Source organism: Petaurus breviceps, unplaced genomic scaffold, assembly GCF_028583685.1.
Source record: "Petaurus breviceps papuanus isolate PSGF00001 unplaced genomic scaffold, PetGlider_PUasm1.0 90594, whole genome shotgun sequence".
Lineage (NCBI taxonomy): Eukaryota > Metazoa > Chordata > Mammalia > Diprotodontia > Petauridae > Petaurus > Petaurus breviceps.
In genome coordinates this window covers 2,969,168-3,257,525 of record NW_027187281.1, presented here as the reverse complement: position 1 = coordinate 3,257,525, position 288,358 = coordinate 2,969,168, and the positions used below count along the sequence as shown (strand labels likewise).

At 37.0% G+C, this 288,358-nt stretch overlaps 1 protein-coding gene and 1 pseudogene across 6 annotated transcripts; one reads left to right on the top strand and one right to left on the bottom strand.

The window, feature by feature from the left end:
- Positions 1-52,220: 52,220 nt before the first annotated feature.
- LOC138142547 (cytochrome c oxidase subunit 7B, mitochondrial pseudogene) lies at positions 52,221-54,553 on the bottom strand (annotated as a pseudogene).
- Positions 54,554-89,240: 34,687 nt separating this feature from the next.
- On the top strand, positions 89,241-278,871 carry FNDC3A (fibronectin type III domain containing 3A). Of its 6 annotated transcripts, XM_069063636.1 has the most exons (28): positions 89,241-89,563; positions 110,726-110,886; positions 142,202-142,339; positions 173,733-173,750; positions 174,130-174,205; positions 210,174-210,250; positions 218,492-218,729; positions 220,208-220,474; positions 223,204-223,262; positions 226,468-226,625; positions 228,835-228,894; positions 229,310-229,448; positions 233,554-233,607; positions 237,449-237,573; positions 238,712-238,886; positions 242,593-242,679; positions 248,831-248,969; positions 249,611-249,679; positions 253,260-253,378; positions 254,769-254,874; positions 254,968-255,143; positions 258,665-258,778; positions 259,477-259,626; positions 259,717-260,000; positions 262,094-262,306; positions 263,970-264,136; positions 265,467-265,594; positions 276,416-278,871. In XM_069063636.1, exons 3-28 carry the CDS (start codon positions 142,241-142,243, stop codon positions 276,731-276,733), a joined length of 3,615 nt encoding a protein of 1,204 aa, XP_068919737.1. In that variant the 5' UTR covers positions 89,241-89,563; positions 110,726-110,886; positions 142,202-142,240; the 3' UTR covers positions 276,734-278,871. The 6 variants fall into 6 exon arrangements, with proteins under 6 accessions (XP_068919737.1, XP_068919736.1, XP_068919739.1 ...); XM_069063635.1 differs by lacking the exon at positions 110,726-110,886; XM_069063637.1 differs by lacking the exons at positions 89,241-89,563; positions 110,726-110,886 and adding an exon at positions 90,107-90,368.
- Positions 278,872-288,358: the final 9,487 nt, after the last annotated feature.

Genomic DNA, 288,358 nt, shown 5'->3' with positions numbered 1-288,358 from the left:
AAGAACTGACAAATATGGAGAATTTGAGAAACTTCGGAGGGTTTATATGAACTGATGCAGAGTAAAATAAGCAGAACCAGGACAACAATTTACACAAGATTCACAACAATATAAAGGAGAACAACACTGAGAGTCATCAGAACTCTGATCAATACAATAACCAATCATGACTTCAGAGGACTGATGGTGAGAATTGTCTTCTCCTTTAGAGGGGCACACTAGAGGTCTGGTATCTTCAGACATGACCAATGTGTTCATGTGTTTTGTCTGACTATACTTATTTGTTACAAGGGAGAGTGCTAAAAGTTGGGGGGAAAGGGATCTTTGTGAAGTGACAGTGATGTTTTTAAAAGAGCATCAATAAAATATTTTTAAAGGAAAAAAAAAAGAAAATATACCTCTCTCCCATCACTGCTAAGATAAAGGACTATAAGTATGAAGTGCAGCACCTACAACAAATTTGGTTGATGGGCTGACTGAACTACTTTTTATTTTCCTCTTTAAAAGAAAAAAAACCTTTTGTTAAAAAGGATAGCTTGGGAGCGGCCAGGTAGCCGAAGCTCCAGTGTCAGGATGACCTGGGGATCGAATCCCAGGCTCCGACACTTAGCACCCACCCAGAAACACCTGGCCATGTAACCTTGAGCAAGTTACTTAACCCCAATTGCTTAGGGACGGCCAGGTGGCTCAGCGAGTAAGAGCACGGGCTCCAGTGTGGGGATGATCTGGGGATCAAATCCGGGCTCAGATACTTAGCATCACACCCAGAAATAACTGGCCGTGCAAACTTGAGCAAGTTACTTATCCCTGATTGCTTAAAAAAAAAAAAGGATAGCTGATGGGCAGGATGTCAAAGACAGTAAATTCAGAAATAAATTTAAAGTGAAAACAAAAAGCATTAGAGAAAGAGAGAGAGTGCTCTTGTGGCCAAGACTCTGGATATAGGAAATCAATAAAAATAACATAGGTCCATTATGGGGGAGAGAGAAATAAGCATTTCTATAGGTCAGGGCTCTATAAATATTATCTCGTTTGATCCTCATAACAATCCAATGAGGTAGATGCTGTTATTATCCCTATTTTACAGTTGAGAAAACTGAGACTGACAGAGGTTAAGTGACTTGCTAAGGGTCACACAGCTAATCAGTATCTGAGGCAGCATTTGAATATAGGTCTCCGACGCCAGGCCTAGTGCTCTATTGACTGAATCACCTGGCTACCTAGAATTATAATCATTATAATCATGACTCAGCCTCAGATTCTCCATGAAATTATGACTGGGCCTCCTAAGCAAATGAATCAACAAAGAAAACTACAGACCACTGGGGAAATGTACACAAATAAAAGAGTCACAGAATTTGGGGGATTAAAAGACATTTCAGAAGCTCTCTCATTCGACCCATACCTAAAAGAAATCCCCACTACAAGTGATCACACAGCCTTTACTTGAAGACCACCATTGAATAAAAACATCTACAGCAGTTAAGAACAGCCTTAATTATAAGTTTTTCCTACCAATGAGCTTACATTTCCCTGCAGAATTTAGACTCATTGCTGTGGATTCTGACCACTAAGGCCTAATCCTTTGTAGGGGAGAAGGGATCCCACATATAAATGAATTTATTAGGTTAGGTACCACCCCCACCACTACTACCATTTCCATCCCCACCCCTGTCCCATGGAAGAGAATGATGCTTTAATGATTCTATTGCATAATACATAAGGGTTTTTTGTTTTAATATACATATTAATCATATATCCCTTATGTGGGCACAAGAGGAGACAGATGGGTAGTTGGGCATCAGTGACCAGGAGCTCTTCTGGATCCCCAACTCTCAGTGCGATGGTTCTGAGGTTCAACTGAGCTTAGTCTGAGATTTAAAATATAAAATCATTCACATAACAATGTTTTATAAAAAATTTGTCAACTATTGGCTCATGGGACAGCTAGGTGGCACAGTGAACAGAGCACCAGCCCTGGAGTGAGGAGGACCTGAGTTAAAATCCAGCCTCAGATACTTAACACTTACTAGCCATGTGACCTTGGTCAAGTCACTTAACCCCAATTGCCCTGCCCTCCCCCCTCCAAAAAGAAAAAAAGATATTGGCTCATTTTCCCCACCCAGGGTTTAAAACTCTGGAAAAGTCTCTGAATATTGTTTTAAAGCCAGTGACTTACACAGAAAACACACGCTTTGTAGTTTAAAATACATTTGCTACATGAAATTGAAATGTAAAAGATACAGCATTAAACTCGTGGCCCTTCCATGTTTCCTGTAAGGAAGGCTGTGGGGTCTTTTCTAGAGTTCAATTCATGAGCTTGTGCTTCTTAAAGAAGGGCCTCTGTGGTTGTCTCTAGCACTTGAACTTGGTAGAAATCGCTGAAAAAGCAGGGATGAATGATCTTTCTTGTTTACAGTGAGAGAAGACTGTGCAGATAGTGTTTAGATCTCTTGAGACATTCTTAGAAAGTCTTCAGCAGCTCCTCCAATAGGCAAACTGTACTCTCGTCAGCTGCAGAGCTGGGACCAATTGTCAGGCACAATTTTTCTTCACTACTTCTCCTTCTTATGAAAAAATATCTGTTTGAGTAAAGGTCAGATGGGGGCCAAGTTATTCTAGGTAATATAATCTTGGTCCTCTTGAATATGAATTGGAATACAAGTTGAACGTGTTGACAGTTTCCTGGATTTGTCCTAACAAAGGATAGAGAGTGGATCTGTGGTTTCATTGGTCTATGGAACCCATTAGCCTGTGAGCTCCCTGAAAGCAGGGACTAATTTATTTCTCCCTCTCCTTCATATTCAACTCTCAGCACAGTGCCTGGCACATAGTAGACACTTAACAAATGCTAGTTGACTGACTGCTGGAGGAAGAAACTCCCTCTGCCAATGTTATTGGCCATCATACAGTCTTAGAAAATTGCCTAGAGCAGTGAGAGGTTGAGTGCTGACCCCAGAGTCATATGGCCACTATTCATCAGAGGCAGGTCTTGAAAATGGGTCTTTATATCTCACAGACCAACTCTCTATTCCAAAATGTTGTCTTTCAGTCCTAAGGAAACCTGATTGAATGGAGTTTTGCTATGGCTGAATGGTTTGTGTCTCTGAGGAGTAATTACACAGTGTATATAGTGGGTATTCCTATTGCATAGTTGTCCCTGACAGACCATTTCCTCCTTGTCATTACCATGTTCCCTTTGATCCCACACAATATGTTGTTTTTTAAAGTCAGAAACCCAGAACAAATTACTCATTCAACCAGGAAAGAAATTACAGAGTTAGGTGTGGTCTGAGACCCCTCTGTTAATGACATTAAATAAATCAATACCTGACTTTGATACCATTGATCAAAAGGTAGAAGGAGCCCAGTCATGGTTCCCTCCCAGTGTCTCTGTTCTAATTTTTCAGGTACATCTTGACCAATGATTTTAGGTAATTGCTATGGTTCCCTTAGAGTTTCCAGGGGAACTCCCAAGAAGAAAGGGATGCAGTGACCACAAATAAGGTGTCCTTATTGATGGACACTATCTGAATACCCGGATGTTGCAGTTTCTCAGATAAAATGTACTTACTCAATTGTGTTGACCGCAAAAGGAATAAAGGTTTGAGAGAGGGAGAAGTGATTGGGGAAAGAATAGTTTTTTTCTTTTTTTTTCTAAGGCTTTATCTTTAGGCAAAAATAATTTTTGGATTTTTTTTAAGTTCACAAAGTGTAAGGTGGGCCTGTAAAGCTATATAGCCTTTACCTTACCAAAATGATTTTTCCTATCTATACTACAGTATTTAGAATCAGAAGAGATTACCTAAGTCAAGAGGTTTTTTTATCTGGAATTCAGATGTTTGTTTTGTTTTTTAAACATTTTCAAAACTATATTTAATCCTAGAAGTAATAATGAGTCACTAGAGTTTATTGAAGAAGGGGTGGAGGAGATAGTCAGACCTGTACTGTATGAAAATCACTTTGACAGCTGTATCTGGATTGCAGTAGGGAAAGACATGTGGTTGGAAAACTAATTAAAAGACCATCTCAATAGCCCAGGCAAGACGTGATGATGTCTTTAATTAAGGTGATAGCTGTGTGGGTGCAGAGAATAAGATAGATGTGATAAGTGTTATATAAAGGTAGAAATGACAAGATTTGGCACCTGATTGCCTTATGGGGTGAGTAAGAGGATAGGGCTAAGGATGACAGAGGTTGTGAGCCTGACTGACTAAAGTGTTAGAAAGATTAGGCAGCTAGGTGACTTAGAAGATAGAGTGCAGGTCCTGGAGTCAGGAAGAACTGAGTTCAAATAGGGCCTCACAAACCAGCTGTGTAACCCTGGGCAAGACCCTTAACTTCTATTTCCTCAGTTGCAAAATGGGGATCATAATAGCACCTACCTCCCAGTGTTGTGAGGATCAAATGACATGATATTTGTAAAGCACTTAATACAGTAGCTGGCACATAGTAAGTTCTATATAAATTTTAGCTGTTATTACAAATTGCCAAGAAGCTGGGAATTAATTTAAAGCTCTGGCACTCTGGTGTGTGTCTGTCATAGATGTCAGACCCTGGTACAGATGATTGATTCTCAATGAAACTTGTATTTCCTATTCAACTGAGAGACTGCTCAGTCATGTACCATGTTACATCAATGAGGCATTATTATACCCTTCTGGGAGTTAGGGGGTGTCTACCCCAAATATGTGAAAACTTCCCCTGGTGGAATGGGAAGACAAGAACAATTTGCTCCAACAACATGAAGGCAGCTGAAGCAAGAGCTGTGGAACACTCAGAGCTTGGTCAGACACTGAAGATGGCAAGGTCATCCATTGCATTCCAGACCATCACAAGTCATCCTGACTTTTTTCCTGCCACGAACTTCAATGACTCAGGAAGAGAGAATGAGGCTGACAACTTTAAAAACTCTGCCTCACTTAAATCCAGTTCATGAGCAAGTCAAGACATCACCTTGTCATTGGTGATATCATTGGTCCTCTTCAAAAACAAAGTATGAACAGCAACTATCATACCCAATCTTCTCCAAATGTGCTGTATTGGTGACTATGTTTAAGAAACTGGAGCTTGAAATGCTGCCCCGAAACCCTTTTATGGTCACAGGATTACTGATTTAGAACTCAAAAGGACCTTCAGGGTCATTCAGTCTAATTCCCTCATTTTATAAATGAGGACTGAGGCAAAGGGAGGTTAAGTGACTTGCCAAAGTTCACACACAGTTGATGGATTTGAACCTAGATCTCCAGACTCCTAACCCAATATTCTTTCCACTGTACTGTGTTTCAACTTTTAGTGTATTTAGGATTTTTCTACTCAATTAGATGTGAGCTCCTTAAAGGTAAAGAATCTATTATATAGTTGTTTGTATAGAAGACACAAGGACTGAATTTTTCCATGCTGTTTGAACTAAGGCAGCCCAACTAAATGAGGGGAAATTATTTGTGGACTGCACTTCCAAAAGACTGTGTGTGAACTTTGCAGGATGGCAATGTCACTCAAGAAATACTCTCATTACATAGGTATGTACCTGGCATGAATAGTTTAAAAAGAGGGTGGAAGCCTTGTGGGTGGTGGAAAGGTAAAAGGTTGCAATAAATAGCCTAAGGAGAAATAGAGGAAAATATAGAGAGACATAATGAGAGACTTCCCATCCAGTTCCCCAAAAGTCACCAACATTCTCTAATACTCAGTGATAAGAGAAGTTAACACTCTAGCAATTGAACCAAGATTAAAAGGGAAGAGATCAATTTACAAATTTTTGGTATGTGTACTGAAAAATACTTGCTGCTTAGTTCTTTTTGTTATAGCAAAGAACTGGAAACTAAAGGGGTGCCAATCAGTTGGGGAATGGCTGAACAAATTATGGCATATGGATGTCATGTAATTTTATATTAGTCTGTACAAATGACAAAAGGGATAAATTATGGAGAAACCTGGGAAGACTTATATGAGCTGACGCAGAGTGAAATAAACACAACCTGTAGAATAATTTATGTAATAACAACATTGTAAAGAAAAACAGCTTTGAAAGATTTAAGAACTCTGATCAATGCAGTGATGATGAAGGATTTCAGAGAGCCAGTAATGAAACACTTCCTGAAAGAGAGATGATGGACTCAAGGTTCGGAAGGAGACATTTTCAGAAACAGCCAATGATGAAATTTGTTTTGCTTGACAATGCTTATTTGTTTCGAGGATTGGTTTGGTTATTTTTTTTCTAATGGGGTAGAAGTTGGAAGAGTTGGGAAGGAGAGGGGCATTAGTTGTAGTTGCAAAAAAAGTGAAAAGAGGATCATTCTTAAAGTTTGGATACATATTTCTGGACGTATCCAATATGGGAATTTGCTTTGCTTAACTATCTATGTTTCTAACAGAAGCGTTGTTTTTCTTTTTTTTCTTTTTTTACAATTGAGTGGCAGAAGAAAGAAGGGAAGGAGAGGTGAATTGTCACTTGAAAATAAAATTAAAATTAATTTCAATAAAAAGAAAAGAGAGTCACTGAAGTATTTTTTAAAATGCACAGAAGGAACAGAAGGAAGACCAAAAGGAAACACAAATAAGCAGGAGAGTTTTGGAAATTAAATGTTGAATTTATTATATGCTTAATAAAAAAAAACGCAGCTATATATAATACAGATTCATATTGTCCACAGTTACTCTTTTTTTTCATTCTGCTTTGTCCATGGAAGTGCTTGTTTTAGGGGTGTTAATTACATTCAAATTTTTTAAAAAGGTACCTGATTCAATTCCACATTAATTAAATGTTTTTGTGCTTTTTATTCAAGAGCTAGAGATTCCTTAGAATTGTATCTCAGAGCTACAGATATCAAAAGATACTAATCTAAAATGGCACCCCAAATTTGGAAAGGAGAAGAAAGTCTCAGAGTCATACAGGGGACTCAAGGAAGTCCATTCTGTACTTGTGTTTTTCTGTCCCCCATTTGTGCCTAGTACAACTCACTACCAGGAACCATCTTTGTGTACCTTCACTCCACAGTCTAGCTAGCTTTGCTATTTGCTTCAATTGGGTCTCAAGTCCACCTCTACTCGTGGACAGGAAGCATATAAAGATCACCTGCCTCAGAGAGATTTTGGACTCAGTATTCTTGTAACCAGTGACTTATGCCTGTTACCTAGACCCCCTTGTTTGGATTCTGTGCTCTAATTGTTCATCTTCTTTAGCTTGGGTCCTCACCTCATCTCACCAAGAATCTCTATTTGTTTCACATGTTTTCCCTTCTGTTCGACCTCTGGCTCTTTCAGATCTTTGGGAAATGCCCACATTTTAAGATAAGGCTAGAAAGGTAAGATGGTGCAAGATTGTAGAAAACTTTAAATGACAGGCAAAGGAGTTTTTAAGTTATTCACTGGACAAAAGGCAACTATAGATAATTTTTGAACAACGGAATTTCAAGTACCTAGGAGTTCCCTTTTTTGTGAACCACTAGAAAACTTATATCCAATTCTAGGTATCCTATTGATCAGCACCTACTCAAAAATATAGCTCATGAGGTCCTCATAATGTGTTTGCTTTGATTGCCCAGTTAGAGGTCATATCAGTTCCAAAAAAAAAGATATATCAAAAAGCATACTGAAAAAAGGAAAAAAGTCTACATTTAGTAATGGGTAAGAAAGAGAGGAGGAAAAGCCAGTGACAGAGACAAAAGAGGTAGAAATAGAATAAGGATAGTTCCGATATGACTTCCATACAGAATACAGATCATAGTTTACAACCCAGTTATCATAGCTCAGAGATAAAGACCTAGAAGGGACCTTATAGATCATCTATTCCAGGCCCTTTGCTTTATAGAGGGGAAAACTGAGGGCCAGAAAGACTGAGATTTGTCCAAATAGCTTTCTTTAGATTATCAGTAAAAGCAAAATGAATCAATGAATGAACAAATCCGGAGGTAGCACATTGTGAACTAGATCCACCGCGGGGGTAGAGGAAGGGTTAACATACACCCTGATGACTGGAAGCTATGATGTCCATAGAACATAAGTTTCTTGAGGGTAGGGATTATTTCATATTTTCTTTGTATCCCCAGAACCTAGCACAGTGCCTAGGATATAGTAGGTGCTTTGTAAATTTTTGTTGATTGATCAATATCTTTCATTTTTAGATTGTGAGTTACAAGAGGGCCAGAAATAGTTCTTTTATGCTATTCCTTCTTATGTATGCTATTATCATTAAAATCCCAAAGAGAGCCAGAGTTCTAATTACATCCAGTTTCTGAATGAAGTAAAATTGCATGTTGTTTTCTGCCTGACTTTCAACCTGTCTGGAAAGGATGAACTTACTGTGCGGTCTTCTATAAATAATTTAGCCTCTCTGAGCCTCAGTTTCCCAAGGGAGCTGGACTAGATAACCTTTAAGGTTATCTCTTACAGTCCTGTAATCCTTGCTGTTTCACACATGACAATCTAAACTAAAACTTAAAAGGCAGTAGAGTACAGTTGAAAGAGTCCTGGATTGAAAGTCGGAGGACCTAGGTTCAAATTCTAGTTCTACCACTTACTACATAAATGTGGAAAAGTTATTTTTTGGGTTTCAAGCCACTGTATAAAGTAAGGAGACTGAACTAGATGACTTCTGAGGTCCCTTTCAACTCTAAAATTATAATTCTCTCTCTCTCTCTTTCTTCCTCCTCCTTTTTCTTCTTCTTCCTCTTCTCCTTTTTCTCCTTCTCTCTTTCTCTCCATTTATCTCTGTATCTTTCTCATTCTATCTGTCCTCTCTGTCTTTCTCTGTTTCAGTCTCTGACTCTTTCCCTCTGTCTCTGTCTCTCCCTGTCCCACTGTTGGAATGTTTCAATGATGTATTTTTTTTCTGAGTCTTTTGCCAACAAATAGCTAAGATTTGTCTCTGGGCAAATACCATGACTAAAGACTAAATTCAGGCTAATGCTTAAAAGCAGAGAATCATTAGGAAATTTATTAATTGTCACATTTATCCTTCTACAGTAAATTCTAAATCATTTATCTACATTCCCAGTTATTAGGATCTTGGTGCTTAAATTTCACAATTATAAATGGGAATTTCACAGCTCAGTTTTTTTCTAGTCCAAGATTGCATTCAAATGGCATTTGTAATCTAGCTTTGTTCCTTTCTTATGATAACAAATGATTATACTTGACAGTACAAATAAGAAGAATAAGTGTTTTTAGGCTCATAGTTTTAGAGCTTGAGGGGACCTTATTATCTAGTCCAATTCTCTCATTCTGCCAACGAGAAAATTCAGAAGCCAAAAGAGAAGTGACTTGCTCAAGGTCACACAGAGTACAATAAACAACAGAAAAGAGATTTGAATCTAGGTCAGAGATTCCTAAACTTATTTGGCCTACTGCCCCACTTAAAAAAAATTACTCATCAAGCCCCTGGAAATTTACTTTTCTTAACCCTTTAATAGTTTTTTACTAATTGTATAATTTCAAAAAATATATAAAATGGGGCGGCTAGGTGGCGCAGTGAATAGAGCACTGGCCCTATATTCAGGAGGACCTGAGTTCAAATCTGGCTTCAGACACTTAACACAAAAACTAACCATGTGACCTTGGGCAAGTCACTTAACCCCAACTGCCCTCCAAAAAAGCAAACATATATATATATATAAAATATTTTCTAAATGACACATCTTAAATTTGATGATTTATTGTGAATTTGTGGGGTTTTCCCTGCAATGAAATTTGATGGTACAATATTGCATCATGTAACTGTATAGTATTGTATTGTAAACAAGTCATTACAAGCACATATTCCTGCTGATGCATGCTGGACTTCCTGACAATGCGTAATATGCTTGTCTGACAACACTTGCTTATTAAGACCTGTCAGCAGACTTGGCCACTATTACGCCAATGCAACATTCACAGCACCATGGTGGCTATGGATATGCTGGTGTAGTTCTGAATCACAAAATGTAACAGACTCTCTACATGGAAGACAGAACCAAAACATTTATTCAAACACTAGAAAGACAAACCCCAACACCAGAAAGCCAAATCCATCATAGCAACCAAAAAGTTGGTACACATAACCAATGCAGTGAGCACTGCCATCACCAAGCTTTCCCTCTGTCAGGCCTTCAAAACAAAACAGGGTCCCTTAAGCAAAAATGCCCCTCTCTCACTCACACTAGCTACTCTGTCTCCCTACTACTTGCTCCCAGTTCTGCTCATGCTCTCCCTGCTCCAACATTCCTGTTCCACCCTTTCAGGAAGCTCCCTGTCACCCTGTGGGCCTATTAAGGGCAGGGAAAGTCTTCAAATTCCCATTACCATTACAACTACTTATGGGTTATAACCTGCACTTTGTGTGTTTATTTGGAAAATAATGTAATCACTACAGCTTTAATTCTGTTACAGAACAGATGAAGCCTGTATGAACAGTTTTTCAAAATTATCTTCTTTCCTTATGTTTCCATTGCCCCCTTATTTTTATTCATCAACCACCAATTGCACCTGAAGCTACTCCTGCTCCCCCCATCATTACAGTACCTCCCAGGGGCCAGTATCACCCATTTGGGAACCTCTAATCTCGGTCTTTCTCCATTTATGTAGGCTTCTGAGGTTTATAAACAACTTAAATTTATTCTCATTTGAATTCATAGCAACCCTGTGAGGTAAGGTTTATAGGTTTGTCCTCTTTTTTTTCCTTTCCTTTTTTTGGGGGGAGGGGGAAGGAGGGAATATGGGAACTGTGATTTCAGATTAGCCAGTTTTAGGGTTGCTTGGGACACTAAAGAGGTTAAGTGACTTGTCCAGGATCCCACAATTGGTGTTCACTGAGTGAGAACTTGAACATGAGTCACTTTGACTATGAGGTCAGCTCTCTCTACCTTCTACCCTTCCTCTCTTCCCCATTTTTACAGATGAAGAAGTTGAGGAGCAGGTAAGTTCAGTGACTTGCTTGTAGTCACACAACTGATGTCAGAAATAGAATTCAAAGCCAAATAATAGCTCACATTGATATAATGGATTGGGAATAAAGTACATATGAGATTTGAAAGGCTTTAATGTTTGTTTCTCACAACAACACTATCAGGTGAATTAGCATTATTATCCTCATTTGGCTGGTGAGGAAAACTGAGAGTTGGGGAACTGACACCCCCTATCCATGGTCACTCAGTTGATAAGTGTCAAAGCATAGATTGGTGCCCAGTATGCCTGATTCTAAGGTCAGCACTTTTTCTGGACCCTAATTAAATGGATGTGCTGACTGTTTTTGCCTTGATCATACATTAGTTCCTTTCTTACCCAGAATAAATAGAATAGGAATTTGTCTTAATAAAGTAGAAAATGGCAAAATACTGGTTTAATTTCCTTTTCTCTGTGGTGTAGTAGATACAATATTGGACTTAGAGTCAAGAAGAACTGAATTAAAACTCTTCCTCAGTCAAATACTACTTGTGTGACCCTGGGAAAATCACTTAACATCTCCTAGTCTCAGTTTCCAAAATAGCAAAAGGGTATAACAGTAGCACCTAGTCATCAGGGTTGTTGTGAGGATCAGTTGAGATTACACGTGACAGTGCTTTACAAAACCCAAGTAAATGATAACTAACATCCTTTTCCTTCTCCTCCTCCTCCTCCTTCATCATCATCATCTATCATCAGTGTTTTCCAAAGATGTCAGCATGTTTTGTTTTTTAAAAGCAAGCTTTGACTTTGTAAACTTTTCAAGACATAAATATGGCTGACTAGGTATGTTCATGATCACCAAATCAAACCAGAATCGCATGTGTCCATTTAAACTAGTTAACCATTCCAGTTTGTTAGAGTTCAGATGGGCATAAGGTAGCACTTATCACCATTGACAGGATACCAAAAGTGAATTTTAAGTTCTGGTTTGTATCTGTTATGGGTTGCCAGAGGCTGGCTCAGCTCACTGATTCTTATGAAAGCTTATATTTTCTGTCAAACTAAAGGGTCATGTATAGATCAAACAAATGTGAAAGAGGTAGAAGCTTCTGTAGAAATAGAAATAGAGACTCTCTCTCTCTCTCTCTCTCTCTCTCTCTCTCTCTCTCTCTCTCTCTCTCTCTCTCTCTCTCTCATATACACATACACACACGAGATATCTGAAGTCTGAGAAAGGACCCATATAACGGTTGTCTTTTTTTTTTTTACAGGAAAGGGGATAATGTTATAATTCACAGAACTTTAAGCTCTACATCTGAGAGGAAATTACTATAAGGTAAGAGTTCCAAATATTAGAAAAAAAGATGAGTTAAATATCAGTTTATAAACACCTTGAAATGACTAAAATGCTGGGAAACAACCAGACTTTGGAATGAATACATCCTATTAAGTTAATCTCCCCCTCTTACAGTGAATGACTGGCCTGGTTTTAGCACAGCTATTGACTCTGCCCCTCGGGCCTCAGAAACAAACTCAAAAATATGGTGTATCCTACAGAGCCATTAGTTGGATTCAAATTTGGTTAGAGAATCAAACTCAGGAAGTGGTATTGATTATTTGTGTTACTAAGGAAACCTAACCACCGGCATTCCGTAGATGTCAGTGATGGACTTAGTGCTAGTAAGCCTTTTCCTCCATCTACTATATGATAGGATACAAAGCAAGCTCATTACATTTAGTTGAAGTATGTTGGTTGTGGGTTAAGAATTCAATGTTCTTGAGTGTCTGAAATTATGTAGGATGCTCCTATCCAAAGGCAAGGGAATGAACTAGATGATCCATATAGGTCTTTCATAGATAGATAGATAGATAGATAGATAGATAGATAGATAGATAGATAGATAGATAGATAGATAGATAGATAGATAGATAGATAGATAGATAGATAGATAGATATGAAATGACAGTTTGTGAAACCTCCAAAAATTTGGAAGCCATTGCCATTTACCTCTGTCACTACTTGGTCATACCTAGTTTACATCAGAGGGAGATGCTTGCACTACATTAAGCTCTCCACAGAGAAAGCATTTATCTTAACCTCCATTTTCTTTAGCCTTCAGCTTTCTAATGTGAGTGTCAAATAACCTGTGTATTCATTATCCTGCATGATCAAACATAACTTTGCTGAGGGGTACTCTCATGTAAGAAAAGATAAAAATTAGGGCCCCACTCACAAGTCAGCAACTGAAGGTCAAGGTGCTGAAGACACTATGATAGCTAGATTTCAATGGCACCAGCCTGCCTTCTGCAACATTGCATAGTGGTATATCCCTCCTTTGTTTCCAGAATCACTCTGTCACCCACTAAGGGCCCTTTTCTTCTGTTCCCCAAGGAGTCTGTTGTTTTTAATACTGTTCTTCAGACAGTGAAAGCCCCCATTTAGTAAGCACATCAGAATCACCCTTCTCCCCCCCCAAAAAAAACCACTACATGCTCTCTGCAATGGATATGAAGTCAGAAAAAGAGGTCAAGGGGCAGCTAGATGATGCAGTGAATAGAACACTGTCCCTGGAGTCAGGAGGACTGAGTTCAAATCCAGCCTCAGACACTTAACACTTAACTAGCCATGTGACCTTGGGCAAGTCACTTAACCCCAATTGCCCTACCCTCCCCTTTCCAAAAAGCATAAAAAGAAAAAGAGGTCAAGTCACTTAACTCCTCTTGGCCTCAGTTCCTTCATCTGCAAAATGAAGAGATGTAAAGAACAAATAATGGATAACCTCTAAGGTCCCTTTTGGCTCTAAAACTATTATCTTGTTACCCCTCTTTTCTTCCCTCTTCCCCAAACAACACTAGAAATCCCTCTGCGTGACTGAGCTCATCTCCCTAGAAGGCAAAGCCTGACAAGATGCATTTTATTTCACTTGATTTTTTTGATTTTTTTGGAGGGGGGAAGGAAGGGCAATTGGGGTTAAGTGACTTGCCCAAGGTCACAGAGCTAGTAAGTGTTAAGTGTCTGAGGCTGAATTTGAACTCAGGTCCTCCTGACTCCAGGGACGGTGCTCTATTCACTACACCACCTAGACACCCCAATGTATTTTACTTTTAAAAGAAGATCTTGTTTGTCCATACAGATTTAGAATAGGCAGAAGGGAACAATGTCCTTGGTATCTCTGAGCTATCCTTTCCCACACCAGTACCAGAAGAACATAGGCCAACTTTGCTAAAAGTTTCCTGGTTTCTGGGTCTAATCTGTTCCAGTTTCTGTGCTCATTGGGACCACATTATGAATTTATGACAAACAACATAGCAGCTGAAAGTGACTTCCTCCAGTCCAAGGTCAGGTTAGGGAAACAGATTGCAGAAGAGATGTGACACCTACCAGCCCAGCCTTGCCTAACCAAATCTGCCTTGGCTGGGAACCAGACAGGACTGGCCAGCAGACATCCAAGATAAGAGGCAAAAGCAGGGAGTCATTTAGGCTAGAGTGAGGAAGTGAAGAAAGGTGGAGGCTTACTTACTCCCCTTGAAATTTTTCAAGTAGAACCAAGATTAATGGTTAAAGACTTCTACAAACTTTGAGCCTTTTCACTTTGTTTATTGTACATGCTGATCCTGCTTTAAAAAGAAACAGAGAGATGTGCTACACTGCTATATTACCTACCCCACCAGACAAGATAGCATTATCTAGTGGTGGTGAGAGCCAGAGGCCCAACATGAAGTACTATTTCTTTGCACTGCTACAGTAAGTACATCAGCCAGCTGACTCCGTACCTTTGGACAAGTCACTTGAGCAGAGTGAATTAGAGATGAGGGATGATCCAAGTCCACGCACAGAGTCCATTTGTACAACTTGGGCCAACGCCCTGTTGTTTTTCCTCAAGAGCGGTTTCTTTGGCCTGAAATACTGCAAAGTCTCTATTTTTCCTGACCTATAGGGTAACATCTGACAAAACAAAATACTATCCAGAAAGAAGAGTTACAGAAGCCAGAGCCTACTTAACACCCACACAAAAAATGTAGCCATGTAACCTTGGGCAAGTTACTTAACCCCAATTGCCCTCCAAAAGGCAAAAAAAAAAAAAAGAAGAAGAAGAAGCCAGAGCCTTCACAGCTTAAAAGTGCTCCAGGATCATCCCATGAACTATGAGATATTAATGAGCAACCAGATGACTGTTCTTCCACTGAAATCCTACTTATAGGCCTCATTATGTCAGTGGTCCCCAAAGCAGGAGGGGGAAACCTCAGTTTAATCCTACAAGGCTGGAAAGACTTAAAGCATGGGCCTATGAGAGAGTCATTAGGATAAGAAGCATTTTATTAAGTACTTATTATGCACAGGTCAAGTAGTATGCTAACTTCTGGAGAAAGAAGAGAAAGAAAGAAAAGAAAGAAAGAAAGAAAGAAAGAAAGAAAGAAAGAAAGAAAGAAAGAAAGAAAGAAAGAAAGAAAGGGAGGGAAGGAAGAAGGGAGAAAGGAAGGAAGGAAGGAAGGAAGGAAGGAAGGAAGGAAGGAAGGAAGGAAGGAAGGAAGGAAGGAAGGAAGGAAGAAAAGGAAGAAAAGGAAGGAAGAGAAAAAACAACCAACAGTTCCTGTCCTCAAGGGGTTCACTTTCTAAGGAAGGGGGAAGGGTAACATGTAAACAAATAATCATGTACATAGAAGATATATAGAGGGTAAATTGGAGGTAATCTCAAAGGGAAAGAGAAAGAAAAAGAAAAGAAGGAAAGCAAGGAGGCAAATGAAGGAAGGAAGGAAGGAACAAAGAAAAAATAGAAACAAGCTTGCATGTCATGAATTGGTAACTTGGTTATCTTTTTCATCTTTTCTTAGGAGTATCTCTGATTTGTTCTCAAAATAATTGCTATAGCTAAAAAATACATTAATTAAAACAAACTCTTTCTCCCTCCTTTGAAATGATGGGGTACTACAGGTGTAGAACACTGCATATACTTGGTTTATGTGTTGGTTAGTTTTGATTAACTGCTTAGTTCTCCCTCCTTTAAAAAAATTGTATAGCTCACTGGGTGAGTAGAGAGACAGATGTATTCAGGAATTAAGTTTGTAAAAAATATATATATTTCAACAGGTTTTCTTTTGAACCAATTTTTAAAAAGAATGTGTTCAGAGAGGCAGTATGACAGTGCAAGGGCATCCAACCCACTTCCATGGTCCATGTTCCATAGTAATCCTACATGCTGCTAAACCAGATTAAAATATAATTAAGAAATAATAAAATAAATAAAATACAATAGAACATAAGAAATGTTAGCATGTTTTCTAAGTCAATAAGCAATCTGCAGGGATTCTTATATATGGTTTAGTGGCCCCCATTTCTATGGGGGTTTGATACCACTGGTTTAGTAGATAGTTGGTATCAAAACTTAGGAGGACCTGGATTTAAGTTCTACCTCTGACCCACACAAGCTATCCCATACAACTTGGGTTCAAATTCCAGCTCTGCTACCAGTTCTGTGTCTTTGGCAAAAACGCCTGAATTTTCTGGGTCTTTTTAAACATAAAATTAGTGGGTTAGAATAGATAATGTCAAATGTTTGTTTATAGTTTCTACATCCTTCCTCACTGATCCCATCTTTTTTTTTTTTTTGCTTACTTTGTTTGGACTGGACATAGGATTTCATTTGTATAGGGAATTCCTTAGAAGGAAGCTCCTTCTACCCATGGAGCTCTAAACAACTCCCTAAGATTATATAAATTGCTGACCTACATTGTTAGTTTCCTCACCTGGCAGTTCTTCTCTAAGGAAATGTCATCACAGGCCCAATCCCTATACCTATCTTATCAGATATGTGCAACCTATTTGAAGGTACTTACCCACTTTGGCCAAGGAAAGAGTGAAAGTTAGTATCTGAAGAGTTAGGTCCTGTGTTCAGAACTAACTACACTCATTCAGTAGCTGGAGCTTAACATTTATCTAGTTAAATAATGAGGACTTAGGTTTTTTCCATAGAAAGTCTTCCATCTCATTTAAAGACCAGCTCCTTACCACTCAAAGATTACTTGGGAAATCTCTGGCATATTATTCATCAAAATGACAACCTAAAAATAAATTTCAAGGCTCTTCTTCTCTGTCATTAAAACAGCTTCATCAATCTCTAAAATTACTTGAGAAAAATCATCTTGGAGATGATATACTTGGAGTAGTCAGCCTAGTACTAAACAGTAATAACATATTTTATTACAACAGATCCCCTACAAAACTGGGTGGTTTCATTACTAAGCTCTCATATTCCAGTATGGTGATGAGACAAAACTCCAGTTTGTCATTCTAATAGATCCTAAATGGTAGTTTCAGAATTAATGCTAAATGCTTCTTTCCAATGAGATAATAACAAGCTAAATAAGGCTCTGACAAGTTCTAGTTACAAAAGCCCATGACACTTTCCCAGAGCAAGAATACAGGCTTTACTTCTAGTTTCTTAGCCTGATTGCAAATTGGGTAATTGAAGCCTGCCTCTATAGACTCCCCCTATCACGTCAATTGCCTGAATGATTCACTTCTCATCTTAAGTGCTTCTTAGCATAACTCTGCACTGTTAAATAGTTGCTACCTAAATCCCTGAACAGTAGAGTAATTAATTAATAATATAGTTTGGAGTCTTATTAAAAGGTATCTCTCTATATAGGATTTACATAAAGAAAAGGGTCGGGGGAGAGAATCATGTGGGATAAAATGGAGAAGGATTGCAAACTGAAGCCACACCAGTGACAGCATGGAGCCATCAAAAGATTGAAATATACTTGAGTTTTAAGACTGAGATTCCTATGTAAAGCCATGGGAGATATTACCATGCATTTGAATGTCCTTGGATGGGCAAAACAGAGCTCCACACGGTAACTATTGGTAACCAAGCATCCAATTTGTTTTAATGAAGGGGTTCATTTTGGTTAGCAACCCAACATTAAAATTCATCCTTTATCTAAGCCCTTTGTCAGCCTATAAGGAATAGCATCATCCAGCTGGATATAAACAGAGCCCTATTTAGACATAACTCAACCATTATCTTCTTTAGGAGCCTTTCCTTGTGATTCTCCCCTACCTCCAGCTGCTACTGTCTTTTCACCCAAGGATATTTTATGTCTGCTTTGTATGCATTATGTGTATACCTGGATATGGATGTGTTATCTCTTCCATTAGAATGTAAGCTCCTAAAAAAAAAAAAAGAATGTAAGCTCCTCTAGGGTTGTTTTGTTTTTTAGATCCCCAGTATTTAACACAGTGACCAGCACATTGTAGGCATTTAATAAATGCTTATGGATTGAGTGCCTGATTGATAAAGCTGATGAGAATCCATAATCAGTACCACCCTTCAAAGCTATCTAAGGAATCAAGATATATATATATATATATGAAAAGTGATCATATATGCAAAACCAGGAATCGGAATACATGGTTTAACATCTGTGGCAAAGTCTCTTTACAAAAAATATGTTCGGATGTAAGATTATAATGACTAAACTTTACCTTCAGAGAAAAGCTGAGAAAATGCACCTCCCACCCTTCATTGAACAGGTGAGGGACTACATGTATGGCATCCTGCATAAGGTATCAGATAATTGATGTAATAGTTGTTCTTTTTTTCCTGTCTTTTAAAATATTTCTTAAAAGGATGGTTCATTGGGTAAGGGAAGGAGGAGGGATAAATTTGGAAATGAAAATGATACAACAACAAAAACATCAATAAAAATAAAAACAGTACAATTCTTTCTTTCTCGTTTTCATATAATAGGGAAGCCGGAGAGCCTGCTTCTGGAAGGGCATGGTGATGTGTATAGAAGTGCCCTGATCTTCCTGATTTGAGTGTCCTCAGATGTTCTGTAACTGTTTCTAGTCTGCTGACCATATGATGAGGAGATAGACTGGCTGCCTGATTGCTGTTGGTTAAACAGGTATTAGGATACATTCAAAAGGTACTGACCAGCCACAGCAAGTCTCTGGCTTTTTTCTGACACTTTTAGGTATAGTTGCTAGTCAAGTTAGAGAGACAATGCTGTAAGAGGAGAAGCATTGAGTTCTCACAATTCGAAACCAATATTCGGTGAGGCAGAAAGGCCTCTGTTTTCTACCTCTTTGCATTTGCTGTTTCCTTGTTTTAGATGAAGGAGACTGGAGGTGACTACAACCTTGTGAGCTTTGAAAAGTCACCAGAATTTCAGGTGAGTAAGCCACCAGAATTTCAGGAGAAGGAGTTCGTGACAAAATTGAACTCCAGATGGTGAGGAATGACTTGCTTAACCTAAACCAACAGTAGCAGAAATGCAGACTCGTCCAGTCTTCTGCCATGAGCCATTTAGAAATGAGCTTGGTGAAGTAGATGCTATGTAGAAACTGTTTTAAGTCTGAGCACACTCTGCCAAGGGACTGAGGTGGGCTTAAGGGAGAGTGTTTGCTCAGGTGTTGGGCAGAAATTTTCATTCTTGTGTTTTTGCTCTATGTTAGCAGATACTTTGTAAATGCTTTTGTAAGCTCTTTGTCAAAGCTAATTGATGTTAATTGGTTAAATGGATTTAGGGTGCTAATCACTGGTGGTTAACAATGACAAAAACATACTAGAATGGGGGTTTGAGCTAATAGCATTAAAGAAAGTCACCCTAACCCTTCAGGGGTGTCTCTAGAACCCTGAAGTGGAGACTTAGTTGGATTTGCTCTGCTTGAATGAGTTCAGAGTATTGTTACATTCAAAATAATGGAACATACAGTCATGGTGGATAGAAGGCAAAGCATCCAAATTCATGCAATGATATCCTGGATCCCTCCTCCTCTGCAGAGACCTTGATGGCATCCCCAAGGAGTACTGGAATAGAGCAAAAATTTCCCCTTCCTTGAGCTGCTTCTTCACTGCCTCATTGCCCCACCTCTACCCCCTTCCCATACACACAAATGTCTCCAAAGTAGTAGGAAATATCCATTCTGCCTCCTACTTGCAACATCAGATCCCATTTTATTAAAGGTTTTCAAGGTCCAGGTAGTTATCAGGTCCAAATAATCTCAAAAAGAAAAGGTCTGGAGATAGCACCAAGATAAGAGCCAAGATAAGTTTATTGACAACCCCATTACTACTCTTTTTAGAATACTTGAGGCATGACATAGCCCTGTTAGTGGCCAGTTCTGAAAAGACCACAGAAATACCTACCTCAAGGTTTTCAGCATCTGAGTAAAGGCACATTCCACCCACACAACCAAAATCTTTGTGGAAGCACTCCATCATAATGGAACATCTGATCTTAGGATATTCCCTGGAGGATGAAAATCAAGTCACTAAGCTTGAAACTCCTCAATCTTAAAAAGCTTACCTCTGACCCTTCTGTCCCATCCAGGTACCATCCATCTCTTTGCTCCCTTTTACTGCTAAATTTCTTGAAAAATTGGACTACAGCCTGTGCTCCACTTCCTCATTTACCCCCTTGAGAGTGGTCTTCTGTCCCTACCACTCTACTGAAATTATTCTCTTTAATGTCACCAATGACTTTCTAATCACTAAATTCAATGGCAGTTTTTTTAATTAATTTATTTATTTTTAGTTTTCAATATTAATTTCTACAAGATTTTGAGTTACAATTTTTTCTCCCCATCTTTCCACTATCCCCCAGCCCAAAATAGCAAGCCTACTGAATACCCCCCAATCTATTCTTTCTTATATCCTCCTCCATCACCCCCCCACCACCAACTTTCTAGTAGGGCAAGATGGATTTCTATACCCCAGTGCCTGTATATCTTATTTCCCAGTTGCATGTAAGAAACATTTTTTTAAACATTTGTTTTTAAAACTTTGAGTTCCAGATTTTTTTCCCTTCTTCCCTCCTCACCCGCCCCCACCAGGAAAATATGCAATTCAATATAAGTTGTACATGTGTAGTTACCCAAATCTTTTCCATAATAGTTATATTGTAAAAGACTAACTATATTTCCCTCCATCCTATCCCACCCCCCACTTATTCTATTTTTTCCTTTGACCCTGTCCCTTTTCAAAAATGTTTGCTTCTAACTACCCTCTCCCCCAATCTGCCCTCCGTTCTATCATCCCCCCTCTTATCCCCTACCCCCCTACTTTCCTGTAGAGTAAGATACCCAATTGAGTGTGTATGTTATTCCCTCTTTAAACCAAATTCAATGAGAATAAAAGTCCAATGCCCTTTAACATTCCTGCTCTTCCCCTCCTTTGTAACAGTTTTTTCTTGCCTCTTTTATATGAGATAATTTACCCTAATCTATCTCTCCCTTTCTCCTCCCAATTAATTCCTCTCTCACCTCTTAATTTTATTTTTTAGATATCAGCCTTTCATATTCAACTCATCCAGTGCCCTCTGTCTATGTATACATGAACATACATATGCCCACACTCACATATATTTACATATACATACACCCTCCTATACATACATATATATGCATGTATGCATATATATATATATACACATACACACACATATATATTCCCTTCAACTATCCTCATACTGAGAAAAGTCTTATGAGTTACAATGATCATTTTTTCCATGTAGGAATGTAAATAGTTCAACTTTAATAAGTTCCTTGTGATTTCTTTTTCCTGTTTACCTTTTCGTGCTTCTCTTGCTTCTTGTATCTGAAAGTCAAATTTTCTGTTCAGCTCTGGTTTTTTCATCAAGAATATTTGAAAATACTCTATTTCATTGAATGACCATATTTTCCCCTGTAGGTTTATACTCAGTTTTTCTAGGTAGGTGATTCTTGGTTTTAGTCCTAACTCCTTTGACCTCTGGAATATTTCAAGCCCTTTGATCCCTTAATATAGAAACTGCTAGATTTTGTGTTATCCTGATTATGTTTCCACAATACTCAAATTGTTTCTTCCTGACTGCTTGCAGTATTTTCTCCTTGACCTGGGAACTCTGGAATTTGGCTATAATATTCTTAGGGGTTTTCTTTTTGGGATCTTTTTCAAGAGGCAATTGGTGAATTCTTTCAGTTTCTATTTTGGCCTCTGGTTCTAGAATATCAGGGCAATTTTGCTTGATAATTTCTTGAAAGATGGTGTCTAGGTTCTTTTTCTGATCATGGCTTTCAGGTAGTTCAAAAATTTATTAAATGATCTCTCCTGGATCTATATTTCCAAGTCAGTGGTTTTTCCAATAAGGTATTTCACATTGCCTTCTATTTTTTCATTTGTTTAGATGTTTTATAATATCTTGATTTATCATAGTCATTAGCTTCCAATTGCTCCAATCTAATTTTAAAGGAGTTATTCCCTTCAGTGAATTTTTTTTTTTTAAGCAATCGGGGTTAAGTAACATTCTCAAGGTTACACGGCCAGTTATTTCTGGGTGTGGTGCTGAGTATCTGAGCCCGGATTTGATCCCCAGGTCATCCTGACACTGGAGCCGGTTCTCTTACTCGTTGAGCCACCTGGCCTCCCCTAAGCAATTGGGGTTAAGTAACTTGCTCAAGGTTATACGACCAGGTGTTTCTGGGTGGGTGCTAAGTGTCGGAGCCCAGATTCGATCCCCAGGTCATCCTGACAATGGAGCCGGTGCTCTTACTCGCTATGCTACCTGGCCGCCCCCCTTCAGTGAATTTTTGAAATTCCTTTTCCATCTGGCTAATTCAGCTTTATAAGGCATTCTTCTCTTCACTGGCTTTTTGGGACTCTTTTGCCATTTGAGTTAGTCTACTTTTAAGGTGTTATTTTCTTTAGTGTATTTGTGGGTCTCCTTAGTAGGCTGTTGACTCACTTTTCATGATTTTCTTGCATCATTCTCATTTTTCTTCCCAATTTTTCCTCCACTTCTCTTACTTGATTTTCAAAATCCTTCTTGAGCTCCTCCATGGCCTGTAACCAATTCATATTTTTCTTGGAGGCTTTTGATGCAGGAGTTCTGACTTCACTATCTTCCTCCTGCTCCATTCCTTAGTGTCATTTTTTCACATGTATTGGAAGTGATTAGAGTGGGAGCTCATGCCAAGTTTGTGCTTCTGCTCCACCATCTTGGCTCTGCTCCCTCAATGGCCTTTTTAAGTTGCCATCTTTCCTGATTTCTCCAGCTCCTAGCTTCTTCCATTTATGCTGCCTTGTGTCTATTTTGTATATCCCTTTGCAGGTACCTCATTCCTGGAAAAACTATAAGCTTCTTGGGGGCAGCTAGGTGGCACAGTGAATAGAGCACCAGCCCTGGAGTCAGGAGGACCTGACACTTAACACTTACTAGCCCTGTGACCTTGGGCAAGTCACTTAACCCCAATTGCCCTGCCTTCCCCCCGTAAGAAAAAACAAAAAACTATAAGCTTCTTGAGGGCAGACTTTTTTTTCTCTTCTGTCTTTGACTCCCCAGAGAGCCTAGACTGGACTATAGTAGGTGCTTAATAAATGCTTGTGGATTCATTGAGTCTTTATTTTCCTATAGCTTTTGACACTGTTGCTCACCACTCCTCCTGGATACTCTCCCCTCCTTTGACTTCAGAGACATCACAACCTCTGGGTGTCTCTGAGCCCCTCACTAGCTCCTCTTCTTCTGAACCTCTTATTTAACATGAGTGTTCCCCAATGGCCAACAGTTGGCTTTCTCCTTTCTGTCTCTGCATACTCTCTCTCAACTTTGCCAGGTCTAATTGTGTCACCCCTATTCCAGGTGCAAATGCAACATTTTCTTGTTTGGCATTCAAAGGCCTTCATAACCTACTCTCCCCTCCCCATTCCCCCAACCTCTTCAGCTTCTTACACCTCACTCCCTGATACAAACTCTTCAATTCAGTGACACTGGCCTTCTGGCTGGTCTTCAAACAAAACACTCCATCTCTCCAATCCAGGCTTTCTCTCTGGCTGTCTCCCATGCTTGGAATGCTCCCCTTTCTCTGCTCTGACTACTGACCGCCTGGGTTTCCTTTAAGCCCCAAGGAAAATTCTACCTTCCACAGGGAGTCTTTCCTAACCCCCTTAATTTTAGTGCCTTCCCTCTGTTAATTTTCTCCTATTTATCCTGTATATAGCTTCTTTTGTGTATATGTGCTTTCATGTTGTCTTCCCCTCATTAGATTGTAAGCTCCTTAAGGGTAGGGCCTATCTTTTGCCACTTTCTGTATCCCCAGTACTTAGCACAGTGCCCAACATATAGTAAGCATTTCATAAATGTTGACCGATTGATTAAATCTCCTTCACTCCCACAGTTTTAACTGCCACCTCAATACAGATTACTCCCAAATCTACACTTGCAAGAATAATCTTTCTTACTCATATATCTGGTCATGTCACTCCTGAAATAAAAAAATCTTTAGTGATTTTTCCCTCCTCCCCAAATGGCTACCAAGTAAGTTTCAGATGTCTCCATCTGGCATTTGAGGCTCTATAAAAGTTGATGCTAGTCTACTTTTCCTGTCTTTCCCCATATTCCATGAACTCTATGCTCCAGCCACCATTTCTTTATCTATAAAATAAGAATAGGGACTAGATCTGTGATTTCACTGGTATAGGGAACTCCCAAGAGAGAAAACTCCTTAGAGCAATGCAGGTTAGCACCTTTCACTGAAACTTACAGTCTTAGAGAATTGACTAAAACGCTAAGAGGTTAAGTGGTTCATCTAGGGTGATGCAGCCAACATCTGTCAGAGGCAGAACTCGAATCCAGGTGTTCTTGGTTTTGAGGCTGGCTCTCCATCTGCTGTGCCACATTACTTCTCATTTGTAAAAAAGAGAAGTCATAAATAAAATCCCTCTGTAATAGGGGAGATCAAGCAAGCCATAATTTTCAGGACTAGGGAAATCCCCTCCCTACCACTTTGCTAAATCTAAGGGAGAGAAGGTATTCATTCAAGAAGGGTCCAAATAGAAAGAAAGCCATTTCTTCTGGAAGACCACAGTGTAACTGGCTCCTCTTGGCTCTCTGCTGCAGTTTATTTCTGGTAGCAGCCCTCATCCCCCTCACCAGGGACCAATCAGGAGTTACAGCATCATCTCAACAAGAAACAAGTCACTCAGCAAAGTTTACATCACTTAGCAAAAACCTAGATCTCACACCCACCTCTCTGGTAAGTGTCCCAGATCAGCCAATCATGGGTTTCCCTGATTAACCCTGTTAGACAGAATATAATCTCATATGATTATTGTGAAGATCAGATGAGATATGCGTATAAAGCATTTTATAGGCTTCATAGAGCTTCACAAAGGACTTTACAGGCTTTAAAGGGCTTCATAAACATCAATTATTATTATCATTATCCAGCCAGTTTTCATTAGTCTAGAGGCATCTCAAGATAAAACTTTGACTGTCCTATCTCTTGGCTTTTTTTCTTTTTTCCCTGTCCTATTGACAATTGTGGGGGAAAGGAGGGGCATGTTATTATTCCCACATGAATTAATGCAGGTATAGTATGTATGGCTGGGGCATGAATGTCTGGGATAGTTTGCTTACCAAACCTGCACTCACATTTACAAGTCGGGGGATCCAAGATGGGAGTACCTCATGCAGTTGTTTATTCACTAGTTTCAAAGACCTAAATATAACCCTAGTGGGTGCGGAATACACTCTTACTACTCACCCTTTCAGCTCCTGAGACTCCAGTAGTGTGCTTCTCATTTACACAAAATCAATCAGCATGACACCACTTACTATTAAACATGAAACATTTATTTAACAATAAGTAAAAGGCAAAAATATCCATAGCATTAACTCAATGGAAGGCAAAATCAGTAATAATCATAACATTTCTTCTGGAGAAAGCAAGAGCAAGAATAATTAAAATATAATATTCTCCCCCATAAACTGAAGTCATATTCTACCATTAATTGCACACAATGTCCTTAGGGAAGAATTAACACACTACCACAGAAACCTAGCAGGGAAACACATGAGTTGGGAAAGCCGTGTACACAGGGCAACTTAAGACTCTGAGTGGCAGGTCTTGATGTCCCAAATCTCTTCAGAGAACAGTATGTAGCATATGGCCCCTGCTTGGCTAAACTGCTTCTCCATAATCTGCTCTACTTCTGGTCCTCACAGTCCTCCTGGTAGGCAAAGCCTCTGCTGTACTACTTTAGAAACAGCAACAAGCTATTTTAACACAAACCCACAGTCAAGGCACTGAGAAAGTGTCATCCTCTTCCTCTGACAAGCAGTTCCCTTAACTTAGAGAACTGCCAAATCCCTCAGATGTGATTTAGGGCTCTGAAATGTTTCTCCCTCTAAGCAATAGGGCCATTCAGTCTTTCCCCAGCCAGCTCTCCAAATAGTATGGGATTCTACTTTTGTCTAATTAACTCTCAGAAAAACCAAGCTTCTTCTCACAGAAAAACAGATACAAAACCTTTTCCCTCCTCTTTTTCTCCTTCTCAAAGAAGACAAGAAGGTAGAGGGCAACAGAAGTTTTTGAATTCTCAATACATAGACAATACTAGGGAGCAATAAGCCCTTACTGCTCTCCAAAAAGCAGGAACATTCAGCTCTCTTCCAATGAGGCAATAAGCTCTCAGCAAAGCAGTGTCTCTTTTCCAATCAACACAGTTCCCAGCAAAGCTTGGAAGCCTTGTTGTCAGCTCAACTCCTGTCAGCCTCTGTATTACCTTTTGTAAGTCATTTTCCTAGTTGCCTTCCATCTCCAACATGTCCTACACTCACAGCTTCCTCTTCTTCTTCTCCCTTTCTGTTTTTCTTCAACATATATCTCTAATATCTCAAATTAGTGCCTCCTCATAAGTAGGGATTCATTTCTAATTTGTTATGGGAAACTCAAAAGATCTGTTAGGTGTGAACTATTGTTCTTTCTCTCTCTCTCTGATACATACATATATAATATATAGACATACATGTATGTTTTATATTTATATATTATATATGGAAATGTCATAGATATTATTTACATTATAAATATAAATGTTATTTATGTCATTTATACATCAATATTAATGACATATATGTTATATATAAATATAAATTTTATGTTTATATATGCTATATTGTATATTATTCATATATAACTGTAAGTATTATATATACATATATATACATATATCTCTGTATCTTCTCATAATATCCAAATAGTTACTTGGCTTATAATTTTTCAATTATAGTTCTTAAAGTTCTGAAATCAGTCAGTCACATGCAAATGAGCTGATAAATCACAATACCCTGTAGCCATCATTACCTCAGACATTGCTCTGCCTTCAGACAGATCCTTTCATTACATTTACTTGACAATCAGTCCTTTTTTAGGTCTTCAGAATTATCTGTATCTCAACATTTGTCTGAGAGATCATGTTTCTTCTAAGCCAATTTTATCAGTTGTTCTTAAACAAATGTTCTTTCTCTGCTCCTTTCTGCAACCAAAATGTCCTCTTATGAATGGGGTTCCAGTGTGTGCTCAAGACAGCTCGTTAAATTTCCAATGATTGCATTTACACCTTGGAAATTAGGAAATGCTATAAATCAGGACTTGATTTGTTATTTTATTACTTGTCTTGACTCAGGAGAGTGATGGAGAAAATGTTAATAATGTATATTAAACTTATAAGTATGTCATGTGTTTTCAGAGTGCCTGTTGTGAAACTTTTACCAACACATAGATGGGTAGTAATTTACATGACTTCTGAGCAGATTTTTTAAGGATAGATTCTAGTATGGTTGGTGAGAAGTTCCTTTTGTGTGTGTAACAGTATTAAGAAACTAGTCAAGAATTCTTGATTTTTATTCAAGTACTATGACAATGTCTATGTGTAGGCATATTCTAGCCAATTTGTTAACCGTTTTCCCCCAAAACATGTAAAGGTCAGTTGGTGTCATAAGTAAAATAGTTTTAAAAGTTATCAAATAGACAGTTGAAAAAGACATTATATCAGAGTGTTGAGACTTTCTCTTATTTGGAACTAGGTTACTTTTAGGAGGTTTTTGATTCAAACCTATGATTTCACGCATTGGGGAAATTCCTGGTGTGGAAATTTCCTCATCAATGCATACTTCCTCCACCATTGAGGATCAAAAGATCATCTGTAAAATATAGTCCAAGAGAGCTGCCTGTGGCAGAGTTGTTAAATGACTTGTCTGTGATTAACACAACTAATATGGGTCAAAGATAGTACTTGAGCCCAGATCTTTCAGACTGTCTACTATGCCACACTGTCTCTTGCTTGGTTCTCATTTACATATGATGCTATTTTGAAATTATGGACAAGGCCACCTTATGTAGGGGGTTGGTATAGATAAAGAAAACATTGCAAGATGTGCACAACAGAAGGGCCCACCTTAATTATTTTTGGAGCAAAACAAATTTCCTCCCTTTCCATCAAGATTGTCTTTTACTTTAAAAAAAAAAATGATGGGTGGAAAGCTTTGGAAATCCTTGACTGTCTTATCAGTCCCAAATAAAATATTGACTCCAGTCAATAGCAATTGTTACCTTAGGTTCCATTTTGAAATGTTTGCTTATGGTGCAAATGTCCTTTCTCAGAATGTTGTTTGCTGTCAAAACAATGCCAAATAAAACATTTTCTGTGCGTGTAGAACTTTTTACTTTGAAAATCCTCACAAATGCATGCAAAGCATGTGTTGTCAAAAAAAAAAAACATGCAATCACACATCCTAGGGAGAACAGCTCAGAACTATTAGATTCCTTTTACAGATAAGAACTCTAAGAGCTAAATTGGTTAACTTAGGCTTGCAAAATGTTTTGAAAACTGCCAAGTGCTATAAAAACACAAAGTATATAGGAAGCAGAATGTGAGCTACAGCTGGCAAGGGACTAATGGACACCAATTGTAAACTAATAAGCCGGAAGAATTGATATTTTCTTTTCAAAAGCTTTCACAGCCAATGTCAAAGGAGACATTGTTCCTTGGGCTGCCTGTAGTTTTTCTTCTCCATTTTGAGACTCCTACTACCTTTATTTTCTGAAATCAAGAAAATATCTTGTATATTTCTTTTGATTGCCTGGAAAGCCCTCCTCTGATAGCTCTATCAGTGAAAGATCTCTTCATTTTCAAAGTCCAATTCAAATGCTGCCTCTTCCATGATGTCTTCCTTCCCTGATTTCCCAGCTAGAAACAACCCTTTCTTCCTGTGAAATCTCTTGGCACTTTGTACCCATTATCTCCCAGTGCTAGGCTTTGTGGTGGATGTCAAGTGTATCACTGGTGCACTTTCATATGAAGCTTTGCATCGAATTTCGGTAGAGGTTTTCTTTCTCTCCTATCCCCAAATACAGTCCATTGGAAGATTCTTGAGAGCTTATCTTTTTTTTTTAAAGCAATCGGGGTTAAGTAACTTGCTCAAGGTTACAAGGCCAGTTATTTGTGGGTGTGGTGCTGAGTATCTGAGCCAGGATTTGATCCCCAGGTCATCCCGACACTGGAGCCAGTGCTTTTACTCACTGTGCTACCTGGCTGCCCCTTGAGAGCTTATCTTATTCATCTTTGTACTTTTCCCAACACCTAGCTCGATGCTTTGCACATCAAAATTAATACATTTTTGTTAAGTTGAATTCTGTTGAATTCAACAGAGGGCCTTTCTCTGAAGAACAGAGAAAAATTTGGGCTATATTACTGCTATTGGAGCCATTCATAATCAAAGATGACACTAGTATTAATCCTTATATAGCTCTAAAGAATAAGTTACAACGAAATCACAGTAATTAACCAGAATTCCCAGAAAATGGGCATTCTAATTAACTGACGTTTCTAATTAGCTAAGAAACACATTTAGGCATCTACCTTGATTGAAAATCCTTCTAACTTGTATTTGTTCAACTTCCTTCCATAGTAGAAACAGTAGAGTCAGAGTTGTAACTTAGACCAGGGAACAGGACTTATTGCAAGGTGCCAATATCCAGAGGGACATTCTTTCTTCCTAGGGAAGAGATGCTTCCTTCACCAGAGGACACACTTCTTCCCTGTAGTGACAGCTACCCCCACACCCTGTCATTCAGTTCTCTATCAAGCTGTGCCACCATACAACAAAACCACCTTCCTGACCCTGTTGTTATAATGCTTCTTTCCCAAGGCCAACTTTTCCCCAACAGTCTTTGTGAAGGTGAGAGCTGGATTTTCTTGGGGACTTTGCCCTGGTTCCCCTCTCCTAGCATGAGTGTATTTGTAGTCAGACTATCCTCTAGGTCAGTTCTTTCTCCCTTCCATTGAACTGCTCTCTCTTTGTGACACCATCCCCTCAAATATTTTTGCTCCAGATTAAAACAATTCTTTATTACAGCTTTGAGTATAGTGAATAGAATTGATAATTTCTATGACTGAGGCTCCTCAGTTTCTTTGGCATCAGTATTATGAGCTTTAAATATCATTGTATAGATATAGATAGCGTAGGAAACTACAATATTGTGTACTCATACCAAGACATATTCTGGAAGTTAGTTTGATGACTAAATCATTATTATCTTTATTTCTTACAAATTGCCTTTTTTTTAATTGATGGTTCTAGTAAATTAAAGTTTCATTGCAGAACAAATTATAATAATGCATTATATTTGCACAGCACTTTGTAGCTTGCAAAGCTCTCTTTTTAAAAATTTTCATTTATATCTTTTTATGTAATTTGATTTTTTAAATATTTCCATTCCTTTTCTTCTCCAAAAAGCTATCCCTGAATGATTAAATGAAAGAAAAGAAGGAAAGAAGAGAGAAAAGAAAGAAGGTTTTAAAAAGAGGAAGAAAGAAAACAAATATTTATTAGGCCCCTAGCATGCATACTATGCCACGGATACAAGTTCAGAAGAAAATGTTGACTACTGCTATCAAAATGCTTATATTCTAATAAGGGGATCCAGCACCTAAAGGTAACCAGTGACCAGAGAGAGGTTTTTCTGGTATGTACAATATAGGGAAGGTGTGTGCATGTATAGGAGAATAGATCTGTAATCATAGTTTAACATTAATTATTTTCCTTGTAGCTGGAAAACTAATCACTTTACATAATGGACAAGACCTGGCAGCTCCTGCTCCGGACTAGACTTTGTAACATAGAAAATGAAAACAACTAATCCATCACCTGAGCAAATGAAAGAAAATGGCTGGCATATTCCTGACTCCTTAATATGATTTTCCTTTTGCATTTACAACATAGGATGGCATCATTTTCATGCATTATTAGAAACTTCATTGTAATCTAATTTTTTCTTCTCATGTTGTTGCTGTTTGTCCTATGTTCTCGAAAAGGAACAACGTATATTTGTCTCAATTCTTACCTAGTCCTTAGTCATTGAATGGGCATTGCCTCAGATAAAGTGAAGTTGGGGAAAAACTTTAATTTAGACAGGCCAAGGTCTCCCTCTGCATCCCAGGCCATCGCCAGTCGTCTTGACTTTTGTCTTGCCACCGGAATTCAGTGACTGGAGGAGAGAGGGAGGCTGATGAATTTGCCCAGCTCTGCCTCACTTAAATCCAATTCACAAGCAAATCAAGAAATCACCCTTTTGATATCACTGGTCCCCTTCAAGAGCCAAGGACAACAGAACAACAACATGGGATAGATTACAGTGAAGTTTCTAATAGTTTGTGAAAATAATACCATTGAATGAAGGCTTACACCTCTGAAATTGGCAAATAGGACAAATTGGACCTTGATTTATTGCTTTGATTACCTAGACTAAAGAAAGCGATGGAGAAAGAATTAATCATTCAGATTAAACTTAAAAGTTTACACAACCAAAAAACCAGTTGTTTCTGTAAACCTCTGCATCAGACATAAAGAATTCAGTGAAACATGAGGAGACTTATATGACTTAGTGAAGGGCAAAGTAGAATTAGCAAAACAACATAATGTGACTATAGTAAAGTAAATGAAAAGAATGATTAAAAGTTTATACATTTTATAACGATAATGACCAGTCTTTGCAGCTGAGTGGCACCATAGTGCACAGAGCTCTAGGCCTAGAATCATGAAAACCTGAATTCAAATCCAGCCTCAGACATTTTCTAGATGTTTTACCCTGGGTGAATCATTTAACCTCTGTTTCTTCAACTATAAAATGGGGATAAGAACAGGACCTACCTCCCAGGATTGCTGTGAGGATCAAATGAGATAAAGTGCTTAGCTCAGTGCCAGACTATGTAGTAGGGGTTATATAAATGCTTATTCCTCTCCCCTTCCCCTACCTCAGAGAAGAGAAAATCCATCTCCCTCTTTCATTGGAGAATTGGGAGACTGAGCATGTGATGCCATATGTGCTAGAGCAGTTGGTATATACATTGATTTTATTAAGTTCTTTTTTCTCTTTAAACCTCTTACTGGGGAAGGTCTGCTGGGAAGGAAAATGGGAAGGTATATTCAGAAATGAATGTTTCATAAAAACAAAAAATATCAATAAAAAAGACAAAAAGTAAAAAATCATTATCGTAGCAATATCACAAGAAAATGTGACAAAATATAAAGGGGAACTGTATACATATATGAACATCTCAATTTAAGAGATAATTCATTTGGTCCAGAATCTTTTGCTTCCTTTCACTGACCTGTGGGACTGAAGGATTAAGCCTCATGCTTTTATCTGAAGCAGACAACAGACACAATTATCTTAATATATTTAGTTCTAAATCTGATATTTGGGAGCTAAGAACGACTGAGGTCACACCCCTCTTGAAAGGACAAATGCAAGATAAGCTTCCTTGAATTCCACTTATAGGAAAATCATCATCATATCTCAGACCCCCCTTTCAGAAGATTCTTGGAGAATTTTTCACTTGGGTATTTTAGTCAGCTGGATTAAGAGGAAGAAAGGAATATGTCACTGCTTTGAACCAAGGGAAACTGGACCCTAGGTATTTTGTCCGAGGAAAAGAGTCATTTTATAGCTACATAGGTCTCGAGAGACTGAAAATAGTCTGTATATTGCATTTTTGTTCACAGTCCCCTGCGTTAAGTATGTATAAAACCAACCTATCTTTGTACCTAATTTCTCCATGAGGAGGGAGTTTCCATAACATAGACTTTTATTGTGTGAGGAAGCCATATAATTCTGTGACTTTAATAAAATACACTCTCTTCTAGCTAGCACTCTTTGTCTTAAATGACCTATGATATTCACTGAAATTCTGCCTGGTGTATTATCTCACGTGATAAGATTTTCCAGTCATTTGAAGGTCAGAGTTAAAAAGGCCTCAGAAAAAGATTTGGATTCAGTGGGAATAATATTTATTTGTTCATGGCTTCCTGTGTGTTGAACACCATATTTACAGCTAGCACTGAGAGGTTTCTAAGAACAGCTTCAGGACTTCTTGCTTTTCTCTCTTTCCCCCCTCAACATTTATAGATTTATTAAACATTTACACATTGAACAAACTTTCCTCGAATGACTGCTGTGTATGACTGCTGTGTACATAGCAGTGCTAAAGACTGGGGGTGGGGGAGGAGATATACCACAAAGATAAGCAAAATGATGCAAATGAAACAACTTAATAATCCAAAGCAAACATCGAAATAATATATTTAAATAAAACAATGTTGGAAATGTCAGGATAGACAGTAAATGCCATGACAAGGTAGAACACCAACAGTCCACTACAGGCCTCAGGAAAAGCTTTGTGTTCAGAGGCAACCCTGGATAAAACCACAGAAACAGTTTGTCTCTGACAGGTCGATTCAATTCAACAAGAATTTATGTGCCACTATGGTGCTAGACACTGGAGAGGAAAAGCCAGAAATGAAGCTAGGTTCAGGCACTGTGTGATCTTGAGCAAGCAGCTTCAAACTGAGCCTCAGTTTCCTCATTGATACAATGAGGGAATTAGACTAGACCAGAAGTTGCCCACCTTTTGGATTTCCCACAGGGCCTTGGCTTTCAGAAAACCTTCCAGTACTCCCTTTTCAATATGAAAGGAAATAAATTCAAGAGTTTACCATGAATATGCATGTAAGAAATAAAACAGATTAATTTATAAATGGAATTAAAGCCATGTAAAGACCTTTAGTAAAAATTAGATAGGTTTTTAGAAATGTTCTATGGACAAGACTCTTCATCTCCTGATTCCATGCATTTTCACTGCCTTTTCCCCATGACTAGAATTTTCTCCCTCCTCACTTTTCAATCAATCAGTCAACATTTATTAAATGCCAGCTATGTGCCAGGTACTATATTAAGTGCTAGGAATACAAAAAAAAGGTACAAAACAGTCTGCCCTCATGGAACTTACAATCTAATGAAGAAGACAACACATATAAGGAAGCTGAAAGGAAGAGAAGTGAGGGAGTTGGGGGTGGAATAAAGAGATGGCTGTCCTGGGCTCCCTCCTAAAATGAAGGTTCTGGGAGGAGCCCTCTACCCTCTAATCAGAGAAAGGGGCCCCAAGTTCAGAGTGTACTTCTGAGGTGTAGGTTCCAAGGCTGAAGTGATCTTCTGGGATGAGGAGTTTCTGGAGCATGATGGAGAAGTGCAGCCTGGTGGGAAATGAAGTCTTTCTTGATACCCCATAATTCCCTCTGTTGGTTATTTCCCATTTATCATCTCTATAGCTTGTTTGTACACAGTTGTTGGCACAGTGTATATATCTTGTTTGTAACTTTTAGGTATGTTATCTCTCCCCTGTTAGACTGGGAGCCCATAGAGAAGAGGGACTGTCTTTTGCCTTTCCTCATATGCCCAGGGCTGAGCGTGATGCCTGGAACATAGTAGGTATTTAATGTTTGTTGACTTGACCAAAAATTTTGTAACTTCATTGACTGGAAATCAAGTCAAAATACAAAAGGCTTATAGGCTTAACCTCATAGCCCTTAAGGGAATGTTGAGGTACAGGCTCTGGGAACCCTCTTGCACTTGAATCTTCCCATATGATGAGGCATTTGCCTGAGGCCATAAGCCTTCCATTTCCGCTAGGCCCAAACCTCTATTACTAGCCTAGCCCTCCTTTGTCCAGCTACCTCCCACCCTTGATCCTCCCAAACCCTCCATTGTCTCATCTCCAGGTAGCCTCCAGCTACCTCCCACTCTTAAATCTCTCATCACTGGAGTCTGACCTCATTTGACTCCTCCTGAAGACCCTCCCCAAACTCCTTCCCTAGACCACCCCAGATTCCTCCCACAACCTTTCTGTATATAAGACCCCATCTTGTCTCCATGAGAGGAGAGAAGGCCAGAGAATTATCTACCAGAGACTCACTCTGTGTCAGATTATTCTGACCCGCTTGTCCAATACAAGCATCACAGATACTGAGGTTCCTTAAGACTCTACTCAATATGGCGAATCTCTAATAAATTTTGTTTTTCTCTGGCTGAGAGAAGACTTGAGTTGAATTCATTTGGCAGGACCTGGTGTGTTGGTATTTTGGGGTCTCATGCACCCCAACCCCTAACTTCTACAGGAACACATAGCCAAAGTTGAGACTCCAGGGCTAGAAGATAAATAAGGTCCCTTTTTAGTTCTGGATCTATGAGACTTTGGAAGAGTCCCTGCCCTCCTAGAGCTTAAAATCAGCAATACAACAAATATACTAAGCTCACATAGATGCTTATGCATGATTTCTTCTGCTCACACTAACTGACAAGCTGCAACCCTTCCAATATATACTTCTGATGAGGTATGGGCTCTGGGAGCCCCCTTGACCTCTCCTTGAGTCCTTGAGGTACAGGCTCTGGAACCTCCCTTGGATTCTTGATTAAATTGTCTCATTTAATGAGGCATTTGCACAAGGCAATAAGCCTTACATTGTGGCTGGGCCCAGACCTCTAGCCTAGTCACTAACTGCTAATTACTAGCCTAATTACTAGCCTAGCCCTTCATTGTTCATCTACTTCCCACCCTAGAGACTATAAAAATATCAATACACCTAAACTGGCCTAGCCCACCATTGTTTGTGGTCTCCAGGTGGCTTCCCACCTTTAATCACTCATTAACTCCTCCTGAAGACCCTCCCCAAACTCTTCCCCTAGACCACCCCTAGATTCCTCCCACAACTTTTTGTATATAAGACCCCATCTCTAGCACAGACTTATTGTGTCTAATGCAAGTGAATTTTTAATAAACTTTACTTTTCTTTGGCTGAGAAGACTTGAGTTGAATAATCCTCTTAGTGGGTAACCTTTTTACTTCCACAAGCAAACTTCATGTCTTTATGATGGTAAAGTACTATATGTTGTATATATCTTCCAGTGCAAGAGTAGCCATAGGGAGAAGATGATTAGTCCTTTGACTTCCAGCCTAACTACCTCGCTACCAGAGGCCCTAGGAACCTGGCACAGGCTAAGCTGTTGTCCGAAGTCAGAAACATGCCAAGGCTACTGACGCTATTTGTTGTAGTATTTCTAGATTTCTTGGGGTTTATAGGGTAGATTTCTTTCTTAAGGATCATGTACTAAACCCAAATCACTCTGGCTCTCCCTGATTAATAGTGCCCAGCCCAACCTTCCCTTGGTCATTGTTAGGGCTTTCAAGGCTCTGAATGAGTGTAAATAGCAATTGTTTCTGTTTTGGCCAGAAACCTTACCCTGCCAGGTTAATTTGTTTTGTTTTGTTTTTTTAAACTAGGCAAAAGAGGTCATTCTTTGCCTCATTTTCTACCTAGTCTTAATTACTAAATGGGTGTTGCCTCAGTCAAACTGATACCTGGGAAAGACGTTAATTTAAAAAGGCCGTGGTCTCCCATTGCATCTGGGGCCATCTCCAGTCATCCTGATTCATATCTTTCTACTGGACCCAGGTGGCTCTGGAGAAGAGAGTGAGGCTGGTGACTTTGTACAGCCCTCCCTCACTTCAAATCAATTCACTTTCCAGTCACCGTATCCCCTTCCTGTTGTCACGGTCTTAGAGAAGGAAGGACAAGCAACAACAAATATACAAATAAGTAAAGAGAGGATGTGGTTTAATGGATAGAGTGCTGGTCTTTTCATTTGGAAAACCTGGGTTCAAGTCCTACCCCTGGAAGTGTGACTTTAGGCAAGCCTTAACTTAACCTAAGTGGCCCCAGGCAACTCTTTAATCCTATAAATTGCTTAACTGTAGCTGATATGCATTAAGACCGGGAGTTTCCTTAAGGGGAATTACCTATCTACACCAAAGAAATAACCTACCTACACCCTTACCTATGAAAACAAAATAATTCAAGAGGGAGAGAGTGCTAATAACCAGAAAGCTCTGGAAATAGAGGAAGTGTCCTCTAAGCTGTGCATTGAAGAAAGTTAATATTCTTCTGGATGGAGATAAGGAAGGAACATCTTCCTGACATGGGGCACCAAGTGAGCGAAGGCATACATTTGAAATAGAATAGTGAATAAAAGGTATCATCTATATGGCCATTTTGACATAAAAAAAAAGAATTTATTCATATGCAATAGACCAGAAGACTAGGTAAGAGCTAGATCCTAGAGGCTATAAAGAGTTATTGAAGATTTTGAGTACAGGGGTGGCAGTCACTCCTCTATTGTATTTTAGGAATATCAGTTTGGCAACTGTGTAAAGCATGGATTGGAGAGAGGAATGATTGTAGACAGGGAGACCAGTCAAGAGGTTATTACAATGGTCTAGGGGAGAAATCATTAGGACTTGAACTAGAGTACATGCTATGTTAGTTTAGATTAAGGGAACAGACAGGAAAGGTGTTAGGATCAACAGATGTTGGTATAGGATAGGATCAACAAGACTGGATATTTTATTAGATACAGAAATTGAGGGTAAAGGAACCAGAGTTGCAATGGAAGGGTATGGGGGTAGCAGCTATGCAGATTACACATTTAAATTTTTTAGTAACATTTTATTTTTCCCCAATTACATATAAAAACTATTTTTAATATGTTAGGATTTTTTTTTTTAAGTTTTGAGTTACAAATTCTATTCCTCCCTCCCCTCACTCCTCCCTGAGACAGTATGCAATTTGATACATTTGTGTAATGAAGGCAGGGAGGAAGGAAGGAAGGGAGGGAGGAAAGAAGGGAGGAAAGAAAGGAGGGAGGAAGGAAAGAAGTTAAGAGGAGAAAAACAGCATGCTTCAGTCTGTATTCAGACATCATTGGTTCTTTCTCTGGAGGTGGATGGCATTTTTCATCATGAGTCTTTTGGGATTATCTTGGATCATTGTATTGTTGAGAACAGCTAAACCATTCACATCTTCATTGTACAATATTGCTGTTGCTGTGTACAATGTTTTCCTGACTTTGCTCACTTCACTTTGTATCCATTCATATAGGTACTTCCAGGTTTTTCTGATATTATCATGCTTGTCATTTCTTATAGCACAATAGTATTCCATTACAATCATACCAAAACCTGTTCAGTCATTCCCCAATTGATGGATATTCCCTCAGTTTTCAATTCTTAGCCACCACAAAAGAGTTGCTATAAATATTGCACAAATAGGTCCCCCCCCCTTTTAAAGATCTCTTTGGAATGCAAACCATTGCTAAATCAAAGGATATGCACAATTTTATCGTCCTTTGGACATCGTTCCAAATGGCTCTCCAGAATGGCTGGATCAGTTCACAACTCCAACAAAAGTGCATTAGTGTCCTAGTTTTCCTATATTCCCTCCAACATTTATCATTTTCTCTTTTTTGTCCTATTAGCCAATCTGATAGGTGTGAAGTGAAACCTCAAAGTTGTTTTAATTCGCATTTCTCTAATAAATAGTGAGTTAGGGCACTTTTTCATATGACTATAGGTAGTTTTGATTTCTTCATCTGAAAACTGCCTGTTCATATTCTTTGACCATTTATTAATTGAGGAATGACTTGTATTCTTATAAATTTCACTCAATTCCCTATATATTTGAGGAAAGAAGCCTTTATCAGAGATACTTGCTATAAATATTTTCCTCCAGTTTTCTGCTTTCCTTCCAATTTTGTTTGCATTGGTTTTGTTTGTGAAAAACCTTTTTAGTTTTATATAATCAAAATGATCCATTTTACATTTTGTAATGGTCTCTATATCTTGTTTGGCCCTAAATTCTTCCCTCATCTATAAATCTGACAGGTAAACTATTCCATGCTCTCTTAATTTGCTTCTGGTATCAACCTTTATGTCTAAATCACATGCCCATTTGACTTTATCTTGGTACATAGTTTGAAATGTTGGTCTATATCTAATTTCTGCTATACTGTTTTCTAGTTTTCCTAGCAGTTTTTATCGAATAATGAGCTTTTGTACCAAAAGCTTGGATCTTTGAGTTTATCAAACATTTGATTACCATGGTCATTTACTACAATGTATTGTGTATCTAATCTATTCCACTGATCCACCACTGTATTTCTTAGCCAGTACTGGATTATTTTGATAATTACCACTTTATAATACAGTTTGAGATCAGCATGGCTAAACCACTTTCCATCATATTTTTTTCATTGATTCCCAAAATATTCTTGACCACCTATTCTTTCAGATGAAATGTTATTTTTTCTGGTTCTACAGAATAATTTTTGGAAGTTTGATTGGTATGGCACTGAATAAATAGATTAATTTAGGTAGAATTTTCATTTTTATTATATTGGCTCAACCTATGCATGAGCAATTAATATTGTCCCAATTGTTTAGATCTGACTTTATTTGTGTGAAAAAATGTTTTGGAATTGTTTTATGCAGCTCCTGGGTTTGTCTTGGCAAGTGGACTCCCAAGTATTGTATACAGTTATTTTTAATGGAATTTCTCTATCTCCTGCTGGTGGACTTTGTTGGTAATATTACATGTTCAAATTTAATCTTCATTATTAACATTATCTCCATCAATTTCTTAGTCTAGACAATCAAAATAATGACTAAAAAATTGTCTGGAGGTTTCAAGACTCCACGGTTGTGAACTTGGATTACTGGAAAGATGGCAGGCATTGGCATAAAAAGAAATAGTGATGTTTGTGAGTTGGTTGAATTTGGGGAAAAAATATCACATTGCATTTTGGACATGTTAAATTTGAAATGCATCTGGGACACTGTTACAGATATCCAGCAAGCAGTTGGTAATATAGGACTGGAATTCAGGACAGACATCAGATCTAAATATATAAATATTAAAGTTATCTACATAGATCAATTTAAAAAATTATTAAGCACCTACTGTGTGCCAGGCACTGTGCTAAGTGCTAGAGATAACCAAATCATGTTAGCTTTAAGAATCAACTTAGGTGGGGCGGCCAGGTAGCACATCAAGTAAGAGCACCAGCTCCAGTGTCGGGATGACCTGGATCCTGGAGATCAAATCCGGGTTCAGATACTTAGCACCACACCCAGAAATAACTGGCCATGTAACCTTGAGCAAGTTACTTAACCCCAATTGCTTTAAAAAAAAAAAAAGAATCAACTTAGGAGAAAGTACAGAACCAAAAGAAAAGGTAGCCCAGTACTGAGCCTCCTGGGATGCATAATAATCCAGCAAAAAAAGATTGAAAAGGCTTGGTCAGATGAGGATCAAGAGGAAACAAAGTCACTGAAGCCAAGCATTTTCAAAGAGCTTTTTCAATGCCAATCTAAAAGACTGATTAAAGCTGACCATTTCAAGAATTTCCTGAGGCAGGGTAGTGGGGGAAGTATTAAGGGTCAAGGGCACCTCTTCTGATGTCCCTCAAATCATCAAAAATAGATGGCTTCCTACTGTGGTTTTGTATAAGGGCAACATTAGTCTTCATACTTTACATACAAAGAGGTAGACTGGGAAGACACAATTATTCCCATTCTACAGATAAGCAAACCAAAGCCCATAGAGGTTTTGTTTGAATAGTAGACTTCCCATATTGACAGAGCTCTCAGACATTATCCTTTAATCCCAAATCTATATTTGTATTCTGTAATTAATGAATTTCAACTACTGTATTCTGTTATCATAATTGTCCTTCTTAAGGATCCCATATGAGAGCAACATAGTAAAATGAATTCCTAGATTATCCAACCTATATAAGACTTTTCATAATCCTGGAGGGTTATATGAAATATTTAATTTGCCATTTCTCCATTGCTATAACAGTAATATGAAAGTAAAATAGAGGCAAAGATCTCAAAATGAATTGTTTTTTGACTCTCCAAATATTCTGGGGAAAATCACCTTTTTTCTGATACATCACAGGCTTAGTCCCAGTCCAGAAAAATTTTTATCCTTCTGGAAAGTTTCGTAAACATCTTCCCAATCAGTTGTGAGTGATCCAGATGTGAAAGGAAATAAAATGATTCATGGTTGACTCCGGAGTCATAAACTCTTCTACTCAAGTCATTTAAAAATGAATTTTCACACTTTCAATTTAGTGTGTGCTACGTGAGGGATATATGTCCCAAATGGGGTCTGTGTGCCTACCATCATATGAGGAAATTTGTTTTTAAAATAACAGATGACAAACAACAATCTATTTTTCTTCATTGCAGAAAAGTGCCAACATTACTCCTTGTGTTCTTAGGAACCACAAAGAATTTTATTTGCAAAGGATCAAGGAAAAGTTTTCTAGTGTCATGGACAGAAAACTGCTTACTAATCAAGGTGAAGTCTGTTTTTCAAGTCTTGTTTATGTGTGTATGTGTATATTTATATACAGATATATACAGATATACATTCTACATTGAGTTAAATAACTGGATAATTATTCAGCCCTTCACCACTGTCCACAGAGGCAACACCTAAAAAATTCTCCATAATGTGAATATCAATCTTGTAAATTTCTTGGTCTAAGTAGACTAAGTGGTCTGTATATGTTTTCCCATATAGCCCAGGTGGAACCTATGAGCCAAGAGAGTAAAAAAAAATGCCCCAAATTATAGCTGGACCATTTGTATCATGTCATATGAGCTTTTCTTCCCTTTAGTTTATCTTTTCTCTTTCAGGTGCCAAGTTTTTCAGATGGGTAGCTGATGAAAAGACTCATTGAACTGCTGCCAGTTCCATGGCCACCAGCCTTCTCAGAGGACTATCTCCATAAGGTTAGCTATTGGCTTCCCTTCTGATCTTTAAATATACTCTTTGCCAGTATAGTCACATCACTCGTTCACACTAGATCATTAAGTCGTTCACAGGTCAAAAATTTGGCTGCTCAATCTATTCACACACAATTCTTGGAACAAAGAAAAATACCTATTTTCCATTGCTACACAATTCTAAAATGACACATTATATATATGTATATTGTATACATGTATGAGAATGTCAGGCATGAGGTACCATTTCCTTTCCAGCCCCAAGAATTCTGGTCTCGCATTGACATGGGTCTAGGGGCTGACTCTTGGAAATCTGAATGAAACTTAGATATACTTCATGTACAGGTCTCCCCATAAGTGAATAAAAGGTCCCCAACTCTTGCATAAGCACTCAGTATGTAGTATGGGTATCAGGTATGAAGTAGCCCTTATTTCACTGACCCCAAAAATTTGTGACACAAAGGCACCCATGAACAAACATAGAAACATAAAACACTCAAAATATCTTATTAGATTCCTCCCAAGAAGGTAAAGATACTATGTGGGATTGCTGAACAAATAGTCCCCATTTACCTCAGACCTGCACTGTCTGGGCAATTCAGTGGTAAAGAATAATGAAAGGTGAGATCTCTTGGCTCCTCCCCACACAGCTTTAGTCATCTAGCTTCAAGATGACCCTCTATGGAGGGACCCAGTCCTCTCTGGGAAGTATGCTATTAAGAGACTGTAAATGGTGTGTGCCTGATGCCAACTCAGGAGTTCTTAAACTTGGGAACTTAAACTCAAGACTACCCATGAGTTAACTCCCAAAGCTAGCAGCATCCATCCTCAGAACTGCTCATCTTCAACCTGTGCTCAGTAGAGGAAACAGAAAGGAGAAATATAGATTTAGGGAATCCCTTTGGCTTGCCTGGACAAACACAGGCTTCTTGCCATGAACTTTGGCATGTCACGATTTTCTGCTCCTGAGGTGGGGGCAAAGATCGTCTTTCTTGCCCTCCTCCCCCGCTTACTGCAGTCTGGTCTGGAGCCCAAGGGAGACAATGAATAGAAAAGAAAAAAAAATCATTTCATGGATTACTCTTATCACAAGAGCCCATCCTCCTGGACCTCAGTCAACCAATCATCAAGATGCAGACCCAGTTCAGGGTGTGGGGGTAACAGTGCAAGCAGAAAAGTTCCCTGTGTCTTCTTGGCAAGAGCCTAAAGAATAATACATGCCCAGGGAAGTGCTCTTCTGTTCAAGATCTATTGGAAGACTTATTAAATTAACCAAGAGATCCCTTAATCATTGCCATTACACATGAGCACATTATGCTTTTCTCAGCATACAGGTCCTTATTTTTATATATATACACACACATATATGTATGCATGTATGTATGTATGTGTGGTTATAGGCATACATATAGATACATGTGTATCTAGAGCAGATAGAATTTTTTCTGGATGTGCTAGGAAAAGCTCTCTCTCCTTTTTCAGCTATTTCAAGAAGTAGCCTTGGGCTTTTTGAGAAACTGGGCCTAGTTGCCCCAGGCAGGAGGTAGGGGTCAATACATACACACATATATATATATATAAAAGTGAGTGGAAAAGTCAAACAGGAACTCTCCCAAATTTCCCTCTAAAAAACTTTTAAATAATGCCTCAAATAGAATTCTGGAGCAGCAAAACCAACACAAGGTTGAGGTGAAAAAATTTTCCAGCCCAAAACGACTTAGAAAGTTGGCAGGAATTGTCTGTCTTACCAGATGGTGCTGGGCTCTGGGAAAACAGCACAGGCTGTGGCATAGGGCCTGGTGCATCAGTGGGACAATTCTCAGCACACAGATGGGAGGGGAGTTGGACAAGCAGTCAGAGGATTACAGGGGACCCTTTGCTGGCAGTGGGTGCAAGACTTTGTTGCATTACCCATACTCAGATATGGGTGGCAGTACTGGGTCACAGTCCCACGGTGAGAATGCACACTAGCATGCTAGAGCTTGGGGCCACAGGGGAGCGGGGACCCTGGTCACGGTTCCAGGGCAGAAAAGAGTCCTTGTGTGTGGTCACTCATAGACCAGAGCCCAGAACAGCAAAGTAGTAAGCATACCTCTCCTTAGATCATACTACTTTGTAAGGACTGAAAACATACAGCCCCTCAGAACTAGTTCTGAAAACAGTTGCACAAAAAACCTTAAGCTTGAGACAATATCTCCTGTACCCCAGAAGCAGAGCTCAACTTTAATATAAAGTTAAAAGTAAAGAAATAGGCTGGGAAAATGAGCAAGCAAACAAATAAAAGACCCTGGCCATAGAAAGATACTATGGCGACAGAAAAAATCAAAATACAAATTCAGAAAAAGAAAACAAAACCAAAACTGCTACTTCCAAAGCCTCAAAGCCAAAGCCTTGTCTCAGACCCAAAAAAATTCCTGGAAGAACCCAAAAAGGGTTTTTTTTTTTAATCGAATAAGAGAGGTAGAGGAAAAATTGGAAAAAGAAATTACAGAGATGCAAGAAAATTATGGGGGAAAAATCAACAGTTTGGTAAAAGAGGCACACAAAAAATACTGATGAAAATAACACCTTAAAAACAGAATAGGTCAAATGGCAAAAGTGGCACAAAAATCCAATGAAGAGAAGAACACCTTAAAAACCAGAATTGGTCAAATGGAAAAATATGTACAAAAATTCACTGAAGAAAGGAACTTTAAGTGTAGAATTGGCCGAATGGAAAAGGAAGTACAAAAGCTCAATGAAGAAAATAATTCTTTAAAAAACAGAATTGGGCAAGTAGAAGCTAATTACGCCATGAGACATCAAGAAGCAATAAAATAAAACCAAAAGAACGGCAAAATAGAAGAAAATGTGAATTATCTCACTGAAAAAAAGTACTGACCTAGAAAATGTCAAGTAGAGATAATTTAAGAATGATTGGGCTACCTGAAATTCAAGATCAAAGAAAGAACCTAGATATCACCTTTCAAGAAATTATCAAGGAAAACTGCCCTGATATTCTAAAACCAGAGGGTAAAATAGAAATTTAAAGAATCCACCAATCATCTCCTGAAAGAGATCCCAAAATGAAAACTCCCAAGAATATTATAGCCAAATACCACAGCCCACATATGGAGAAAATATTCCAAACAGCCAGAAAGAAATAATTCAAATATCATGGAGCCATAGGATAACACAAGTTCTAGCATCTTCTACATTAAAGGATTGGAGGGCTTAGAATAAGATATTCTGAAGGGCAAAGAACTAGTATCACAACCAAGAATCACCTATTCAGCTAAACTGAGTATAATCCTAGAAGGGGGAAAATGTAAAGTCAATGAAATAGAGGGCTTTCAATCATTCCTGATGAAAAGACCAACACTGAATAGAAAATCCGGCTTTCAAGTAAAACTCAGGTGAAGTATAAAAAAGGTAAACAGGAAAGAAGAATAATAAGGGATTCCATAAGGTTAAACTTTTTAGATTCCTACATGGAAATATGATACTTGTAACTCTGAAAAACTCTATTATTAGGGAAGTTCCTGTAAATTAGGAAGAAGGATTTTATATATATAAACAGGAGATGGCTATAGATCGAATTTGATGGGATAATATCCAAAAAAAAGGAAATTAGGTGGTAAGAAATGGGAATGCATTGGGAAAAGGAGGAAGGGAGAAGTAGAAATGGTGGTAAATTATCTCACATAAAAACGGGGAGTGGAGGGGAAGATAAGATGGTAAGCAGGAGCACATTTATCTTACTCTTTATCAGAAATGGCTCAAAGAGGGAATAACATACACACTCAATTGGGTATAGAAATCTCTTACCCTACAGGGAAGTAGGAGAGGAAGAGAAGGGAAGTGCTGATGGAACAGAGTACAGATTAAGGGAGGTGGTTAAATGCATCAGAGGAGGAAAGAGACAGTAAAACTATGCTAGTGGAGAAACTCAACTACCCTCTCTCAGAATTAGATAAATAAAAACAAAAAATAAACATAAGAAAGAAGTTAAGGAAATGAATAGAATTTTAGAAAAGTTAGATATGACAGACCTTTGGGAAAACTGAATGGCAATAGATGGGAGTATGCCTTTTTCTCAGCTGTAAATGACACCTTGACAAAAACTGACTATATGTTAGGGCATAAAAACCTTACAACCAAATGTAGAAAAGCAAAAATGTTAAATGTATCCTTCTGAGATCATAATGCAGTAAAGATTATATTCAATAAAGGGCCATGGAGACATAGATATAACCTAATCCTAAAAAATAAATGGGTCAAAGAATAAATCATAGAAACAATCACTGAAGGCAATGAATCATTGTTACTAGACAACACACCAAAATTTATGGGATTTAATGAAAGCAATACTTAGGGGAAATTTATATCTCTAAATGTTTACACTAATAAAATTGAGAAAGAGCAGATCTATGAAGTGAGTATGCAACTAAACAAAAAACTAGAAAAAGGACAAATTAAAAGCCCCTAATTAAACACCAAAATGGAAATACTGAAAATTAAAGGAGAGATGAATAAAATTTAAAATAAAAAACAATTTGACTAATAAATAAAAGAGCTTGTTTTATAGGGGGAAAATAGATTAAACCATTGGTTACTTTGATTTTTTTTAAAACCAAAATGCCAGTATCAAAAATTAAAAGAATGAATTCACCACCAATGAAGATGAAATTAAAGCAATTATTAGGAGCTATTTTGCCCAATTCTTTACCAATTAATCTAACAACCTAAGTGAAATGAATGTTTCCAAAAATAATTGCCCAGATTAACAGAAGAGAAAATGAACACTTAAATCAGTCTGTCTCGGAAAAAGAAATAGAACAAGTCACCAATGAGCTCCCAAGAAAAAATCTCCAAGACCAGATGAATTTATAAGTGAATTCTACCAAACATTTAAAGAACAGTTAATCTCAATACTATATAAACTGTTTGGAAACATAGGTAAAGAAGGAATCCTACCAAATTCCTTCTATTATACAAATACGGTGCTGATACCTAAACCAAGAAGAGCAAAAACAGAGAAAGACAACAATAGACCAATTTTCCTAATGAATATTGATGCAAAAATTTTAAATAAAATACTAGCAAGAAAATTACACCAATATATCACAAAGATCATACACTATGATCTGGTGGGATTTATGCCAGGAATGTAGTGCTGGTTCAATATTCAGAAAACTATCAGTATAACTGACCTTATCAACAACAAAAAAAATCACATGATTATCTCAACAGATGCAGAAATGCTTTCAAGAAAATACAGTAATCATTCCTGTTAAAAAAAAGTGTAACTAGAAAGCATAATAATGGAGCTTTCTTTAACATGCTAAGTATTATCTAAAACCAAGAGCAAGCATTATTTGCAATGGTGATAAATCTGAAGCCTTCACATTGAGATCATGAGAGAAGCAAGGATGCCAATTATCACCACTATTCAGTATTATACTAGAAATGCTAAGTTATAGCAATAAGAGATGAAAAAGAAATCAAAGGTATTAGAATGGAGAATGAGGAAACAAAACTATCACTCTTTGCAGATGATATGATTAACTTACAGAATTCTAACAAGTCAAATCAAAAAGTAGTTAAAACAAGTGACTTCAGCAAAGTTGCTGTATATAAAAGGAACCCACACAAATCAACAGCATTTGTATATATTGCCAACAAAGTCTAGTAAGAAGAGATGGAGAAATTCTATTTAAAATAACTGCAGATAATATAAAATATATGGGAGTCTACCTGCTAAGACAAACCCAGGAACTATATAAAAACAATACCAAAACATTTTTCACACAAATGAAGTCAGATCTAAACAACTGGAGAACTACTGGAGAACTCATGAGTAGGCTGATCCAATGTAATAAAAATGACAATTCTACCTAAATTAATTTATTTAGTGTCACACCACTCAAACTTCCAAAAATTATTCTGTAGAGCTAGAAAAAGTATTAAACAGAATTCATATGGAAGAACAAAAGGTCAAGAATATTAAGGGAATCAATGAAAAAAGAATGTGAAGGAAGGTGGCTTAGTAGTACCAGATCTCAAACTGTATTACAAAGCAGTAGTCATCAAAACAATCTGGTACTGGCTAAGAAATAGAACGATGGATTAGTGGAACAGATTAGGTACACAAAACACAGTAGTAAATGACCATAGTAATCTAGCATTTGATAAACCCAAAGACCCAAGTTTTGGGGGAAAAAATTATTTCACAAAAATTTCTGGGAAAGCAATTTGGCAGAAACTAGGTATAGAGCAATATCCTGTACCATATACCAAAATGGATACGAGTGAGACATAAAAGGTGATCACGTTATATAAGCAAATTAAGGGAGCATAAAATATTTTACTTGTCAAATCTGTCGATAAGGGAAGAATTTATTACCAAAGAAGAGAAAGAGAGTATTACAGGATGTAAAATGGATTATTTCTTTTAAATTAAAAAAGGTTTTGCACAAACATAACCAATGTAGCCAAGATTAGAAGGGAAGTAGGAAACTGGGGAAAAGTTTGTACAGCAAGCTTTCTAATAAAGGCTTCATTTCTCAAACATATAGAGAAATAAGTCAAATGTATAAGAATGAGTCATTTCCCCAACTGATAAATGGTCAAAGGATATGAACAGGCAATTTTCAGACAAAGTAATCAAAGCTATCTATAGTTATATGAAAGAATGCTTTAAAATAACTGTTAGAGAAATGAAAATTAAAACAACTCTGAGATACTACCTCACACCTATCAGATTGGTTAATGTGACAGAAAAGGAAAATGACAAATATTGGAGGGGACGTAGAAAAAATTGGGACAGTAATGCACTCTTGGAATTGTGAACTAGCCCAGCAATTCTGGAGAACAAGTTAGAACTATACTCAAAGGGCTATAAAATTGTGCATACCCTCTGACCGAGCACTACCACTACTAGGTCTGTACCCCAAAGACATCAAAGGAAAAGGACATATGTGCACTAAAATATTTCTAGCAGCTCTTTTTGTGGTAGCAAAGAATTAGAAATCAAGATGATGTCCATCAGATGGGTGATGGCTGGAAAAGTTGTCCTATATAATTGTGATGAAATACTATTGCAGTATAAGAAATAATGAGCAGGATGGTTTCAGAAAACCTAAGAAGACATATGTGAACTGATAGTGAAATGAACAGAACCAGGAGATAATTGTACATAGTAACAGCAGTAGTGTCCTATGATCAATTGTCATGACTTAGCTATCCTCAGTAATACAATGACGTAAGATCATTCCAAAGGACTTAACAAAAACATGCTTTCCACCTTCAGAGAAAGAACTAATGGAGTCTGTATGCAGATTAAAGAATTTTTTTTGTCTGTGTTCTCTCTTGCAACATGGCTAATATGGAAATGTTTTGCATAACTACCTATGTATAACTTATATCAACTTGCTTGTCTTCTCAAGGATGGGGGAAGGAACAGAAAGGAATTTGGAACTTAGAAATTACAAACTAATGTTAAAAAATTATTTTTACATACAATTGAGAAAAATAACATTGCTTTAAATAAAGGGGTATGGGGGCGGCTAGGTGGCACAGTGAATAGAGCACCGACCCTGGAGTTAGGAGGACTTGAGTTCAAATTTGACGTCTGACACTTGACACACTTACTAGCCGTGTGACTTTGGGCAAGTCACTTAACCCCAATTGCCCTCCAAAAAGCAAAGAAAAAAAAAGGGAGTAGGGTATGCCTCCTGAGCCCCTTGTCCCAGTGGGAAGTGATGATACCAACAAAAGACATTATTACCCTCTGGGCTCTGGTGGAGAAGGTAAAGTCATCAAGAGGCTGTACTGCATTAGGGCCACACACCTACCTGCTTGGAAAAATTTCTGGGACAAAGAACAGATGTTTCTACAACACGAAAGGGACTGTTCTTGTGTGATGCCAGTGGCTATAGGGACCACGTGTAAAAGAACACTTTAAAACAGCCAAGGTATCTTTTGAGCCATAAACATCGTCATAGATTCTTCCCATATGGGATAGTCATTAGAGGGCTGGTCCCTGAAGAAATATAATAAGTACCATATGCTAGGGTTTGAGAATGAGTCAACTTCAAAGAGTAGTCAAAGGGGTCAGAAATGAAACATATACCTGCTGGGAGTGAAGGACAGATTCAGGATGAGAATAGTGAAGGTGAGGTCTAACAACCAGGGAGCAAAGAATGGTGATACCTGCTAAGAACAGCAGGAGGTCAGAGTTACAGGAAAGAAGCAGTATTTGGTAAAGAGAGGGATGCTCCAGTGCAGACAAACAAAGCCTAAATGCTTCCTGCTGGAGAAGTGTTATATTATACAGGTTTTGGGGCAAAATGTTGCCTGGTGAGTAATATCATTTTATGGAGAGTAGTTCTATTCCATTAACACAAAACTGCTTATATTCTGCATCTTGCGACTCATAGGCAGCTACATGGTACAGTGCATAGAGGCCTAGTTTTGGAGTTAGGAAGGATCTGAATTCAAATGTGACAAATGTGACATTTGTCCCTGGTCAAATCACTTAGCTGCCATCTGCTTCAGTCTCCTCAGCTCTAAAATAATAGCACCTACCTCTCAGGGTAAGAATCAGATGAGACAATATCCCTAATAACGATTAGCAGAGGCATATAATAGGTGCTTAACTTGTTCCCATCCTTTTGAAGCTTTGTGTTTATATGTCAGATAATTACTTTCCCGGGTCATCTGGGTGAGGGACTGAGTTACCAAAATAAGAAATCTATCCAAGTGTACCTGGTGGTCAGGCATTAGCCCCAATAGACAACGAATTTGTCAAGGACCTGTGATTTTTATCAGTATGGGAATCAACAAAGACCACACCCTTCTCTATGGCTGAAAGTTATATTGCCTAAAGTTCCAAAAGTGACTTAGCCATGACCATATAGAAGGTAGAAAAAGCAGAATCTGAAGCCAAGAATTCCTGGGCAGTACACACACTGCCTTTCTAATGGTAGAACACATACTCATGTATGTATGTATGTGTGTATGTATGTATGTATGCATGTATGCATGCATGTATGACCTTGTGAACAAGAGGGCCCTTTCATAAGTTACTGCTTACATAGCATTTTAGGGTTTAAAGAGCATTCTCTTGACAAAAACCTTCCAAGACAGGTAAAGTGCTTAATATAGAGCCTAGCACATAGCAGGCGATGAATGCTTGTTCTCTTCATTTTCTCTATTGTGCAAAAAAAGGAAACTAAGGCTTGGAGAGGTTAATCAACTTACCCATAATCACAGTATCAAAGGCACGAAGGGTCAAAGGCAGAATTTGAATTCAAGTGTTCTCACTACAAGGCTGTCTTTCCATTACAACACAATGTCTTTTATCTGAACGAAAATGCTATTAAAACACCCATCAAATTAGCAAGAGCACAATTAAAATCAATAACAATTGTAGTCCAACTGTAAAGAAACTAGTAAACTTTTTTTGTGGAATGCAAATATGTAAAATAATTTTGGAGAAGAATCTAGCAACATGCTGTAAAATTTGCAAAAACAATCATCTTTGACTCCTCCCCTCCCCATAGTACCATTGTTGGAAATATACTGGGAATATACTTAAAAGTGTCATCAAAATAAACCCAGTTATATGGCACACTGAATAGAGCACTGGCCCTGGAGGAGGACCTGAATTCAAATCCAGCCTCAGACGCTTGACATTTACTAGCTGTGTGACCTTGGGCAAGTAACTTAACCTCAATTGCCTTGCCTTCCCCCTTCAAAAAAAAAAAGATAAAACACCTAAAAAGCAGCTGTTTCCTCAAAAATGTTCATGAGAGCATTGTCATTTAAAAAAAAAAACAACAACAAAATACCCTACAGGTCCAACAACAAGGAGAATGGCTAAATGATAATGCATTAATATAATTGAAAACTATAAAGCAATTATTCTTAAATTGCCATCTGTGATCTCATTGATTTGGTATGGATATTTTCTCCAAAGATGTACATCACAATCCATCAATGCCTATCTATTATACCCACACAGATTTACTTCCTTGTTAAAACTTTCAAAGAACAATACAAAGGGGGGGGGCAAGGGAGACAATCCCCATTTCAGGGACAGATAAGGTCTGCTATACTCATGTGAATGCTGTTAAAGGGGAAGAGGAAGGGGAAGGTGGGACAGGAACAGAAGGGCCCTGTCCAAAAAGAAAGAAAAAAATCCAAAAAATTGTCCATCTTCACCCATAAGGTGGCCACAAGGGGCCACCTAACAGGCTTGACTCCTCGGCTCCATCCTTACTTTCTCCTGGCATCCTGGGGACACCAGTAGAATACTGGGCTATTCTGTTATTCTTGTCTTGTGACCAGCCAATCTTTTCTGCTTATCATGCAATTTCCTTAATGTAACTATGACCAATTTGAATACTATTAAAAATTTCGGAAAGATCTTTATGAAATAATGGGAACTAAAAGAATAAATTACACACTAATTATGACAGTGTGAGAGGAGCTTTATAAGCATGAATGGACAAATGGACATGGAGAGGATGACTGAAAAGTTGCCAACATATCACACAATGAAATTAACTGAAACGTAAAACGTTACTAAACAACTTTAATTATGCTGATGTTCAATATTAAAGCAATAATGAAGCATTTTTAATATCCTAAAGAGAACTATGTATATGCCTTGTGCTCCAGATGTTTGATCTTCCCATAAAATCTGAAATACACAAATAAAATTACACAAAATTACAAACAAAAGAATCGCTTTGTATTTTCTTTATATTTAATATGTGTATATATATGAAAATATACACATATGTATATTTGTCTCCCCCATTTAAACATAAGCTCCTTTCAAATATTATTGAATTCTTTATATATATCGCTAGTGTCTCAGCACAGTTCCTAGAATGTTGTGTGTGCATGTGTGCACATGTTTGTATACACATATGCATATATAGATATAAACACATGTATACACAAGTGCACACACACATACACAGTAGGCCCTTAATAAATGCTACTTGACTGAGATAAGTGAAAGGATTCCTTCTGCTTGGGATGACAGGATCACAGATTTAGAGCTGTAAGAGTTTTACCTATCCAGCCCAACCTCAATTTTACAGATAAAGAAATGAGTCTCCCAATGGTGAAGTGACTTGTTTGCCCTTTAAGGGGAATTTGAACCTAAAATTTGGCTCTAAATCCCACACAATACCTACTACACCAAACTGGGTACTACGAAATGAGTGGCATTTAAAGTGGGGCTTGAAGAATAAAGATCCGTGGGTTTAAATAAGGAGAACTGAGGAAAAGGAGGTCATTCTGAGCATGAACAAAGAAAGGGTCAAGGGTATAAAGGATATTATGCCACTCAGTGTAACCCAGACCTGGCCACTAGACGTTTTTCTTTATATCTAAAATAACTTCTCGAGATTCTTTAAGGATTGTTTATGAAACTATTTGAAAACTTCAGGCTAAAAGGCACTATGGAAAACTAAGTTGTATGGATATAGATAATGTAGATACAGATATAAGAATACCCATGAGTGTGCCTGTGTATTTGTTATAAGGGCTTTGGGGTGTTTTATTCTCTTCAGTTGGTGATGGGTGAGGAGAGAAAATAATTCCTTGGAAATTGAAAAAAAAATACTAAAATATTAATAGAAAAAAAGGATACCTCAGAGGGAGGTACTGTGTAAGAGAAAATTATTAAGACAATAGGTTATATGCTATGTCTTATGAACTGCTGATACCTTATCTCTCAGCCTTAAATAAACAATCAACAAACATTTCCCTAGTACCTATTATGGACCAGGCACGTTCCGGGCAATCAGGATACAAAGACAAAAATAAAATAATCTCTGCTCTCAAGGAGTTTACAATCTTTCAATGGAGAGGCCTTCCTCCTCAATTCGTGTATTCGATCCTTTATCACAATCTGTCGGTTCCAGCCCCAGGCCGCCATGCTCCCTCTTCCCACCGCCCCGGGGCTGCAGAGGCCCCGGCCACCAGCCAGCCTGGACATCTGCAACCGCAGCCTCCCAGAAGCTCCTCCCTGCAGCCCATGCACGCGGGCTACCGGCACAAGAGCTCAAGCTACAAGGCTCTCCGAGGCCTTTTAACTCTCCCGGGACCACCCTTCCGAGAACTTCCGGCCTACTTTCACGGCACTCACCTGTTTGCACCGTGCAATCTCTTCAAACTGTTCCACAATTTTCTTCACTTTCCCTAAATTAACCTTAAAGTCTATCTATCTATGTTGCAAACGTATGTATCACAGTAATAACGTCCGGATGGGAGTGGATAAGAGGCGGCCTTCGCGGGGAATAAGTCAGGGTCGGGTTTGGAGCACTTGAGGGCGGCAGCGGGGTGCCCGTCACTGCCGCTTCCAGTCCTTCGGCCTGACTCTGCCCACCGGGGACAGGTAATGGTGAAGGTCATAGTGGGTCAGCGCGTACGAGTAGGTGACAAAGCAGAAGAGGGTTCCGCCGACCAGGATGAGCATGCCATAACTATCGTGGAAGTCGGGCTGCTTCTTGAGCTTCGGCCTCTTGGCAGCGTGCTGGATGCTTCGAACCGAGAGACGGCTCAGGGCGCCGCGGACCACGGGCAGCATCGCGGACAGCTGGAAGGCGTTAGGGACGCAACGGCAGGAAGCCGCGGTTGGCTCGGGCCCCCCACCCTTCCGAGAACTCGACGGATCCTCGGCGGCCTTTTCCCAGCGTCCCGTGCGGCCGCAGCGCGGCTCCGGGGCTACGCAGAGTGCAAGGTCGCGGGTTCAAATGCCTACCCTATCGCTTACTCCGCCTTTGTCAAGGTGCCGACTTTTTGGGGTCTCTCTAAAACAGGAAGCCTCTGCACTTAAACCCGTAGAATTAGGTTTCCTGTTGCTGAAATGTTCTCTTTGCACATCTATTCTTTCAAGCCTAGATCATACGCCATCTTAGAAAACCTGGTAACAGCTTTCTTCATCCCCTCCGCTCCCTACTCCCTGCTTCGACTAATAGCCCTAGCTGTAGTGTTGACAGATTTATGCATACGCCCCTGTCAAGTCAAACCCTGAGCATTTATTAAGCGCTTACTGTGTGCACATATAGTAGGCATACACGCTCTCTGGGGATACAGAGAAAGTCTCTGATCTCGGGGAGCTCACGGCTATTGGGGGAGTCAATATGCCAACGAATTGTGGACAAACATGATGGCACCAAAATTACGGAGGAAAGGTTTAATGAAATGAGAAATCAAAAATGTGCATTAGTAGTTGATATATTCTTGGATGTTTTTACAGATAAAATCACCGTGGTTTTCCCTAGTGATCTGGAGTCCTCTCTCTTATTTAAAATTTTTCCTTTTTATTGTTATGAACTTGTTTTTACTAATTTTTTTTTAAACGAGACTGATCTGTGTAAGGAGTTCTTGATGCCAAGCTTTTCAGTTCAGGTCTCTTCCTTCTCTGCAATTTATAGTCTTAGAAAGTTGCCTAGAGGCAGTTTTCATATGAAAAAATAAAAGCTATCTATAGTCATATGAAAAAGTGCTCCAAATTACTATTGATTAGAGAAATGCAAATTAAAACAACTCTGAGGTGCCACCCCACACCTATCAGATTGGCTGACAGAAAAGGAAAATTATAATATTGGAGAGGAAGTAGGAGAATTGGGGTATTAATGCATTGTTGGTAGAGTTGTGAACTGATCCAGTCATTCTGGAGAGCAATTAGAAACTATGCCCAAAGGGCTATAAAATTGTGCATATTCTTCGATCCATCAATACCACAACTAGGTCTGTACAATATAAAAAAATTTGTAGCAACTCTTTGTGGTGGCAAAGTATTACAATTTGAGGGTGCCCATCAATTGGGGAATGGCTGAAGAAATTGTATGCTTGTAATGGAATCCTATTATGCTATAAGGAATGATAAGCAGGCAGATTTCAGAAAAATATGGAAAGACACGAAAAGCAAAGTGAAATTAGCAGAATTAGGAGAATATTGTATATAGTAACAGCAACACTGTTCAATGATCAACTATGATTAACTTGGCTGTTCTCAGCAATACAATGATCCAAAACTATTACAAAGGATTTATGATGGAAAATGCTAATCATTTCCAAAGAAAGAACTGATGGAGTCTGAATACAGATCAAAGAATATTATCTTTATTTTTTTTCTTTTGCAAACTACTTTTTGTACTGTTTCTTCTTTTACACTAGATTTATATTCTTTTATATTACATGACTAATATAGAAATGAGTTTTACATGATTTCACATATGCAACCTATATCAAATTACTTATCTTAGGGAAGGAGGAAGGAACAGACGAAGGGAGAAGATTTGGAGCTCAAAATTTTATTAAAAAATGAATGTTAAAAATTGTCGTTCCACGTAATTGGCAAAAATAAAATACTTACAAAAAATTAAAGATTTTTAGAGCACAGATGGGTCAAGCAAATTGCTAAAGGCCACTTCATATCAGAAGCCATATCTGAAACCAGCTCTTCATGCCTCTGAGGCCAACTCTTTCTATCAGCTTCACCATGCTTCCTCTCTTTATAGTTTGAAAGTGGGTTCCTGAGTGTCTTTGCTATTTGTGCAGCCTCTAAAAGGAATTTCTTCAATAGGTATTTGGTTGGATGCTGCTACTCCTCTCATATAATTTCTTAAGCATATCCATGTACTAAGATGATTGAGTCCAAATTCTCCACTTCTCTCTCACTGATGAAAATAGATTATAAAAATGTTGGCAACTATGTCCTATTTTTGGTTGGTTGGTTATCCTCTTGATTTCATCTACAAATGATGATCTTCTATAGGTTCATTTTCATACAGAACCATCTTCTGTAGGTTCATTTTCTCATGGTCTTCCATGTTTTATAAGGAGATACTGCTCAAAGTCTTCCATCATAACTAGTCCACAGTATTTGGCAAATAAGCTAATACTACAGGGTATCTTAATCTGGAGTCCATGGATAGATATCAGGGTGTTTGTGAACTTAGATGGAGGAAAATTATTTTTATTTTCACTACCTTCTAACAGAAATACCAATTTCCTTCAATTATGAATGCAAGCAAAAAAAAAAATTATTCTGAGGAGTCCAAAGGTTTCACCAGCCTGCCAAAGGGGTCCATGATGAAAAAGAAAAGTTAAAAACTGTTAAGAAAGTTAAGAAAAATTAAGAATCCCTGTTCTTAACCAAAATTGCCTCTGGCTGCCACATTTTTTTTCTTCATAGCATTAAAATGAACTGTCCTACCCTGACCCCTTTATTTTACAGATGAGAAAGCTAAGGCAAAGACATTATGTGACTTGACTTAAATATGAAACAGAATCTGAACTATGGTTTTCCAACTCTAACTCAACACTCTATACACTACTCTACACTTACCTGTCAATAGAATGTAAGCTCTTTTAAGGGGAGAGAGAAAATTCTAGCCCAATACTCCTCCAGAAGACAAAGGAGCAGAGTGATCAACTTGTCACTATTGTTTTACTCTCCACAAAGATGGAATTCCAGTCTTAAAATCCCTATATCTTTATCCCCCTCTCCACACTGGCCCCTTTTAGGGGTGTCTTGGGCCTTCATGGCTGGGTTCAGTCTGCTACAACTGCGGTATTCACAACTAGTTGTTCTTATCTGTTAAATAAGTTATGATCAGTTTCATTTTTTGTGACATTGTGTCTAGTGTCTTCCATATCTCTTCTTGAATAGTCTCCATCATGTCCAGAAATGAAGGTTCTGAGTAGTCCAACAAGCCTTTGGCCTCTTTAGGTTTTGATCCCAAATTTCATTTTCTAATATAGCTTTTGGTACCCTCTCTTGTGCACATTTTCACAATGAAGTTGCTTAAATATCAAGACCCATGTTAAAATAATTTTACATTTCAATATGTTATAAAAGAAAGAATATACAGGATTTGGCATTTGATTGGATATGAGATATGTGGACAAGTAAGAAGTCTCTTTAATTTTTTATTTATTTATTTTGCTTTTTGGAGGGGGAAGGTAGGGCAGTTGGGGTTAAGTGACTTGCCCAAGGTCACATGGCTAGTTTTGTTTATGTGTGTGTGTGTGTGTGTGTGTTATGTGCTATGTGCCTGAGGCCGGATTTGAACTCAGGTCCTCCTGATTCCAGGGTTGGTGTTCTATTCACTATGCCACCTAACTGCCCCCCAAGTAAGGAGTCTTAAACAGTGACTCTGATAGTTGCCCCTGATTGACTAGAAAACCAATATCATCAAAAGTAAAAGAGGAGAGCTGAAATAAGAACTGGTTATATGGGATGAATGTGGTTATGGTATAATCATTGGAAATGATATCCATTTCAAACATGTTGAGATTGAAGTGTGGGGAGGAGCATCTAAGAGGTCACATCTAAACCACTATTGGAAATGTAAGAGTTGAGTTTGGGACTGTAGTTTGGACTAGAGTTAGAGATATGAAAATAGTCTGCATAGAGATGACAGTCAAAGTCAAGAGAATAGATCAGGCAGAGAGAGAGCATATACAGAAAGAAGGTTATTTGTGAAAGAAAGGAGACAGATGATGAAAGCTCCAAGTTGATAATAAGGTCCAGGGAGGTGTTCTTTGGCTTTGTTTTTGGTTTAAGAACAAAGGATACCTGAAAATATTTCTGGAAAAGAGCAAGAAGCCAGTAGAGAAACTAAAAATTAAAACACAAGACAGAAGATAACTAATAAAATAAGGTCCCCAAGAAACCAGGATAGAATGGGACTGAGGACGCAAGTGGAAGAGTTATCAGTGTAAAAGTTGAAAGATGGAAAAGGAGGATGAGTAACAATACAGAGAAATCATGAGGTAGAACAGAGAATTCTAGGAGCAGCAGAAACACCCTGGGTGTTCTTGGGTAAGGATGAGTTGGGGGGATGGGGTGGACTATAAACTGTTTCTGTTGCCTGCAGTGGGTTCAGCTGGAGGGAATTAAAATCTCTTTATTTGCCCTGTGGTTGGATTTGTATCTCCTCTATGAACTGATATAGTTGTGCCCTAGGTAATAGGCTCTACATTCTTTGCCCAGAACAGATTCTAACAGGTAATTAATGTTTTCTAAACACTTTGAAGAAGAAAGGTGCTTATTTAAGTATTAAGCATTGTTATGAACATCCTGCCTTTTAGAAGCTCAAAGGTAAAGACAAAAGGACCTTTCCTTATTAGTATTCCAAATTAAGCAGTGTAGGATAAATTATTTTTTAGTTATCCATCTTATTTCCCTCCCTACCCTTCACTCCCACACACTTCAGTCAAATCCAAGACTGGAAAGACACATAGACCCAACCCCTAATTTTCCTTTTAGCCCTAATGAATACTTTTCTTACAATGCCTTCCTTGTGTGGGTTTGTTTGTACATATAACCCTTAAAGCCATCAGCCCCCTGCTGCCAGTAAAATTCAATGATGTTTTCTTAAGGAATGCTACAAGTAACCATAACTGAGTAGTGGGATATATGGCTAGTTTGATTTGGTTCTTGCCAGACATGATATTAAGCCCCTTCACTGTGATCTTGACACTGTAAATTTGTCTGTTTGGCAAAAATAGAGAAAAAAAAAATATTTTTGGATGCAACAGCAACTGTATTTTCAGGGATAGGAAAAAGGTCTCACTCTGCATTGGGTAATTAGCAACCACTGTACCATAACTCCCAGGGAGACATAACTGAATTATCTAAGCCTTTTCAATAAAGTTGACTTGTATGACCTTTGTGACACCCTGATAAAAGAAACCTATCCTTCCAACATCAATGACAATCCAAAATCATCTAGTCAACAACTTGATTTTGACATAAAGAAGAGTACCTGGAAGCATTATAATTGACATTTTAATGGTGCAAACTGAATTTCAAAATGATGCGATAAGAGTCCAGAAAACCTATTAACATCTATCATAAGTAGAGTGATTTAAAAAAAAAATTTCAATAGACTGGAGATACTACTAAGATATTAACTTTAGCTTAGATAATTAGAGGACATAATTTTTGGCCCAGTGGGAAATAGGCTATTAATAAAATTCCAATTACTTTTGGTAAAGATAGAGTCTGAATATTTAAGAGGGAATGGCACCATATTGAAATAAAGCTCTCTTTTAAAAATGATTTTTTAAAAAGCATTGCTTCAAATGGGAAAATCCATAGAATTGATTAGAGTTTCATTAGTAAAATTTCATTGATGCCAATGAAACCAAGATTGTTATTCCTGAATAGATTTCTTAGGTCCACATATAAGTAAAACTCAGTTCCATTGCCCCAAACCATAACTGTAAATACTGAGGTCACCCAGTGATCATAAGAGGGGCCAGAAGAGAGAATTCATCATAATTCAATCCATTATATCACAGACCCCTAGATTTTGGGTTATTCGAACACACATAACACAAACACATACAACTCTACCAAAATTGATCTGTTGAAGGTCACCAATGATTTTTTAACTATCAAATTCAATGACTTTTTCTCTACAGCCCTGACACTGTTGACCATCCTCTCTCTCTCTCTCTCTCTCTCTCTCTCTCTCTCTCTCTCTCTCTTTGCCTTTTGGAGGGCAATTGGGGTTATAACCTTCAAGTCGTTCTTTTTTCTTTCTTTTTTTTGGAGGGTAATTTGGGGTTAAGTGACTTGCCCAAAGTCACACTGCTAGTAATTGTGTCAAGTGTCTGAGGCCGGATTTGAACACGTTCTTCTGACTCCAGGGCTGATGCTCTATTCACTGTGCCACCTAGCCACCACTCATCCTCTCTTTTCTTTTTTTTAAAGCAATCGGGGTTAAGTAACTTGCTCAAGGTTACACGGCCAGTTATTTCTGGGTGGGTGCTAAGTGTCTGAGCCCGGATTCGATCCCCAGGTCATCCCAACACTGGAGCCAGTGCTCTTACTCACTGTGCTACCTGGCCACCCCCATCCTCTCTTTCTTAATATACTCTCCTCTAAAGAACTATGCTATTCTGGTTCTCTTGGTTCTAACTGATCTTTATCTACTTCCTTTCCTCTTTTTTCCTCTAAGAGTAAGTATATCACAGACTTTTCTGTTCTTTCTTTATACTCCATCTCTGGGTTAAGTTCCCCTACTCACATGTCCTCAATTATGGAAATGACTCCTTGGATGGTCCACCAACAGCTTAAATTCAACATGTGTAAAATTAACATAATCTCCATAACCATCTAACCTCAATTATCAATTCCTTCTGCCCGCTCTATTTTTGTTAATGATACCACTGTTCTCCTACTGCTCTAGATTATAAACCATTCATTATTGACTCATCTTCTTTCCACCAATCAATCACCAAGTCTTGCTGATGCTTTCCTACTAATGCCTCTCACTTTTATCTCTTCCTCTCCATTCTTGGTGTCATTTTTCACTCTCTTTCACCCCACTGTTGCCCAATCTTGCCATTTCTACCTTAATATCTCTCCTATCCCCTCTGTCTACTCACACAGGCTCTGCCCTAAATGAGACCCACATCACCTTTTCCTCAGACTCTTTCAATATTTTTTCATTTTATCCCCTTCCTCAAATCTATCCTCCATTCCAATCCATCCTCAACTCATCTTCTAAAGTGATATGCCTAAAATGGAGTTCTATCAGTGCCACTTCCCTTTGCAATTAAATTCCACTGGCCTCCTATGGCCACTAGGATCAAATATAAGCTTCTTTGTTGAGCTTTTAAAGTCCTTACACATAACACCCCTTCTTGCACTTTCTGGTTCAGTGAAAATGACCATGTGTATGTGTCTCACATACGATGCTCCATCTCCTATCTTCCTCTAGTTACTAGGATTTGTCACCTCTTTCTCCCAAAAAGTACATGCAAAATAATTGTGCATATATTTTGTATATACTTAGTTCTTTAAGGGTGAGACCTATTTCATTTTTGTCTTTATAGCTAACACAGCACCTAATATCAGTCCTGGAACATAATAAATTCTTAACAAAGGCTGGTAGATTGATTACTTCCCATCACTACCACCTTAGTTCAAATTTCCATTTTACCTCCAGCATTTGGTGTAGTAGCTGGCATATGGTAGGTGCTTAATAAATGTTTATTAACTGATTGACTTTATTAACTGAATACAAAGTCTCTTATAATAGCCACCTAAAAGGTTTTCCTCCTTTGATATCTCCTTCACTTGAATCTTCACTGTTCAATCACCAGTGCTCTCTCAAATCACTACCTCACTTGAGTCACTCTCCTGGTCAAAGACCTCTAATGGCTCCCATTGCCTACTGAATCAATATCCTACAATTCAATGTAAATCATCTACAGTATGCCCCTAAATGACTCTTCTCAGCTCCTAGCACAGAGCCTTGCACATAGCAGGTGTTTAATAAGTCTATGTTGAATTGAATTATTGAATTTCCAGCATCATTTCCTGTCACTTCTCTACACAGACCTATGATTCATCCAATCTGTACTACTTTCCATTCCCTAGTACACATTATCCTTTCCACTCCAATTTCTGCCTATTAAAATCCATCCATTGTGGCCAAACCCAAATGCCACTACTGCCATGAAGTCTCACTCTATCATCCTGCAGCAGAAGTAACCTTTCTCCTCTGAACCCACATTTTTCTTTGTTTTTACTCCCAGGGCACCTAGAACATACTTCCTTATATTGTGATTACGTATGTACATATCTCTTCTAGTAGACCCTGAGATGTTTGTGGGTAGGAATTCTATATTACATATATCTTTGTGTCTCTTATTTCTTATACCTGAAAAGGTATTTAGGATTCGTGGTTGTACATTCATTAAAGGAATATCTATTTTCCTTATATATGTATGTTCATTATAGATTTCAAGCATGGATAACTTCATATTTTTTTCATTTAATTTGTGCCCTATTTGGAACAATATTTGCTCTCACATGAAAATAAGGTCAATTTAATTTTTTTAATAAGACAGATGGAAAATCAGTTTTTAGAAAAAAGGCACATATATTAGGGAACATTGATTCTAACTTTGTTATTTTGTTTTGTTTTTGGATTTTTTGCTTTTTTTTTTTGGAGGGCAATTGGGGTTAAGAGACTTGCCCAAGGCCACACGGCTAGTTTTTGTGTTGTGTCTGAGGCCAGATTTGAAGTCAGGTCCTTCTGACTCCAGGGCTGGTGCTCTATTCATTGGGTCACCTAGCCACCCCTAACTTTGTTACTTTGTAACACAAGGCATTCTCCTATCTATAAATCTTACCCATCCTAGTTGAGGGGTTCTTAACCTCAGGTCCCCAGAGAGAGGTCCAAAAACATATCTCAGGGAATTCATAAACTTTGAATTTGTAGTATTTGATAAATATATTGCAATATAATTGGTTTACTTCACAATCCTATATGTTTTGTGCATCTAAAAAAATATTTCTGTGTATAGCAGCTCTTTTTGTGGTGGCTAAGAACTGGAAATTGAAGGGATGCCCATCAATTAGGGAATGGCTGAACAAGTTTTGGTTTATGATTGTGGTGAAATATTATTGCTATAAGAAATGACAAGCAGGATGATTTCAGAAAAACCTGGAAAGACTTACATGAAGTGAAGTGAACAGAACCAGGAGAACATTATACACAGTAACAGCAATATTGTACAATGAAGAATTGTGAATAACTTAGCTAAAGGATTAAAGTATACTATCTGCCAGTTCCAGGGAAAAAAATGATATTATTTGAATATTGGCTGAAGCATGAACTTTTTCACTTTCTTTCTTTCATTCTCTTTTTTTATTCAAATTTTCTTGTACAAAATGACTAATATGGAAATATTTTACATGATTGCATGTGTATAAGTTATATCTGATTATTTACTATCTCAAGGAAGAGGGAAAGGAGTAAGGGAGGCATAGAATTTGGAACTCAAAACTTTTTTTTAATGTTAAAAATTGTTTTAACATGTCATTGGGGAAAAATGAAATATATTTTTAAAAAACAATATTATTTTGAGAATGTGTCCATAGACTTTACTAAATTGCTAAAGGGAGTCCATGGCACATGGAGCTGAGACTCGATATTCTATAGCAAAGGAGTGACTATTTGATTACTTTAGTGGCTATGCCATATCAAGAAATGAATTTGGTGGGATAGATGGTTTGTAGCAGTAACTTTAAGTTTGAATTCATGCTTTCAGGGACCAAGGTGGCAGAAAGGAAAATTTGACTCCTGTTTAGGGAGATTAAAAAAAAAATTCTATTGTTATATCTTCTCAATAAATAGTCATTTGTAAAAGCTAATTTATTTTCATTGCTTTTCAGTTAGATTGAGAAGATAGAGTCATTAATCACTGGTATGGATGATATTGAGGACATTTTAACTAGTGACTGACATTTGGGGGAAGGCAGGAAGAAGTGAAAGAAGAAAGGAGAGAAGGAAGGAAGGAAGGAAGGAAGGAAGGAAGGAAGGAAGGAAGGAAGGAAGGAAGGGAGGAAGGGAGGGAGGGAGGGAGGGAGGGAGGGAGGAAGGAAGGAAGGAAGGAAGGAAGGAAGGAAGGAAGGAAGGAAGGAAGGAAGGAAGGAAGGAAGGAAGGAAGGAAGGAAAGGCTTAATTGCCTACTATGTGCCAGGCACTTAGCTAAGTGCTTTAAAAATATTATCTCATTTGATGCTCATAACAACCCTGGGAAGTAAGTGCTATTCTTATCCCCACTTTACACTTGAAGAAACCAAAGCAGATAATCAGCTCAATGGAATAAGGGCTTGAGCTAATAGGATGAGACCCATCCCAGTCTCTCAAAGGTACCCCTAGAACATGGAGATTTAGCTAGCTACCTTCTAGGGACCTGACTCAGTGGTACCTATGATAGTTGGGATAAAGATGCCTCGAGCTCTATAAAAGCCCCACTGATAAAATTATCTTCTACATCCATTTGATTTATGGACTAGAAAGTTCTGATTAAACAAACATAAACTCTGAAGAAAAAAAAATCAAATGAGTTATTGCTAGGAATAACATTCATTAACCTTCCTCACTGAGAGAGGACCATCCCAAATCAATCATCTATGAATTTAATTCAGCTTAAATTGTAAATTCTTCAATAAATTACAGGTTGGAGTAAAGCAGGAGAAAGGAAACAGGCTTATTTCTCAATCCTGGGCCTATTACATTTATTCTCATGCTAAGATTTTTTTAAAAAACCTTTTCCAGGAAAAAGAAAGTCAAATTAATAAAATTCAGCAAAAATCTTTTTTAGCCTTTTCCTAATCAAAGAGTTAGTCATCTTCTCCAGAATGAAAAACTATTTTTAAAAAATCACTTATAGACCCTTGGCTATATCTATTTGTATATGTAAAGCTAAGCAGAGAATCGAGGTGGTTATCTGAATAATCCAGGCCAAGAAAGACTTATGCCAAAAGTAGCCAGATTTAGTTATTGAAAGAATCGTAATGTTTACTAGAATTTTAAGGATAATTGCCTCAATTCTCTGGCTTTTCTTTTCATATGTACACACTAGCCTGCAGGCAAAACGGTAAGCTGATATTGCTTGCTATTGTATAACCTTGTAAGCAGTCAGGGCTTTTCCCATAAATCATTTTACTTCTGCTTTAATCATAGACAAAACATTGGCATTTATGGCTTACTTGGAATCAGGTGTTTAATGGGAACAAAATAGTTCTTGTATTTCCTTTTTCCTCGCTCCAGCTGGGCAACATTTCTTAACCCTCTTCTTTCAAATCAGGTATGGAATTTAAAAGCAAGGTACTAATTTGAGCTCCTCTAAGTTTCTACTGATAATAGACCATCTACATTCAGAATACAGGCAGTCCCCAGCTTACCAACGGGTTATGTTCCAAAGGAGCATTTTAAAATCAGTTGTTTGGAACTTTGAACATTTTCCCATAGACACAGCATAATAAATGGTAATTAGGTTCCCAGGCAAGCCCACAAAAGCCTATTGAGGCCATAAAGTGGTTGAAGTATCCTACCAACAGCACCAGCCTGAGTTCTGGGTTCTGGGGAGCACTCTCATGATATTCGGGAGAGCCAAGGGAAAGGAAGAGTGTGCCTTTGCCCTTTGCTAGGTTCAGAACCTGGCCCTAGGCAAAGTTTTAAAATAAAACCCTTATAAATCATTGTTATAATAATACAGTACTAGAACAAAAACTACTTTACGATACAATCTAATTTTACAGATGACAAAAATGGGACCCAGTGGAGATGAAATGACTGGCCCAACATCACAAGTGACAGAATTAGAACTCACATTTCCTAGATTCCAACTCAGAGATGTTTCCATTATATCATAATGCCCCCCTGAATATATCAAGCTTGACTCGGGCATTCTCTCATCTATCTCTCTGCACACTTTCCTGTGTATTAATGTTCCTTTCCCAGGGTCCCCAGGGTCAGCATAATACTAAAAATCTCCATTTGCGGTACCCCAAACAGATCTGGTTCATGCTTCCAAAGTGCTCCATTGGAATCAATCACCAGTCGCCTCCCCCACCCTCTTCCTTAGATCAAACTTAAAATTCTCTTGGTCTCCCGTCTGAGGGCAGTTGGTTTTAGCTAGGGGTTAGAAGGAATGCCCTGGGATTAGAATAATTCATACATGTGAATGATTGATCTCTTTGGGACAGTTATGGGGTTTAAAAGTAGGCACTTTTAAAAGAGGGGCTTTCTATGCAGAATGAGACATATATAACATTTTTTGACTTGACAAATGTGCAGATTTGTTTTGCTTATTTGTTACAAGGATTGAGTCTTCCTTTTTTAGGTTTTTTTTTTTCCTTTTAGGGGAGAGAATGATGGAGAAGGAAAGAGGAGCTAGTGATAGTGCAGACTAAAAAAAGAAGAAAAGAAAGAAAAGAGTTAGCAAACCAATTTTTAAAATGTACAGAAGTGAGCATAAGGAAGTTCAGAAGGAAACATAGACAAGCAGGACATGTTGAATTTTAAAAAGCAAGTTGTAAATAATAGATATTTTCAGCTTCAAATAGAATCCTAGTTTTCCAGTCTAAAAAAAGGAAAATATTTCTTCATTTCTAATTGGTGAAATTTCAACCAGTACAACAAAGAGAAGTAGAAAAAAAAATCAAGCAACTGGAGAAATTTCATTTTGGAGATGGAAACTGTCACTACACAGGTCCTTGGCATTCATATGCCTGCCCTCAGTAGTGCCTGCTTTTCACACTTTTTCTCCACTTTTTTCTCCCTCCATTTCTTAATCTATAAACTTTTGTAGTAGCTCTCATAACAGTAGGAGGATAAGCTTTAGAAGTGATAGGAGAAATAGGGTAAAGTTAGGCTGTTTACATGTATGGGGCTGTTTAAAAGCAAAGCATCACATATAATTTTGGTCACTCTACAAAAATAATGTCTGTTAAGTGTATTGTATTTTAGATGGCATTTTATTGTATTTCATTTGCAGTTTCCATAATATGCATACTAATAGATGAATGCTAAAGGTTTTCAGTGCAACTGCATAGCATGGTTTAGATGACATTCTTTCTCTTTTTTTGCTTTTTCTGGAGGGCCATTGGGTTTAGGTAACTTGCTTAAGGTCACACAGCTAGGTTTTTTGTTTGTGTGTGTTAAGTGTCTGAGGCCAGATCCGAATTCAGGTCCTCCTGACTCCAGGGCCAGCACTCTACTCACTGCACCACCTAGCCACCCCTAGATGACATTCTCTATCCACTTGCTTTTCCTTTACTATGCCCACATACACATATATCATACATATGTGTATATATGTATAGTGTGTACATATATATGTATATATGAATGTACAAGTACTCCTACAGATGTGCACACACAGAAGGCAATGTGATCTGCTGGATGGAGAAGTGATCCCAAAGACAAACCTAGCTCAAATTCCATCTTTTGACATATGTGGAATATTTTACTCTAAGCAAGTCACTTAACTTCTCAGGTCCCAAGCAATTCTTTAAAATTATAAGTTGTAGAAGAGTTGCTGGTATGCTTTGAAAAGTGTTGTTGCCTCTTTGGTAACTCCTACACCAATGAAAGGGGAGCTAGATGGTACAGTATATAGAGTGCCAGGCCTGGAGTCAGGAAAATTCATCTCTAAGAGTTCAAACCTAGTCTCAGACATTTAGTAGCTGTGTGACCCTGGGCAAGTCACTGAACCCTCTCTGTCTCAATTTCCTCATCTGTAAAATGAACTGGAGAAGGAAATGGCAAACCACGCCAGTATCTTTACCAAGAGTCATAAAGAGTTGGACACTACTGAAAAATGACTGAAAACACCAATGAAGTCCCAGGTAGTTCTGGACTAAGAAAAACACATATTTGTATAAATATATGCTTCAAAAAATTAAGGTGTGATTATTTGTATTATTTAGGAATTTAAGATAAGATTGCCTAAGTAATATGCTTCTCCGGCTCATTTAATAAACTTTCTATTTACAGAAAAATTTATGTACACAATTTTTCAGGAACACATGTTATATAAAGTGAAGTGCATTTTATGTTGATGTGTTTTACCCTCTTTGGATTCTGTATACCATTTTTTTTTTTTTTTTGCTTTTTGGAGGGAGGAGGGCAGGGCAATTGGGGTTAAGTGACTTGCCCAAGGTCCCAGAACTAGTAAGTGTTAAGTGTCTGAGTCCAAATTTGAACTCAGGTTCTCCAGACTCCAGGACTGGTGCTCTATTCACCTCACCACCTAGCCACCCCTGTAAACCATTTTTAAATCCATACTGTTAAGAGTATAGATTTTTAAATGATATATTGCATTAATAAACAATTTATAACTGTTCCCAATTTTTTTTTTGTGCTACTTTGACCACTGGCCCTGTTTTCTAGAGATTGTATGCACAGGACATCAAACCTGGTTTTGCTAGCCTGAAATTACAGAAGCCAAAAGCAGTCACCAGATAGGATAAATTACTATTGGTAAAAGAGGAGCCCAGAATTAAAGAGACTGGCTGGTTGGCTTGCTTGTTTGCAGGATGACTTTCCTAATGGAGCTGTTGATAACAAGTCAGGGTTTAAAATGTCTTTGATATTTGCACATAAAGAAAATGTTAGTTTACCTGATCAACCTAAATATTCCAATGTCTCATGTACTACTAATATAAATGGCTCTCAAATGTAGCTTTTAATAATAGTTATTTCCATTACCAGTGGTTAATTCTGTGCTACCCAAGTTCATGATCTGAACGTCTTTTCCTGCCTTTTTATCAACAGTCATATTAGTGAAGCCATCTTTCAGTATATTCTTAGCAAGCCAGCCTCTCTGTCTTCTCTTTCAATGATAACCATATATCTGCTAGTACTTTAACTTTGTAACTTTAGAATAACAGGACAGGTTCTTTTCTTGTGTGCAAAGTGTATAGAAAATAAGATAAAATTGCTTTAAAAAAAAAAGAAAATAAGACAAAATGTTGGGGAAGCAAGAGTGGACCCCAATTTAAGAAATGATGTACCAAAAAAAAATCTAAATTTATAAAACAGGTTAGTGGATCTTAGTGGAAGGTTTCTCAGTTTACAGTTGCATTTGCCACAATTTTCCTTTAACACTACCCACCATTACCAGTTTTTGAAATAATTCATAATTTTTAAAAATACTTTTTTGCATTTAATAAAATTGTATGTAATTAATTGTATAAGTGGACTTACTGTTAATTTATACAGGTAAGGGATTAAAGATAGACAAGGAGTTATTCTGGTCCATCTAAAATATGATCTAATTTACAAAAAAAAATGTCTTACAATATTCCAGGAATATATCTGTTGTGTACATCTGCACTTTGATTGTTCAAAGTCTTCATTTTCTAAGCCATCAAAAATTATATTTTCTATTTTTTTCTGATAGACTTTGTATGTGTGGTTTTTTGAGTTTGGTGTTTTTTTTTGTTTGTTTTTTTAGAAATGTATCACTGATTCTGAAATTTTCCCCTTTGAGAAAATGGCAGGTGGTTTGGGGTAGTTTATTTCAAAGCTCAAGTCATCTACCACCTCATTATCATCAAAGATTCTTATCTTTGTCTTCTGTCTTTAAAATTGATTCATATGTCAGCTGGTTATGCTAGATAATGATTCTGGTGAGCTAAACCCACACAGCTGCTATCACAGAGTTCTATAGTTATACAAAACATCAAAGAACTGTTGACAGACTGAAAGGCTTCAATATAGGAACCTTACTCCCCCATACAAGAGAAAATGATGATAATCTGTCCACTACTGTATGCATCCTTGAAAACTGAAATATATCACCTAATGAGTCACACTGGGAAAATTCTGGGCAATAGCCAGTCAGTACTACCTGATTGCTGGAGTTTGGGGTTGGTTTTTTTTCAATGCTATCATTGACAATTTCCAACTTTTGACAATTTTACGCTCTGTTGTGACTAAGGGATCCCTGGGATTTCCAAAAATCAATTGTGTGACCATAAAAATGTGGTCTGCTACAGAAAATCAGCAAGAGCCTGCCTATTCCCTTCTCATGTTTTCATCAAAGATATCTTTCATGGCTGTATAGATCATTCTTATAAAGATTTTATAGAGACGATGAAGCAGGCTTATAGGTCATTAGTTACTCATGTCATCTCAGACACTTTTGGGGGAGGAGCAAAAGAACTGGCAGCTCTTTAAGAGTAAGGGCTGTTCATGGTATTTTTATCTCTAGCATCTAGCATAACACATCTTATAGTAGGTCCTTATTAATACTTGTTGATTGATGTTTTGTTCTTTTATAATCTCCCCATAATTGGACTTCAGTTTATCTTGAGATTTGATCTGCGAATGCCTTTAGAAGAATTGCATTCCTTCCATCAAGAATATTTTCTGTATGCATTTTGTTGGGTTCTGACTCTCTTCCTGACTTTATCTTCTTAAGTGCCATTGCCTCTTTCCAACCCCAGTACATATGGTACTGAGGTTGTAGAGTTCAAATGTGGTGGTTGTTGAAAATAGGTCACTGTGAAGAAATATACATATCTGCTCTGATTTGAGTCTGGTTTTTTGCCCCATTCAGGTTTTGTAGAGAAATGCTTCTAGGAACATAGTACTTCTTATGTTAATAAATAATCAATTTTTTTATTTTTATTATTCTTAATATATTAGTAACACACACTTAGTAAATGTTTATTGGATTGAACTGGATTGGATTGGATCGAACTGAAGTGAACCTGACTTAGCTGAATCTCCCACTAAGCTCTTTGCCAACTCCTTTCCTTATTAGTCCTTCTGTGAGGTGATACTGTTCCTTCTCTTACTCTCTTGTTGTTTTTTAAAATAAATAAAATTGTACTTTAAAATAGTATTACCTTTAATTGCCTTATCAGTCTTTTGAGCAAAGCCACCAAGCATGACAGTTAAAGAGTTTCTGGTTGCTTTTGGTCTCATGACTGTGGCAACTGTTTTGCACTAGATAAATGTTCTAGTAAAGTAAATGTCTTTCCAGTAATCATTTTGGGAGGAATCAACAGTTACTTTAATCTGGCTGGAGCTGGCACTGCATAGTGTTTTAATCTCCTCTTTATCCTTTCTTGCTATTTGGTATTTACTTTGACCTTCACTCTTAGCAGTAAATTATCGGATTGTGCACAAACTGCTACACTAAAACAACTGTAATATCTGTAACTAGTCATTTCTTGTCTGTTAAGATATAGTCAACTTCATTTCTTAAATGATTTTTAGTACTTGTCCTTCCTCTCACTTTCCAAACCTCTTTTTGAAGAAAGTAATCATTTTATACAGGCCAAAAACTTTTGAATAGTCTGGAAGACTTTGGTCTCTTTCACATGTTGATCTTGAACTACATTTTCCTTAACCATAATTGTCTGTCTTCTCCTATATCCATTTCATATTCAGATTACAGACTATGACTCTATAATGTTAATTTGGAGACCCTTATCAAGTTTTATAATAAACTTATCTACAATGTTCTCTGCAATGGTTTTTGACATTGTAATGGGAATGCAAATTTGGAAGATCTTCCCTGCCCCTAGGCTAAAGTGCACCTGAAGCCTGGGGTGGGAGGCTTGTTTTTCAGTAGATACTTCTTGATTGGCCAGTGAGTCAATAAGGTTGTTACATTCTCTGAGCCAGGAGAAGGCTATATAAGCCCTGATGTGTAGCTTTGTTTTGGGGCTCACTTTGAGAAGTGTTCTGTGATTTGATATGGATTCTGGGAAGCTGTTGTCCTGAGCCCCCCGGCTTTGAAAAAACCCAGATGTTGAAACCCAGATGTTGACTGGGTATGGATGTAATGGTTGGGCAGTTTGAAATCTGTCTACTAGATCTGTTTCTGTCTTGATAATTCTGTCTGTGTACTTTGAAGTTCGGGGTGCTGACCTTTTCCCCTGAACAAGGTAAACGATATATGTCTGACTGATTAAAGTAAGCTTGTTAACCCATTTTGAGTTGCTTTCCTTTAATAAAGCAGATCTAAGAACCTGTATTGGCAGCAAACCCTGAGGACGCTTGGGGTGCTTGCTGCTACAGACATGTAAATTGCAATGATCTTTATGGTGGTCTCCTTGCTTATAGTTGTCGCAGGCATTGTACAACAGGAAGACCAGGTATCTTGTAAAGTGAATTCTTTTGTTGTTATTGGGGATTCCAGGAAGCCAACCCTGCCCATTTCTTTACTCATCTCTTAGAAGTGAACCTGCAAACTCTCCTTTCTTTGAACTTCCTTCTGCCTTGTACTTTAATTTTTGGAGAGAATGTAAATATGGGTGTGGTTTATTTCCTCCATTAATATGTCAACCCAGTCACTGGACGAAAATTACATATTACAAGTACCTTCAGAATAGTTTACCAGTCAGATCTATGGAGAAGGGAAGAATTTATGACCAAACAAGAGATAGAGAATATTGTGAAATTCAAAATGGATAATTTTTATTACATTATATTAAAAAGTTTTTGCACAAAGCCAATACAACCAAGAGTAGAAGGAAATTAGAAAGCTGGGAAACACTATTTACAGCCAGTATATCTGATAAAGGCCTCATTTCTAAAATATATAGAGAACTGAGTCAAATTTGTAAGAATACAAGTCATTCCCCAATTGATAAATGGTCAAAGGATATGGACAGGCAATTTTCAGATGAAGAAATTAAAGCTTTTATAGTCATATGAAAAAAATGCTTTAAATTACAATTGATTAGAAAAATGCAAATTAAAACAACTTGTGGTTAATATGATAAAACAAAAGGAAAATGATGAATGTTGGAGAAGATGTGGAAAAATTGGAACACCGATGCATTGTTAGTGGAGTTGTGAAGTGATCCAACCATTCTGGAGAACAATTTGGAAATATGTCCAAAGGACATATAAAATTGCATACCCTTTGATCCAGCAATACCACTACTAGGTCTATATCTTAAAGAGATCATTAAAAAGGGAAAAGGACCCACATGTACAAAATTATTTATAGCAGCTCTTTTTGTGGTGGCAAGGATTTGGAAATTAAGAGGATGCTCAGCAACTGGGGAATGGCTGAACAAGTGGTATATGAATGTAATGAAATACTACTGTTCTATAAGAAATGATGAGCAGGCAGATTTCAGAAAAACCTGGAAAGATTTACATGAACTAATACTGAGTGAAGTGGGCAGAACCAGGAAAACATCATACACAGTAACAGCAAAATTGTACAATGGTCAACTTTGATAGACTGCTCCTCTCAGCAGTACAATGATCTTAGACAATTCCAAAAGACTCATGATGAAAAAGCTATCCACATCCAGAGAAAGAACTGATGGAGTGTGAATGCAGATCAAAGTGTACTATTTTCTTTCTTTTCTTTCTCATGATTTTCCTCTTTTGTCCTGATATTTCTTTCACAACATGACTAACGTGGAAATATGTTTAATATGATTGTACATGTATAGCCTATTTGTACTATCTGTTTTACAGTACTGTTATAGAGATAAAATGAGATAATGTATGTAAAATACTTTATAACCATGAAGTGTTATTGAAGAGGGTGTTATTTTTATTTGTCATTGCTACTCTCTCAGGCACCTTCATGCACATACATTTACCTATAAACATGCTTCAGGTTATTCCTATCATTAAAAAAATTTCTTTCTATTACATACTTCATCTACCTAGAATTCTCCTTACTTCTAATACTAAACTCAGGATAGTTTGATCAGTTTCTTGCTCACCATCTTGGGGAGTGGGGAAGGTAAAAAGGGAGGGAGAAAAAGATTTGGAACTCAAAATCTTATAAAAATGAATGATGAAAACTATCTTTACATGTAATTGAAAAAAATAAAATACTATTAAGTGGGAATAAAACAAAAAATAAATAAAAGTACCTACTTCTAAATTAATGTTTACAAGAGATCTAAGCATGGTAGTATCATCTTATTACCCTATTTATCCATGAAACAAATTAAAAAGAAAACAGTGAGTACAGAAAAAAATTTTCATTGGATTTGGTGCTGAAAAATAATTGGTGACCTTTGAGAGAGCGGTATAAATAGAATATTAGAAAAGAAAATCAGATTGCACTGAGTTCAGGAATATGTGTGTGGTAAGGAAATTGAGGCAACTATTTGGAGTTTGGTATTAGAAGGAAGAGAATGCTAGGAAGATAGCTTGATAAAGTATTAATGATAAGAATGACATGAAGCATGTTTATAGGTAAAGTGTATGTGCCTGAGAGAGTAACAGTATCCAATAAAAATAACATCCACTTCAATAACACTTCATGGTTATAAACTATTTTACATATATTATCTCACTTTATCTCTATAACAATACTGTAAAGCAGATAGTACAAATATTATCACCATTTTATAGCCAAGGAATCGGAGACTCATAGAGACTGTGAGAACTCAAATCTGATTGCTAGTACAAGGCTTTCTATTATAGCTCTTTATCTCTTATATGAACAATGGAGCAAGATCCCAGAAAGGATAAAAGGAAATAGAAACAAGGGCGAATGTTGTGGATTAACTCTGGCATGGATACAGGTAAATTTGCCTTTTGTGATGGGAATTAAAGAGGTGGAAGATGAGTGAGGACTAAGAGATTTTTATTTGTGGAAAAAGGGAGGCAAATAATCTCAAGGATGGAATTGATAATCTTAATAGAAGTTTAAATCTTCTATTAAGTAATAAAGTTAATAATGTTGGAGTCTTGTCTGAAGAGATTGGGATATGAGGAAAGTCTAGAAAAGGTTTCAGGTGTGGGGCATGTAATAGGAAATTGACAAGAGATAAATAAGATAAAAATAGAAGAAATGATAGCCTTATAGCAGTGAGGCCCCAGCTGAGGTTAGACAAGTTGAATTTATGTTCTATACAAACATAATGGTTTCTTAACTTTCTCTAGCTTAACTTTTTTTTTTTTTAAAAAGCAATCAGGGTTAAGCAACTTGCTCAAGGTTACGCGGCCAGTTATTTCTGGGTGTGGTGCTGAATATCTGAGCCCAGATTTGGGCCACCCCTAAGCAATTGGGGTTAAGTAACTTGCTCAAGGTTACTCGGCCAGGTGTTTCTGGGTGGGTGCTAAGTGTCTGAGCCCGGGATTCGATCTCCAGGTCTTCTCAACACTGGAGCCAGTGCTCTTACTCACTGTGCTACCTGGCCGCCCCTCTCTAGCTTAACTTTAAGCCAGAGTGGATGAAGAAGACTAACAATGGCTTCAGGATTCCAACAATAGAAAGTCAAAGAAATGAGGGATTTTTGAAAATCCCTACAATATGAAATCATCATTTTCTTTGCATTGTGTTTTATATAAATCCCTTTTAATATTCTAACTAAGAGTTAAGTGGTAAGGATAGATCCCATGAGAGAGGGGGTGCAAAAACCTAGAATGATAATATTGACGGGAAGGTGATAAGACTGGGGAGGTAGGGAGGGCTAGGGCCTAGATAAACCATAGTAAGCAAAGAAACAGTATTTGAGAAGCAAAATTTTGAATTTATAAAATAAAATAGTAAAATAGCCAAAAAACTGGAGAAGAGCTGAGGAGCTGAAGATTATATTCTATTTATTATTATGTAGAATATAATTACATAATAATATATAATAAAAATGTGCAATTTTAAATGAGCAAAAACTGAAGCTCTTAAAAAAGTACACTTCGATGACTGTTAGAGATATTGTAATAGATGTTGATATGGGGAAGTCAAGCATTTCAAGGATCATTACAGATCACAGAATTAGTTGCACTGAAGCACAAAGGAAAATATGATGAAAAACAATAAAACAACAACAAAACAATGCTGAGAACTGAAAAACTCTTGCTGCAAAACAACCTAATTCTCAGGGGGGAAAAAAACACAGAAAAACCAAAGACCTTCAGAGGAATCAAGCAGCTTGTTGGGTATAGCACAGGCTTCCCAAAATTGAAAAAAAAAACAAAGAGAAGAGTACAAAAAGGCTGCTGTTTCTATGAAGAAATAAAGCTTGTCATGGGTAAGGCAAAACAGAATGGATTACTGAAGACTGGAAAAAGATAACTTTTACCAAAAAAAAAAAAAGACTTTTTACAACAAAAAGTTGTCATCGGCCTGTAAAACATCTACCCTCCAAAATTTTGTAGATTTTTTTTTTTACTTCTACTAGGCATGGAAGTCTTATCCCCATTGAAGAAATGACAAACTCTGATAAATATACTGATATATTGAGAAGCAGAATTGTTTTGGAATTAGGAAAGTTTCCAAATGAAGATGAAATGCTTCTATGACCTTCTATGATACAACATATCATGAAAGGTTAAGAAAAAATTTCCCCCAAATTTATTATTTCTTTATTTTTTAAACATGCACTTAAAATTTTTTTTTGAGTTCTAAATTTTCTCCCTCCTAACTTCCCCTCCAGTATCCATTGAGAAGGCAAGAAATTTGATATTACTTATGCATGTAAAAACACGCAAATATGAAATGTATTCATTTATTAGAGATAGGCACACCTCACTGAACTCTGTACTCACTTGATTTAAACCCTACTGAAAACCTATGGGCTATAATTAAAGCGATACTTGGAAAAATCAGCTGTTCATCAAACTTAGTCTTAATGTCTAATGTGATAAAGAGTGGTTTGGTGATTAAGAATTAAAGAATATTTGTTAAAATCTTGCGAGCTTAACACCGCATCATAAAAAAAAATAAATCCAGTAAAAGGTTGTATCACACATTAAAAAATTTTAAAGATATAAAAATGTATAAGGCCCATGTAAGGGTTATGGGATTTAAAGATCTTCCATGCCCCATTGGACTTGCTGACATAGCAGGAAGGGGCAGAGCAAGAGGAAGCGGAAGAAAAACTAGAGTTCCTGTGGTGGCTGGCGGTGGTGGCGACGGCGGCAGCAACAGCAGAGGCAGCAGCAGCGTGAAGCCCTTTTTGAGTTAGCCAGAATTTCTGCTAAGGACTCCTGCTGAGGACCACCAGGGGCCGGAGCTGCTGGGAGCGCGCTTCCCGGACTCTGGGTGGTTGCTGTGAGTGGGGAGAGGAGGACCTTTGCCTGAGGTAGCCTGTTCTGTTTCAAAGGCTTGAAAATGTGGGTGCTTTCTACTTTATCTACCTGTGCCAATGTCATAACTATTCTGATGGCTTTCACTTTCTGGTTTTGGGACTCAGTCTTTTGGTATCTTAATAAATTTTCTAGTTTATTCCCCCATATGGCAAGCATGATGTATTTTGTGATGGATAATTATATCAGCATATCTGTAATCTCCATAGGCATTGTGAATATGGCATTGCTGATACAGCCCATCATATGTCAATAAATTCAAGATTATATTTTATTTTGCCCTGGCTAATATATACACTACAGTATCATCAGCTCCCATGGATTTAATTATCATCTGTATTCAAATGACACACAGTTTTAGATCTCCAACCCCAGTTTTTCTCCCAGAGAAACAAACTGGAATTCAAGGACATGTTGAAGAGCCAGTTCTCCTATGTGTCTGGGGTCTCCAAAGTCTTTTTCTCTTCATATGTCTTTCCCAAAGAATGTCTAGAACGAGGTATGTCTTTCACCCAAGAAAACTATGTTCTTCCCATGCAGATCTACAACTCTAACCTCTCTCCTGAACTCTAGTCCTTGGTCACCAATTGCTATTTGGACAGCTCAAAGTAGATGCCCTGTAAGCATCTCAAATTCAACATTTTCAGAGCAGGATTAGTTATTTTCCCCAAACCCTCCGCTCTTTCAAACTTCCCTATAACTGTTGAGAGTATTACCAATCTCCCAGTTACTGGTCCCATTATCTTGGTGTCATCTTCAGCTGCTCACTTGTACTCACTCACTCTACTTATCTAATCTGTTGCCAAATCTTCTTGTTCCCACCATCATAAAATCTCTCAACCATCACTCTAGTTCAGGCCCTTATCATCTCTCCCCTTGATTATTGTAATAGATTCCCAACTGGTCTCCCTGCCTCAAGACTATCCCCATTCCAGCTCATTCTTCACTCAATGCCAAGATGATTTTTTTTCTTATGGTGTATGTCTAAACATGTTACATCCATCATCAATGAGCTCCCTATTATCTCCAGAATCAAATATAAACTCTGTTGGACTTCTAAAAGTCTTTGTTACTTGGATTCTTCCTATCTTTTCAGTCTTCTTATAATCTACCCCCCCCTCTACATACTATACAATCCAGCTATACTGCTGCCGAACATGACAATCCATCTCCCATCTTTGTGTACTAGCTTCCCCCATTCATGTTATGCTCTGCCTCTTTACCTCCTCTTCTTTATTCCTCTAGCTTCCTTTAAGTCTTCACTCAAATTAGACAATTCTTCATGAGGTCTTTTTCAGTAGCCCTTCCTACCTCCCCACCAAGCTAGTAGTACCTTCCCTTTTAAGATTACTTTCCATCTACTCTGTATATATTTTTTTGTATTCCTAGTTATTTGCATGTAAGATCTTTTCTTTTCATTTACATGGTTTTAGTAATGGTTTGTATTGTTTTCCTGGTTCCGCTTATTTCACTTTCCATCAGTTCATGTCTTCTCATGCTTCTATGAATTCTTCATACTCATAATTTCTTATGGCACAATAACATCCCATTATTTTCATGAACCAAAATTGATTTAGTCATTCTCCAATCAGTGAGCATCTGCTTTGTTTCCAGTTCTTTGTGACCATGAAAATTCTTCTATGAATATTTTGGCATACATAAGGACCTTTCTTTCTGTTTTTGACCTGTTGGGGTATATGTCTAGCAATGTGATCTCTGAGTCAAAGGGTATGGGCATATTAGTTACTTTCTTAGCATAATTTCAAGTTGTAAAGGCAAGGATTTTTTTTTTCCTTTTTGGAGGGCAGCTGGGTTAAGTGATTTGCCCAACGTCACATGGCTAGTTTTTTTAAGTGTCTGAGGCCGGATTTGAACTCAGGTCCTCCTGACTCCAGGGCTTGTGCTCTATTTACTGTGCCACCTAGCCACCCCTAAAGGCAAGGATTCTAAGAGATGGAGATGAAGTGGCAGTATATTCTAGGTGGGAAGAACAGCCACTGTAAAGATAGAGAGATAGGAGATGACTTCAATTTTGAGAAATAACAAAGTCAGTTTGGTTGGAATCTAAGTATATGAATGGGAATAATGTGTGTAATGCATAGAATAGCGATCAAAACAGCAAGCAGTACTAGTATAGTCCTAGGACCTAGAAGGTTATAGAGGAGTGTGTTAGGACCAGGTGTCTCTACCCCTACTTCCCCTACAAGGATTAATTTTCCCTAAAAGGCCACAAAACTCTCTAGGGATCTGACTGACCCCTGCTTCCCATAGTCCTGATCATAAAAAACCCTATCCACATGTAGTTAAGGCCCTCTGATTTGGTCAATTTCTGAAGACCACGTAAGTCACTATATCCAACCCTCCTGACCAGACACATTTCCATATAGACATGAGGAGAACCTTACTTCTTTAGACGCTAAATGCTACTATATTTTTGCTGTATATTCTTGCTGTGTTGGGGCAAAATATGTTTTGTTCAGTTAACTGTTCAATGACTCATAACTGTCTCATTTTGTCCCAAAATCAAACCTGAATGAACAAGATACTTGTGTTGCCCCCCCCCCCCACCAAGATGTATGGCATATTTTCCATGCTCTTCTTCCAACCCTTAGTCACATTAGCTTTCCAACACTAAGGTTTCACCTATTGTTTACACAGAAAGACAGACAACCCTTCCCTCCAACCCCCCGTTACTTGGAGTTGAAATGATTAATTAGTCAGGAATCTAGAGACAACAATAAGATGCAGAGAGAATGGTAGGAAGGAAAACAAGTCAGTTTCATGTGGCCACAGGATATCTCTTCAGGTATGGGCATCAAACAGATGAATATAAAGAGCCTAATTGAGAAGAAAGAGAAGAAACATAGAGAGGCTGCAATGGTGATGTCCAGATACCCAAAACATTGGTGTGTTTTCTTTAGACCCAACAGAAAAAAGAGGAATTCACCTGGCACCAACATGATACTCATAGCACCAACAGCAACTATGAATATGCCGGCATAGTTCTGAATTGCAAAATATAGCAGACTCTTCATAGAAAAAACAGAAGCAAAACATTTATTCAGACACCAGAAAGCCAAATCCCAACATCAGAAAACTGAATCCATCATAGCAACAAAAAAGTTAATACACTATAACACAGCAGGGAGCCACACCATCACAAAGTCTTCCCCCTGCTTGGGCCTTTCCACAAACACAAACCTGGCTGTCTCCTTGCTTGCATCCTCTCCTCCTTCCTTTCTAACTGTTCTGACTCCCAGCTTCCTACTCCACCCATTCAGCAAACTCCTCCCACCACAGGCTCCATGCGATTACATTCGGCCTATTAGGGGACAGGGAAGAACTTCAAATTATCATTACCTTTACACTTGCCTTAATGATAATTTCATCTTTCAAAAAGGGGAAGAATAGCAGGAATTATATTCTGGATCTTATTCTCACCAACAGAGAGGAAGTGGTTGCTAGAATGGAAACAATGGGACCTTGAGAAGTAATTATTTTCTTCTTGAGTTTGTGATAGAGAAGTAGAAGAAAAGTAAGTATTTTTGGGCATGAACCCTAGATTATAGGAGAGAAGATGTTAAAGAGTTAAAAGAAATCATTGGTAGCATCCCACAGATTGTTAGCTGAAGAAGAATAGGAAACTCTCAAAAACAAAATTCTAGAGGCAAAATTCTGATAAGGAGGCAATATAAGATTTCTCTGAAGAGACCTATGTATATGTACAGAGAACCCACCCGTCAATCTGGATATTCAAAAATACATATACAGAAAATGAAAGCAAGTAAAGGTAACAACAGAATGGATACAAAATTATCACATAAACCTGTAAAAATACAGGAATTCTAAAGCTTGGAATAAGCTGAAGCTCATGAGAAGAAATAAATAGCTTTGTTTTGTTTTTTTTTAAGCTATATTGTGGAAAAGAGTAAAGACAAATATGGGACTGCTTGGAATGAATGGGATGATGGTACCCAACAACAAAAACAAGGCAAACCAGCTCAATTCTTATTTTCTGTTTTTCTGTAGAAAAGAGTGACCTTTAGAATAGAAAGAATGAAAATGGTTTGACAGGAATTGATACCCAGGATAAATCAGTAGATAGCAAAAGAATAGTTAGTTGCCCTTGATTAATGTGAATCATCTAGCTCAAATGAACTATATCCTTGGATACTGAAAGAACTGGCAGATGTGATTACCAAAACACCATCAGTGATATTTAGATGATCATGGAGAACAGGAGGGGTACTGCAGGACTAGAAAAGAGCAATATCATCCAGTTGTTTTTTTTTTTTAAAGGGGGGAAAAGGCTGGCATCCGAAAGCCAGTGAAAATGACTTTGCTTCTTGGGAAAATTCTAGAATATATTATTAAAAAGACAGTGAGCATCTAGAATAGGAAGGTATGATCGCAGAGCAACAGCAGGGTTTCATTAAGAATAAGACATACCAGACAAACATTAATCCTTTTCTGATAGAGTTACTCAACTAGAATAACCCTGGAATTACTAGAAATCCACAATTAAAGAGGTAAGGGGAGAGATCACTAATCAAAACTAGCATTTTCTAGTCAAATACCATGTTTCAAGTCTCGGAATCTCCCAAGTAGGTAGAGGGGTGAGAGGAGTCCAGGGAGTAGTAAAGGGTAGTTTTAGGTTATGGATGTATTTTGTTGCTACTGACTTTTTTAATGTATAATATTTTATTTTTCCCAAATTATATGTTAAAACATTTTTCAACTTTTTTTTTAAATTTTGAGTTCCAAATTCTGTCCCTCCCTTCCTCTCTCCTTCCTATTTCTTCTCCCTGAAAGAGCAAGGAATCATATAGGTTATACATGTGCAGTCATGTAAAACATTTTTATGCTAGTCATTTTGTACTAGAAGACTCGAATTTAAAAAAAAGAATGAAAGAAAGCGAAAAATAGCATGCTTCAGTTTATATTCAGATAATCTCAGTTCTTCCTCTGAAGCTGGATAGTATGCTTCATCATTAATCCTGTGGGATTGTCTTGGATCATTTTACTGCTGAGAATAGCTAAGTCATTCACAGTTCTTCACCATACAATATTATTTTAGCTGTGTACAATGCTCTCCTGGTTCTGCTCACTTCTCTTTGCATCAGTTCACGTAAGTCCAGGTTTTCTGAAATCATCCTGCTTGTCATTTCTTATAGCACAATAATATTCCATTACAATCATGTTTAGCCATTTCCCACTTTATGAGTATCTCTTTCATTGCCATTTCTTAGCCATATGAAGATATTTTGGTTCAAAAGCAGTTCATTGTCTCTCAGGGTAAAGAAGGTCACTTAATTCGGGAGGTGAAAAAGAGGTTTTTGGTTTGAAAGAGAAAGGAAATCCTCTCAAGGACATGAGCAAAGCATCCAAAAGACATTATTAGAGGTGGCACTAAGAGTTAGGGATTATCTTCCTGGCATTCACCTATTTTTTATTATCTTCAAGTTTTTTGGCCAAGTTTGGAATTTCATAACTCTGAGCCAGATACTTCCCACCAGCATTGTCAAGTATGATCCTAAGGAAAAATTGGATCATGGTGATGACAGTGGTGGTAGAAGTGCAGGGAAATAATGTGGAAATAACCTATAAATGTTTTGAAGATGTCTCTAATGCTAATCTTGTAGAAAAGATGAAGAAATGTGGGCTAGGTGACAGTACATTTAGATGGATTTCAAAATGCTTAAATGCTGACACAAAGGGTTAACATTAATGGCTCCATATCAATATGGAAGGAGGTACTCAGTGACTCTTCAGGGATCTATGCTTGACATTTTTATCAATACCTTGGATAAAGGTATAGATGGCATCCTGATCAAATTTCCAGATGATGCAAAGCTAGAAGGGACAGCAATCACACTTCATGATAGAATAAGGTCTCCAAAAGATTTTGACAGCTTGCAAATTGTAATGAATATAGTATGATGAAATTTAAAAGTGATTAAAAGAAGCCTTACATTTGGGTATCGTATGGGGGAGATATTAGACTTATTCTGTTTTTCCCCAAAAAAGTAATAATAGGTAGCTTTCAAAAAGGAAAATCTAGACTTGGGCTGAGGAAAAAAAATGCCTTGAGTCAGAATAATTTAAAAGTGGAATGGGTTAGCTCAGAAGGTATTGAGTTCTCCCTTTCTTGAAATCTTTTAACAAAGGTTGATTTCACCACTTGTTGGTTTTGTTATAGTGGAGACACCCTGATAATCTATGCCACCTGTGCAAAAAGCTCTTAGGAAAGTGAAGGGCAACAGTCAGTCAGTCAACAAGCATTTAATTAAATGCCTACAATATGCCAGGCACTATTTTAAGTACTGGGAATACAAATACAAGCAGAAAGACAGTCCCTTACTTCAAGGAGCTAATGTTCTAATGGAGGAAGACAACATATAAATAGAAACTGAAAAGTTACAAATATGAGAGAGGAAAGAATCCCACTACAGAAGTATGGTAGAGAAAGCGTGTGTGGAGTGTAGCCTTGAGAGGAATGAGATATGGCTGGCCCAGGCACCCTTCTTAAATGGACATTCTGGGAGGAATTGTTCAATCAGAGGGAGAGTTCAAAGTATCAAGGGAATACTGAACTCTCAAAATTAAGGGTGGATCTGAAGATTGTAGTTTTGGAGTTCTTATTATAGGTATTGTCATCCCCAATTAACAGACACAAAAATGGAGGCACAGAGAAGTTAAATGTGTTCACTTTTTAATTTTTAAAAAATTTTTTGATGCCTTTTGTCTTCATCTCACCTATATTTTTAATATCCTCTCCTCATTTCCCACCCCCATCCTCAGTGAGCCATCTCTTCTAGCAATGATTTACAAAACAGAGGGGAGAAAACAATTTTACTAAATCAACCATATGTTTACCTTGAAAGTGCATATCCTTTCTGGTCTACTTGTTTGATGCAAATCTGATTTAGCTGATCTTAGAGGTTTCCAACAGAGCTAGCCTGAGAGGAAATCAAAGCAAAAGAAGTGTATTCATCCAATATATCATAGTTTCGTGTGAATTCAGGACCAAGTGACAAGGAATACTTGGAAGAAGAAAGCAGCTAAAAACAGAGACTGACACAAAGTAGTAAGTGTCAGAGGAAGGAGAGCAGTGGATAATAAAAGCATTGATAGATTTTTCAAAAGTCGTTGCATTTGGCAATAGTGATGAGGATGAAGAATAGGAACTCTTCTGACAGAGGAGAAGACACTATAATGTAGGGGCAAAAAGTCCTATACACTTCAAATTCATTTCCATAATGACGACATCAACAAAGTTTAATTCAATCTACAAACATTTGTTAAATGTTGACTGTGGGGGTGGCTAGGTGGCACAGTGAAGAGAGCACCAGCCCTGGAGTTAATAGGACCTGAGTTCAAATCCCCTGCCTCAGACACTTAGCATATACTAGCCAAGTGACCTTGGGTAAGTCACTGCACTCAAATTATCCTTCTCTTCCCCTTCCAAAAAGCAAAAAAAAAAAAAAATGTTGACTGTGCAGAGCATTGTGCTAGGTAGGGTTCAAGAAGAAGTTTATACACAGTAATAAGAAAAAACAACATAGCCTTCATCTTCATGGAGTTTACAGACTAGTATAGAAACAAAACACAGAAACTGAAATATACAATATATAAGCACATGAGAGAGGTCATCTCAAAAGTGGATATGTGTGAACAATCAATCAGAAAGTGCTAGTAGAAAATTCTACCTTCCTTATAATATTCAATCATGGAACTCTCCAAAACAACCAAAACCACCCCCCTTTGTTCATTATCACCCAGAACTTCCCATTCTGCCCTCCCTTGCCAAGATGCAAGCTTCCAAATTCTTAGCTTTTGTGTCAGGCAGGGACTTCTCAGAGTGATTATAACCTAATTATGACTTGAGTACCTGCATCAGGGGCCATGCTGGTAAAATTTTCCCTCCCTCCCACTGTACCACTAGCCCACTCCCCCACCACTCCCATTACCTTATGGCTTGTCAGGTACTTTTCAGCAATGTCTACACTTTTTAAAGTGACTTTTTTATTTTAGGCGTGATAGAATGTGTTGCACATGACGAGTAATATAGGATGTAGTTCTTCCTTATAAATCTCATTACATTATCTTTCCCCCAAATACGTCCCTATTCCAGACTTCCCTGTTACTATTGGGAACACCACCATGCTTCTAGTTAGCTAGGTTCACAATTTAGGTTTTGTCCTTGACTCCTCACTCTCACCTCTTACTCAATCAGTTACCAAATCTTGTCTATCCCCACATCTTTCTTACAGATTTCTTTTTCTTTACTCACACAGCCACCACATTAGTTCAAACTCTTATCATTTCTTGCCTATATTATTGCCACAAACTTCTAATAATCTCTCTGCCTTAAGTCTCTTTTCTACTTCAATCTTTCCTCCACACAATTACAAAAGGGATTTTCCTGAAGGGCAAGTCTGACCATGTCACTATCCTACTCAATAAATTCGAGGATAATATATTATTGACTCGAGGATCATATATTATTTGATCTTTATCTCATAATTTTTCTTTTTTAAGTTTTGTGATATACATAATCATTAAGATGATAATACATATATATGATCTATAAGTAAATAAATTGTATATAGTGGTGGCATATGCTCAGTTTTATTATATTTTTATTTATTTATTTTTTTAAAGCAATAGGGGTTAAGTAACTTGCTCAAGGTTACACAGCCAGTTATTTCTGGGTGTGGTGCTGAGTATTGGAGCCCAGATTTGATCCCCAGGTCATCCCGACACTGGAGCCGGTGCTCTTACTCGCTGAGCCACCTGGCCGCCCCAAAAATCATTTCAACTTATTATGAAAATCTTGAGTTTGCTTTTTTGTTTTTTGGAGGGCAATTGGGGTTAAGTGACTTGCCCAAGGTCACATGGCTAGTTTTTGTGTTAAGTGTCTGAGGCCAGATTTGAACTCAGGTCCTCCTGACTCCAGGGCCGGTGCTCTATTCACTGTGCCACCTAGCCTCCCCTATTTTATTTTATTTTTTTTTACTTCTACAGGTATATGCTCAAAGAAGTTTGGAAATCCTTTCATCAGAGATATTCTGAATAAAATGCTTTGTGAGGTCCAAGGAGAAAAGTTGTTCCCAAAAACAGGGATTCGGGAAGAAAAAAGTTCTTAGGGATGAAATGTAAAGAATTTAAGTTTTAAAGATCAGCAGGAATTCTACAGGCAAATGTAGACATTCCAAGCATAGGGAACAGCACATATTCATAGGGAAAAAAGCATGGAGATATAGGAAATGTAGTTGGCATCTGGGGATCTTGAGAAGTCCAATTAGACTGAAAGGTAGGGTGGCATCAGATTAAAAGCAAGGTAAAGGAGTATGAAATTCTGGTGTTATCTCCATAATAATTTAAGCCAGTGGTGTCAAACTCAATAGAAAGAGATCTCTGGCCTCATATTGATTTAGAAAACCACATTTTAACATTAAGTTGTATTATTGTATTTTTGTTTACTTTGTTAAATATTTCCCAACTACATTTTAATCTTATTTGGGTTTCAGGAGATCTGCAGAACAAGAGTGAATTTGACACCTCTGGTTTAAGCAACAGGGAATGAATGTGAATTTCCTGGAGAGAGTATAGAGATAAAAGAAAAAATCAAATGCTGGTGCTAAGTATAGTCTGTTTAATATGGTAGGTGAGTGTATAATCAATTTTAGAAAGATTTATACATAAAGTAATATAGGTGCTTAAGGAGGTAAACTGGTTATCTACATAATTTGGTTATGTGGTACAACTTCTTCAATAATACCAGGTAACTACATCGATTTAACAAATATCTATTAGGTGCTTACTACAAGCAAGGCACTGGAAATACAATGATTTATAAGACCTGCAGGCTATCTTCAAGAAGCTTAAAATCTATGGGGGGAAAGGGGAGCTGGGAAGGGGGATGGTTCTGGAGTTTCATTGCATTCTAGACTACTGAATGCTACCCAAAGCCTTTCTACTTGGCATGCATGGATAGGAAGGATAACAAAAGGAGGAATGGTTCCCCATCCCTTGAAAAGGGCCCCTTCCCCATCCACTCCCTGGTTGATGGTTCCCAGAATAATAGCAAGAAGAGGCAATCTCAGCTTGGTCTTTTTGCCATACTATGCTGCTGCCATCTCCAAGGTTGAGGATTAACAGAAACCTTCCATGTTTTCTATGGAATGGGCTCAAAGTGTTGGAATGTCTGGATTTTATAGATGCCATTTAGATGATGTTAAAGACAACTTGCAGGCCATAGTACGGAAATCAGACTTACTTTTATTATCTTTCCTAGAACTTAGTCAGCTAGGAAAACTGGGTGAAACACAGAGACTACATAGCTAAGGTTACGTTACAGATAGCAAGGACTCACTCTAAATCAATTTCAAATATTTTGTAAAGAACATCTCAACTGTCAATATTTGGTCATCATAATAACATCTGACTTAATATTATTCTGTGAAATTTCATGAAGTGTTTAACATAAATTACTCCCAATCATTTGGGCATCAAAGCAAACTAGTTTTGTAGATGCCATTATCTCCATTTTTTCAGATGGGGAAACAAACTCAGGGAGGTAAGGTGATCTGCCAATGGTCACATAGCTTAATAAGAGTCAGATGTAAGATCTGAAATCTGAGTCTTTCAGACTCCACATCATCTATCTATTACCCCACTGTGCCTCTTTGATAATAAAGATAATTTCAAAATTCATCTTACTTGGTTGACTAGTCCAAATTAGCAAATGCATATATGCAAAGCTCTTAAGACAGTTATTTGAATATTATTATCTTGTTCTGGTCTTGTCTGTCTCTTATAGAGGTAGCTGGATGGTGGTGTAGTGGGTAGAGCATTGGGTCTGGAATCAGGAAGACCTGAGTTCAAATCCAGTCTCAGATGAGAATTAGCTGTATGTGACCTTGGGCAAGTCACTTAACCTCTGTTTGACTTAGTTGCCTCAATTGTAAAATAGGGATAAAAATAACACCTTGCAGTGTCATAAAAGCACCAACTAGGGGCTATGTAAATACTTATTCCTTTCTTCTTATTTGATGAAATTAAGATAGAAATGAAACTGGGATAGATCACTGTTCTGCTATTGTTTTCTTATATTTAATGGTCTCTGTACTACTGTAGAGGTGGACAAAATAAATTCTTTAATAGTTGAATAAAAGCATTAGGAGGTAAGATTATCTTCTATAAGTTCATAAAAATCATCCTTGCGATATTTCCAGTAGTAAATGGGAATACTGGGACGATATGTGCCTCATCCTGTTCTACTTAGCCTTTTTTTTTCTTCTCTCTAATATCTAAGTGTTTCCTTTCATGCGACTTTGAAGACTGAATATGTGGCATGCCAACATCTGTTAAAAGCCTTGTTTTTAACTTGAAGTTTTTATGGATTGGTGTTATGTCCAGGCAGTTGTGGAAAACAGTCCAGTCTGTAATAATTAATGCTGAGGTTCCAGGCAAAGCTTATTGGTGGTGCTCTCCAGGATACTTTCAGGGATAGATTTACAGAATGGGGATTGGTGGTCTGTGAGACAATGAAAAATAGCATGACAGCCAGCGGGTCATCATGCCTTGCTAGGTATCATACATAGCAAGCTATATTGTATTTATTATATATGGTAACTATTATTCATATATGATTATATTTTTATATTATTTTAACATATTTTCTACAATTTGTTAAATATATTTCTGTTAATATTAAATATATGTATATTAATACATAAATATATAACATAAATATTAAATATATTTCTATGTTAATACGTAAATATATAACATAAATAAAATAATTTATATATTTAAAATACATGTCATATTATATCATTATATACTGTTATGTATTTAGCATGGGTGCTAAACTTTTACAACTCTAATGATGTTGCACAATTTATTTTTTTTTTTCTGAAGAGCATTTAGTTGGGTTACCTCACCGGAGGTAAAAACTGTTCAATAAGTCTGCATTTGGGGTGCATCACTTCTAAGACTCCGACCTCCACCACCGAGGTCTGTGACTCAGGGACTTACGCGACCCCCTCCAGAGATTAAGTTCCAAAGTTCAAATGGACTTTGTCTCAAGCCCCGCAGCAAGTTCTTTCGAGAAGAACCGCCCCCTTTCTGGGGTGGGCGGGAGGAGGCAGGGGGAAGGTCTGAAAACCAACGCTGGGTAGGGGGAATAGAGGGGCGGAGCTCCGCGCAGGCGCACTCTGCGCCCCGGCTCCCGGCTCCTCCCACTGTAGTCCGTAGTAAGCATGGCGGCAGAGGCGTTTGTAGTCCCCACTGTGAAACAGAAAGAGGGAGCCACCGGGAGACTGAGCGAAGAGCGAGGCTGAGTCGCGGCGCCGTCACTGCGGGGACACCACTCCCACAGCAGTCACAGCGCCACCACCAGCAGCCCCCTCCGCTGCCAGGGCAAGGGAAGGAAGACGGGGCGGGGGAGGAGGAGGAGGAGAAGGAGGAGGTGCCGCGGGACGACGAGGAGGCGAGACGGAGCCGGGGGACCCGCTGCGGGAGCTCGGCGCAGCTGAGGAGGTGAGAGCCCCCGAGGCCTCCCGGGGCCGCGAGGATGGGGACCTGCTGAGGGAGGGCGCTGGGGATGGTGGGGAGGGAGACAGAGAGGGAAGTGGTGGTGCATCGGCAGCTGCCGCCGGAGCGACCCTGGCGTGGAGACCGTTAGTCTGGCAGGGCTGGGTGTGCGGGGCGGGATGGCCGGGAGGACCGCGGGGGGTCCCCAGCACGGCCCGACCCGGCTGGCGGGGTCCAGGGGCGCGGGAGGGACTTCTCTCTCCTACACCTGCCACCCGGCACCCACCCCGCCCTCGGAGGGGAGGAGAGGAGAGTCGCAGCCCCTCCGGCTCCCCATGGCCCTCCACACCCCCCTGGTCCGCCGAGCGCCCCCTCTCCGCGGCGCATCTGAGACCCTCCTCATTCGCGATCACCCGGCGCCCGCCCATCACCCGTCGTCTGGCTTTGGAAACTTGGCAGCGGCTGAAGTTGGAAGCTTTTCCTGAAGATGATTCTCCGCCCCCGCCCTCGCCCCCGCCCCCTTCTTCTTGGGTTTAAAACCTTGAAAACCTGCCCTTCCGCGTTTGATCCTCGGCGGCGGCGGGGCGGGCGGCGGGGGGCGGAGTAGGCAGGAGTCTGCACTTGGGTGAGTGAACCACCTGTTCCACCCGGAGGTTGGCATTCGGGGCGCAGCCTTCGGGTGACCAACCTGGATTTTTGAACTTTTGACACTACCTGAAAAGGACGTCATGTGTCAGTTAAGGGAAAATTGACACATAATCGGGTCTTAAAACTCAAGAACGGTGCAGTGGCTGTTTGCTGTGTGTCCTAGGTGAGGATTCCCTGGGGCTTTGGAATTTGGGGAGGGGGAGGGAAGATGCAGTTGTAGGTCCTGGGAATTAGCTACTAAGATTTTTCTTCTGTGTATCCATGTCGGTTCATTGGGGCTGATGCCAACCTCACAAGACTGTTTACATCCCCATTTCGTATAGATCTCCTACATGTATTTATTACGTATGCTTAGGACAGAAATGCTCTTTTCAATATGCTTATGCCTTCTAGACAGGACCAGGATGATGTATATTACAAGCAAAAATGAAATTTAGCAATGCTTTTTGGGCTTCTCTATTATTTTTACCATGATACATACTACTGCTAAGATCAGCGCTAAACACCATATGTTTGGCAGAAACGAATTGCTTTTTGTGGCTGTGCTCTTATATTTTGGTAAATGTTTGTTTGAAATTTTTCTTGTTTTTTTGATAAATATATGCATCATGCCATTGTTACCACAAGTTTTAGCCATTGTTAGGAGAGAGTCTATTTTTTGGAATAGATTACTCATGTCAGTGAAGAAGTAAATGCCCTGAAGAGCAGTTGGCCTCTTCTCTAGTTTATTGCCATTGAATTCATTTTTTTCTTTAAGAATGAATTTTTTTTATAAATATATGCATCGTGTCATTGCTTCAAGTTTTAACCATTCATTAGGAAAGAGTATATATATATATATATATATACATATATATTTTTTAAAGAATAGATTATATATGTCTATAAAGAAGTAAATGCCCCAGAGAGAAATTGGCTTCTACTCTTTCTCTGTTTGTTGCCACTGAATTAATTTTTTTTCTTTAAGAATGAAAATCTAATGAAATCATATGCATGAGGACACCAGATGCTAGGCCTGAAAGAAATTGGACAGTATCTGGGAAGGATTTTAATAACTAATGTAGCCAATGTTACCGAACCTTTTTTAGGCCACTAATGTTTGTTACAGAAACAGATGAGAAAAGAGAGGATAATTAACAGGATTTTTTTTTCCCATTCTGTTAAATTAGCTTTTGTATAGATATGTTTTCATGGTACCAGGAATAATAGCATTTTCCCCATAAAATTTTACCACATTTTCTTCATATAAGCATTTCTGTTTTCCACTTGAAGATTGTGTGACAATATTGATGTCAGTTAAGATTGATTTCATCTTGTTCACCTGTATATTTGTGTGTTGCCTGTCTGTGTCCCTTTTTCTTCCCTGCAAAATGAATTATGAGTGCCTGTGTGTATAAACTCATTTTAACAGCATAAGTGAAATGTAATTATGTGCATACATATTAGATAATTTGCTTTTCTAATAATCAGATACTTTCCCAAGATAAGTATAACATAGTTTTGATTGTTATTTGGAATTAACCATTTCACAACTCAGATTCTGTTTTGTGGATAATCAGAAGCTGATTGTACTTTCATAATTGTCTCAGGGAATTAATAATAAAATTTTAGAGCTAAATGGACATTTAATTCAACTCAATTTTCTGCAAAATTAAAGAAGTAAGATCTAGATTAAGTGTTTTGGGTCTCCTTATTCCCACCCTGGACTCTTTGCTTTAGTTTTGACTGTTTGACCTTTATTTTTAAGAAATAAGCAAGAAGAGTAGTCATCAATAAGGATCACTTCCAGAAAAGCATATTAAAGTATTGCATGGAGAAAAAAAGGCCATGAGTAAGCAAGGAACCTAGAAAAGAAATAAAATATAAGGCTTATTTTTTTTACTTATGTGCTTTCATTTTTATTCTGGGTTACTTAAGTTCATTTAACTCATAATATGACCATCTTTTGTTAATTTAGATTTCTGTCAGTATAGACATTCATTTTTGTAATATTGGTTGTATGAATTACAGGTTTGTGTTCTTGTGGTTTTTTCCCTTGATTTCCTGACATTAAGAAAATGTCACTTGATGAGGTAACTACTCAAGAGGGTTTAGGCATTATTTTTAAAGCGTTCTTTTATCCACCATCACGCACCCCCTTCCTCCTGAAAAGAACTTGGGATATTCAGAATTACTTTTTATCAGACAGATTAAAAGATTTGAGGGTTGTTTTTTTTTGTTGTCTGAGAGAAGAGTGTTTGCTTTTTCTTTGAAGCTTGTACAACAAAAATTCTAGAGCAAAATACAAAATTGGAAATCAGGAAACTGTTTCTGAGTCTCTAATGATTCTGACTAATTATTTTTGTGCCTTACTTTCTTTACCAACAAACAAAATATTGATTCCACACATTATTGAAAATTTCAGGAAGCAATACTGTACTTATGCAAAGTGTACTTTGTAGGAGGGAGATTGAAATCAGTTTGCCTTAAAGGTTTATTTCATTTTATATTATGATAAATTGTGTAGTGTTGCCTTTCTCAGAGAGAGACTCAATTTTGAGTGATCTTGGTTTGTATCTCTTGGTATGTCACAGTCTATAGCTTCTCCAGGCACACGAGTGTTTATTTGTTTCTTCCAGATTGGCATCATGCCCTGTGGTCTGCCTCTTAGTCAGTCTGTGTCTAGTCTTCTGCATGTGTAATCTCCTTCCTTTCTTTTCTTCTGCCAGTGGAGCCCTGTGGTCTTAGGAAGGCAACTTGCCTGTCTTCACGGAATCACAGAATTTCAGAGTTGGAAAGGACTCTAATGGCTGTGCACTCTTAACCAGTACCTCAGAAAGAAACCTCTGTATAACATACTTGACAGGGTGTCATCTAACTTTGCTTCAAGACCTTTTGTGAGAGGGAACTCACTACCACTGAGTTTTCCCTCATATTGAACTTTTTTGCAATGTCCCATTGACCCCAGTTCTGGGGCCAGGCATAACAAATCCAGTCCTTATTCCATTTGGCAGCCCTTCCTACAGTACTTGAAGACAGCTATCATAGCTCACTGTAAGATTTCCATCTTTCTTTCCTTCAGCCATTCTTCAGTATAGCACAATTTCTAACCATTTCAACCTCCTTTTAGACATCTGCCAGCTTATCAGTGTCCCTCCTATTGGTCCCCCAAACTGAAAACAGTAGTCTAGGTATGGTTTGGCCAGAGCAGAGTACAGTAACTTTCTCACTTGTGGATGCTGTGCCCCTCCTAATGCAGTCTAAGGTTACATTCACTTTTTTGGCTGCCATATCACATTGTTAATTCATGTTGAACTTGCATTCCATTAAAACAACCAGATTTTGTTTTTTTCTAAAATACTGCTATTAACCATGCCTCCCTCCAACATATAGGTTATAAGGTTGATTTTTTTAACTCAAGTATAAGACTTTATATTTATTTAATTTATAAATTGAATCTTATTTAATTCTGCCCTGTGTTCTAGAATATCAGAATATTCAAAGTATTCTGCAAGTTCAATGGAATATATTAATACATTCCACTGAAAATTTTATTGGGGGAAGGGGGATACCAAAAGGATGACAATTTTTTTTGTAAATCCTTGCATCATAAACAAGTTCAATCCAGTAAGCATTTACTAAGGACCTACTATGTGCAAGTATCTGTGTTAGTTGCCAAGGATACAAAAGCAAAAAAAAAAAAGCCCCATCTTTCCAGGAGCTTACAATATGGGGGGGAGGGGGATTCATAGATATAAGAATGGGAAGAAAAAGGGAATAAGTATATAACATTGCCAGGTACTTTGCTAAGCACTTTATAAATATAGTCTCATTTGATCCTTGCAACAGCCCTGGGAGATAGTTGCTATTATTATCCCCATTTTATAGTTAAGAAAACTGAGGCAAACAGTGCTTAAGTGACTTGCCTAGAGTCACATGGCTAATAATAGTACTCACCATGTGCAAGGCAGTAAGTTAAGTACTTTACAATTGTTATCTTATTTGAACCTCCTAACAGCTCTGGGAGATAGGTGCTGTTATTAATCTAATTTTATAGATGAGAAAGCTGAAGTAAACTGAGTTTAAGTGACTTGCCCAGGATCCCACAGCTAGTAAATATCTGAGGTTAGATTTAAACTCAGGCCCTCCTGACTCCAGGCCCAGTGTTCTATCCACTGTGCCACGTAGCTTCTTCAGATATCAGAGGCCACCTGATCTAGTCCTCATTTAACAATCCTGAAGTTTCGCATGTAGTAAGCATCAGAGGTGGTGTTTAAGCCCAGGTCTTCTGAATCTAGTCAGTGCTTATTCCACTGTAATAGATATAGAGGGATAGATCTCTCTATATCTATATCTGTGTATGGTAATTTGGGAGGTAGGCATGAGCACCAACAACTGAAGGGATCAGGAATGGCTTCCCATGGAAGTGTTACATGAGCTGAGTTTTGAAGGAAGCTCAGGATTCTTAGGGGTAGAGGTGAGTAGCAAGTATAGTACAGTGCATTCCAGGATTGGGGGAAACGTGTGATAAAGCATGGCAATAGTGCCCCCAAATCATCACAAACCTGATTATAATCGGGATTGTATATATCTGTATAGCGTAATATTAGTATGTTTGTCCACATTTGGAGTCATATATCTATTAAGTGCCTACTTATATGCTAGGCACTGTTAGCTTGGTAAGGACACATTGGTTTTCTGCAGGTGCCCCTAGCTGATGATACACTTAGGTTTGCTCTATGAGGCCTTTTAATTTTACACCATTTCCTGGTCATAGACTGGACCTTCAACCCCAGCTAGCCATCTCACAAATAATTGATCAAAGCGTGTTTGCCACTTGTAGATGCTGCTAAGAAAACAACTGATAGAGACAATGGCATATTCCTTATTCTTAAGGAGCTTGTTGTCGAGAAGAAGTAACTAGGGAATAGTTCAAAGGAGTAAAAGCATTACACTGTGAAGTGTGTTCTATCAGTAGTTTAGTCATTTGGAGAAGAGAGGGGTTTAGTGAGGGATAGGGGGCGCTACAGAGGGCAGAAGTATTACGGAGAAGATAGACGACATGTGTAGACTATTTCAGATGAGAGTAACGTCATGAGGATGACGTACCAACATTACTGGTGACAAAGAAGACTGAGTGGGTAGGTAGGTTGTACCTTGTTCTTGCCTGCAAAGTAAGATCAGGCAGAAAGTTGTTGATACCTCAGCACAAACCCATTACTAAAATTTTATGAAGAATTATTTGAAAAGTACGTTCGATCAAGTCAATAAGAATTGGTGCACTATATGCTGGGCACTGTGCTAAATAAGCACTGGAGATAGAAAAGTAAAAGACAGTCCCTACTCTCAAGAAACCCATAATCTAATGGGGAAGGTAAGGTATTGTCTATGAATTATGTATATATATATAATGTGATAAGTTGAAAATTTGTAGCATAATGCAGCTATTATAAAGAATATAATCTTTATATTTGAAGGACAGCACATTTTACTTTTGTGCTGAAATTAGGCAGCTAGGTGGCACAGTGGTACTGGGCCTGGAATCAGAAAGACCTGAATATACATATAGCCCCAGACACTTACTAGCTGTGTGACCCTGGGCAAGTCACTTAACTTCTGTTTGCCTCAGTTTCCTCATATGTAAGGTTGTTGGGAGGGTCAAATGAAATAACAATTGCAAAGCACTTAGTATAGTGCCTGGCACATAGTAAGCACTCTATAAATTTCAACTATTATTATTATTATTATTATATAATGTGTCTAACAGATTTATTTAGTGTAATAACTAAAAACCAAAATGGAGATGGTAGCCTAATAACATGAATGTGTTATAAAACCAATCAGAAGATGAGACACCCCTTACCATCCCCACAATATTACTCTACTTTCCACCAAGCTTCCCCCACACACACACTTAATAATAGTATTTTATTTTTCCAATTACATGTAAAGATAGTTTTCAGCATTCACTTTTATAAGATTTTGAGTTCCAGATTTTTCTCCCTCCCTTTCTTCCCAAAGACAGCAAGCAATCTGATATGGATTGTACATGTACCAGTCATATTAATCATATTTCCAAGTTAATAATGTGAAAGAAGCATCAGAACAAAAGGGAAAAGCCATAAGAATGAAAAAACAACAAAAAATGAAAATAGTATGCTTCAATCTGCATTCAGATTCTGTAATTCTTTCTCTGAATGTGGATAGTATTGTCCATCATGAGTCTTTTGGAATTGTCTTGGATCATTCTAGGTCTGTTATAGTTGATCACAATGTTGCTGTTACTGATTACAATATTCTTTTGGTTCTGCTTACTTCACTTACCATCAGTTTGTGCAATCAGGTTTTTCAGAAATCTGCCTGCTCATCATTTCTTATGGCATGATAGTATTCCATTGCATTTACAACTTGTTCAGTTATTCCCCAATTATCAGGCAGGCATCCCCTCAGTTTCCATTCTTTGCCATCACAAAAAGAGCTGCTATAAATATTTTTGTACATTGGGTCCTTTCCCCTTTTTTACGCTCTCTTTGGGATACAGCCCTAGTATCCACCAACCTTTTTAACTGTACAAGCTCCCAACCATCTGAGCTGACCACAGCAGGAGTTGCATAGGTGCTTTTAGGTAAAATCCCTCTGTCCAATTCCTTCCTAACTGTACCCCCTACCCTCCAGTTACCTTTTGGCTGAAATAGGTGCCCCTCAGAGGGTAGGATATGTACTCAGGTTCAGTGTCCTGTATAAGTGAAGAGTAAAGAACTTAGTAGGCACCTACTATGTGCCAGGCACTAAGAACTTTAGTTTAATTTTATTTAGAACTTTTAAGAACTTTACAAATATCTCATTTGAATCTCACCACAAACTTGAACAGTAGGTGCTATTATTCCAATTTTACAGTTGAGGAAACTGAGGCAGACAGAAGTTAAGTGACTTGCCCAGAATTCTAGAACTAGTAAGTGTCTGACATAGGATTTGACTGCTGGTCATGGAGACTGCGCTACTTACCTGCCTGTAGAGCCCTTCATTCCCCTTTTTTTCTTTTGGATAGAATAGTGAACTGCATGGAATGAATATGTGTGGATGGGTTATGATCCATGTAGCACATCTCATTATGATTATCTTTTCCTCTCAAAAACATCACTTTCACACTTCTCTATTACTTTTGAAGGTACCACCATCCTTCTAGTAACCTGTGTCTTATCCTCAACTCTTCACTGTCTTATCACTCATAATACATAATTGCCATAATACATAATACATAGTTGCCAAATCTTGTCTTTCTACCACCACAAAAATCTTTCACACCTCTCCATTTCTGCTCAGCTACACCCTGGTTCTGTCCTTTTCACCTGGACTGTTAATATATCTTAAATATTGATGTCTGCTTTAGACAACTTTTTCCTTCAGTCTATCCTCCACAACTGTTAAAGTGATTTACCTAGAGAACACATCTGATCACATCCCTCCCTTATTCATTAAATTTCAGTGGCTCCCTATTATCTCTAGGATCAAATATTATTTCACCTTTATCCCTATAAAATTTACATTTTGTTTAAATTACATTGTAAATTTTAGTACAGTATTACTCATGAATAATAATAAACACAGGAGGAACCACATTTTATTTTTGTACTGACGTTTATAATGTGCTTACATATATATTATGGATTTATTCTTAATTTTTATATTATTTTTTACTAATTTGGTGTGTAATCAAATCAAATAAGTTTAAAGACCACAGTCCTAAAACAATTTACCACTTGGGCAGTAAAATTTGGTTATTTTTATTGCAACTATAATTTAAAATGTTTTCCATGTACTAAAGTTTAATTAGCTTAAATATACAGAAAACACAGAAGCAGAAAAGACTAATATAGCAACATTTATCTGGTGGTCAGATTTCCAGAAACCTTGACCACACCCTGGAAACTGAAAGTAATGAGAAAAAGACTTCTGAGTAGTGCAGATTATTGTCACCAAGCCTGTTCTTTAGTTCATAATGGAGCCACCCTCAGGCCACACACACCCTTGTTGACCTGTAATTTTGCCTAAAATTAAGCTTAACAATTCAATCTTGGTCCTGGGCTGTAGAGAACCAGAAGCTGTTAAGGGGTGAGGCAGGAATCTGATAAACTTAAAAGTGCCCAGGAGGAGATAGCCAAAGCTGAAGAATTGCATAAAAATCTGAGGCCATTTAATATAGGGTCAGAAAGCTCTAATATAATGCAAAACATCCTTAGGGCATTACTATAGTATGTTATAAAAATGTTTGTAACACTGAGATATCAAGAAAAGATTAATTATTCAGTGTGCTCTGTTTAATAAAGCAAAGGCAATTAATTTTATTATTTTTAAAAATTAGCTTTCTCATTCAGCAAAAATCTTCCCAGTGGAAGTGGAGGGTGTGACTGGGAATCAAAGCCTTGTTAGAAACATGTAAAACAAAATCTCTGCTCAGAGCCCTTCACCTCTTTCAGGATGTGGGTAGTATGTTTCATCATTATTCCTCTGGCATTGTGGTCATCACACTTATCAGAATCCTTAATTCTTTCATATCATTTATCTTCACCATTTTGTCTTCCTATAAACTGTTTTCCTAATTTTATTCACTTCACTATGCATCATTTCATATAAGTCTTCTAAGGTTTCTCTGAAACCATCAGCATCATTTTTTACAGCATAGTAGTATTTTATCACATTTATATACCTTAATTCTTTCAGCCAATCCCCAGTCGATGAGTACCCCCTCAGATTCTCATACCTCACTACCTCAAAAAGAGCTATATTTTCATATATCCTTAGGGTTTGTTTTGCTTAGGACTAAGTCCTCCCTTAACCTACCTTAATTCCTCCCTCTAATTCTCTCTTCCCTTTTCCTGTTTGTCTGTTGAGTGAAATTATTTTTGTGTCCAACTTTGTGTGTGTGTGTTAAGTACCAGTATTATTCCTTCTTTTGACCTGTTTAGATGAGAATGAGTTTTGAGTGGTGTCTAGGTGGTGCAGTGAATAGAGCACTGGCCCTAGGGTCAGGAGGACCCTAGTTCAAATTTGGCCTTAGACATTTAACACTTAGTAGCCATATGACCTTGGGCAAATCACAACTCCAAACGCACTGCCTTCTCCCCTCCAAAAAGAAAAAAAGAATGAGGTTTGAGTTCTACCACTTCCATCCTCGTTTGTCTACTCTGATTATATGAGATCATTTTCCTTATAGTTTTCCCTTCTTTCCCAAGTATATTATTCTTCCATTCCTGTTTTAAGATCATGACTAACAGAACTACTTCCCAAACCTTCCTAATTCTGTTTCCTCTATGACCCTTGATAGTGATAAGATTCAGAGGGGACACATGTCCTCATATTTGAATGTAAGCAGTTTATCCTTACAGACAGCTAGGTGTTGTAGTGGATACAGAGTCAGGACGACATCCTACTGAGTTCCTATCTGGCCTCAGACACTTACTAGCTATGTGATCCTGGACACTTAACCCAGTTTGCCTCAGTTTCCTTATCTGTAAAAATAGTTGGAGAAGGAATGGCAAACTATTCTAGTATCTCTGTCAAGAAAACCCCAAATGGGGTCATGAAGAGTCTGACAAGACTGAAAACAACTGAAAAACAAAGTTTGTCTTTGTTGGTTCCTTTATCATTCTTCATTCATGTTTACATTTTTATATTTCTCTTAATTCTTGTGTTTGAAGTTCAGAGTTTTTACAGAACTCTGATCTTTTCATCAGGAATGCTTGAAAGTCTTCTGTTTCATTAAAGGCACTCCCCCAACCCCCCAGGATTATACTCAGTTTTGCTAAGTAAGTAATTCTTGGCTGTAATCTTATATGCTTTGCCTTCTGGAATATGGTATTCTATCATGGTGCCTATTAAATCATGTATGATCCTGACTGTTGCTCCTCAGTACTTGAATTCTTTTTTTCTAGCTGCTTTCCGTATTTTTTCTTTGACTTGGATGCTCTGGCTATGATGTTCCTAGGAATTTTTGGTATAAAATTTGTTTCAGGAAGTACCTAGAAGATTCCTTACATTTTTATTTTGATCTCTGGTTCTAAGAGAATAGAACAATTTTCTTTTAAGATTTCTTGAAATATGGTGTCTGGGCTATTTTTTTGGTCTGGGTATTCAGGTAGTCCAATGATTTCTTAAGTGTTTTCTTGATCTCTTTTCCAGGTAATTTATTTTTGCAATGGACAGCTAAGTGGCACGGTGATTAAGGTGCCAGGCCTGGTGTTAGGAGGACTAATCATCCTGAGTTCAAATCTGGCCTCAGATACTTGCTAGCTATGTGACCTTGGGCAGGTCTGTTTGTCTGAGTTTCCTCATCTGTAAAATAAGCAAGATAAGGAAATGACAAGCCATTCTAGTATTTCTTTTTTTTTTTTTAAGATTTTTCTTTTTGGAGGGGGAAGGTAGGGCAATTGGGGTTAAGTGACTTACCCAACATCACACAGCTAGTTTTGTATTAAGTGTCTGAGGCCAGATTTGAACTCAGGTCCTCCTGACTCCAGGGCCAGTGCTGTACTTACTGTACCACCTAGCCGCCCCCATTTTAGTATTTCTACCAAGAAAACCCCAAATGGGGTCATAAAGAGTTGAAAATGACTGAACAACCACTTTATGTTTACTTCTATCTCGTTTTCAGTCTTTTGACTTTGTTTTAATATTTCTTGTTGTCTCATGTAGTCATTGTCTTCTATTTGGTCCATTCTGATTTTCAGGGAATTTGTTGCTTGGGCAAAGTTTTGTACCTTTTATACTAAATTGTTAATTTCCTTTCCTCTTCTCTCTTCCATAGTTCTCATTTCTAAGTTGATTTTTAATACCTTCATTTCATTGACAGAAACATTTTAAAACTTTTTTCAGATCTTCGTCTATTCTAGGAGTTCTAGTTGAATTTGTGCCTAAGCTGTGTTTTTCTTTGAGTCTTTTCTTATAGGTGTTTTGGAGTCATTCTATTTTTCTTGGTTTGTGTCATGAGCTTCCTTGTCACAATATTAGCTTTTTCTGATGGCATCCTTTTTTTGTTGTTGTTCATTTTCCTAGTCTACTTCCAGACCTCAGACTTGATGTTAGGTCCAGACCCTGTGTGCTTCTGGAAAGATGGTCTGGGCTATTCCTCTTGCTCCTTTCTTGGGGTATTCGGTGTTGTCTTGTTCCAGAATCTCAGGAACAACTCAGGCTCTGAATCTGTCTACATTTTCTTAAAGTGATCTTATCCAGGACAGAATCTGATCGTTGACCTCCTAGTGAGCTCTGCAAGTTTCCTGACCAGGCTTGAGAAAGAATAGACTGCCACTGAATTTGGCCATTGTTAGCCCACCTGGGAAACTTTGCTGGTTCAGTTATAGAAGTGCACTGCATGCCCCACTTTGGTCTAAAAAAATTTTTTTTTTTTGCTTTTTGAAGAGAAGGGAGGGCAATTGGGGTTAATTGGGGTTAAGCCCAAGGTCACAGGGCTAGTAAGTGTGTCAAATGTCTGAGGTCGGATTTGAACCCAGGTCCTCCTGACTCCAGGGCCAGTGCCACCTAGCCGTCCCTGCTCTAAAATTCTTGACCTGATTATTCCTCCCCAGGCTTTATACTGGGTTGGAATCTGGAACTGATTACTCCACTCAGCTCATGAATCCAAGCCACATCATTGCTACTTGCTTCTGAACCTCTTCGCTTGGTGTAAGGTGAGGGCCTCAGATCAGTAGGATAGGATTTCTGGGCCAGGATTGATTGCAGGTCCCTTAATCAATCTGCTCTCTATTTGAAGCCTAGAATTGGATAACAAAGCTACCAGTTTGCATTTGTCCCTGTGGTGGCGGCCTTGTATGGGTCTGGCAGTGGTCTGTTCCATATGAGATTCCTAGGGTCTACGGACTTATCTCTGTGTCTCCTTATGTGGATGTGGGCTAGAAAATGACTTCCTATTACATTTTCTGAGATTTCCCCATCAGGATTGGGACTCATGTGTTTTCTAGATCTGTTTGGAGGAAAATTCCCCACTGTACTGTTTGCAACTACTCATCCATTTTTAGAGACATCAAAAATGGTTAAAATAGAGTTTTGGTAATTAAAGGGGGAAAACTGTTGGGAAAATTCATGTATGTGAAACTTGTTCTTCACTTTCTAGTGAGTTGAGTTCTAAAGGTAGAAGTTCTATTTAATCCTTAATCTACTAAATTTTCAATCAGGTTACTCCCAGCAGGTGGGTTGCAACTTTAGACTACAGCTGCACAGACCTACGAGTGAGTTTTATCCCCTAAGCATAGAAAAAGAAGGAAAAACAGTAACAAACCAACTAGATAAAGTCTAGACTAGATAATGTCTCTCCTATAAAAATAGCCTTTATTAAAATATACAAATTTAACTGCTAAGTGGTAATTACTAATGTGTATATTGCATTTTTAAAAAGAATACAATATGGAGTAAGATTCAAAGAAATACAAATACATGGGGAGGAAAATTATCTTCCTAAATGAACTTCATCTATTTTTAATCTTTGCTTATTCTTGCCTTTTGTATTTAAGATCTTAGTTTATTAAGCCCACCAAGGCAGATTATAACTCTTTTATTTCTTAGGTATTTATGAATTACTATTGCTAAAAAAAAAAATATTCATTGACTGTTGGTCAGTTTTCTGGCGAGGAGTCTTTTTGGTGTTTGGTGAACAGCCTAATTAAATTCAAACACATGGTATGTTCCTAGGTGAGTACCTGAAACTTGACTAACTTCATAGGACCTGCCGGAACTTGTATTCTGCCTTGCTGCATATAGCCTTTGAGAATACAGTGTTGCTTTGAAAGCTTTATCTTTTATCCATTATGGAAAGGTCTTACATTGTTCCTTAATTGTTGACTTGTGTCAAAGCTCTCTACCTTCAGACTGTCTTTGGAGTAGTTTGGTTATATACAAAGCCCTTTTAGACATCTGCTTGCAACTCTTTAGGGGAAAAGTGTTGATTTGTCTCCTTAGCACTCCCTCTCATTGACACTCAGAGCATCATTCTATCTTTCTAATATCTTTACCCTTTTTAAAGAAATGAACTAATCCTTTGCTTAATAGATTTATCTGCTCTTCTGGGGAAACAATAAAAAAGATAGGGTTAGAGATGACCATTTACTTATTAATCCCCCATTTCTGTCTCCTTTTTTTTGAGCTAATTTTTTTCAGCCTGGTGAGATTCTGTAGTTTGAAGAGGATAGCTTTGGTATAAGACCTATTCATTCTAGCAGGCTTCTTGCACTTTTTTAACCTGACTTTTGCCAGAGACTTTTACCCCCAAATTTTCTTTTTTATTAAGAACTTAATTATCAACAGGCATTTCAATATACAAAGAAAGGAGATAAAAGACATTGTAAACTCCTATTATGTATAGTTTTTCAAAGAAACACATAGTAAATATATGTATATATTATATATAAATTTTAACAGGTTAGTGAGTGATAAAACAGAGACTTAAGGGGCTTTTTCTCTCTTACAACTTAAATTTTAAAACATATTTTGACATATCTCTTCCCAAACATGACTTTAATAGTTTCATCATAATATTTTTGTGAAGGTGCATAAATTCATTTTAAAAAAATTTATTGAGCACCTTTGTTCAAGACTTCTAGATACTGAGGATACAAAAGGGAATATGAAAAAGTTCTTGCCCTCAAGGAATTTACATTCTTTTTGGCTTTGGAAGGATAATGATATGATGGATGAATATGTGTATACACATACACACACATGCACACACTTGGAACGAAAGGGAAAAAGGAGAAATCAAAATAATGTAGAATTTTTGAGAGATGGCACTAATGCCTGAGGGAATTAGGAAGACTATAGAATAAGTAACAGCTGAGCGGATGGAAAATGAGAGATCTGAAAAATAGATGAAGAGAGAGTGCATTCCAATCATGGAGGCTGGCTTGTGCAAATCCTCAGAGGGAGATGGAATGTCAAGTTCAAGGAACAGCTAATAGTTTGGTTTGGCTGGAATGTAGAATATGTGAAAAGGGAGTAATATGAAATAAAGCAGGTTGAAGAAAGAAAACAGAATGAAAATAAGGAAGGTTGAAACCAGATTGTGGAGAGCCTTAAATGGCTAGTAAAGCTTGTATTTTATCCCAAAAGCAACAGGTTGCTGCCGAAGCTTTTTAAGTAGGGGAAAGACATGGTTATTCACCTGTCCTTCAGAATATTATTTCGCAAACTTTGTGGATAGGTTGGAAATGTAAAAGACTGATGGCAGAAGGGGAGACTATAACCTGAATTAGGCTGGTGATCATGTCAGTGGAGAGAAAGGAATGGTCCTAAAACATTTGCAAATAGAAGTAATTAGGTGTGGCAGCTTATTAAATATGGGACTTCAGAAGAGAGAATAGTCAAACGTGACTAAAATTATGAACCTGGGTAGGTAGGAAGATGGTGGATGAACTTACCAGAAATAGGGCAGTTTGGAAAAAGAGGAATTTGGGGGCCGGGAGGGAGAGAGGCTTAGGGAGAAATGGGGAGTTTATTTTTAGTTCATGTTGGATTTTAGGTGATGATGGCAGAATGCTAGGACCTGCCCAGCAGGCAGTTAGAGATGCTAGACTTAAGGTGAGGAGAGAGATTAGGACTAGAGATATAGATTTGGGAGTTTTGTACACAAGTGATAAGTGAACCTAGGGAATACGGGTTTAGAAAGGATAGAGAGGATAAAAAAAAGCCTCAGGACAGTACCTTGGGGAGACACTCTTTTTAAAAGGTTACTTTCTTTTTCTGTGATTTTTTTTGTATTTAACAAACACAAAACTAAGATGATCATTTACATATACAATGAACAGCAGAAGGGGCTTGTACATTAAAGTAAGAATTTTTATTCTGTATAATTTACTTTTCAAGTATATAATACATTTGACGTAGTGTTTTCAAAGTTGTCCTGTTTGATTCCTTCTGTGTTTTTCATTGTATTTTAAAAACACAGTGACCTTAAGTTCTTCCTTTTTCCTCCTGTTAATAACTTATTCAGTATTCCCTACTCTGCCCCCCACCAAAGAAAAGCAAAACTGTTAGTCTAAAAAAAAATGCCCATATTGGCCTCTTCCAAAAATTTATTCTGCACCTTAAGTTCATCACCTCTGTGTCAGAAGATGGTTGGTCATTGCATTGATCAGAATTTGTAAGGTTTTTTTCCTTTTTTAAAAAAGTTTTTCTTTACTATGATATTATATAATTGTTCCACTGATTCTGTTCATTCTTCATTTGTTCATATAAGTCTTCCTAGGATTATCTGAAAAAGTCCATTTTCTCATTTCTTACAGCTCAACAATATTCTGTTAAGTTCATATACCATAATTTGTTTAGCCATTCTCCAATTGAAGGACACCTCCTTAGTTTTCAGTGCTTAGCCACTACAAAAGAGAGGTGGAATAAATATTTTTCTATGTATGAGTCTTTTCACTCTTTGACCTCTTTAGTATAGTGGTAATGTGGGGCAAAATGTACACTTAGTGACTTTTGGGTATATAGTAGTTCCCAATTTCTTTCCCCAGTGACTGAACCAATTTACAACAGTTTGACCAACACATTTGTAATTTTCCTCCCCTTCCCCAATCACCTTCCTGATTTTTCCCTTTGCCTTCCCCTTCCCTTGTGTGGAGCCTCAGGGATGCCTCAATTTGCATTTTTCTATTAGTGATTTGAAGTATAAAGGAATTGATTAAAGTATATAAGAAAATGAGCCATTCCTCAAAAGACAAATGGTCAAAGTAAATGAACAAGCAGTTCTCAAAGAAATCCAAACTACCCATGGGGACTTTAATAAAACAAGTGTTTTGTCAGAAGTCTTTTCTTTGTATGTTTGATATCTTGTGGTTATATTTTTGTTTTTGAGGCACCCTTTCATTGCTAGTATAAATGTTGCAGCCTCTTTGCTAATTATTTATTTACATTTTTTGCATCAGTATTCTTTAGGAATATTGAATTGACCTCTAGGTTTTTTTTCCTCTCTATTTCTTTTCTTTTCTTTTTTTAAAAATTTTCCTGGGTTACAGTTGTGAGGGATAATTTGCAGTGAAGTTTCCCCATTCTGAAAAATCAAATCGAGAGTGGCTTCAGCATCCACTAGGCCTAAGTTGAGAAGTCACCTGACCTTGCAGGAATCTGGGACTTAGAGCAATGGAGACCCTCCCCAGTGCCACCTCAGAACAAGATATGCCAAATAAGGACAGAAGTCTTTTCTCAAATGTACATTGGGTGATCTACTGTTTCCTTGTTCTGGTACTTGAGGTAGATTGCCACGCTTAGATTGTACACCTAACTTCCAGCCAATGGAAGAAAAGGGTCGGGAGAGGTGTGGGGGAGAATTCCGAGTTAGGGCTTTATAACTTCGCCATTTCCTTTTGTAAATTGCTTCTCCTCCCTGACCATTTGTCTGGAGGGTGGCCCTTCCTCCACATTAAATTTAAACCATTCTTTTCTGCTTCCTACCTTGAGAAACTTCTGAGTATTATTTGGGTAAGGATTTCTGTTGCACACAGTTTTGGGGGTGCACACACAGTGTTGTGACCATCTTTTGTATCATAGTAGGAATTTGGTAGGATCTCTTGTTTTCCTATTTTTCACAAACATTTTATGTGATATTGGAATTAATTGTCCTTTGAATGTTTGATAGAATTCAATTGTAAATCCATTTGGTCCTGGTGTTTTTCTTTGGGAGTTAATTTATGCCTTGTCCAGTTTTTCTGAAATTGTTCATTTAAGTTCTCTATTCTTGTTCTATTAATCTGGATATTTTATATTTTTTCAAAAGACATCTAAGTTGTCAGTTTTGTAAGGCATCTCATTGGGCAGAAAAGCTTCTAAAAATGTTCTTTTTTTTGTTTTTTGGAATTCTTTTTTATATCAAACTTAATTTTTTTCCTTTTATTTAAAAAAAATCAGACTTACTGTTTTTTTAGGCTTACTGTTCCTTCTGCCCACCTTTGCCCCATCTCTTCTAATTCCTAATTTAATTTTTCAATTCAGTTGATTGCCTTTTTGGTTTCCATTCTGTTAACTTCTTTGACTTTTCAGAATTTCTGTTTTGATGTTTAGTTTAGGCTTTTAATTTGTTGCTTTTCTAGTTCTAATTGCATTCTTAATTCATTGTTCTGTTCTTTCCTTCATTGATGAAAATGTTTACAGGTACACGTTTCCTCCAAGGGTTGTTTTGACTACATCCTAAAGGTTTTGATATGTTGTCTTTTATAATTTTCTTTCATTATGTTATTTTCTCTTTATTTCTATGATTTATTCTTTCACCCAGCAATTCCTAAGGTTTTTTAGTCTCCATTTAAAACCTTTTCTTCACAGACTCCTTTTAAATGTAATTTTTATTGTGCCACGATCAGTAAAGAATTGTTTAATATTTTTGCTTTAAAAATTGATAACTGGAATTTCTTCCTCTGAAAGCTTTTCATATCCTTTGACCATTTATCAGTTGGGGAATAGCTCTTATTTTTGTACATTTCAATCAGTTCCATATTTATCTGAAAAATGAGACCTTTATCAGAAAAACATGATGCAAAATTTTTTCCTAATTAACTGTTTCCCTACTAATTTAGCTAAATTAGGTTTATTTGTAGAAAAAAAATTGAGGTAATCAAAGTCATCCATTTTACCTTTAGTGATGCTTCCTAGACTATTAGAATCATCTTCTGGTTGGTTTACCTGCCTCAAGTCCCTCCCCACTCCAGTTCATCCTTTACCAAGCTATCAAAGTGATAAAGCACAGGTCTGACCAGATGATCTACTGAGAAAACTCCACTGACTCCTATCAAACATAAAATCTTCATAATCTGTCCCCTTTCTACTTTGTACTTTTCCAGGCTTCTTGCCCTTTACTTCCTCTACACACTCTGTGATCAAGTGATTTTGGCCTCCTATCTGTCACATCACTCTTTATCTCCCACCTTCATGCCTTTTACTTGATCCTGAAGTTTTAGAATGGCAAATAAATGTACAATTGTTTACATAACAGAAATGGCCGAGTGAAAGTAAATTTCAGTATGTCAGTATAGAGGCTCTACTTTATGTAGACTTAAATTAATGTCAGATATGTGCTTTCATATTTAGAAATCTGGATGTTTCCTTCATACATTAAACTATTAATAAGCAGTAAAAAAAAAAAATGACCCCCTGACTTCTGGCTTCTTTTAAGGTTTTGTGTTTTGGAAGATGCCTTCCCTGGTGTTCCCCGCCCCTCAGGGCTAGTGCCTTCTTTCTGAGGTTCCCTTCCAGTTACACTATGTGTGTGTGTGTATACACACACACACACACACACACACACACTCTTTATAGATTGTCTCCCCACCTGCAGTATTCCCTTCATTCCTCAGAATGTGAACTCTTAGGGCTAGGACTGTTTTTTTTGCATTTCTTTGTCTTCCCAGAAATTAGCACGAAACTGGGAAGGATAGCTAACATATGGTAGAATTAAAAGGTCAAAAGACCTCAAAAGGATTGTATCTCGTACTAAATCCGTTAAGATGTAATTTAATAGCAGCAAATGTCAAGTTCTATACTTGGTCCCCCAAAATTAAATGTACAAGTATGGGAGAGGGGAGGATTAGTTCATATGAAAAAGATGTGGGGTTTTTTTTTTAGTGAACATGAGTCAATAATGTAACATGGCAAGCACAAAAGCAAATGTAATAGGCATTACTAGAAGCATAATGTACTATACAAGGAAGGTGAAAATCTTATTATAATTTGCCCTGGTTATATCATATCTAGGGTCTTATTGTCTTGTGTTCTATTCTGGGCACCACATTTTAGGAAGGATTTGGTGAGTAACCAGAATGGTAAAGGTATTCAGAACTATGCCATGTGAACTTAGATTGATAAAGTAGGGGATGTTCTAATCTGAGAGGGCAGAATTTAAGTACCCTATAATAGCAGTGTAGAAGAGTACTTGTTTTGGGACCCAGAAAACAATGGATGGCATTTGAAGAGAGACAATTGTATTCTCTCTCCACCATACTCTTTTCATTGGAGGTCTTCTGGGAGACCAAGTGAGACTTGTTGAGACTAATGCCATAGTAGGTATGGGTTGTGTTAGCAGACCTTTGTAGCCTCCCTACTAACTGGATATCATATTCTATTTATTTATTTTTTTTCTAATTCTTCCTAGTTAACTTTTAATTTGAAATTTGTTTTAATGGCCTTCTTTCCTTTATTTTGTTGGTATTGGTAACTTGGTGAATTTTATTCTTATTACTGTACCTTGTTGAAAGAAATAAATAATGTGTTTTACTATTGTGTTGTAATGTCTCCCTTATTCCCCATGTATGCCAATTGAATCTATTGCTGCATAGTATTGACTTTGTAATCTAGTTAAGTGATATCAGAAGAGGCCAGGAATCATAAGAGAGGTCAAAACAAAATAGTTTAGCAACTGTTGATGAATAAATAGGTTAATCATGAAACTTTATTGTTCAGCTGTAGTCTAAAAATGGCATTACTGAATTCCATTTATTTTTCCCTCTCAGGGATTGTATAGCATAAATTCATTTTTATTATTCATGTAGTGTGATTTTTTTCCTGTCCTTTACACAGCTACCTACTAAGGATTTGAAATAAATTTGAATTCACTGATAGTTTAGTTGCTACAGTGAAAGAGATAACGGTGTAATTTATATTGCCTCAAGTATTGATTTTTCTCCTGAATTAGTAGATCCTGTGAGCTATATCCCAGTTATCTTTCCTTTGGGTGTAATTAGTACCAAGCACTGGGTGTCAGTAGATCCAGCCACACAAATAAAGCTTTATGACTCATTATCATAGTGATGGAAAATGATAAGAGAAACCTCTGCTGCAGTCCTACTACTTGTTCCAGCTGTGTGACCATACACAAGTTAATTTTACCACCTAAGCTTCAGTTTTCTTAGCTGCAAAATGGGTATTGCACCTGTAGTACCTAACAAAGCCAAAAAAACCCTCAAAAACCTGAATTAATAATTGTAATAATTTAGCTTAGCTAACCCAGAGAGAAGTTGAGAAAATTTGCCTCCCTCCCTTTATTGCAAGGTCAAGGGTTGGGAGTGAAGGGAGAACCAGATGATACTATTTTCAGAATCCTGGCCCTTGTCCCTGCGGAAATTATAATCCACTCATCCTTGTAACTTCTGCCCTGGGGTCAGTGCAGCCATGATTTCTGACAGGGTGTGAACTATTATATGCATAGAGACCAGGGAAACTTCACATCTCAAACTAGCTAACCATGCCACCTTACTCCCTGCCTTCTGTTCCTCCTCCACCCATGTTCCCTTTCTCTCTGACTCTGAACAAAGAATTCCCCCCTGTATTTGTTGTCTTTACCTGTTAGAATGTAAGCTTCTTGAGAGCAGGAATTATCTTTAAATATTTTTATCTTTTGTGCTTTGTAGAATGTTACCTAACATATTTTAAACTCTTAATAAATGCCTTTTAATTCATTCATTTATTGTTATTATTATTATTAAAATGATTGTTATTATACACAGTCTATTTGGGGTAGTTTTGCAGAAATTGGTTTGTTTTTGTTTTTTTTTTTAGATTTTTGTTATAAGACCTGACTCTCCCTGTATGGGGGTGGGGAGAATATTTTTGGAAATCAAGTTGCTATAAAAACAAAAAGTGTCAATAAAAATAAGATGAAATTGTAGAAATGTGCCTGTGGTATCTACTTCATCCGGTGGATTTGAGAAACAAATGAGGTATGTGTGTGTGGTTTATAAACTGTGCATAGGGATATGAATTATGAACCTTAGTATGATATATGAGTGTCAATTATTAATCTTTCCTGGCCCCAGTTTCCTCATTCTTATCATCTCTTCTGTCTAATCTCTGATTTCTCTTTGTTTACTGGCTGTCTTTGCTTTCTATAAATATTCCCAGACCTCTTCCATTCTTTATTCAATGGTCAAGCACAAGGCATCGTTGGTATGTTGATTCTTGTTGACTTCTTCCACAGGGCCTAGGGGATAAGGGAGCTCAAAGAAGTCAAGATGGCTACTCTATTCTTTTGAAAGGTTATTTTCACATTCCCTCATTTTGTAGATCAAGGAGGGATAATAACAGTGAAGATTGTCCACCTAGTGGAGCACTTGTGAGCTAGGGCAATACCCAGATGGGCACCCATATAGATGGTTAACCCTAGGCACAGAAGAGCAGTGAGGATGAAAAAGATAAGACTGGAGGATGGCCCCCATGATGGCAGGTACCCAGGAAAAAGAAGTTGGTGGCTGGGGAGATGGAACTAATGGTGGTTAAGATGTTAGTGCAGTCCTGGAGGAAGGCAGTGTTTAGGGTCATTTCTGAGGACTAATTAACATAGAAGCTTCAAGTCTCTACAGGTGTGGCACAAAGTCTTCCTTGGGCGGCCAAGAGTGAGTCAAGGCCCCAGTGGTTTTGAAGGACTACTGCAGATAGGGAATTTAGTTGCTGTTGGAGGAGGTCAAGGGTCTCAGCTGTTCTCTGGTAACTGAAGGAGAGTTTATTTGATAGATTATGACAGTACCACAACTTGAAGAAGAGCAGTGGCCCCAGAGCCAAAGATCACGAGGGAGGTCAGGAGGGGAATGAGGAACGAGACATCATGCTTGACTCACCCAGGGGTTTCTAGAGTGAAAACAGATGAAGGGAAGCCCTTGGTCCTAGACCGATAACAGGGACGGTGCTTCATAAGTAAGGCGACACAACCCAGACCAGGGGTGGGGGGGGCAAAGTAAAACAGGTCTTCATGCCACAGAAGAAGACTACACTGCCCCAGGTCCTAGGGAAACTGAAAAGGTGACATTCCCAGCAGATACAGTAGAGGTCCCAGAGGTTAGGGATTTGATGTGCCAAAGCTCCTCTCTTTGGTGAGTCAGATGGACAGCACAAAGCAGGGAAATGCCTGGATGCTGGACCTCAGTGGAGTTAGCAAACAGCAGGCCACGACTACTGTCCCAGAGAAAGGAGGGTTGACTTGGACAGGTGTTTGCACGCCCCAACTTGGTATTTTGGCAAGATACAGGGATTGGAGTTGGCTGTAGGTCTACCGTGGCAGAATCCTGAATCCCCATAAGTGTTGTCCTTCCCCAGGAGCACTATGGAGTCATTAAAGATTTTGATTTGCAATTGGTTTCCGTCAGCTCCTTGATTAGCATAATGTTGGGGTTTTTTTTGCTTTTTTGGAGGGGGGAGGGTAGGGCAGTTGGGGTTAAGTGACTTGGCCAAAGTCACATGGCTAGTTTGTGTGTGTGTGTGTGTGTGTGTGTGTGTGTGTGTGAGAAGTGTGTGAGGCTGGATCTGAACCCAGGTCCTCCTGACTCCAGGGCTGGTGCTCTACTCATTGTGCCACCTAGCTGCCACTCCCCCCCCCCCCCACCTACGTAATGTTCTTTTACAACAGAGGGGCCACCTTATCCAGTGGTAACCCAGATGATTTAATTGGAAATAAACAGACTTCACAGAACTGAAGGGAGTGCCTTCCAGATAGCTGATGTTGGAATACAGACAAAATGGTAGTATTTACAGTAGCATAAGGACTGAGGTACAAATGTGATGAGACAGGGACCTGAATCAATAGAATATCAAGGGTGTGGGTGACCCTTAGGTACTCTAACTGGAACAAGAGTTCTGGAATTGCTGAGGGAAAATCAATGAGTTTATCTGTTAACCTTCTGTGGGATTGAGCAAGAGAGACATGGGGAAATCTGAAGAGGTATACCATGACCCAGTCATTAGGGTTGGTGGGCCAAGCTTCAGTCTGCCCATCATTAGGTACACAGAGCCAGCAAGTGGATAAGTTGAGGATCTCGGCTGTTCTCTGCATCACCCTGCAGAGGGGCTGGTTTACTTCCAAGGCTAGTGAGTAACAAAGGTTCAGTAGAAGGATTGCTATAAAAGAGAAGCCAAGTGGGAAGGAGGAGCCCCAGTACAGTGAGGGAGAAGAGCTCAAAGAAGACCACCACCCCAAGAACTGGACAACTTCTGACATTATGGAGGGCAAAGTAGATGGTCAGGATAGTGATGGCAAAACACAAGGTGGCCAATAGGTAGAGACACCAAGGGGTGTAGAGATGGTGGTGATAGGAGAAATGGGGAATGGCCAAGTGGAAAGGTGTGGAGAAAGAAGGATGTATATACTCAGCCCTCACCCAGAATTTTGGGTGAACTGTCTACTACAAATGTCATATTTTTCAGGCCTCTCTTGAGGTGAAGGGTCAACTTCCTTGTGGGTTTGGATATCCACTCAGGTGTAGATACTGGCTTCAAGTGGGACTGATGGCTCAATGGGTCTACTTCTCAGAGTTTGACTACAGTAGTGGTGAGGAGCAAAACCTGGAATGGGCCTTTCCCCTGAGGTTTTGGTGAATATTTCCATAGGTGGTGCTTCAAGCAGATCCAGTCACCTGGCAAAATGAGAGAATCAGTCTCAGGCAAAGGACCTGGGGAGTGAAACTGAGAGACAAAACCCTGAAGTTGTTGAATCTGGTGACTGAGATTGAGACAGTATTCTTGCAAGCAGTATGATGCAAGGTCAGGGAGAGATCTGTTAGGATGAGAGGTATAGGTCTTCCAGTTATGATCTCATAAAGGGAGAGCTTAGTCTTATCTACAGGGCGTGACCTGAGGATGAGGAGGGTAACAGGAAGGACCTTGACCCAAGAGGATAGGAACTTGGAAGTTAGTTTTCCCAGTAACCCCTTCAGGACACCGTTGGTCCTTTTGATTTGTCCTGAAGGCAGGGATGGTAAGTATGATGTAGATGCTAATGTATTCCCCAAGTCTTTCAGGACAACTTAAGCCCCTTACCCAAAAAGTAGATTCCACTATTACTATGGATTTCTTATGGGACTCCCCAATATAGAATAATGTGTTCACAGGGGGCCTGACCAACCCCATTGTGACTGCCTGACATGGGAAAACCTCCACCCAATTGGGAAACATACAGACCATAACCAAGACAAACTTATAGCCATAATACGAGGGTAGCTGGATGAAGTCAATCTGCCAGATCTCGAAAGGAGAAGAGGGGAGCAGGAAGTGACTGTGGGCAGGTTTGAAAGGCTTAGATGGTTTATATGGGGGCAAGACTGTCATCTGGATGCTGCCTCCTCAGCCTCTCTTCCAGTTATTCCCCACCAGTGCTGAGAGGCAAGCTTGTAGAACCGTCAGGTTCCCAGTGGCACAGGCGTACAGGTGGTCGAACAAGGGCCAGTGTAGTTGATGTGGGAGGATAATCTGTTGTCCATGTTTCCAGAGACCCATTTTGGGATCTTGACTGCATCCCTGGGATTCCCACTGGATTATTTCAGGGGAAACCAGAGTTGGGCCTCCATTAGGGATGTCAGGTCAACCTGCAGAGGTGCAAAGGGTGGGATATGAGCAAGTAGCAAGGGAACCAGGGATGAGAGGGCTGTATCATTAGCTGCTTGATGAGCTAGTTGGTTTCCTTGAGCCTTGAGGATGAGTATTTTTCCACGAGAATGGTCCTCAGTTTTATGACAGCTACTTGCTTGGGGAGCGGCAGGAACTCTTAACAATCTTGAAACCTGTTTGCTATTTTTGATTGGGCTCCCCACAGAAGTTAGGAAACCTTGATGTTTTCATGATATCTCAAAATTGTGAGCCACCCCAAAGGCATACCTGCCATCTGTATAGATATTAATTTTTAGTCTCTTTCCCAGCTTACAGGTTCTTGAGCTGCTTCTAGCTCTGCCTGTTGTATGGAGTGAGCATAGGGCAGGGAAGCTGACTCCCGGACCTTATTTACAGTGGTGATTCTGTAACCTGCAACTACTTATCCTTCTGAATTCTATAGGCAAGATCCATCTGTGAAACCTGAGGTCAGCATCTAGGATGGGTGTTTCTTGGTGCAGTCATGGTCAGTGGAGTTAGACTTGTGGTTGCTCAGTAATTGTTCTGTTTCAAGGCTAGGGATGGTCTCTAAAAACTTGGCAGGGTAAAGGTACATTAAGTCTTTTGATGGTAACATGGGGCCATATCAGTAGCTGGGTTTCGATTTTTGCCAGATGGCTACCTGACAAGTCTTGTGTGTAGTGTAAATTTAGAAGGGCTTCAATGGCATGGGGTACGAAAAGCATTATGGGGGAGTGGAATATAATGTCCTTGCTTTGTTCAGGTATTTCTGTTAGGGTAATGATGCTCCTCAGGCATGGTGATAGGCCCCTGACCACTCTGTCTAGCTATTTGCTATAGTATCCTGTGGGTCTATAGTAGCCCCTGTGTTTTTGTGCCAGGACTTGTACTGTATTCCCTTCTTTTTTTAGCAACAGAAAACACAGAAGGCAGGGAGTAATTGGGGAGGCCAAGGGCAGGATGTTCTAACAGGAAGCCTTTATAGATTCTATAGCTCATTGTTGATCTTTGTATAGACAGAGGGGGTCAGGCTTCTGGGATCATAATGCATTGAAAAGGGGATGGGCAAGGACAGAGAATTCAGATATTCAAGAGTGGTGATATATAATAGGCCCCAGAAGGCATAAAGTTGCCCCTTGGGAAGGGGAGGGGAAAGTCACAGATGTCCAGGGTCCAAGGGGACAGAGCCATGTGAAATGAGGTGTCCCAGAAATTTGATGGTGGGACAGCAAAACTGCAAGTTCTCCCTAGAGGCCTTATGGCCATTGGAGGCTAAAAAAGGTTAGTAAGACTGCAGCATCCTACTCACCAGAGGGGAGATCTAGAGAACAGAGGAGTAAATCTTCTACGTACTGTAGGATTGACTGACAGGGAAGCACAAGAGAGACTAGGTTCTCATGTAGCACCTGGGAAAAATAGGAGGGGGATTCAGTAAAACTAGGAGGTTGGACAGTTCAAGTATACTGCTGACCCTCCCAAATGAAGGCAAAAAGGTACTAACTAGAGGGGTAGACAGGAATGGAGAAGAAAGCACTGCAGAGGTCCACAACTGTAAATATAGTCACAGACAGGGGAACAAAGGAGAGAAGGGTATGAGGATTTGGGACCATTGGGGCTCAAGGAATGGTGTTAACAGCACAGAGGTCATGGACTAGTCTCCAACCCTGATTACCTGTTGTTTTTTTTTAATGAGCCATATTACTGTTTTATTGAAATGTTAAACATCACCCATGATTTCTTTTTTTTTTTTCAATTTTTTTTTTATTAATTTGTTTGTTTCCTTTTAGTTTACAGGATTCAATTCCACAATTCCTTGAGTTTCACATTTTGTCCCCCTCCCTTCCCTCCCCCCCACCCATGGCAGCTTATAGTCAAGTATAGAATCTGTAAATACTTTCACATTATACATTAGTCAGGTTACAAGGACATATTGTACCAGCTGGCATGAAAAATGGTAAAGAGGACATAAAACCAAATAAGAGAAGGAAAAAGATCAGGTATTTTGCTTCCACCTGGATATAAACTCAGTCCTTTCTAGTTCTTTCTCTGGATGTACATATTTCTCTCCATCATGAGTCTTTTGGGATTGACTTATATCACGGCATTGCTGAGAAGAGTCCAGTCTATCAAAGTTGGTCATCACACGTACATTGTGTCTGTAATTGTGTACAAATTTCTCCTGGTTCTACTCTTCTCACTCAGCATCAGTTCTTTTAAGCCTCTCCAGGTAAATATGAAGACTGTCTGCTCCTCGTTTCTTATAGCACAATAGTATTCCATAACATGCATATACCACAGCTTGTTCAGCCATTCCCCAATTGATGGGCACCCCCTTAATTTCCAATTCTTTGCTACCACAAAAAGAGCTGCTATAAACATTTTTGTACATATGGGTCTTTCTCTCATTTCTATGATCTCTTTAGGATATAACCCTAGGAGTGGTATTGCTGGATCAAAGGGTATGAAAGTATTTATAGCCCTTTGGGCATAATTCCAGATTGCTCTCCAGAAAGGCAGGATCAGTTCACAACTTCACCAGCAATGCATTAGTGTTCCAATTTGCCCACATCCTCTCCAGCATTTGTCATTTTCATGTTTTGTCATCTTAGCCAATCTGACTGGTGAGATGTGGTACCTCAGACTTGTTTTGATTTGCATTTCTCTAATCAATAGTGAATTAGAGCATTTCTTCATGTGCTTATAGATAGCTTTAATTTCTTTCTCTGAAAACTGCCTGTTCATATCCTTTGACCATTTATCAATTGGGGAATGACTTGTATTCTTATAAATTTGACTCAATTCTCTGTATATTTTAGAAATGAGTCCTTTGTCAGAGACATAGGTTGTAAAGATTCTTTCCCAATTTCCCACCTCCCTCTTAATCTTGGTTACATTGGCTTTGTTTGTACAGAAACTTTTCAACTTCATGTAGTCAAAATTATCCATTTTACATTTTATAATGTTCTATAATTCTTGTTTAGTCATAAAGTCTTTCCCTCTCCACAAGTCTGATAGGCAAACTATTCCTTGTTTTAGGAGACTGCTTACAATATCAACCTTTATACCTAGATCATGCACCCATTTAGACTTGATTTTGGTATATGGTGTTAGATAATGGTCTATGCCCAGTTTCTGCCATACTATATTCCAGTTTTACCACCAGTTTTTGTCAAATAGTGAGTTCTTATCCCACAAACCAGGGTCTGGAGGTTTATCAAACAATAAATTACTATAGTCATTGACTTCTGGATCTCGTGTGCCTAATCTATTCCATTGATCCACTCCTCTATTCCTCAGCCAGTACCAAGTAGTTTTGATGATTGCTGCTTTATAATACAGATTGAAATCTGGTATAGCTAGTCCACCTCCCCTAGCATTTCTTTTCATTAATTCCCTTGGTATTCTGGACCGTTTATTCTTCCAAATGAATTTTGTTACTATTTTTTCTAGCTCTATAAAGTAGTTTTTTGGTAAATTAATTGGTATGGCACTAAATATATAATTTAATTTAGGTAAAATTGTCATTTTTATTATATTAGCTCGACCCAGCCACGAGCAATTGATATTTTTCCAATTAGTTAGATCTGACTTTATTTGTGTGAAAAGTGTTTTGTAGTTATGATCATACAGGTCCTGAGTTTGTTTTGGCAGGTAGATTCCCAAATATTTTATAATGTCTACAGTAACTTTAAATGGGATTTCTCTTTCTATCTCTTGCTGTTGAATTTCATTGGAAATATATAGGAATGCCGAGGATTTATGTGGGTTTATTTTATATCCTGCAACTTTGCCAAATTTATTTATTGTATCAAGTAGTTTTTTACTTGATTCTCTAGGATTCTCTAAGTATATCATCATATCATCTGCAAAGAGTGATAGCTTGGCCTCTTCTTTGCCTAATTTGATTCCTTTGATTTCTTTTTCTTCTCTAATTGCTACTGCTAACATTTCTAGTACCAGATTGAATAAGAGGTGTGATAGTGGATACCCTTGTTTCACCCCTGATCTTAAGGGAAATGCTTCTAGCTTCTCCCCATTACATATAATACTTGCTGATGGCTTTAAATAGATGCTACCTATTATTTTAAGGAAGGTTCCATTTATTCCTATACTTTCTAATGTTTTTAATAGGAATGGATGTTGTATTTTGTCAAAAGCCTTTTCTGTATCTATTGAGATGATCATGTGATTTCTGCTAGTTTTATTGTTGATATGATCAATTATACTGATGGTTTTCCTAATATTAAACCATCCTTGAATTCTTGGGATAAATCCTACCTGATCAAAGTGTATTATTCTTGAGATAAGTTGCTGTAGTCTTTTTGCTAGTATTTTATTTAGAATTTTTGCATCTATATTCATGAGGAAGATGGTCTATAATTTTCTTTCTCTGTTTTATCTCTTCCTGATTTAGGTATCAGTACCATATTTGTGTCATAAAAAGAATTTGGTAGGACTCCTTCTTCACTAATTTTCCCAAATAGTTTGTAGAGTATTGGAATCAATTGTTCTTTAAATGTTTGATAGAATTCACTAGTGAATCCATCTGGCCCTGGAGATTTTTTCCTAGGGAGTTCACTGATGGCTTGTTCAATTTTTTTTTCTGAGATGGGATTATTTAAGTAATTTACTTCCTCTTCAGTTAATCTGGGCAACTTGTATGTTTGTAAATATTCATCCATTTCCCTAAGATTGTCAAATTTATGTGCATACAATTGGGAAAAATAATTCCTAATTATTGTTTTGATTTCCTCTTCATTGGAGGTAAATTCACCCTTTTCATTTTTGATACTCATAATTTGGTTTTCTTTTTTTTATCATATTGACTAAGGGTCTATCAATTTTGTTGGTTTTTTCATAAAACCAGCTCTTGGTTTTATTTATTCATTCAATAGTTTTCTTAATTTCAACTTTATTAATCTCTCCTTTTGTCTTCAATATTTCTAATTTAGTATTTAATTGGGGATTTTGAATTTGTTCTTTTTCTAGGTTTTTTAATTGCATGCCCAATTCATTGAGCTCCCTTTTCTCTAATTTAATCACGTATGCACTCAGGGATATAAAACTTCCCCTAAGAACTGCCTTTAATGCATCCCACAGATTTTGGTATGTTTTCTCATTATTATCATTCTCTTGAATGAAATTGCTGATTGTTTCTATAATTTCTTGTTTGACCCAGATTACTTGGTTTCCTGATGGGGATAATCGGGGTGTTACATGGCAAAGTGCAAGGGACAGTGAGTCCCTTGGTGTGGGATAGTTCCTTTAGCTCTGGAGGAGGAATGTAACCCTGTTGATCAAGGCTCAGGGTAAGAGATGTTGAGGAAGTTATGGTAGAGGGTGGGAGGGATTGACTTGGACTTCGATAGGGTGTAGGGGTTGGGGTCATGGAGACCTGTCTGACATCAGTAGAATCAAAAGTCCACAGTTTGGAAAGGACACAGCTGAGGTGGGAGCTGGGGAGAGATTTGGGAAAGAAGGTGCATAGTAGGAATGACCCACAGCACTGGGCTATGACGATCTAATTGCAACCCCACAGAGGTAAAACTCAGTGCAGTGGACAGGAAAGAGAATAATCACAGCTTAGGAGATGGCAAGGTGCTTCAGGGACAAGGATAAAGCTATGATCAAAAGTATCATTCCCAACGGACATGGGGAGGGCTAGAGTGCAAAAAACTCGGAAAGGCTCATTGGAAACCCCCACAACCAAATGTGTATCCTTACTCTGGGAAAGGTGAGTGGGGAATCTGCAGGGGTCCAGTATTGAGAGAGGTGCTCCAGTTAAGTCTACAAGGACCAAGATGGGATGTCTGGAAATAACAAGCAAAAGCCTCTCCCATTTCTGTAAGGGGGAATGAGGGAAAAATTTGTACTGGATCCTGCGAAGTTTCCCCAGAGCATCCCTAGTCTTGGGGTGAAGAAGGCAAAGCAGTATACTCGTGGGGCTTCTTTCCCTGGAGTCATCTGAAGGCGCATTATGCACTCAAATTTCCATTGGCCAGATTTGCCACATTAGTAATGGTTGCTGGGTTTATGATCCCTGTGGGGAAGCAAACTAGAGTATGGAGGGGCAGGGGCTGTCAGCTGTTGGAACTACATGGTGTAAACCTGGTTCTTTTTGACCCTCAGATCTCTTTTTGTATTAAGGTCTTCTTCAGCCTGAGCGGCTATGGTGTGAGCCAGCTACAAGGCCAATTCATTGAGGAACTGGGGATGTTTGCTTTGCCATGGGTTGGGTAATTTTTATATTCTGGGCTAGGGAATGCTTATTCACAAAATAAGAAAATGGTTTTAACTATCACCCTCCATGTCATGTTTTAGGCCTGAGTTAACATTGAAAGCTTTGATCAGATGATTGTAAAAGTGAAAGACTGTTTCACCTGCCCCCTGAATAACATTTTTAATTTTGGAGAAATCAGCAGATTGGGGAAAAGCAGAAGGGATGGCTTCAGCCAGTCTCACCCAGGGCCCTGGCCTCCTTGTAATGCTTTTACTGATCTTTGTATGCTACCCAATCAGTTTTCAACATGTCGTTTAGTGTGACCTTAAGGTCCTACTATTTACCCAAATTTTAGCTTTGCCCTTCCCAAGAAAGCTTCAGTCTATTGGCAAATGTCAGGGATCTCCAGACAGTAGGACTGGAGGGTTACTCTAAAATTGTTGGCAAAGCCTATGGAATCTTCCCAAGAGTTAGGAAAATCATGCTTGGTGGTCTGTAGCTTACCTCACTCCCACAGCTTAAAATTATACTGAGTGGTGTGTATTGCCAATGCAATATTTACAGTGCCCATAATCACGATAAAGACCGTGACTATAAATATCGCGTGACTTTTGATTGCAAAATGTAACGGATTCTCCAGGTAGAGTCAAGAACTGAAACATTTATTTAGACACCAAAAAACCAATTCCCAAAAGCAGTAAGCCAATTCCATCATAGGATCAAAGATATTAAGAAGCCATAATAATATTGAGAGCCACAGCATCTTTTAACCTTCCCTCAAACCAACACAAGGTCAGTATTTACTCACAAAGCTCTCTATCTTCTTGCCTCAACCTTCTCTTTCCCTTCTCTCTGGCTCTGATTCCCAGCTTCCTCTGGGCTCTACTTCCTCAGCAAACCCCTCCCACCACAGGTTCCCTGTGACTACATTTAGCCTATTAGGGGACAGAGTTTATCTTCACAGTAGGGAAGCTTCCTGTGGACTCTCTTCTGCCCTTCAGCAAATTCCATGTGATTACATTAAGCCTATTAGTGGGCAGAGTTTACTTTCAAAACAGGGGAGGTCTTCAAATTCCCCCCTAGGTCTATTAAGGGGCAGGGAAGATCTTCAAATTCCCATTACATGGTGGTAATATATTTAATATAGAACTTTACACTGTTTTCCTTTTCTTCCACTGAAGAGGTTTGGGAGCTCTGTTTATTAGCTACCTTAAATGGGAAAAGTACCTATTGGGTTTAGTTCAGATATCTGGTCAATGGGCAGGGTATAATCACCTTCATACAGGAAGGTGCTTCATACAGAAAGGTGGTGGAAGCAGCTGACATATAGGGAGGGGGATCAGTGTTGGGAGGAGGGCAGGTGGGGAGAACAGGGGTTATGGGTACCATAGAAGGTGGTAGGGCAGAAGGAAGTGATTTAATGAGTCTTAAGGGAGGAGGCTTCCGCCTTGCATTGTTGCTCCATCATTTCTGAACCGCCAATGGAAGCATTCCCATTTGGCTCTAGATGTGTTAGAGGATTTTTGGCCAAGTTGACTTTTAAGGTATACCATTTTGGACCAGTCAGATGAGCTCCAACAAGGCCAGCAAAGTTCCGGATTGTCTTTAGTCAATTGCCACCCGCACTCGCAATATTCATGATCATCTGACTGACAATGGGTAGACATGTACTATGTGGCCATTCATTTGGCCGGTTCCCTACTTACCTTAGATTCTGTCTGACCCACGGTAGAAAGAAGATATCCTTACTTTATAGAGAAGACCTGTCCACCACAACCCCAAAGTCGGCTGGTAGATAAACGAGGACTCTGACCAAACAAGCAGGAGTCCGGGACGGGAGTGGGGAGGAAGAGGAAGGCAAACTCACTGACCACCACGTTGAAACCTTGGGAGAGAAATAAACTTCAGTCATGTGTGCACCAGACTTCAGGTACAGCAGGCACAAGTCCCACTCCTGATTCCACATTCTATCCAAGTCATGGCACCAAATTGTCAACTTTGTACGTTAGACCGCATAAGTGGAAAGAAGCAAAGTGAGCCTTGCCAGACACTTATTTCTCTAGAGTCAGCAGGCATGCATGCAGAGCAGCAGCCCTTAGATTGAACTAGTGGGGTGAGGGTCACAAACAAACTTATAAAGTGAAAAACCACAACAGGTAGCAACCAATAAAGAATAGCCAACTCATTCCAGGCAAGCTAGGGTGAGTTCTCAGAGGAGTTGAAAGTCTCTGGGGTGACAGAACTAGAATGTTGCAGGTGGCTGATGTCTGGGAACCAGTTAGAAACTGGTTTTGTGCTTGTCGGCTATATACAGAGCAGGTGTGGGGCTTTCCAATGGTCAGGTGCAAGGCATTGTTGGTATGTCAGTCTTTGTTGGTTTCTTCCACCAAGTCTAGGGGATAAGGGAACTCAAGCAAGTCAGGATGGCTGTTATATTTGTTGGAAAGGTCATTTTCATACCCTCAAACTGTTTTCCTATTTTTTCTGTACTTTGACTCCATTTCCTCATCTCCATCAATCTCTTCCAAGCCCAACACTCAACTGAAACTTGATTCTCAGGTTACCAATCATATCTTAGTTTTAAAATTTTTATTTTAAAAACAAATTTTTTTAATCTTGTAATTTTTTTTTTACTTCACCCAAATTTTCCTAGTTTCTCTCATCCTCCTTTCAGAGAGCCATCCATGTAATATTTTTTAAGGAAAAATACCAACAAAGCTGATCAGCATATTGAAAAGTCTGATGACATGTGCGGTGTTACCACATTTGTGGACCTCCAATTTCTACAGAGGGGTGGGGGTACCTTCTTATATCTATTATGTGGAGCTATGCTTATTCCTTGTAATTTTGCAGTATTCACTTTTGATCTGTGGTATGTTATTTTGCTTTTATATTGCTGTAGTTGTATATATTTTCTTGGATCTGCTTACTTTCTATCAGTTGCTTTACATTTACCCACATTTCTCAGTATTCATCGTATTGATCATTTCATATAGCAAAGTAATATTTCATAATATTTGCGATCTACATTTTGTTTGGCCTTTCCCCAGTCAATGAGCATCTACTTTGTTTCTAAATTTTTACATCACAAAAAATGTTGCTATAAACATTTTGTGTAGAGGGATATTCTTATCAATTACCTCTTTGGGTTATGGGCTTAATATGAAATATATATGTAATATGTATTTACATATATTAATATATATCTTGGATACAAAACACTTTTCTGAAAAATGTTACAAATATTCTTTCTACTTTGACCACTTCTATTTTATATTTATTAATTTTGCTTATGCAGAAGCTTTTCAGTTTCATCTAATTTATGTTAACTATTTTATCTTTCATAATTGGCCCTATCCTATGTTTGGTTGAGTATATCTTCCCATTCTTTTTTTTTTTTTTTTGCTGTTTGGAGGGGGAAAGGCAGGGCAATTGGGGTAAGTGACTTGCCCAAGGTCACACGGCTAGTTTTTGTGTGTGTGTGTTAAGTGTCTGAGGCCAGATTTGAACTCAGGTCCTCTTGACTCCAAGGCCAGTGCTCTATTCACTGCGCCACCTAGCCACCCCAAACATGCACTTTTTTTTTTTTGCTTTTTGGAGGGCAGTTGGGGTTATAAATGACTTGCCCAAAGTCACACGACTAGTAAGTGCATCAAGCATCTGAGGCTGGATTTGAACTCAGGACCTCCTGACTCCAGGTCCAGAGCTCTATTTACTGTGCCACCTAGCTGCCCCAAAATAGTTTTTTTTTTTGCTTTTGGTGGGGAGGGCAATTGGGGTTAAATGACTTGCCCAAGGTCACAGGGCTAGTAAGTGTGTCAAGTGTCTGAGGATGGATTTGAACCCAAGTCCTCCTAACTCCAGAGTCAGTGCTCTATTCACTGTGCCACCTACTCGCCCCTCCCATTCTTTGTAATAGTATGATCATTGGGGGCGGGTGACCTTGGGCAAGTCACTTAACCTCATTTGCCCTACCTTCCCTCCTCCAAAAAACCGAAAGTAAATAAAAATTTAAAAAATAGTATGATCATTGATATTAAGGTCAGGTATCCATTTACAGTGTGTTGTGGAGTATGGTGTAAGGTGTTCATCTAAAGCCTAATTTCTGCCAGACTACTTTTCAGTTTTTAGCAGTTTTTATCAAATAGAATTCTTTCCTAAGCCTAAGTACCTTATCTTTTCTAGTTCATCAAACACTGATTTATTGAGTTCCATTGTTTCTGATTCTCCCTTGTCTAGTTTGTTCCACTGACCTAGTTACTATTTTTCCCCTGTATATAAACCAATACCAGATGATTTGATTACTGCTGCTTTATAATATAACCTGAGATCTGTGCCTTCTTCCTAATCTCCTTTCATTGTTTCTCTTGATAATTCCACACCTTTGATTTCTCCAGTTGGGTTTTCTTACTATAATAGACTTCTGTGAATTATCTCTTTGATGATTTGATTGGCATAGCATTAAAAGGAAGGAAGTGAGGAAGTTGATTCATTGAAGATTCCTACTCTATTCCAATCAGTATCAATCAATTTGATGTGATTTTAAGTTCTGTACATTTGGTCCCAGAACTGAGCTGCAGATGGAAAGATCACTTGTGTAATCATAGGAAATTAACCAGAAGCCCTCTACCCTTGTTTTTCCTTGTCATGGTGACCAAGCCCAGTGTGGCGGAGGTGACTCAGCTACATGGAAAGTCTCCCAAACTTATTTTTGAACCTCTGGACCATTCTCTCTTGTCCATCTTATGACCCTCTAGTCAGTGGAGATATTCTTTGCATCACCCAACTTGTGATGCCGATAACAGATCATTTGCTTATTTTAGTCTATGTGTCATATGTCAACCAATGGAATTATTCTTTATCTGGTATAGCTGTTCTTGAATGTTTAGATATCTAACCCTATAAAAATAGGGCCTTAGAAGGAGAGGGCATCTCAGATCGTGAGCAGGTCTGCTTCATGAGAGGGAACCATGGATCCTTTAATGAAGTGCCATTGGCTTAGAGCATCACCTCAGTTTCTTTTATTGCAGGTTGGTTAATTTCAATCCCCTCAGAAGGAAATAAGCATTTCTTAAGCACATATTTTGTGCCAGGCACTGTGCTAAGCACTTCACAAGTATTGTCTTTATGTCCTCACAAATACCCTGATGTGGAAGGAAAGGGGAAGATAGGTGCTATTATTATCTCCATTCTACATTTGTGGAAACTGAGACAGATAGAAGTTAAATGACTGTAGCTGGTGTGTTGGATTTGAGCTCACGTTTTCCTGACTCTAGGCCTATGTAATGTAATGCCAAGCAAAGGAAACTTCCCAAGGTTCAAAATACCAGCATAGGTGCTCTCCATTTTATTCAGTGACAAATTAAAAACAGAGAAGATCAAAATATGACATCATTCAAAAGACAGCATTTACCAAGTGTAATTAAATAATCTCCAAGTACTACCCCACCCCAGGACCTTCCATTCATTCAATCAATTACAAAGTCCCTGTTCTAAATACTACTCCACCCCTAGGCTGTACCTTCATTTAGTCCACCACAAAGCCCCTCTTCTCAAATGGAGATTAGTTTCCAAACATAAGTAAAGTACATTCATTTGTTCAACCATAGAACACAAAAAGGTCAAAAGTTCCCCACCCCTGGATCACAATTGAATCTACCCCAGAGTTACAAGTTTAAGCACAGCACTTAATACCCAAATGGAGGTCTTTTCTTCATCTTGACAGGAGGCAAGTTCTCAGCAGTCTTAGTTCCTGGGGAGACAAGGCTTAGCAAGGCCACAAGATACATTGCCAGTCTCTTCATTGATTCATCCTCTGTCTGCAGAACAGTCCTAGAACCCCTGAAAACATTAGCAAAACCCTCTTCCAGGATTTCTGTAAACATACAACAAGAAAATCCTTCTTCAGGGCTTCTGAACCAACAGAAAGGTTCTCAGACCCCTGCAACAACAGCACTGTCCTTCACCAGTGGACAGTATTCACTCTCTGTCTGCAGGACAGTCTCAGTAGCTCTGAACCAACAGAAAGGTCCCCAGACCCCTGCAACAACAGCACTGTCCTTCACCAGTGGACAGTATTCACTCTCTGTCTGCAGGACAGTCTCAGGAGCTCTTAGCCAACAGCCAGGTTCCAGGACTTCTTCAACAAAAGGACTGTCTTTCACCAGTGGACAAGTCTGGCAAAACAACATCAAAACAGATAGACAAAGTACCAGCAAAACAGCCATGTCTCCTCAGTCCTTGGCAGCTCCGGGGGCAGGTCCCAAAAGTCCAGGGTGATTCAAAGTGGCCCCCAGCAATCCTCTCAGTCTCTCTCTGCCTCTCCGAGGTGCTGCTTCCAAAAAGTTCTTCTGCCTCTCTCTTGTCTCTCCAAATCTACGTCACCAGCTCCTCCCAGTTCAGGACTCTCTTTTCACATCAATAAGTCCATCCCACAGGTGGGATTAACAAGCTCTTGGTTTTAACTCAATCAATTTGAAAACCAAGCCAATACAGGGGGATCTTTATATTCCATTACTATCACAGCCTATCACTCTATCCAGCTACTTAAATTTGTCCAAAACTAAGAGAAACTAGACTCCCTTGTTACTATTGTATTACTGTCTTTCTCTTCTTGTAATTCAGTTAATTTTCCCTTTATGGATTTAGATGGCATATCCATTTTATAATGATACTGATTTTTTTTTTCTTTTTGAGCATTATGTAATTTATTTCTTTTTAGGAAAGAGAGGGAAGGGAGGGAAGGAAAAAAGGAAGGTGGGTGGGCAGGCCTCCTAGGTGCTACTGTGCTAAGTGCTTTACAAGTATCTTTTTTGTATTGTATATTTTTGTTTTTGCTTTGTCTGATAGCATGATTTACAACTCTTGGTTTTTTGGATTTACGTGATGAATAGTACATTTTTTCTAGCTCCTCATTTTTATTCTGTGTATATTTTTGTATTTTGTATATTTATCTTTTCTTTCTAAGCATCAGATTGCTGCGTTTTAACTTTTTATTCAGCCTCTTGCTTTTTTCATTTTATTGGATTGTCTAATCCAAGTCACACTTAAAGTTACAAGTTAAGTTTGCATTTTCTTCCTTTTGTCTCTAATACTAAATTTTTTCTGAATTAGTATTTCCCCTCCTCATCTTCATAAATAAAAACACAGTAATTTGTCTCCTCAGTTGTTTTTTCTTAATCTACTTTAAGGCAACCAACCTATTTGGAATGGAATTAAATCTTCCAAGGAAACTATTTTGATTTCTTTCTTCTGATAGATTATTGCCTTGTAGATCTTAGTTCCTTTTCTCTTTTTCCTCACTCTTAGAAATACCAGTCCTGAAGGTTATAGAGAGGATGGAAGAATTTCTCCATGGTAGGAATTTCTCATGTCCTTAATTATGCATTTTCACTGCTATTCCTTTCTATTCTTCATGATCTTTTCCCCATTTGTCACAAAATCTCCTTTCAGTTGTCTCCAAGAGCCCTGATTTCCCCTTCTCGTGAAGCAGGATGATATCCATGGCAGTACAGCATTCTCTCAGATGTAGTTGTCTCTTTAAACACTAAATCCTTTCAGAATATAGCTATACCATCACCCATTTTAGAATTTATTTCTCCCCACCCCACCCCACTGTGAGATTGTTCTTCAGTGAGACCCCCCTCCACCCCCTCCAAGATTTCCATCTTTCTTTCCTTTGTTCACTCTCATCATTTGCCACCTTACCCATTTTTTCCCAGACCTTCAGCTTCCAGATGGAATACAAGAGTTATTTTTCCTTCATTGTTAACCATTAACTTGAGTGGATACATCATTTATATGCCTTTTTCTTTTTCCTCCCCTTCTCTCTTTGTGTGTGTGTGTGTGTGTGTGTCCTCTCATGCTTTTGTTTAGTCCCACCAAAAAAACCAAAACACATTCACCTGTAAGTGGGTTATTGCTAGGATTAGTCCATAATGTTTTAGTTCTACTCCCCCACCATCACTTGTTTGATTTACATTTTTTACCTTTTCCTCTTTCCTTGCATATTTAGAAAAAGAAATCTAATAGTTCTTTGTTCTTGTGTTGTTTATGGTTGTTATGTCTTTCTTAAGTGTCTTTCTAGTCTCTCTCCCTTTTTGTGGGGGTTAATTTACTTTATTACTTGTACCTTCCTTAGTTGCTCTATTTGTTTACCTTTCTCATGCTTCCATTATTTAGAGTATTTTCAAAACAAATAATATGTTAAGGTCTGGTTTTCTTTGTGGGAATGCTTCAAATTCCTCCTTTTTATTTAGTTGTCCTTTTTTCCCCATTGGTGATTAGGCTCTGGTTTTCAAGGTGTGTTACTTTTAGTTGAATCTTGAGTTCCTTTGTTTTTAGGAGCACTTTATTGCTTTCCCTATTTTGGTTTCTTATGATTCAAGTGTATCATTCAAATTTCCTTTTTTTATATTTAAAGATTCTTTTTCATTTGTTTGTTGTCTTTGGAATTGTTAAATTTAACCATTACTAGTTTGCTGGGCTGGATATTTTTGTTTTAAGGTGTGGTTTTTTTTGTTCTTGGTTGTTTTTTTTTTTCTGGTTTTTTTTTTTAGACTATCTCTGTATTCTTTGGCACTTTGTTTTCTGTGTTCAGAAATTACGAGCAGTTTTCTTGTATTTAGTTCTTGTATTATGGTTTTTAGGGTTTTTTGATTTGTCATGTTATAATCTCTCATTTGTCCCTACTGAGTCTGTCTTTGTTATATTTTGATATTCTCTTTTCTTTTAATGTTATAGCCTTTTTGCTTTTCTTCTTCTATATTGTACTTTACTTTTTTGTATTTGAATTCTCAAGCCATTATTCTCTCTATTTTCCTTTATTGAGATTGGAATAAAATTTTTCTATTCTCATTTCTCTTATGCAAAACAGGAATTTTGCTTTTACAAATCCATTTTTTCTCAGATGTTGTGGGGCAAGGGGTAGGGAGTGATGAATAATATTGTTAGGAATTAACCTCTGTTGTTAGTTAATTTTTCAGGTTTTTACCAACTTTTGTTTGTTGGTATCTTAAGTTCTGGAGAGAGCCAACATTACCTTATCTCTTGCATATAAGTCCTATTTTGAAGAGCATTTAAGGTAGTGGAAATGATAGAAAATGTCTACTCTTCCATATTGTTGGTCATGTGACATAAAAGTCTCTCAGTACCTTTTTTTTTTTTTTTTTTTTTTGCTTTTTGGACAGGGGAGGGCAGTGTAATTGGGGTTAAGTGACTTGCCCAAGGTCATAAGGCTAGTAAGTGTTAAGTGTCTGAGGCTGGATTTGAACTCAGGTCCTCCTGACTCCAGGGCCAGTGCTCTATTCACTGGGCCATTTAGCCGCCCTCTCAGTAACTTTTTAATCACCAAATTCAGTTTATTTTCTCAGTCTTCATCTCCTACTGTATAGTCTTGTTTCTGGATTTTCTTAACACTGTTCTCACCTGATTCTCCTATTTTTCTGACCTCTTGTCAACTTCCTTTGCAGGATTCAACTAGCACCCCCTTTGTGTGGATATATTCCAGAACTCTGTTTTAGGACTGCTTATCTTAGCACATTTTCTCTTCTGGTGAACTCCCCTGGAGTAACCTAACATCTACTCAGTGATTTCCAAAGAATACACCCATCAGCCCGTATCTCTCCTGAATTCCAGTTAGAATACCCTTCCTAGATATTTATAGGCTTCTTAAACTAAATATGTCCAAAATAGGGCTCTACAAGGGGTGTGGGGAGGGGAGTGTATGAGAAAGAGAGGAGAGGGGACATCTATACCCGTAGATGAGGTTTTTTTTTTTTTCTGGGAATTCCCTATGCCATTGAAATCACTGGTGTGGGCCACCTTGAAAAAAATCCCAAGAAAATCTCTTCAGTGACTATTCAGTGTAGGAGTAAAAAGACAGATTATGTTTACTTTTTGCTCATAAACAAGAAAAATTGCCCTGTAAACATGGCCTTCTAATTGCTTAATATTGTCTCCCTTGAATTTCACAGCTTTTGCCTCTATGTATTTTACTCCTAAATTTTTATCTCTTGCTTCAGCCTCCAACTTCAAATGTCCAGCTACCTTAAGCAGTGGTTTCTAGAGTGGGACCTATGAAAAACCCCAGGGAGGCTATGGCTTGTCCCCCAAAGAGTGTGTGTGTAGCCAGTGGGATAGTGCAAGATGAGTCACATACTTTCTCCACTCCTTACCCGCAATCAGTCTTAAACTTGTCTTTACTACAACTTTGCTACCCCTCAAACACTTCTCCACTCCATCCCTTACCACAACAGGAGATGTTAAAACAGAACACACCAGTTAACGCAAACCTTCATTTTGCTGCCTCTTTCACACCAATTAACACAAACCTTGATCTTGTTGCCCCTCTCACACATTAAGTTATAACTATGACTATAGCCACACATGCTTCTCAGCAGTAGTCTCTGCACTCTAGGCCTAGCTGGCGAGTGCTTCCCTCTCTTTCCAATTTCATTTTTCAGTAAAATGAACAGACTTAGAATGGGTTATGATTATCTTCCTCCCCACACACACTCCTTTTCCTGCCAGACTTCCCTTTTTCTGTTGAGGGTCCCACCATCCTTTCACTTAGGTTCATAACCTTGATATTAGCCTAGACTCACCTTCCCTTACCTCATGTATTCAGCCATTTGCGAAATCTTATATTTTTTACATTTGCAACATTTCCTGTATCTTTTACCCTCAACTTACATCACCTTTCAACTGAGCTGGACTGTTAAAATAACCTCATCATTTTCTTCACCTCTAATCTCTCACCTTTCCAATCCATATTCTACTAATTGCCAAAATACTTTTTCAGGTCTACTAAGTAAGCTCCAATTGTTGTACCCAGCAAACGTGAGCAAGACCCAAGTAACAATTTAGAATTGGATCCTATATTATATGCCATGTTGGCTGATCAGGCCACATGGCAGGCTGACAAGGTACCACCTCACCATCCCAGGTCGTACAGCAGAGATCTCAGGTAAAGCCTCAGCTTTTAAAGGGAGGCCACATGGCCAATGGTTAGGTATTACGTAAGCAGAAACTTGCTGAGGCCAAAAACAGTGATTGGTCAGTATACACCTTGAAATTCCCACCAGCATACCACTGGCACACCAGTTTCCCTGACCCGCACCAAGTCTCCCTGACCTGAAAGCCTGCCCACCTCTGTGAAGGTGTGCTGACTGGGGAAGGACCCACATCTGTTGGGGGAGGGTGGAACTGACCTGGCAGTCTGCTCACTTCCCTGAGGGAGGGCTGAGGTTGGGGGATGGGAAAACCAGGCACTATACAATGACTCCCTCTTGACCCTAGAATTAAATATTTTTTCATTTTTATCACATCATTTATAAATTGATATTTTTATAATGTCTCTATTATAGTACTTCATTACATAATGTATAAGTAAGAAAATATACAATTTAAGGAACTATGTTCAAAAATGTCTTACTGACATGGACTCTTGATCAAAAAAATGTTTGGAGACCAGTGGCCTGGAGGACCTATTTGCTTGGATGTTTTCCCCAGTACCTCAACATCTGTGTCTCTGAAGCCAAACACTTATCTTTTTCTCCTTCCTCACTTGACTTTTTCTATCAATGATATCACCCATTCGCTTAGTCTCACAAATATGAAATCTTGGAATTTTCTTGACTTTTCTATTTCCATGACTTACCATATTTAAAATTGAATCCTATTAGATCTACCTCCACACTCTTTCTCTGATATTCTCCTTCTTATATTTAAATGTGCTATTTCAATAACTGTCTAGCAGGTCTTTCTGTTTCTATTCTCTCCCATCCACATTGACCTTAATATTGCTTCATTATTCATAGCTCTGCCCAGGTCTCTTCTGTCCCAAACATTTCATTGACTCCCTATTATCTTTTTAATAAATGCTTTTTTTTTTTTTTTGGTATTTAAGGCCCTTGACAATCTTAGCTTTCCAGCTTAATCTCATATAGTACTTTCTGCTGCATATTCTACAATATAATGAGCTGTAAACTAGACTACTTTGTCTCAAAGCTGGACTGTATTTTTCCTGCCTTTGCTAATACTGTTTCTTATGCTCAAATATGAGCAGCTAAGTAGGAAAGTAGATAGCATGTCACGCCTGGAGTCAGGAAGACTCATCTTCCTGAGTTCAAATTCTGGGCAAGTTACCTATTTTTGCCTCAGTTTCCTCATCAGTAAAATGAGTGGGAGGAAAGAAATGGCAAACCACTCCAGTATCTTTGCCAAGGAAACCCCAAAAGGGGTCATGAAGGGTCAGACTGAAAAAAAAACAATTGAACAAATGCCCAAGAACTCTTCCTTTTGCCTTCATCTATTCAATTTTTTTTTTTCTGTAAAGCCCAACTCAGAGTATATGAATTCTTAGGATCCCTACCCCTTGGTAATCAATGATTTTCCCCCTCTTGGACTGTACTTCATATTTCATGCCTGTGATATTAGATAATAAATAATGGCACATGTCACTACTATACTGTGAACTTCATGAGTGCAGCGAGCATAGTAGATGGGTCTTTGGCATTGGAGTCAAGAAGACGTGAATTCAAATTCTATCTTTGACGATAGTTTCATAACCATTGGTAATTGATTTAACCTTTAGGAGCTTCTGTTTCCTCATGCATAAAATTATCATAAGACTTATAGTACCTGTATCACAGGGTCTTGAATATAAAGAGTTTGCAAACCTTAAAGTGATATAAAATATCACGTAGCATTATCTTCTAAACTTCTTCCAGGGCTTTTCAGCTTCTTTTGTGTGTTATCTCATCATGTGAGATGGCTAAAGTAGGGGGTATTGGCAGAAGGCACCTGATAGATAATCAAAAAAGAGGGGAAATGATGGATTTCAAGATGGTTGGTCTCAATTTTTTTTGTAAAATAATAGACAAAGTTCTCAGCTGAGAGAGTGGGGAAAGGAAAAGCTATGGGACAATTAAGGAGCTATGAGAAGGTTTAAAAGAGCTGTTGTGGAGGGTGAGATGGTGAATTGATAAGGGAGGTATAGAAGGATTGCCTAGAAGCAATGAGGGCCCACTTGAGGTTATGTAACATTATTTTATGTATTCATATCACATAAACTGGGCATATAGTAAGCACTTAATAAATGCTTCTTTATTCAGAAAGAACTCAAGGGGACAGTATGAGTGTCAGGATCAAAAACTTTTAACAAAATATACAATTATATTTAATCTAATAAGTTGAAATTCAGTGAGCCAAGTAAAAAGCCTCACAGTTAGATTCAAAAAAATTACCTTCATAAATTACATTCATAAGATGAGGAAGGAATAGATAGACAATGCTTTTTCTGGAAAAACTCAGAGTTTTAGTGAATTCCAAAGTTAGCAGTGTGATAATGGCAACTAAAAAACTAATGTGATCTCCACCTACATTAAGAAGGACATAGTTAATGGATTAGGGACTTAAGGGGGTGAAACCAAGATGGCAGAGTAGAAAAAGCAATCAGCAGATCTCTTTCAACATTCCTCTCCAGGCAAATTTAGAATAATGTTTCAAATTGAATTCTCTAGTTGTTGAGGCAACAAAAGGTCAGAGTGAGACATTCTTCCAGCCCAAGACAATATAGAAGGTTGGAAGGAGAGATATGTGACACAGGAGTAGAGAATGGCCTGGTGCCCACTGAAATATCAGTGGAAGGATGTGGTGGTGGTGACAGAAGCATCAGCTTCAGTAGCTCTCAAGTCAGAGATGGTAAGAGGACTTAGCAATAGATCAGAAAGAGATTACAGGGGATCCTTGTGCTAGCACTGTATGTAGTACCAGATGCTGTTTGGCAGTTTGATTGCCTGTAACCACTTCTGGGTCATAGTTCAAGGGTGGAGAGGAGCACTTTTGGTTAAGAGGTAGCAGAACTCCTGAGGGGTGGTATCACTTCTGGTCCCAAAAGATCAGGACTCTGAGGAACAGTATTATTTCTGAGTCCCAGGAGCAAAGGGCCCTGAAGAGTAGTATGGATTCCAATCTGAAGGGATCAGGCACCCTACCTGGGTAAGGATCAGAGTACAGCCTAAGAGAACAGTGACCACACCCCTCCCAAGATGACACCACCTTGGAAGCACCAAAAATTTCCAAACCCCTAGAACTAGCTCTGAAAACAATAGTGCAAAAAATCCTGAATCCTGAGACAGAACTCCGAGAGTGTAAATATTAGCATAAAATTCAAAATCAAGAAATAGAACTAAAAATTCAGGGGAAAAAAAAAAGAACCTGACCATAAAAAGCTACTATGATGACAGGGAAGATCAAGACACAATCTCAAGAAGCTGATGAAGTCAAAATAACTGCAAGCAAGGCTTCAAAGAAAAAGCAAGTAAATGGAACTCAAGACCAACAGGATTCCTAGAAGAGCTAAAAAATGACTTTCAAAATCAAATAAGAATGGTAGAGGAAAAATTAGCAAAGGAAGAAAATTATGAAAACATAATTAACAGCTTGTTAAAAGAGGCATAGAACAATACTGAAGAAAATAATACCTTAAAAAACAGAATTGCTTAAATGGAAAAAAGGTACAAAAATTTGCTGATGAGAAAGTGGAATTGGCCAAATTTTTAAAAAGGTACAAAAGCTTGTTGAAGAAAATATTTCCTTAAAAACTAGAAATTGGGCAAGTAGAAGCTAATGACTCCATGAAACATCAGGAAATAATATAATCAAAAGAATGAAAAAATTTTTAAAGTGTTAAATATCACATTGATACAACAACTAACTTGGAAAATAGATTAAAAGAGAGATAATTTCAGAATTGGACTACCTAAAAGACATGATCAAAAAAAGAACCTAGACATCATATTTAAAGAAAGTTTCAAGGAAAACTTTCCTGATATCCTAGAACCTGAGGGTAAAATAGACATTGAAAAAAACCCACCGGTCACCATCTGAAGGAGATCCTAAAATAAAAACTCCCAGGAATTGTTATAACCAAATTCCAAAGGCCACGGGTGAAAGAGAAAATATTTCAAGTAGCCAAAAAGAAACCTTTCAAAATACCAAAAAGTCACAATTGGGAATCACACAAGATTTAGCATCTACCAAATTAAAAGAGCAGAGAGTTTGGAATATGGTATTTCTGAAAGTAAAAGCACTGGGATTAAACAAGAACACCCTGCCCAGCTAAACTGAGTAAAATCCTTCAGGGGAAAAATGAATAGTTAATGAAATAGAGGACTTTCTCATTACTCATGAAAAGACCAGAGCTGAATAGCAAATTTGACTTTCAGATATTAGACTCAAGAGAAACATAAAAAGGTAAATATGAAAGAGAAATCATAAGGGATTCAGTAAGGTTAAACTTTTTCCCTTCTTTTTATATATATAAAGATATATAGATATAGACACACATATATATAGATATAGACACATATATAGATATAGGTATCTATCTATATATATATATCTTCTAAGAACTTTGTTGTTATTAGGACAGTTAGAAAGATTCTACATAGAGGGTATAGGAATGAGTTGATTATGCTGGCATGTTGTACAAAAATGGATAGGCGAGAAAGGAGGATGCTTTGGGAGAAGGATAAAAGAAGAGGGAATATTATCTCACTTAAAAGAGGTATGTAAGGAAGAGTATGGTGGAGGGGGAAATGGGGAAGGGGAGTGGCAATGCTTGAACCTCACTCACATCTACATTGGTTCAAAAAGAAAACTATATATGTCTATATATATGCATATACATGTACGTATAAACACATATACATAGATACACATGTTGTTTACTTGTTTCAGTCATGCCTGGTTCTTTCTGACCCCATTTGAGGTTATTCTTGGCAAAGATACTAGAGTGGTTTGCCATTTCCTTCTCTAGCTAATTTTACAGAAGAGGAACTGAGGTAAACAGGGTTAAGTGACTGGCTCGGGGTGTTTGAGTGTCTGAAGCCAGATTTTTAACTTGGGAAGATCAGTCTTCCTTATTCCTAGCCCGGTTCTCTATCTTTTATGCTTCTGAGCTGCCCAAAGTGTTAGGCAGGTACATATACAGATACACATACTCATTTGGTAATAAAAATCTTTCTTACCCAGCAGAGAAGAAGGTTGGGAAGGGGATGGGGTGGGAGGGTGATAAAAGGGATGACAGCTAAAAGAAGGCAGAGGGCAGAAGCAAAACAGACTTTAGAAGAGAAAGAAGGGTAAAGAAAAGAAAATAACGTGGAGGGAAATGTAATTAGTAATCATAACTGTTAATTGTGAATGAGATGAACTCACCCATAAAATGGAATAGAATAGCAGATTGGGTTAGAAAGCAGAATCCAACAATTGTTTACAAGAAAGACACTGAAAAGTGGGGGATTCCAATTTTCCCCTCTCAGAGTTACATACATCTAACCATAAATAAAAAAGAAGTCAAGGAGATGAAATAGAACCCTTAGTAAAGTTAGATGTGATAGACCTCTGGAGAAAACTGAATGGGAACAGAAAGGAGGATAACTTCTTCTCAGCTGTATGTGGTACCTTCACAAAAATTAATCATGTGTTAGGGCATAAAAACTTCCCAACTGAATGCAGAAAAGCACAAATATTAAATATACCATTTTAAAGACCATGATACAGTAAAAAATTACAATTAATAAAGGGCAGTGGAAGCATGGATTAAAAGTTAATTGGGGAAAAAAAGGGGAGGCAGCTGAGTAGGTGGCATAGTGAATAGAGCACTGGCCCTGGAGTCAGGAGGACCTGAGTTCAAATAGGACCTCAGACACGTAACACTTACTAGATGTGTGACCTTGGGCAAGTCACTTAACCCCAATTGCCCTACCTTACCCCCTCCAAAAAAGCAAAAAAAAAAAGTTAATTGGAAATTAAACAATCTAATTCTGCAGAATTAGTGGGACAAAGAAGAAATCATAAAAGTCTCATTAAAGAGAGTAGAAACGAGACAACATTCCAAAATCTGTGGGATGCAGTCAAAGCAGTACTTAGGGGAAATTTTATGTCTCTAAATGCATATATCAGTAAAAGAAAGAAAAAACATCAATCAATTGGGCATACAACTTAAAAAAAATAGAAAAAAGAAAATTCAGTATTTCCAATGAAACACTGAAATGGAAATCTTTTTTTTTTTAAAGCAATCGGGGTTAAGTAATTTGGTCAAGGTTACACGGCCAGTTATTTTTTTTGTGTGGATGCCAAGTATCTGAGGCCAGAACAGATCCCAGGTCTCCCAATGCTGGGGCCGGCACTCTTACTCACTGTGCCACCTGGCTGCACCTAAGCAGTTGGGGTTAAGTAACTTGCTCAAGGTTACATGGCCAGTTATTTTGTGTGGGTGTTAAGTATCTGAGCCCCGAACTGATCCCAGGTCTCCCGACTCTGGGGCCAGCGCTCTTATTCACTGTGCCACCTGGCTGCCCCTTGAAATGGAAATCTTAAAAATCAAAGGATAGAAGTAAAATTGAAAGTATTTTTAAAAACCTATTTAAATAGTAACTAGGAGCTAATTAAAAAAAATAAACCATTAATTTTTTTAAAAAAGAAAACCAAATTACTAGTATCAAAAATGAAGAGGATAAAATCAACCACCAATAAAGAAGGAATTAGTAGGAACTGTATTGCCCAATTATTTACCAATAAAATTGACAGTGCAAGTGAAATGGATGAATATTACAAATATACAAACTGCCCAGATCAACAGAAGATGAAACTGAATACTTAAGTAACCCTATTTTAGAAAAAGACATTGGGGGGCGGCCAGGTGGCTCAGCGAGTAAGAGCACCAGCTCCAGTGTTGGGATGACCTGGAGATCGAATCCCGGGCTCAGACACTCAGCACCACACCCAGAAATAAGTGGCCATGTAACCTTGAGCAAGTTACTTAACCCTGATTGCTTAAAAAAAGAAAAGAAAAAGACATTGAACAAATTATCAGTGACCTCCTTAAGAAAAAATCCCCAGGACCAGATTCACAAGTGAATTGCAGCAAACAGTTAAGAAATAATCACAATTCTATGTAACCTATTTGAAGAAATAGTTAAAGAAGGAGTCCTACCAAATTCCTTTTATGACACAAATAAGGTTTTGATCCAAGGAGAGCCAAAACAAAAAAATCTATAGACCAATTTCCTTAATTAATATTGATGCAAAAATTTTAAATAAAATGCTAGTAAGGTGATTACAGCAGTATAAGACAAAGATCATGCACTTTGACCTGGCTTATGCCAGGAATGCAGTGCTGGTTCAGTAGGAAGGCTTAGGAAAGCCATCAGTATAATTGACTCTTAATAACAAAAACAACAAAAATCCGATTTTATCAATAGATGATGCCGAAAGAGGCTTTGACAAAACAGCATTCCTATTAAAAACGCTAGAAAGCATAGGAATCAGTGGCACCTTTCTTAAAATAAAAAGCATCATCTATCTAAATTCAAGAACAAGCATTATTTATAATGTTGATAAATTTGAAGCCTTCTCATTGAGATCATGAGTGAAGCAAGGATGTTCATTATCACCACCATTATTCAGTATTATATTAGAAATGTTAGCCATACTGTACCCCAAAGAGATCATAGAAGTGGGAAAAGGACTCATGTACAAAAATATTTATAGCAGCCCTTTTTGTGGTGGCAAAGAATTGGAAATCAAGGGGATGCCCATCAATTGGGGAATGGCTAAACAAGTCATATTATATGAATTTAATGGAATACTATTGTGCTATAAGAAATGAGAAGCAGATGGACTTCATAATAATCTGGAGAGCCTTATATAAACTGATGCTGAGTGAGGAGAGAGCCAGGAGAACTTTGTACACAATTACAGATACATCGTACGCATGACAGCTAACGTTGATTGACTGGGCTCCTCTTGGCATTACAAGGTTAGAAGACAACTACAAAAGACTCATGATGGAAAGGGTTATCCACATCTAGAGAAAGAAGTCTGAATGCAGATTGAAGCAAACCACTTGCTCTCTCTTTGTGTTTTGTTTTGTCCCTTCTTTCTCATTGTTCACTCCATTGGTTATAATCCTTCTTTACATCTTGACTAAAATGTTTAATGTGAAGGTATCTATATAACCTTAATTTGATTGCATGTTGCCATGGGGGGAGGGAGAGGACAGGAAGGAGGAGAAAATTTGAAGCTCAAGGGATTGTGGAGCTGAATATTGTAAACTAAAAGTAAATAAATAAATATTCAAAGTTTAAAAAAAAATCTAGCCATAACAATAAGACAAGAAAAAGAGGTTGAAGGAATTTTTTTTTTAATAGTGAGAAAACAAATTATTCTGCACATAATATGATGGTATACTTCGAGAACTCTAGAGAATCAACTAAAGAACTAGTTTAAACATTTAGCTTCAGCAGAATTGTAGGATATAAAATAAACCCACATAAATCATCTGCATTTCTATATACCACTTAAAGAAAACAGATGAAAGAAATAGAGAAATTCTGTTTTTAAGAAGTGGAGACAATATAACATAATTGCCAGTCTACCTGCTGAGACAAACCCAGGGATGAACACAATTACAAAATACCTTTTACACAAATAAACACAGATCTAAACAATTAGAGAAATATTAATTGCTCAAGCCAATATAAAAACCACAGTTCTACCCATGTTAATTTACTTGTTCATTAGCATACCAAACTACCAAAGAATTATTTTATAGAACTAAAAAAAAAAAATAGTAACAATTTATCTGGAACAGCAAAAGGTCAAGAATAATGGAAATCAGTGAAAAAAAACATTAAGGAAGGTGACCTAGCAATTCCAGATTTCAAACTATATTACAAAGTGATAATCATTAAAAGCAGTCTTGTACTGGCTAAGAGATAGGGTGGTAGATCAGTGGAAGAAAATAGACACAAAATGCATAGTAAACGGCCATAGTAATCTATTGTTTGATAAACCCGAAGAGCCAAGCTTTTACAATAAGAACTCATCATTTGTCAAAAATTGCTGGGAAAACTGGGAAGCATGTTTGGCAGAAACTAGGCATAGACCAGCATCTCACGATCAAAATGGGTAAATGATTTAAACACAAAGGTGATGTTATAAATTAAGTGATCATGGAAAAATATACCTGTCAGATGTTTGGATAAGGGAAGAGTTTATGGCCAAAGAAGAGATAGAGAGCATTATGGGATGTGAAATAGATAATTTTGTTTACATGAAATTAAAAAGCTTTTGCCAAAATTGGAAGAAAAAGGAAATTGTGGGGAAATTTTACAGTAAATTTCCCTGATGAAGGCCTCATTTCTCAAGTATGTAGGGAACTCAGCTCAATTTATAAAAATTTGGAGTATGCCCATTAATAGGGAAATGACTGAATAAATTGTGATATATGATTGTGGTGGAATACTATTGAAATGACAAGCAGGATGGTTTCAGAAAAATCTTGGAGGACTTATATTTACTGGTACAAAGTGAGCAGAACCAAGAATACATTGTACACAGTAAAAGCAGTATTGTAAGATTAATAGCTGTGAAAGACTTAGCTACTCTGATCAAGACAGTCATCCAAGACAGTTCCAAAGGACCCATGATGAAAAGTGCTCTCCACCTCTAGAAAGAGAACTGATGAACTCTGAATGCAGCCTGAAGTATACTTTAAAAAACTTTATTATTATTGTTTTAATTTTCTGACTTAGATGGAAATATGTTTTGAATGACTGCACATATATAACCTATATCAAATTGCTAACATTCTAAAGGAGGGAGGAGGAATAGGGGCAAAGAAATAGAGAAAACTCAAAATTTTTAGAATTTAGTGTTTAAAATTTTTTTACACGTTGATTGGGAAATGTTAATGAAATAAATATATTAAAAAAAATAATGGGTGCCCAAATAGAATAGAGCATAACTATTCCAAGGTAGATAAGTAGCTCAGTGTTTAGAATAGTAGGCCTGAAGTCAGAAAGTCGTGAGTTCAGATTTTATCTCAGATACTTTGTTTAATTGTGTGACCCTGGAGTCAATTACCCCCTTGTTTGCCTTAGTTTCTTCAATTGTAAAATAAGGATAATAATAGTGCCTACCTCTCAGGGTTGTTGTGAGGGTAAAATGAGATAATATTTATAAAGTGCTTATTAGTACAATGCCTTGCACATATTAAGCAATATATCTTCCCCTTGGCCATAAAATATACTTGATGATTATATAAGCTTTCATCTAAAATTTTCTCTCTGCATTACTAGTTTTTAAAGTACGTTGAAGGATGTGATTTATTCTACTGCTTTTTCCCCCAGTTTTTTCTCCTTACATAGGTTTTACATTACCTTTTCTATTTTTCATCTGTTTCTCCTAGTTGCCCTTCCCCTTCTTCTACTTTAGTTTTTTAAAATATTCATTTTAGTGCAATTTATATAGCATACACTGCATGTCACTTGAAAAATATAGCTTTTTAGGCTGTTTGAGATGATCCTGGTTATTTTAATGTATATATTTGTCTGTTTTAAGGATGTATACACAAATCACTTTTTGTTTTTCAGAATTGGAGTACAATCCAGTATATTAATGTTTTACCAATAATGGCAGAGCATCCACCGCTCTTGGACACAACTCAGATTTTAAGTAGTGATATTCCTCTTCTACCTGCACCTATTGTAAGTGGGGATGGAGCGCAACAGGTAAGGAAACCTACTTCTTCTCTTTGACTCCTTTTTATAGGAGCTATGATGAATCTTCAAGATAATGTATTTGTGGTGTTAATTCACCTTTTTTTAAGTTCCAGATCAAAATGCTTCTTGAAGTGAGTATATGAGATAAGACTATATAATGTACTTCTTATGTGGTAGGGGAACACGTCTGTCTTATTTATAGCCATCCCTTCTACATATATTTAAATTTTTTTTCTTACACTGGAGCTTTGTTGGTATTAAAGTTGCTCTGGATACACTTTGGATCATGAATATATTAGTACTCAAATAATTTAGAAGAATAGCACTTCACACATTTTGTGGCTTCATTATACAATAATATGACCACTTCATTCTTCAGTAGACTCATAAATTTAACAGAATTAGCTCTAATGAGAATTTATGGTAGTGGAAAGTAGGTAATTTTCCAGTATGGTACCTTTTACCTTTTTCCATTTTTTTGTATATAAATATTATGAACATATTTATGTAAGTAATATCTTTAAATTTTGTGTTGAGCTATAACCAAGGATGTGATCAGTACCTCATAGGGAAACAAATAGTAGGTATGAAATTTGCATGCAAATTAAAAGCATTCAAACTATGATGATCGGTATTTTCAGCTTGTCTCTTTGGTTTAGGGGGAAAATAGAATTATTAAATTATAATTCTTCTCTCCTATTTAATTGTGTAACTAATCCAAAAAAATTCTCAAGCTAGCATTCTTAAAGACATCTAGAAAAGAAATGTCACTTTTTTTTATATTGCTGGGCTTGTCATTTACAATCAGAAAATTCTTCTATATATCTCTTACTCTGGTCATTTAAATACATTTCTAATTTTGTTCTTTGTAGATGGATCCTAGTCTTCACAAAGCTCTTCCTTTACAATTGCCAGTTGTTATGGTTTGCAAAAATCCCTGTACCCTTAAAAAATATTAGTCATTACTTTTGTTATGATTGTCAGTGTTTGGCAGTTTCTTCAAAAGGTGGCATGTGTTATAGATACAAAAACAAAAATGAAACTATCATAGTTTTCAAGGAATTTAAAATTCTTTTCAGGGTAACACCATGTGTCCATTAATAAATACAAAATATACACAGCATAATTTATAGGGTCAAGCCCTAGCCATAGGCTGTATAGTTAGATTACTCTCAGTAGCCTCATAGTTAGAATCTTTATTATCTTCCTCTTTCAGTCTATAAGAGGTAGCACTGTACAATGAAAAGAGTGGTGCTTTGTACTCTAAAGACTTGAGTTCAAATCCTACCTCTGCAAATGTTTTTTTTTTAAATAAACAATTTTTAGCTTTTTTCAAGTTTTGAGTTCCAAATTCTGTCCCTCCTTCCCTATCTTTCCTCCTCTGCACCCTCTGCCAGAGATGGTAAGCAAGCTGATATAGATTATACATGTACAATCATGTAAAACATATTTCTCTATTAGTAATTTTGTGGAAGAAAACTTGAACCAAAAGGAAAGGAAAGAAGAAAGAAAAGGAGAGAGAAAAATAGTATGCTTTGGCCTCTATTCAGACACCACCACTTCTTTCTCTGGAAGTGGATAGCATTTTTCATCATGAGTCCTTTGGAATTGTCTTGGGTCATTGTATTTCTGAGAATAGCTAAGTTATTAACAGTTGTTCATCGCAGTGTTGCTGTTACTATGTACAGTGTTCTCCTGGTTCTTGTCACTTCACTCTGCATCAGTTTATGTAAGTCTTTACAGGTTTTTCCGAAGTCATACTGCTTGCCATTTCTTATAGCACAATGCTATATAACTTACTTCTTGGGTGACTGTGAACAAGTCATTTTCTCTCTCTGGGCCTCCATTTCCTCAGTGTAAGTTGACAAGCTTCGATTAGATGACGTCATAGATTTCCTTGAGTTCTGACTCTAGAATCCTCTTCTTTGTAAAACTACTTCAAATACGAATTTTATCATTGCCTGCTTAAAAACTTATCACTGTGTTCTACTTAGTAAATTAAATCCAGATTCTATCAACTAGGACTGGTGGTTTGGAGGAGGCCCTACTATTCCTGTAGCTCTCAGACTCTGGCGGTACTTGGTGTATATACAACTATTATTTTCTTGTGTGTGTGTGCGTGTTTTATTTATATATTTTTATTTTGCATGTATTTTATTTATATGTATGTATGTATATAAAAACCCAATAAAAGTCTGTTTTGCACTTCTTCATCATGGGGCTGTCTCTTGCTTATGTAGCCAGATCCTGTTTTCCATCTGGTGCATATACTCATTGTGATTAGGAATCTTCTCTTCTTTCTAGAGGGCTCAGATAAGTTGTTTTCTTTAAAGGCCCTCTGCTGCTATAGTATTACCTCTTCACTGATGCCATTTCTTGGTCCAAGAGGTTCATTGGGGAGAGCTGTATGGATAATATGCTTCCCCTCCCCCCCCACCATGAGGGAAAATCAGGTCTATTCTCTGTTTATGTCCCCTTTCCTAGCTGAATTTCTTAGCTAATAGAAACATAGTGTCCAGAGAAGAAAAAAGCCTAAGGAATTATAGAACAGTAGGAGATAGAAGGCTATAGAAAAGAAAGTCGGGAGGAAACCAGAGACAAAATTTTAGCCGTTTTGTAAGTTCTGTCCTAAGTTAAACCAGTCAGAAGATAGGGAAGATCCTTCCTTCTCCTTCTCTTTTCTTACCATTCTCTACAGGTACCATTTCCTGTGCTGCTACTGCCTTTCTATTGCTGCCATTGCCCCAAATCCCTGCCTACATATTCCATAAAATGTTTGCCTCAGCCCAAGTGAATTAAAGCTAAGTAGCCAGCCATTATTTAGGAAAAAAAAAATTGTGGAAAATATGTTCAGTATTCAAAATTATAGGTTTACAAATTAACTTTAGTCCCCTAACCATTCATAACTTGGGGAATGCTTATTTTCACAATGTTCCAGAATGATCCAACACATTAAATTGAGAATGTATACTTTAAATATATTAACCTATTAAAGAAGATGGCTATATCTGTAACATGAATTAAACTACCAGTTTCTCCTTACTGTTATTAATTTTGAATAAAGTCCTTCAAAAAATAATTACCTGTCATCAGAATGGAATCTAAAAATTGGTGATATTTTTTTTTTGGAAGGTTGTATTTTAAAATAACTCCCAGGATTGACATCTTGTGAAATAGAAATCTTCCGTGATGAAATACTTTTTATTAAGGTTTGTAGAACAAACTAAATAGTGAAAGTAAGATTAAGTAACCTCATAGCATTCAGATTTCTCCATTCTGTGATAGTGGAGTTAGATTAGATTCAAGGCTTTGTTAATAATAAACAGCTTTGTCTCTATGCCAGTGGAGGAAACAAGGGATAGGAATTCCATCACGGTTTGGCCATTGCAATGCCAAAAATTTTCATTGTTCATTCAATTTTTAAAAAATTTTGTTTTGGTGGTGCCTGATCAATAGGAAGTTTGTTTTATTGGGTTTATTGAAGCATCACTGTTATAGATACTAGCTGTTTCTCTTCAGCCGAACTTTGACATTAAATTTTGATGTCTGAACCTTTACTTTCTCTCAACTTCATGCTTTCTGAAACATGGTATGTAAATTTATTTTCTTAGCATTCTAATTTCCTGATAGAATAATAGAAATTATGTCTGATGATCTTTGAAACTTTTGAAATTACTATAGTAGTCCTAACTCATTTTCATTAGTAATTTCAACACATATTATAACTTTTGTATAGCCTTTCTTTATAGAATTAAAAAATATTACACAGATGATCTATTTATCCTCACAGAATCCTGATTTCACAGGTAGGAATAGGTATTACTTTCCTGACTTTATCAGTGGAAAAAAAAAACTAAGGAATCATGAAGCTTAAGGTTATGACAGTTGGTCTGTATTAAAGTTCTTAGCCTGGTGGGCCCCTAAACTTACTATTTTTTTTTAATTTGATAACTATACATCAATATAATTTGTTTCCTTTGTAGACTTACGTATTTTTTGCATTTACAAATGTTATTCTGGGAAGGCATCAGTAGGCTTGTCTAGACTGCCAAAGGGGTCCTTAACACCAAAAAGGTCTTTTAAGGAAATTCCTGTTCTGCATCAATATTGCCAGTGCTTCCAGTGAATTGGGGCTTTCAAACTTTTTTGAAATCATCAAACTTATATTTAACAATAGCTATCTCCTTTGCCCAGGCTGACCCCTACATCAGAAATGTACTTTATTCTTATCTCTATTTCTTAGTATCCCTGACTTCCTTCAAGTCTCAGATCCCATGCTGCCTCCACTTTGTTGGTCCTTCTAGTTATTATTAATAATCCTTTTAATTGCTTTTTGAATCACATACTTAGCTGGTCGAGTAAGATCTTTGCATGCAGGACCTGGTTTTCATTTTATCTTTCTATCCCCAGCATCTTCACCCAGTTCTTTGGAGCTAAAAGTACAGTGACTAAAAAAACTTGCCTCTAAACCAACAAGAGTCGCAGACCTTTCCTCTGACACATAGAAACAGTGTGATCCTGTGCAAGTCACATACTTTGCTTCTCAGAGTTCTAAGCCCAGAGGATCAAACTCAAATAGACACAAACCACAAATTAACATTGTGTTGTATTGTATTTTTATTTATTTTGTTAAAACATTTTTCTGTTATAGGGCCGTGTGTTTGACAACTCTGCTCTAGACAACACCTTAAGGGGCTAATACATTGCTGACAATGGGCCAACCTGCACAGACTGAGAGAGTTCTTTTTTTTTTTTTAATTTTTTTAAAGCAATTGGGGTTAAGTAACTTGCTCAAGGTTACACAGCCAGTTATTTTGTGTGGGTGTTAAGTATCTGAGGCCGGAACTGATCCCGGGTCTCCTGACTCTGGGGCCGGCGCTCTTACTGCGCCACCTGGTCGCCCCCTGAAAGAGTTCTTTATCTGGGAGTTTCCCATGGCATTGGAGTCACAGGTCTATTCCTTATTTAACACTTTATCAAGTACAGAAGTAAGACTCTCTGCACCCTCAAGGAGCCTACAGTTTAATAAGAGGAAACATAGAGGAGGAATGACAGGGCGGGGTGGGGGAGCTGCTGATGTCACACAAAAGATGAGTAGAGCCATAGGCTCCACTTTCTAGTAGCAATGATTAGTATTAATATATTTCATTGCTGCTCCCAGGACTAGGACTAGGAGTGGTATCTGTGTGGTGGACAATGAATCAGGGCTAGAACTAGATAGCTATAGTAGGCCGTGTGATTTTGCACTCATGAGGTCATCAGTGAGACTGATGCAATACTTCATGCAATTTATTCTGTGAAATTTCTCAATATTTCACTTTCTATCTCTACAAACGTTATTTTAGTTTGGGATTTATTTCAGGCCTGAGAGTATCATCCTGCTTCTTTCACTACTCTGGTCAATTTTAAACAAAATTGCCAGAACAACTTAATTACATTTTCACGATGCCCCTTTTCTGCTTAAGATGCTCTCATTAATATTGCCTGTTCTCTGAAACTCAAAATTTTTCTTCCAAGTATTCAAAACCCTTCATTGGCTTCCTTTTTTGTACCTAGTTTCCTATCTCTATTCGCCACTTTGGATCCTCTGTTCCAACTAAAGAGTCTTCCTTTACCATTTGCACTTGCCTGGGACTTGACCCCGTCTTACCTTGGTGGGTTTGGCTTATCCAACTTTTTGGAATGTTGTTTCTCCTCCTCTACTAATCTTTGGAACACCAAGGCTTTGCTTCCTTTTTTTAGGTGGGACATTAAATTGTTTAATTAAAATTTCTCTTCGGGCTTAAAAAACAGAATTTCTACTTTGAGTTCTGTGTTCGAATTTCACAGGTTTCATGCATTACATTATAGCCACTACTAAAAAAACCTGGAGATTTTTGCTATAGTTGTGTTTCCAGTTATGCAGTAATTTTATGCATATAAGTTACTTATGCCTTTAAGTTTTTCTCCTTAATTACATGCAAAAGCCTCATGAAATATAGAGCTTGCAATTGAGTTAATAGTACATTGGAATGAACACTAAATACTTGAATTCTGTTCTTAGTTTTGCTTCATGATGGTGGTGAATTACTTAACCTCTCTGTGCCTTAGTTTACAAATGGAGAATTTGAGACATAAATCAATTTCTTCTGCAAATTGAAGGGACTTGACTATAATCACAAAAAACTTCTCTGTATTTATGACCTATTTGTTTGTTAGCTACAAACTTACTATTTTCAGAAAACTGCTTTTGTAAAAACTGCATTTCTCTTCATGAAAGTTACTGGTAAAGAACATTTGAGTGATTTTTTAAAAAAGTCTAATGTATGGGGCGGCCAGGTGGCTCAGCAAGTAAGAGCACTGGCTCCAGTATCGGGATGACCTGGGGGATTGAATCCAGGCTCAGATACTTAGCACCACACCCAGAAATAACTGGCCATGTAACTTTGAGCAAGTTACTTAACCCCAATTGCTTTAAAAAAAAAAAGTCTAATGCAGGATTTTGTTTTTTGTGTCTTATGTGTACCAGTTGCATCAAAAAAATGAAAGGAGGAACATTGACATGGTTTATTATGTAACATTTTTTCAAGTAGAAAATGCTTTTTGCTAAAATTTCTGATATAGAATTTTCCTAAAAGATCCCCCCCCACCCCCTGAAATTTGCCTTAACTATTTTTTCAACTAGGGTTTTATCAAATTGTACCAACAGTTGTTCAGTTCCATTCCATTCAGCAAAGGTGTTAAGCATCCATGTGAGTTAACTGGATCGTGGTTGCAATTAGGAAGAATTGTGAGTTAAATGGATTGTGGTTGCAATATATATAAAATTTGTGTGTGTATATGTACACACACATTTTGTAGCATTTCTATTTTTATTTGTTCTATGGAAAATTTCCTATTTCTCATGTTGTAATCCTAGAGCATTTGTTATATTTGTAAGTAGTATTTTATAATGGCTTTGAGACCGTGGTCCAGGATATTGTTTTACATACATTATTCTATAAATATTTATTATTTTTATTTTTCCAGGTTAATATTTAACACATTTTGTGATGAAAATCAGTTCAAAAGTGTAAGTGGGTTCAGAGAAATATGTTTTAATGGGCAGCTTTTCAGGAATATATTCGTTAAAAATCTTCCCATATCTCTAAACATGTAGAGATTTTTCAGTTATTTGGAGGTTTAAAATGTGTTTACTGTTGAGCAAGTAGTGAATAGTAGGGAGATGGCAAAGGGGTTGTTGTTGTGTTTGTCCTTCATTTTTGAAGAGGACCATAAATAACATCACAGAAATGATGACATGACTTGCTTGTGTGAGGGAGGGCTGTGCAAGGTCACCAGCCTCACTTTCTCCTCCAGAGCCATCTGGGTTCATTGGCCAGATATTCATCAGGACAAATGGAGATGACCCAGGATGCAATGGGAGATCCTGGCCCTTTTAGGCTAAGTTCTTTTCAGGTTCTCACTTTGAGTGAGGTAACACCCATTCAGTGAATAGGTCTCTTTAAGAAGTGATTTGGGGGGCTGGTCCCTTTAATTAAAAAAAAAAAACAAAAATACTGGAAGGGGAAGACCCTCAGGGTTGCTGGTCAAAAGAGGAACAGTTACTAAGGACATTTATTCTGAACCAGGAGGGCCCAAAATACAGCTATTAAGTGGAGTTTGGGCTGGCACCTAATTGTGGTCCAATCTATGAGCTCCACGGTGAAATGGGATTAAGGTTTGATTTTTTTGGGGAAAAAAAGAGACTGACAGAAAGAGAGAGAGAGGAAGCAATGAAGGGAGGGAGGGAAAGAAATGAGGTTGGAGAATTTGCGCATCCCTCCCTCGCTCAAATCACAGTCAACTGCAACTCATGTTATTTCCCTGCTGTCATGGTCCTCTTCAAGAATGAAGGACAAACATAACATGTGAGTAGTCCAAATTGGGTAACTCAGCTCGTCCTCTCCCTCTCCAAAGGAAGGTAAATTTTGATGACTGGAAGCTACCCAGATAACTTGGGGTCTACTAGCTAGACCCCTCCCTCCCTTCCTCCCTTCCTCCCTTCCTTCCTTCCTTCTCTTCCTCCCTCCTTTCTTCCCTTTTACCCTTTCTTCCTTCCTTTCTTCCCTCCCTTCCTTCCATCCCTCCCTCCAGTTCTTCCTTCCTTCTTCTCAAAGACCAAACCTTAATCCCATTTCACTCTGGAGCTCCACTTAATGACTGTATTTTGGGCCCTCCTGGCTCAGAGTGAATGTCAATAGTAACTGATTCTGTTTTGACTAGGAGGGTCTTTCCCTCCCAGTTTGATTTTTTTTTCTTTTTAATTAAGGGGGCCATCCCATGACTCACTTCTTAAAGAGACCTATTCCCTGAATGGATGTTACCTCACCCAAAGTGAGAACCTGAAAAGGCCTTAGCCTAAAAGGCCCAAGCCTCCCATTACATCCTGGGCCTCCTCCATTTGTCCTGATGAACATCTGGCCACTGGACCCAGATGGTACTGGAGGAGAAAGTGAGGCTGGTGACCTTGCACAGCCCTCCTCACTCAAAGTCAGCTGCAAGTTGTGCCATCATTTTCCTGATGTCATCGTCCTCTTTGAAAATAAAGGACAGACACAACCTGTGAGTAGTCTGAGCTGCCTGAATGGGAGCCCAGCCAGTTGATAAAGGAAAGAATATTAGAAAAGGAAGTTTTATTAGGAAGAGGATGCCTATTTCAGATATCATAGCATCAGAGGTTTTGAGCTGGAAGTTCAAAGAGCATTGAGTCAACTTCCTTATTTTATAGATGAGTAGACTAAGCCACAAAGAGGTTTTGATTTGAACTCAGGTATTCAAAAGTTTGAAAGTACAAGTGTAAGGGCAGTATAGATGAGAAGCTGAATTTTTAGTGATAGGGCAATTACAAAAGTGCTTTAAAAATTAATGACTTTGGATTTTGAATTAGATTAATTGTGAGGAAAGAACCTGTTTGAGTGACATGCTTAAACTATTTTCTAAGGTGTAGAGGTTACTTTATTGGCAGCATTTAAAATAAGTAGACAAGGTAGGGAAGCAATTAGGAAATTTATGAAATTCAGGCAAGAATGTCTTAGGTAAGGAATTTGGCTTTGGGGATAGACTTAAATGAGAAATAATTTCAAAGAAGAAAAACTATGAAAAGGACTTGAAAAATCTGACTTAATTTGCAATTTCCTCATTTCCAACTAGTTTCCCTTAAGCCAAAACTTCCAACAGAGTATAAATTTTCATACAAAGGAGTACTATGTAGGCTAATTCCAGAAGTTGAAATGTTTGGATTTGTTATTTAGGGGGAGTTAAAAAGGAAATATGTCATCCCTATTTCCCTATTCTGCTTCCTTGATTTTTGTAACACGTCTAGATTTTTTTTTCAGATATAGTTCATAACCACTTCTGATCAGAGCATTTCCATTGAAATGATATTCCTGCTAACCTAAAATCAGAAGACAGCTAGCTATAAAGGGATAATTTCATTAGTGGTCAGAAAAGGTCTATTTAAATCCAGTTAGGCAATTGAAACCTTAAGTCAAATGAGAAGTATTTTTTCATTCTCTTTATATTTAACCTTTTGATCCAGATTTCATTCTGCTGTTCAGTTACTTACATAATATGAAAATTGGACAGTTTATTTCCTATATGTTGATAAATATAAATACCAGGTTTCAAGATAACTCACAAGGGTTCCTACTTTCTGAATATCATCCTTTAAAAACAGTAGTAGGGTCATAGCTGAAGGGATCTGAGAGGCCATCTAGTCCAACACTCTTTTTTACTAGCGATGAAACTGAGTACTCAGGAGGTTCTGTCACACAGGTAGTTAAGTATCACCCAGTGTTTGAACCCTCTTGGGAACCAAGTACTTTACATTGTAATGCATTGCTTCCCAATAGAAAGCTTGTAAAGAGCAAAAGTACTAGACATTCTCAGAATGAAATTTAAAAATAAAAGAAATGAGTAAACCAAATAAGACCTGTGTTCTAGTGGGTGTGGGGTTCGGGATTGCCAGTTAAAAGAAGTAGTGACAAAAATGCCAGAAGAAAATTTACTAAAGCCACCAACAGCATCGTCAAAATAGTTAGAAAAATTCAGCCAAATTCAAAGGTGGAATGAAAAGAATCTAATATAACATTAAAAATGATCTAAACTGTTTAGATATAGCTCCAAATATAGTTCACATTTTTCACTCTGATCTTTGATTTTTGTACATTTTCAGCTGATTCTGTGTGGAGAGGAAAAACATTACTTTAAATAAAAGAATGCAGATTAATGTTGTACAGATTTATGGGTTATATGCTGATTCAATAAGCAGTTCTCATTGAGGATACAAGAACAAAATGAAAAACAATCCTTGTCCTTAAGAAGCTTTTTTTACCATTTTACCAGAGGAAACAACATGTAAACAGAAGAGTATACACATAACTGTTTGTGGAAAGAAAGAGGGCAAATAGGGAATTAGGAAAGGCTTCCTGTAGAATGTAGCAGATATGCTGAACCTTGAAGAAAGTCAAGGTACAAAATAATTAGGGACAAATAAGTTGATTTTCAGTGAGTTAAATAAGTTAATTCTTTGCAAATAATTAAGAAATAAATATTTTAAAATTTAATCTCTTGATAAGTGTGTCAGTTCACTTGTTTACAAATTGCATCCATTGGTTGTATCATATAAATATTCTCTGTATGTGAAGCAAAAATTAGGACTATATTGAAATATCTCAGTCAGAAAACAAAATTAAAAACATGATGTTAAAATAGACTATATTTGGAAGAACCTTTCTTTGAAATCTTAACCTTCTGTTGACTGTCGCATAATTTTGAAGCAGCTGCTGCTGTAGCTCTTTGTTGATTCAGTTGCTATGGTTACATGTTATATTTATGTATAGCAAGAAGTTCTCTGTGTATTGGTTAATTTGATTGGAAGCAATCATTGAGGTAGGTTATTGATGACTTCTGATAGTTGATCACACCTTTTATATCCTGCCTCAACATGTTTATTATATACATAGGTCTAGAAGAAAATAAAATAGAATGCTACTTAGAATGGAGGTTGTTAGATTTGTTGATTAGTCAGAGATGAGTTAATGAGGACTACCTCAGTATTTAGTGAATGTAAACAGATTGAAACATCCTGAGTGGTGATGAGAATCTTAGAGCAGTTTTTGTCACTGTCATAGTACCAGTTGAATGAGGAAAATAAAAGGATAAGAACTACAGTAAGTGAAAGTGCTAAGACTTCAAATGTAGTGTTATTAACATTTCCATTGAATTCTGTAATTAGATCCACTGTGGGAGAGCAGTCAGAAGATGGAATGTAATTGTTATGAATAGATGCCCTGATTGAGAATATAAGCTACAGATGTGCCAGTTTTAGTGTAAGCTTAGAAATGAAGTCCTTCTCAACTGGTTTTCATCTTAGAACAGTAATGTTAGAGTTATAATATCTGCATTTTGACAAAATGCCATGTCTTAAATAAGAAAAGCAGCATGATTTGTTTTATTTTATTTTTTGGTAACCATAATACAGCTTTTGGTCTTTCCAGTTTCTAAATAAACTTCAGGCTATAGTTTGTGTACATTGTGAAGAAAATTTGTATTGTTTTTAAAACAAAGCTTTGTCTTTCACTGCTGCATTTTATTATTCTGAGAATTCTGGCATTTCCATATAGAATTTGGATTTTAGGGGTGGCCAGGTAGCACAGCGAGTAAGAACACTGGCCCCAGTGTCCGATAACCAGGGAATTGAATCCAGGCTCAGACACTTAGCATCCACCCAGAAACACCTGGCCGTGTAACCTTGTGCAAGTTACTTAACCCCAATTGCTTAAAAAAACAAAAAAAGAATTTGGATTTTATTAAGAAACAATCTGGCAGCAGTATTTGAAAATTTTAAATTGAATGTTTTCAGGAATTTTTTTAAAAAGAAAAGGAAAAAAGAAGGTATAAACTTATACTACAGAATACTTGGAAGGAATGTAAGTTTTGATCTTTCAGGCAATAATTTTATTGGTCTTTTTCAAAATATTCCTTCTGATCTTTGGAGAATGTGCCCAATAGATTAATTTACTGTCCTGTGCATTTATATCTACTTGACTTGTTGATATGCTCATAAATGTATCAGAGAATTCTACTCTGTAATTACTCTGCAATAATTGTCACTTACGAGCCCCTCTTTAATTTTAGTAGTATATGTTGCCTTATTGTATTCTACCAATTGATTAACCTAAAAGTTAAATAGCCAAATTCAGAACAGTAGTTTAAAAGTAGTACTTTTAAAAGTAAAAAATGGGAAGAGGAAATTATTTTTCTTATGTCTATTGATACTATAGATTTCACTTGATTCTGTGCATCTTAGAGTTATTAATTTTATTAAATATACAAAATTCTCTGGTTCATGTTGGCATCATGAATTTATTTTGTTGTAAGGCTATCATTTGTGAACTTCTAGCATTTATTTCATACTCCTATTTTCTGGGTGTTTGAGTTTTTAAAAAGCATCAATTTAAGGTAATGTAGTTGATTCTTTAAATATTAAATGATTGGAAGAGTTAAATTTTAATGGAGAACCCATTCATAAATATTCAAAATGTATCTTCAGAAATAATTGACTAAAGTTTTTTGAGCTGAAACTAAAAATGATTTTTAGGAATTTTGATTTCCTGAGCTTATTCCAGGTGCTAATTTTCAAAGAGATTAGAGAATGATGCAAGTTGTGCTTCATAAACATGCTTGCTTTGCATGTCTACAAATTAAAATGTAAATGAATATAAAAATATGAAGTGACAATGGTATCTTTGTTCTTGAAAAGCATTTGGAGTTTTTCTTTTTTTCCTTTTTTAAAAAATTTATTACTATTAGTTTACAACATTCAGTTCCATAATTTTTTTTCTTTTGGCTTTTTGGAGGGCAGTTGGTGTTAAGTAACTTGCCCAAAGTCACACAACTAGTAAGTGTGTCAAGTGTCTGAGGCTGGATTTGAACTCAGGTCCTCCTGACTCCAAGGCCGCTGTTCTATTCACTACACCACTGCAGTCTTTCTTAAGAGTGATCAGTAACCATTTACTGTGGAGACTTTTAAATGTGAAAAGGTTTTGGGTTTTTTTTTTGGTTTTTAACTTTCAAACAGGCTCTTTTAAGTTGAGGAAGTTTTAAATAGTACTTGTTTAAAATTGGCTTTTATTGAACTCAATTCAAACGGAAGAGTACTTTTGCTATATAGCTTATTTAAATTATGTTTTTATTGAATGTGAAAAATAAGCAAGATACAAACTTATTTTTATATGCTGAAGATAGCAACTTGGTAACAGGGTTAACAGGAAAATGAAGCCCTTCTGAATTTGGGTTGTGGGGGGAATACATACAACATATAGGTATTATGATACCCTATGTATTCAGTGTTGTAAAGGAATGAGATGTTCTACCCAGCAGAAAATTTTAGACCTCTAATAAATGGTTAAGGGATGCATAAAGCAAATCTTACATAATTAGCTAAAGCGTACCCAATTTAAAATATGAAAGTTTTTTTGTTCATTGTAGCCATTTTAGATGAAATTTTTTTCTAACATGTATTATACTCTGCTCTACTGAACATAGAGAATTATTCTGGCATAATGGAAAGAGCTCAGTTTAAATCCCACTTCTGATACTAATGTATAACTTTGGGCAAATCCTTTAACCTTTACAGGTTTCAGTTTCTTCGTCTGAGAAATGGATGGTTGTATTAGACTAGATTTTTTGCTTTTCTATAATTATTCCATGATTAATCTTTAATTCTTGATTACTGTTATGTTTTCCACATCCTCTCCAGCAATTATAATAGCATAATATGCTGTATTGAATATTGAAGTGTAAGGAGTCAAATTACTCCATTATGCTGTGCTTTTTTATTTTTATTTTTTAATTTACTTTTAGTTTACAACATTCAGTTCCACAATCCTTTGAGTTTCAAATTTTCTCTATCCCCCTCCTCCCTCCATGGTGGCATGCAATCAAATATAGGGTCTACAAATACCTTCACATTAAACATTAGTCAGGTTGTAAAGAAGGATTATAACCAATGGAATGAACAATGGGAAAGAGGAAACAAAACAAACAAAAAAAGAAAGAGCAAGTAGTTTGCTTCAGTCTGCATTCAGACTCTGTAGTTCTTTCTCTGGATGTGGATATCTCTTTTCATCATGAGTATTGCTGAGAGGAGCCTAGTCTATCAAAGTTAGTCATCACACATATTTTGTGTCTCTAATTGTGTACAAATTTCTTCTGGTTCTGCTCTTCTCACTCAGCATCAGTTTATATAAGTCTCTCCAGGTTATTATGAAGTCTGTCTGCTCCTCATTTTTTTTTTTGGAGGGCAATTGGGGTTAAGTGATTTGCCTAAGGTCACTTAGGCTAGTTTTTTGTGTGTGTGTTAAGTGTCTGAGGTTGGATTTGAACTCGGGTCCTCCTGACTCCAGGGCCAGTGCTCTACTTACTACGACATCTAGTTGCCCCTGCTCCTCATTTCTTATAACACAATAGTATTCCATTACATTCTTATACCGCAACTTGTTTAGCCACTCCCCAATTGATGGGCGACCCCTTGATTTCCAGTTCTTTGCCACAAAAAGAGCTTCTATAAATATTTTTGTACGTACAGGTCCTTTTCCCACTTCTATGATCTCTTTGGGATACCACCCTAGAAGTGGTATTAATGGGTCAAAGGATATGCACTTATTTATACCCCTTTGGGCATAGTTCCAGATTGCTCTCCAGAATGATTAAATCAGTTAACAACGCCACCAACAATGCACTAGTGTTCCAATTTTTCCACATCCTCTCCAGCAATTATTTTCCTGTTTTGTTATCTTAGTCAATCTGACTGGTGAGATGTGGTACCTAAGAGTTGTTTTGATTTGCATTTCTCTAATCAGTAGTGAGTGAGAGCATTTTTTCATATGCTTATAAGATATCTTTAATTTCTTCCTCTGAAAACTGGTTGTTCAAATCTTTTGCCCATTTATCAATTGGGGATGACTTGCATTCTTATAGATTTGACTCAGTTCTCTATATATTTTAGAAGTGAGGCCTTTATCAGACACTGGTTGTAAAAATTCTTTCACAATTTTCTACTTGGTTACATTGTCTTTATTTGTACAGAAATTTTTCAATTTAATGTAATAAAAATTATCCATTTTGCATTTCATAATGTTCTCTAACTCTTGTTTGGTCATAAAATCTTCCCTTCTCGATAAATCTGACAGGTAAACCATTCCTTGCTCTCCTAGATTGCTTACAGTATCAGCCTTTATACCTAGATCGTGCACCCATTTAGACTTGATTTTGGTATATGGTATAAGATATTGGTCTATGCTCAGTTTCTGCCATACTGTATTCCAGTTTTCCCAGCAATTTTTGTCAAATAGAGAGTTCTTATCCCAAAAACTAGGGTCTTTGGGTTCATCAAAAAGTAGATTTCTGTAGTCATTGACTACTGTGTCTTATGTACTTAATCTGTTCCACTGATCCACTACTCCATTCCTCAGCCAGTACCAAGTAGTTTTGAGGACTGCTGCTTTATAATACAGATTAAAATCTGGTATGGCTAGGCCACTTTGCCTAGCATTTCTTTTTATTAATTCCCTTGATATTCTGGACCTTTTGTTCTTCCAGATGAATTTTATTACTGTTTTTTTCTAGCTCTGTAAAGTAATTTTTTGGTACATTGATTAGTATGGCACTAAATATGTAATTTAATTTAGGTAAAATTGTCATTTTTATTATATTAGTTCGACCTAGCCACAAGTAGCTGATGTTTTTCCAATTATTTAGATCTGACTTTATTTGTGTGAAAAGTGTTTTGTAATTGTGTTCATATAGGTCCTGGATTTGTTTTGGTAGATTTCCAAGCTTTTTTATTTCTTATATCTGCTTTTTAAAGTTTTTCTGCCACCTTTTGGGTCTTGGATTGTTAGCTTTCTTTTTTCTTTTCCTTTTTTTGACAGGTTGCCTGACCAGTAAGTAAATCCCTCTCCATCTTGTATTTCTGATTAGATAACTAGTAGCCCATAGTCACTAAACAGTTATGAAATGCCAGCTCTGTGCTAAGTGCTAGAAATCCCAAAACAGACAAAAGACAACGTTCTTGCCTTTGAGGAACTCACAATCTAATGGCAAAGACAACAAACAAATATATGCAAACAAACTATGTGGAGGATAAATAGGAAATAAATAAGAGAGGAAAGGCACTAGAATTAAGAGAGGCTGAGCAAGACTTCCTATAGAAGATGGGATTTTACTTAGAATGTAAAGGAAGCAAGAAAAGCCAGTAGGTGGAGCTGAGGGAGAGTGTTCCAGCCAGGGGGGACAGCCTGAGAAAATGCCTGGACCCAAGAGATGGATTGTTTTGTTCTGGGAACATCAAGGAGGCCAGAGTCAATGGATTAAAGAATATGTGTAAGAGTATATAAGGTATAAAAGTAAGGAGACTGGTAGGAGGGAGTTAGATTATGAAGGGCTTTGAACACTAAACAAAGGATTTTGTATTTGATCCTGGAGGCAATAGGAAGCCATTCGAGTTTATTGAATGGTGGTGGGGCATAACATATCTGACCTTTACTTTAGGAAAATCACTTTGTTGGCTGAATGGAGGATGGATTGGAGTGGAGAGAGAGACTTGAGGCAGGTAGAGTCACTAGCAGGCTGTTGCAGTAGTCTAGGTTGAGGTGCTGTTGGCCTACATCAGAATGGTGGCAGTATCTAAGGAGAGAAGGGAGCATATTCAAAAGATGATGCAAAGGTGAAATTGACAGGCTTTGACTATTTTGGATTTGGGGGGAGGTGAGACATAGAGGGGAGACTAGGATGACTTTTAGGTTGTGAACCTGCTAGTGTGGTAGGATGGTTTTGCCTTCAGCAGTTAGAGGGAAAGTAGGAGCAAGGGAGAGTTTAGGGGAAAGATAATGAGTTCAGTTTTGGATTTGTTGAGTTTAAGATGTTTCTTGGACTCTAAATCTAGTGTTCTTTCTACTTCACCATGCTGCCTCCTTAAAATTTCTTGGGTAGGCTTCAGATATCTACCATTAATCAATGACTATGAGTTTATTAGTTCATTGTACTACAGAGACAACTGTTTTCATAACACAATGCCTTGTACATAATGGGCATTTAGTATCTATTGAATTGGTTAGAACCCCTTTAGAACAGAGTAACTTCACAACTACAAGCAAAAGTGAGGGTGGGAGGGGGAGATATGGCCACAAGGACTCAAAATACCTGGAAAAAATGGAGCAAGAGATTTTTTAAAAAATGAAATGAGAGTTTGGAGGAAGCAAATTATAGAACAAATAGCTTAGAAGTTGGAAAACCTCATTCAAGTTAGCAGGCACCTTGAAAATTAGAATAGACCAAATGAAACTGTGAGTGCAGAAGATAAGGGATATTAGAACAAAATTAAGAAGTTGAGGAAATAGAAGAAAAGGTAAGATACCTGCTATCAAAATCAAGGAGCAAGGGGTCAATAATCTCAGAGTAAATGATAGAAAAAAAGTAGGAAGAAAGGAGGAAATGAGTCTTTTATTAAGGGCCTTCTGTGTGCCGGGCACAGTGCTCAGTGCTTTACAAATAGTCTCTCATTTGAGCCTCATAACAATCCTGCAAGATAGGTGCCATTATTATCCCCATTTTACAGATAAGGAAACTGAGGCAGACAGGTTAGGTCACAAGAGTAACAGTCTAAGGCTGAGTTGAACCGAGTTTTCCTGACTTCAGGTCCAGCATTTTACCTACTGTACCACCAATGCTTTACATAATAGAATCACTGTGACATAGACAATTTCTTTGTTGCTGTTGTTCTATGTATGTGAAAATGTGTTGATGTTGATCAATTTCAGAATATAATTAATTGTAAAATTAAAAAATAGAGGAGTCATGGTTAAGAAAACTATTCACATGAAAAATTAATAGCAATCTTCAAGTAGTTGAAGGGGTGGCAAGGAAACAGAATTTGATTTGTTTAGCTTGTCCCTGGAGTATAGAACTAGGACTAATGGGTGGAAGTTATGAGACAGAATTTTATGTAGCATAAAGACAAACTTCTAGTAAAGAGAGACTTTTCTAACTAGAATGGGCTAAGTGTTTCCTATCACTGAGGCTAGATGACCACTTTACAGGAAGATGAAGGCCAGATTTATAATTTATTTAGTGATTGATAAATTAACTCTGAGGTCTTTTCCAAGTCTTCACATGCTATCAGTCCAAAAATTCTATGAACGACTTCAAGTCAATGAGCAAAGCAGATCCTTTCTAGTGCTTATATGTTATGCTATACCCTCATCATCAATTAATGAATATCTATATCATTATACTACAAATTAAGCATATTTACTTGATGCCTGTTCTGTAGAAAGCATTGTTCTGGTATCTTTGGAATGATACAAAAAATAGAGATGCTGAAGCAGTGCTGAGAAGAGTCAGGGGAGCCTTCTCATAGAGTGATATTTTAAACAGTTGAAAGATTGTTATAAAATAACTGATTTCATGATGAATCCTTCTTAAAAGTAATTTTTATCAGTTTTAAACCTCTGCTTGGAGAAAGAACAACATTTGGCATGATGGGAAAATGGATTATTATAGTTAACAAAATTTTTTTTATTTAGAGTTACCCTTAATTTCTTTTAATTGAGTGCTATATTCAGCAAGCCTTTCTTAAATGCTTTCTGTATGTAAGGTACTATGATTGCTATGCATTCAAGATGATACAAAGATATAAAATAAGACATACAATCCCTGCTTTCAAGGTGGTTGCAATCTACCTGGAGTAAAAATGCCCGTATGACAGATGCATGTTTTTGTTTTTTCTGCAGTGTTTCATCTTGAAAAGTATGATTGGTTAAATCTTTGTATTTTTAAATATATGTACTCAATCACATTTCTTTATTTTAGTAACCAGACCATCTGTTTCCCTTGAAAGAGGCTTTGTAAAGTTATCAAGTTGTCTTTGATGACTTTAGCTAGATAGGCTAAATCAAGAGGAAAAAACAAACTTTTCCAGAAACTTAACATAATTAGATTGCAGAAAATTTCATTGATCTAAAGACAAATGTTTAAAAAATAGAATAGAAATATCTGAAAAACTAGAGGTGACTCAGGAAAACATTTAAGTGAGTATTTGTTAAAGTACTAAATTGTTTTTGGATCTTTTAACTAGAAGAAAAGATTTAGTCTAGAAGCAAGATCATTATTTTCCCATGGATTAATTTGCATAGAGTGAAAGCTTAGAACATGAAAGTAGAAAGAAATCTTTGGTAGTTCTTAGGAAATGATAAATAACCTTCACTCTCAGACACTGAATAACAAAGGTTTTATTGGGGGCCAACTTTCCTGGAAATATAGTAACCCCTCCCCTTCACCCCCAAGGTTATTTTTGAAGCCTACAAAGATAAAGTGTAGTGTGTTGGTGTGATTTCTTTTCTTTTCTTTTCTTCTTGCCTTTTGGAGGGCAGTTGGGGTTAAGTAACTTGCCCAAGGTTACATGGCTAGTTTTTTGTGTGTGGGTGAGGGTGTTAAGTGTCTGAGGCCGGAACCGAACTCGGGTCCTCCTGACTACAGGGCTGGTGCTTTATTCACTGCACCACCTAGCCACCCCTGGTGTAATTTCTTAAAAAAATTTTTTTATGTCGGGGCGGCCAGGTAGCACAGTGAGTAAGAGCACTGGCCTCAGTGTCGGAATGACCTGGGGATCGAATCCGGGCTCAGATACTTAGCACTGCATCCAGAAATAACTGGCCATGTAACCTTGAGCAAGTTACTTAACCCCAATTGCTTTAAAAAAAAAATTATAACCTGAATATTTCAGTCTTCTTTTCAGTTCAAGTGTTATGAATTTTGTAGTTGGGTACACCTTGGCTCTTCTTTGATTTCAGGATTCATTGATGATGCTGGTTGTTTAATAGTAACCAGTTAGCAAGTGATCCTATTCGATTCTTCTCCAATATATTGCCCTTTCTGTCTCTTCACTCTGTCACTTATTTTCAATTTTTCCTTGTCTAATTGACTCATTTCCTACTACCTACAAACATACCCATGTCTCTCCCATCCTCAGACAACTCTCACTGGATTCTTCTCTCCTGGGTCCTGCACCCATACCTCTAACCCCAAAATTGCTTTCTCTAAAATTACCATCAATTTCTTAGTTGCCAAATCCAGTAGTCTTTTCTCAGTCCTTCTTGACTTTCTGCAACTTTTGACGCTGTTGAATACACTCTCTTCCTTTATACTCTCTTCTCTTTAGGTTTTTGGGACACTACTCCTTCCTGGTTCTCTTGCCTGTCTGACTGCTCAGTCTCTTCACTTGTTATATCCTCATCTGTATTGTACCCTCTAATCATCGGTGTGCCTCAGGGTTCTGTCCTGGGCTCTCTTGTGTTCTCTATGCTACTTCACTTGGTAATCTTTTCAGCTTCCTTGGATTTCATTACTCCCTCTATACTGACTACCCTCAAAATCACCTATCCTATGTTCCTATCTCTCTGCCATCCTCCAATCTTACATCTCCAACTGTCTTTGAGACATTTAGAACTGGATTCCAGTTAGACATCTTTTAAACTCATCATATCAGAAACAGAATTCATTTAATTATCTTTCCCCCTAAACCCTCCTACTTCCTTGTTCTTTTAAAAGCAACACCATGCCAGTCCCTCAGATTCACAACCTAGGAGTCATTCTTTTTTGGGGGGGATGGCAATTGGGGTTGGCAATTGCCCAAGCTCACATGGCTACTTTTTGTGTTACATGTCTGATGCTGAATTTGAACTCAGGTTCTCCTGACTCCAGGGCCAGTGCTCTATTCACTGTGCCACCTAGCCACCAAGAGTCATTCTTCTATCATTCTCACTCTCATGTCCAATCAGTTGCCAAGGCCTGTTGATTTTATGTTTGTAACATCTCTTGAATACTCCTCTCCTCTGACACTGACAGCACACTGGTGCAGGCCCTCATTACTTTACACCTGGATTATTGCAGTAGCCTGATAGTTGATCTCCCCACTCCAGTCCATTCTTCATTCAGCCACCAAAATTATTTTCCTCTAGTTCAAATCTGACCTAACTGCTCCTACTCAATAAACTTCAATGGCTCCCTGTTGCCTCCAGGATCAAATACAAAATCCTTTGTTTAGCATTTAGAATCCTTTATAACTTAGTCCCAGCCTACTTTTCCAGTCTTTTTACACCTTATTCCCCACCTCATACTCTTCAGTTCGGTAATACTGGCCTTTTTTATATTTTTAGAACAAGATATTGTATATCTTGGCTCCCCAGACGTTTTCTCTGACTAGCCCCCGTTACTGGAGTGCTCTCCCTTTTGTCTGCCTATTGACTTATCTGGCTTTTTTTAGGTCCCAACTAAAATCCTGTCTCTTGCTGGAAGCCTTTCCTAACCCCTCCTAATTCTCATATCTTCCCTCTCTTATTTCCTATTCATCTTTTGTAGGGCTTATTTATACTGTTTTATTTGCATGCTGTTTCCTCCATTAGACTGTAAGCTCTTTGAGGTCAGGAACTGCCTTTTGCCATTTTTTGAATCACTAGTGCTTAGCATAGTGCCTGGCATATATAGTAGGTACTTAATATTTACTGCCTGTCAGTTACTGGGGTACCAGTTCAATGGACTTTTTTCTGTAGTCTATTGTGTGTGGATGACCTTTGAGCAGTGATTTAAAAGCAAATATGTTTGTCTTCTTTGGAAGTGTCAGTCAGTTGACTTGAGAAGAACAGAATAACACATTTCTTAAGCTCCTACTATGTACCACATACTGTGCTAAGCAATTTACAAGCATTTTTCTCATTTGATCCTTAATAATGTAGTTGCCCAATTAACTTAGTTGTTTATTGAATGAAAAAACTTTCTGAAATCCACTTGCATCCTCATATGTCATTTATCCTGTTATTTCCTTCTCTATTCCTGCTTTAGCATGATTCAGTGGAAAGAGCATTGGATTTGGAGTTAGAAGACCTGTGAATTGTGGCTTCATGATTTGTGATCTGTGTAACCTTGGGCAAATCACTTGGCCCTTGCTGGGCCTATTTCCTGAATCTGTAAAATAAAGGATCTTGAGTAAATTATTTCTGAGGTCCCTTTTATACTTGATCCTTCATGGAGTTTATAGTTAAGGGTGAATGGGAAGAGGGAGGATATGGTGTGTTTATTCATATTGGCCACTAGATGGCATTTGTGCCCTTTGCTCCCCCAGGATTACTCAGTGTGTTCAGGATAGGAAATTTAAGCTAGCCACTCTGCTCTATACCATAGTGAGGGTTTCTGTTTGTTTTAAACTTCATTGTATAGTTGATCTACTTCTAGCATGGGGAATTTTGGGGAAAAAAGTCAGAAATATGCACTGCTCTTAAACGGTTAAGTATTTAAAATAACTATGAAATGTTTACTTCATTGGAAAAAATAACTGATCTGGAAAATAGATCCAGGAGAGACAGTGTCAGAACCATTGGGCACTACCTGAAAGCCATAATCAAAAGGAGGACCTAAAAATCATCTTTCAAGAAATTATCAAGGAAAACTGCCCTGATATCCTGGAACTAGAGGGCTAAATAAGCATAGAGAGAATCTACTGATCATTTCAGGAAAGAGTTCCCAAAATAAAAACCCTAAGGAACCTTATAGCCAAATCACAGAAAAAATGATGCTGGGGGCCAGAAAGAAACAATTCGTATATTGGGGAACCAAAGTAAGGATTACATGGGACTTAGCAGCTGCAGCATTGAAGGATTAGAGGTCATAGAACATGATATTTCAGAAGGCAAAGGAGCTAGGACTACAATCAAGAATCACCTGTCAGGTGAAATTAATACTTCAATGAGGGAAAATGGTCATTCAGTGAAATAGGATTTCAAGCTTTCATAAGGAAAAGCCCAGAATTGAATAAAAAATCTGATCTCCAAAATCAAGACCCAAGAGAAGTCTTTAAGACTGAGGTAGTAAGGGATTCATTGGAACTGAACTGTTTATATCCCTACATGGGAAGATGATACTTGTAATTCTTTAAAATTTTACCACTAATAATACAGCCAGAAGCAATATACATAGATGGAGGGTATGTATATAAGGTAAATTTGAGGGAATGATATAAAAAAAGGAATGAGGAGAGAGTATACTAGGTATAGAAGGAAGGAAAATGAAGAATGGGGTAAATTATTTCATATGAAGAGGAGTGGAAAGACCTATTACAGTGGAGGGAAAGATGAGTGGGTATCGTTTTACCTTAATTTCATCAGTATTAGCTCAAAAGAGGGAATAATACACACAATCCTTTGATTATAGAAATCTGTCTTAGCCGACAGGAAAGTAAGAGGGGAGGAGATTAAGTAAAGGTAATGGGAATGACAGAAGAGAGGGCATACTGAGGTAGGCAAAAGACAGAAGCAAAACACTTGAGGAGGGAAAGTATGAAAGGACAAAAAGCAAACAGGAGGAAAAAATAAGATGGAAGGAGGGGCGGCTAGGTGGTGCAGTGAGTAAGAGTGCTGGCCCCAGAGTCGGGAGGATCTGGGATCGGTTCCGGCCGCAGATACTTAACACCCACACAAAAAAGCTGGCCGTATGACCTTGAGCAAGTTACTTAACCCCAATTGCTTTAAAAAACAATAAGATGGAAGGAAACACAGTATAAATGTGAATGTGAATGGGATGAACTCTCCCATAAAACAGAAGTGGATTGCAGAGTGGATGAAAACCCTATGAATCCTATGATGTGTTGTTTACAAGAAACACACAGAGTAAAGGTAAAGGGCTGGAGTAGAATCTATTCTGCTTTAGCTGAAGTGGAAAAAGCAGGGGTAGCAATCGTGACCTCAGACAAATCAAAAGCAAAACTAGACCTAATTTTAAAAGATAAGGAAGGAAACTACATCTCGCTAAAACCTAGACCATAAAGTTATAGCAGTACTAAACATATATGCACTAAATAGTATAGCATCCAAATTCTTAAAAGTCAAGTCAATTACAAGTTCTTAACCAAACAAGAAATAGAGAGCATTATGAAATAGAAAATAGGTAATTTTGATTACATTAAATTAAAAGGCTTCTGCACAAGCAAAGCCAATGCAACCAAGATTTGAAGGAAAGCAGAAATCTGGGCAACAATCTTTATAGCAAGTGTCTCTGATAAAGGCCTCATTTCTCAAATATATAGAGAACTGTGTCAGATTTATAAGAATACAAGCCAAAGGGGAAAGGACCTATGTGTGCAAAAATATTTATAGCAGCCCTTTTTGTGATGGCAAGATAATGGAAATTGAGGGGACACCCGTCAACTGGGGAATGGCTGAACAAGCTGTGGTAGATGAATGTAATGGAATGCTATTGTCCAATAAGAAATGATGAGCAGGAAGATTTCAGAAAAACCTGGAAAGGCTTGTATGAACTGATGTAAAGTGAAATGAGCAGAACCAGGAAAACATTGTACACAGGGAGAATAACATTGTATGATGATCAACTATAAATGACTCAGCTCTTCTTAGTAACACAGTGATCCAAGACAAATATAAAAGATTCGCAAAGGAAAATGCTATCTACATCCAGACAAAGAACTGATGGACTCTGAATGCAGATTGAGGCATACTTTTTTTACTTTCTTTGTTCTTTTTTGGGGCCGGGCAGGTTTGGGAGGTTTTTTTTTGGAGAGGGAAAGGCAGAGCAATTGGGGTTAAGTGACTTGCCCAAAGTCACACAGCTAGTAAGTGTTAAATGTCTGAGGCCGGGTTTGAACTTAGGTCCTCCTGACTCCAGGACCAGTGCACTTTATTCTTTTTTTCCCTTATGTTTCTTTTTTCACAACTGTAACATGGGCATATGTTTTACATGATGGCATATGTATAACCTATATGAAATTGCCTACCATTTTTGGAAAGGGGGAGGGGCAATAGGGAGAAAAATTTGGAACTCAAAATCTTGTAAAAATGAATACGAAAAATTGTCTTGAACGTGTAATTGGGAAAAAAATAAAATGTTATTTTTTTAAACACTCTGCTAACCATGCCAGTTTTATGAGAGAGTTCATCACATTCGTATTCACAGTTACGATTACTAATTGTATTTCCCTCCATCTTATTTTTCCCTGTTTATACTTTTCTCTCTCCTTTTGCCCTGTCCCTCCTCACAAGTGTTCTGCTTCTGACCATCACCTTCAGTCTTCCCTCCTTTCTATCAGCCCCCCTTCCCTTTTCTTTCCCTTTTCCCCTACTACTTCCAAAGCCAACAGAGTGTGTATGCTTTTTTTCTCTTTGAGTCAAATCCAATGAGAATAAGGTTCAAACAATGCTCACCCTCTCCCTTCTTTCCTTCTACTATAATTGGTCTTTTGCTTCTCTTCATGTGATATAATTTACTGTATTCTGCCTCCCTCTTTCCTCTTCTCCCAGTACTATTCTTGTTTTCACCCCTTAATTTTTTTTATTGTAACATCGAAGTCAATGTATACTATATGTATATATACAATATACTCCGTTTAGCTACCCTAATGGAGATATAGTTCTCAAGAGTTGCAAGTACCATCTTCCCATGTGTGGATATAAATAGTTTAACTTTGTTAAATATTGTGTGTGTGTTTTCTTTACATGTTTACCTTTTTTATGCTTCTGAATCTTGTATTTGAAGATCGAATTTTCTGTTCTGCTCTGGTCTTTTCATCAAGAAAGTTTGAAAGTCCCCTATTTCATTGAATATCCATCTTTTCCCCTGAAAGATTATGCTATTTTGCTGGGTAGTTGATTCTCAATTGTAATCCAAACTCCTTTGCCTCCCAGAATATCATAATCCAAGTTTTCTGGTCCTTTAATTTAGAAGCTGCTAATTCCTGTGTAATCACGACTGTGGCTACTTGATATTTGAATTGTTTCTTTGTGGCTGCTTGTGGTTTTTTCTCCCTGACTTGATAATTCTGGAATTTGCCTATAATATTCCTTGGAGTTTTCATGTTGGGATCTCTTTCAGGAGATAATCAGTGGATTCTTTTAGTTACTATTTTACCCTCTGTTTCTAAGATTATTAGGGCACTTTTCCTTGATAACTTCTTGAAAGATGCTGTCCTCGCTTTTTTTAATCATACCTTTCAGATAGTCCATTCATTCTTAAATCATCTCTCCTGGATCTATTTTCCAGGTCAATTGTTTTTCCAGTAAGGTATTTTACATTTTCTTCTTTTTTTTTCCTTCCTTTGATTTTGTTTGACTGATTCTTGATGTTTCATAAGGTCATTAGCTTCCACTTGTCCAAGTCTCATTTTTAAGAAATTATTTTCTTCAGTACCTCTTTTTTCATTTGGTCAATTCTACTTTTTAAGGAGTTGTTTTCTTCAGTGGATTTTTTCCCCATTTGGTCCATTATATTTTTTAAGGAATTGTTTCAGTTTGAAATTGAATTCAATTGAATTCAGTACCATTTTTGTCCTTCCTTTTTCAAGCTGAACTTTTCTTGCATACGTCCCATTTCTTTTCCCAATTTTTCATCTTAACTCTTTTATTTGATTTTTAAAATCCTTTTTGAGATCTTCTAAAGAAGGCTTTTGGGCTTGAGACCAATTCATATTCCCCTTTGAGGTTTCACAGGTAGGCATTTTGACATTGTTGTCCCCTTCTGAGATTGTATTTTGATCTTCCTTGTCACCATAGTAGCCTTTTATGGTCAGAGCTCCTTTCTGTTTTTTGGTTATTTTTCAGCCTGTTTTGTGACTTAAAGTTGAGCTCTGCTTCTGAGACACTGTCCCAAGGTTCTTGTGTTGGGGACCAGAAGCCTGGTCACTGGTTTTCTGTGCTGGGGCCTCAGAGACTGGCACCTTGCCCTACTAGTCAGGGTGGCTCAGGCTAATTGCACCTATATTGCCAGGACTGGTAGTTTGCCTTTTACACTGGGGTTGGAGGCCTCAAAGCTAACCTGATGGGGGGTGGGGGGGAAGAGTGGGGGTGGTGAGCATTGTTTGAACCTTACCCTGCTGGCTTGTCCAAACACCAACTGCGATTGGCTGCACTCCCTTTTTACCCAAGTGAAACAGACCTTTCCTGAAGTCTTTCCAAGATGTCTTAAGCAGGAATATTTTTTCACTCCATCTTTTTGTAGGTTCTGTCACTCTAGACTCCATTTAAAGCCTTGATTTAACTTTGCTTCTGAGGGAAACTAGGGAGAACTCAGGCAACTTCCTGGCTTTTCTCCACCATCTTTAGATTCTGAATTTTTATTTTTAGCAAAATGGTTCAAAACCCACTGAGATTGTTTGCTTGGAAGATATTGAAACAGGTTAGGGAATTCAGTTTAAGTCTATAGATAGAGGGTTTTGTTTTTTTTTTAGCAGTGACACTTGTTTTTGGAAACAAAAGATTAGTTTTTAAATGTCCTGCTAATTATCATGACTTAATACTATCATTAACTGATATCTTAATGCACTATAATTGTGGTAAGATGCATCATTAATGCTTGTGCATGTAAGTACATATTTCAGATACTGATAATTTTGTCATTTATGTATTATAGTATTGCTGATGTAAAGTTTCTAAATGTAGTATCAATTCTGCCATTTTCTTGTTTACTTGTGCTCAGATTATTAGTATTATCTATAATCCACAGTATTTTGCAGAAATATTTTTAAGCCATTTTGTTGGGGTTAGTTTAACTAAAAATCAGATACTATAATTTATAAGTCCATTTAACTAGCCACAAATAAGCTATGATATACTGCAATAGCCTGAAAATAGTGGGAAGCTACTACTAACAAATGCCTTTGAGGAGTGAAATTTCCCCTTTTCCCTAAGGATATCTTGCATACTATATGTGTCCCATGACCATCTGATACATACAATGTGAGTGCCGATCCATATGTTAAAAATTACTTTTTAAAATAAATATAAAAAGTTCTTACACACACTTCCAGTTGATCATCTTGCACACTCTATTTTGCAGACCATTGTTTTAGAGTACCATTTTTAAAGTATGACAAAAGAGGATGGTAGGTGATAAGCAGTATATCCTCATAAACAGTGAAAAGTTATGGAAGGAAAAACAAAAGTTTGCAGAAAGCTTGAGAACCAACTGAGATCATTCTAAGAGCATTTATAATTTAAACTGAAGGGACAATGACAAATATGACATAAAGTGAAACTTTTGTTTGTATTCTACATCAATCTGTTTTCATTGTCAGTGACAATAGAACCATATATTTGTACTAACACCTCTATGTGTTGTACAAGGAAGGTGGGAAAAGCACTTACGAAGATGAAATTGGGAAGACCTTCTGTACTTAACTATTTCCAAAGAAATCCGTTTTGAAGACATTGAGGAATCAAATTTAAAGAATGGGAAAAATCATAGACTGTATTATTTTTTAAAAACCGTGAAGAAGACATTACTATCCAATACTTTTAATTTTTCATCTCTGTAAATGTCTTCAAGAATGGATCTACAAATATAGCAAGAGCATACTTAATGGAAATATGTAAAGGAACCAGAATTTTGTTAGGGAAGTGACTGAAAGGTAAGGAGAATATAGAATCCTGATGTTTAATGATTACCATAAAAAAGCATTTTACACGACAAACTGAACCTGTCGTTGAAGACTTTCCAACAGCTGTTCTCTCTCTGACTCACTCCCAGAGCATATGTGTGTGTCCATATACCTATCCATGAACATATACACATGCATATTCTACAATATTTCTTCATATAATCAGAATTTTTTTAGAAAATCTTCTGATTATTAATAATCAAGCAAGGCATTAACTGGGAAGATATCCTTACCTCAAGATATTAATCACTGTGATTAAAGATTTCCCAGGCAGAATCCAAGTGGAAAAAAAATTTTTACCATAGAGGGAGATAGGTATTAAAGGTCTTCTCACTGAAAATCAGTAGGATGATCAACTTCTAGAGTTGGACGAGGCCTTAACATTATGCACATCAGACTTTTCCAATTAGATCCATAGACATTTAGAAGAGGTAAACTAGCTGGCAATTAACATAGCAAAAACCAAATAGATAAAGTCTGTAAGTTGCATATATTTAGGACATGTAACTTGTTAGCTACTACATTGAGTTAGTTCAAAGTTTTCTTGTGTAGATATTGCAGAGAACAGTGAACTATTCAGAAGTGAATAGGGAAGAGACAGTGGACTGGATTAAATTTGGCCAATTTAAAAAATACTGATATTCTGACATACAGTGGCTTTGTGATCCTGGACAAGTCATTTAACTCAATGAGTTAACTCTCAAACACTTTAGGGAACTCTCTTAAGTTTATAAGTTGAAGCTGAAGGTGCCAACATATACTTTTCCTCATCAGGAGCTCCCTGAAGATCATAGTTCCAGTCTCTATAGCCTATTCTTTAATGGTGTCATATGGCTTTCTATCATACAACACCATGATTTCTGAAAAACTCAAATTGTGAATAACCCAAAGGCTCAGGTGAAGATACACTGTAGCCAAAAAAGTGATATAGATAATATCATCAAAGAAATATAAGATCAGAAAATGATATTAACTGGATATGTAATAATAATAATAATAGCTGGTATAACATTTTTTAACTTGCGAAAGTGCTTTATTTTTATTAATCTCATTTGATTTTCTTGATAATCTTGGGAGATAGGTACAGTTAAATCATTACAGATAAAAAAATAGAAACTTAGAGTTGTTAAATGACCTGCCAAAGCCACATGGCTAAATGAGATCTGAGGCTGGATTTCAACTTAAGTCTTCATAGCTCTGTGCCTGGCATTCACTCCACTAAAGATATTAGGACAACCTGATTTCTGTGCACATCCAATGGGATGGAACATATATTTAGGGTTTAAGGACACATTCAAGAACTGCATGGTGTGAGAAGGTGTAGGTGGGTTGCAGTGTGTTGTTGGGAGAAGTACTTAGATCAGTGAGATTGAAGGATCTATGAAAGCATTCTATTAGTCACATTCCATAATTAATGCCATTTGAGTGACAACGCAAGAAAAAATACAAATATAGAAATGTGTGTGTTATGTTTTCTTTTGTCTAGAATAGAGAATATGTGTTGGATTAGTGAGAAACTAGGCTAGATAGTATATGACCAAATTATAGAGGAGCTTGAATTGAAAGTGTATAGTGCTTTTTGTTAACATTCTAAGAAAAGGCCTAACAGAAAGAACTGAAATTATTAGCTAAAATCAAGTCTTATGTTAACAACTGCAGTGTAGTCAAAACTCTTTATTAAAAGGCTATTGTTTGCAGAGCCACCATATTTAGTGGGAGGGTGGAGATAACACACATAAGGTAGTTTCTGCCCCCATAAGCAGCTATTTCATAGGACTAGAATTAAGTTGCAAATATCAGGATTCTAGAATTTAGAATTAGAACTGATGGATGGAAGAAGATGATCTTGTGCCTATAACGTGATTACACATTTATAAAGCTTGCCTCCATTTCAGTATATGAGACAGCGAAGTAGCTTAGTAGATAAGAGTACTGGGCCTGGAGTCAGGAAGACCTAAGTTAAAATCTGGACACTAGCTGTGTGGCCCTGGGTGAGTCACTTAACCTGTTTTCCTTAATCTGCTGGAGAGAGAAATGACAAACCACTCCAGTATTTTTATTTTTTTATTTTTTTGGAGGGCAGTTGGGGTTAAGTGACTTTCCCAAGGTCACATAGCTAGTTTTTGTGTTAAATGTCTGAGACCAGATTTGAACCCAGGTCCTCCTGACTCCAGGGCCGGTGCTGTATTCACTGTGCCAGCTAGCCGTCCCTCCACTCCAGTATTTTTGCCAAGAAAATCTCATGATCAGTAAGTATGGAGTTGCAAAGAGTCAAACATGATTGAACAACTGAACAACAAATTTCATTAGCCTTATTTCAACCAATAACTCAACAAGCTTACTGTACTAAGTGCTGGGGATAGAAGTACAATAAATGGGTCAGTCCTTACTCATAAATAGTTTATATTCTAGCCAAATTGGACTAGTTGTTCCCTGACCTAACCTGCTATGACCTGCTTTTGTGCTTTCACATAAGTCTTTCTCCAAACCTGAATTTTACTCTTTCTTCATCTGTAGTTCTTTAAATTCTTTTTCTTTCAAATCTCACCTCTAAGGATACTTTCTTTATTAAGTTTTCCTAATTCCCCCTTAGCTCAAAGTGCTTTCCCCTCATTTACTTAGACTACTTTATGTATTTTGCCCCTGTCACACTGTGCTTCATATTCTTCTCTGAATATTATAGTGCATTGCATATACCACATAGTGCTTAACAGATGTTAATGGAATTAAATTTTTTTTTAATATACTATAATGCATGAATGTCCTAAACATGAATTAGCCATCAGTTACTGTAATGTGTCAATTGTGTTGTGCAATTAAGATGTGTATATTTATCACTCTACTAAATAGCCCCCAATTGCTTTTGTCTCTTCTTTTTGCTGTCAGCTGTCCCTTTTCACAAATGTAAGTATACTCCTTCTCAATCCATTTCCTTATAGTATAGCCAGTTGTCTGGGTGAGGGCTTGCTGTATAAAGTACATGAGTTTTATCATTACTGTCTATTAGCTTTCTTTTTTATTTACTTTTGCATTCTTGACTTATGTTTTGAGTAGTTAAAGTTACTAAAGGTCTGTTTTTTAAATAACTCGGCTGTTTGTGTACTTTTAACAAACTTGGATTACCTGAATTACCATGTGTGTGTTTGCTCTTATCACTCATGTCAGAATACTTCGTAGGGAGAAATGCATCTGCTCATAGCTGGAAAATAGCACATTTTAAAAACGCTACTTTTCTGTGATTGTTTTAGTTAATTCTTTTCCCCCCTCCCCCACTTATTTTAAGGTTATTCTGGTGCAAGTTAACCCAGGGGAAGCATTTACGATAAGAAGAGAAGATGGACACATTCAATGCATTACAGGTAAGATTGGTAATTCTGAGACTGAGGTACCATTTAGTCCAAATATAGATCACCCTGCTTAAGAATTAGGAGCTCTTTGAAGACTGATGAGGAGGTGTGGATGGGGTGGAGGAGAGAGACCAGAAGGAGATATATATAGATATATATGTGGGTGATATATAGGTATATAGAGAAAATCATACAAAATTACTATTTTGAAATACTTAACTGAGTTATTAATGTGTCTTTCATTTCAAATAAAGCTGTTGTTCATTTTTGTCACTACTACCTGTATCACTATTTTTATAAGATTTTTGTTTCACATGATCTTTCTATAATATGTCATTTTCATTATCATCCACTGCATTTAAAAAGCAGCATAGCTTTGGAGCTATGTGAAGTTTAAATCTAGCTACTAAGCCATTCACCAATGAGTTTTAATTTTTCTACCCATTATGGAAGCAGAACCTTCCATCAAAAGCTTTTGAAGTACTAACAGCACAATTTTAGTTTTTCATTCAAGAGTATAAACCAGAGTTGGGAAAAATGTGAGACTTGTGTTTGGACCAATTTACTATGCAGTAATATTCTCTAGAGCAGGAGTTCTTAGCCTGATGTTTATGGATAGGTTTCAGGAAGTCTTTCAGCTTGGATGAAGAAAAAATTATATCTCTAACTTGCTGCAGATTAACATTTTCTTCAATTATAGATGTAGGCAACAGACCACAGTTGTATTAGCAGTACATGCAACTATTACCAAGAGAAATCATAGATATTTTCATATATTAAAGTTGTTAGAGATATCTCAAAATAATGTTTATATTTATCACTACTTGGAACTTGCTATAGTTATTAGTCCTGCCAGTAGATCACATATAATTATAATATTCCTGACTCCATACTGTATTTTAATGCCATTTGTTTCTTTGTAATCCTCTGTATTTTATGCATTTAAAAACATTATTCTTAGAAGGAATCCATAGGCTTCATTAGATTGCCAGTGGAGTCTATGACACAAAAGATATTTTGTTGAAATTTTTTTAGTTCATCCCACAAAAGCACACTTAGCCTATTACATACCATAATAATAATACAGAAGAACCTAATCACACTATATTAACAGTTTTCCTGCAGGAAAAAGTTCTCAATATTCCAACAAGAGCAAACTTTTCAGATCCCATCTTAATCCAGAGTGATTTCTCTACCTTTCCCTAATTGCAAGACACTGGGAATGCATACTTCTTTAGTTCCTTGAGGGCAAAAATTGTCACACTTTTTTTTAATGGTTTATATAGATGACTATCATGGAAAAATATTTCCTTCCTTATTAGTCGCAGTTGTTAAAGAAAAAGCAGATTTTTAAAAACTACAAAAAAGAAAAGTGAAGACAAAATATGCTTCAATCTGAGTCAATCAGTCAGAGTCCATCTGTTCTTTCTCTGGATATGGATAGCATTTTCCTTTGTGATTCCTTTGTACTTGTCTTACTTAGATCATTGTGTTGCTGAGAAAAGCTGAATCATTCATAGTTGATCATCACATAGTGTTGCTGATACTGTTGTCACACTTTTTTGTGCTTTGTGTTTTCAGTGTTAAACACAGTGCTTGAAAAATAGCATCAGGAGTCTGCACATCAGGATGGGAACTAAAGATATTAGTGATGGAAACTAGGCTCAAGAGAGTAAAGAGTTTATAGGGCCAGAACCTTCAGCTAGTGTAAACTCCAGCAACACTTCTTTATTTGAACTCCGTAACTACCTACTTCTTTTCTTGAATCCTATATGTTGACCCTCTTGTTTCAGTGTCCACTGCCACCAGCTGTTGTTTTTCACCAGAGTTTCTTTCTTTCTCTGGCCCCCTGAAGTACATGGTATTATTGAATTAAAAACAGACCCTCTTCTAAAGGCATTTTAAGTCTAATGAGAGAGATAATATATAAATAACTAGGTATTTATAAGATATAGAAAGAGTACTTGGAAGATAAACTTAGGGGAAAGCATTAAGAGCTCTGCGCCCATGCCCCCCACCCATGCCTGGAATGGTCTTTTTCTTCTTCATCTCTGCCTTTTAGCTCTCCTAGCTTCCTTCAATAAATGGCACCTTTTGCAGGAGGTCCTTCCACTCTTATTTGGGACTTTTAATGCCTTCCTTTCCAAAATTATATTTTATATATACTCTGTCTTATGTAGGGCAGCTAGGTAGCACAGTGGATAGAGTACTGGGCTCGAAATCCAGAAGACTCATCTTCATGAGTTCAAAGCCAGCCTCAGGCACTTAACTAACTATGTGACCCTGGGCAAATGCCTTAGTCCTGTTTAACTTAATTTCCTTATCTGTAAAATGAATTGGAGAAGGAAATGGCCAACCACATCAGTATTTTTGCAGAGAAAACCCTGAAAGGGGTCATGAAGAGTCAGACACAACTGAAATGACTAAATGACAAAATCTCTTATGAATGCCTTTTTATATGCATGTTTTCTTCCAGATTAGACTGTGAGCTCTTTGTGGGCAGGTACTTTGCTTTTTCATTGTACTCCCAACATTTAGTACAGTGTCCCTCTGGAACAGTGCTTTAGTAAATGTTTGTTGATTGATTGAGAAAAGGCAATAAAATTTTAAAATTCATATTATAGATTCCTCTTTCTAGCACCTTACATCAATATATTACCTAGGAGTAGTTTTATTTTTATGCATATATTTGCAATACCTCCTCCACTTGGTTATCTTCCCTTTCCATTTTGCTGAAGTAGATAAAAAGACAGACTTATAAACAGCAACTTTCATTGTGAAGAATGAAGTTGTAGAGAAGTTGTGTGAATAACAAAATGAGATTTTCCAACCGTGTTTACCATCTGAGTCTCAAATGTACTATGTGTAGAAATGGTCATGACAGTTGATGTGCTAAAGTTGGAAAATATGGCTAGATTTGACCCAGTACGTACATGAATTCGATCTTGGCGATGATAGTTTTAAATGCATTCATGAATTGATTTTCAGTATATTTCAAAAAAGAGAAGATTCCTAAAGAGTGGGAGGGGAAAAAAGTATATGCATTGCTTTTTTTTTTAAGGGTACCTAAGATAACATAATCTGATCTATATAAGATAATAGTTCTGCTTTTCAGGGCATTTTGTAAACCTTGAAATGTTATGTAAACATGAGTTATACCTGCTACTTCATCCTTATAAAATTTTTATGTGAATGGTCTCTCCATACATCTAGGGCATTCTTGATCAAAACAGAAAACAAGAATAGACAGACTTTCAGATGATAGTTTGCAAACTCACAAACTCAGTGTGACAATCTGGTCACATTGAGAGTTATAAAGAATTTAATATTTTGTTGTGTTTTGTCTACCTTGATGGTAGTACATTTTACTCATTAGAGGAAGGACATATATGTCTTAAATGTTGCGCTTGCCATTACTTCGACTTAATTTTTGGGAGGTGGGAGTGGAGGGGGAAGAGCAAATAAATAATTCATTTTTCCGATATAGAGATAGAAAATTTTTAAAATAAATCACTGTTTTAAAATGTGTAATAGGTAATGTCTAAAAACAAAATATCTAAGTTGTAAGAAATTTTTATGATATTTATAGTGAAGAATAATAGTAAACGTTTTATAAAAAATTATATTCCAAAGCAGGTTTTATTGTGTGGCCTCTGAGGTCCCTTATAGCTTCAGACTCTACATTCTGTGATCCTGTAATTATCCTACAATGCATTAAATCAAGCTGACTTACTTCAAATCAAAATATCTGGTTTTTACACATAGCTGATTGTATGGTGTCTCCCATTAGCATGTGAACTACTTGAGAGCAGAGACTGCCTTTTCTCTTTCTTTGTATCCATATTGCTTAGCACAGTATCTGGCACATAGTAGATGTCTAATAGATGTTTATTGACTGACTGAATAGATTGAGTCCAGAAGCAAACCCAGCTATATGCTATTAAACCGGGCATTTCTTTTTTTTTAAATATCAATGCCACTCTTACCAAGTTTTTTAATAGTTATTTTTCTATTAAAATGTTATTTATCTTAACATGTAATGGGTTTATTGTCATTTTAAACGAGTTAATAGTTTAAAGTTTTATTGGTTTTAATTTCTAATATGTTAAATATTGAAAGGTTATCTATGTAAACAAAAACTTTTGTGGGGCCTCAAAAAGTTTTAACAGTGCTGCAGAGTCCTGAGACTAAAAATTTTGAGAACTAGTTTCCTTTTTTTTTAAAAAAATAGTAAATAGTATTTTATTTTTTTCCAATTATATGTAAAGATAGTTTTCACCATGCATTTTTATAAGATTTTGAATTCCAAATTTTGTTCCCTCACTCTGGAAAACAGCAAGCAATCTGATATAGGTTATATATGGGCAGTCATGGAAACATTTCCATATTAGTCATGTTGTGAAAGAAGAAACAAGATGAAAGGGAAAAACTACAACAAAACAAAAAAGTGAAAATAATATGCATCAATCTGCATTCAGACTCCATACTTCTTTCTCTGGATGTGGATAGCATTTTCTGTCATGAGTCTTTTAGAATTGTCTTAGATCATTGTATTGCTGAGAAGAGCTGTGTCAAACAGAGTCGATCATCCCAGTGTTACCGTGTACAATGTTCTCCTGGTTCTGCTCACTTCACTCAGCATCAATCCATGGAAGTCTTTCCAGATTTTTCTGAAATCTGCCTGCTCCTCATTTCTTTTCTTTTTTTTTTAATTTCTTTATTTATTTTTAATTTACAACATTCAGTTCCACAATCTCTTAAGTTTCAAATTTTCTCCCTGTCCCTCTCCAACCTCTTCCTCCCCCATAGCGGCATGTAATCAAATATAGGTTCTACAAATACCTTCGTGTTGAACATTAGTCATGTTGTAAAGAAGGATTATAACCAATGGGGTGAACAATGAGAAAGAAGGGAAAAAACAAAACAAAACACAAATGAGAGAGCTGCTCATCATTTCTTATAGCACAATATACCACAACTGGTGTAGCCATTCTCCAGTTGATGGGCATCCCCTTAATTTCCAATTCTTTGGCACCACAAAAAGAGCTGCTATAAATATATAAATATTCCCTTAGACTTTCCTTAATATGTGAGAAGCATTATTTATCTGTGTGTGTGTGTGTGTGTGTGCGTGCATGCACACTGAAGATAAGCCTCTTGTTCTGTTCTCAAGGAATCCTGTTGTTGACCTTTAAACCATGCTGCTTAAAAATTTAGATTGGACATATTGTAATTAAAAATCAGGTTAAGTGAAACCATTTACCTTTTCAGATATCTTCTTGCCAAGATGAAAACATCAATTATATTAGAGAAATTCAGAAAACTAGTTTTGAAATATATAAATAGGTTCTGTTTGTGGAATTGAATTGTAATAGATCATCCATTTATAAATTAGGTCCATTATTGGTTAAATGAATGAGGTGACCTAAATTATTCTGCAAAGTTAGAAGAATTCTCTGACTTGCCATAACTAATAGCCATTTCTCCATTTTATCCTTCTTGATCTCCCTCCAACTTTTGACGTTGTTGCTCAACCTGTTCTTGATACTTTGTTCTCTTTGTTTCCTGACACTGCCTTTTCCTGGTTCTCCTCCTGCTTTTCTGAGCATTGCTTCTCATTCTGTATTGCTGGGTCTTCATCCAGGTCATTCCCACTGCTTACCTCTGTCCTGAAACTTCTTTTCTTCTTCCTCTCTACTAGTTTGTTTGGCTATCAAATCAGCTTGAATGGATTTAATTATTGTCTTTATTCTGATGATTTTATTTTTCTTTCTTTTTTTTAAATTTTTAGTTCCAAATTCTCTCCCTCTCCCACCCATTTAGAAAGCAGTATGATACTCATGACACATGTAAAGTCATACAAAACATTTCTTCATTAGCCATGTTCCAGATGATTTTTAAAAATTAAATATAATGTATGTTTCAAACTGCACTCTGAGCCAAACCATTCTCTATCTGTAGATGGATAAAGTTTTCATCATGGGTTCTTTGCAATCATTGATCAGAGTTACCAAGTCTTTCACAGTTGGTTATCTTTACAATATTGATGTTGTGTAAACTGTTCTGGTTCTGCTCATTGTACTTTGCATCAGTTCACAAAAGTCTTCCCAGTCTTTTCTGGAACTTTCCCCTTCCATCACATTCATATGTCATAATTTATTCAGCCATTCCCCAATTGATGACCATCCTTTCAGTTTCCAATGCTTTGCCACCACAAAAAAAGCTTATGTTAATGATTTACAAATTAACTTTTCTTACCCTAGCATCTCTCCTAACTTCCAGACTCACATCTCCAACTGCCTATTAATTATCTTGAATTGTACACCTGTAGACATCTTAAACACAGCATGTCTAAAACGGAACTAATTTTTCCCCAAACTCTTCCCCCCTTCTGAACTTCCACATTACCATTGAGGATACCACCATGCTCCCAGTTACCCAGCCTTCCAACCTAGGTGGCATCCTCAACTCTTTACTCTCTCACCTCACTTGTTATATCCAAACAGTTGCTGAGTCTTGTCATTGCTGGTTTCATAAATTCTCTTCTATATACCCTTTTCTTTTTTGTCCTACCACTACCTGGGTGCAGAACACCTGGATAATTGTAATAGCCTTCTTGATGAGCTTTCTACCACAGATCTCTCCAAGTTGCAATCTATCTTCCACTCAGCTGTCAATAATTCTTAAAAGTGCAGGTCTAATTATGTCACACTCCTATGCAAATAAACTCTAGTAGCTCCCTATCATTTGATCTCTAAGATCAAATATAAAATCCTCTGTTTGGCATTCAAAACCCTTCATAACCTGGCCCTCTTCTACCAACCTGTTCAGTCTTCTTGATTCTCCTTGTCGTTCCTCACAGAAGACATTCCATTTCATGAATATCTTATTTGTATATAGTTATTTGCATGTTATTGCTTTTATTAGAATGTGTCCTTCTGAATTTTATCACTTATACTCATGCCTTTAATTGTATAGCTCATACTTAACACAGTGTCTGGAATGTAGTAGATGCTACATTAGTGCTTCTTAACTGACGGATTGGTACTTTGCTTCCTCTGTGATTTAATTGGTGAGTAAAATCTCTCCAAATGCAAATCAGAAACCTTATGTGGGTGCTTATCAATATGGTAAATCTATCCAGTACACTGGAGATTTCTCTTATTCCTTAAGTATCTTGAGGGTAATAAGATATTTCTTTGGGATTTTCATCTAATTTTCAGTATGTGACCATTCAACTTTTACATGCTGTAGCAGCAAGCACCCCAGTATCCCCAGGGTAGCTGCCAACACAGGTTCTTAGATCTGCTTTTCTAAAGGAAAGCAACTCAAAATGGGTTAACAAGCTTACTTTAATCAATCAAACATATATCATTTACCTAGTTCAGGGGAAAAAGGTCAGGACCCTGAACTTCAGAGTATACAGACAGAATTATCAAAACAGAGAAACAGATCAAGCAGACAGGCTTCCAAACTGTCCAACCATTATATCCATACAAAATCATAGTTACCAGAGAGGGAAGCATCAACATCTGGGTTTTCAAAGCTGGGGGTGGGGGTGGAGGGGGTGCCACAGGGAACTCTCAACAACGGCTGTCCAGAGTCTCATCTGGTCAAATCACACAACACTTCTCAAAGTGAGCCCCAAAACAAAACCTCACATCAGGGCTTATATAGCCTTCTCCTGGCTCAGAGAATGTAACAACCGTCTTGACCCACTGCCCAATCACAAAGTATTTCTTGAAAAACAAGCCTCCCACCACAGGCTCCAGGTACACTTAAGCCTAGGAGCAGGGAAGATCTTAATACATTCCCTTGAAATAATATCTTTTATGCTTCAGTGGCACAGGAAAAGTACTCTTTGCTTTTTTTCCCCTCTTTGGATCCCCACTATGCTTAATCCATCTGTGATCCAAAAAATTATTTTCCCAAAATCTTTTTCACAGTTAACAACAGTAGTACCAGTGATATAGCTAATGGATACAGTGATTAATCTACTAAACAAGAGTCAAACTATGTTTTAATATGAAATTTAGAGTTTAAAAAAATATATTTGTACCTCTAAAATATTTGTACTTTAGAAGTACCCAGAACCTACATTTGACATGTTTTTCCCAGTCATCAGCATCCAAGTTAAGATTTTTTAATGTAAATATTGTTTAAGATAGCTTGTTCTCACATCACCTACATTCCCAGTATTTACCTCTGTAAAGCCAAGCACAAGCAGCTCTCCTGAGGACTGCTGCTGTGAATAACTTGAAGATTCTGATTGCATAGTATAGTGAACTCTATTTATTCAGCAATAAATTAAAGCAAAACATTTATAGGAACCAAAGTAGAGCATTCACAATAATATAACAAAACAATTTATTACTAAGTTAGCCACATAGTCTTAAACAAAAGATATCATTCAGTAAGACACAATCTCCGTCAGTATAAAGTACCTTTCCAAAGTCTTCTTTCATGTTGATTGGAGACTGGCTTCCAATAATCCTTAAGGGGTACAAAGTACTAAGTACAAAGGTCTCCCACCCCTAGGTCACATTGTCTTAATCTCTCAGCCAGCCCTAAGTACCCAAGTGAAGATTCTTTCATCTTGACTCTAGGCTGACTTCCAAACTCCATGGTTCTTCTTCCATGCTCCAGCTCTTGCCTGAATTCACCCAACTGTCACCTGGATTCCCAGATAGGCAGCTCTTAGCTCCTGTTACATCTACTATTCCAGTTCAAAGCTCACTGTTACTAGTCCACTTCAAGTTCTTCTAAGTCTGTTTCTGGGAAGACAAAGCTTAACAGAGCCACAACAATATCTGCACACATCAAACTTAGCAGTGTTATAACAATATTCACCGGTACTATCATCAGTTCACTTTCTGCCTATGAAATCAACATAGACCAACAGATGGGCCCTCTCTCTCTGAGAGATTAACACAGACCAAGATATACAGCTTCTGTCTGAGAAACCAAACAAATCATCAGTAAAGTCCCAGGATCTCTGAAAACATCAGTAAAACACTCCTTCAGGAGTTCTGTAAACCAATAGCAAGAAAGTCCTCTTTCAGGGCTTCTGAACCAGCAGCAAGGTCCCAGGGCTTTAGTAGCAACAACATCCTCTGCTCCTTCCTGTATATCAAAATTAGTCATGACACTGTATGCCATATTCTATACCCATAGTCCCTCATCTCTGCAAAGAAGCAAGATGAGCTCCTATTATTTTGCAGTATTCATTTTTTTTTTCAAATGATTTGTTAACTTCTGGTTTACATAATTCATTTCTGCCAGATTTTGAGTTACAATTTTTTCCCCCCGTTTTACCCCTACCCACCACCCCAAAATAGCGTTTCCACAGGATATTTCCTCCTCCAATCTGCTCTCTCCCATATCTTCTCCCATACCCCCTTGGACTTTTCCAGTAGGGCGTGGTAGATCTCTATGTCTCAATGCCTGTATATCTTATTTCCCAATTACATGTAAAATAGTATTAATAATTGTATTTATATATTTTTAAACATTTGATTTTCAAACTTTGAATCCCAGATGCATTCCCTTCCTCCCTTGTCATCCACTCTTAGTGGGAAGATAAGCAGTTAAGTATAGGTTGTACATGTGTAGCTATGCAAAAGGTTACCATAGTAGATATATTGTAAAAGACTGACTACATTTCCCTCCCTCCTATCCCAGCTCTCACTTGTTCTGTTCTTTACTTTGATCCTGTCCCCTTTCAAAAGTGGGTGCTTCCAATTTCCCTCCCCCAAGCCTGCCCTCCCTTCCATAATACCCTCTCTCATCCCCTTCCCCCCTACTCTCTTGTAGGGTGAGATACCCTATTTAGTGTGTATGTCATTCCCTCCCTGAGCCAAATTCAGTGAGAATAAGGTTTTGCCTTTTTGCCTTCCTGTTCTTCCCCTCCATTGTAACCATTTTCCCTTGCTTCTTCTATATGAGATAGCTTACCCCATTCTGTCTCCTCCCATCTCCTCTTGTTATATTCCTCTCTCAGCTCTTAATATCACCTTTTAAGTATCATCCCTTCCTATTAAATTGATCTTGTGCCCTCTGACTATGTATGCCCATATATGCTCCTATATAGACATATATATATATATATATATATATATATATATATATATTTCTATTCCCTTCAACTATTTTCATACTGAGAAAAGTTTCATCAGTTACAATGATTGTTTTTCCATGTAGGAATATAAATAGTTCCACTTTGATAAGTTCCTTATGATTTCTTTTCTCTGTTTACCTTCTGAAGCTTCTCTTGCTTCTTGTATCTGAATGTCAAATTTTCAATTCAGCTCTGTTTTTTCATCAAGAATGCTTGAAAGTCCTCTATTCCACTGAATGACCATATTTTCCCCTGAATCATGATACTCAGTTTTGCTAGGTAGGTGATTCTTCATTTTAATCCCAGCTCCTTTGCCCTCTGGAATATCATATTCCAAGCCCTTCGATCCCTCAGTGTAGAAGCTGCCAGATCCTGGGTTATCCTGATTGTGTTTCCACAATATTCAAATTGTTTCTTCCTGGCTGCTTGTAATATTCTCTCCTTGATCTGGGAATTTCAGAACCTGACTGTAATATTCCTAGGAGTTTTCTTTTGGGGATCTTTTTCAGGAGGTGATCAGTAGATTCTTTCAAGCTCTCTTTTGCCCTCTGCTTCTAAAACATCAGGGCAGTTTTCCTTGAGAATTTCTTAGAGGATGATTTCTAGGTTCTTTCTTTGATCATGGCTTTCAGGTAATCCAATAATTTTAAAATTATCTCTCCTGGATCTTTTTTCCAGGTCAGTGGTTTTTCCAATGAGGTATTTCTTATTGCCCTCTCTTCTTTCATTTGTTTGGATCTGTTTAACAGCATCTTGATTTCTCATAAATTTACTAGCTTCCATTTGCTCCACTCTAATTCTGAAGGAATGATTCTGTTCAGTAAGCTTTTGATATTCTTTTTCCATCTGGCAAATTCAGGTTTTTAAGGCATTCTTCTCCTCATTGCCTTTTTGAGCCTCTTTTGCCATTTGAGTTAATTTTTTTTTTAAGCAATCGGGGTTAAGTAACTTGCTCAAGGTTACACGACCAGTTATTTCTGGGTGTGGTGCTGAGTATCTGAGCCCAGGATTAGATCTCCAGGTCATCCCGACACTGGAGCCGGTTCTCTTACTCGCTGTGCTACCTGGCTGCCCCTAGTCTATTTTTTAAGGTGTTATTTTCCTCAGTCAGGCTGTTGACTTTCATTTCATAATTTTCTTGCATCATTCTCATTTCTCTTCCCAATTTTTCCTCCACTTCTCTTATTTGCTTCTTTTAAGGTCCTCTTTGGCCTGTAACCAGATCATATTTTTCTTGGAAGCCTTTGGTGCAGGAGTTCTGGCTTCACTGTCTTCCTCCTGTTCCATGCTTTTCTCCTTTTTGTCCCCAAAATAGGAGTCTAATGTTGCATTGCTTTGCTTGGTTTGTTTCCTTTGCCGGGTCATGTTGCTACTCAATTACTTGACTTTTGGGCTTTTTGCCACAGTAGGACTCTGCTACCAGACAGGGGAGCTTTGTACCAAATACTGGGGTTTTCTCAGCTGCCAAAGGTTTCTCATCCCTGGGGGAGAGGCTGACGCACTCCCAACTACTGTATCCCAAAATCCACACTGCACTGATCTCTCACTTTGTCTTTTGGATCTGTGTGTTGATAATTCTGGAAACAGCCACAGCTGCTGGTGATCTGGAGTCCCTCCAGTCGGCTCCCAGAGCGCTGTGCTGGCCAATTCCTGCTGGCCTGCCAGGCTGTCCTCAGCAGGAGGTTAGCTTCTTTGTGTCATTTTGTGAGTTCTGTAGCTCCAAAGTTTGTTCAGAGTCCCCTTTTACATGAATTGGGGGATGTGGAAGCCAGAGTCTGGTGGAAGTCCTCTTTCTACTCCGCCATCTTGACTCCACCTCCCACAGTATTCACTTTTGATTTTTTTTTCTTATTGTTCTTTCCATTTACGTTGTTGTCATTGTATATATTCTTTTCTTGGTTCCACTTGATTCACTTTGCATCAGTTTACATGGGTCTTTCTGTGCTTCTTTGTATTCATTTTCATTGTACCTTAAAGCATAATAATCTATTACGTTCACATATCATAGCTTGTCTAGTCATTTCCTAATCCTGCTTTGTTTCCAGGTCTTTACTGTTACAAAAAATGTTAGTGTAACTGTTTTTGTGTATATGAGGACTTAACTTTTAGTACTGAGCTTATTAGGGCATATTCCAAGTAATGAAATCTTTGGGTCAAAAGGTATGGATATGATAGTCACTCTCTTCCTTTAGTTCTAAATTGCTTTCCATAATGGTTGGACCATTTCCTGTCTCTACGAAAAATGCTTTAGTATGCCCATCTTTCTACAAATGTGGAGATTCACACTTTCGCTTATCTGAACTTTCATCACCATTGACTGTTCTCATCTTTTCTGTTTTACTGGGTATGAATCGAAACCTCAGATTTGTTTTGCATTTCATTTCTCTTTTTAGTGATTTGGAGCATTCTGTCATGTGGTTGTTAACAATAGTATTTAAATGGCACTTTACGTTTTGAAAGAATATTATCTCATTTGATATTTACAACAGCCTGTAAAATAGGGGTAATAATATCATTACTCCACAGAATTGTTATGAGGAATGAATGAGAAAGCACTTGTAAAGTGCTGTGTAAATTTTAAAGTGCTATATAAATAATAGCTATTATTATTGTTATTATTATCTGAGGCAGGATTTGAACTCAGGTTTTCCTGACTCTTAAGTCTAGCACTTCCTCCACTGTACTACCTAGCTCCCAACTAGATAACATCTCGTTCCTTATGTTGTTCCCTCTATTGCCTGTCACTTTACAGGTGAGAAAACTGAGGCTTAGAGGTTGATGTGTCCAAAGTGGAAAGAATTAATTGATCCTCTGATTCCAAGCCTGATGTTCTTTCCGCTATGCCAGTTCTTGGTGTTGTTGCTGTTCTTTCTATTCCCTTTCTCCTCCCTTATACCCATTGGGACTTCTCTCCCTTAATCTCTCTAGTTTTCTCTTCTTTCTTTTAACTGCTATAATGCACCTAAATGGGGGAAGGGGGAACCCAGGTTCCTCATCTTTGTTCCTTCCTTTCTGCTGAGCTGACCAGAGGATTTCAGAAGAATTCTGCTTTGCTGCTGCTAGGTCTCTTTCCACCCCCTTTCCACTACTCTCATATCTCTTGTTCTTATGTACCTCTTCCTTTGTGATCTGGCTTCCCATTCCCTTTATTTGCTTAGTAATCAGTGTAATGTTTCTGAGGATTAAGCAGAGGGTATGATCCATAGCTATTTTTTTCCTCAAGACAGTTCTGATTTCAGGGAGAAAAAATAGTGTACTCTTAATAAAGATTTGTAGAAAATATAATTCTTAGATCATATTTTCAAGTAGGATCTGGAGCTAAACCAGTAACAGACCACTATGTATCTGCTTAAAAATTACATTTTTAAAAAAAATTATTAAGTACCCACTATATGCAAGGTACTTCCATGCTAGGAATACATGGTTTTAAAATGATGGTATTTGCTTTAAAGAATCTAATTGATAGACAATTAGTTATGATACAAATTGGAACTCAGTAAGTACATAGAAGTAGCTAGACCAGAGAGGCACAAGGTACTGGGGGCTAGAAGGGCAAGCACTTTATGGCTGATAGATCAAGGAAGTTCTTCTGAAGGAGGTGGTGCCTAAGCCTGGATGATGAAAACAGTTATAGATTTGGAAAGAATTTGTTGAAGGGAGATTGGCGTATGGCAAGCACAAATGTATAGAAATAGGAAAGAGTGGAATTAGACAGTAGAAGACACTTTTCAGTTCTCTAGAATGTTGACTATATTATGAGAATAGTGGTGAATCAGGTTGAATCTTGTTTGTAAAGACTTCGATGGTAAACTGAGAATTAACATATAGTATCACCTAGGAACAACCAAGAAACTTCCCCCTAGTGGATGATCTGAGGTTCAGACTACCCTAAAATAGCATCTCCCCAAGGAGCTTCTAGGGAGCAGGTTGCAGTGCCCTGGGTAGGCTGTCAGATGTGAAACTGGAAATAAACCTGGGGCAACTGAGTGAGCTTTTTGCAGATAAGAAAAAGCTGTGAGAACTGTACTTGTTATTTAAGTAACCAGTGGATTGTATAATTAAGACTTAGAGCATTTTATTGAATATAAATGCAACAGATTTTTATTCTCTTCATGAAACACTTAGACAAAATCCACAGAACTCTGGCTTTGAGACCTTGAAGCCTGAGAGAATGAGGGAATCAGTCCTTGGTCTGCAAGCAACAGCAACTTGGGGACAGCTCAGCAATATCCATAGCCATTTACTTAGTATTATGGTTTGTAATTTGGTAGACAACTATCTACTGTACTGTCAGTATTGCCTATGAGCCCAGAAATGGGTGACAGCAATGGATTAGAAGAGCCTAACTCCTGCCTTCATGAAACTGGGAGTCTATAGGATTGTTGGGGTTGACATTTTTGGTCCTAGCAGGAGGCACTGCTTTTAGCAATCTGTCATGCCTGATGATGCCAGGTAGTTCAAGGCAAAAGGTTGGACAAGTTGTAGTAGTTGAAGCACGAACTTAGACATTGTATAGCTGGCAACAGCTGAAAAGGAATTTCCCTCCAGGTAGATGATCTCAGACACAGGATGGGGAGCTGTCTGGAGAGAATGGAGTAGCTAAAAGTGGCTTCCTGTGGCTAAAAGTGGAACTAAAAAATAAAAATAATTTTATTTCTGGCTGCCTCAGTCCCCCACAGTTATCGAATTCATCTTGCAGACAATTAAAGGCCAAAGGAACTATGCTCATTACTTTTGTTGTTGCTTTATAATATCCTTTAGAACTAGTGTTTCTGGGGCAGCTAGGTGGCGCAGTGAGTAAAGCACCGGCCCCGGAGTCAGGAGGACTGCCTCAGACACTGAACACCCACACACACAAAAAAAACTAGCCGTGTAACCTTGGGCAAGTTTCTTAACCCCACTTGCCCTCCAAAAAAAAGAAGGCAGAAAAGAAAAAAAAAAAAAACAACTAGTGTTTCCATTGATTGAGAATAGAACAAATTTCTAGTCTAGGCTAGAGACAGCCTTGAATGCTGTGCTAAAAAGATTGTATTTTATCTCGGGGGAGTTGAAGAGCCATTGAAGGTTTTGGAGCAAGAAAATGTACTAACAATAGACAATAGGACTTTAAGGTTTACAAAGTGTTTTTCATATATTCATTGTCAACCCTATGCATTTGAAAAATTAATTGGCAGCAGTGTTAAAAATATATTGGGAAGATACAGAGACTGAAGAAAAGAAGGCCACTTTAAAACTTTTTCTTTTTTTGGGGGGGGGGGGGGTTGGGGGTAGGAGAGCCAGTCAGGTTTAAGTTACTTGCCTAGGTCACATAACTAGTAAGTGTCCCTGGCTAGATTTGAACTCAGGTTCTCTTGACTCTAGGGCTGGTGCTAGCTTTTTTTTTTAATCCAAAAGTTTTAGAGAAAAGAGGGGACTTCAAATTATAATATATTATTTCAGCTATTTTATGTCAGCTTTTGTGGGTTTGCATGAGAACCTAACCATCAATAACATTATTTCTTTTTTTTCCCCTTTTGGAGGGCAATTGGGGTTAAGTAACTTGCCCAAGGTTACATGGCTAGTTTTTTTGTGTGGGTGTGTGTGTGTGTTAAGTGTCTGAGCCCAGAACTGAACTCAGGTCCTCCTGACTCCTGGGCTGGCTCTTTACTCACTGCCACCTAGCTTCCCCCCCCCCCCCCATAACATTATTTCTAAGGGTAAATAGGTTTCCAGATTAGAAATGTCTGCTTTTAAAATAACTTTAACACAATCTATTTTTAAAATGGGGCCTGGATATAAGTAGTTATTTTTCAGTGTTCCTTTAAAGGACAATGTTTTTTGGTGCCCAAATGCTAAATTGTTTCCATTTACTTTAACAGAGAAATAGATACTAGAATGTATTGTTGGTGTTCTTTGTGGTGTTTCTGAATAGTGTTCTCATTTCATAATTGGACAGATGTCTTTCTACATGTAAATACTCCAATTAACCACTATCATAGAGTTACGTTTTTAATGATTTGATAAGAATTGAGAAATGTCATTAAAATTCATTTATGCCTGAAATAAATTTTTGGGGGTTTTTTAATGCTTTGTATTTGGGGCTCTACTGGAACACAATTAGATAATTTTTAAAAATCAGAATGTTCCAATATATATTCCTACTTTAACAGTTCTACAAAATCTTTTTAAATAACTTGCCCATGGTTACACAGCCAGTTATTTTGTGTGGGTGTTAAGTATCTGAGGCCAGAACTGATGCCGGGTCCTCCTGACTCCAGGGCTGGTGCTCTTACTCACTGCACCACCTAGCTGCCCCTGTTCTACAAAATCTTAATGACAATGAACCATATTTGTAGTGAGAGCATCTTTAATATAAGAAAAATCAAAAAGGAAAGTCTTTCACAAACAATATATAGTCACACAATTGCCTGAACAATGCAAATAATACAAGATCTATTACATTTATTATAGACTACGAAAAAGCATTGAATTTAATTGGACAAAATTCAAGATCAAAGACTCCTCCCTTGCTTATGTTAAAAATTCCTTGAGATAATACTTGCAATAATTTGAGAATTCTCTTACTAATTGTCAGTCTTGGGGGAGGGAGGGGCATAAAGTCAAGGCATAAGGAAATGGATGTTCACTAGAAGTATTTGCCACTGTCTTAAAAGTTGTTCATTACAAAGTGTAAAAGGAAGAGGGATTCCCTATAGAAGTGTTATTCTTCCAGATATTCCTGTTTGCAGATGACCTCGTACAGAATGTATCAAATCCTAGAATATTGTGTAGCTTCTTAATTGGGATTCAAACCACTCAAAAGAGTTTTGCCTGACAATTCTAAGAGGAAAAAACAACTAGATGAAAAGGCAAAAGAACAAATTATTTATGATTAGTCTCAAAGAAGAGAGGATGAAACATAATATCCATGTTATATCCCCCTTTACATTGTAAGCTTCTTGAGGACATGGACCGTCTCTTATTAATTGTATCCCCAGTGCTTTACACAGTGCTTGGCACATGTGGCAAGTGAAAAAAAGTTAACCACTTGCCCTCCTAATTCCTTCAGTTCCTTCACACATAGGTACCTAATAAATGTATTTTGTATTAGAGCCTCACATATTCTCTTCATGGCAAAAAAAAGGAAGAGACCACAGGTATGAAATGTTGCATATGCTGCAAAATAGGTTTGATTTAGAAGTCAGTTTTACTTAACTGTTTTTTCCTTTTTTCAGTGGACAGAGGGAGGGTAGGGAGTGGAAAACAGTATTCAGAAAATGATTGTATTAAGTAGGGCAAGAGGAACTTTCATATTCAAGTTGTGACTGAGATTTACTGCTTCTGTGACTACACCTTTTCGGAACAGGTTGCTCATTGGATAAATTGTTTTGCATCCAGGTATTTTGTTTTCCTTTCACTAAAGAAATGTCTTTAAACAAATACAAATTGTATTGACATCTTTTATTTTTATATCTCCTTTATTTCTATTTTTCCCTTCCCTAAGAGTTGTCCCTTGTAATAAAGAATAAAAAAAAGGGAGAAAAATAGTTCTTCAAAACCAACCAACATATAAACTATGCCTAACAATATGTGCATTAATATATTATTCCACACCCATAGTTTCCAACCTCTGTAAAGTAGAGAGAGAGAGAAGTACATCTTTTCTGCTCTTCTCTTGGGTCAAGCTTAGTTATTATAATTGAACAGCCTTTTTTGTTTTTCATAAAACCCCTTCTTAAAAGCAAAATAAAACAAAAAAGTAGAAAAGAATGCTTGTCTTTCTGACTCCAACTTTCATTTAGACACCCATTGAGCTAATCATTCTTTCTGCTGTAGATTAACAATGAGCTAGACTCAGAATTGGATAAGATTGTGAGAGTGGGCCAGATTGTATTTGAGGAATCATATATCATTTTCAACAACCCCAAGTCTTTTCACCTAAACCAAAGACCTATCTTTCTGATATTTTTCTTCTGGTAATGCTATATGACTCTAAAGAATCAATTTCAGGTTGCTCAAAGAGCAATGCAGAAATGAATAGTGGGTATAAATAGACTGCAACATAATATCAGTAATGAATTGAATGTAAGAAATGGAATGAAATATATCAAAATCATGAATTATTGGGGACAAAAAGATTGATTCAGCTGTGTAGGAAACCCCAATTGCCCTGTCTTCTTCCCTCCAAAAAAGCAAAAAAAGAAAGAAAGAAATATAAGCATCTGTCATTTTTTCAACTTTCATGTTTACATCTACAGTTAAATCTTAGCCAAATGCCACTCTGTTACTCATATTCAGATACCTTCATTGGTACCCTATAGAATAAAAATTGGTACCTATAGAATAAAATTTACAGTATCAGAGTTGGAAGGAGATTCCAGGGCCATCAAGTCAGAGCAAGAATACTCTTTACAGTTTACCTAATAAGTGTTCATCTAGCCTTTCTTTGAAGAAACTTACCTTCCAAGACTGTTCATTTTGGGATCTTGTAGAAATCCCTCCTTCAACATCACTATCCAGGCATTCCATAGAAATTTTTTTTTGGACAGTATATCAACATGTGTGCCTGTCTATGTGCAAGAGACAGGTGAATTTCAATCAATTAACAAGTATGTTAAGTGCCAGACAGTGTGCTAAGCACTGGAGATACAAAGAAAGTAAAAAAATATGGTCCCTGTCCTCTAGGAACTCACATTCTACACAGGGAGTCAACATGCAAACAACTATTTACATATGCACTTTAAGTGAGAGATAATCCCAGAAACAAGGCACTAATAGTGGATGGAATTGGTAAAAGCCTCTTGCATTTAAAGTCTTGAAGGAAATGAGAGAAGCCATTTTTTCAGGAAAGGAGGTTAGCCACTGAAGAGGTACACAGTCAGGAAATGGAGTATCATAGGAAAACAGTAAAGAAGGCCAATGTTGCTGTATCATAGAGTTCTCTGAGGAGAGTAAAATGTAAGAAGACTGAAAGGGAGGGTAGGAAGGTACCAGGTTATGAAGTGCTTTAAAGTCAAATAAATCTCATATTTGGACATAGTAATATGGAGCCCCTGGGTTTTTTTGAGTGTTAGTATATGACATAGTCAAATAAATCTTCACATTAGGAAGATCACTTTGGGAGATGGAGAATGGGCTTAAGTGGACAGATACTTGAGTCAGGGAGACCAACCAGAAGACTATTAAAATATTAGGTCAGGTTATAAGACCTGCACCTGTGTGGTGGCCATGAGAGAGAACAGAAGAGAATGTATATGAGAAATGTTGAAATGTCCAGATGTGGCAGCAGATTGGGTATGTGGATTGAGTGTGAGAGGAGCAGGCAATGAAACCAAGGTTATGAGTTTGGCTAAACGAGACAGTGGTGGTGCCTTTAACAGCAGCAGGGAAGTTGGAAAGAGGGAATGGGTGAGGGGAAAATAATAATAGCAGGTCAATCTAGCCCACTTCAGTTCTTAATTTTCTCCATTTTTCTCTGTTCTGCTACTTGAACTTATGGGCCTCAGTAGAGACTCCAGCACAATATCATGCATTACCCTGAAGGTGAAAAAGTAAGAAAGCAAGATAGGTAGATAATTAGGAACAATAAATGCAAAATCAGAATATAGGTAAAAGAAAGATTATGTGGGTAAGTGACATGAAGAAAAGGGACCTGATAGATCTGAAGCATATGATTTTACCTGTCTTAAGACTTCAGTTCAAAGTTGGTCTCCTTTGCCTTCATGCTTTGTTAAGTCACTTTAATTCATATTTACCAGGAAGATAACAATTTTCTTACTTTGGGGTCACTGAGACCAGCATAGAACTTTCTTTGGGGAAATTGGTGCTGATCACCCTGGCTGATGGTAGCATTCTTCGCTTTTTTGTATGCGGGTCTTCTCCCCAACTTAAAGACAGCTTCCTCTAGCATTGACTTTCACAGTGGGACTTACTCTAAGGAAGAGACAAAATTGAGGAGAGGGAGGCTGCTTAAATAGGCATTTTATTTCCATGACTGATGAAAATAACTAGCATTTAAAGCCTGTTTATGAGGATAATAAAAATTGATTTAAAAAAATAAAAGGATTAATGAATTACATGATATTAGCCAGGCTTTAAAAGGAGTGGGAAAAGTGAATAGAAACTTTTGTATAAAAAAAAAGAATTGTTAAAAAAAAAGTCTTATAATCAAAGAGATGGCAAGAAGGCCATAAGTAGGATTATTATTCCATGTTTAGATGTTACAACTTAATCTGTACAATAAATATGTCAATTCATTGTGTAATATAATATCCTACATCAAGTGGAGTAAGTATATCTTTTCAACTCCTGAACATCATGTGATAAAACTAGTGATTTATAAATAGGTTATGGCAAATTTTTATGATTGTTTTATTATAACAACATGGTTTTACAAAGTAAACAAATCAGAATGATAGATTCTCTGTTTATAAATTTTTTTCTGCTTCATTGTACTCTTTCGGTCTCAATTTTTTTTCATCTGCAAAATGAAGAGATTGAATCAGCTCTTTTCTGAGTTCCCTTCTAGCTCCAAATCCTATGATTGTATTGATTCTTTTTTTTTTTTTTTTTTTGCCTTTTGGAGGGCAATTGGGGTTAAGGGTTAAGTAACTTGCCCAAGGTTACACAGCTAGTATTTTTGTGTGGATGTTAAGTGTCTCAGGCCAGAACCGAACTCGGGTCCTCCCAACTCCAGGGCCAGCGCTTTACTCACTGCGCCACCTAGCCGCCCCGATTGTATTGATTCTTGATTGCTTAATGTACATGTCTTATTGAAATACGCTAGAGACAAGGATGGTTTTTGCTATCATGAGATATCATCAGATTTAAATTTATTAATATATTCTTTAATCATGACAAATGACTGGAAAAATAAATTAGGGGCAAATTAGACCCAGTCATCTGTCTGTGGAAAATTGAGTATAATCAAATGTCTAAAAAAATTATTCAAATGATGTACCTGTGACTGTTTTTCTTTGTGATTATAACTGGTTTCTGTTGTATGAAAAACATGTGTTCTATTTAATGTCATTCATTTGATCCAGGATTATGTAACTTTAGGCAAAACAATATTATATACAGATATTTAATTCCATAGTAACATAGCTAAGTAGAAAAATGCAGTGTTTCTGTTATATGGTATGGGAACAAAAGCTAGTATGTCAGACAAAGGACCCTAACATTCTAAGAGAGTTCATGTAGTATTTATTATTATATAATGTTGGGTATTCCTGTATATGAAGACCACTTTTCTACAAGCTACTAGTGTTGGTAACTATATGTGGGTCTTTCTAACTAGTTTCATTCTTTTTTTCAAATCATTTCTTTCAACATGAAGTGAAAGAGAGTCTTTGGTTCCTTTGTTAAAGCAACAACACACAATTCAACAAGACCTAATTACAATAACCCAGAGAACATTACTAAGGTGAATACTAGCTAGGGGCAGTGTGATGCTGTTAGTTATAGTATCCCAGAAAGATTAGATCTATGACAATTAGAAGTTACTAAAGTTTCAAAGGGTCCTGGGCAATATTTCTAGTCCTAATAAACCATGTGCTCTGCATCTGTGCTCTTTCAGGTAAATTCTAGATTTTAAGGAAAATACCAGAAGTGTTGCTGAAGAATGAAAGAGAAGGTGGCAGCTAGGTGGCACAGTGAATAGAGCACTGGCCCTGGAGTCAGGAGGACCTGAGTTCAAATCCGGACTCAGACACTTGACACACTTACTAGCTGTGTGACATTGGGCGAGTCACTTAACCCCAGTTGCCCTGCCTTCCCCCCTCCAAAAAGCAAAAACAAAAAAACAAACAATGAAAGAGAAGGATATATCACTTTATTGGTACATCAGGGATGAATTCCATTGCCACATGTATTTTGAAAATAGTTGTGTCCTTCTGCATCCATTTTGCAGTAGATAATATAATAAATAAATAAAATATTTTTATTTTCATGATAACCTTTAAAACCAAATTCCCCTTTTGCCTTTCTTGATACAAAATGAACATGAAATTTTTTTTGTAGCAATTTCTTTATTGTCATTATATTTTATTATAGGATTGTGGCATTTAGCTAGAAGGGTCTAAAAGATTATCTAGGCCAAACCCTTTATTTCATATATAAGCTATTTATGCTACGTTTTCTTGATGTATGGTTGGGTTTTTGGGGGGGTTTGTTTTGTTTTTTCTTTTATGCTAATTGATTATCCTTCATTTGTAGAACTTTCTAGTATTATTAATAGATGGTTGTCTTGAAAAAAAATCACTCAGACCACTTTTTAAAAATATAGGCTTTTGTTATTTTCTTATGTGCTTAAGCCTAAAATAAAATTCTGCAAGTCTTAAATCTGAAGATTGTTTATTTCCTGTAATGTGTCCATGTTAGGTGAATGTGTTACTGCATCAGTTGGTACTCTTGTTTCTGCTACTGTGGCCTTTATTTTTCATCTACTGGGGCTTACGTCTTTGATTCATATCATTTGCCAGTGTGATGTCAAAGTGTGGGTGTTCAATTATAAAGACATAATTAACCTAAAATGCTGCAGTGAATCCCAAGTACTATTTCCTACCAGGATAACAAAGCAAGAATGATTCATCATTGTTCTACTAAAAATAGCAGTGTTCATGACCTGCAGTATCCATATACATTAATATCATAGACTCTGCATCTTTCTAACCAGAATGCAAACATGATGGGAAAATATCCTTTAATAGAAAGAGATAACTGATCAAATATGTCTCGTGTTTCAAAGTCTTCATTCAGTAAGCAGTTCAGTGTAAAGAAGAAAAACTATGAGATCAAATTCACCCTATTAAGTTATTCTATGTAAGTTTTTTTTAAACTTTATTTGTATTGTGCTTATTCTGGAGACATCTAAATATTAAATATGAATATGTATTTTTAAAATATGAGATATATAAAAATACAGAATTTTTCTAATCTTTGCTAATACAGGAGGAAAAACTGAAATTCACCAACTATCTCATACCTCACTTTTGCTACTAATCCTTTAATTTTTAAATAAGAGCAGTAGATTTCAGAAGAAAATATTATAAATATACATATATAATCTTTTGTTTATCACTTTAATATATATTGAAGAGGTAAAAAAAAATCACTAACTTAACCATTTCTCTTTACACTCTTAACTCCTCTTCCTCTTTGCCAAAAAAAAAAAGGTCACTAAACTCCTTCCATGTTTTATTTCTCTGTATTCCTCACTGTGTCTGACTCAGTTGTTTGCATATAATAGGCCCCTAATGAATGATTTTAAAAAAAATTAATGTACAGCAGACATTAAGTGTTTATCGTTTGATGGATTATCACCCCCATTGTATCTACCTTTTGTTTCAGACACCATAGTGCCTAAATTCCCCTGCAAAAGCCAGTGAAACTGACCTTTTTGAACCCAGTTTTCTCTATATAAGAAATTGCTTGACCTGCCAAATGATTTTAAGTGTCCCTTTGTTGAAGATAACTCTGAATCCTTATGGTGCACAGCAAAGAGGAAGAAAAGAGAAAATAGATAAGGGCCTTGTGACTCAAAACAATAGGATCCCACACATATAAAGAGATTTAGAGGAAACTATGTTTCTAGAGTACTAGAACAGAAATTTTTTTTAAACCAAACATATAACAAATGAGAAAGTCTATGTGAAAAGGTGGTGGTAGTAGAAAACTGAACCACAAAAAGTGTTAGAATAGTATTTATTATTAGTATAAGATACACTAAATGTGACATGCCGCTTTAAAATATTTATTCCTGTGTGGAATGTACATTTCTGTGTTTTATGTGTTCTGTGCATTCATTAAGCCATTAGTTCGAAACAATATTTAAAGGCTAAAAATAGCCCATTAAAAAGTAGCTTTTATCTTTTTTTAAACTGCAGTATTTATCAGAACAAAAATGCTAAGTGAATAGCACAGGTTTTTAAGTGAAAAGTATGTTAACCAAATGAAACAGTGCATGTTATAGAAGATAGCTACTGAGAAATGCCATAGGAAAGTAATTGAAAAGAAACTTTTTTCGTTTTTTCAACTATTTATTTAATTTTACAGGCTTTTGAGTTTATTCATAAGGCATTATTTAAAGGTAGAATTTGATCAAAGTAAACTACAGTGCACTGCCTGAAGACATTACTTTTCTGTGGGGCTTAGTAAAGGAAGCTGATGTGAACAGGAAGGCTTTCTTTTTTTTACCTCTGTCGTTTTCACTGTAGGTCACATGATAGCATCATGTGACTCGGTCAAAGGAGCTTTTCCTTCTCCAGCTTTGCAAAAAAACAACGATCCTCCAATTAAAGCAGATAACGTGTACAACGTTGTCTTGTTGGATTCTCTTGTCCTCTGCCGCTACTGTAAAAACAAAATGAGTGGTAAGATTTGCTAACTGTTTTGAGAACATTCTGTTTTTATTTAAAAACATAGAAAGCACTGTATTAATCTAAAAGCATTGTGTTCTTGAATTTGTGCCAGATATAGCAATGAAAATGTACTAACTACCATGTGGTTAAAATTGCTAGAATTATATAATTCGAAGGGTTTCACATTCCACAGAATACTTTTTCCACTACTTACTTTTGTACTGCATGTGGATGTTCTGAGTTTTTTGGTTTTTTGTATTTCGGTTTGGGGATATTTTAACTGTAACAGGGAAATGTGATTGAGGTTATTCTGGAGGCCATTATGAAAACCTGCTTTATGTGGAACTTCAGCAGTCCATTGCATGTTAGGCACTTAAAATTCTAGAAATTCATTGTTTTATGTAGCATTCTTAAAATGTTTAAATAAGAAAAGCAGAGGTTAGGTGTTTTAAAATAATCTTAATGAAAAGCATTTTATGATTTAAGCCTTTTGTGGTGCTTTTAAGGTATTTTATTGTTTTAAATGCCAAATTCAATTGAAAAATGTTTTTCCTATGTGATAGAGTGCTGTTTACAGGTAGGATTTTAAATTAACTTCCCAAAATAACTGACAGTTGTATGATTTCAGATCTGTTTTGTTTTAATCAAATAATTTTAAAAGCTGCTAAGCAAAATTTTTAGAATTTTAAATTTATTTTTAGAACAGGTGTGTTCTATTTATAGTTTTTATATTTTGGGCAGATTTTGAATTTTCTCCATATGGGACAGGGTTGTTTTTGTTTTGCACTTTTAATTTCTACTTAAGTCAGAAAATTACAATGGCTAACATTTATATAGTACTTTAAGGTTTGTAAAGGTGTGTGTGTGTATCTCACTGTTTAAACAAAGGTAATCCCCCCCCCCCCAAATTAAATTCCTTTTTTTCTTTGCACACAGATCTACTGCCACAAAGTAACTTTTAAAGTTATTTTGTATACTGGTTGTTTTTTTGTATGATGTGTTAAATATGTTATTACAGATTAATATTTTAAATATTAGCTGTAGTTAGTTATTTGGGGTCAGGGAATCTGAGTAAAACTTTTTCTCAAAACCTACTTTTTTGTGTCTGTAGGTCACAAGTCATTAAGAGTAGGGTGGTAGAGTTACCATATGGAAAAAAGTTAATAGCTTATATTATAATTAATATATGTAATGTATATTAATTATAATTTAATATTATAACTGAGCCAGTTACTTGAGTTAAATCTTGATTTTGAATTGACTTGTGGCCCCAGCGGAGATCAAAAATGAGATTATTCTCACTTTGAAAGAACCATTTTTAAGATATGCCAATCAATGATTCAGTCTGTGCTTACAAACAGATTTCATCAGAAGTACAATATATTGTCAGATGTCATTTACAAAATGTAATATAGCCGCCTTTTGAAGACTTATTGTCATTTTAATCATATCAATTAAATAGGAACAATCAGCATTGATATAGAAGTAGCGTTGTTTTGATTTCTAGTTAACAATTGTTAAAACATACTTTATATTTCTCTGGACAAATAAAAATACAGTCAGATAATCTAGGTTCGAGTCTCAGGTCCTCTAACATTTGCCAGTTATGTGATTATGGACAAAATCGGTGTACTTTTCTATAAAATTTGGGTTATATTACCTACTTCACAGGGTGGTTGTCAAGAAAGAATTTTGTAAATCTTAAAATGACTGTATAAGAGTAGAATGAGCCTTTTTTTGTGAGATGAAAAATGAATTCAAATGCATTTTCAAATGAAAAGTAATTTTGATCTGGACTTTGGAGTCAATCTCCTTTTGTTAGTAAAGGAAGTAAAAGTAATTGAGGACCCTCATTGTTTTCATATGTGTGATTTTCAAAATTCCACAATACTAGTTGCGGCAATATGTTGTCTTAGCTATCCACGAAAAGGAAGAAATTCATAAAAACAAAAATGACTTAAAAGTAGATGTTTTTAGAGACAAAATAATCTGATACCCTGAGTGGCAATTTCTTTTTGGTGAAACTGAGGGCAGAATCTTTTCATCTCCCAAAGTATTCAAATGTTGTATTTTATTGTTTTTGTTGAGTCATTTCTGACTCTCTGTGACCCCATTTGGGGTTTTCTTGGCAAAGACACTAGAGTGGTTTTGCCATTTCCTTCTCCAGCTCCATTTACAGATGAGGAAACTGAGGCAAACAGGATTAGGTGACTTGTCCAGGGTCACACAGCTGATAAGTATCTGAGGCCAGATTTGAATTTGGGTCCACCTGAGTCTAGGGCTGGTGCTCTATCCACTGGACTACCTATATATCAGTCAACCTCCATGCCTTCCCTGTATATTTCTTACCCTTAAGGTAGAGCCACAGAGAAAAATCTAACCTGTCCCTAGTCTCCAAAGGTGACCTTATCTGCAGTCTTTAAAGAGTATTTGGGAGTAGTAGTGCCTGGAACTAGGGCTTGGGATCGAGATCTACAGTAAATAGCAACTAATATTCTGATCAAGCCTAGCTGGGAAGTGTGTGACCACTCCTAATACCTCATGCTTTCAATATTTAATCTCATCTCCCATCTCCCAATAATACTTAATCTTACTGTCCCCTCCCACCCCCATAATTGCCTACCAGACTAAGAACACAGTTGTTCCAATATAGGAACTGATAATTAAGCAACTGCTAGTAACAGGAACATTTCTAGAGCAGACATTCAAAACAAACTTCTCCGCAGATTGATTTTCGTTGGTATGCGAAACTCACTTTATTTTTTTCTCATTAAACTTCTGCTGTGTTCCTCACTTTGCTTCATTGCCCCCTAAAAAAGAAAACGTTATTTTAACTTGAACAAAATAAAGATCATTGTAATATGTTTTAGCTATGCAGTATGTGCTCTAAACCTACTTTTCTGTCCTCAGTTTCCACTACTACCTTCCACCACTACCAGTGGTGGAACAGTTCTCACAGAAGACCTTGCCTCATATTTACCAAGAAACCTGAAGCTATCTGTTGTGAGTTCCCTCTTCTCCTCAGTTCTATAGCTTAAATTCTGTTTTCCACATTTTCTCTTCATTTGTTTCTCTCTTCTTGCCAAAACCAATCCCTCAAATTTTACTCTTGATCCCATCCTCTCTTATCTCCTCTTACCTCCTACTTAGCAGTCTTCAGCTCCCTCTTTCAGGAAGCTGTGAGCTTCCTGAGAACAAGGCCTGGCTTTTGCCTTTCTTTGTATACCCACTGCTTAGGAAAGTGCCTAGTGCATAGTATGTGCTAATAAGTGCTTACTAGCTGACTGGCTTCTTACCTGATGGCTCACAAACATATCCAGATATCCTCCATCCTTAAAAAACTTCAGCTAGACTGTGCTGTTACCTCAAACCATCTTATATCTCTCCTTTCTTTGTCATACTTTTTTTTAAAAAAGCCTATAAAAAGATATTGTGGGCAATATCTCATCAACTTCTCTCACCCCTTTGTCATCTTTATTTCTTATCTTCCCCAGTGAAAACTAGCCTACTTGCTTGTCTTCCTAGTACTGCATTCAGTGTCTCTGCCTAAGCTGAGTGTTCTTCCTCCTCATCTCTATCTTTTGGAATCCCTAATTCTGCTCAAGGCTCAGGTCAAAAGCCACCTTCCACTTAAGACCTTTCTTAATCCTTACAATTTCTTAAAACTCAATTCCCACCCGATTTTAGAGACTTGATCTATACTATAATAATCTCTAGATTATTCCCCATGATATACTATGAGCTTCTTGAGAGGATGAGCTTTTCCTTTGTATCTTTATATCCTCAGCACCTTGCACAGTGCCTGATACGTAGTAGACCCTTATAATGCTTTTTTAAATGAATGTAATAATTTGAGAGTAAATTTTAGTATAAACTTAAAGAGAATTATGGTGTGGTGGAAGTATGTTTGGAGTTAGAGGAGCCTAGATGCCCCACAAATAAATACCCCAGTAAAACTCTGAAAACCAGTGATAAAGATACCCAAAGGGAAATAATAATACTTCCAGCCCTGGGCTGCAGAAAAATACTACTAGAATCCTATGTAAGCTATGAGACAAGTCAGAATTAGAAGGAAGGAGAAGCACACAAGCAGACAGTTCTCATGGCAGGAGATGAGACAAGACCAATAGCTGAACCCCAGGTTCTGGGGAGATAGAACAAAATCAGCACTTAGCTCACAGTCTGTCCTGCACAAGACAAGGCCAAACAAACACTTAGGCAGCCCAGCCTGAACCAAGACAGGGTACAAAACCAAACCAGTTCTTGTACAGGCCAAGTATACAAGTAAACCATGCCCAAGTTATAGAGGAGTCACAAGCAGGAGAGAGGGCAAGAGTAGGATTTCAGAGGTGAAATGGCTCATATTTTACAAGGAGTTCTAATACTAGCAGTCAACCACATTTGGTCAGGGCCCGTCAGGCTTACAGCAAGGAACAGAGCTAACTCCAGGTTTAGCACTGTACAAGGAGGAGTCAGAAAATTAGCTAAGGCTAAAAGCCCAAGTTTGAATTATCAGGAAACTCAGCCAAAACCCAGGGATTCCTACAGAAGACAGAGCTGGGACTTTTCCACCACAACCAAGATCAAACAGGACCTGCCCATACCATCCAGCACTATAGAAGGAAGCAGTCTGACCTAAACACACAACACTCAATCCAGAAATTTGTGCTGAAGATATGAGTAAACAGAAGAAAATGCTGAATACAATGAAGAAATACCTTGAATTCAGAGAAGCCTCATAGATGAACCTAGAAAGAATTCAACAAAAAAATCCAAAGGAGAGCCTTAGTACAAAGAATCCAAATGAACTATCAGAGTACCTGGGGGGGGGGAATGGAAAAAAAAAAACCCAAATATAATGTTAAAGGAAATGATAGCTAAGGAAGAAGAAATTGAATGTAATAGTTTGAGAGAAAATTTTAGTATAAACAAAGAAAAATAACTGCTCAGAACAAATAGTGATAAACCTTACCCAAGAAATTGGGCTCCCTGAAAATTAGAATGGGCCAAATAGAAAGCGGTGGCTTGGGAAAACAACAACAAAAGTAGAAGAAAATAGAGGAAAACATGAGGTATCTAACTTTAAAAGCAGCTGATCCGGAAGCTATCAAAGACAATATGAGGACTACCTGAAAGTCTCCCTCTCCTGTCTCCCCTCCCCCAACCACCAAAAAAACCACCAGGATACCTCATTTCAAGAAATCATAAAAACTCCTAGATCTATTAAAACTATAGAGCAAAGTGAAAAATTCATCCACTGAAGTTCCCGTCCTGAAAACTCAAAATAAAAATGTCCAGTAATGATTTAATTAAAATTCATAACAAAAAAAAAAGTACTGAAAGTAGCCAAATAAGAAGAGTTCTATTATTGAGGAGCAACAACCAAGATCATATAAAATTTGACAGCGGCTACTTTAAGGATTGGAATACTTTGAATACAACATTCCAAAAGGCAAAAGCTGAAGCCTTATAACCAAGAATAACTTACCTGGCTAAGCTGAGTATAATCTTATAGGGAGAAATGGATCTTTAATGAAATAGAGGACTTCCAAAGACCAGAAAATAAAATGTAAACACAGGAGTCAAGAGAATCATACAGTGGTAAAAACATTTGACCAATTGGAAAGAGACTGTATCATGATGGAAAATGTCTTCTCAGAACTCCATTGTCTGAGATCATAGAGAAAATTTCAAAAGGCAGAGGAAATGAAGGTGGTTATGCTTTGTTTTAATGGTCTTTAGAGAAGAAAATAGGATGAAAAGAAAATATTCTGGGAAGAAAAGGAGGAAGAAGGGAAAGGGACTTACTGTCTCAAATAATAAGGATTCATAAGAAGGGTATTAGACATCTAGCTGTGAGAAAATGGATATTTGCTGAAACTCACTTTTGTCTCAACTAGACAGAGTGAACAGAGAGAGCCTGTGGTATAGAAAATACTTTAAAATCAATAAGGTAATAGGAAGAGAAAGAGATTAAGAGGAGATACAGGAAAGGAGACAGAGTAGTCTTAAATAAAAACTCTAACATCAGAAAGTGTAGAATGATTGTGGGGTTTAAAGGTAAAGAAAAAGAAACTTTGTTACTGTACAAAGGGCAAAAGAAAGGTAATGAAACCGAAACAGACTACTTTGATAGTATGTCATTACTGATGAGTAAACTTCTCTGCCATAATTTTTTTAAAGAGGGAGTTAAGGGGCAAAGAAATGTACAAGAGATCAGAATAAAGGTAAGTACACAATTAACAGTCATTACTGTGGGTATGAATAGGATGCAAGTAGGATTCAAGAAAGAGAAGAATGGGTTAGAAAGCAGAATCTAAAATATTATTTTCAAGAAACACACTTGAAACAAAATTCAGATAGAATTAAAATGAGGACCTCAATGTACACCTTTCAGACCTAGACAAACTAACCAGGAGATAAACCAAAAAGAAATTAAGGCACTAGAGAGAACTTGAGAAAAGTTAGAGATAATAGATCTTTGGTGATTATTAAATAGGAAAAGAAGGAGTTTACATGTTTCTTAGCTGCGTATGCTACTTCTACAAAAATATACAGTATTTGGGGACCAAATAAAAATCTGACATGCAGAAATATTAGACACATCCTTTACTGAACACATTTCAGTAAAAATTATATTTAGCAAGAGGCTTTTAAAGAAAAGATTACAATTTAATTGAACACTAATCATAATGAGCTCATGGGTTTTAAAGAACAAATCATACTAATACAGAAATATGTTTTACGTGATTGCACATGTATTGCTTATGTCAAATTGCTCGTCAGTTCAGAAAACAGGCAGGGTAAGAATTTAGAATTCAGAATTTTTTTAAATGGATGTTTAAAATTGCCTTTACATGTAATTGGGAAAAATAAAATATTCTAAAAAGGGACAGGTCCTAAAGTGCTTTGCAAACTGTAAAGCACTTGTAAATGCTGAGTATTAGTATTATTATGAAATGCATTCATTAATAAAAGAAAGAGCAGATCAGTGAATGATGTCTTGTTTCTAATATGAAAAAGAAATTTGCAAATGAAGTGAAGAAAATTAGAATAAATTATTTTGCCCAGTTATATAGCAGTAAAACTTAAATGCAGTATTTGCAAAAATATAAAACACAAAGATTAGCATAATAGAGAATTTAAAACAACCCTAATGTTAGAAAAAGAAATTGAATAAGACATAATTCAGATCTCAAAGAAAAACACTCAAGAACCAGGTAGATTATAGATGAGTTATGTCAGATATTCACATAATTCCATCATTACATAAGTTATTGGCAAAAATAGAAAAAGAAAAATCCTTCCAGATTATAATAAAGTTATGGTTTTGATACATAAACCAAGGAAAGAGAAAGAAAACCATAAACCACTTTCCCTAACGAATATTGATACAATAATGTATTTTAAAGAATTGTGAATTTTTCCCTTCAATTGACAGGAAAGGAAAAGGGGAGTTGACAAAACAAAGCAAAACCAAAAAAAATTGAGATGTAGAGAGTCATTGGTTTATTTTTTTCTTTAATGCACAGAGGAAAATGGGGGAGGGGAAGCAAGAATAAACATGGGCAAACAGCAGTTTTAAAAGTCACTTTTTGAATCTAAAATATACTTAAAAGGAAAAGCAAACTGTGATAATGATTTGTATTTTCATCAACAGCCCTCTTTTTCTATTCAGCTCTTTATTTGGAAATGCTTATTTTATCTGATGTTTAAATTCATAATAAACAGTTCAAGTAAATTTAAAGTTGAAAAAGTTTTCCAGATGTTGTTCAAATTAGTTGAAATTTAAGAAACTGACTAATTTATTTCTTGAGAGACTCTAGAGATTGTGCCAATTGTTGTTCAGTCTTTCAGTCATGTCCAACTCTTTGTGACCCCATGGGTCATAACACACCAGGCCCTTGTGCCCTCAACTGTCTCTCAGAATCTCTGCAGCTTCATTTCATGTTTGTTATTTCCATGCCTATCTATTTCATCCTCTGCTATCCCCTTTTCCTTTTGCCTTCTATCTTTGCCAACATCAGGGTCTTTTCAGGTGAGTCCAAAATATTTCAGCTTCAGTATTTGAGTTTCCAGGAAATATCCTGAATTAATTTCTTTAAATATTGACTGATTTGACCTCCTTGCTGCCTAAAGGACTGTTAAAAGTCTTCTCCAGCACCACAATTCTAAAGCGTTGATTCTGCAGTGCTTAGCTTTCCTTATAGTCCAACACTCACAGCCCTACATTGCTTTGGAAAAAAACCATAGCTTTAATACAGACTTTTGTTGGCAAGGTAATGTCTTTGCTTTTTAGTGTGTTGTCCAGATTTGCTGTAACTTTACTTCCAGGGAGCAGGTGTCTTTTATTTTCATGGTTGCAGTCACCATCTGCAGTGATCTTTGAGGCCAAAAATATAAAATCTGACATTCCTTTCACTTTTTCTCCTTTAGTTTACCAGCAAGTGATGAGACCAAGTTGCCAAGATCTTAGTTTTTTGTTTTTTTGTGTTAAGCTTCAATCCAGTTTTTACACTCTCCTCTTCCACCCTCTTCAAAAGGCTTCTTAATTCCTTTTAGATTTCTGCCATCAGAATGGTATCATCTACATATATAAGATTGTTGCTATTTCTCCTGGCAACCTTTATTCCAGCTTTTGATTCATCCAGCCTGGCATTTCTTATGATGTACTCTTTATATAAGTTAAATAAGGTGATGATCTTAAACCGGTCAATTGTTCCATGTTCAGTGCTAACTGTTCCTATTAGCCCACATACAAATTCCTCAGGAGAAAAAAAATAACATAATCTGGTACTCCTATCTCTTTGAGGACTTGCCACATACTGTGGTGATCCACATGGTCAAAAGACTTTAATGTAATTGATGAAGCTGAAGTAGATGTTTTTCTTGAAGTCCCTTGCTTTCGCCATAATCTAGCAAATATTGCCAATTTGGTCTCTAGTCCCTGTGCTTCTTTGAAAAACAGCCTGCTTTTCTGATAATTCTTTATTCACATGTTGCTGAAGCCTTCCTTGCAGAAGAAGCTTAACTATAAATTTGCTGGCCTGTGAAATGAGTTTGATAATTTGAATATCCCTTGGCATTGCCCTTCTTTAGGATTGGGATGTAAACTGATCTTTTCCATTCCGGTGGCCACTGTTGTATTTTCCAAATGTGCTGGAGTATTAAGTGCAGCACTTTAACAGCATCATTTTGTAGGATTTTAAACAGATCAACTCGAATTCCATTATCTTCACTAGCCTTACTGTCAACAATGCTTCCTAAGGCCTAATTGAATTCATTCTCCAAGATGTCAGTAACCACATCATTATGGTTATCAGTGATGTTAATTATTTCTTGTATAATCCTTTTGTATATTCTGGCCACCTTTTCTTAATCTTTCCTGCTTCTGTTAAGTGCCTACCATTTTGTACTTTAACTTGCCCATTTTTGCATGAAACCTTCCCTTGATAGCTCTAATTTTCTTGCTTTTTTTCTTTTTTGAGGGGGTAAAGGCAGGGCAGTTGAGGTTAAGTGACTTGCCCAAGGTCACATGGCTAGTAAGTGTTAAGTGTCTGAGACCAGATTTAAACTCAGATCCTCCTGATTCTAGGTCCAGTGCTTTATTCACTGTGCCACCTGGCCGCCCAGTAACTCTAATTTTCTTGAAGAGATCTCTTGAGTTTCCCATTATATTTTTTTTCTGTTTCTTTGCATTTAAGAAAATCTTATCCTTGCTATTCTCTGAAATTCTGCATTCAGTTGGTTATCTCTTTCCATTTTCCCTTTACCATCCTCTTTCCTCAGCTATTCATTCAGTTGGTTATATCTTTCCATTCAGCATTCAGTCAGTTATAACTTTCCATTTTTCCTTTTCCATCCTTCTTTCCTCAGCTATTTGTAAAACCTCATCAGACAGTCATTTTGCTTTCTTGCCCTTTCTTTTTCTTTGGAATGTTTTTTTGTTGCTGCCTCCAGTACAATATTGCAAACCTCTGTCCATAGTTCTTCAGTCACTCTTATCTACCAGATCTAACCTATGAATCTATTTATCATTTCTACTTCATATTCATAAGGGATATTACTTAGGCCATGCTAGTGTAGTCTGTTGGTTTTCACTTCTTTCTTCAGTTTAAGTCTGAATTTTACTGTAAGACATTCATGATCTGAGCCAGTTGGCTCAAGGCCTTGTTTTAACTGACTGTAGAGAACTTCTCCCATCTCTGGGTGCAAAGTATATAATCAGTCTGATTTCTGTATTGGCCATCCGATGATGTCCATGTGTAGAGTCACCTTTTCAGTAGTTGAAAAAGAGTGTTTGCTATTACCAGCAAGTCATCTTGAAAAAACCTATTAAGCTCTATTGTGCTTCATTTTATTCCAATTATATTTTGATTTCCTACTTTAGCATTCCAATCCCCTATGATAAATGTGACATCCTTTTTTTGGTATTGTTTCTAGAAGATGTTGTAGTTCTAGAAGATGTTGTAGGTCTTCCATAGAAATGGTCAACTTTGGTATCTTTGACATTGATGGTTGGATCACAGACTTATATTTTTGTGATGCTAAATGATTTGCCTTGGGTTTAAACATATCATTCTGTCGTTTTTGAGAATACACTCCAGCACTGCTTTTCTTATCCTTTTGTTGACTATGAGGTCTAATCCACTTCTTCCAGAGGATTCTTACCCACAGTAGTATATGTAATGATCACCTGAATTAAATTCACCCATCCCCATCCTTTTAAATTCTTATGCAGTGTTGCACAGTGCTGAGCTTCCTTTTAGCTTTGGTCCGGCTGCTTCATTAGTACCGGAGCTACTTACAGTTGTCCTCCACTCTTTCCCAGAAGTGTATTAGACATCTTCTGACCTGAGAGGCTCATCTTCCGATATCTATCGTTTTACTATATTGTCTGTAGGGTTTTCTTGGCAAAGATGATGGAGTGGTTTGCCATTTCCTTTTCCAGTGAATCACCTTTTGTCAGACAGGTCACTGTCCTTCTTCGGTTACCCTGCCCATTATAAGCTCATAGTTTCATTGAGCTATGCAAAGCCCTCCCTCATGACAAAGCAGTGATCCAGGATGGAGATTGTATCGGGATAGTATATTTAAGAAGTGTGTCAGAAATTAGAAATCACTATACAATTGTTAATTAAAATAAAATAATTATTTGGCTTGATTATTTTTCTTTAGTACATCTCTAGGTAAGACTTGGTATTAAAAAAAGCCAAACTTTATCTTTGTCATCTAACTCATTTTATATACCACAGCTATTTTCCTGGACAGTTAAAGTAAAGTTTCCTCCAGAGAAAGGGGAGTCACTGCATAATCACTTTTCAGAGTTACTTCTGTGATGAGTTATGCATAAGAATTATTTTAACCCCTTTTCATGGCAATTTTAGCTATACTTCTACTGGTTAGATGTTTTCTTGTGTATTTGGGTATAGCTAGTGTTAATTCAGAATGTACTTTAAGCTATTTAAGACTTCAGTTTGTTTAAAAGTATTACATTGAAATATTATTTTTATAACCCATCTAGGTCCTGCTCAGGTTCCAATGATGTCACCAAATGGTTCAGTGCCTCCTATTTATGTGCCTCCTGGATATGCCCCACAGGTATGGACATGATATTTCTGTACATAGATACACACATGTGCATGATAGTCATGAAAAAACTTTTGCTTTAACTTTGAGACTATTGAAAAAGATGTTAGTGTACTAAATCATGCCAACTATTACCTGGATGACATTGGGCAAGTCACTGACTGTCCTTGCACCTCATTTTGGTCCACTTGACCTCTAAGTTTCCTTCCAACTCTAAATCTGTAGTTTTATAATATTTGGTAATACATAGTTGCTAGAACTTTGAATCCTTTCCACTCATTTAATAAATATTATTTTAATAAAAACTTATCCCATTGTTATAAATGCACCTGTTTTAAAATATGTTTTTCCTCTCTGAAAACATTACTTGTTTGATTTCAAAGTTTGGGAAGAAGATGAATGTGAATGTTGGTTTTTCAAATATTGTGTTATAATCCTCAATAATATTTGAGCAAACTGTACCTCCAATATTCATTTGTTTCCCAGTCATTTGGCTCCAGGCATTTCAGTTACTAAACCTTGCAGGAAAGAAGAATCTTTAGACTTTCTGAAACCATTTCAGAGTATTTTCATGCTGGATGGTTTTTACTTTTATTTACTTAATGTATTTTAGGAAAAACTGAATAGTCTTTAAATGTTCACTTATCTAATATGTGATATATGTTTTTAAAACATTAAGATTTTTTCATAAATTAGCCTTTTTTGTTATGAAAAGGCTAAAATATGGTTACTAAGAATGATCATGTTCTTGTGAAACTCTGAAATCAAAAGGAATTTAGTGCTGGGTTTTTTTTTTTACTCCTTATTATGTCAGATAACTGATTTGTTCTCATCCACTAATAAGTTTGTTTTTATTTTGAAGTAGTATAGTGTTTCTCTGGTAAGGCAGATACATTTATTTGGAAAGAAATATAACTGATTATTACTATTTGATTAGTAATCTTAACTAATAATTTAATTAATTGGTTTATCTTAAGTTGTTTTAATATATACTCTATTTGCTTTTCTGAACATAAGAATCCATATTTTGAAGATTGCCCCAAATTATCAATAGCAAGAAAAATGAAAATGGTTTCACTTTGTTCCCAGTAAATTGGCAAAGGTTGCAAAAGATAGAAATAAGTCAATTCACCGTTTGGGTGGAGCTGCAGGAAGATAGGCACACTAATAAACTATTAGTGGAGCTCTTAATTGATCCAGCTATTCTGGAAAACAATTTAAAATTATATAAGAATAATCATTATATTGTTTATATTCTTTGCCCCAGACACCCCACTGCTGGACATATATCCCAAAAAGGACAAAGAGAGGAAAGAGTCTTCTTATATACCAAAATTTTTATAGCAGTATTTTTGTATTTGCAAAAAATAAAATTAGAAAGTGGATGCCCATTGATTGAACAAGTTGTTCTATATAAATATCATGAAATATTATTGTTTTATGAGGAATTCAGAGAAATTGGGATAGATAGACTTGTGTGAACTGGTAAGAAGTAAATGATAATGTGAGAAGTAAAAAGAACTAAGAAAACTGTATTCACAATGTCTTAAAATCATGTAAACAAAAAGAATACTAAAATAAATTCTTTGTAATTATAATGACCAATCTTGGCACCTCAAGGAACAGAAGGGGTAAAGGCACTCCCCCTCCTTTCTTTGGGGAAGTGATAGGACTGCAGATGCAAAACATTGCACAAAACATTGGTTTTCATGGCAGTGCATCCAGAAATGTCTGTGAGGAAAATATAAAAGATAGCAATAAAACATTAATTAAAAATTAGATAATAGAATGAAATTATTATGTAAAAATTTGTACTTTTATTTCTAGGACATCAAAGGTATGGAAGCATTATATAATCTCATAAAAAGGGATCTTTGAATCTAGTCCAAACTTATACCAAAAAATCTGACAAATAGTAAGTTGTCTAGCTTGACTGAAAGGAGGAAATATAGAGGTGTAACAGTTTGAAGGAATGGTAAGGTATTAAGGTACTAAGGTATTAGGGGGATGTTTTTGTTGGTTTTTTTTTTAAGGATGAGAGGGACTTGGATGTATTGGTAGTTAACAAGGAGAGGTTGAAAATTGATGAGAGTAGGAATGATTTAAAGAGACAAGCCTCTGATTTTCAGATGAAGAAATCAAAACTATCTATAGTCATATGAAAAAATGGTCTAGATCACTGCTGATCAGAAAAATACAAATTAAAATCATTCTGAGGTGCTACCTCACAGCTATCAGATTGGCTAATGTGACAGAATAGGAAATCATAAATGTTGGCGGGTATTTGGGAAAATTGGGACACTAGTGCTCTGTTGATAGAGTTGTGAACTGATCAGCCATTTCTGGAGATCAATTTGGAACTATGCCCAAAGGGCAGTCAAACTATGCATATCCTTTGATCCAGCAATAGCACTATTAGACCTGTATCCCCAAAAGATAAATAAAGGGAAGGGGAGGCTAAAAGTGGGGGAAGGACCTACTTGTGCAGAAGTATTTATGGTAGCTCTTTTTGTGGTGGCAAAGAATTGAAAATTGAGGGAATATCTCTCAATCAGGGAATGACTGAACAAGTTGTAGTATATAATTTTAATGGCATACTGCTGTAAGAAATGACAAGCAGGCTGCTCTCAGAAAAATCCAAAAAGACTTGCATGTACTAATGCAAAGTGAAGTGAGCAGAATCAGTAGTATTGTACACAGTAACAGCAACATTGTATGATGAAGAACTATGAATGACTTAGCTATTCTCAGCAACACAGTGATCCAAGAGAATTTCAATGGTCTCATGAAGAAAAATGCTATCCACGTCCAGAGAAAGAGCTAATGGAGTCTGAATGCAGATTAAAGCATACTATTTCCACTTTATTTTTTCCATGGTTTTTTCCCCCTTTTGGTCTCTGTCTTTTTTTTTTTTTACAACAGGACTGATATGGAAATATGTTTACACACTTGTACATATATAACCTAATATCAGATAACTTACCATCTTAAGGGTGACAGCAGAGAGACAGGGAGGAAAATTTAGAACTCAGAATTTTTTAATGAATATTAAAAATTTGTCTTTATACATAATTAGGGAAAAAAACACTGTTTAAAATTTTTTAAAGAAAAATTGAAAAGAAAAAAAGAGAGGCAAGCCTTTAGTGGAAACTGGAAAAGAATCAGGATTAAGCAGACCAGTAGGATTGTGGTTGGCTTGGAGAAAGGTCAACTCATTGTCTGAGCCTGGAGCACAAGTAAAAATTACTAAGATTCTACGTTTCTCTCATCCATCCCTTTCTACCCCTCAGTGCCACTTATTGCTGGGTCCTCAGCTTCAGGTTGGGGCTAATGACTCAAAACGACTTCACTAAGCCTTCTGAGTATGATTGGCAGTTTGGAGAGGCAGCAAGATGGGGAGTTTTAAACCTAGATCCTGTTGAGTTAGTAAACTTGCATATCATTCCAAAACAAGCTGCTCTTTCTGTGTAAACCAGTGAACTAGCTTTCTTGCTGTATTTATTCGAGTAGGAAATATAGTTTATTAAGATGTTTCTAAGAATGAAAGGTTTCAACTCCTAGGTTAACCCTTAACATCCATAAAGTTGGCAGAGATGACTAAAGATGGAAATAGTGTTGGGGACTGTAGAATTAGAAGCACAGTAATACAATGTATGTAGTTGTGATTTTTTGGTCCAGCTATTCTGAAAAGTCATTTTGAATTATGATTTATTAAAGGATGATAGAATGCCCATACTTTGTGACACAGAGATTCCACTGGAAGGCATAAACTCTCAGGAAGTCAGAGAAAGAAAGGTCCTATCTACACTAAAATATTCATTGCAATACTTTTTTTTGGTAGCAAAAAAACCAGAGTAGATGGAAAAGAGAAAAAAAATAGATGCTCTCACACTACTAATTCTGGCCCTCATCATCTCTAGCCTGGACTATTGCAACAGCCTTCTAATAATCACTATGCTTCAGATCTTTCCCTTTCTAGTCCATCCTCCAGAGTGCCAGAGGGATGCTTCTAAAAAAGCTCTCATGTTTCCACTCTTGTCTCTAATGTCTTTTATCTTTCCAAACTTAATGCCTATCAGTCCCCATCATGCATTATATGTTACAGCCAAATAAACTGACAACATTCCATCACCTGTCTTTTTGCTTTTAAACCTGTCCATTGTGCCTAACTACCAACTTGTACCTTTTAAAATCCTTATTTTCTTTCAAGAAAATGAGCTCAAGAACAACTTTTTTCTACATCAAATCTTTCCTGATCCCCTTTTCCCTCCCTACTTTACCGTGTTTGTTTACTTCTGTGTTTACAAGTTGTTTCTCCTAGTAGAAAATAAGTTTTTTAAAAGGAGAAATTATCTCATTTTTATCTTTATATCCTTAACACAATGTCTAGCCTGGTATATAACAGATATTTAATAATTACTGGCTCAGTGATTATTTTTCTCCTTTGTGTCTTTGATCTTGAAAGGGACTTTGAAGGTGAAAGATTTTAGTTAGAGGCACTAGGTGGGATGACCATTGAGGAAAATTATAAAATTCTGGAGCCAGCAAGAGGTAGGTAGTGATTGTCTCCGGAGTTTTGGGATAGTATGAACTTGAGCTTTTGGAGGGGAAAAAACTTTATTTGAAGCCTTTTGTTTTTCTGTCAGTCGTTTGTGGAATTTCAACCATCTCCACAACAAAAGGAAAAGTTAGGCGCTAAAAGTTAGCATTCCTCATCTGTGGGAAAGAAGGATATTTGTTTCATTAACTATCTCCAGGACCATGGCGGTTGTTGTTTTTCCAGTTACTCGGTTTGGCTTCCTTTTCATTTTAGTATATTGTCTTTCTGGTTCTGTTTATTTCAGTCTGCCTTTCTTAATTCATAGAAATACTCTCATGTTTCTCTGAATTTCTCATATTCATCATTTTCTACTGCACAGCATGTAATAGCACAGTACCTGGTCCATACAAAGCACTGAATAGATGACTGCTAACTACCTATCCACTATATTATTATTCTATAGTTTTGTAGCCATTCCCATATTAATGAGCACCCATTGTGTTTATATTTCTTTGCCACCACAAAAGGTACTGCTATGAATATTTTGATATATATGGGACTTCTCTCACACTCTGAAGAGGCTATAAAATGTCACTGTGTGTGTCACACTTTTATCTTAAATCTTGTCTAGCTACCAAACTGGAATTCTTATGAAAACCATCTTAGTGGGCTTTGCCTGTAAATAACACTTTGCTCAGGGTGGCTAGATGGTGCAGTGAATAGAGCACCAGCCCTGAAGTCAGGAGGACCTGAGTTCAAAATTGACCCCAGACACTTAACACTTACTAGCCATGTGACCTTGGGCAAGTCACTTAACCCCAATTGCCCTGCCTTCCCACCTGCAAAAAAATAATAATAACACTTCACTCTCTGCACCCAAATAGGCTTTTCTTAGGCATATGCTTTGCAGCTTGATCTGATCTTACTTGCTGGCAAGAAGCAACTTTCTGCTACTTAATCATGTTTATATTTCAACTGAGAGAAATGAATTCATTGGAAGGAAACTATTTTTGTTGTTATAGTCCTGATACTACAGTGTATATCAATAATCTCCAAGAAGTTCATGCTTCCTAAAAAATTCACCTCAAAATTTAGATTCAAGGTAAATTTTGATTGAATACCATGCAGAAGCATGGAAAATAATTTCACAGTTATGATTTTTAGCCAAGAAACTTTATGCCTTATGGAAACTTGTTTTTGATGGGCTATATGTGCTTATTATGGAGGCTTTTTTTTTCACTGTTTTTGTCATTCATTTGGAAGTGAGGAGATAGTAGGAGAGACAGATTATAAATGCATGTAAAATAAATGAATTTAGGTGTGTTTTTAACAGAGGAAAAAATTTTTTTTAGAACAGGTCACCAGTGAATAGAGCACTGGCCCTGGAGTCAGGAGGGACCTGGGTTCGGATCCGGCCTCAGACACTTAACACACACACACACACACACACACACAAAAACTAGCCATGTGACCTTGGGCAAGTCACTTAACACCGATTGCCCTCCAAAAAGCAAAAAAAAAAAAAAAAAAGGTCACCATCACATCTCCTACCTTGCCCCCTCCTACCTTGTTTTCATTTTGCCTAGGATGGTTATGGCTTCACTTAAAATAGTTCTTCTCTAAGACAATATACATCAGCAAAATAAAAGTATCACAAAAGTACAGCAGAAATATTTCTCAGGTACATTTTAAGAAGTAGAGGCAAAGGTAACTTAAGTTATATGGATGGAGAACAGCCATGGAAGTTCTTCTCATTGAAATTGAGCACAGAGAAAGTCATTAAAACTTCTTATAATTGGCTTCAGAAGGTTTCATGGGAGATTTGAAATTTCAAAGACTTTGAATGAGGGAGAGGAGAGAACTTTGAACACAGAGGGAAAGATGCTCCCTCTCAGAACTTTGGGTATAGGAAGACCAGACAAAAGAGTATTTGAGCAAAGGAGAGGATCAAAGAAGGCAAAAACACAAAAAGAAGTAGGCAGTAGAGATCTTGAATCTGTTCCATAGTGCAGTAGGAAGCTGCTTCAGAAGGTCAAGTATAAGGGACATGGCAGAGAAATGGCTTTGACTGTGTGCCCCAAGGTTAGCAGTCCAGGCACATAGTATTAGAGAGAAGAAAATTAACAAGGAAGAGTTAGAGTTCTAGAGAGCTGACTCTCCATCTTTGCATTTATGTGAAGTGCATATAAATGGGTATTGCTAATTTATATAACAGCTCATTTTTCTAGAGGTCATATGTCCAGCTTCAACTTTCTGAAACAAGTCAAAAGTAAGGCCCATCCCCCCCCAAAACAGTTCACTTAGTGTGCTGCTAATTTTACCTAGAGCCTTTGGAGAGAAAAAAGTAATTAAACATGTTGATAATTTTTTCTTACAGATGCATAAAAGAAATTCTATATTATCTGGGAATCTAAATTTAAAAATTAGAGGGCTCATTTGTAGAATAATAAAATGTCCGCATTAGGAGGGCTCTTAGAAATTATTTGGTCCTTGTTTTCATTTTATATTTGAAGAACTGAAACAGGGAAATGAAGTGACTTGCCCAGAGTTTCATTACTAGTTAATGACAGCATCAAGGCAAAGTCTTCTAAATTCTGATCCAATCTTCTAACTCCGCGCCACAGTCCCTTTGCAAGGGACAGTATTTTAAATGAAGCCACCCAGAATTGATAGTTAGGTGAGCTCCTGGCACAGCCCTGGCCATCACTTTAGATAGTTTGCTCATTTTTCTCCTTGCTGTAATACCATCTTTTCCTTTGTGAGTTGATTTTTTTGACCTATAGGTTCTTAGACCACGAGATGCTTGTTATCTTTTTATTTAATAACTTTATGATTTAAAAAGATTATCCTTTCATAAGTGTATGGAACTTGTCTGACCCTGTTTCCTAGCTATTGATAGAGGTCCAGTGGCTTCCCGTTGCCACTGGAATCAAATAAAAATTCTTTGTCATTTAAAACTCTTCATAGAGGGCAGCTAGGTGGCGCAGTGAATAGAGAGCGTGGGTCCTGGAATCAGGAGGACCTGAGTTCAAATCCGGCCTCAGACACTTAACACAAAAAACCAGTGTGACCTTGGGCAAGTCACTTAACCCCAATTGCTCTGCCTTCCCCCTCCACAAAGCAAAACAAACAAACAAAAAAAACCTTCTTCGTTTGGTTCCAGCCTATCTTTCCAGGCTGATCCCACATTCTACCTCCAGTCAAGCTGTCCGACATTCCATGTCTTTCAGGTCACAGCTGGAATGCTCTGCGTTCTCACCATTGCCTTCTACAACCCTTAACTTCCTTTGAAACTCCTTTTAGGAACCATTTCCTGAGTGAGACTTTTCTGATTCTCTCTCCCCAGCCCCAAACTTTCTTCTCTCTAGAAATTTCCTTATACATACAAGTCTTCTGTGTTTATATCCAGTAAACATAGAAGTTCCTGTACAGGTGGAACTGACTCACTTTTGTCTTTTTACCCTTAGCACCTAGTATAGTGCCTTGGCTTTAATTAATATCTGTTGATGGTTGCATCTTGAAATCACTACATGGTATATAAAGCAGGTATTTAATAAATTATTTTTATAATATGGTGGAAATTTTTCTTTAATCTTTAGCTCTTCAGTAATTCTTATTTTCTGTGACAGCATACTTTTAAAGCACCTGTTCAAGTCTTGAGGAATAAATTTTAGCCTAATCCTCATCCCTCTTCTTTTCCTGGGACTTAACAGGTTATTGAAGACAATGGTGTTCGAAGAGTTGTTGTGGTTCCCCAGGCACCAGAGTTTCACCCTGGTGGTCATGCAGTGATACATAGACCTCCCCATCCTCCTCTTCCTGGCTTCATTCCTCTTCCAGCTATGATGCCTCCTCCACCTCGTCATATATACTCACCAGTAACAGGAACTGGAGATATGGCAACACAGTATATACCACAGTATCATCCTTCACAGGTATATGGAGATCTAGGTAAGTATATACTTGAAAGTTAACACGCTCCTTTAAAAAAAAATCCTCCTAAATACCCATGCCATTTTTTTATTGGAAATTATTGTGTTATACATGTAACTACCACATCAATCCATTACCAAGTGTATACTGAGTATGATATATAAAGCACTTTGTAGTGCTGAAAGTGCTATCAGCTATCGTAATTATTTTCATTATTACTAGTACTTTTGAACTCAGCAGTGTGAGGATGCTGACAAAAGCATCTTTCTACTCAAGGAGATACAAAAATGTGACTAATACAGATTAAAAATGAAAATTGACTATGCATATTTGAATTCAAAGGACCTGAGTTCAAATCCCATTTTTACCACTGTCTCTGACCTTGGGTACACAATTTCTGCATGAAAAATGAGAGGATTAGTCTTGAGGACTGCTAGACTGGTCGTTTGTACTTCATATAATAAAATATACAATTAATTCTAATTCAGCAAAGCATTTAGGCACTGGGGATACCAGGAAGAAATTGAAATTGTTCATTCTTCAAGGAGTTTACATTCCACCAAGTTACTTTCATATTGTTATACTACAGTGAGATTTTCAAAGACAAACATGTTTCTAGATATCGTGTTCTTGTGTGGTCTTGTTCATTATCCTCAAAAAACATTCCCTTCAGCCTTATCCCATGTCTTCTTTTCTGTCTCCTCTTTACTGCCAGTCTTTTGGAAATAATAGTTGGTACTTGCTATCTCTATCTATTACTAACTGAAGCCTTTTGTCCTTTAATATGGCTTCATACACAGCAACTTTTTTGAAACAACTGAAGAAAGCCCTTCATGATTTTTTTTGCTGCCAAATCCAGAAACTTTTTCAGTCATTCTGGACTCCTGCATTTTTGATACCAGTGGCCTCCTTTGGGTTCCCTGATAAGCAAGGAATTCTTCTCTGATTACTCCTCTGTCTTAGGTGCTGGATCCTCTTTCCTGTCCCAGACCCTAAATGTGGAAGCCCCAGAAGTCTTTTCTCTCCTTGCACTATTTTCCTGTGTACTCTTCCATTTCATTTATCACCTCTTTGTAACCACCAAATCAAAATATCCAAACCTTACCCCTCCTCATAATTCCAGATTCACTATTTTATTTACAAGATATTTTCACTTGGTTGTCCCATTGTCAGCTCACATTTATCATATCCAAAACTGAACTCTGTTCAGAATCCCCTCGCCCCCTTTTTTCTTGTGATTAAACCATACTCTGTTATCTAGACTTGAACTTTCAGATACATCTTTCTCTTTTTTCTTTCTCACCTTCTGCAACCAATCGTTTATAAATCCTGTTGATTTTATCTCTAAAATCCCTCTTAGAAGTCTTATCTATAATTATGGTTGTGATAATGATTTTTCTTCATGTATCTTTTAGGTATCTGGTGCTGGCTTGCTTTTGTCATGCTTTCATAAGCACTTTTAATGTGATTTAAATGTTTTTATTTCTTGTTTCTAGATTCACTCTCTACACATGGTAGATCTAACTTTAGAGATGAAAGATCTAGTAAAACTTATGAGCGTTTACAGAAGAAATTAAAAGATCGACAGGGATCACAAAAAGAGAAATTGAGTAGCCCACCATCTTCACCTCAGAAATGTCCTTCTCCTACAAATGAACATAATGGACTTATTAAAGGACATAATGTGGGTGGCTTAAGCACAGGATCAGCAAAGAATAAAGCAGGAAAAGGAAAAGTCTCACAAATGGATACAGAAATAGAAGGTAATTAAAATATATTTTCCTATTGCTGTTTGGTCTTTTTTCTACCTTTCTCCCATTTTGTTTAACCTGTTAACTTTTCTTATAATAAAATCTCATTCTAATAATATATTTTTGCAGTGGCAAAGTAAATTGACAGATTAAGAGCCCAGTACTTCAGAGCTTTGAAAATGCATAGTTTCATCTTATTTGACGATGTTATGAATAGGGAAACTTTACATGGTCTCTCTCAAATGGCCTATTACCTGTCCAGGAGAAACTTCCGAGTGAAAAATCAGAAATCAAAATTCCATTTTCTCTACTTCAAAGTCCTTTCACACCACTGATCCTGATTTCAGTTCTTATCTTTATTCTGACTATTCTTTGTTCTGCCCAAAACAATCTTTTGACTACTGCCTTATATCTGTTTTCATTCCTTACTTTATACTTTGATGTAGTCTGCTGCTAATACTTGGAATAATGTTTTCTCCCAGCTTTACAAAATCTGCTTTCCTTCCTTCCTCCTGATTTTTCACCCTTAAATTCTCCTTCTTATGTGACCTTTTCCAAGTAAGTAGGAGGAGAGTAATGGTTTTCTTTTCCTACCCAGTACTGTTTGTCCTTTTTCAAGGAAATTATGAGCACTAATCCCTGTGTGTTACTGAACATTGTATAAGTAAAGAATAAATTAAAGCTTTCTATTTATGTACACTGTGCGCTTAAGGACTTTTGACTCCTTCATTTTAGTTAGTTGTTTATAACCTTCTTGGTCTTGAATTATTTCATAATTTGTTATAAAGTTCTTATTCTAAATATTCTAGATAGATAGTCTTCCCTACTATCTGTTCTGGTTTTTGTTATTGTTGTTTTTAGACATTTACTAATTAATTGCAAAATGTAAGAAACTTTGGTGGCCCTGAGAGGGCAAGCAATGCAGTATTAATTATACATGTGATATCATGCAAAATGTATTTCCATATTAGCCATATTTCAAAATAAAAGGAAAATAATGTGAGAAAATTTTACTTTAATTTGCCCCCAGAGTTCATCAGTTCTCTCTTTGAAGATGGATAGCATTTTTTCATCATGAGTCCTTTGGAACTGTTTCATTTCATTGTGTTGATCAGAGTAGCCAAGTCTTTTCACAGTTGATCATCATTATAACATTGCTGTTATTGTGTGCAGTGATCTCCTGGTTCTTCTCACTTCACTTTGCATCAGTTCACATAGGTCTTGCTGTGTTTTTTGTGAAGCCCCCCCATCCCCATCATTTCTTTTAGCACAATAGTATTCTGTCACATCATATGCCACAGCTTGTTCAGCCATTCCCCAATTGAGCATTCCCCTCAATTTCCAATTCTTTGCCATCACAGAATGAATTGCTATAAATATTTTTGTACATACAGGTAATTTTCCTATCTCTTTGGGATACAGATAGTCTGTTTTCAATTGTTAACTATGTCAGTTTTACCTTACATAGCATCTGGAAGAGTGTCATGGGAACATTGAGGCACATAATTCTGTTTGACCATGATGATTTAGAAATAGAGACTAATGCCTTTTTTATAAATCTTTTTAAAACTTGTTTTAAATGCTAGTACAAGACAGTAACAGTAGAGAGCATTGATGTCCTTTGACATGCATCATTATATATTAAGTCATTTTCTCAACTCATTTTATCCTTAAATGAGTTTGGGTAAATTGATACTTCATAGTCTAATTTGTATTACATTAGTAAATCACTTAACTAAGTAATTTGGAGCAACGAAAGGGAAATAAAAATAAACTTCAGGAGAACTACCAAAATATAACTTCTCTTTCCTTCCCCACCTCCTTTAGTCCCATGCAATAGTTTAAATTTGATTTTATCTTTTTCCACCATGAAATTCCAGTCCTCTCACATGACTAATCATAAACTCTAATCCCTCATAATTTTTCTCTTTATCAGTTCCAACCTTACTAGTTTTGTAATCTTCTGGGAAACTGTAAGAGTCACTGAGTAGTCCACTGCTTCAGTTTCCAGAAATATCAGTGGATGTTCTTAATTCTAGTGAAGTAAAGTGTACTTACCTTTTTAGAAAGATATGATTAAAGCTCACTATGGCCACAGAATTTGAATCAAGGTCTTCCTGACTTTGAGTAAGCACTCCTCCATCCACTACCTCAGAGCCAGAAGTAACTGAAATCAAGTCCTCCCTGTAACTCATACTGGCTGTGTAACCCCTAGACAACTCATAAGAGTTCTGAGCAGCTCTGAGACTCCTAAGCTTCAGTGAAGGTGCCAGCCTTCTGATAGAGAGGAAATTTACTGTACTAATGAAGTCATAAATCCAGTCACTGACCCTATGATTAAAACATGTCATGCAACAGGCCTCCCACTAGCTTCTCAGTAAATTAGGGGCTTGAATTTCATAAGTACAGTCTTCCTTAGGCCATGATATATATAACATTTCACTGCCTAATTTGATTGCCTGCATTTTCACTTTTTATTTTTGAGAACTAATTTTTTACTTTTTGGTCATAAAAAATTAATGACTTTTAAAGTTTTCGATTTTACTTACTATTTTAAACATAACATTGGAAGAGACATTTAAGCAAAAGAATGCTGGCAGCAAGCTGTTAAAGTGAAATTCAGGAGAAATAACTTGAATTTATATAAACTTTGGATATTAGTTGCAATATTTTAAAACGTCATATTGGTATTTGTGCAATTTCTTTAAAATATTTTTAAATTTTTGCTTATTTTTTTAAAGAAAAGGATGAAGAAACAAAAGCACTTGAAGCCCTTCTTTCTAGCATTACCAAACCAGTGGTGAGTACCTGAGATACTTTCTTCATTTTTGAAGATTTTACCTTTCTATACATAAAACTGGTAATAATTGTTATGCATAGAATATATGCAAATTTGTGGGGTTTCTGTTAAATATTATCTTTAAAATAGCTGTTAAAGATGTGTTAGTTTATAGACAGTACTGTTCAAGAAATTCAGAAACTATTACTTTAGAATCAATTCTAGACTAATTAAAATATAAACATTGCAATTATATATTTACATGTATTAGTAAACATTTATTAAGTACCTACTACATGCCAGACATTAAGTACCTACTACAATGCCAAGCATTGAAGATACAAAGAAAATTATAATCCCTGCCCTTGAGGAACTCATAGTCTAGTAAGAGAGACAGCTCAAGTAATAAACAAGTACATACAAACAAGCTCCATACTCTGGTGGCTTCTGTCATTTCCAGGATCAAATGTAAATATTCTGACATTCAAAGTTCTTCATATACTAGTCCCCCTCCCAAGGATAAATTGGAGAAAGTTTCTGAGGGAAGGCACTAACCTTAAGGGCAAGTGGGAAAGGCTTCTTGAATAAAGAAGGATTTTAGCTTGAGACTTAAAGGAAACCAAGAGGCAAAAATTAGAAGGGGAAAGCATTCTAGACATGGGGGAACAGCCAGAGATGGAGGATATTGTTTGAGGAGCATTCAGGAGGCTGGTATCACTGGATCAAAGATAACAGGTGGGGGATGGGGAGACTTGAGAAAGTGGAGGGGGATATAAGGCAGGGAAAGGGGGACTAGTTTATGAAGAGCTTTGAATTGCAGCTTATTTTGCTTTTGATCCTGGAAATAATATGGCAGGAAACCACTGGAATTTATCGAGTAGAGAGGTGATATGGTGAAACCTTTGATTTTGGAAAATCACTTTGGCAGCTGAATGGAAGATGAACTGGAGTGGGGACAGACTTGTGGCTGGTAAACCCACCAGCAGGCTATCGCAGTAGTTTAAATGTGAGAAAGACGGCCTACACCAGGGTGCTAGCAATATTAGAGGAGAAAATAGAGTTCTAAAAAACACTAAGTGGTATCCAGTTTTGAATTGCAAGTCATATTTTCAAGAGTCTAGGTAAACAAACTTGAACAAACCTTTAGGAAAAAAAAACATTTGTCACTTAGCTAATAAATATGTAGATGAAGCATTTTAAGGAAGTTTTCATATATATTTAAGTGGTAGCTTTCAGACATTTAATAGATACTGTATAACTGCTCTGATCATTAGTTTGAAAAATTTATCTTGGAAATGCAAAATACTTTTGAAATTTTTTTACACATATTTTGTTTACAAAATGAACTCATTAATGCTCACCCAGAAAAAAGCTTTCAAACCCACATATGAGAAAAATATCTTCTGGTTTGCACTAAACCAGAATTCACATAATTAAAAAGTGTTTGCACACTAAGGTTTTACACCCTTTGTGCCAAAAACAAATGAGAAAAGTCTCTTACCAAAAAAATCATTTTGAGACCATTAAAAGTGACTGAAAATGGAAAGAGTATAAAGAGAAAAAAATCCTAAGCCTGCAATTGGAATAAGCTATGTATAGTGAAACAAGATTAATTCCTAGACTCTATGACCCTAGTTCCTGTTATATGACCAGTTTGCCTTCAATTATGACCAGTTTTAAAAAAGCCTGAAAAAGCTCACTTTGCCCACTAAGCCACAATGGCCCTGCTTCTTCCAATGTTTCAAAGGACTGGCTTTGAATATACTAGTTTTCAATGACATTAAGTAATTTTATTTTTAATACTTATTTGGGGGCCTCTGAATATAACATGCGTATTTCTGCAAATTAGCATATGAATTTAAAAGAATACTACCAATGTCTATTTTTATCTGTTTACTTGAAAAGGAATCTTGTGGCTTTAACAGCATTAGTGTTTGAATATTTACATGTGTAATCCTAGCAATTTCTTATATGCATAACAGCTGCCAAGTATCTATATAACTAACAATAAAGGATCTTAGATCAGCAAAAATAGTTATTAGACTTGGATCTTGGATCTGTCACTTACTACTTTGGGAACATTGGACTTCAATTTCCTTGGACATAAATGAGAGAGTTAAATTAAGTGATGTCTGAGGGCCTTTCTAGTTCTAAATTTATTATCCTCTGATAAGAATTATTAATACTTGCCCTTATTTTTGAAACAAATATTTTTAGTTTGTAATTTCCATCCATTAAAGGTAAAGCTTGAAATATGCATAGGAAAAAAGACGCCATTGTATTTCAGGACATTTTTCTTAACATCCTGTATACATAGTAAGTCTTTAATAACACACTTGTTGAATTTAAATGACTAAGAATAAGTGGCTGTGGGGTTTTTTCCCCATGAGGTAACAGTCCTGTATTTTTTTGCCATCAGAATAATTTGCAAATGTTTTACCAACACACAAAATTAAGCCCACCTAAAATTTTGTTTTCACATGCCCCCAATTCATCCTTCCCAACAACTCATTCTTTCCCTACCTGTTACAGTTGACAGCATCCCTATTCCTCTGGTTCTCTCACTCTTAACAACTACAAAGTTTTTTGTCCATTCCTTTCTCTCTTCCCTCTCCTCTCCTCTTTAGAGCATATAATTTCTGTATCTATACTGTTAACATGTTTTGTCTGTTTTTGGACTATTTCTCAAATTTACCCCTTATCACCCATTTCCTATATTGATATCCCAGTTTGTCTTTCTCCTAAGCAGAATAATCCAAATACAGATAATTATGTTCTGAACTTGAGAATTAAAAAAACACAAACAAACAGAAAATTTTACAATTTGGGGAGGGGAGGCAGGAATGTGCTTAATTCCATGACACCAGTAGTCCTGGTAACTTTGAACAGCCCTAAATGTTCCCAGACTTGACACACCCTCTCTGACCTATCACCAGTATTCATGCCCAACTAAAAATGGGCATATTTCTCCAAATGAATTATTGTATGTAAAATGTATGAATATATGTTTATATATACATACACCATATATAATGTTGTTTGCTTCTTTTTTGTATGTTTAATTCTATCTTCCCATCAAATTACAAGCTTTTTATATGTGTATATTAGAGTAGGGAGTCATGCCAATTCTCAACTTATTTTGTAATTCTTCACAGCACACTTAAACAGTCACATTTCAGCCACTTACATGTGTTTTAAAGAATTTCTAAATGTTATATTTTAACAGGTGTCAGACATACAAGCAAGAACAGTAGTACTTACGTGGTCACCTCCTTCCAGCAGCATTAATGGGGAAACAGAGGAAAATAATGTTCCAGAGCTATATGGTTATGAAATCCTAGTTTCAAATACTGGAAAGGATGGGAAATATAAAAGTGTTTATGCGTAGGTATTTTTCATTTTTATTTTTCTCCCTCCTATTACATAAAATAATTTCTCTCTAACTTGGTTAGATGAGCCACATGGCATAATGGATAAAGGCTTTGGAGTCAGGAACACCTGGTTTCAAGTCATGCCTTTGACACATGCTAGCTGTGTGACCATGGGCTAGTCATTTAACTTGTCCCTCAAACAACTTTCTAAAGTTCTAAATCACAAACAAGTAACCAAACTACAATGGTAGAAACAATTTATATATTGGTACTTCTCTCACAGGTGAGTAGAGAGCTCTCAAGTATAAAACATTTTTGAGAGTCTTCTTCCATTGACTTGATCTGTGAAAAAAAAATTGATTTTAATTCTGATAGTCTACATTTATCTATAAATGCTTGTGATCAGATTTTGAAAACATACTGTGGTTCTAAATGCCAAGTTTGAATGTGTATTGCATATCAACTGGCCATAGTTATAGTTGATGTTCCTTATTATAGGCAGATTATTATGGATAATTCAATATAATGAATGCCTTTTTTTTTCTAGACTTTGTTCATATACTAGTTAGTCTCTGCTATATGAAACACAACAGTCTCTTAGTGGTTAACTGTATGTTACATTACAAGTACAAAGAAAGACATTAAGCGCTGAATAACTAGCCCTATACCATAAAGAAATAGTTGGATGAAAAGAAGAAAAGTGAAGCTTAATAAAGCATCAGTCCCCTAGAGCAATCTTACAGAATACCTGGCCCCACTCTGCACTGACACCTTAAGGCAGCCCATAATATATACCATCTTTTTTCAGATAAAACAAAGATTCTTGCTATTCTGTTACTAATGACTTCTATTTAGGTATTTAAGATATTCTTATCTGTATCTGCACTGCAGAAAGGACCTTAGGTCCAAACTCCACCCCAACCCTACTAGTAGGCTTTCTTCCTGGCATACTACTCTGATAGCCTTATTTTTTATGATGGCACTTCCTTATAAGTAGTTTTTTCCTTGTAAATCTAGTTTTATCTGGATCCGTTTTGTATTTGTTGAATGGTAGAAGTTGCTTATCTATCCATACTAGCTTCTGTTACTACTAGATGGCAGCAGCAGAAAGGAAGGACACAGAAAGTAGAGAAGAGGAGAAACTGGGGAAGATGAAAGGGAAGAAAATGAGATGAAGAATGGAAATTAAAAAATAGATAATAAACCAACTAAGAAGCAGTATGGCATAGGGATTAATTAGAAAGCTAGCCTCAAAATCAAGAAGAACTGGGATTTATTTCCCACCTCTGACACATACTGGTTACTGGTTGTGTACCCTGGAGAAAACAGTCATCTCTCATGGCTATAACCTCTATTGGTCAAGGGAGCTCCCTCACCAGGGATTTCTGATACCATTGAAATCAGAGGTCTAATCCTTATCCCTAATAGGCTAAATATTTAGCCATCCACACCTTTGGCATCTCCATGGGTTAGATTTGTTTTGATACAAATCACAGTAGAGAAATTTACCACTGATTTGGGGATAGAGGTGGAGAAGAACCGGTCATCATTGAGAGGATTTCTTTATTTAGTAATTCATAGGCTTATAGAGCTTAGAGCTAGAGAAGACCTTGGAAGTCATATTGACTAGCAACCTTGCCTTACAAGTGAGAAAACTGGTGCCCAGAGAAACCAATTTTTCCATGGTCACAGATGAGTATTTGAACTCAGTTCCTCTGACTTCATATCCAGTGTTCTTTCCATTAGACTACAAGTTCCATTCTTTTCTTATGAAATGAGGTACACTAATTTGAAGCAGAGAAAGTCTGGATTTTGGAAAATTCTGAAAGCTTTATTACATTCAAGCATTTCAGTAGCATGAAAAATTGGCCAACAAAATTTGTAAATTTTGCTTTATTTGTCATAATAGATGTTATTTGTTAGTCATGCTTTAATTGTGTAAGAGTCGTTTTTCTTGAGTAAGCTCAACATCCCATCTCCTTTGTACTAATCTACAGAATGAATCTTTGTGAGTCCTGTCTTTGCAGTATATAGATACATTTCAGCCCAGCTTATATCCTAATTATCTAAATTCTAAATCAGGCACAAAGATTTACTTATGTGTACTAGAGCCAGAAGAATATTTTTCTATATAGGTACTTAAAAATAACTTTAAAAAGTAATGTGATTGTTCTAGTAATATGCCACAGAGTATAAAAGCAATGGTAAATCTTTTTTCCCAGTGGAGAAGAAACAAGTGTCACTGTGAACGACCTCAAGCCAGCAACAGATTATCATGCAAAGTGAGTAATTCCAGTTATTTATTTTCTTCTAGCATAACAAATGACATTTATAAAAATACAACTTCCAAGAAGGAACCACTTTGCATGTATTCATTTTCTTAGGAAAACATGACTAAAATGGAATATAGGCTTCTGTCAGTAGCACTTAAGGTTAAGAATTATTTGTATTTTCATTGCTAAAAAAAATCTTAACTTCAGCATTCTAATAATGTGCAAAATACTTTATAGGACACATCAGTCAACATGGAATCTGCCCAGCTTACTCACAATTTAACAATTATGGGAAGAGCATTATCACTTGACATTTGTACAAAACTCACTCTTAAACAAACATGTTTTACATATGTTAAGGGTAATGTTATTAGCAAAAGAATCCAGAGATTTTTCTAAGTAAACTATTTATTTACTATTTTAGAATACAAGCAGAATGTAATTCCATAAAGGGAAACCCTTCAGAAGCTGAAAATTTTACCACTCTGAGCTGTGAACCAGATATACCCAATCCACCAAGAATTGCTAACCGAACCAAAAACTCACTTACATTACAATGGAAGGTAAGTACATTCTAAACCATTTTTTTCCAAAGAACTGAATTCTACTTGCTTGCTGAAGAAATAAAATATAAAGATAGCATGTTTTTCTAGTTAGTGATATATTATATGCATATCTGCATATTATGTTCATCATGTTTCATTAAGTACAGTGCTGCTCAAGTTTTTGTCAAATGCATGAGGGTGAGACAGAAAACTAAGGCAATTACCAGTAGTTTTCTATAAGTGTACTTATGAAAACTAGGCAGAAAAAAAAGACTAGAAATCCTTTCTGTAATCTGTGAAAGCTGCTTAATTTATAAAAACCAAAAGGCAATATGTTTCTTTAGTTACAAATTATTTTTTCAGCCTCACAGAATCCTAGATCTAGAGCTGGAAGAGACTTCAGAAACCATTCCATCCAACCCCCTTGTCTTATAGATGAGAAAACTGAATCCAAGAGCACCTTAGTGACTTCCCCTGAGTCTCACAGGTAGCAGAGAGGGAACTCAAGATTTTACTTTGGACGCTCTGACTTGAAATTCGAAACTCTTTCCACCGTACTGTGCTGTATGTGGCCTAGATACATGCTGCAGCTAGAGCTTTTGTTTTGATCACTTTTTAAAAATTGGACATTCCTGATAGAGAATTGTAGAAAATAGAAATTTCTAGGTTTATCATAGCCCTGTACTAACTGTCCAAAGATGTCTTTCATCACTTTCTTCTCTGTATATTTCAAACACATTGTCATCTGAACACTGATTCCTACCAAAATATCTTGAAGGTATTTGATGGTGTTTATGACCTGATTTGTTGGGCTTGTTTTTTGAGGGGTTTAGCTAATATAGTTTCCATTTGTGCCATGTTTTATGACTTAAATGCATGATATAAATTATCTCATTTGACTCTCATAAATAACACTCCCATTATGAGGTAAGTAGTACTTGTATTATCTCCCAGGTTGCAGATAAAGAAACCAAAATTAAGATTATATGTTGAATGAATGCATCTGTTAACTTAAAATTCTCAAGGTATCCATATTTGCTTAGAGCTAATGGACCTTTCCTCTTCCCCCTGAGTGTACTGATAGTGGGTGAGGTATTTCTATGGGATTACGAATCACTGTACAGATTATGTGAACGTGCCTGTGTGCGTACAGATGTTTCTTAAAGTGTTATCTTGAAGCCAAGGAGCTACTTTGTTTGTTTAGTTAAGGACCTAAAATCACTTAATTTAATATTATTTTTAACCAGCGTGGTCAGAGAGTACAGTATTGTATTCCATGAATTTTTCCAATTAATTAAAAGCTGAAATTATGTCTAGAGACAGTATGTTGGAGAATAAAGAAAGTCAGAGTCCTGAGTCATAGTCCAGGTCTTTCCACCTTTCTGGGCCTTACTTCCCCTATTTGTAAAGTGAGTGATTAAATTAGATGATCTTTAGCATCCCTTCCAGCTCTAATATTCTATGATTTCAAAGATTTAACATGAACATTATCTTTAACATCACTCTTGTAAAAAGCCCACGAGAAGGGGGAAGATCTTTTTTTTTTTAACTTTTTTCTAAGCTATGTTACAGGAAACAGTCTCGTTTATCCAGCAACTACAGCTAACCAGTACACAGTCAAGAACATGGAAATATGCATAGACATTCTCTGAGCAGTCAGAACAGTTGTTACATACTCCATTCAGTAAATTCCAGTTCACAGAATCTCCTCAATCCTGTTAAGGTGTTTTAACTTTTATTTTAGGTGCCTTTTCAGGGAGCTTGTTTATCTGATTTCCTAACTCACCAAAGATGAAAAGCAGCAAGTTAGATGGTCTAACTTGTACAGCAACTGCTAGAAGTAGACACCATGAAAGCCTGACAAAGGATATGGGACAGAAAAATTATAAAAGACAGATACAAATTCAAAAATGAATAGGAGTTTTAAATCATTTAGTATAGGGACAAGCATATTTCAGTAGCCCAAGATGGCATAAAAAGTAATAAGCCAACAATTATATAGTATAAGGTTTGCAGAGTGCTTTCCACTGATTAGCCTCATTTGATTCTTTCAGTGACCCTGTGAGATAGGGACTAACCTTCTCATTAACTTCATTTTACAGATGAGGTAGCTGAGAATTGTAAAAGTTAAGGGTAAAGTTAAGTGCTTTTTCAGCCCAAGGGTGAAAAGCAGTAGAATTCAAACCCAGGTCTTGCCTTTGTCTTCGCAGTTCTTTATACCATACTGCATTGCTTTTCTGATATCACCATAGTCTAGCAACATGTTACAGTCATTAGCAGTTTATAATGCTAGACCTTAGACAGCAAGAATAAGTTCAATTTTGTTCAATATCCAGAGTTGTAGAAGTCATAGTAAGTAACCTCTTTTAGCAAGATTTCTGTTAAAATAAGTTTTTTTTAAAAATCCTAATAGGTATGAGGTACATATATATTATATATGAATAGCTTATTCTCAGTATTGCCTGAAAAATGAGGTATTGAGTTATGGATGCACACACACACACCTTTTCAACAGAGAATACTTAACATACTGCAATGTTTTCTTGGTAACTTACTTTCATCATTCTAAGCATTCATTATTGAACTGAGCTATAATAAAGATCACAGTTTGATGTCTGCTTTTTAGTTTTTCCTGGCTCATCTTCTGTGAGACATCAGCTGTCACTCCTGGCTGCTTTCATTGTATCTAGCCCAGTGAGTTTGCTGCTTCTCATCTACTTTGGTCTGGGAAGTCAGATAACCAGACTTGTGAGGATTTAATATTAAATGAAAGGAAATCAGTTTTTAGTTCTGTAAAGTACATGATTCTATACTGAAGCTTTGTATTTTTGTTTATATTTTTTAGCACTCATTTTTATATTTTGAGTTCCAAATTCTTTCCCTCCCTACAACTCCTCCGTCATCCATTGAGAAATCAAGGAATTTTGATATATACGTTGTACATGGGGAGTCATGCAGAGCATATTTCCATATTAGCCATTTTGCCCCCCCCCAAAAAAAAACCAAGAAAAATAAAGTTAAAAAAGTATGCTTCAGTATGCGTTCAGAGTTCATCCCTTCACTGGAGGTAGATAGCTTTATCATTATGAGTCCTTTGAAATTGTCTTGGATCATTGTCAGGATCAGAGTAGTTAAGTCTTTCACAGTCAGTCATCCTTAACAGTATTGCTGTTGTATGCAGTGTTCTCCTGGTTCTGCTTACTTCACTTTGTATTAGTTCACGTAAGTTCAGGTTTTTCTGAGAGCTTCCTGCTCATCTTATCTTATAGCATGATAGTATCCTATCACATTCATAATACCACAACTTATTCAGCCATTTTCCACTTGATAGACATCTCCTATATTTCCAATTCTTTGCCACCACAAAAAGAGCTGCTATGAGTATTTTTGTATGTAGAGAGCCTAATTGGTTTCTCTGTGTCCTGTATCTTTCTTCTACAATCCATCTTCCTCACAACTGCATAATTGATATTTCTTTCTAAGATACAGTTCTGTCCCTGTAACTCCTTAAAAAACAAAAAACAGCTAAAAAAAAAAGTTTCTCTAGTTTCCCATTGTCCTTATAATAAAAAATAAAAACTTCCTTGCCATTTAACACTTTTCATAATCTCACTTCAGTTTATTTTCCTGGATTGATTATACATTATTCTCCTGCACATATTATACCCAAACTGACTTACTTACTCTTCCCTATATACAACATTACATCTCCCACCTCCATGCCTTTGCTTCCAAACCTTACTTAATAATAACTAACCTTTACATAGTACTTTAAAGTTTGTCTAGCACAGACCTGTATTATCTTCTTTGATCCTCACAATAACCCTGGGAGGTAAATAGATGAGGAAATGGAGGCTGAGAAAGATTAAGGGACTTTCCCAAGGTCACACAGCTAGTATCTATGGCATATTATAACTCAAGTCCTAATTCTTAAGCCCAGTGCTCTAACCATTAAGTGGCCTAATTGTCTCTTCTTAAAAAATCTCTCAATGACTATTTTGTATTTCTTTGTTCTCTGTACATTTTCTGTCAATAAAGGTCGCATAAAGTGATACAAAGTGTTTAAATAAGTTCTGCACAACAAATATCTGTCAAGTTTCTGATTTGTAATTCTCTATTTTAGGCACCTTGTGACAATGGTTCTAAAATCCAAAGTTATCTTTTAGAATGGGATGAGGTAAGTCAGTTAATACTAATCATATTTTTATTTTCTCAGAGTGATCAGGATTGTGTTCATACTAAAGCAGATGTTGAGATCCCATGTTTTTAAAGCTCATGATATTGTAAACTCAGGCTTCCTATGAATAGTACCATACAATGAAGTCTCATATTTATATTATTCCAGATTACTTTTCAAAATAATTTGTACCCTTTGAAAAGCCTATTGAATCTTTTATGCAGTGTTTGGTGCATAAAATCTATACAAAACCATGATTGCCTAAAACTTGCAATTCCCTCTGTGCCAACTCAGTTGCTAAAGCTATTCTTACCACTGCAGCTAGCATTCTTCCCTTGTAGTATGGCCTTTCTTTGTCTTGGAAAAAAGAAAGCATCTTTAATCCTAATTTGGCAGGAGAGTCTAGAAGCAAGAACAGCAAAAACATTGTCTAGGAATTGCCAAATACAAAGAATGGTAGATTCAAATGTAGAGAAGCACCTTAATTAAAGCTACAGAGGTAAGAATGGGGCTGCATAATAGATTATCTCAGGCATATCAGCTCATTTAGGTAGTTTTAATTTTCACTTTCACAGTAGTAATAGCCAGCCAGATTCCAGACCCCTGCAACCCTTCTGTTTCCCATCGTTTCCTGTTCTTAGTTAGGTCACTTCACTCGGCAAAGCTCCAACTCACTGCCTCCAGCTTTCTTTACAAAGTTACAAACTGCTCAGCTCCCTGGTGAGAAGATTGCATTGAAGTGGAGACCAAGGTCAGGCCAGGCATGGCCCTTTCTTTACATCTTACCTGTATTTTACTACTTTTTCCCTCCACTTTATGCCTATGAAAGCATAAAAATTTCTCTATTTATACATCTGAAAATAGTAATTTCATTTGCTAGTAAGAATATAATTTGTACTTTGTTGTACTAGTATTTTATTTACATATGAAACTAAGTTTATTGGTCTAAGTTAGGAATAGCTCTGTAATGACTTTGCTACCACTATTTGGTATCTAAGATGTTGTTGCTGCACTTGAAAACTAAAAAGGGGGGGGGTGTATACATGTATGCTTATTTCCAATCTTTTTTCCCTCTTTGCTTTATTAGTGTATTTTCTGTAACTTAATTCTTCTCTCTTACTTGCATGATTATGTATGTATTTTCACATAACTTTATAGACTGTGTATCTATAAATGACATATTTAATGACATAATTTTCTTTCGGGACATTGGCATACCACAGTTTGTTCAACTGTTTCCCAGTCATAGGATATAATAGATTGCCTCCGGTTTGTTAGGGATAAGTGTAGTTAGTTGTTCAGTCAGTAAGCATTTATTAAATAACTGCTGTGTGCCAGGCACTCTGCTTGGTGCTAGGGATACAAAGAAGGCAAAAGATGGTCATTGCTGTTGAGAGGAACTGAGAATCTAAGGGGGAGATAACAAGCTCTATAAAGGAGAAATAGGCAATAGTCAACAAAGGGAAGACAGAATGAAGTGGAGTTGAAAGAGACTTCTTGTAGAAGGTGGCATTTTAGATGGAACTTGAAGGAAGACAGGCAAAGGTAGTGATGAGGAGGGAAAGCATGGGAGACAGCGAGTAGAAAAGCCTGCAGCCAAAAGATAGCTGGGAACCATCTTTTCTTTGGTGTATGAAACTCCAGGGTACCTCTTCCAGTACAGATTGGCACTTTCTGTGACACTTCTCGTCAGTTTCCTAGAACCACTGAGAGCTTATGTGACTGGCCCCAAGTCTCGGGACCAGTATGGTCAGAGGTGGGACTTGAATCACTGAGCCTTGCTAGCTCTCAGTATCACGATGCCACCCTCCTTTTCAGATCCAATTTGTTGCTATTAGGAATATAGTTGCTTTGACTTTTTTGTACAGGTAAGCTTCTCTCCCTTTTTTCCCTTCTTCCTTAATTGTGGGATAATTATACGTCTGCCAAGACAGTTCAGTGGTCCAACTCACACTAAGTAGTTCCATTGATGATACTCAGAGTTATTTAATAAGATTATACTGCCATTTTACTAATTTATAGCACTTGAGAAAAAAAATTTAATCTCAAAGAACTTTGCCAGTTTTTTGAAATTTAGGAAAATTTTGCGTCTCTGATTATTTAGGGAAAATACCATCAATTTTCATTATCTCTCTACTAATTTTGGGAAGATTGTGAAACCTGACTTTTCAACTTTATTTGACTTTACTGCTTAATAACAATTATGTGAATTCTTTGGATATGACATATTAATGAATTCATCAGTATACTTGGAATGGCAACTGATGTTTATATAGCACTTGAAGATTTACAAAATGCTTGACAGATGTGATTTTATTTGTGCCTACTATCAAGAATTCTATGAAGTAGGAATTAACAGTCAGAATTATCCCCATTTTAGAGATGAGGAAACTGGGACTTCAAAGTAGTTGTGATATGCTAGTCATCTCATACCTCCTAAGTGTCCATTGGGATTTAAATCGAGGTCTTCCTAACTCCCTAATGTTCTCTCCACTCTGCCTTCTGGTTCTACACCACTGACAAGCTCTTACTGTCTTACTGACACCAAGTCTGGCTCAGAACTCTTGTAGTCGTTTTCTTAAGCAAGTAGCATTTTTGTAGAACAATTTAAGGAATTTCTTAGTGTGTTCTGCTCCTTTCCAGATAATACATACAGTTCATCGACCCCACTAACACTAGGACTGGAATTTAAGAAGGCCTCAAAGGGTCAAGATGCATCAGTTAACAAGAGTGCATTTTTTTATTTGTAAGGCAAAGAAAATAGAGATGGGATAAAAGTTATTTCGAAATAAAATTATAACATGTTTTGTCTTTTAACATACCTGGTCCTTCTAGTAGTAAATGATTGTTAGCTCTTATATAGCACTTTAACGTTTGCAAAGTGCTTTACATGTTATCTCACTTGCCCATGCAACCAACCTGCTCTAAGTGCTGTTAGAATCTCCACTTTGCAAAAGAAGAAACTGAGGCATACAGGGATTAAGTGACTTACCCCAGGTTACACAGGTTGGTATCTGAAGCAGAATTTTAACTCAGCTGAAAGGAGTGGCCTGAGGGAAATAAATCTATTGGAATGGCCCATTCAATCGGGTAACTATATTTTCAAAAGAACAAAGGAGTTGGCATTTGTTTACTTGAAGTCTAACTTTTAAAAAGTGTTGAATATCTCTAATAGAAGAATACACTCTTTGATAAAAATAAGAAAAAGTAAACCCCTGTTAGAAAGTTGAAAGCTTTAAAGTGACCCTTAATCTGAGTCTGATAGATGAGTAGGGAAGTTTAGGTGTCATAATTTTTCTTTTTATGGGTGTTGGACTTAAATAAGTTAAAATGTACTTTTAAAATTTGTATTACAAACCTTAATGCTCCTTTACTAACTCCACAAAGATATGCCTATGTTTAGGTAGAGTAATAATTTCATTTCATTATCACCAAATTCTCCTCTTATTTCATAACTCTTCTTAGCTAGGAGACATTTCTTTCCACAAGGTTTCTTTCATAGCCTTTCAAACCTTTCTGTAATTGCAAATCTAGAGCTTTTTTTTTTTAACTAGACACATTGGTTTGGATTGTCCTAAAGCACTTTAATATGTAACTGGATAGCGCCATAGTTTTCCCCAAAAATAATATATACACCTTCATTACTTTTGAGCTATCAGATAATGAACTTTTCAAGTACTGTTTGTCTTCCTTTGATATTTGTAGCTTGTGTGTGTCTTTAACAAAAAACACATCTGATGTATAGTATTTTGTTTGTTACCTAATAGACTTTCAGTAACATTGGTGTTAATTTGTATTTTGTAACAATGTACAAAATATAAAATTCTTGCTTTCGTTTTAGGGGAAAGGAAATGGAGAATTTTGTCAGTGTTACTTTGGCCAACAGAAGCAATTTAGGATTACTAAATTATCACCAGCAATGGGTTGCAAGTTTAGACTAGCGGCCAAAAATGACAAGGGCACAAGGTAAGTCATAATATAGGAACTATTACAAGAATTACCTTTCAGTTTTCCACAGTGCTAATTATCTGGAGCAAATCCTGATTTCAGAGTTTTAGTGATGTCAAAAGGCATTCTTTTATGACTCCTGCTGGGGTAGAGTTAAACCATAGTATGTTTGCCAATAAAGTACTTACACTTAATTAAGGTTTCCTCCTTGGCCCCCAAATAGTGACCCTTCACTAAATTTCTAATGATGTCTTTCCAAAATGAAATAGGCTAGTCCTTTCTTGCCAGTTCAGTATTTGAGGCCCTCCTAGTCTGACTTAGAACCTGGTAAAGCTTGTCCTTATTTGACATACTCTTAAGGACCCAGGTTTGCTTCCATGCCCAGTGAGGCAATAGAATAAAACTTTAATAGAGGTCCCAGAGTAATGTTGACATGAATTTTAGATCATCCATCTAAATAGATGATCTAAATTTGCGTCTGATTAGTGGAAATGATTGATAGTTAACTTTTGACTGTAATGACTGAGAAATAATTTTTCATATAGTATATAGATAAGATTATTTGAAAGGACTTTGAAAGTAGCAAAATTCCATTAAACAGGAGGTGATGTCACTATGCCTGCAACTACCTCCTAGATTATATATAAGATCTTTAAAATCTTTTAATTTTTAGGATCATGCTAAAACAAGATGAATATATGTATATGTGTGACTGCATATATACATGTGTACATATGTACATGTATGCATGCATACCAAATATAAGGTAACTAGGATTGTAGGGGTAGCAGCTGGGAGGACAATTGTGGTGGTAGTTCTGATAAGTGATTCTAGGAGGCAGCGATGAGAAGGGGAATGCATTCCATGCATAGAAGACAGCATAAATGTGAGACAGAGCTAGGAGGTAGAATGAGGTATGTGAACAGCATGAATAAAAAGAATATTAAAATAAATGAATAAAATATTATAATATATTATTATAATAAATGAATTAAAAAGGACATATAAGAGTTTTACATTTAGCAGAAGGTCACTATCAAATCCAGGGAATTATTACCACTACAGTCATAATCTGTTATTATGAATTAATTCTTAAGGTGTTTAAGAATGTTTCTAGTTCCTTCTATTAAGTATGAATATTTTTTGTTTATAACAGTGGCTTTAGTGAAGAGGTCTTATATCACACCTCCGGCAGTGCCCCTTCCACGCCAGCAAGTCCTACACTTGTTAAAGCTGGAGTTACTTGGTTGTCCTTACAGTGGAGTAAACCCTCAGGAACACCATCAGATGAAGGAATTTCATATATTTTAGAGATGGAAGAAGAGACATCAGTAAGTGTTAATGTATACTTTGAAGATTTAAGTGAGATATTTGTAAAAGATTGCCTGCTCCTACAATAAAGATAAGGAGCTCCCCCATGAAACTAATAGGTCAGATTGAGAAGTGACTTCACAGTAAGGTCTTAACTCCTTTACACTATAGCTATGACTGAACTGCTGTTAGGTTTGCAGTCACTTTGGACAGGCAATTTTGCTTCTGAATCTTCAGTGGCCCTAACCCTAAATGAACCAAAATGGAACCAAAACACAGTTTGTAGCTAGCTCCAAAAAAGTTAAACATTTTTCTATGTTTTATTAAATTTTATAAACATCCAGTTTAGAACTGGGTTATATTCAGTACTAAAGAAGACTTGGTTTGCATCTAACTCCATGTTTACAGTTGAAATAGGAAAGAGTAAATTTCAGTAGTATTTCTATTACTAGTAGATCTATGATCCCATTGTCAGTTATCCTTCTGTTGTTAAAGATGTCAGCCCATCCATGCCTTCACATATTGTATGATGTTTGTCCATATTCTCTCTTATATATTACCAAGAGGATTTTTCCATCATTCTTGATGACTTCCCCTAGGTCTTTCTACATTTCATAGTTAGTTCTACAATGAAGAGCCTGTCTTTTACAAACTCTTATTTTTACCTACTTTTCTGACACTAATTCCTTGGTGATATCCCTTCTTATTTAGTCACTACCTTTAGCATTAGTGAAACTGATATCATGAATATACTTCGGAGGTTCATATCACAACCTATCCCTGTCTTCTTTTCTTTGGCAGCTTTTGTCTGTTTTTTCCCTTTCATCCCCCTGGCGCATCTGATATGTATGCTGAGTGCCCTTTCCTTGATCTCTTGATATTATGTGGGCATTATATGAATTGTATGCAGTTGATAGATATAATCTAGCCATCAATTAACCATTACTCTTGCTACATGAATGATCACCCTCATTTTCCAGCCATTTATCATTTGGTTAAAATCTTTCCTGTCACTTCTTAATCATAGTTTGTCGGTATTGCTGTAACCTGCTTATATCCACCATAAGTTTCTTCATTGTTATTTGGATGACCCTCAGTTTTTATTCTTAAGATTCTGTGATATTCTAAGATTTGTAATCATATAGTGTCATTGTAGATGTAGAAGAAAATAATTAAGAAAAGGGGTCTTTTTTTGTTTTGTTTTAGGGAAGGGCTTGGGTTTATTGAAAGTACACAGCTTCCCAAATGCAATCCAGCTCACTTTCTTACTCTTCTTTACTTCTGGGTACAGTTGATTGGCCTTACCCAATATTTATCCAAGATGTGTGTACTGATAGATTAGCTGAATGAACTGATTGTGCAATTGTGTGCCATAGTCTGATGTTCTTTATCCACTTGGATTCATTGTGTTGATTGAATTCTTTTGAGTGCTTCTACATCCCACTTGGGGGAGCCTCTGTAGTATTTTTAGAGCTTGAAGTGTATTCAGTCAGTATAATGTCATCCAAAAAAAAGAAACATCTAGAGGGCCATACTATTCATAGGTCATATATACTTCCATTTGTCTTTAGCATTAGCCATCATACATGATACTAGTAAATAACTGTGGCAAAAGTGTAGGTCCCTATTTTATGCCTCACTTGCTGTTAGTAATCACTGACAATCTATAATTGCATTTATCAAGGAATCTTGTTTGATCCTGTTCCCTTATCTGTCATGTCTTTTCATTCAGTAAGTTTTTGTTGATTGATTGTGATTATTGTAGGAAATGGTGATAATCTGTATCATGTCTGTTACTTTATCCATTTCCTGATTTAGGGCATCAGTGACTTATAGATGTGTCAGAATGGAACTATCTAAATTACATGCAGTAATACCTTCTTTTTATTCTTTTTGAAGCTGATTTTGATCTTTCCTCTAGCAGTTTAGTCAACTGATTTGAAATGACTAATATTAGTAACTTGTCCCTTGAAGTATTGTCAGTTTCTTTTTTTTTTTTATAGGAATATGATAGAGTAAGTGCTTGCCAAGTTTAATGCCTCCTTATTCTGTCTTTGAAAGTATTTGTGTTTGTGCATGCAAGGCTTGTTTAATCCACAGACCTTTGACCTTTTTGATTTCTAAATCCATAATTGAAATCATTAAGCATTGAAATGTTTATTAAATAAGTTTAAAAAGAATTTTGTTGAGTTTGCAGAACATTTGTAAATCCTAATTTTAAGAAATGTTGGTACTGTTATCTTCATGATCTTTTGCATAGACTCATCAGAAGTACAAGTTTTCTGTTGCCTTTGGATGCACAATAAAAGCAATTCTGCCAGTGTCTTTCAGTTTGCTCCTTCATTTAACTACAATTTTCTTCTCTCTTCAAGTTTCATTTGTAGCAAGAATGTTCATTAGCAATATGATTCAGTAGTTTGTCATTTTGATCATCATTGAAAATGCATCTCACATTTTAGAGTACTAGTATTAAAATGAACATTTATAGATGGTCTAAAATCAGTGCTATTCTTACTTTCTTTATCCATTTTCCAGTACTTTTTCACAGGGCTGAGGGCCATTTTGTATTATCATTTGTTTCATAAGTGGCAAGGTCAAATAAACTCATCACTAATGAGTGATTTTTTGCTGCTTGCTTTAACTAATCTGACCACAAATAATTGATTTTTATGTTATTCCCACATTAGTAGTGTCATTTTCTTTATTTGTGATGCTCCATGTTGCCCTCAGATTCTTAGTAAGCTATAAACCTCTTAACTTCTTCTTTTTCTCAGACCCAAGTCATATATTCTGACATCTTTTAACCAGCCTGTGCCCACTTTTATACTTGTTCATTGAGTATCAAAGTATGTGTTGATTTGGAAGATCTTACTCAATTCTGTATAGAATTTTTCTCTTTCTTCATCCTTTGTAGCAAATGTTAGCACATGATCTATAATTTTATTCCCATCAGTCTTTTTTACTTAATTCTCATCATAAGCACTGAAGTAAAAAGATGACCAAACATCCCATAAAATATTGTTTCGTGCTGGCACATGATGAAACCAACCCTATCAATTCCTTTGTTTGTCTTCAAGGAAAACTTACAAACTATTCTTCCATTTAGCCTTAATTTTTGTTGTCTTCTGGTTTAATTACCATGAGAATATCAGTACTTATATGATTTACTTGTTCCAAAAATATGTCACTCTGTCTTTGGACTAAGATCTTACATTTAGAGTACCAGTAGTTAAATTTACATTTATAGATAGCTTAAAAACTGCAATTCTTAAACCAACTCTCCTTTTGTCTTAATGCCTCCCCACTTCATTCACCATGGTATTTGCAAAAGCAGAAATAGGCGGCATAGGACATAGGACTATTTTGTAATTTTTCTTCATTTCATGGGTTGCCATGGCCAAAGAAGTCTTTGACCTAGTGGCTAGACACTGTTTAATACATATCTTTTCATTGCTGCCTGCTGAACTAGTTAGGTGGGTTTTCCTCTGTCTACCCCCACCCTCCCTCAGCTTTGAGAAACTGGTCCAACCTAATCCAAGGTAAAGAGATTTAACTTTAAACAAAGTGATAAAAGTACCTTGCACTTCTAGACATTTAAAAGGTAAAGAAAAAATAGGTCCTTTTCCATTGTTCCCCTCTTTCCATTATTAAAAAGTAAAATATAAGTATAACTATAAATATGTACATATGTATATCATATATGTATGTGTGTTAATCTTCTAACAGGGATATGGTTTCAAGCCTAAATATGATGGAGAGGATCTTGCTTACACAGTGAAAAATCTTAGACGCAGTACAAAGTACAAGTTTAAGGTAAGATTGTAAAAATCTTAAAGTAAGGTTTAAAACCATTAAATAATTTTCATTTTAAATCTTAAATATTTTATTCAATATTTAACATTATTAACATCATCAATTAATCAGGTTAATGTTAAATAATAATATTTAATGTGTGTCTCATTCTGTTCTTTTACTCTTAGGCTCTCTAAAACAGTTAATCTAGAATGTTTTCTGCTAGAATTATCTTAAACTAAAATTCGTATTTCATGCTTTACTGGCACTTTATTCTCACAGTATAAATGGGCATCTCCAAAAGGCATATTCAAGGTTGATTCTGATAATTACATTATAAGAGAGTCAGGCATATACTATTAAGGCTTTTTTTATTTAACTAATTTTACACCCCAATACAGTGCAGCTGTTACAGTTACTGTGTAGTTAGCAATTTTGTTTCTCCTCTTCACAGAATGTATCAACATAGCTGTGCCCCTTCTGAGGGAGGAAAGATAGACCACTCCTAGGTGACACTGAACACATCAAGAACTTTCTTTTACTGTCAACTTTGATCATTTGGGGACTGAATGTACCATGTTGTCAGTGTCTAAGCCCTGTGTTTATCATCTTTCTACCTTTCATTATAAACATTCTGGTAATTTCTTTCATAATTAGTACCTTTGATAAAGGGTCAGCATTTTATTTTATTTTTTAAAGCAATTGGGGTTAAGTAACTTGCTCAAGGTTACATGGCCAGTTATTTCTGGGTGTGGTGCTAAGTATCTGAGCCCAGATTCGATCCCAGGTCTCCCAACTCTGGGGCCGGTGCTCTTACTCCCTGCGCCACCTGACCACCCCTGGGGTCAGCATTTTAATAGCAAGAATAAGAGTCTTGGTAGGAGTTTAAAACAAAAAGTTAATGTGAGGTTTAGGGTTTACCTTTGGATTTCATTTGTGTGCCCTCTCTCAGTTGTTTATCTACTTATTTTGGTGTAGATCAGTATTTTATATCTTACATAGTAAACTGTGAACAAGAATCTTGTTTGATTTCATGGCTCTGGTACCTGGCATAGTGGCATGCGTTTGTGGTTGTTTTAATTATTATTTCTTAATTCGATTTAGTGATGGGTAATCTGATGTTAGTTGCTTTTAAGCAACAAAGAATGTCATATATCATAAATCTAGGATTAATGTTCCTTCTTACATCATGAAATTTAACAGTTGACATTTTGGTGACCTTATTAATTAATGAAGAGGTCATTCATCTTGAAACTGGTTGACTAAAGAATCTTAACCGTATATATAGTTAAGCATGATCATTTTGGGACACAGACTATTGTGGATATAGGTTTTAATGTTTTCAAAATAATATTTATTTTTAACATCTTGAAATATATAATTCTTTCCTTTTACCAACTAAAAGCTCATTCATTTGACATTTAAAGTTTCCAGTTCAAAAATCTGTTACCAGTTTCTATAGTCATTTGCTGAAACACCATCATGTTTACCTAATACAAGCATAAATAAGTTTTATAGAAAATTCTTTTGCCTCATGTCAATTTTCTGTAGGCAGTTATATATTATTTATAATTTAAAGTTCTGTAGACTATAGCTGAGTATATTGGTATTTCATAATATAGGTATGCAGATTAAAAATAAAAATACTTTTTTAAAAAAAACTGTATTCCATCAGTTTTTTCTCTAGATATGGATAGCATTTTTCATCCTGAATCCTTCAGAATTGTCTTAGATTATCATATTGCTGAGAATAGCTAAGTCATTCACAGTTGATCATTGTACATATCATATTACTGTGTACAATGTTCTCCTGGTTCTGCTCTCATTTCACTTTGCATAAGTTCATATAAGTTTTCCCAGATTTTTCTGAGGGCATCCTGCTCATTGTTTCTTATAGTACAGTAGTGTCCCACCACAATTATATACTGACATTCCTCAATTGATGGGCATCCCCTCAATTTCCAATTCTTTGCCATCAATAAAAGAGCTGCTATAAATATTTTTGTTTTACTTTTTGATGTTTTTTTTCTCTTTAGTATACAGACCTAGTAATGGCATTGCTAGGTCAAACGGTATGCCTGGTTTTATAGCCCTTTGGGCATAGTTCCATATTGCTCTTCCAAATAGTTGAATCAGTTCACAATTCCAACAGTGCATTTGTGTTCCATTTTTCCCATATCCCCTCCAAAGGATAATTTTTCATTATCCTTTTCTGTTATATTAGTCAATCTAATGGGTGTGGGATAGTAAGTAGTACCTCAGAGTTGTTTTAATTTACATTTCTCTTATCAATAATAGTTTCGAGCAAAAAACAGAAATGCATTCTCAGGTAGTGTGAATCAGAGGCATGTTTGAAGAAAACAAGCTATTTACAAAATATTTGAACAAAGCCATTAGGTTTGTTAACTGCTTTTTCTCTTCATTTTAAAACAAACAGTAGGTGAAAATATATATAAATATATCAAAAAAGTAGCAGCATTACATAAGCTAATAAACCATCAATAACAGTAGAGCTAGGCCATCCCATAGGTTCAGTAAAGTTTGCCTAAAGATTGACTTGAAACAATGGAAAAGGCACAAATTATTCTATTTTGACTTTTTAAAAAGCATCAGAATTGTAGCTTAGAGAATTCATTATAATCTAGAAGGATGTCATACACTGTAAGTCTAAAATTAATATTCCTTCTTACATCATGAAACTTAACAGTTGATATTATGAGACTACCTGCATTATCCAGAGTAGCAGAGCAATCACTGATAACATAAATGATTGACTTTGCCACTGTGACTCACCCCCATGACAGTGAGTATTGGACTTTAATAGGAGAGGCACAAAATAGTCATCACCTCCTAGTCAGAGCTGATAAGTACATATGTACTATAGCATAAGTTATGATAACATAAGTATATACTAAAGAGCAAACAAAGTATTATATAACATCATTTTTAATTGTGCGATCAGGAAAGTTTTCCTGGAGTAAATGATCCCTAAAAGCCTATTATGACAGGCTAAGATGTGTAAAGATAAACCATTCCCAGAATCAGGAGAGAGATTAGGGAACAGGAGCCTGGAAAACACTTTGGTAAGAACCTGGAATTCATGAAGGTGAATCATGAGCAGTGCAGCTGATTGGTAAGCTGTGATCAGATCATGGAGGGCCTTGAATGTCAGAGTAAGGAGCTGAAGCCTATGAGTAGGTAGAATCCACTAAAGGAAATAAGATAGGGGGAGAACCTTGAAAGTGCAATATTGTACAATCCAAGGAAGAAGAGGAGAGTGAAGAGGTTCAGAAGAGTAAAGATGAAAAAGAAACCATTGAATTTCATGAGTAGTGTTGCAAAGAACAGTCTTATTAAAGTGTTGAAAATAGAAACCAGATTTCAGGAGTTAAGGAATTGAGGGAATAGTAAGAATTTAATGGCAGGGAGCATAGACTACTCTATCTAGATGATCTTTATTAAAAATGAAAATTCCTAATTGCATTTATTTCTGTTCTATGCTTCTCAATTTTTATGTTCTATGCTTCTCTATTTTGTTTCTCTTACAAAGAACTCTTATAATTCAGACCCTAATTATATAGTGCATAGATAATTTAACCCATTAGTTTCATTTTTTTAATCTCTAATATATATCTGCAGGCCATTTTTCTTTTACTAGAATGATTTATGTATCTATAGGTTTTGTAAAGTACATAAGATATCTAGCATATTTATTTAGTTTTCCTTTCACATCACATTAGTACTGATATGGTTGCATATGGAGATTAAAGAAAACATTAACAACAACTCTACAAAGAATGTAGCAGAGGGGACTTAGGTTTTTGCATGAACTCTGGTCTGCACAGGACAGCTGATCAGTGTTCAAGCAGCAGGATCTTGGAGTCTACTTCATGCACTATGGTGTCCCCACCATCACTTCGTGTGACTGCAGCCAGTTGCTCAAACTCAGACTACCCCTAAAGGTAGCATCAAAACATGTCCATGGCCCTGGAGAAGCTACAAAAAGACCTTGAAGGAGTTACTTAGCAAAGCCACTAGGAAGAGTCAGTGAAACTCTGACAACAGAAAAATTCAAGTTAGAAAGGGAAATCAAGCATAAGATAGAGCAAAAGGGAGAAGAGAAAAAAAAGAAACCATGGACTCCGGAATCCTGCAGCTATGGTTGCCCCTATGTCAGTTGGGCACTTAGTAAAAATAAACAGTTAAGGATGGATCAGTAAATTTGTGAAAAAATCATCTTCTTAACTGGTCGTCAGCAAGTCCCCACTAAAAATAGATGCAGTTCACAAAGAGATCATTTGAGCTTCTCATGTGTTAATCATTTTTCAGTTGTGTCTGATTCTCTGTGAGCCCATTTGGGGTTTTCTTAGCAAAGAAATTGGAGTGACTTGCCATTTCCTTCTCCAGCTCATTTTACAGATGAGAAAACTGAAGCAAACAGGATAAAATGACTTGCCCAGAATCACACAGACACTAAGAATTTAGGAAAATGAGTCTTTCTGACTCTAGACTCAGCCTTCTATCCACTGTGCCACATAGCTGCCCAAGCTTTTCATCAGGTCTAAGTGGAAAAAACTACTCCATGACTGTCAACAACTTAAGCTTCATATTTGTAGGTAGTAGTTTAAGAAAGATCAAGACTGATATTACTATAATATATTATATTATATAAAATATAATGGTATTATGTATTATTCAAGTAGGAGCAGAAATGAAATTATTGACCCACCTTGATTTCTCCACCTAAGTGGAGAAAAAATGCAAAGGAGGGAAGGGGCAGTTTGAAAGAATCCTCCTTTGACAATGATTCATACTGGTGAGAGGCTGATGGATATTCTTCATGCCTAAATCATTTCAATTGTTTCTTAACTGATCACCCTCCATCCATATTCTTTCCCTCCCCACCACTCCTAAAATTTTCCTGAAATACAACTTATACTATATTACACATTTGATTTTTTAAAAAATCAGTATCTATGTGTTGCCTACAGAAAAAAGTTTAAGCTCAAAGGGAGTGAGCGTTTAAGTGCCTGCAATGTGTCAGACTGTGCTAAATGTTTTACGGGTATTATTTCATTTGAGATTCAAGATTCTTCTGTCATAATGTGACTTTCTAACTTTATCACACACACTGCTCCCTAGTCCCTTACTTGAATCTTCTATTTCAGCCAGTCCAGACTAATTTCTTACTGATTAATACATTGTATTCCTTCCTACCTTTTAACTCTTCTATAAAGTCTTGATCTCTGCCTCTTTTAAATTCCTACCACAGATTGTCTGTACCACTTATTTAGCACTTAAAACTGCTTGTTAATTTGTCCTTTGATATTTGATAACCTGTACACTCAGATTATATGCTTCTTGAAGTATGCCTGTCTCTTAGATCTATACATTCCTCACAACGCAAGGTTTCTTACCTATCATGAGTGTTCAAGGAGTATTTGTTATTTAACATTGTTAATAAGATTAATAAAGAGAAAGAGAAGAGTCGTCACGTGGTGTTGTGAATAGAGTTACCAGCCTTAGAGGCTAAGGGACCTGGCTTTTAGCCTTGCCTCTAATCTAAGCCTTGTCATCCTGAACGAGACGGTGCTAGGATGCATTGGTTTTAGGAATTGCCTCAATGTGGAAGTTCTGTATGTCAGTGAAACCATAGGTCTGGTTTCTGTTTCTATTTTCTGTTATTCTTTATGGCTGCTGACCAAAGAAGGAACTTTACTTTTAGAAGAGGTAACTGGACAAGGTGTTTTTTAGCTAAAAAGATTAAGAGGAGCTACATTTGGCTTATTTGGTATTATTTTAGATTTTCTTAACACTTCAAACTTATTTATTGGTCTTAGGCAGGATGATAAATTAAGCTCATGTTTACTCTTTGATTGTAAAACTACTAAGGAAGAGAATTTTGAACTCCCTAAGTTTGAATACCATTTGGATATACTAAGGATCTAATGAAGGATAAAGGTTCTAAATTAAATAAACCAGTGTTATGAAACAAATAACCTACCACCCTATCACCTACAAGTATTCCCCTTGGCTCTCATTTTTTATGCATATGTCAGGGTAAGAATACTGGAAGGAATTAGCCAACACTGTCTTGTCAACAATCACCATGTTAAAAGATTATGACTATGTTGGATTTATATAATATTACTTCTGTATGTTTTTGTCATAGGTTATTGCTTATAACTCAGAAGGTAAAAGCAATCCAAGTGAAGTAGTAGAATTTACTACTTGTCCAGATAAACCTGGAGTACCTTTAAAACCTTCAGTTAAAGGAAAGATACATTCACAGAATTTTAAAATAACTTGGGGTAAGGTGTTTTCCTTTTCATATTAATACAAACTCTTCAAAGATCCTTACATAAGTTGATTTGTCCAGATAGGGCCAAATTCAGGCCACATTATAATTAGGAGTGTTTCTGTGGCTCTTTGAAAACATATATACTAAAGAATTCAGATCTGATGTTCAGACAGATGGGAAGCACTCTGAAGTTCTGGACATAAATGTGGCATAAAGTATAGTGAAGGAACATTGGATTAGGATTGAATCAAGAGAACTGAATTGTAGTCACTGCTCAACCACATATTGTATATGTCTGTGACCTTAGACAAGTCACTCTCTGAGCCTCCATTTCCTCACCAGCAACATGGGAATATTAGTGACTTTTCCCCTATTTCACAGAGCAGTCATGGCTTTCAGTTGGAATCATGTCTGTTAAACCTCTTTGAAAGCCATAAAGCATTATTTTTGTGTCAGATTCTTTTCAGAGCAACATTTCAAACCATGGTTCTGATCTTAGTTTATATGTAATTCCAAAACTCTTAAATTTACCCTTAAAAACTTAAATAAGGCATGATTTATCAAAACTTCAATAAATATGTCAAATGAAATATTTTATTCTTTGTTTTTGCTTTGCCTAATACCAATATTGGTTGTTTTGTTTTGTAACAGATCCACCAAAAGACAATGGAGGAGCATCTATAAATAAGTATGTTGTAGAAATGTCAGAAGGCTCCAATGGTAAGAACTATATTAATTAAGACAGTCAACAAGCATTTATTAAGCACTTATTGCATACCAGGACCTGTGAAAAGCACTTGAGGATACAAAGAAAGGCTGTCACAAAGCTTGTATTCTCATTTAGGGGGCAGTGTGTAAATAGCTAATACATGTAAAACATATACACAGAAGGCAAAGGTATTCTGAAAGGAGAAGGCATTAACTTCTCAGGAGATCAGTAAAGGCCTCTTGCAGGAAGTGGGAATTGAGTTGAGTCTTTTAAGGAAGTCCAGGAAGATAGGACATATAGTCAGTGTAGAGCCATGGAAGTAGAGTCCTATTCAAGGAACTGCAGGTAGGTGAGTGTAGCTGCATCTCTGGGTGTATGAACGGAGAATAAGGTATGAGAAGATTTAGGATTTGAAAGGGTCTGGTTATAAAGAGTTTCAAATGCCAAGTAGCTAATGATTAAGAAAAACATCTTGGTACCCAAGTGGTAGATGAATTGGGGAGAAATTTGAGGCACGGGTAAGAGTTATTTAGCTATTGCAATAGTCTATGCCCTTAACACCTGAACTAGAGTAGTGACTGTGTAAGGAGAGAATGGAACATATGCAAGAAATGCAAAAGTAAAAGTAACAGATTAGATATGTTGTGTGAGCGAGAGTAAAGCATCAGAGATACCAAGCTTGCAGGTATAGATGACTAGAAGAATGGTGGTGCTTTTAGTAAAGAATAAGGGAGCAGTACCATAGGAGGCTTAAAGAGAACCAAGAAGGTTTGGAATAGCCACTATGGAAGGTGGATGGCAAATATATTGGGACAGAGTGGAATGTTTTGCCCTGCTGCATTGTGGGTCTAGTCAGCATGATTTCCTTTTTTCCTCCAGCTCTTATCAGTACATGAAGAAGGTGAATGTTGGGAATGATGCAAAGTTGGGGACTGGCAAACTGTGATTGACAATATGACAAGGGGGGGCAAGGAAATGTAGAATGAAGAATCACGTAGAGTTGAATTGATTCACTAAGAGACTAAGGGAAGAAAGGAAAATGTAGCAAGGGTAAGGGTGATTGCCTAGAAAAGGAAGGAATGGACGTCACAGTGAGAACAGGGTTAGAGGTTGTAAAGATTGTGATCAGATAAAGAAATTACAGAATTCATGAACATAAAAGTAGAACACTTGTGGGTGATTGCTAGGTCAAGTATGTAGCTGTGTATATTCTGTGTGGCTAGGTTAGAATGAAATACGTAATGGAATTGAGTAGATTAAGGAACTGGGAAATTAGGGCATTGAGGAGATACTGGTGTCTGTGTTGAAGACCCCTAATACAAGGACAGTACTTGAAGACAAGAAAAAACTATTGGCCAGATACTGTACTCATTAAAGGAGGAATGAAGATGTACTGGTGGTCTAAAGATAAGTCGCTAGGTTCATGATTGAATGATAAAATTTGCAGAATATGGACCTCAAAGAAGTGAAATTGTTTAGTGGAGGTGGTCAGGGGAGAGTTTGGAAATGGTAATGTAGAATAAAGTATATTCCAGCTTTCCCACTATAGCTAGAGAGTTAGGAGGTGATGAGAGAAAGTGTATCCCATGCTGAAAAGGATGGTGAGGGAAGTGATGTTGTCATGGATCCTGCCTCTTATAGGAGAGACATTTAAGAGGAAAGATTTCTATTAATTAAAGAGCAGGCAGATTAATTAAAGAGTCGAGGCGATGGAACAACAGGAAGCAGTATAACTAGAAACTCCCCCCTCCAGCTCAAACTCCTCCAGACACCTAGAAAACACACCAGACCTAATCCTAATGGGAAAATGCAAGTAACAAGTAATTTTTCCAGCCTAAGGTCAGATGGAGAGATTTGTGGGTGCTGGGGTGGGGCTGTGGAACACACCAGCACAGAGGAAGAGGCTGTAAACTGGGGTGAGGATCCTAGACTCATGATGGAGCACTATTACAGGGATAGGTACAAACTTGCAGGTTTTTTGCCCACTGCCTAGTTGTGGGTCACAGATCCAGGGCAGACTGACAAAGGGACCTGCACTCTCCACCCCTCCCTTCCCCAACAAATCCTTTTGATTTCAAGCCCCAAGCAAAATACCTGAAGAAAGAAGCAAATTCAAAAGCAAATATAACTCAGACCCCAGGTTCAGACCAGGATCTCATTTCTAGTCTTCAGCTCTGTTTATAGAGGAATAACCAGGACAAGATTTGCAGACCAAAAGGAAGCCTGCATTCTGCACTCTGAACCAGCAAAGCTTCCCAGTTAATTGATAGGCTTTAAGTCTAGCAGCAGTCTACTCTTACTCAGATACAAACCCAGATCAGGACTTTGCAGAGCTCAGACCAGAGGAACAGCAATCAGACTTTGCCCTGTATCAGACCATTTTGGTAGCACTTGAAAGTTTACAGATATTGAACCTGAGCTGACCCTGAGGTCCTTTAAGAGCACCATTCTCATTATCCCGAGAAAGCAGCCACAGGATCAGCACAGACTTTCCCTCCAGAATGCACAGAGCCTAGTCCTGACATCAAGTCTGAGGTCAGCAAGAAGACTGGAAGAATGAGGAGCTGAAAAAAGCATCCTACTCTAAAGAGACATTATGGTGACAAGGAAATCCAAGACACAAATCCAGAAGAAAAGAATGACCCTAAAACTGCTACAAGCAAAGCCTCAAAGGAAAATACAATTTGGACACAAATTAAACTAGAATTCCTGGAAGAGATGAAACAAAAGTTGAAAAAAAGGGGTTTTTTTTAGTCTTTGTTAATGAAGTGAGAAGGCCAGAAGAGAAAAATGGTAAAGAAAGAAAAGTTGTGTATTTTGCCTTCTGGCAATAATGTTCTCCAAAAATTGTGTTTTAAAGTGACTCGTCATTGCTAGGAGGTTGTATCCCTGGGTTCACTAATGCTGTGCCATCAGATCAAGACCTCAGACAGCTCCTACTAACCTGTAAATAGTTTATAACACTGTACACCTCTTGTCTGGGACCCAACCTGGCTACTTAAAAAGCTATCTTATCAACATGAGATAATATATGTATTATATACTGTATCTGTTATAAGCCCAAGAGAGGCTTACTACCAGTCTGGCAACAGGGTAGTGAACTTGTTAGCCATACTAACTCTTGGAGATCATCTGCTGAGAGGTAGAGGGCTTGTTGCAGACTTCTTTGGTGAAGGGAGTACCCACAGCAACAAAAGAAATGCTATGAAATGACTTTGCCTATGTATAAAGCAAAGGATGTCTTTTAAATAGACGACTCACATTATTGGTTTTTCTTCTCTTTATTTATTTATAATGTTATTACTGAACCAGTAAACACATTTAAAATGCTTAATTAAAAGCACATTGTCTGTCTTTTCCAGAGGCTATACAAAGTAACAGATATTTCACATCAACAGATCTGTCCAAATTTGTCTTTGAAATTGTATATAGAAAAAATTAGATCATTTCCAGGAAACTCTAAATAGGCTTAGAATTGTTCTGACAAATTACACAAATGCTTGTTTTAATGAAATGAAGATACCTACCGTGTCCATGATACCAAAATGTCAAGCATTCGTCCATAATTGATTGTGCCTCTATTCTTAACAGGAAACAAATGGGATGTGATATACAGCGGCACTGCTCGGGAACATCTCTGTGATCGCCTGACTCCTGGCTGCCTCTATCGCCTACGTGTATACTGTGTCAGTGATGGAGGACAGAGTTCGGTAATGCTGTATTTCATATAGCTATATGAACAGTACTCTGAGGGGCACTGTTTATTAGTTATTACCCTAAACCCCTTTAATGGAAGGGATCGGTTGATATATTTTTGTCTTGCCTGCAACAGGTGCTTTATAAATTTTTAGTGAATATGAAAATAGAATGTTATGCTTGACATTTAATATTGTATATTTGTGCATGTATTATCAGGTACCAAAGATCATAGACCATTTGTTTGAATTATGAATCATGAATTTATTATTTATAACATATTAACTATTCATTTAAATTATCTTTATTAAATCCTTTCTGTATGCAAAGACTTGGGGATATGATCAAGACCATTTCTGCTCTGAAGTAGGTAGCAGTAGTGAAAGGAAGGGGCAGATAGGGATGATAACCAGGGGCTTTGTATAAAGACGGCTGGGAAAAAAATCTGAATATCTTAAAAGGTTCATTTCAGAAGGCTGCTACATAAACAGGTACTTTTTTTTTTAACCAGGTTTTTTTTTTTTGATGTATGTTATTATTATTCAGATTATTGAAGTGAACTTAAAGTATGCATTTGCATGGTACTGTTATTTAAATACATACATAGAATTTCAGGTGGAAATTTTTATTCTAATTGAAGATTGATTCCATGAGCATTTATAATTTTTTTTCCCATGTTTTTTGTATGTGTGGGAGGGAGAGAACATAATGGTGTCTAGACCTATGATTTCATCAATTCGAGGAACTTTGAAGTCAAAATTCCCTCTAATGATAACAAATCAACAACTCTTATAAATCTTACAGAATTGTCATGGGTCACTAAGGGGTTAAATGAGTTGTCCTAGATCACATAGCCAGTACATGTCAGAGGTAGGCCTTAAGCCTTGATACCTTCCTTACTCATAGGAGAGCCCTGTATTCCCATTTCATAATAGCAGAATCCTAAGGGGTTTTAAAAAAAAGATTTAGTAAGTTACGAAAATTTTGTTGGAAGTTGTATTTTAACAAGTCTTTTAGGTTAAAAAAAAAAATCAGTGTAGCCTAAGTTGGCCAAACCTGAAAATAAAATAAACATCAGTTCATACTTAACAAGTTATTTGAATTTGTATTTGGTCAGCACCAAAAACTAGGAAGTATGACCATTATGGATTGGAGGGGGTCTAAGTATGGAGCAGTAAATTTTTTTAATTGTGCTTTTAATTTATTTGTTAGTACTTGGTTCGTATTAGACCTTTAAAATTGTTCATTTAACTTTATCTGTATAGGTTTTGAGCATTGGTAGTTTATTTTGTTCTAGATTATATTCATGTAGTATTAGCTGACAGTTCTTTAATGATAAAACTTTGGTATTTATATGACTTTTTTCTTTCATTTAAAAAAAATTATCATTTGGTCGTTTGACAGGTGTCTGAGCCATTACTGGTGCAGACCCCCGCCGTGCTTCCTGGTCCATGTTTCCCTCCCAGATTACAGGGTAGACCCAAAGCAAAAGAAATTCAACTGCGATGGGGTAAGTTCCACTTTAACAATATATTATATAATTCAATAGATATTTAAATGTGTTCTATTTTAAACCACACAAATTTTTCCACATGTTTTTTAGGACCACCTCAGATTGATGGAGGATCACCTATTATCTCTTATAGTGTGGAAATGTCTTCTTTAGAAACAGATGAACCCAGAGAAATTTACCAAGGTTCTGAAGTAGAATGTACAGTGAGCAACCTTCTTCCTGGAAAGACATATAACTTTAGACTGCGTGCAGCTAACAAAATTGGGGTAGGAATTTCATTTTCATTATTAACTAAGTTTGCAAGGAGGAATATTTAAAATCCTGAAGAGAATGATACTTTGAAATTGATTTTAACTGCTAAGCTTTATGTACATAACATTATGTCCATAGAGACCTTGACTCCTGGGCAATACTCTTGTTATCTTAGTTTTAACTATTGTAAGACAAATGAGGTGGGGCAGCTAGGTGGCACAGTGAATAGAGCATTTACCCTAGAGTCAGAAGGACCTGAGTTCAAATCTGGCCTCAGACACTTAATACTTACTAGCTATGTGACCTTGGGCAAGTCATTTGACCCCAATTACCCTGCCTTCCCCCTCCAGAAAAAAAAAGAAAGACTAGTGAGGCAATGTGCTAGAGTTAGAATCTGACAGAGGTTCAGTTACTCCTGGCTTTTGACTCCTACTACTGGGGGGAAAAATACTAGGCAAGTCCTTTAATTTTGTTGTGTGTCAGCATCTTTATCCTTCAAATGAGGATAATGATACTTGTATTGTCACACGGTCTTACAAAGTTATTTTAAGGAAAATGCTTTGTAAAACTTAAGCTATAGGGACAGAGACCTATGAATTCATTGGTGTAGGGAACTTGTTAAGAGAATTGTCTAGAACAGTGTCAAACTCAAATAGAAACGGGGATGGGCTGCATGTTGACTTGAACCACAAATTAACATTAGGTTGTACTGTGTTTTTATTTATTTTGTTAAATATTCCCCAGTTATATTTTTATCTGGTTCAAATGGGTGTTTGACACGTAGCCTAGAGCACTAAAGGATTAAGTCCCTTGTCTAGGGATACCTAGCCAATATATGTCAGAGGGCAGACAAATCTTAAAGAAGTAGACACAGTCATAATTATTATTATAAGTAATAAAGTGATATTTTAAGCGACACTTCTGTTGATGTTATCTCATCAGTATGAGAATTCTTTCCAGTGTAGTTAAAAACCTGTCTGCACGTTTTCATCCAGGGTGGCTTTTGCCCATGGCCTCCTGGAAGTGCTTCATAAGAGCTCCATGGAGTAGTGCATGGAGACCTTCCTCTAGTCTCTTAATGTTATGTAGGTACTATTACAGCATGTAGGCTGTCTGTCATCCCGTATTCTTTCTACATAACTGGGATATCACAGTTTTTCTTCATGCGTTACTTAGATAATTTCTTGTATGTCTCTTTCTGCATGCAGATTATTCTTGCTAATGTGCTACAGCCTTTTTATGCTGCTACATGCAAAGACATATGTCTTTGCATTACCCTTTGGGTCACCCTCAGTTTTGATTCTTCATAAGATATGGGGCTCTGCCAATAAAGCAAAAGTTGACAAATTTCATCTGCAAGCTTAGAATGGTTTTTGAATTTTTAAGTAAAGTCTTATGTTTAAAAATGTAAAAGCCGTTCTTAGCTAACTAACCAGTGGGCTCATAGTTTGCTAATCCCTGGCACATAACATTACCAGAAGAATATTGCTATTAAAAAGATAGGTTGCTTTGTTTGTTTCATGGAAAAGTTGGGTATCATTTAAAGTAATGCATTGTTTTCCAAATTTACTGTAGCATGCTTGCTGTCTTCTCTTCAAATCTTGGCCCAAAGTATTGTCTATTTGGAGTGATTCTCCAAGATTTAAAACCAGTGGACCAGCTCAGTGGATTACCTATCCAGCTGCATATCACCCTGAACAATTACCTTTTTCTACTTGGTTTTTCCTGTATAGATTGTTATGCTGAGCACTTTTGAGTGATTTTGGAAGCTCCAGTATTCTCAGGAATAATACAAATAGGACATTATCCACAAGCAGAAAAGCTTCTGGAGGACTTTATAATCTCTAAGGAATTTTGCTTCCTTTAGTGCCTGTGCCAACTGTCATCATTGAAAGTTGTAAACCCCTTTCATAAGCCTAGGCCTGTGCATTAGTAGTCAGAGGGACCTCAATGCACACCTTCACAGTCAGAAGACCATTTGTACTTTCCTTTCCTAGGCGGGCATGGCTAAAGATCTATCACTTGGCATAACTATATAGCAGTTTAAATATATGTTTATGCATCTTTATGTACATATCAAGCCCACACTAGCTTAATATCTAGAGCACTTGGCTTTGAGTCCGGAAGACCTGGATTCAAATCCCACCACAAACAATTATTGGCATTGAGACCCTAGGCAAGTTCCTTAACCTTTCTGGACCTCAGTTTCTTCATCTGTAAAAGAAGTGGTGGAATTCAGTGTACTCTCAATTTATGATGCCTCTGTGTATTATAGGAAATAAAATGGAAAAATGAAATGGAGGGTGGCAGGGAAGACTTAATAAGTGAAGCTTTTTAAATTCCTCCATCTTTACAGCCATATTCAGTAAAACTTCTTAATATATATGTATGTATATCTGGTTAATAGATGCTTGTAGAACAGTACTGCTCAGATTTCTTTTATGAGGTGACAGTTGTAAGGATTCTTATAGTTATACTCAGGACCTGGAGGATGGGGCAAAGATTTGCAGCTGAACTGAGCCTTTCTCTAGATTCAAGGTTCTTAATCTGGAGTCCATGATTTTAGAAAATGTTTCAGTAACTTTTTTTCAGTATAAATTGTTTCCATTATAATCCTATATGTTTTAATTCATTTAAAAGCATTTGTGAGAAGGGGTCCATAGGCTTCATCAGACTACCAAAAGGTTCTGTCTCTCACACACAAAGTTTTTGGTTTGGGGGGTTTTTTTTTGTTTTTTTTTTTTTGCTTTTTGGAGGGCAGTTGGGATAAAGTGACTTGACCAAGGTTACGTGACTAGTAAGTGTTAAGTGTCTGAGGCTGGATTTGAACTCAGGTCCTCCTGACTTCAAGGCTGGTGGGTGCTCTATTCACTGCGCCACCTAGCCACCCCTCACATACAAAATTAAGAACTCCTGCTCCAGATAGTCCCTATGTTAGAGCTTTTTAATATAACTATATAATACATAAGGTAGTTATGTAATATGAAAGAGCCATTATAATAACATTGCACTTTTCATATAGCACTCTGTCCTCTAGTCAGTAGTCAGCATTTATTAAGCACTTACTACATGCCAGTCACTCTGCTAAGAGAGTAGGGGAGCATGATGAAGACCTGAAGTCCAGTGGAAAATTATAAGATGACAGCACTAGGCCCCTTCCTTAAATGAAGGAGCTTGGAGGAGCTCTTCGATGTCTACCCTCTACCCTCTCCATTCCTAGGTAAGCGTCTGAGGGCAAAGGGTTGCTGAGGAGGTGTGAGTTTCAGAGTCAATGAAATCTTACAGGAAGATGAGTTACTAGAGACAGTGATAAAGTCAGAATATCAGTAATAATCATGTCAGCGACCCTTTTTTTTATATCCCTTAACCTTTGAGAATGATGACCATCAGTTCTTATAGACTTTTCTGAATGATGGGGATCTTGCATGTTTATAAATATGTAAATATATAACACAGTCCTGGGCAACCAAATGGGTACTTGAAAAAAAAAATTGAAACTCTTGCAGTTATCAGTTTTTGTTTTTTGTTTTTAAAGTTTGGACAGTTTTCAGAAAAATGTGAAATAACTACAGCACCTGGACCACCAGATCAATGCAAACCCCCTCAAGTGACATGTAGATCTGCAACCTGTGCACAAGTGTATTGGGAGGTATTATTATCCTTTAATTTAGGATTATTGTATATGTATAAAATTGCATTTTTACATTTCCATACTGCACAAATATTTTGTATAAAATGGTATACTGTAGATTTTAATTAGTGCTAGTCTTATAAGACCAAACAGCTTTAATTCACACTTCATCTTTACCCCGCCTTGTTATAATTTAGATATAAAAATAATGCTTATTATAGGCTTCTGAATTTTTCAAGGATACTTACCTTAATGTTTGGTGTACCTTGACCAGTGGTGAACTTGATGTTCACATAACATTCTCATAATATATTGGCTATATCATTTCTATTATATTTATCTCCTACTGATTAATCATTATATTTTATACTAATAAAAATTCTTAAACTTTGAAATTCAGCAAAGGTTTTCACATGGTTCATTTAAGTCATTTTTTAAAAAATTACTTCAAAGAATGTGTTACATCAGTACAAAATATGCTTTCCAACTTTTTTAAGAGTAATAATACTCAGTTACAAAATAAAATTTATTTCACTTTCTGACACCTCAAATTCAAGCAGTCTCAATCATAAGACTATAAAACGAACAGTTTTCATTTTCTTGACTACAGAACTTTAAAAACAACTTTTTTGTTGTGCTCATGGAAAGACATTTTCAGCAAAACATTCAAGATTCAGACTTTAAGACTAAATTTAAATCTGTTTCCCATTTCAAAGGTTCCAGTTAGTAATGGAGCAGATGTCACTGAATATCGTTTGGAATGGGGAGGAGTTGAAGGATGCATGCAAATATGTTACTGTGGACCTGGTCTCAGTTATGAATTAAAAGGACTTTCACCAGCAACCATGTATTATTGCAGGGTCCAGGTAAAGAGGATGACTTAACTGTTAGTCTGCTATTACAGAAAGTCTGCATTTCAGTAGTACTTCCATGACCATTTCTTTGTTAATTTTCAGGCTGTGAGTGTTGCAGGACCAGGCCCTTTCAGTGAAGTAGTAGTATGCATGACTCCAGCATCGGTACCTGCAGTTGTGACTTGTCTTCAAGGAGTAAGCGAAGATGAAGTTGAAAGTCCAGATTATTCACCTTCTACCTGCCTTGCAATAAGATGGGAAAAGCCTTGTGATCATGGTTCTGAAATCCTGTCCTATAGCATAGACTTTGGAGAGAAACAGACTGTGACAGTGGGAAAAATTTCAAACTATATTATAGGCAATTTGCAACCAGATACAACATACAGGTACACAGGCAAAATTGTATTTGGAATCTTACTATTTGCATAAGAGAGATGAATGAGTCAGAGAAAATTCTCATTTCTTAAGCAGGTTTACCATGAATTTTAGTTTTGAATTCAAAATGAATGCAAAATAAATATAAAACATTTGAAATCTATAATGAACTTTGAGGTTTGAGTAAGCAGCTTCTATACCAAAATTTAAGAACACAAATTCATAATATTAGAAACATGTTTTTATACATGCATGCATACACACATACATACACACGCAACTATTTAACATCATATACACTATTTTCTACCTGTATATACATGCATGTGTATGTTTGTAGGAATCAGCCCTTGTCATCAGAGGAGTTTGTGACATTAGAAGAGTTATGAATGATAATTGTGGAATATTTTAGTTATAATGGTTTCTTTAAAATAATATTTCTGTCAAAGAATTTTTATATGTTTTGGTAGATAGTTGCTTTTTTTGGAAATGAGATGTATTAGTCACCTCCCAATTTTCAGCTCAATTTCCCCCCCTACATAAGTTAATTTTCATCAAAGTATTTGTTTAAATTTAACTTTCTGTGTGACATTGGATCATAGGATCATACAGTTAGAGTTGGAAGGGACCTGTAGTCATTCACAAAGATACCCACTTTGTTTTACAGTTGAGGAAGCCAAAGCTCAGAACATTTGAATGACTTGCCCAGAGTCCCACAGCATATAGCAGGACTGGGATTTGAACCAAGGTTCTCTTGGCTCCAGATCCAGTAATCTTTCCATTGAACAGTACTCACTAATTAAATCACTTTGTGTCTGGTCCTTGATTTCTTCAACTATAAAATGAGGGGAGTAGACTAAATAATCTCTCTGATCTCATTTAACACTGATATTCTTTCATTATATAATATCTTCTTCATATGCTCAAATTTGTTATTATACTAAATTTAGTATGAGACAGTCAGCTCCTGACAGCTCCCTCTTCTCCAAATGTTTCTTTTTTAAAAGTCGTTAGAATGACACTTGGACACATAATACCAATAAAACATTTTACTGTCCATCCTTGTCACCCTGTATTTGGCCCCATTCAGACTTAGCCCTCTAATAATGATACCTGGTGTTTACATAGTGCTTCAATATGTACAAAGTATTTGTACACATTATCTTGTTTGGTTCTAACACCAGACACCATCCCTGTAAGGTGTAGGTTACTACAAGTATTATTATTAACTTAAACAAGAAAGTCTGAGAGCCAGAGAGGTTAGTAACTTACTTCTAATCACAGAGCTAGGCAGCATTTAAATCAAGGTCTGTCTTGACTCCCAAGTTCAGCATTCTTTCTACTATACCCTACAACTTAGAAATCACTTTGGCAGAGACAAGTCAGTTATAACTTAAATCAAGATCATTTTTGAAGAAAATGGGGAATTAACTTTCTACTTAAAAGAAAAATCCTGAACACAATGAGATTCAGTATTAAATGAAAACATAGTGGTAATTGTCCCTCCATTCCCAAATTACAAAATGTATTTAGTGTATTTCTGGGAATATTGAATATAAATGTTTTCCATTATAATCACATTGTTGTAAATGATGTTACTTCATGCCCCATAATTTTTATTAATGAATTATTTGCATTTTAATATTAAGGAAACACCTAGATCTGCTAGGGAGAAAAAAAGTTTCTCATTAGTAAAAATAAAAGAGTTAGCACTTCTTAAGAAAAAGATGTGGCAACAAAAATGTCTACCTTTCTAACCTTTGATAAGACAATTCTCTCTAAACGTCAGCTTCTTCATCTTCAAAACAAGGAAATTATTGTGAATTATTTCTTATGGTCCCTTACAGCTTTAAATCCTTTGATCTTAAGTCAGACTGCTGTGATGGGAGTAAAATGTGTTGTACATAAGTTCATCTTGATAAATAGCCTTTTCCCCAACTTACAAAAAAATAAAATGGAAATAGTTTGGGTGTTTCTTAAACACTAGTGTAGCAGTTTAATATTTTTTTTCCTTGTCTGTGCTTGGCAAGCCTATAACTTATTATGCAACAATCAATTATATGCTAAAATTTATCTGTTATCATTCTGTGCCTGTGATTCTTAGAATACGAATTCAAGCTTTGAATAGCCTTGGAGCTGGTCCTTTCAGCCACACGATAAAATTAAAAACTAAACCCCTTCCTCCTGATCCTCCTCGCCTGGAATGTGCTGCCTACAGTCACCAAAACCTCAAGCTAAAGTGGGGGGAAGGAACCCCAAAGATATTACCTACAGATTCCATTCAGTACCACCTTTTAATGGAAGATAAGAATGGAAGGTAAGGGTTAGATTCTTATGCATATCCTTTGACCTCAATTTTATAAATGTTGAAGGTGAAAAAAAATTGACATAAGTCTATTTTAAATGATTCTTTTGAAAATTTGGAAGACTGCCTAGCAGAAAGACCTGGGATTAATTTCTATTTTGATCATTTTTGTGACTTGGACAAGTCATTTCTTGGTGCCTTGGGCAGCTACTAAAGACAATAATTTGCAGAAAAAAATGGCAGCTTGCCTTGATAGGGGCAGTAAAATCACAGTTGCAGGCCCTATCCCTCTCCTAAATAAAAATGTACATTTCTAGTAAATGAGAAAAATTCTAATGTAAACTTCCTCTCTTTTCATTGGGGTAGGAAATGTGTGTAATTTATCCCTGGAAAACTAATGAGCCATTGAAAGGAAATAGGCTATTTTGTGGCTACTTATCCATCTTCTTTCTTTATGCAACCACAAGAACTTCATTTCAGCACTTCTTTGTCTTCTGTCTACCGAAGCAACCTTCCCCAGCTTATTCCAAAACCATCTTGAAATTAGATTTTAAAATAAATAATTGGCATGAGGGTTGAATTTTTCTAAACCTTTGTTTAGCAATTGAGTACTCATCCTATAAGTATTGAGATTGTTTTTTCACTATGGAAAAAGGAGGAAACTCAAAAGGACAAACAATTTACTTTAAATTAAAGCAAATCATTTGAAGAGTATGTTCTCTATGTATATATATCTAATTACCTTATGATATTGCATTTTAGTTTATGTTCTCTGTGTGTGTGTGTGCATGTGTGTTTGCGTGCGTGTGCACATTTTCTTAGAATTGAAGCTTTCAGAGGTCAGGAATCTTGTCAATATAGGCTTCATAAATCTCATCACATAATTCTTCTGTTATATTTACTTATCCTTTCTTATGTTAGAGGAAAAGAGATGTTCCTTTTCTAAGCCTAACCCTTTCACTTTGGTCCTGTCCCCTTCTTAGTTTTCTTCTGCTTTCACTAAGCTGATTCTCCTCCCTTTATGGTTCATTACAATCTACTGCTGTGATTTTGCCTTTCTCAGGGGGGTTCAGTATCTAGCTCATAGCCATTCTCTTCAGTCCAAACCTATCCCTTATACTTCTCAACTTCAGTATCTTCATTGTAATCCCTTCAGACTCCTCTCCCTTCCCCACACTCCTAGTTTGCCCATTTCCTCTAAACTTCTGTGACCTACAGTTTCACTCTTCATAGAGACAGTGATATCTTAGAAAATACTACTACCAAAACCATATTGCTGTTACTCATTTGGAACTTAGTGTTGGTTTATTGTTGTTTTTTATTTATGTGTATGGCCTCTCTCTGTGGCCCTGTTTTAGGTCCCTAATGGTAGGGATGATGTATGTTGTGTTTTGTATGTTGTCACTAGCAGTCATAGTAGGCACTCTAAGAAGGAGGAGAGGATGGTGATGGAGGTGGGGAGAGTGGAGGAGAAGAATTCTTACTTGTAGCTTACTGGTACTAGAGTAAGATTCTTTCAGAAATTATTTTTACTCATTGAACACCTTTTTCATGCCCTTCTAATCTATTGTTGTATTTCCATAGTATGTATCATTGTTTGTAGCCCTGATTTACAAATTTTAAAACTAATGAATGTCTATTTATAACTCATTTAATAAGTTTATTTCCCCTTTAGGTTTATATCCTTATACAGAGGACCATGTCACACATATAAAGTCCAAAGACTCAGTGAGTCAACATCCTATAAATTCTGTATTCAGGCTTGCAATGAAGCTGGGGAAGGTCCCCTTTCTCAGAAATATACTTTCACTACTCCAAAATCTGTGCCAGCTGCCTTGAAAGGTAAGTAACCCTATTGTAATGTTATTTCCTTTATTAGAAAATTAATCTTTCAAAAGTTAAGTATCCACTAACTACCCAACTTTAGCACTAATATAAAAAATTATACTAACAGACCTGTATTCCAGAAGTTTTATCACCTGAAAAACTGTGCTTCATGGTATAAAATATAAAAACTCTGCTTCATTGTTTTAAAGTAATTTGACCTGGGAAAGCTAGCCTGAATGGGCAGACACGGTTTCTGGAAAGATTGAGACTGTATTCATGTTTCCAAGTCTTATCACACACAATAATGATTTATATGTCACTTCCCTTTAATTCTTTGGGTTATAGAAAACAGTAGAGAATCTAATAATAGAAGAGCTATTTTGTCATTGTTGTTGAGTCATTTCATTTGTATTCAACTCTTGATAACCTCATCTGGGTTTTTTTTTTGGTGTGGGTCGGGGTGCAGTAAAGATACTATAGTGGTTTGGCATTTCCTTCACCAGCTCATTTTACAGATGAGGAAACTGAAGCAAAGAGAGTTAAGTGACTTGACCAGTGTCACACAACTAGTAAGGGTCTGAGGTCATATTTGAAATCAAGTCTTCCTGACTCTAGGCCCAGCACACTGTACCACCTAGCTGTCCCAAGAAAGCTATTGGTCAGCATATATTAACCCTTAGTTAATTGGGGAACTATCTGTGCTTTTCTTGTTCCTTAAATTAAAGATTCATATGATGGTTGTTATTTATTTCTTTGAGCACAGCATGAAAGATTCCCACAACACACTTTTCTGGATTATATACTTGCACGTAACTTTCTGTGTGAGGTAAATTGCCTTTTTATTAAATGGAGGTATTTCATGGAGTTGTTTTGTAGCCATCCAGCAACATGCAAAACATTAGGGACACAGTATGCAGATCTTATTAAAAATTAGATTTTCGTCTGTGCATTCAGTTCTGAAAGTAGCTTGCTGTGTTCTTGCCCACATCATAAACCAGTGGTGTGTGAGAGAGAAGCATCCACAGTTTTAACTTTGTTTTACTCACCACCTTTCCTATGTGGAGTCCATCCTGTGCCAACCTTGAGGGTAGAGACTGGTATGCCTTAGTCCCAAATAGGTAGCAGAAGGGGAGCAGGGACAAAATGGAAACAAAATTAAAACATTGGGGAGAGACATTACTGTTCTGAATTACACTTGGTAATGTAGGAACATAATTGTATATTTAAGGCTTCCTATAATTTTTTTTTAAGTTTTACTAATTTTGTAATCAAAGTACAGTAGCTCTTTGATTTTGTGCTGCTGCTAAAGACCATGTGTATTTATAATAATTTTTGTTTCCTTTAGCCCCAAGAATAGACAAAATAAATGATCACACCTGTGAAATCACATGGGAGGTTTTACAACCAATGAAGGGTGATCCAATTATTTACAGTCTTCAAGTTATGGTGGGAAAAGACTCAGACTTCAAACAGGTATTTTTTATAAATTAAATTTTATAGTATTTGAGTAAAATTAATCAAGTTTTTCATTAATGTAAGGGATCTTATTTTATGAATATGGGAAATCTTTCCACCTACATAAATTGTGTGAGAATTAATTATTTATCATGTACTGTATATTTTATTTTATTCCATATTGATTCCATTCCGTAACCATATTGTTTTCTATGTAAAAAACCTAATCTCTATCTCTGACTATAGAAACATATGAGTTCAAAAGTTCATCCTCCCTCTCTGAAGATGCCAAAGGTTTAAGCTTTTCCATAACAACTGATAGTTAAAGAAAAATTCTTATCTCAGTACCACCTGCAAAGTTTGTTGTTATTGCACATAATTTCAGCTTTCAGTGTTATTCTTGAGAAGCATACTAGTGACCTTGTCCCATCTTTGGCCTCATCCGTGACAGTTAAAAAGGGGGTCTTATCTAATGCCCAAGCACCAGGGAATCTGCATCCCTGGGTACTTATCAGTGACCTCAGGATGTAGTTGGGACCTATATGTTCACAAAAACATTCCTTAGAAACAGAAGTGGTCCTCATACTACTTGTGTGCTATGTCTACTTTCTTTAATGTGACCAATCATGATCCCTCAACCCTATGATGTTGCCAATTCCATAATCAGTAATGTGATTTCTGTTCTGTTCTTTGTTCTATGCATATAAAAATGAGTTTCATCTTCAGTTCTGGATTTTGGGCATAAACTGAGGCATTCATTGGCCCATTAGTTGATAGCTATATGTGTTGCTGTTGATAAATGTTGTCTTGCTCAGAGAAACATGCCTTGGTTTACCCTGTTGTTAAATTTCACTTGCAACAACTGCAATGTAATGATAAACCTTACAGACTTAGGTTTGAATTGACGATTCAAATTGAGATTCAGAAAGTGACTTTGTTTATGGTCACATGATTAGTAAGCATCAAGCATGGGATCTGATCCCAGGTCTCACCAACTCTCAGCCTAGATAGCACTCCATTTGTGTGAAATATACTTGACTTAATGTTACATTAAATACATTGATTAATTCCTTTCACCCAGCACAAGTATTTTAAATAAAATTAGAAAAGTAGGAAATTGAGGTAAAAGATCTCTCTGAAACTTAGTTGAGATCACCAGATAATTGTTTTATAACTGCTGATGCAATATGAGTTTGTTACTAGGAAAAAGATCACTTTTTAAATAAAAGTTACAGGACAAAACAGGTATATGATTTCCTCAAAATTTAATTTACCTATTATGATGATTTTTAAGAAGCTAGAAGAATGTTTAAATCATAAAATTTTAGGGATACAGAATATCTTAAATAGTTAGATAATATCATTACCCTAAATAAGCTCCTAATTCCATTCCTCTTTCTACTTTAATATGTTTTGGATGTGTTTGGAAATCAGTACCTTCATAGTTGCCTATAAATTTCTCAGTACCACTTCTCTTAGCTAAGAAGTGGGCAGAATGGTTCCAAGTGCAGAATGTGTTATACTATGTTATCAGAAATTTTTACTTAAATGTTTTCATTATGACTAAGTAGAATTCACAGGGCCTGAGGAAGGCAAAGAGAAAAATGACTGGGGGTTAAAAACAAAAGGCATCATCAATAAGACTTTAAATAAAAAATAACATCATTGTTAGGACATAAAATTGAATTTCAGCCTCTGTTCTGCCTGCCTGAGTGTGTGCTGTAGTTTCCTTCTCCTCACTTTCTCCTTCAAGACTTCATCTGTAGGGGCAGCCAGGAAGCACAGTGAGTAGTGAGTGTCGGGATGACATGTGGATCAAATCCGGGCTCAGACACTTATTACCCATCCAGAAACACCTGGACGTGTAACCTTGAGCAAGTTACTTAACCCCAATTGCTTAGGGGTGGCCAGGTGGCTCAGCGAGTAAGAGCACCGGCTCCAGTGTCGGGATGACCTGGGGATCAAATCCAGGCTCAGATACATAGCACCACACCCAGAAATAACTGGCCGTGTAACCTTGAGCAAGTTACTTAACCCCAATTGCTTATAAAAAAAAAAAAGACTTCATCTGTATTTCTCTTTTGTACAGTATTTAACCTGTCTCTTCCAAAATATAATTCTTATTATATTTAAATTGTATGATACATGGAAATATAAATTTATTAGGTCAGATTGCAGAAGGCCCCTATTTTTGCCCTAGGTACATATTCATGTTAGCATGTAATTTTTTTCTTTATTAAACTACTAATGAATTGACATGATAATTAGGTTTAAACTGTATTTCACAGATAAGTGTGTTCCTTCCAAGGAGGAAGCAAAATTAATATTGATGAAAATATAATTTTATTATAGTTTTAAATTAAATAAGGACCTCTTAAGTAGAGTATGGATTTTAATACCCTTTTAAGACATCATGTAAAGTCCAACAATGCATTTGCTACTGCTAATTAAACTTGGGTTTGGGGTTTGTTTGTTTTTTAAGATAACCTGATCATTTATACTTACTTTCAGTTTTGACAGACTGCATCTGAAATACTGATTTTCCTAGAACTTTTAAAGTTCCAGAAATGTTGATAAAATGTCTAATTCTATACACACATTCCTCAGCTTTGACAAAAGCTATGTTTCAAAAGATTTATATGTTGAGCAGCAGGGAGATAGTCTTAGTGTATAGAGTCTTAGTTTGAATCATCTCTCTCATACATACTAGCTCTTTGACCCTGGATCTATTACATTATTCCTTGATGCCCTAGGCAACTGTAAGACTTTATGTTGCCAAATATTTGCTTATCACTTTAGTAGTGGTAGTCTCCATGCCTGGAGTCCCTAAACCATTGAGATCACAAGCCCTCCCCCCATATGTTAATTTGTTAATTTAATTATGTCTTCATAGAAAGGGTATAAATGGTGTTTAGGTTACCAGGTTAACCTACAGATAAATTTATTTAATTCATAAAATATCAAAATTCCATTAATAATAGAACTACATCTGGTTTGCAAGATCAAGAAGCCATTTTCTTTAAGAGGAAGAAAAAAGTTTCTTCCCAATTTACTGACACAGAGCCAGCCCTAAATAGAATTTCGTGAATCTTAAGCATTTATTAAGTGCTTTCTGTGTGCTAAGCACTGCAGAAACAAAGAGTGGCAAAGGACCTGCACGCAAGGAATTCACAGTCCAATAGGGAAGACAACAAGCAGACAAATATTTACAAACAAGCTAGTATACAGGATAAATAATTAAAAGAAGAAAGGCATTGGAATTAAGAGGGGTTAGGAAAGACTTCCTACAAAAGATGGGATTTTAGTTGGCGCTTAAAAGAAGTCAGGAAGTCCAGCAAATGAGAGGGGAGAGCATTCCAGGATTGGGGAACACCAGAGAAAATGCCCAGATCTGAGAGATGGAATGTCTTGTTTGTAGAACACACAGTCATTGGATTTTGAAGAGTATGGGAAGTCAGGTGTGAGAAAACTGGAAAGGTAGGAGGACTAAGTTATGAAGGGCTTTGAATGCCAAGCAGAGGTTTTTGTATTTTATTTTGGAGGCAAAAGGAAGCCACTGGAGTTTATTGACTGGGTGGTGGGGTGAAGGGATGGTGACATGGTCAGACCTGCACTTTAGGAATGTCACTTTGGTGGCTAAATAGAGTGTGGATTGGAATGGGAGAGACTTGAGACAGGCAGACTGACCAGCCGGCTATTGCAGTAATGCAGGTGTGAGGTGATGAGGGTCTGCACAGAATCAGAGGAGAGAAGGGGGTATATTCCAGAGATGCTGCAAAGGTGAAATCAAGGCCTTGGCAACAAATTGAATATTGGCTGTGGGTGAGGAGGTGTGGGAGTGGAGATAGTGAGAAGTTGAAGATGAAACCTAGGTTGTAAGCCTGAGAGACCGTGAGGTATTGCCCTCTATAGGAAGAGGAAAAGTAGGTGAGGGGAACTGTGTAGGAGAAAAAAATACTGAGTTTAATTGTGGACATAGTGAGTTGAGGATGTCTACTGGACATCCAATTTGAGGTGTCTGAAAGGAAATTGGAGATGTGAGATTGGAGATCACCAGAGAGAGGGCAGGAAAGCTAAATCTGAGAAGCAGTCAGCATAGCAATCGTAATTAAATCCATGGGAGCTCTTGAGATCACCAGGTAAAGTAGAATAGAGGAAGAAGAGGAGGGAGTCCTGAACAGAACCCTGAGGGACACTTACACTTAAAGGGTTTGATCTGGAGGAGAGACAGAAGGGAGAACCATGAGAGAGTGGTGTCCTGAAAACCTAGAAAGAAGAGAGTATCAAGGAAGAGAGGGTAATCAAGAATATCAAAAGCTACAGAGAGATCAAGGAAAATGAAACTGAGAAAAGGCCATTGGGTCTGGTGATTGAGATCATTAGTAACTTGAGAGAGAGAAGTTTCCATGGAATGAGGGGGCCAGGAGCTAGATTATAAAGCGAATAAGAAGAGGGTGAGAAGAGAAAAAAATGGAGGCACCTGGAACAAACAGCCTTTTCGAGGAGTTTAGCCACAAAGGGCAGAAGAGATATAGAATGAAATTTGGTAGGGATGGAGGAATCAAGTGAGGAATTTTTGAGGATGGAGGAGACATGGACGTTTTATAGGCAGTGGGGAAGCAGCCAATAGACAGGGAACAATTGAAGGTAAGTGATGAGTGGAGATGACAAGAAGGAGGCAGTCTGTTGGAAGAGACAGGATGAAATGGGATTGCTTGAGCAAGTAGGGGAGTTAGACTTGGTAAGGAGCCAGGCCACCTCATCACGTGAGCCTGCAGTGAAGGAAGAGATAGCAGAAGGCACTAGGAGGTGAGGAAGAGAGGAAAAGAGGGAGTTCACAGCAAATGACCTCACTTTTTTCTGTAAAATATGAAGTAAGATTCTCAGCTAAAAGGGTTAAGGAAAGGGGAGCCATAGGAGTTTTGAGGTGGGAATGAGGTTTGGAAGACCTGCTATGGAAAGCAGGATAGTGAGTTGACAAGGAACATATATTAGGATTGAGCAGCTAGGTGGTACAGTGGATAGAGCACCAGGCCTGAAGTCAGAAAGAGCTGAGTTCAATCAGCCTTAGACACTTACTAGCAGTGTGACTCTGAGCAAGTCACTTCGCCCTGTTTGCCTCAGTTTCCTCATCTATAAAATGAGCTGGAGAAGGAAATAGCAAACCACCTTGCCAAACTTTGCCAAGAAAACCCCAAATAGTGTCACCAAGAGTCAGACATGACTAAAACAGCTAACCACAACAGTAGTAGGAATGCCTAGCAGCAGTGAGGACCTGGTTGTGGTTGGGTAACATAAATTTGTAATGGACTCAGAACAGTTTTGTGATTTTCTCCATCTTTTTCGCAGCACATATGTAGGAGTGAAAGTGGTGGACAGTGGACAGTAGTACAAGGCTTGGACTTGGCAGGACACAATGATAGGGGGGCAAGGGACTCAGGAATGGTGGCCTGGGAAAGAATTGAGGAATCATGGGATTGATCAAAGGTCATAGTGTAGGTGAAGAGCAGGGTTTAGTAAGGGAAGGAAAAACCAGTAGAATATGGTCAGATAAGAAGATTGCACAATTCTTGAACATTTTGGCCCCTTTGCATCTCCTTTTCTGTTATCCTCTCCCCAAGTTCACAATATTCAACTTAGAGTTGTCCTTCCCCCCAAAGTACTCAGTATTCCCTCCCCTTCCCCACCCCCCCAATTCCTTCCCCTCTCTCAGCCCTCTTTTCTTCCATATCTACTCAGCCCTCCAAAGTCAACTCCCTTATTGCATTTGTTTTCTGGTATTGGCTGAAAGTAAGCTTGACTGAATAGGTTCACACTAAAGTTTTATCCCATCAGACATATTTGCATTTTTAAAAAAATGCTAAACCCTGACTAATTTCTAATTGCTTGAGTTTATGCAGCACAACAGATTAAGGGGTGGGAAGAAAAGGAGCTCAATCTGGAGGAATATGGTTTTGGTTAAGTACTCAGACCCTACCTGGGCTCTGTCAGTTACATCCAAGTCATTTTTTTCACAGTTTCTTTTCTATTTCTTAACCCGTGAATTCTCTAAATGTTATCAGTTTTTTTATAACACCTACTGTGGACAGCTCCACCAGTGAAGAGCAGGGTAAAAAAAAAAGGCAGCGGTTGTTCACTTCATAGCTAGTTTGTTTTCTGTGGCAAGAAGAATGATAGGTAGGTAGGTCTATATGAAATTATAGATAAATAAAATTGTGTCTTTACTTATATCTTTCATGCATGAAAAGATTTCAGGGTGTGGATGTGTACCCAAAAACAGGAAAAAAAGCATACATAATACACTTAATGAATTTAGCTCATCTAAATTCATTTAGATATATTCATTTCATATAGTACCATGTGAACTATATCATTTAATGCTGAAAAAACTATGATTTGAAAGATAGTGAACAAGAGAAGTGAGATATCACAGGACTGATTTATGAAAATCAAGGTAAAGAACAGAGTCTGAAGAGTGAGTAAGATTGACTTGGATTCCTGAGAAGATTCCAAAATGAAAGAGATAGTTGATGAACATGTAGAAAAATAAATCACCAAGAGCCTGACAAGCAATTATTAAGCATTTACTAAGTTCCAAGCACAGTGATAAGCACTAAGGATACCCCCCGCCCCAAAATCATGATGCCTGCTCAGAGAGTTCCTGTTCTAATGGAGGCAACAACATACAAACAACTATGAGCATAAAAGGTATATACAGGGTGAAAATGGGAGGTGATTTGTAGGAAAAACAGTAGCAGTTAGGAGCCCTGGAATAGCAGAAAGTGAAATTTGAGCTGAGGCTTGGAGATAGAGGCAAGGAAGAAAAACCTTCCAGGCATGGGGGGCATCTGGTGAAAAGAATCAGAATTGGAGATGGAGATCAGGAGCAGCACGGAAGCCAGTGTCACTGTACAGAATTCACAGAGGTAGTGAAATATAAGAAGACTGGAAAAGGGAGCAAGGGGCCAGCTTGTGAAGGGCTTTCAGAAGCCAGAGGACTTTCTATTTGATCCTGGGGATGATACCAAGATTGATTAGGGACTGGACTGGAGTGTGGAGAGAATTGAGACAGGGAGAACAGCCATCAGACATTACAACAGTCCATCCTGGAGGTGATCAGAGCCTATACTAGAGGGGGGGCAGTCTCAGAGGTGAGAAATGTTACAAAGGTAAAATCAGCTGGCCTTGAGGGTGACACCTAGGTTGCCAGGATGGGTGACTGGGAGTGTGCTGGTGCCCTTGACAGTAATAGGGGAAATCTGAAAGAGGTGTGGGAGGGAAAGATAATGAGTTCAGTTTGGGACATCCTGCTTTTAAGTTATCTATTTACAGGACATCCAGTTTGAGGTGGGCAGTTAGAGATGCGAATCTAGAGGTTAGAGTGGGTAAGAGAAGTTCAGAAGAGGTTTCGCCAGTGTGACTTCCTAAAAAGTAGGTTGTGTCAGGCTAACCTCATCTTTTTTTGGTAGGGTTATTAAACTGATGGATCAGAGAAATGGTGCAGAGTTTACTTTTAGATGTTATTGAAGCATTTGATGAAGCTTTTTACACTGTTCTTATAGATAAGATGAAGATAAGTGGGTAGGAAGCAGTACAGTTAGATGGGTTCAGAACTGATTGAAAGACTGCTCATGGTTGTATGAAGGAAGTCTCATGACTTATGTGAGGAATGCCCAGGGACCTGTGCTCAGCCCTGCACCATCTGACGTGTCTGTGAATTATCTGGATAAAGGTTGCTTATCAAATTTACAGATCATATAAAGCTAGAAGGGATAATAGCTAATACACTGGATGACAGACTGAAAAAATAAATATTTTGACAGTCTAGAACATTGGACTGAATCTAATAAAATGAAATTTAATAGGGATAAATGAAGCCTTACACTAACTTACAAGATATAGGAGAGATATGGCTAGACAGTTTTTAAAAAACCTGAAGATTAAATGTAAAATCAATACAAGTAGTAATCTGATCAGGCAGGCAAGAAAGGTAATGCAGCCTTGAGTTGCATTGAGGGAGGCATAGCAAAGAAACAAATTTAGGCTTGATGTTTAGAAAAATTTCTTAAAATCAGACCTATCCAAAAGTGGAATGGGTTGGGTTGCCTTGGGAAATCCTGGTTCCTCTCTTTTTAGTACTTTTTAAGCAGAAGCTATCTGACCACTTGCTAGACATTGGGCAGCTGGTGGAACAGAGGACTGAGTGCAGGGCCTAGACTCAAGAAGTCCCAAGTTTCAATCCAGCCTCAGACACTTACTAACTGTGTGACTCTGAACAAGTCACTTAACCCCTGCCTGTCTCAGTTTCCTCAGCTATAAAATGGAGATAATTAGCACCTATCTCCCAGCATTATCGTGAGGATCAATTGAGATAATGTTTATAAAATTCTTTGTCTCAGTGCCTGGTCCATAGTAAGCAGTATATATAAATGTTAGCTAACATGATGATCATGATGATGATGATATTGCGGGGATTCTTTTTCAGATACTGTTTGAAATTTTGTGGTTCTGAGTCTTTGTATTTGTGAATAAGGGACTACATGTGTTAGTGATAAAAATATTCACTTAACAAAATTGTATTTATAACCTTAAAAATAAAACCATAGCTTTTTAGAAATAAATTTCAGCCCTACCATTTTATCATACTAGCTTTATTTTTATTACCCTCTAATTTTAAATCTGTTTTTTTTCCATGCTGCTTAATCTTGATAATCTTGAATAGGGTAAAGGATAACACTTATTTAAGCACCTTTGCAATCTTCTTTTAAAAGTTTACTCTAAGACTTTTACCTCAAGGATCTGATTTATTGGTATAAGAACTACTTACAGCAATGCCAGTTCCAATACCCTTCTCTCCTTAGATGATTTTAAAAACACAGATGCTCATAGTTCAAAGTAACTTTTCAGGTCATCTAATGCAACAAGTACCTAAACAGGGTATCCTTCCTACAATATCAGTCAACCCACAAGCATTTATTAAGCGCCAACTAGGTACCAGACAGGGCTAGGCACTGGGGAACAAAAACAAAATATTTCTTGCCCCCAGAATGCTTATGTTATATCAGAGGAAACAACATGTATGTAAGTATATTCAAAAATACATACAAAGTAAATTCAGAGTCATCTCAGGGTTAGGGGGAAGGCATTAGCAGCCAAGGGAGTCAAGAAAGGGCTCATGTTGAAAGTAACATTTGAGTTGAGTTTTGGAGAAATTTCAGAGTTTTAAGAAGTGGATTTGAAGAGTGAGTAAATTCTAGGCATGAGGGAACATTTTTACAGAGGCATAGAAGTGGGGGGAGGGTATGAATAGTACTAAGAAGACTAGTTTAGTTGACCATAGAGTACATGCAGGACAATAATGTCTAATAAACATAGAAAGGTTGGTTGGAGTCAGTTAGAAAAGGTCTTTAAATGCCCAATTCCTAGAAGTAATAGGGGAGCCACTAGGCAGACCTGTACTTTGGAAATATCAGTTTGACAGCTATATGGAAAATGGTTTGAAGAGAGTGATGAGAAACAAGGGGTGTATAGGATGATACCTAGGAGAATTGAAAGGGTCAAGTAAGAGGTTTTTGGAGGAGGAGACATGGGCATGTTCATAGGCAGTAGGGAAGCAGCCAGGAAGCAAGAAGATATTGATAAGTGGGTGGGTGTGGCAGAAGGGGCCATCTGCTAGAAGTTGGAATGGAATTGTATCACTTGTGCTTGTAGAGGGATTTGCCTTGATAAAGAGAAAGACCATCTCTTTATGTGAGATGAGTGAAAGATAGTGGCAGAAGGCATCTCCGTGAGATGAGCAGGGAGAAAAGGGAGATCTCAGAAAATGGCTTCAATTTTTTCTGTAACATGTGAGGGTTCTCAGTGGGGGTGGGGGGGGGGCATGAAAAAGCTTGGAAGAACTGCTGTAATGAGTTAGTCTTAGACACATAAACTATCTTAAACCAGTCACAACTTAAAAACCATTTTCTCTAAACCCACAGCTGTCCAGAGTAGAGCTGTATTTGGATGTCCCACCAACAGTTGAAACTTAAAATGTTGAAAACTTCTATTATTGTTCCCCTCCTCATCCTTCCCCATTATTCTTAGTGGTACCACAATATTAGTGGTTCCCCAAGCCCAAAATTGTAGAATTTCTTACTCAACAATTACTTCCATTTCCATTATGTACCATATGTAAGTCTTTTATTCCTATTTGCCCTTAAAAAAAAGCTGGTTCCTTTATTTCTAGACTTCCTTTTAACCTTTACACAATTACCAAAATAGTATTCTTTAAATGTTGTCATTGCATCATTCTGCTGATGGACTCTTAATTTATGGCAGGAAATTAAAATCTACTCCCTGCCATTTAAGGCCCTCATCAACTATGCCCCTTCCTTTGTCCTTCAAACCTCCTTTTTAACTACTTCCTAATCCCACCCCCTTGCACTAAGTCCAGATTTACTTTTTTGCTCTCATCTGTGCACATAATTCTTCTTCCTGTATTTGGGCCTTTGTTTATGCCTTTCCAGACCCTGACAATATTCTTGTGCATCCCCTCTGCTTCTCACTTTCAGAAATGCACATTCACATAGTTTGCTTCCTCTAAAATACCCTTCGTTATGGATTCTCCCACTTTAACCACTTTCTCACTAAGCATTTCCTTAGCATTCAAGCCTAACAGATAAAAATAAGATTTATAAAATAAATTAGATGGTAGGATTAGTCCCTTTACTATGAGATCCACTGTAGGAAAGGCTCCACAAATTCATTTAGAATTATGTAATTGACAAAAAATGATTTTGTAATCATTTCCCCATGTTCCCACCCCACATTTACAGAGGATTCTCTTTTTCTTAATAGATTTACAAAGGTTCTGACTGGTACTTCCGGTATTCAGGCCTTCAGCAGAACTGTGAATATCGCTTTCGTGTGTGTGCCATTCGACAGTGCCAAGACACCGTAGGTGGTCATCAGGACCTCATAGGCCCCTACAGTGCCACTGTAATATTCATCTCTCAGAGGACTGAACCTCCAGCCAGCACCCACAAAGACACTGTGGAAACCACAAGGCTGCAACGGACACTGACTGATGAGCAGTGTGCTGCGGTCATCCTTGTGATCTTTGCTGTTTTCTCCATTCTGGTTGCCTTTATCATTCAGTACTTTGTAATCAAGTGAAAAATATAACTTTCTCTTAGAATGCTTCCATTACCTTTCCTTTTGTCATGTTCCACAAATATTTCTGTTTTGCTTTTACAAGAGCAGTGGCATTTAGCACTGGCATTGGGACTGTAGCACATTACCATTTTTGCCACTTAAAATGCTTATATTGTTAGGTAGGGGCTGGCACTTTATTAGAACGCAAGCCACAGAAATATCAAGTATTTTTTTGAACATGCCTTCTTATACTACAAACTTTATATGAGGCAAAAATATAATTGAAATTTTGACCAGTCAGCATGAGTGTAACAGTGATACACCTGCTTCTGCTTTAAAAGATTACCAAGTGAAGCATTCAGAATGAGGCAAAGCATTTAAAAGTTACACTGACACATGCTGCATAAAATATTAGTCAAATGCTGTGAAAGCAATCTCACGCTGTATTTCTACCTCCTCATTTGTCTTAATTATTTGGGAAGTGGGATTATGATAAATAATTGAGGGGACTTTCTCAGGCAGCAAACAATAAACTGGATGGACAAATATGTGTGAAAAGAAGAAGCTTCTAATTTGATAAATGTGGAGTTCTTTACTGCAAGTAGATATTTATAAAGCTTACTTGGTGGCACTGGCAGTTTATCTTGCCTGAAAACAAGTTTACTCATAAAGGTACCTCTTCAGTATCTTGCAAACATGGAAAAGAGAGGGCTTTTAGGCAGTTACTTTTTTCAAAGTAATTGGAATCACTTTAGGACTTCACATCTATTTAATTTGGTTTCAGTTTATGGTTGTTTGTATGTGAGTTTATCTCCACATACTTACATGCCATATATGTATATATACATACCAGTATGTATAACTATATATACTCCAGCTCTCTGATGTACAAAGTTTGTAGGATTACCATAAATTTTGCTGCTTCCCCTACTACTACTGCCATCACCATCAGCATTTAGAATCAAACATTATCTCTTTGGTTAGGGGCACCAGATCTGAAGTGAAAATGTAATTTGCACCAGAAAACTTCAAGCTGCTTCCTTTCTTGAAAAAACTAATGTTTAATGTAATGTCTGTTTGGAGACTGTACCAAATTGTTGATTGCATGTGGTTAATGTTGCATTAGAGCACTTTGCAATTGCAAAATTCATCAATGTTTTGTGAGCTTGCATTTGTGAGTTCTTGGATGATCAGACTGAACTTTTCAAGTATCACATTGAACATCTTTTCGGATGTCAGTGACTGCCAGTAACATACAGCTTGTAGTGAAGCTATCTAAAATTCTTGTCTCATCACATCTATATTATCTGTTAAACACTTGTAATTTGCCTTCTTAATTTATTATTTGATTTTTTAGGGTAGTGAATCACTAATTACTTAGTTGCTGGGTTTAGCATTTTAATGGTTATTAAGCACTTCTGTCAGTCTTTGGGAAAAAAAAAATGTATGTTTTGTGCTTTGAAGATCTTTGAAGAATTTCTCTATTAGAATGGGCATGTATTGTACTTGTTTCACGTCCAATGATCTGTGCTGTTGAATAACATTAATTTTTGTTTAAAAAAGAAATGGATAAACTTGGCCTTCCCAAGGTAAGAATGACCTGTCACTATAATGTACTGTATGTTTACATTTTTATTTTAATTCTGACACTTCTGTATAGTCTGATACCTTCCCATAAAACAGAGTGATAGCAAACATTTTCTAGAAACTTATTAAAAGTGCCATGTTTGGCAGTACAAATGAGGTTGAGTGTAATACCCCAGAGATTTCTATACAGTTGAATGTCTAAAATGGTAAGATTTGCCACTGTGGTCAAGCTCCAGTGGCTTGTTTTTCATAGTAAAACTCAAATGAACTCCTATTTTTGATAGTAAATGTCATTTAATAGTGTATTTGCCATTTGAGCCTCACTGCAAATTACTGCAGAGGAGAAAACAATTTTTAATGTAATCTTAATTTTACCTCATATACTGTACATTCCAAAAAAGAAACCTCTAAACTTTTTAAAATGTTATAGATACACTACCAAACATATCACTTTAAAATTGTATAATGTTGAACTTCATATAAATGAAAAGTATAATCTCATAGAAATATACATAAACTATGTAGCAAAAGTATCTTTAAAATCTGTGGAAAATAAAAGTTGTATCATTCTTTTTTTGAGGAAATATTCATTGCATTTATATATATGTATATACATATACATATATATGTATATTAGCTTTCCTATATTTTTATTGGGGTTTGCAGTTTCAAGAAGTAAGAAGTTAAATATCACTCTTGTTATTTTGTGCTCACAGACCACAGAATCATAGATTAAAGGTAAGTCATCTAGTCTTAGCCCTCTCAGTTTACTTGAAAGGTCACATAGCTAATAAATAGCTGAATTGGGAATTGAATCTAGGACCTCTTGACTCCAAATCCAGAACTCCAGCACATGACACTGTTTTTGTCTAAAAAAAGGAAAGTCAGTGACTTGAAAGGTCTGACATTCGAAGTAGTAACCTCCAGTAGGTTAAAGATTGAAATTGGGAATAAGGATTTTTTTAAAATAATAATTTATTTTTTTCCCAATTACATGTAAAAACAATTTAACATTTTAAAAAATTTTTATTTCCAAATTCTTTCTTTTTCCTTCCTCCTCCTTGAGAAGGCAAGCAATTTGATATAGATTATACATGTGCAGTCATTCAAAGCATATTTTTATATTAGGCACGTCTCAAAGGAAAACAGACAAAAGAAAAAGAAAGTTCAAAAGTATGCTTTGATCTGCATTCAAACAGCATCGATACTTTCTCTGGAAATGGATAGGTTTCATGATGAGCCCTTCCAAATTATCTTGGATCATTTTATTGCTGAGAATAGCTAAGTCATTTACAGTGTCATCATGCAGTATCACTGTTTCTGTTTACAATGTTCTCTTGGTTCTGCTAATTTAACTTTGCATCAGTTCATGTAAGTCTTTCCAAGTTTTTCTGAAAGCATCCTGCTCAACACTTCTTATAGCACAACAGCATTCCATTGTAACTATATACTACAACTTGTTCAAGCTTTTCCTAGTTGATGAGTATCCCCTCAATTTCCAATTCTTCACCATCACAGAAAGAGCTGCTATAAATATTTATTTACATATAAGTCCTTTTGTTTTTGCTTTGATAATTCCCTAATTTTCTGCTTCCCTTCTAATCCTGGCTGCATTGATTTTGTTTGTGCAAAACCTTTAATGTAATATAAGATATAAAGTAATGTTCTCTATGTCATTTAGTCATGAGTTCTTCCCTGGAATAAGGAATTTTTTAAGTTCACCCTTTACCATTGAGGTTATTTATGCAGTACATAAAACTTCCTATTTTCTTCATATATAAAAATAATTCATACTAATCTTAAGTAGAATTATGAGGTGAGGAAAAAATATTTTTGAGGGCCCTTTTATTCCCTCTTGGTGCCTCTGGTTCCCAATACACCATATGCCCAGTGTCTTACCTAGGCCTGCCTTCTTTTCAAGTTGCTCTATATTTCCAAATTTTCCTCTCTTTCATCATCCTCTTTCCCTAGCCCTAACAAAAAAATGACCACAGCTTTAATGCTTAGCTGATCCCAATCATACATAAGGAGAACTATGTCTGTCATCTCTACTTTTATTCTTAAATCTGTATTACTGCTGTAACCTCTCTGTACTTGAGCTTTAGTCCTACAACACTCCTCTAAACATCTCTGCTTTAATGTCCTGCTCTCACTTCAAACTTAGGCTGTCCAGAAGATGACATACATAAAGCACTTTGCAAATCATAATGCATTGTGTAAATTCCAGCTATTATTATTATTAAATTCATTGCCTTTCAGCCCGATAATCAGCTGACCTTGTTATCCAGATGTGTACTGATGTCCTAGCATAGTGCTTAACATGATGTCTCAATCTTTGTTGAGACTCCTTCCATATCTAGTCAGCCACCAAGTTCCACTGATAACTTCCTTTATGATTTCTTTTGGATTTACATCTCCCTTGCCGTTTCACTTCTGCTACTCTAGTTCAGACCCTCATTTCTTGACTATTGAAATAATTTCCTAATTGGTTACTGTACCTCCAGTCTCTTCTATATCCAACCCACCCATCACATTACTGCCAGCTGAGTCTTCCAGAAGCATAGCGCTGATCATTTTATAACCACATCTTGGCACTCCTTCCCTACCATCTGCCATCCTTCCCCTCAAGAAATAAAAAGTTGTCCAAATTCTTTAGCTTAGTATTCAAAACGTTCAATGGTTGGACCCCTGTTTAGATTATCTTTTCCTTTGTTTTCACCCATCTAAGTTCTAAACCCAACTTCATGACCATATGCTCTCTGAAGCTTTCTTTAAAAGTGGTGTGTGTGTGTTGGCTGAACCTACACTAAGGTCACTTTGGCCACTCACTGGAGGACTGGAGAGGAGTCTTGAAATAGTCCAGATGATGAAGACATGAAGTAGAGAGATGGATGGATGTGTGAGATGTGAAGATATATACAAGATTTGACAATGGATTGGATATGTGGGGTGAGTGAGAAGTCAGATTTCAAGAAGATGGTGGGCCTGGGTGACAGGGAAGATTGTGGGACCTTCAACAGGAGCAGGGAAGCTTAGTAGGGAGAATGATATGCTGAGTTCAGAGGCTTGTAGGAGCTAGTAGCAGCTAGCATTTAATATGGCACTTTAAGGTTTGCAAAGCACTTTATATAATCTCATCTGGTCTTTGCAATTCCCCTGTGAGGTAGGTACTATTATCTTCCACAGTTTTACAGCTGAGGAAACCGAGGCTGAAAGAGGTTAAGTGATTTCTTTGCCCAGGGTCAAACAGTAAGTACCTGGGGCAGGATTCTTATTGGTGTCTTTGGGACTACTACTGCAGTGCTTCATCCACTGTACCACCTAGCTCCCTAACATCAAGTCTGAAATGTCACAGCTGGAGCTGAAGGGGACAGGGGCAGAGGGAATCTCCTACTGTGGGCTAGTCAGAGATTTAAAGCTGGATACATAGATGTCATCATTAAAGTCACAGGACTAGCAAATGAATGGAGAGAAAAAGAGGGCCCGGGACAAGCTTGTGCTAGGGAGAATGAACCAGTAAGGGAGAGTAAGGATTGATCAGACAGGGAGGAGGAGAATCAAGCAAGTAGTGCTAGAAGATCTCAGAAAAAAGAGAGTATCCAGGAGGAAATGATGATAGCCACCAGGGTCAAATCTTGTAGAAAGGATGAGAATTGAGAAAAGGCCTTCAAATTTGGCAGTTTGATAACATCGGAGAGGGCAGTTCCAGTTGATTAATGAGATTAGAAGACGTTGAAAAGGGTTGAGTAAGAGAAGTGAACACAACAGATAGTTTTAAAGAGGATATCTCAGTGGACAGTAGAATATTAAAATAGAGTTTTTAAGGATAGTGAGAACCTGGGGGTATTTGTAGGTGACATGAAAGGGGCCGTCAGAATAAAAACATGCATGATTGGGATCAGTCTGCTTCAGAAGACAGGAAGGGACAGGATCAACGCGGTACAAAGGTAAAGAGGTTGGCTTTGAGGAGAAATAGGCACTTTGTTGGAGACTGGGGAGGAAGAGGGATGATATCAAGGGACTCATTTGAGATTCCGAGGGGAGAAAGCTCAGGATGAATGACCCCTATAGCCAATTAAATATTTATTATTAAGCACCTACTATGTGCTGGGAACTGCTCTAAGCATTGAGGATACGAAAAGGAAAAAAAAAAGTGCCTTCAAGGAGCTTGCAATCTAATGGGGGAAAACAACATGCAAATGCGTAAAAGCTATATATGGGATAATTAGGGAGGGAAGGCACAGGAATTAAGACAAGTTGGGAAGGATTTCCTGTAGATGATGGGATTTTAGTTGGGACTTAGGGAAGCCAAGGAGGCAGTCAACTATCTCCCTAGCATGCCCAGTAGGTGGTCATCCAGTCTCAAACTGAACGCTTAGAAAATCTATTCCAATTTGGGGAAGTTTTCATTGTTAGGAAGTGCTTCCTTACCTCAAGCCTAAACTGGGTAGTTGGTCACAATTTGAATTCAAATTCAGCACAGATGAGCTGTGTGACCCTGGGCAAGTTGCTTACCCTCCCTCAGCCTCAATTTCTCAACTCAGAATTGGGGATAATACCTGTCTCAGGGTGGTTGTGAGGATCAAATGTAGGATTTGTAAAGTGGCTAGAACAGTGCACGGCACATAGTAGGCACTTAATAAATGTGAATTTCCTTCCTGAATCTGTCCCTGCTACTTTAACCCATTGCTCAGAAGGCTTTTGCCCTTTTACACCAAGCATTTTCCACTCCTTACATATTACAACCCTTCAAACCACTTGCAAGTGGTCTCCAAGCCCTTCCATTCATTACATTATTGGTATGATATCAACTCTTCTCAGCAATCCTGGCTGGTCTTCTCCCAGTGCACTACAATTTGTAGATGTACTTCCTAAAATATGGCACCCAGAACTAGACATAGTAGTCTAGAGGTACCTGACCAAAGAAACAGGCCATCCAAGTTATCCCTACCCACCTACTCCCAAACCCTTCTAAACTCAAAGGAAATGAGCAAAATACTGTTAAACTTGTGTGTTAGACGGTAACAAATAGTACTTTTAGATGAGTCAAATTTATACTACAATAGAATTGTGTTTTTTAATTCTCTAAGTACAATGCCTATAACAATTAGATACTTATAATAATTTAGAAGGCAGGTAGCTGATGCAGTGGATAGAGTACCAGACTTAGAGTTGGGAAGACTTGAGTTCAGATGTAGCCTCAGACATCACTAGCTGTGACCCGGGACAAGTCACTTGACTTGTGGTTGCCTCATTCTCCTCATCTGTAACCAACCTCCCAGGGTTGTTTTGAAGATCAAATGAGATAATTGTAGAGTAGCATAGTGCATGATACATAATAAAGCACCATGTAAATGTTGGTATTACTATTATTCATACATTTAGACCTTTTGTATAATTTAGAACTGGAAAGGATCTCAGAGGCCATTTAGTCCAACAGATGCCTGACTGGGAATCCTTTCTACAACATTCCCAACAAGAGGTCACCAAGCCTTAAAACCTCCAGGACAGGAGTCCTTAACTCCTTGGGGGACAACTTACTAAAAGGGTCCACGATGGTGGAGAGATGTTCATAAGTGAGAATTGCCTTAATAGGCACTTGCAAAGTACCAGGCACCTGTGTCAAGCACTAAAGATACAAAGCAAAAGTAAAGATAGTCCCTACCCTCAAGGAGCTTGCATTCTAACGGGGAAGAAAACGTGTATGGATGTGTGTATATGTGCCAGATACATAAGTAGATAGACGGGTGCAAAGTAGCCTTAGAGGGGAAGACCCTAACCGCTGGAAGGACAAGTGCAGAAGGTGACACATCAGTCTAAAAGGAAGCAAAAGTATGTTAAAAGGTGGTGAGGAGAGACCGCATCATGGTCATGAGGATTAGCGGGTGCAGATGTACCACAATGGACAGAATTTTGTGTTCGAGGAACAATGAGGCCAGTGTGGCTGGACCACAGAGCTCATTGGAGATGGGCAGGGACACAAAAAACAGGATGGGGCAGATCATGAAAGGCTTTCAGCGCCAAACAGAGAAGTTCATGCTTGATCCTTTCTCAAATAGGGGTGGGGGATGACATGGACAGACCTGCACTTCAGAAAAATCATTTTGGCACAAGGAGGAAGGATGGATTGGAGTGGGGGAAAACTTGAAGCAGACCAACCAGGAGGCTGTTAAAATAGTCCAGGCAAAAGAGACGATAAGGGGCCTGAACTAGGGTGACAGCTGTGCGAGTGGAGAGAATGGAGGCATCTGTGAGATACATTGCAGGGCTAGAAACAAGATCTGGCAGGTGACTGGACATATGTGCGTTGAATGAGGAGATGTTGACACCAAGCAATGAATGAAAAATCATGTATTGAGCACTTCCTATAGAGAATGCAGTAAACTCCCTGAGTAGTTTCATTCTCTGCAGTTGTAGTCCTGGTAAAGGTTATAGAATGTGTTGAATAAAATGCTTTTGTTGATTGTAAAGCAGTGAGATAAAAACAGGAAATCAAGACAATGCCTGTTTCCAAGGAGCTCATATTCTAATTCCCTGGCGTTAGCCACTCTCAAGTGCCCCAGAAGCAAGGGAGCAAACCTAACACACAGGGAAAGCTGACACATCACCACCCCAACTTGGACACAAATCCGGAGCATGGTAGAAACTTTCTTCTGTCTCCAGCCTTCTGAGGGCTTGGTAGTCTATACATCTCATTTAGACACATAAGTCTCTTGAAGGGTTCTCCCTTTTTCTCCTCCAGTGTGGATGCTGAATTACTCCATAATCACTCACTATGGAGAGGTCTTTTCCCCCATAAAAATAATAGATTTTATTTCCACTTGATCAACCAATATTTAGCTAGAAATTAAGTTCAAAATAGATCCAATACATGGAATTGGATAAAATTTAACTATAACAAAAAAGTATTTGAGCTATAAAAAGATAAATGTAAAAATATAATTCTACATAATTAAGATATTTATATTTTATAGTCTCTGGAAAGTATTGCTGTGTGCAGATTGAACAGGTAACAAAGACAAAATATTAATTTTACAATTTAGATTCATGATGAAATAATTTAATAACATTCATGCTTAATCAAAGTCATCACAAAACATTATTAGCTAAATAACTTGGTATATATTTGCTAGGGTTTTATGTTTTAAGATCTTAGACCTATCGGTATAGTTGATACACAGGACAAAAATATTTACATGCAAACACTATTAATGGTTTTACTAAAAATAAATAATTTTTCATTTAAAATACTATTAAAGACAAAGTTATACTAGAACAGCTATGCATGTATCATCCCAAATTTATCCTTAAGATACTTTTATCTTTTACTTGATGGAGAAAAAAAAATGCCATTTATATACCCCAGTTCTTAAAAGGATACATAAAATAATGTATAATTACATAATTATATATAATGTAATTACTTTTCATTTGGAAGTGGTAATACAATTAATGCTTTTCCTTCCTGTGGCAAGGGGGAAAAAGGTCAGTTTAAAGTGAATTTAGTACAACAATCCATGCCACCAGAAGGGCACATTTATGGTAAAATATCAGTGAGTAAAACTGGAATTGTCACTTTTATAAATCTAAATGTAGGAACTGAAATGAGCTGGACAAATTGGTAAAGCCTTCTTATTTTAAACTCATAGAACTTCACTCAAATACATTTATATTGCTATAGTGAATACCCCTAATTTTAAAAAAAGGAAGGAAACTGTTCAAAGACCAGATGTTTGGGCATGTAAGTGAGAGAATAGGGAGGCGGAAGAGAGAAACAAGGAAGGAGGATAAAGAGACACTTGAAGGAGATTTAATCTAAGAAATTGGCCTTTACAGTCAGTCTAAGACTATCTATGAAAGCCCAGGGCAGAAACGAAGATAGTTTCCAATAGATGACATATTTTAAATGGATCCATCCCCACTACAGACCTACACCACAATAGCCTAAGTTATCAGAAGGAAAATGAAACAAATTTCACTAGAGTATTTGCCTCACTGTTGAACTTCTAGAAAATTTTATCTTTAAGAACACTTAAAGGGGTGGCCAGGTAGCACAGTGAGAAAGAGCACCGGCTCCAGAGTTGGGATGACGGGGGGGATCGAATCCAGGCTCAGACACTTAGCACCCACCCAGAAACACCTGGCCATGTAACCTTGAGCAAGTTACTTAACCCCGATTCCTTTAAAAAAAAAAAAAAAGAACCCTTAAGTAGGGGCAGCTAAGTGGTACAGTGAATAGAGCACCAGCCCTGGATTCAGGAGAACCTGAGTTCAAATTCGACCTCAGACACTTGACATAGTTACTAGTGTGTGACCTTGGGCAAGTCACTTAACCCCAATTGCCTTGCCTTCCCCCTTCCAAAAAAAAAACCCTTAAGTTTAGAGAACAAAATTTCAGGTTCATCCCTGGAAACAATTCTGGCATTTCTTTCAAATTTCAGGATTTTTTTTTCTTTCTATTATCCCAAAGATAAGTATCACAATTGCTGATAATCCAAAGGACAATGGAAAGACACATGGAAAATGTAAGTAGGCTGTAGCACAATTCTACTGATAACCTGTGCATGTTAAGAACTATAAAAAATAGTCAATAATGGAACACTAATGCATTGTTGGTGGAGTTGTGAACTGATCAAACCGTTCTGGACAGCAATTTGGAACTATGACCAAAGGGCTATAAAACTGCATTACCCTCTGACCTAGCAATACCACTGGTTTCCTTACTCAGAGGGTTGAACACAAGGTAGTGAATTTCTAAGGCAGTCAATTAGCATTTATTAAGCACCTACTATCTACTAGGCAGCTGCATCTATGTGGTTCCGGGCAACTAGGTAGTACATTGGATAGCCAGGAATCAGGAAGACCCTAGTTCAAATCTGAACTCTGTGAGTGTAATGGAAATGCAAATTTGAAGATCTTCCCTGCCCCTAGGCCCTTTGATAGGCTTAAGAGACTCAGAGAACCTTCCTTGATTTGAAAATATACTCTGCCTCCTAATAGGCTGAATGTGGTCACATGGAGCCTGTGGCAAGAGGCTTGGTTTTCAGGAATGCCCACACCTTGATGCTGTGTGATTGGGCAGTGGGTCAAGAGGGTGGTTACATTCTCTGACCCAGGAGAAGGCTATACAATCCCCGATGTGAGGCTTTGCTTTGGAGCTCACTTTGAGAAGTGTTCTGTGATTTGATCAGATGAGACTCTGGGAAGCCATTGTTGAGAGCCCCCCAGCTTTGAAAAACCCAGATGTTGATTTGGTATGGATGTAATGGTTGGACAGTTTGGAAACCTGTCTACTTGATCTGTTTCTCTGTCTTGCTAATTCTGTCTGTATACTCTGAAGTTTGGGGTGCTGACCTTTTTCCCCTGAACTAGGTAAACAATATATATTTGACTGATTAAAGTAAGCTTGTTAACCAATTTTGAGTTGCTTTTCTTTAGCAAAGCAGATCTAAGAACCTGTGGTGGCAGCCACCCTGGGGACACTGGGGTGCTTGCTGCTACAGTGAGTTTAAGTAACTTGATCAGAATCACACAGCCAAGATATGTCCAAGGTGAGACTTAAACCCGGCTCTTCCTGGCTCTAATGCCAGCTTTCTATCCAGGTTACCTCTTGTGGTAACCCAAAAGAGATCATAAAATGAGAAAAGGACCTACATGTACAAAAATATTTATAGCAGCTTTTTTTTTGGTGGCAAGAAATTGGAAATTGAGGAGATGCTCATCAATTGTGGAATGGCTGAACAGGTTGTGGTATATGAATATAATGGAATATTATTGTTCCATAAGAAATGATGAGCAGGCAGACTTCAGAAAACCTGGAAAGACTTGAATAAACCCAATGCTGAGTGAAGTGAGCAGAACCAGGAGAACATTGTACACAGTAACAGCAACATTGTGCAGTGATAAGCTGTGATAGACTTAGCTCTTCTCAGCAATGTGAGGATCTAAGACAATGACAAAAGACTCATGACGGAAAATGCTACCTGCATCCAGAGAAAGAACTATGGAGTCTGAAAGCAGATCAGAGCAGACTATTTTCTCTCTTTTTTTTTTGTTTCT

Bases quoted from the DNA above. Each gene is read 5' to 3' on its own strand.
- FNDC3A (XM_069063635.1), top strand. From the start codon at position 142,241: ATGGCAGAGCATCCACCGCTCTTGGACACAACTCAGATTTTAAGTAGT. The intron at 226,626-228,834 runs GTAGGTATTTTT...CTTTTTTCCCAG, and splicing joins AAATATAAAAGTGTTTATGC to TGGAGAAGAAACAAGTGTCA. The intron at 262,307-263,969 runs GTAAGGGTTAGA...TTTCCCCTTTAG, and splicing joins ATGGAAGATAAGAATGGAAG to GTTTATATCCTTATACAGAG.